General features: G+C 38.1%; 1 protein-coding gene across 1 annotated transcript; it reads left to right on the top strand.

The window, feature by feature from the left end:
• The first annotated feature begins 121,217 nt into the window (after positions 1–121,217).
• ANOS1 (anosmin 1) lies at positions 121,218–255,720 on the top strand. The gene is made up of 14 exons (XM_039550253.1): positions 121,218–121,569; positions 145,178–145,225; positions 192,545–192,607; positions 195,752–195,974; positions 200,550–200,734; positions 207,757–207,886; positions 217,194–217,396; positions 219,895–220,042; positions 224,861–225,010; positions 243,251–243,345; positions 245,538–245,709; positions 246,916–247,136; positions 249,348–249,489; positions 250,188–255,720. Exons 1-14 carry the CDS (start codon positions 121,384–121,386, stop codon positions 250,244–250,246), a joined length of 2,025 nt encoding a protein of 674 aa, XP_039406187.1. The 5' UTR covers positions 121,218–121,383; the 3' UTR covers positions 250,247–255,720.
• Positions 255,721–288,358: the final 32,638 nt, after the last annotated feature.

Below are 288,358 nucleotides of genomic sequence, written 5' to 3'. Positions count from 1 at the left end.
CCACCCCACCTCAGAGCAGAGCAGGACAATCCCCTCCCTTGTCCGGCTGCTGCTGCTGTGCCTGATGACCCCCAGGACACATTTGGCCCTCCTGGCTGCCAGGGCACTGCTGACTCATGCTCAACTTTCCACTGACCAGGACCATCAGGTCCCTTTCCTGGCACTGCTTTCCAGCATCTGATTCCCCAGTCTGTACATCCAGGGTTGCTCCAACCCAGGTGCAAAATCCAGGAATTTCCCTTGTTAAAATTCATACAGTTTATGATAGCTCAGTCCTCTAATTTATCAAGGTCGCTCTACAGGGCCTCCCTGCCCTCAAGGGAATCAATAGCTCCTCCCAATTTTGTATTGTCTGTGAACTTGCTTAGTGTCCCTTCCAGTCCTGTGTCCAAGTCATTTATGAAGTTGTTGAAGAGCACAGGGCCGAGGGCGGATCACTGCAGAACCCCCCTATTGGCAGGTCACCAGTCTGATGTCACCTCATGCACTGTAACCCTTTGTGTCTGACCCATCAGCCAGTTGCTCACCCATCCCATGATGTGTTTATCCAGCTGTGTGCTGGACAATTTTTCCAGGAGAAATTTTCTGTGAGAGACAGTATCGAAAGCTTTACTGAAATACAAAAAGATTATATCAAGTGCTTTCCTTGATCAGCCAGGTGGGTTACCTTGTCATAAAAGGAAATCAGGTTTGATAAGCAGGACTTTTCTCTCATGAAGCCCTGCTGGCTGTGACAAGTGACTGTGTTGTCTTTCAGGTCTTTTTCAATACCTGCCAGAACAGTTTTCTCCATAACTTTACCAGGCACTGCATGTACATTATCCTCCAATGATGCCTTTGTGATGGACACTAACCCAGGAGGCACACAGACAGATTTTCGTATGGGAATATGCTGTTTCATTCCTTTGAGGGGAGGACATTATTTGAAGACACATTAAGCACAGGGCTTCTTTCCCACTGCAGGTGGTCAGAAGAGGAAAAAGAAGGGATATATTTTTTTGCAGAAGCAGTTCATAACAGTAATGACTTCCTAGAAACGAGTGTGCTGGTACCAAGGCAAACTATTTAGGCAATCTAACACAGTAACTCCTGGCTTCTAAATTATAAACTGCAATCTACTTCTTTGTACACTCTAGCAATTGAAGGCAGTAGGAAATCCCAGAAACTGATGTGAAATAAATATCTTCATAAGTACTGGAAAATATAGGAGAAAAGTGACGAAGCTACTTAAAACTTAAAATGTAGGCATTTTACTATGTGTTTTTTAAAGACTTCAGGAGAGGATAATCTTGTTCAAGGAGGCAACTTCCTCTGAGCTGAGATCTTAAAAATAACAGCTTTGTTTTTCTCTCTTATCATGCACCATCTCATCTCTGTAAACAATATGAGGTCTGAGATGGGCTTACAACCAGCTAAAAGGAAAAAGGCATCAAAAAAGTTTCCCCTTTGCAAGAGAGTTATGACCTTTAAAAACTGTCACACCTCAAACAGTGTGACGAAAACACAGGGGGTGAATCTGAAGTTATTACAGAAAATTTTGCTTTACCTCCATATGTAACCCCTTCATGAGCAGAAGGCAGCCACTGAACTTTCTGCTGCTACAGCTTTGTTCCACCACCCCAATGCATCAATGGGATATCGGCTCATGCTTGAAAATTCCTATGATATATTACTAAACCTATGTATGACTGTAGCCAGGACAACACTGTGGCTGCTAGTGGAATTAAAAGAAAATGAAGAGCCAAATACCAAAATTTTAGTCCACAGAGAAGTTCCTCACAAAATTAGAAACAAAAAGGTACGATGGACCACCTTGTACATATTCTCCAATTCATTATTATTTATCCTTCAGCATTATGTACAGGAAAAAGAAAAAAATCAGCAAAGCAGCCATCCAGCCTTGATGTTCACTGCCTGATATGTGTCTTAGAAGTATATGCATCATGTAATTCTTCAGTCCAGCTCCTTCGTTCAAATAGTTGTTCTAAATAGATGTTCATTGTTCTTTAATGCTAAACCTCCTAAATTCACAACACAGTTTTGAGTCATTAAAGTCTTATTCTGAGTAAAATGAGAGTATGAGAACACTGCAGGAAATACTGCTTTGAGAGATCCCACTCCCCCTTGGGTCCACCTCTGTTAGTGGTTTTAGTCAGATCAGATGGGCTCCTTGGAAGCAAAATCTCCCATTTTTCTCCACTGATTGTGCTTCAGTTCATGTTATGCAGTGGTCTCTGAGTCCTTTTTTTGAGAAAGAGAAGAAGGTCTATTCCCTTTTTTTTTGGATGGGAAGATGCACCACAATAGCATAAGCAACACTCTTCAGACATCAGCAGGGGTTCAGTCCATGGGATCATATGAAAGCAAATGTGACGCAAAATCTCATAAGGATCATCATCATCTTAAACCCTTGGACTTTCATCTTAGAATGTACTCTATTTTTAATTCCACAAATGATGTCAAGACATAAAACAGATAGAATTTTTATTTAAAGTTCAAAATTTATATGGCCATTTTTGCTGTAGGTTTCTGTTTCAAAAGAAAATATTTTTTATTATATGTTTGAAAGTTTTTTTCTTGAACTGGTTCCTGTTGTAATGTGTATTTTTATTAAATCTGAAGTTATTTACACAGGGGAGAGTGGCAACCTGGCTGCTGTCCAGTCAGAACTGGACAATAATAATAACTGGATAAATAATGTTCAGACAATCAAATGCCACAGAGATGTATCTGATCTAAGAATAAAACAGGAAGGCTGAGGGAAAAAAAGATCAGTATCCTCACAAGACAGGGACCTAAATGGAGGAATTCCTGCCCTAAACATGTGTGCATGACAGAAGTTATCACCACAGGTGGGCAGATTTCTTGCAGAGCAATTCAGTTAAAAACTCCAGAATTTTTAAGTAGGGTGTGTATGTGCAAAAAATAATAGAAATGTCAAAATCAAAGACTGAGAAGCATTTTAGCTTTCTAGTAGCTAATGGGAGCACTTCAGGCCATTTGGAAAGTAAATTCAAATAAAATGATTCTCTGTCTCAGCTCACGGGAGGGGGCCTCATATGTCAGTTGCAATCAGTCTGAAAAGCTCTCTTAACTTCATGGAGGCTTTGCTGAGCAGCTGTCTAGGAATAACAATGTTCTGGCTCTGTTCTTGGACAAGTACACTGAGAGGTTTAGGAAAGGGGCAGGGAATGTCTGTCAAAATGCTTGCTCTCAGAGATCCTACTCAGACTTGTACATCTTATGATGGGATGGTCTTCAGTGCAGTGAGCAAGACAGGGAAGGTTTCCTGCATTAGCAGGGCCAGTGAAATAATTTTAAAATTGAATACTGGCTCTCCATGAAAATTACTTCTGGGAAGTAACTTGTAAATCAGCTGCAAAAATGTAGTATCAGAGCACAGCATAAAAGTTGTCTCATTTGCAAATACTAAGATTTGTATCGTGGGGAATAAACTTAACCTTTACTACAAGAGTCTTGCAGGTAAAGAAAAGCAGAATTTCATCCTTTTGCCCTCCAATCTTCTTGGAAAAAGGACAGGTGAGACAAAAATTTTGGCTTACAAGTCTGAGCTGAATGCATGTTCACAAGTCACTCTGCTTAGGAACTGGTCAGCAAGAAGAGATGATGGAAAAAAGATCTCCTCCTCCTGAATTCATCCATGTGTTTCACTTGCTTACAAGATGGAGTCTGTTTCCATTTCACATAAGGCCAATGAATCTCATTCATTTACACAAAAACAGAACTGTTTGGATCTCATCATAGTGTGCTAAGTTCAAGCCAAGGGGAATCAGTACTGTGACATTGCCTGATATTTCATGGAATGAACATTCACTTATGAGTTCAGGAGATGAAATATGGGGAATTTGTCAAAGCAACTTTATAAGTGCTGAAAGGAATTCACACAATGGTCAAGCCTAAACCAAAAGTTAGTCCTCTCCAATCCTACCTGGTTTAGTCCTTTCAAGCCTTGGGGTGGCAATAGGCTGTGGAGGTGTCAAGCTTCTGGTAAGAGCATCACAGGATTTTATTTTTCACTCAAGTTCAAAAATCTTGTCACTGTTCACTTTGACTTGAGAGTGATACCATAAAATGTGAACTATTATATTTTAGTTTAAAAATATCTCACACACTCAAGCAATATAGCATTCCTTTTTTTATTGTACAAGAGTAATGAGTTGTCAGCTTCCTCCCCACTCTTTCCTTTACAGAACAAGATACAATGCATCATCTTTCAAAAGAAGTAGTGCTGCCGTGACATGTAGAAAATGTTTTTCTGGTGTATGTGTCTATATATTTAAAGGGACGGAAATTTATGAAGTTAAATTTCTTAAAGAATAAGAATAAAGCTCTTTTCTTTATGCACACTTTGTACAGCAACTGTGATGCCTCTAAAGGTTATACTCATCTCACTACAATAAAGAAGTCACAGGAAGGATGGTCTATTTTCACCACTGGCATTGGCTGGAGTTCCTTTTTCCAGTCATATGCAGGAGCACTGTACCTCAGTGCTGAAAGGTTTTCCCAAAATTTGGGTGTAGAGCAATGTCATCAAGAGCAGATTCATAGCAGGTTAAGTGCCAGGGAAGAGCACCTGAAAACTCCAACGAGAGGACTGTGAACTTCTCACATACTCAGTGGCCAAATCTAAATGGCTCATGTCATACCAGTGTGCAAGGCAGGGGATGGCAGGGGCCCAGTAAACTGGCAAGAATAATCTTTGAGCAATCTTTTGACTCTGATAATCCTCTGCCACCCACCAGGGGCAATGAGGACAGATGCAAGACAGAAGAACAGTGTCTTTGGAGGGGCAGGTCTGGAAGGAGATCACTTTAAGAGATAATTGGCTTTCCTCCAGCTCAGGAATGATGATGTTTTTCTGCATTTGCCAGGCTGATGCACTATAGTCTTGAATTTTGATCCAACTGTCCGACATTACACTTAAGGCTATTGCCTTGCACTGTGTGCTGAAATTCCTCTCAGATAAACTCAGCACTGTAGCATAGGACTGGATGTTGCTCTCTTCCCACACAGAGTCCAGGATAGTGCCTGACACACAATTTTCTTCTCTTTGTAGAACAGACCTGCTTAAAAAAGCAAAATGGCAGCTTCCACACAAGCTCTGTATGCATATCCCACCACCATTAAATGATGCAAATAAACTTGCCTGTTTACATTGCAAATACAGTTGAACTGGTAGGTTAATAAGGAATTAATTGAAGAACTTACTTGACAATGAAGACCCTTATGAAAGGGAACTCAACCATTAAATTACTTGCAAAGAGAACAGTGATGGTGATTGGAGCCCTACTGAAAAAAAGACCAAATGAAATGGAATGAGTATTTCCCAGAATTTAAGCACAGTACCTTGTACTCCAGATTTTCTTGCATAACTAAACCAACTTAAAGAGAAATAAATTGCAAAAGGGAATAATGTGTTAAAAAAAAAAAAAAGGAAAAGCATATAAATGTCTCTGAGGAAGATAAAACAGAAATAGCAGCAGCAAACCAGACTGCATTTTTCATGGCTATTGGTACTTAAATACCTGACAGCTCAAATATATCATACCCTATCTCTGAACCGAAACTTTTTTCTTTCCTTCTCCATACAGATAAGTTTTACCATCTGCTATTTCGTGGGGGAAGATACTGAGGTAAAGGAGGAATTTTAAATTGCCCAATATTATCCACTTCTTTGTGCGTGACCATAAGAAAATACATGCATGTCGGCTGTCTGAAGGAGCTGCTCAAATCATACTCCCCTGCTTTGTGAGTAGAGAAGAAAGTAAACTAGAGGTAAATCCTGCTGCATTGGCTATGAGACTGTTGTGATTGTGTGGTTCAGGGCTGCTTGTAGGGGGCAGAGAGTCTGTGCTTCCACTGCTCTGAATCTTACAAAAGAAGATGTCTGTGCACAGAGACAAAAGAAAAGTAGGGTTTTTTTTCTCCCCTCATTTTTGAACATTAGAAAAGAATACAGTATCTAGTCAGTAAGGTGTTTAGAAAGTCAGGGGTTGCCTGAGGCTTTCATTAAAACATTGCTTGAGGGAAGGATGAACAAGACGAATAATTAACATGTCTGCATGTTGCTTGGCTTGAGAGCAATGTTCCACATAATAGATGTTTGACAGCATGAATTCAGTCAGATATGCAGATTGCAACTCTTGCCACTTGGCTGAAACAGGCTTATTTTCTGGAGCTGGCCTAACTTATTAGGAGATTTATTTGCAGATGGATGAACTAAAAAAAAAGCTCAGGGGCTTGGTACTCCAAATGTGGCTGATTTATTACCCTTGACTACATATATATATATATATATATATATACACACACACATACCTACATATCTTTCTGAATAATGGTATAGGAAGAGATGTCAGAAAAGCAACTCCTTCTACAGACTCTGGAGGTAGTTTTTAATCAAGCGGATCCTGAAGTTTGTTCTGTGCCAGACCTTTCTGATATACATATACCTTCTCAAGACAAAGCCTCTCACAGGACCTGGCTTGTTTTGAGCTCCCACTTGTCCACAGTAGGAATTGAGAAGTTGAGACACTTATGAGGCATAAGATCAAAGAGGAGGATCTGAATCTCTATTCATCAAAGAGATGTGAGAAAATAAAAGCTGTCAGGCTGAACAAAACTAACCTGTACCTTTTCCCTGAAGGTGTCTGACTGTATATGATATGATGGAAAAGACAAGTATAAGTCTTACAGCAGGTGATAGTTTAGGGTCTAGGGACAAAGATTGTAACTCATGTTCAGCAGGGCCTTGGTTACACGATCCGTTTTGAATTTGATTAATCCCTTTTAAGACTCCCTTACTTTATTGTTCTCTCAAATATCCTGTGGCAATGATTTCCACAGTATTCTCTTCACACACTATGAAAACAAATTTCTTTGTTGTAACCTTGCTGCCTTGTGAGTCATAAACTCTCCTCTGGTTCTTGTTTTATGAATTCTGCAAGTTTTTAATTTTGTAGACCTCTCTCACTGTGAATTTCATTTATAGTCATCTCTTTTTCCAGATAAAGAACTATTTTGCCTAGTTTGTCCTCATACTGGAAGCTGCGTCACTCCTCTGATCAGGCCTGTTGTGCACATGTTGCCCTCTGCAGCTCCAGGGCACTTCCCAGCGGTGAAGCAGGACTGCACCTGTGCCATTTGGGGTGTGGGAGCACCACGCAGGTAGTGTGCAACACTGTAACAGTATTTTTCTCTTTTGCTATTACTTACAACAAATCCTAAAATTTGCATTGTCTTTGGATCGTTTACCAGAAGTCAGTGCCCTGAGGGCACCACCAGTCCTGATTGTCCCTGCCCACCCCTTCCATGGCTCCCCCACGCTGTCCACAGCCCATGACCCCATTCCAGCCGCCCTTTGTCTCCTCCTCCCTTCTCACAGAGAGCAGCCATCTCTCACTGCTCTCTGAGAGCTGGTTTTTTTGGAGACTATCTGCAGAGAGCATAGAGATTAGATATCTCTGGGATATCTAATCTCAGAGAGCAGTCAGGGAATATGAATTGCTGTAACCTTCACAACTGAACAAAGGCCATATGAAAAAAACCAGACACACATGTCGTTTTTCAAATTACTACTGATTACATAAGTGTTGAAACCTAGTTCATTCCTCCAAGGAAATTTTGTACACAATGTCACATGCTGTCAACTCCTTAGATAGTATAACGCACATCTATATTGGGTTTATAGGCAACATTCAACTGCGTATTTTAGCTAGTGTATTACTTAAGTAAGGTTATGTAGAGAGAGTAAGAATACTGCAGAAAAGTACAACATACTCCATTGACTCATGCTGCTCAAATCACAAAAATGCTTTTATTTTGCTGGTGTGAGACATTTTGATCTCACTATCTTCCTAAGTAATGAGACTCTTTGGATCAGAAAGGGCAGAAGAAATAAGGCATGAATCATTAGAGTTTCCACTCTATTTTTTATCAGGAAGAAAAATAGTGCCTTCCCTAAGGAAAGAATTAGACAAGACTGGGGAAAGGAAGAAAAAAAGAAATGCTGGATCTTGTAGTGGGTGCAATTTTACCCAGTCTGTTTATAACTGACTGAGGAAGAAGAGAAATGGTGAAATTGTGATGATTTGAGTTGCTAAACAAGTCAAATGCTTGTGATTTTGCCAAATACCTGGGGACCCCCCCCCCCCCAGTATAGGCCTGGGAAATGATTTAAGATCGATGTAGAATAACACATAGTGGGTAGGGGAAGTAAGTGCAACCATGGTCACTAAGTTAGCTACCTCAACTCTAGGAAAGAGCAGCACTTAATAAAATCTCAATTCTAGAACAACTCCATCTCATCTTAAATTTTGAAAACATTCTTCTCCCACCAGGTTTTAAAGGCTATTACTTGAAGTTACTGCTGACCTTTGTGTACACACGATGCTTATAAAACAACTCATTTCAGCTGGGCAAGAATGGACAGCAGTATTTCATACAAGGTCCTTTAAAAATGAAAGCCTTTTATAGCACACAAGACAGAAAATTTGGTCTATACATTTAAAAGAGATGACATCCTTGGATTGCTTGTGTAGAAGAAAAGTTATTCTAAATAATCTACCATTTTCTGTTTAAAGACACTTAATTGTGTCCAAGAGAATAGGTTAGGTGAATAAAATCAGGATCTTGGCTAGTAAGTGCGGAACCCAGCAGAGTTGTTGAGTGAGAAAGAGCTGGCTTCTGGCTGCTGGCTGCTGTCACTTGAAAAGGCCCCAGCTTCAGGACCATGCTCTCTGCTTGGCTGGGGATGCAGCACCTTCCTCTCTGTTTAAAATTGACAGTAGTTTAATTTCACTGAGTAAAAGAGGCAGACTGACAAGCAGTACAAATGGCTAGGAAATGAAATTTTTTTTGGCCATTAACTTTGGCAACTGGTTTATCCCTGGAGTAACTACGTGCATATGAGCTAATGTTTCTGTTCTCATCTGTTGAAGTGAATCCCCTGCTCATCCCTTGTCCCAGGTGCTGGTTTGCACTGCAGCATCATCTTGGAGTGTGCTGAGTAGCATTGTCTTTTTGAATGAAACAAAATGGAAAGACGTACTCAAGGAGTGCATTTGTTGCACAAACTCCTAAAGACAGGTGCACTTGGAGCACAAGTGAGGCTAGAGCTTGTCTGAAATAAAAGTCCTCCAAATTCATATAGTGTTGTCTTCAGGTCCTCAACACCAAAGCCCCATCTGGCTTTCTTGATGGGTTTCTGGGGGCCACACTACTTGCTAGTGAAAACACAGCTCCTGCAGTTCAAACCACCCAGGCACTAAGAGCTGCTCAGTTGCCAATCCACTTCCCCAGCATATGGAAAAAAGTTACGCTAAGAATGCAACGCTCTTCCTCTTAGTTGTGCCTTCAGGCAACAGAGAAAAATTGGGATAGGAAATCCTGAAAACAGATGTTTTCCACCCCCTCATTCATACCATTTATAGAGACCTGTTTACTCATAATAGCCCCACTCAAGCTTGCTGTAAGAAATTAAATCATAATATGTATTTTAAATTAAATTGAGCCATGACAATCATTCCTTTTGGTGTCCAGTTCCAATCACCTCTTAAGAGAGTTTACACTGCCAATGGATGGAAATTGTATGTGTAATTTTGATAACGCTTTTGCAGACAAAGTCATTTAATTAATCACAGTGAAATCTAAGATTGGAAGTGAACCATGCCAGACAAAATAATTATTGCCTGCTATAATTTCCCCCCAAAGGCCACCTGCATTATTTATATGATTTATTAAATGGTGCATGCTTTTAAGTAGTTTAGTTACATTTTAAGAATGACCCATTCAAATCAAAACAGCATTTTTCTAACTCTGGATTATAAATGTCATATAAATTATATTTTTGTAATTTAAAATGAGAACTGTGAATGGCAATCACCTAAGTGAGAGACGGAAAACAGAGACAAATTGGGAAAAAAGGCCTGACTGCACTTGATTAGTCCTGTGTTTGGCTTGGATAGTCTGGCTGGTTAAAGGGGTAGACTTGAGCAGTTTTCTTAGCTAAAGTTTCTCTGATGGCCCCTTAGGCAGTACAGTTTTGCCACACAATTTTACAGACTCTTGTGTGAGAAGTGCTGCTCTGCATCAATATACAGCTCTGCTTACTTAACTGATGTTAAGTTAATGATGTGGAGTTATTCAAAGTAGGGCACTTTGCAGAGCCCTCCCCCTCAAGGATGGTTACTAAGTGTACAGTAATAAAAAGTGAAAGCAAGTGATCAAATCCTGCTATGAGATTTCAGTGGCATTCCTTAAAATATTTTAAATGTCTCTCCTCTATTCTTCTTAGAAGAAGGAGAATATTCCTGGAGTTGCTTCAGATTGGGATTTCATATTTGATCTAAGACAGATTGCTCTTGCCATTTCTTTGTACTGATGATGCCTCAGATGTTATTCCCATAGAAACTTGAGCAATAATGCAACAGGAGTGATACCAAATCTTGATTACAAGGGATATGAAAATTGCATATTAATGACTTATTTTTGGATGATTACATGGTTGCTGTATAGAACTATTAAAATTTGTGGTTGCCATTTTCAAAGGTGTTTCTCAAAACTGATGCATCTAAATCTCCTTGATACTATTCTCAGTCTGATTATTTTTTGTTATAGGGGCTTTAGTGAAAACCAGAGGTGCTCAGCACTTTTGGAACAAATTTCCATAGCTAAATATGGATTTATGGATTGCTGAAAATATCAGGGACCTTCTGTTCCCTCATAGGTTGTTTGTATATACTTTGTATATATACTTTGTATAGCTGAATAAAAGGAAGGCTTTGAGGTACAAGAACAATTCAGTGAAAGATGCAGCCTAATCTCTGAATATATGTTAAAGACTATTTCCATTTTTGTGGTTTATATCATCAGTTATTTGTCACTAGAAAATGGATAAGAAAAAGCAAACAGGATATTGCTGGAGTAAAAGTGTACGGATGAGGAAAAACAAAGAAAACTGATGATCTTCTTAATTTCTATAAATAAACAGAGAAATTTCTTCTAAAGTTGTGTGACTCTCTGAGACACAGTATGTGCTTTAAAGTGTTAAATCCAAATTAATTTATTTCAAAATTGAAATCAGCTACATTGGCACATACCTTACCTGCCATGGAAATCCTGGAATGGGCTTACAGATATTTGTGAATTGAACACCTTAGGGATGATGATCTCTGTGGCTGGGGAAACACCCTGGCAGTAATGAATAATGAAGTAGAACCACAGTACTCATTAGTCATTACTGTAAAACTGAGACATATTTTTTTAAACCAGAGGACGTCTGTCTTCTGCCTCTGAAATTCAAGGGGTTTTCCAATCATACACGTTGTCCACATCCAGGCTCAGACACAGGAGAGAGCTGTAAATTTTTTTGCATTGGTTATGATGCTTGTTTGTGAATAAGAAAGTAACAGAAAGTCCAAATAATTTGTTGGCTTTGGCCTTCTGCTTCATGGTAGAAATCAAAACGTGACAGGAAGAGTTCACATTTTATTTTTCGTGTTCATTCAATTTTATGGATCACTGAATTATTTAGACATACAGTACTTAACCCCCATGTTTTTCTAATGAGAATTGACTGGTATGTCTTTTTTTCTATTTCCTTACTCTTTGGTTGCCTTTGTTTCGTAACAGATATAATGAAACCTGTGTCATTATGGTCATCAACTTTCCTTAATAACTTTTTATAGAGCTGTAAAAAAAAGTCAAACACATTAAAAAGGTTAAAAAATGACTAATTTTTCCTATTCACTGCTTGGCTAGCTTTAAAAAGAATTTTAAGGAAAATTGGAGAAGAGCATTTGTTTTTGCACAATTCATGCTGCACAATGGCATGAATTAAGCACGGAAATCTTTCTTGTAAATCTTGTCTTCTTGAGTTTAGACTTTAATATACCTTTTTGGGCTGTTTAGTGTTGGGGTATTTTTTTTGTTTGTTCTTAGTTTTGGGGTTTTTTTTGTGGGGTGAGTGCAGAAAACAGAATTACTGAATTGAATTGTTGCAATTTATGTCACTGAAAAAAATACATTTGTCTTGGACCCAAAGGCAGATTAACTTACTGTAAGAAATGAAATGTGATCATCTTTTCCAATCCTTCCTTAGCACTATATAAGTATTTTTAGGCACTCAGATTCATTCATAGTGTGAATCAATTTGGAACACTGAAGCTGTGTCTGAAGACTTGAAAAATAACATTACTGCAATATTCATTTTCAATAAAACTAGTCAGACAAGAGGATGATTACCATTTGCAAACAGTCATGAAGAAGTGAATTAATTTTATGAAAGTGTGATGGACTAAACTACTTCAAAATGATCATTATCGCCACTGCATATAGCTATCCTTAATCTATATTTTGAAAATATCTTTATTTAACCAGGATGCAAAAAGCTGCCTAAAATTCATTTTGACATAGAACATAACAAGATAACAATCTCTGCAAAACTCATAATTCTCAAGGAAATTGTTAGCCAATTATAAACATAACACAAAATATCAACGGCTATGATGTATTTTAAACACAATTATGGTAATAAAGTATAATCAAATATGTGCAAGCAGTAGCAATTACTAGTGCATATCATTAAGCCATCTGCTAATTAATCCAAAGCAATAATACGGTTTATTTAATAAGTTTCAGCGTTTCCCTTTGAAGACGTGTACAAAAAAATAAGTGGTTTATGTCTGGGGAAGCAGGAAATGGTTCTGTGAGAATAGAGTTTTGTAATAACTTGGAACATCTCAGATGTTTCTATCTAATTGTTGTCACTACTGCAATAATTTAAAATATCACCATGCTGCTGGAAGCAAAACCTGCAAGAACAAGAATGTGAGAGCTGCTTTTGAGTAGAAAGCAGTTCACAACAGCCAACAAATTGACCACAGAAGAGGTCATCTCAAAGGCCTGAAAAGATAGGAGAAACTCCTATTGATTTCATGGGACTGCATATGGGATGGGAACACTCAGTACCATAAGATATAAATTGTTTAGTTTTACTACTGAATTCAGTAGATTTATGTAACTGTTCCATCTGGCTAAATACCTCATAGTTAGTGTCTGGTATTTTAAGTGTCAAACATTTCTCCCTGTCATTCTAAAATTTGCTGCTACACGTATAGAATTTGTTTTGTTCTTATTCTCTCATGTGAATATCTACAATCAGTTTTCTTATTTCCTCTGTGGAAAAGTCCATTCTGGCAAGTATAAAGGACTATCTTCCTGTAACAAAATAAAATATTTAAAGTATATTAAAATGTAGCACTCCCTAAAGATGTAGAAAATATTCTTTAAACTGCACATAATATATCTGCACCAATACATCTAGTGCCAAGTCTTTTGACATAGCTTCATTTTCTTAAAGAAGGAAAGATGTTGCAATTTAGTGCTTTATGAATTTTGTAGTGTTTGAACTGCTACTGCAATAAATGCTAAATTAGCAATATTTGTTTTAAAAAGGCCCAGCTTGTGCAAACCTTAGAGGGATGGAGGATTAAGTGATACTTTCATCAATCAAGATGACATTGTTTTCTGAAGAAGGAAAGGGGGGCTATGAGAAGGCAATGGGGGAAACAATCAACTTTCATTTCTCTTGAAGGAAGTACTGCAGGGACTTATCAGCTGGCAAGTCAAATGCAGAAAATGTCATCTGATAAAAGGCTGTGGTCTGATCCATCAAATCCTCTAAACTCTGCTGAAGAAAGTATGGTGCAAAGAAAATAATTTCAGATTTAAACCACCGTACAGGTAGAAGCATTTCATATGGATTTTATCTGACAGTAAGATTAAATCAGCTCAGTTAAAATCAGAAAAGGAGCACTTGAGTTTTCATGGTCCTTAACTTTTTCAAGTAAAGGAAAAACATGACCTTGCATGTCTTATTCATTTGGAGCAGAGAGCCAGAAAAGTCAGGTTCCTGTAAATCTAAAATAAAGAGAATTTACAGTACAAAAGGAGCTGACTTTGTACTGACTTTTACAGTACAAAAGGAGTGACACTGCTGCTGCTGCCTAAAGGGGAAGGTTGTCAAGTGACCAGCTTGTTACTTGCCACTGACAGCTTATGGGAGGTGCATCGCTCCTGCTCTGTAAATGAGCTTTTTTTTTTTAAACCCAACCCAACCGATCACCAGCATAAGGCAACCCTGAGAGTGGTGGCCGGGTCTGTGGCATCAGACTGTGAAGCAGAGCTAGGCTGGGCCAAGCCCCCAGTGACCAGCTCACAGACCTTGCACAAAACTGGTAGGACTCTTGGATTCATCTTACCTTCCTCAGTCTCCTTTCAACAGTTAGTTATGCACTGACACTAACTGCAGGTCTCCTCTAACATGCAGGTCTCCTCCAGGTACACAGGTCAGCAGGTAAAGGAAACATTGTCCAAGTCATGTCCACAGTGGGTGGCAATCTGGAGACTGCTCCTGGCTGGGTTTGCCAGAGAAGCCTCTCTGTACTTCCACTCAACGCCCTGCCTGCTCCCTCATTCCTCTCCAGGCAGTGACTCACCTCCTGTAGCAGGCAGAGAAACTGCACAGCTGTGTGCCCAGGGTAGGATAGCCACCCTGTGCCAGATTTCCCCTCTTCCTGCTTTGCCAGTGAGTTGTGTTAATCCACTTTGTTTCACTCCTGTCTCATGAGATGAAGTGCAATCACAAGCAGAATATGCACTGTCACGCACATGACTTAAACAGCATTATGTGTATTTACTTTTATTATTTAAACACAACCTTCCACCTGATCTTGAATCCTTCATAGTTATGTAAAGCCATCTTTATCAAAAAGTAGGAGATAATACAAATGCTAAATGAGCTCACTAAAGAAGAGTCAATGTAAGCTAGCAATTACAGCAGAAAAAAAGAATGCTTTATACAAATATAAGGAAAAGCATTTTTATTTGTGTCTGAGAGGTCTAATAATAATACAAAAAAATTATCTCTATCATTTGATGTCTCAGTCAAAATAAATAGCACCACTAAAAATATTATTTTACTGCTGTCTGGGACTTAAAAAGACATCAGCTTCCACAGTTCCTAAGGAAATCAAACAGCACATTTTTAAACTGCAGGTTACCAGTATAAAACAAAATATTGCCATTGGCACTTTATGCAAATCAAAGAAAAAGATAGTTTTTTCAGTAAATAAAGCCAAAATAGACAAAATAATAAACGCAGCTACAATATGTTCATAGTTCTTCATGGCAAAAAGCTACAGACTCAGACTCATACAACTTAATCTATGCACAGGAACTTTGATAAAAATTTCATGCAATAAAAGGATTATTTGAGGGGGTGAAGTAAAGGAAAATCTAGTGTGTCAGGAGCTGCTATTCAGACTTGAAAGCATGCAAGTTTCACAGATTTTAAAACCCAGGATATTATCACAGAATCACAAATCAGTTAGGTTGAAAAGGACCTTTGAGGTCATCAAGTCCAACCTATGACCGAACACCACCTTGTCAACTGGCACTAAGTACCACATCCAGTCTTTTTGTAAACACTTCCAGGAATGCTATCTCCACCACTTTGCTGGGCAGCCCATTCCAATGCCCAATCACCCTTTTTGTGAAGAACTTCCCAAAGTCCAACCTAAACCTCTCCTGGGGCAGTTTAAGACAGTGTCCTCTTGGTCACTGGTTACCTGGGAAAAGAGACTGACCCCCACCTGGCTACACCCTCCTTTCAGGCAGTTGTAGAGAGTGATAAGGTCTCCCCTGAGACTCCTCCTCTCCAGGCTAAACACTCCCAGCTCCCTCAGCCACTCCGCATAGGACTTGTGTTCCAGACCCTTCACTGGCCTTTTTGCCCTTCTCAGGACATGTTCCAGAAGCTCAACATCCTTCCTAAATTGAGGGGTCCAGAACTGGACACAGGACTCAAGGTGTGGCCTAACCAGTGCTGAGTGCAGGGGAAGAATGACTTCCCTGGTCCTGCTGGCCACACTATTACTGATCCAGGCCAGGATGCCATTGGCCTTCTTGGCCACCTGGGCACACTTCTGGCTCATGTTCAGTCAGCTGTTGACCAGCACCAGGTCCCTTTCTGCCTGGCTGATGTCCAGCCACTCTGTCCCCAGCCTGTAGTGCTTCAGGGGGTTGTTGTGGTCAGAGTGCAGGACCTGGCACTTGGACTTGTTAAACCTCTTATTGTTGGACTCAGCCCATAAACTCAGCCTGTCTGATCCCTGTGCAGAGCCCTCCTACTCTCCAGCAGATCAACACTTGCACCCAACTTTGTATCATCTGCAAATTTGCTGATGGTAGACTTGATCCCCTCATCCAGATCATCAATTAAGATATTAAACAGGACTGGCCCCAGCACTGATCCCTGGGGGACACCACCACTGGCTGGCTGCCAGCTGGATGCAGCACCGTTCACCACTCTCGGCCCGGCCATCCAGCCAGTTCTTAACCCAGTGAAAAGTGCACTTGTCCAAGCCATTGGCTGGCAGCTTTTCCAGGAGTTTACTGTGGGAAACAGAGTCAAAGGCCTTGCTGAAGTCCAGGTAGACAATATTCACGGCCTTCCCTTCATCCAACAGGTGGGTCACCTGGTCATAAAAGGAGATCAGGTTGGTCAGGCAGGACCTGCCCCTACTAAATCCTTGCCGGCTGGGTCTGATGCCCTGGCCATCCTCTAGGTGCCATGTGATGGCACTCAAGATGATCTGTTCCATAACCTTACAGGGCATTGAGGTCAGGCTGACAGGCCTGTAGTTTCCCAGATTTTCCTTTCAGCCCTCTTATGGATGATTGTCACATTGGCCAGCTTCCAGTCATCTGGGACCTCCCTGGTGAGCCAGGACTAATGATAAATGATGGAGAGCAGCTTCAGAGCTCATCTGCCAGCTCCCTCATCACCCTAGGAAGGATTCCATCTGGTCCCTTAGACTTGTGAGCATCTACATGACTCAGCAGGTCTCTGACTGCTTCCTACTGGATTACAGGGGGGCTATTCTGCTCCCTGACACCATCTATTAGCTGAGGAGGTCAGCTGTCCTGAGGATGACCTGTCTTACTGTTGAAAACCAAGGAAAAGAAGGTGTTAAGTACCTCAGCCTTTTCTTTGTCTTTGGTGACTATATTCTGCGCCACATCCAATAAAGAATGGAGGTTTTCCTTGCCCCTCCTTTTGCTATTAATGCATTTATACAAACATTTTTTTATTATCCTTTACAGAAGTGATTATGCCTGTCCAATGCTTCCACTCATGTCCTAGGTCACTCATTGGTTTCTGCATTTGCATCTGTTGTAACTATCTCAGTTAAATGAGATACAATGTGTTGTCAGCCAGTCTCCAAAGTAAATGTATGAATAAATAAGTGTTTTGGTTTCTTGGTTCCCTAATGGGTGAAAGCATGTGTAGGAGTCTATTGTTTCATCTTCATTTTCCACAGTAGCTCAAAAGAAATCTTGAAAACAGTGAAGAAATTTTTTGGAAGCTGTTTCTCTGCAGTAGAGACAAGCCAATGTTCAAATCTGGATTTAGAGACTGTTGGGGTTTTAGTTATCCTCCTGCTTTCTTTTTCCCTTAACAGAATTTTCCCCATACATGTTGCCAGGGGGACAAATTACTGAGTGCTTAAGAAAAACAAAAGACCTGGCCATAGGAGTGGGGTGCATCTGACTACTCTTTTTCACTTGGGTTTGTGGGCAGTCAGTTCCCGGCGTTTGGACGGAGAGAGAGGCTGCTTCTTTGGCTGCCTACCTTCTACCGGAGACACCCCGGGATCCCCAAGCCCGCCCTTCCCTGCCCCGTTGGGAGCGGGGCCGTGGCCGCCCTGCCCCCGCCATTGCTTTGAGCCTTTGCTGCGTTGTAGCCCTGCTTGCCCCGCCTGCCCAGAACCTCCGGGGGGTTCCCACTGCAGCTCCTGAGTTGGGATACATCTCGTCTGCCACCCAGGATTTGTGCTCATCCCTGCCGTTCCAGCCTGCTGTTCCTGAAGGTCCAGCCGGACACCAGGATCAGCTGCCCAGGGGGTTTGTGAAGCCTTTGTTCCATCCCTCCCCGAGATCCCAGGGCGCCAGTGCCGCGTGCTCCCCGAGCTCGCTCCGGAGCGCCCCCTGCAGCCGCGGGGGAACCATCGCACCTGCCCTGCTCACCGGGAGCCGCCAGCGCCCCTGCCGGCTGCGAGCGGAACTGCACCCGAGGGGAAAGGGCCCGACAGCCGAGAAGGCTGGGACTGGGTTTGTGATTGTTTCCTGTTACTGCCATAGTTATTGCTGTTTGTTTGCTTGTTATACACATATAGATATATAACAGTAAAGAACTGTTATTCCTGTTCCTCATATCTTTGCCTGAATTTAATTTCAAAATTATAATAATTTGGAGGGAAGGGGGTTGCAATTTTTTTTTCTCTTCCATTCCAAGGGACACTCCTGCCTTCCTTGGCAGACACCTGTCTTTCAAACCAAGACAGAGACTCAAAAAACTGGGACACATTGAAGGTTTGTGAGCATGTTCCAAAGGCAGAAACACACTTGAAAATTTCGGTTTAAGTTTAGGCTTTGGTGCCAAGGCCTGCTCAGAGGTGAAAGGAATGGGCTCTGCATAGATGATTTCACTGCTTACAGTGATAGAATAGCTGTAAAAGAAGCTTTCATGCCTCCCTTCCTCTTCCTCTGTCCTCATTTTTCCCTCATTTCTCTTCCACTTTTAAAACATAACAATGGACAAATGCTTTTTTTTCCCCCAAATTTTCCATTGAGCCCAATATGCAGACACATTTTTATGCAAATCAGTTATATAAAAATGCTCTGTGTTGTTTAAAGACCTTATCAGACTTGAAACATTGCATGCCTCAGCAGGTAATACTCAGTCAAATATTCCAGTGATTTTTGTATTGTGTCTGAAGTGAATTATGAAGAATTGTTGAGGGCGAGAAATGACCTTCAAGCTCATTAAGTACATTAGAGGCTGATTGTTGCGCAGCCTTCCAGGATGGTAACTAATCGCTTCCAAAGCAACCCTGGCACTTCTGATTTTTTTTTTTTTTGTTATTATTAATCTTGTCATTTATGAGTTCTTATTCTTTGATTAAAAATTTTGTTCCATTTTTCAATTAACATTCTTTTTTCATGTTCCGTGTTTCTGCTTTAGTCCCATCATCCACATTATGATTAAAGATGATACATTACTACCATTAACTTATCATACACCATTTAACACTCATGACAGTTTTTCCCCTTTTTTATATGCCTTTTCCCCTTCTTCCTTTTTGTTAAATGCTATTATACCTGAATTTTCAGTTTGGCCTTATTTTTCTCTAAAAACAACCAAACAAAATTTCTATTCCATCACTTTTTTTCTTTGAATGCTGCATTATCACCACTGACATTGTAAATACAGGAACAGAAATCAGCTTTAAAAAGATTTTATGCTTGGTTGGAAAGAAGTCAGTGTGCATTATATGACAGGCATTTTACTCCATTTTTAAAGTAATGGTTTAGTTCCTCATTTTTGCATGAACATTTAACTCCCCCCCTGCCCAAAAAAAAAAGTGGAAATTCATGTCTGTCAAACTCAGTGCGATCTATCTGCTTAGAGGTATTTCGTAGCTCTCTGGTGTAACCCCAGGTGGAGGAGGCACTCTGAATTTTGGGTGAGCTGGAGGAGAAAGGGAAAGCATAAACTGTGGGTAATTGGTAAACTGTGATGGCACCATGAAGTGCTTCTCAGGACATACTAGAGGAAAGGTAAATCCAAGTTTTTTTCAGTGCTGATGGAGAAAACTGTGCTGCCACCATCCTGATCCACCAGCATTTGTGTGGAAGGAAGAAGCAAGATTTCTCTCCTTTCTTGCAAGCTGGGACGTGACTGGCACAAGAATCCCTCTCCTACATGGAGTATTACCATATTCTGCCTGTATCCATGAAAAAAAACCTGTGGGTGCTATTTGAGCAGAAAAGCTTTGCTTAGCATAAATGAATTTATAATTCCTCCTTGCTTGTGCTTGGGGAAACATGACAGAAGACAGCTCTGAAACAGCTTATAAAAGCTAATTCAGAAAGAGTCACAAGTGTGGCACACTATTAACCAAATTTCAGATACGAAAACAAGGGGAAAACAATGGAATTAATATTTAAAGATGTCTAAATGAAAAGGAAGAAGTATACTCCATGGGCCTTTAAAAAGCATAAACGTCTACAGTGTGCCCTGCACAGAAAAAGAGATCTCCAAAACCACTTGCCATTAGAGCTGCAGGTTCTGCAAGTCTCTGGAGATACTGTAAATTTCATCTAAACTCATAAATATCAATTTCAGTGCTGTTCCACTGGGAACCAGTAACTCTGATTTGAGATCTCTATGTCAGATCCTTGATTAAGGAATAATAATACGTGGAAAAGAGAACTTTTAGATGTGATTACAAGCCACTGTGTTTGTACCCTTTGGAACTGGTGTAGTGGGTTGAACCTGGCTGGATGCCAGACACTCATCCAAACCTCTCTATCACTCCTGTCAGCAGCTGGACAAGGGAGTGAAAATATAGCAAAGGGTTGAGATAAGGACTGGGAGAGATCATTCATCATATACAGACAAGGGCAAAACAGACTCAAATTAGCGATATTGAATTTATTACCAACAAAATCAGAGCTGGATAATGAGAAGTAAAATAAGACCTTAAAAACACCTTCCCTCCACTTCTCCCTCCTTCTTAGCTCTCCCTCCTCTTCCTCCAGCAGCACAGGGAGATGGGAATGGGGGTTACAGTCAATTTATCACAGGTTGTTTCTGCCACTTCTCCGGTAGAGGAGTCCTTCCCCTTCTCCAAGGTGGGGTGCCTCCCATGGGAAAGAGTTCTCCACAAACTTCAGTATGTGTCCATCCCACAGCAGCAGTTCTCCACAAACTACTCCAACGCATGTCACAGTTTCATGGAGTGCAGTCCTTCACGAACAGGCTGCTCCAGTGTGGATCTCCCACAGGATCACAGGTCCTACCAGGAGATCTGCTCCAGTGTGGGCTCCTCTCCCCATGGGTCTGCAGATAGGGATCTGTCAGGACTCTGTTCCAGCATGGGCCTCCCATGGGGTCACAGCCTCTTTCAGGCATCCACCTGCTCCATTGTGGGTCTCCTCCACGGGCTGCAGGTGGGTCTCTTCATCCCTGTTGATGTCCATGGGCTGCAGGGGCTCGGCTGCCTCACCATGGGCTTCACCACAGACTGCAGAGGAATCTCAGCTCTGGCACCTGGAGCACATCCTCACCCTCCTTCTCCACTGACCTTGGCGTCTGCAGAGCTGTTCCTCTCACATGTTCTCATTCCTCTCTTCTCTGGCTGCAATTACATCTGCAACATCATTTTTTTTCTTCTTAAATATGTTATCACAGAGGTGTTACCATCATTTCTGACAGTTGCTTTCTAAAGCTTCCAGAGCAGGGGGCATGGAAAGGGAGGTGCTGATCTCTTCTCCTTGGAATCCAGTGACAGGACACATGGGAATGGTCCAAAGCGGCAGCAGAGGAGGTTTAGACTGGACATTAGGAAGCATTTCTTTATCAAGAGGGTGATCAAACACTGGAACAGGCCTCCTAGAGAGCTGGTTGATGCCCCAAGCCTGGCAGTGTCTAGGAGGCATTTGGACAATGCCCTTAATAACCACATTTAACTTCTGGTCAGCCTTGAATTGTTCAGGCAGTTGGACTAGTGTTAATTGTAGGTCCCTTCCCACTGAAATATTCCGTTCTAGTCTGTTCATCCAGAAGAAATATAATAAGCTCTGAAGAGACACAAGTTAAAAAACATCAGTTGTTACTAGGACACATTTGAACTGAAGTATTTGCCATGGAATCTGAAGCAATTCACATCTGCTTTGCTCTCAAATGCTCTTCTGGGCCATTGCCAGTTAAATTAGGATTCTTAGCCTGGTCCTTTCCTAGTCCTGTGTCTTGGGGTGACTTTATGATGTTGTATCCCCTATCTCCTGCTCTATGCCCAGACACGAATCCTGTGGCTTTCTGTGCCTTTAAAACTGGGTGCAAGAGAAAGAAAAAAAGCCAGATGAACTTTTCAAAGCAGTTTGTGTTCCAAGGTCACTCTACTCCTCTGTGGCGGCAAGAGCGGAGGAAGCACCCTTTCCTGCTTTTCAGCCAGCTTTCGGCTCTGTTTCTCCAGAGAGAGACGGAGAGTTAAACTTTTATTTTCCTGGGAATTTGTTTTTTTCTTCTTCTCTTCTGGAGCTGCTCAGCAACACCAGAACATATCCAGGGGACCTTTACACACCCGGCCCAGAGGGGCCTAGGCTAAACCCAACTCCAGAGAAGAGAGAGAGAGAGAGAGAGGCCTCAGTCACAGAAAGGACTGAAATCTTCTCAGGTTTCTCTCCACAGAGAGAGGTTTTATTATTTAGCATTATTATTTTCCCCATGCCTGCATGCGCTGTGTTCATTAAATAAATAGTTTTTCTTCACTTTTCCTCTGAGGAGTTTTTCCTGAACTTGGTGGGGGAGGGATGGTTGAAACCTGCCTCCCATCAGGGGACATTTTCCTCCAAATGTGTCTCAAACTGGGGCATCCTGTATACCATCTCTTACAGTCTCACTTTGGAATTTGACTCAGTCTAATTTCAATCTTTATTTTTGACAGTTCATGCAAAGGTTTTACCATGGCTAGGGTGTGATAACTAATAAGCTTTGTAACAGGTCTTGTTTTCTTAAGAGCTGCAGTCAAAATGGCCAAGTGTTCTGAGAATCCAACAGTTTGGACACAATATATCACAAAAGATTCAGTTTTCCGAAGTGCCTTTATTTAAATTTTAGTGTTGGCAAAATAAGCCACCATATTCAGCTCTGTTACTAGGTATTTTGTACTGGGACTCATAATTCTTCTAAAGCAAGAAAGCCCTGCAGTTTTGCAGTGTACTAAGCTGCTATGCCTAGCTTTCCCCTAAAACAACACTTCATCATAAAAATAGAGTTAATATATATCCTACCAAATCAACTAGTCAAAAAGGGGATCTCATTTCCTCACTGGAGTGAGAGCAAACTTGACAGTTTTCTTCTACAGCATCTGTCATAATTCCTCTCTATATTCTCACTTTCTAAACCCAAAGCATTTAAAATAGAAAACACTTTTATGATATTTTCTAGATATATGTTTGGGCATAGGAGGTGTGAGTGCTTAAAAAGCATGATTCATATAAAAATGATATTTCTTGTATGACATCCAGCAACAACATAAAACTGAGATGAGAATGAAAACAATCACCTAAATAAGCGCTGCAGAGGGGTGTTAAAAGGAATATTTCCCACCATTCAGGGAACTTCAGCAAGACTAAAATAAGTCACGAAAGCCCAAGGAACCCTCTTGTGAATTCTATTCTTCACAAACAGCACCTTTCAATGTACAAGACCAGAGGCCTATTTCAGTCTCTCTGAGCATACCTCTTCCATGTGCCAACATTAAGTTCCACATGCTGGCTTCGTTTTGCATCCTCATTAAATTCTTTTGTAAACCCTTCATGTCCTCCAAGTATTGACTTCAAAAATCTTCCTGCTTTTGTCGTCTATGAATTTTGATGCACTCCATATCAAATCAATTTCTAAATCACTAATATAAATGTTAAATAGAAAATAGCTCCAGGCAACCTCATCTGTTATATTCTGCCTGGAGAATCCTTTATCATTTATTATGATCCTTCAGGGGCCCACTTACTACCTATTATTAATCCATTTTCCCTGACCAGACTTCATACCTCCCTCATGACTTTTCTTTCTAGTTTCTTCTGATCTATATTTGGAAAAGTGCTGCTGATATAAATGGAAATTCACCTCACACTGTTAACCTGTTAACCATAGCAGATAAAGATCACATTTTTCTCTGTGATATGTTTCCAGTTTCATGCTGACACCGGCTAACAACTCTCTGCCTTCAAATACTCTACTACATTCCCTAAGTATGAAGATGTTATCCCAGCTTAGATAATATTAAACATTGGCATCATCTACTTTCTTAGCCTTTGCCAAAATGGCAGAGTTAGTCTTCTAGTTTTTGCTAACAGATGGTTTCTTGTGATTCAAAATGGAAGATCAGAGACATCCCTCAGGCAGCACAAATAATTCCCTCTCTAAACCAAAGTGATTTCACCTTCCATGATTCTCAGCTGCATCATACTTTCTCCCTTGCTGCGTATGCTGCTTACACCATCATGTTCCAGGACACAATAAGGATCAGCTAACTGTTCTCCCTCTCTCAATAACTGCAGAGATCAGGTGTGTAAAGTGGGTGTTTAATTATCCTGCTGTTATCCCATCACCAAAAAGTGATTGCTTTATTATTTTGGCAGGAAATTGTAGTCCTTGCCTCTTACAAATACTCATTTATCTTACATCTTCTGCTAGTTATGTTGGCTTTCAACCTCTACAAAAGAACTGTGTACAGTGAAAATGATAGCCATACCAACTGCTTTGGAATGTTCAGGAGTTCAACTTCCAGTTCTAAATTAAGGCAGAATAAAGATTTTACTCTTATTACTGAGGCAGTCGCCATCACTCTTTAACTAAGTTTAAGGTGCAGTTGCATGGCTATGGAGGTATTTGTTGGGTTTGGAATATTGCAGTGAGAGATGGGAAGCAGGTGGCAGCTGGAACAGGTTGGCCCTACAAGATCTGCTGAGGTGGGTTTCTCTCTGGGATAGGGAAGCAGCAGTAGGTTGCAGCATGCCAAGTGTTACATGGCCAGACAGTGTGGGCTGCAGCACTGCAAGAGCTATGGGGAGGAGAGAGGCTTTGTGCAGGTGCGAGAATGGGAGGTCTTCCCATGGACTGAAGAAAAGGTGTGTTTTTTTCTTCAAGGGCATGGGAGATTTTCTTGAGGTTCAGATAGCTCAAGACTCAAGGGGCAGTTGAGTAACAGAATAACTCTTGGGGTGATGCCTGAAATAGGCAAGGCAATGGCTAAATGCACAACCCTCTTCGGTCCAAATCTGATAAGGATGGGAAGAATTTTCTACAGTCAGTGAATGTACATACGCTCTACCCCCCTTCCTCTTCCTATATATAGTTATAGTACCTCCTTCTGGTACTGTAACATATGCCTATTTAAAGTATAGTGCAGCTGTTATTTTAAGAAGAAAAGCTGTTTAATTGGGTAATTAAACAGAATATTGTTTCTACCACTCATAGAAGCTTTTTTTAATATTTGAGGGAAATGAAGGCAAGTCACAATACATGTAATCTCCAGCCAAAGTTGTGCATACTTATACTCTAGTAAGAAATACTGGCTGATTTTTCAAGAACTTACTGAAATCTCATGAGTTAACTGTATTCATGTGCAGGAAGGCTGGGAATTTTGGCACAAGCTGTACTTGGCTAAGAAGGCAGAATCTTATTGAACTTAAAACACAAAAAGGAAATATACAAGAGGTAGAAGATGGTACAGGGGAAAAAAAAAAGGTAAAATATTGCCTGGGTGCTTAGGGATGAAATCAGGAAGGCCAGAGCCTGTCTGGAGCTCAGATGTGTGAGGGACATTTAGCACAATAATAAGGGACTTTACAGTCATGCTATTTGTAAAACAAAACTCAGGAAAAAGTAGGTGGCTAGAGGGGACAAAATGAAGAATGTGGAAAATATTGAAGTACTTAGTGCCTACTTAGACTGGTAAGCAAAACCTTCTTCCAGACCTCTAGACCTGTATTCATCAGCAGAGTTTGAGAAGGCAGAGTGCAAAAAGTAGTGGAGGAACAATTTGTTAGGGACTCCTTAGAGAAGCTGAACTCGAGATCTATGAAGATAATGGGATTTACATAAGGATGCTGGCAGAGATTATGGATGGGATGGTGATATTATTATCATCTGTGAAAAGGAATGGCAAACACAGAAGGTCTTTTAAGTGGAAAAAGGCTAATATCATGCCTGTTTCCAAAGAAGGCAAGGTGGAGGACCCAGGGATCTATAGGTCAGTCATCCTCCATTCAGTCCCTGGGAAAATTGTGGAGCACATTCTGTTGAAATCCATTTCTAAGCTTGTGAAGGACAAGAAAGTAATTAGGAACAGTCAACACAGATTTATCAAGGGCAACTTTTGCTTAACCAACCCCGCGGCCTTCTGTAGAAAAATAATTGGCAATGTGGATAAGGAGAGAGCTGTGATTTTAGTGAACATTGATTTCAGTGAGACTTTTGACACTATCTCACAGTATTCTCACTTGTAAGCTCAGGAGGTGTGAGCAGGACAAATGGGCTGCTAGGAACCTGTCTGGACTGGCAGGCACAGAAGCTAGTCATCAGTGGCTTAATGTCTGGCTGGCAGACAGTGATGAGCAGAGTAGTCTTGTAGTCTGTCCCACAAAACTGAGGTTCACATTGTTCATTGTCCTCAGAAGTGACCTGAGCGGTGACACACAAACTGTTCTTAGTGCATTCAGATTAGAATTCACAGATGAATTGCAGAGTTCCAACCTAGAGAGGCCTGGTGAAATATGAGAACCAGGCCAACAGATGCCTGGTAGAGTTTACTGAGATGTACAAAGGCCTGTAACCAGGATGGGGATTCCCACTCATTGGTACAGGCTGAGACATGATGAGCTGGCCACTGACTTGCTGAAAAAGACTTGAAATTCCTCGTGGCAAGGTCAGTAGAGTGGACTTCTGGGTGAATATGAGCCAAGAAAGTGCTCTTAGTGCAAATAAAGGAAACCATGATTAAGTTTCATTAGGGGGATTATGGTCTGCAGACTGGGGAAAAAGACTATACCCCTCTACTTGGTCATGGGGAATCCACCTCTGCAACAGTGGGTTCAGTTTTTGTTCTCCCATTTCAAAAGACCTTGTGTGGAAACTGGAGAGTGTGAAGCTGTGGGTTTTCAAGATATTCGGGGACCAAGAACATGTGACCTACAGGAATAATTTCTGGGAATTTTGTTTATTATGCAGAATCACAGAACAGTTGCCGTTGGAAGGGTCCTTGGGAGACCAGTTAGTTCAATCCCCCTTTCCAAGATTTGAGCAGACAAGGCGAAGACTTGCTGATATTGGAATATCCACTGGTTGGAGTAGGAGGTTGGACTAGAAGATCTCTCGAGATACTTTTCAACGAAGAGTTCTGTGGGAAAAACCATTCATGGCTATGACTTTTCTGTAAGTGTATTACCAGAAACTGAAACATAATGACAATAGTAATATCTAGATTAGTCAAATGTACAATTTCTGCTCTCTTGTATGTCGCACAGTAGTCTTGGGGGCTTGCAAATCTGAAAATACTGTGGCAGATGGGTTCTGGCTGTTGGATAGCCCCATCTGAAGAGAAACAGATAGGAAGTCTTGGCGTCCTTTGAACAAACAACGAAATTCCCTTTAAAAATATTTTTATATAAACATATAAAGAGAAATCTAACAAAAAAAAAGAGGGACTAAAGGGTAACAAGATATGATAAGACAGACTCCTTGCTAGTAGGTGTAAAAAGTTAGATTCATATATTGTCTGCATTTTTCAGAATATGAAAGAAAGATAGAGAGTATGTGCCCCCCATAACAATACTAGGAAGATCTTGGCCATCTGTATAGTATGGGAAAGGAAAATGACAGACAGTAGGCAGAAAATCTCTCTTGCAGAAGATGATTTCTCTTGAATTGTTCACTCTTGCCTTGTTACTGCTGGTGAAGACAATAACTGCCTGTGGATGCAAAGCTGTTGGTGTTCAAAGAACTGCAGCTGATGCAGCATCTTGGAGTACCTTTCCATAATGACCACGGTTTACGCACCTCATGGCAATCCACCTCTCCTCTGTACCTGCCTACAGAGCAGACCCCAAATTACTGTCTTTGTTCTGAATGTGGTCAGTGCTTCGAGTGAGTTGGTGTTCAAACTTACATCTACAGAGCCTGCAGAGGAAATTGAGCTGATTTTTAAAAACTATATGTAAGAGCAACCAAACTAGTTGAGAAAATATAAAATCAACTCATGTGGAAATATGTGATATGGTAGCTGGCATAATTCAACTTCCTAAACTGCCTCAGGAGCTGCTACATTTTAGTGCAGTTTAAACCTGTAAAATAAGCCCTTAATTGTCCAGTTCCAGTGGAGACATCTGCAGTAGGGTAATCAAGGACAGACTTGTGATAAGGCTTCAGCCTGAAGCCAGGTTTTCCAGAAAGCAAGACAACAGATATTTTCAAGATGGTCAATGTGTTAAATGCTGAGTTATTCTAGAAATGACTATGGATGAAATAATCACAAGCATATACATGATGAGGACTCCATCAAATAAAAAATTACCATTCGCCAGTGATCAAATCTCACTGCAGCTACATTTAAATTGCATGGTTCCTTATGGGACATACTGTTATGAGGATGAAATCATTGGGAGTTTGTCAGGCTTCAGTTGGATTAAAACATTCTCCTGGGAAGGACACATTGGTGTAATTCTGAATTTATAACATTGCCATCCACAGCACTGTGACAATGATTGTTACATCATCTCTGGGGAGTTAAAATGTAAACATACCTCAGTCATGCTGTTTAGATTTAAAAAGGGAGTAAGGATTTGAAATACAGAAATATCTAGATGACTCTGTCTATGGAATAACTGGTATTTTAGGAGCAAATTCAGACAATGAAGAAAGTTGTCTTCAAAATGCTACTTAAATAGATGCATAGCTAAGTTCTGAATCAGGTGTTATTTATAGTGAGCAACTGTCCTAACCTTGTCAGACACATTTGTTTTCTTAGTCTGTGTGACTGTCAGTAGGGAGACCAGAAGAAAATTAGAAGTTGAACTTTAGGCTTTCTCTCTGCCTCTGCTGTTGTTCCCCAGAATCACTTGCAAAGCAATTGCCAAACCCAGAAAGATATCCAAAACATGTGGACTTCAAATTATTTTAAGACTACAAGCCCCAAGTATAGTTACATCAATAAAAAACACACTGATAAGATAGTTGGCCAATAACCCATATTCTATACAGGGATTATTTTGAACCCAAAGAAAAGTGGAGCTGTGGTGCCTCCTACTGGCTCTGTTTGTGTCTCATATTCCTATCCGCCATGTCTCAGGAATGTTACCACTAGATCTTGGAACTATTAATGCAGATTTAATGATGGTAAAGAGTGCCTCAGATAAGGTCTCAGATATGAAAGACTGCAGCTATTTAAATTTAAAGGAAACTGAAAGTGATGAAAGCAGTAAGTGACTCACAAATATATGTCCAACAGGAGCAATGTATACATTTTTTCTTACAGTCCCACTTACCAAATGGACAAGGATGTTTTTTTGACAGATTATTTAATTTGATGTAAAACTGAATATGCTTTTTACATTGATCTTACTCCAAGACCCAAAAATGTTCTTTGATTCAAATGTTGTTCTGATTCAAAACTAACTAAGTAGGATCACAAGAATAATTCATTTTTCTGGAGCTACCTCTTTTCCACAGGCTGTAAATTGTACCAGACATAATTTTAAATTTCTCTATGGATAAAGAACCTGGTAATTCATTATGTTTGTAGAGGAATTTATGTCTCAGTACTACTGCATATATCCAGCCCTCCCATGAAATCAAGATACAAGAGCATAAATCAACATGTTCGAAATATTTAAGAAAGTATATCCTTTATTATTTAGGAAAAAACCCCCCAGTGTTATAGCTGAAATCATATCTTTTAATAAAGAATTAATCTAACAGTTGCAACAGCACTGTGCATCAGAACATGCCTGATGTTGGTGTGGCTTTTCCTTTGGCCACTATGTTAGACAGGTACAGCATCCCTGAGCAGGTACTGTGCAAATTTTCACAGTTTTCTGAAAATTCAGGATCAGTCACTGATTTGGGATGAATAGGCATATTCTTGGACTGTACATACTCAGCCCAGCAGTGATGCACCAGTCTGTCCTGTAATTTAAACTCAGTCTCTTCAACAGCTCCACGTGCTCCTCTCTGCAAATTCTATCCTCACAGGTAAATTTCATTCACATGGATTTACTTAACACAGGTAAGTACATGATCATTATGCTTAACTTTGGACTATTTTTCCCCAGGAAGGCACAGGAAAGTCATTGTGACAATACTGGATTTGCATTTAATTAAATGTGTAGCATGGAACAGCATATATATAGCAACTATGTAGATAGTGGGAGCTCAGAGTTTCACATCATCATAACCTTAAAAAGCAGAACTACCGTGTAATATTTTTTTGCTGGTATTTCAAATAATTAGTAGGACTAGACAGGAAGATTCAGGACACATGGCAAACAGTTTTCACAGCTAACAGCTGCCATGCAGAAGAATTTGCATTGGAAACTTGAAATGCGCAAAAAATGTAAACAGGAACCAATAAGGGAAATCACAGCACAGATGTACAAGTGATTATAACACTCCTTGCCTGAGAGGCAAAGATGAAAAAAACCCTATTAATTAATAATCAAGCTTCTTGAACTCCTTCAAGCTTTGGAGGACACAAAAAACCTACAGTGTAACAGAGGTCACAAATGCTAGACAGAACCTGAACAAGTTTCTAGCCCAAAAAGGACAAAATCCAGCACAAAACAAATAGAAATACCCATAGTGTTTTGTACTGAATTTCATCCAAATTCCTCTTAGGCTCTGATTCCACCTTCTGTAGAGAAATGACTTTTAATACAGTCAATATTTCTTCAGGAACATGACAAATTTCTTGACAGGTTGAAGAGCCTAGGCACGCAAAGGTGAACTGACTCTGATGCTGACTGTAGCTCATCTGTCCTCAACAAAAAGGATGCTTTTCTCATGCAGCTGCACAGACACTCTGCTTTTGCAGTCATTATTCACACCCATGTTGTCTGAGGACATCTATATCAGGTACTACCACAAATGGAAATGGCTTAATGGAAGTGTGAAAACCCAGATCTTTTATTAAGGGAAATGAACAAAAATATTTTAAAACGTGTGTGTGAAACAGAAGGTGTGTGGAACATAGAAATTCTTTATCAGACTCATCAATTTATTCCTCTTTGTTTCAGCCTTGGCTTTGTCACCATAAGTACTTGTGTCATCTCAGCCCTCCCCTTAGCCTGTAAGGTCTCAGTTGATAAGGCATTTTGAACAGAAACTTTTTATAGCACCTGTTAAATGGTTACTTGATTTTAATAGCAGATTCTGGGCACTCTGTCAACAAAAATAACTTACAACACTGCTAAGCATGGCCCAGAAAATGACTGTTTTTTTCTAGCCTGCGTTTAGTCTTACACAGAGCAAGAGTTATGTTGCAAATTGGTAAAATTTCTGGCTAGCTGCTGTCTAGAATGGATTGTATTAAGAAGTTTATTGCATTACACCACACACATTGTGTCAATAACCATATAGAATGAGCATTGTCTTTCAGATGTTTTCTATAGCATTATGTTGAACTGCTTAGTGTAGTTCTCAAACCACTGACATAATTAAGATATTTAAGTTGTTGATGCCATTTGTTTCTCATTTTTTAACAAAACCCACATAATTCTCTATTTTATAAAAAACTCATGGAAAAATATTACTGACATATTTAAGGACACATGGTTTTGGAAGCATTACTTTAATCCCCAGGAAGTAATTTAATAAAAATGGATTTTTCTACCTCAAGACATCTGAAAAAAACCTTCTCATAAATATTGGATATAGAAATGTCCTTACAGTAACAACTGTCAAAGCTCCAGGTTAAGTAATAAAAAGCTTAATAAAGTTCACTTTTGATTGATGATACTTTCTTCTCCCTCTAATTTTTTACTACATGCCATCTTGTAATAGCATAATCAAGGGTCCCCCTACCTTACTTCTATAAATATCTGTGTGGTTCCCTGTAGAATGCCACCAGAATTGCACCAGATGTGAGTTTGACATGATTCCCTTTAGATTCAGATTTTAGAGTTTCAGCTAGTCTGATCCTGCAGAGAGCCACCCACTCCCTTTCCTTCTGTCGACTCCAGCTAATCTACTGAAGTAAAAGGAACGTTAACTCCCGTACGTCTTTGGAGGGTCAATCATATACCGGACAAATAGACTGACCAGCAACTGCTGCTGAGAAAAGTGAAGTCACACCAGTAGCGTTGGTTTGCTGCAAAAGTTAAACTGCCCATTATCCAGGCACACCTGCTAAATAACAAAATGCCAAAGGCCCAATGCACTCCTGTGTTATGCCAGGTTTATGTCAGGGAAACCCTATATGCTGAAGCAGGGGGCTTTATAGGCCCACGGGGCTAAGGGTCAAATTCCAACCCTTGTGAGCCCCTCCCCTTTTAAACTCAACTACTTTAACATATTTAGTGATTGATTTTCTATTTTAATGTCCAGCCACTCTTGAAGTCATCTCATGCACCTAAAAGGAATCCAAATCTCATTTACCCAAAACGGAAATTAATCTTAAGTCACCAATTTTTACCACTCAGATGAACTTTAATAAGTTTCAAGAAAGTGGAGTAGGAGAAAGAGAGCAGCTCCTCCATCCTGAAGAGCAGAGGAAGTCCTGCCACACTCTTAAAATCAAGGGTATAGCCAGCTACCTTGGGAAGATTGTTCTGGCTTTTGAAACCCTTCTGAACCAAATTGCTTCATATTGCAGCATCCAAACATCAGAAAATGTGGAATTTAAAAGACAACCCTTTATTTCAATTTTCCTACTGATGCCTGTGTGTTTTCCCTGTTTCCTACTGTTGCTGTGTGCCCTGTTCCTGTTGTATTTACCCCTTTGGTTTTTACCTGTTGTGTGTGAGTATTATCTTGCTGTAGTTATGTCATACTAGCTAATTTGTTGAACACATTTTAAATGGTCTGATATGGGTGAATTCCTGAATGCTATACAGACATTCTCACTTTCAGAAATTGTGATTGTTCCTCAGAACTCTTACTCCCTTTTGCACCTCATGATTTTCTAGGACATGTCAAACCTCTTTTTTTTCTAGGAAAGAAGTCACCTCATTTTATGGCAGTAATTGCATCAAATATAGAATGACTTGAAGTTTCTTTCTTTCTTTCTTCTTCATTTTGTTATCCAGATATTCCTCATTGTCCCTCTGGGCAATTCTTGTCACAAACAAAATTTTTGTTCCATAGTGATATAACCACAGTCTGCCAACAGGAAGCAAAATGTCACTGACTGTCATTGCTGTTATGTGGAGCTTTTCCAAGGCTGCAGATCTGGCAGCCTAAGTAATGTAAATCCTATTCACAGTCATTGTCCCACTGCAATTAACAGAGGTGACGTTTGCTGGTCTGAGCTCACTAGTTTAGGTTTTATAGCTGTGAGAGCAGCATTCCAAGGCTTTCCTCAAGTATATCCCTCCAAAGTGTGTATGTCCCTTTAGAAACCATTTCTCTGACATGTACCCTTACTCCAAATTTTGTATAGTCCCATAATGAAATAGAACATAGAAAGAGATTTAGGATTCAGTTTGCCTAGCTAACATACAAAAATAATTTGGCAGCTGGGGCTCCATGGAGAAGGATGTAGGCAGGAAAAAACAGAGTCTGGGACATAATGAATGTTTTTAAAATCCTCAGAAGCTTAGGTACTTACTGTCAAGACCAGCAACTGATGTATGCTATTATGAAAATGTTTTCTTTTTTATTTTTTTCTCTCCAGAATCTGTTTTTAAGCATCAGTTGGTCATATTGCAAATAATCAATGGCAGTTAGTCTTATCAGGTCACAACACTATAAGTTATATTTTGCTATATAAATTATTATTTAAATTAGGTGGCATTAGCTCTATGGTAACAAGCAATGGCACATTCTGTACAAACAGATAAGCCTGCTCTTCCTACGCCTGTATCCAGGGTGCTGGGCTGAGTTTGTTCTCAGAGGGAGAAGGATATGATTACTGTGATAAAACAAAATCACACACTACAGCCATTATGGGGAACGGGGGAGGGGAGAATGTGAAATATATGTAAACTTCAGGATGTTAAAACAGTGTGTGCCGAAAATCTTTGAATGTGTCAGGATTTATAACAGCTGGAAGCAAGAGCAGAGCTGACTCCCCATTTCTAACGCAGAATTCAGCATTTAAGGTGCCAGGATGTTGATTTATCAAGCTTTTTCATTCTATCCCAACAGCCCTCCCACATAATGGTGATTGCTGGTGATAAAGAGAGTACACAAATGTTAAATAATAAATTAATTTTTTACCTCTGGCATAGCCAAGGTACATTGTTTCAATGCCCTAGATTATGTCTCCAAACACTCGAGGAATATCTAAGGTACAGCAACTAAGCATAAATCAATTAAAAAACTCCAACCATCCAAGGGCACACTCTTAATGAAATAAAAATTGAAAATCAATCTCAGTAATATGAGAGAACAGAAATTCAGAAGAAGCATGTAGCTTTCAAATAAAAACCTAGTGCTTTTGAATGAAACCTCTTGCAATAAGATCAGAAAGCAAGTCCTTCAGCTCCATAAGGTGTAAAATCTGAGGGAAGTGGCATGTGGGCGACACTGGCTGATTGCATTTCAAGCTGCATTTGAAGTCAGGACCTTCAACACTGAAATGTATGCATATTCTACTCTAAGTAGTCAAATTCTGCTAATCAGCATGATGGTATGTTTTCATCTTTTGACAGCCAGTAGGGACACTTTGATGGTGTTTATACACCTCTCATATGGGTAAAGCAGCCTATTCTAAGCATTTAAAAGCCTCCAGTGTTATGTTAATGAGTAAAGTTTTATGACAAATGCTTACTTGGGTTATGAATTCCAAAAGCATGAACTAAAAAGAATACCAACCATAGCTGGTATTCATTAACATGTTTTAAGGGATGTAAGCTAGAAGAGGAAGAAACCTTCCATTTTCATCAGATCTTCCTTGTATCAATTGCACTATCAGTGCAAGTTAGTGCAACACTCACTTTCACTATCACTGTCCAGAGGTAGGAAGTACAGCTATAAGTTTCTGATAATATAATATTAGTCCCTCTAATGAATAATATTTTCTACATAAAGATCCCACTTATTTTTATATTACATCTATCCTACAACAGAAACACAAAATGGCAAAACATCTTGCTCCAAGATTAGGAGATGAGTCTATAGCAGATGCAGGAGAGCACCCTATCACCTGACCCAATCTGTGGTCCCTGCAGGGACTTAAACTGACACAGTGCTGCAGTCAGCCTTAAACACACTCTAAGCCTAAAAGTAAGTAATAAGAAAGTTTGAAAACAGAAAAATATCTACCCCACCACATGAATAAATAAATACCATGAAAATAGCAAAGGTGGTAAATGAAAGTGAGCTTTGTAACCTAAATGCAATTTTTTTTTAGTGAGGAAAGACACAGTGCATGGGTCAAGCAGTTATCAGCCTTTGATTTGTATGATGCAGTGATGTAAGACCACATCATCTCTGCAGCCAGCCATTCATGCTAGATGTAACAAAGCTATATATGGTTACCACAGCAAGAATAAATCCTTCCTTTATTCTGGAAATCTGGAATAAAAACTGTAAAATAATTATAGGAGTTTTCCTCAAAAGACAAGCCAGATACTCAAGAGTTTTCCTTTAACCTAAATCACCTTTTCTAATGAAGCACAACTCAAAGTCAGAGCCAGCAAAAAACCCAGTCACAGAACTGTGACTGAAACTGTGACTAATTACCAGCTGGATGGAGGACAGTTGATTACAGGGGTTTGCCATCAGAATGCCACTGTCTCTGTGGAAACTGGGTAGGCAGGGAAGACTGGGTCTCAGACTTATAAGGCACTACTATAGTTGCTTGTCAGTTCAGAATGAAGCCAGCACCAGCACACTGAAATATTATTAAAGGATTGGCTGTCACTTTAAAACCAGAGAGGGTGTCTCTGGTCGATGGTGGGCTTGGGCTTCTCTGAGTGGGAAGTCTTGACAGGGAGCTGCTGCTGACAAGGACTGTGGTTTGTGCATTGGGGTCTGGGAGTGAGGAGTTTGGTTGAGCTGCTGATTGATGAAAAGTTTAGTCTGATCTAACTCCTTGCACATCATGGTTTCTGGCACAAATGGGTTGTGCTTGGGATGCGGCAATAATACCCCAAACCCAGCATGCAGTGAGCATATAGCATTCAGAAAGCCAACTCCTGTCTTGCATGGGACAGTTGGAAGTTGAGTTGATATCTGGATTGATCAGAGGGAGAATATGTGGATGTTTCAGATGCTGTGGGAAATGCAATGTCACTTCAATGTAACTTTCTAAAGGAGTCTTCTGTTTTCCCTTGCACAATCTGAGAGATTTCCTGAATTTCTTTCTTTTACAACCTGAAACAAGTTAGGTATGCTAATTTAGCAGGTGGGTTGGGAGGTTGGCATTTCCTTAGTCAGTTGTGGTGGCCAGTGAACATACCTTACAAGGGACAGAGAGTTTTCAGTAAGACAAGTCCCCAGTACCACAAGAACCTCTTTATGTTCTCCTTCTCCCAGGATGCTTGTTCTGTTCTGTTAATCTATCCCAGTTTGGATTCCCCGGTTGCCTGTCAGCCTCTGCCCCTCGTCACTCCCCCAGAGCTTCCCCATTGGTCTCCGTTCCCTGGTCCCGCCTTTTCCCTGCCCCCAGATAAAACTGTGAGTTTTGGGATCATGTTCATATTTGCATTTGCACCCTTCGACAGTGTAGCAGCAATAAATGCTCCTGGCAGAACGCACACAAATGCCCTTCTCGACTCTTTGCTGCCGACTGTAGCACTGAACCCACCCGTGCGTCTGTGGGGGCACGCGGGACCCCACGGAGCCGGGCAGGGACAGTGTTAGTCAGTGCTAACCCACATTGTCTCAATGAGATACAAACAAGAAAAGGTCAAGAAAAATCCAATTGTAGAACAGCAAGTTATGCCTAGGAGAGGGAAGAGGTAAAAGAGGAAGGATACTGTAGCATTTGCTGTCACCATATCATTTGTAGCCAGGCCAAGGAAAAACTCTTGCTTCCTACCTTGATAAACCATTAGTAATAGGTCAGGAGTCAGCTGCTTCCTTTATCAGCATAAGGAGTTTAAATGTCAACTATTAAGTGTTTCCATGGAGATCCCCTGAGCTTCACTAATGTGGGCACATTATTTACACCCACACTGCTGGAGAAATGAGAATGACAGCACGGGTTTTTTTGCCCCAGTGTACCTGAAGGAAATGCTGCAGCTGGACTCTGAAACAGCATCTTGGAGCACAGAGGCACATCTCAGGGATGTGAGAGACACCTGTTCATCTAATTTTGGCTCTTGCTGGAAAGGAGCAGCCAGTGTTTTTAACATTGCATTCTAGAGAGATGACTCCAGTGCAGAGGGATTGTCACAGCTGCTCAGTAGTAAAAAATGAATCCTTGCAGGAGGCTGCAATAGGTACTACATCAACTCTGTGACCTACATAGGCTGCACACACTTTAGTTGTTAATTTATTTCATCTGGGGAAAGAGCAGATAAATTCACAATCAGAGGAGTGGAAGAATATCTTGTTTGTTCCAAATTGGTTCAGCCTGGTTCAAGCTGATTATCTTGCATGGGAGTCACTCCAGAGTGACTTTCTCCATTAGTATTAATAACTGAAGTGTGAAAATTACTGGTGTTATTTTGATGAATATTTCATCTGCCATTTAAATAAACTAATTTTCATTCCTTTCCACAGGCATGCAAGTTATGATGATATGACAGTAAGTGAATTTTGACGTCATGTACATATTTATATAGCATGTTCCTGAATATTTACTTTCCATCTATGGTGATGTAGACAGGATATTTTTAGGCAAAACAGAATGAAGTGCCATGGGACTTGCTACAGCACCTTCTGCAGCCTGAGCAACTGCATGCAGGTGGCTGCCAAAATATTTTGTCAAATCAAATATTTTGATGTATGATAACCTAATCGAATACACAACTGTATATTTTAAGGCCGTACAGGCATGTTTAGTGATGAGCAATAATAACCTATACAGTTTTCCATTAAAGAAAGCTTCAGAGTGAAATCTCTCCTTAGACACTGCTGTCCAGATGCGGTAGGTTTTTCCATGGTCTGTCCCTTTTTCCTTATGAAATGCAAAAACCATTGGAGACACAATTGGCAAATATGTATGACAGAAATATCTGAAATGTCTATCAAGTCAAATCAGATATGCCATGAGCAGCTTGGATTCCCATCTCCTCCACTACCCCTGGCTTTCACATAAAGTAGATCAGCCCTAGAGCCACTCAGCCTTCTCCTAATCCCTGAACATGTTGGCTTATACCAAATCCATTATACTTGTTGGCTTTGCTGTAGATGCAACAGGGACTAGATAAATAGCTTTTCATTTCCTTCCCAGACACCCGAAGCCCTAGAGGAAGCAGATTTTGGTTTTTGGGGAGAGAGGTTACGGGTTTCTAGCTGGGCCTAGGCAGGCATAGACGATGGAGCAGGACCTCTTAGAGCACTGGAAGCTGGCAGACGTGTGTTTCCTGAGTGCTGGATGCCCAGCAAGGCTCCACTGTGCTGGGAGTTTTCCCTTCATTAGAGAAGAGGCTGAGTCTAGATCTGTGTCTTTACTGAACAGCTGGGTTGTAGCCATGCTTTTGCAATAGTATTCCTGGAAGTACCAGTCTGTCTGATGGCATTTCTGGGAAGGTAGCAGAGCACCACTAACTCTGATTTAGTGTACAGCTTAAATTAAGTCCTTCCTGGAAGCGTGGCTGATGCGTAGGAAGATGCAAAGATCCTCCTTGTATAAAATCTGTTAAAGCTATTTGTTTACCATTTTAGAAAAGCACAACACTGCTAGTAAGGACAGTCTTCTGGATGTGTAAGGACCACATGGATAAATTCATTAAAAAACAGAGTTGGATTGATTAGAACTGATCCTGCTTCAAACAAATTGTGCTTTGAATAAAAGCAAGACAGAAAAAAATTAAATAGGTTCACAGTGAATTTAAGGAGAGCATTCTTCTGTTATCAGTGATGCTAATGAACTCACTAGCTACAGAGTGGATTTTTGATCCAGATAGCCTTTACAACACTGAATTTGAAATAAATCCATCTCATTAAACATTTTAAAAATGTAGCAATGGAATGTCTAAGTATTTTTAATAGAAAACTGAGCTGGTTGCTTCTTGTAAGTAGTCTTGTTCTGGTACAGGCTAGGAGAAACAAATGACCCCAGTTTCATGCCTGTCAACGGAGGTGCCTCTCTCAACCTAGAAATTAGTGGGCCATTACCACCAAGTGTAAGAGGGTTGTTCTTATCCCTTACCACACAAATCCCAAGTGTCCTTAGACAGGTGACTTAATGTGTGAGAATCCAGTGAATCTGTGAGACTTAAGCTTAGGTCATAGAAATCTTGTTCAGTACATTGGGGAAATCTATAGTGTTGTTTCTTTAGTTATTCTTCTTCAGAGGGTCTTGGCCCTTTTTACCTCAGCTGGACCTGATCCATCTGATCAGGCAGCTCACACACGTTTGGTAATGGGATCTGCAGAACCCCATGGGTGGTACAAGGAAACACTCAGAGTAACTGCAATCGACTCACTTTTGATGTATCCTGGTTGGAGCTCAGTCATGTCATATAGGCAGAGACCACACATGGGCTCCATTCAGAATTAGTTCAGGTCCAGTTGTTGTAAATATCTAATGGCTAATAAGCAGTGATGCTTCATGTGCTCTGAGGTACCTGTCAGATGTACCACATCCCCAGAAGGAGGAGTACAAGAGTGAGAAGAAACACATAAAGGACATGTCTTTCCACAGGTCCCACTGCTTTGCTCCCCAACCCCTGCACTCACATGCACACCTTTATACTTTAGTCATGAGCACCAGTGATATGCAGGACATATCTTACCTGACCTGTATAAAGATTAAAGACAAAGCATTAAGTGCAGCAGGAAACAAAAAGAGAGAAATGTGGCTAATCAAGCTGAGGCATAGGGACCAAATGCCAAGGTGCTGACCATGTCCCAGGGTGCAAGGTCCATTTGCTGCTTCATCCTGCCTTCAGGCCACTGGTAAGCCCTTTCCAACGGAGCCCTTTGGAGGACTCATTTTTCTGAAGATCATCAGCCCACTTCACTCATCCCCAGACAAATTGGCTACCTAATATGCAGCACAGTTTCCTGGAACATCATTTTTCACTAAGGTTGAGGGTTGATACTGTTATTTTGACTTTCTTCCCACTTTGAAAGGATAAATCTATATAACAAGGAGTTAGAGAAGCATGTCTGATACTCTGTTTAAATCTAGACATCCAACAGAGAAAAATACTGCCATATATGCCTTGCAAAAGAACATTCTGTTCTATTTTTAAGAACATAGAAGGATATAATCTGTATTTTTTCTTCTAAAAAGAAGAAGTAAAACACAAAGAAAGTAACTTTCACTGTGACTCAGGCTCTAACATCTTTTGTTTCTTCATGTTTTTTCACACTGCTGCTCACTTTTTTTGCAAGTACCATGTACCCTTTTAAAGACCCATAGGAATTGTTCCAAATTTTCAGTACGATATTTTATATAATATTTTTCTTTATATTTTACCTGTGTCAATATGGCAGGTTTTATTACTGTGCCATGTTGCATACTGAGCTCTGAAGAACAGCCTACTTGCTTTAGATCTTTAATGTGGAAAGGAGGATGGTAACTATGGATCTTTCCCAGAAGATACAGGAAAATCTGACACTTCAAATAAACTGAAAACTTTTAAAAAATGTATGTTGAATTTCAGCAAGTCTTGAGATAGGGAAAATCATTAGTATATCTAGTTCAAGAATACATCTGCAGCAGTAGCTAGTATCTGGCAGAGATAGTTAGCACAGAGAAAATATTCTTTCCCACTCTCCTCTTTTAACTGTGTCTTTCCTTCCTTTCACATGAAATTTAATTTAGTTTAGTTAAAGCCCTTTTCTTTATGATATATAGATTTTTTTTTTAATCTATGGGGCAGCAGTTTTTATCTGGGCCTGGGAAGGAAATAGATTGATTTTGTGTTGAAAAGGTTACAGGACTTTACATAGCAATTACAGAATTATTATAAATACATGCACATACAGAAACAATATTTAAAGTTCCTTGCTACTGCGACATAGCCCATTACTGAATTTTCAGTCTGTGGGAACACAGAACAAAATAATATTACTTACTTTAACTCTATGAGTTAAAGTAATTATTCTCTTTTATTTGAATTAGAATTGGTTCTTTGTTCTGTGTTAAAATAAAATCAGTCCTGATTTCTTGCTTGTTTATCTTGTGGATAAACACAACATAACACAATGATGAGTAGCATTATTTTTGGCTGTAGTGTGCTTTTTAGAGTAGGTGGAATGGCACAACACAAGACCATTAATAAAGATGCAACTCCTGTTCTTTAGACTTCTCCAATTCAAGAACTTCCTGATTAAATCTTTCACATTCACAGGAAAAGGAACTAGGCAGGTAATGCATCTGAGGCTTTTATCTGGTAGCATAAATAGCTTGTCCTTGCTTCCCTTTTCCACATGCCTACATGTTATTTCTGCATGCTCTTACACTGAGCACCACGCTGTATTTTGTAGCAGTCTGTGCAGGAGAGCTGTCCTGATGTTCAGAGTTGCCATGAGCTGGGACAGATCCCCAGGGCTAGCCTGTGTCTAGAATTGCTTAAAAATTCAAGACAGACAGTAAGATGCTGAAGCAGCCAGTCTGTAATGCCCTGGAGAAAGAAATTATTGTTTAGTAACAAGCTCTCTTGTTTTATTACCAGTGCTACTGTATAGCAGAGGCAAAGAAGGTATTTGTTTGAATTCTGTGAAAAAACGCATTGTCTTTTTCCCTAGTTTATTTTCTTTACAATTTGTCCATGCAGATGTGTGTAGATAGGTCTGTGTGACTGGCTGGATGTGACACAGGCATATCTGGGTCATGGTGTGGCTGAACTAGAACTCAATGCAGCTTGTATCTTAGAGAAGATACATGGGCCTGAATGCATATCATATATTCATACAGGCCTTTTGCTGACCCTGAATTTATTACAGATAAGTAAGTCCAGGGTCCCCAAAGTATTCTGTAGAAACATTTATTCTTTCCATTCCAGTAAGTTACCAAGTGTTGTTTATGAGTATCACAAACAGTATTCAACACTGATGCTTGCTGTCAGAAGAGCTCTTGCTGTGATCTCAGTCCTGCAATGCTCCTACTGAACCTGATGTGGAAGATGAGGTGTTTATGGGAGGAAATTCTCATTCCCTCTATTTTCCTCATTCAGAAGTGCAAGACTTGATACACTTTGCACAACAGAAAACATTCTCCAAACAAATCTCATAGTCTTGGAATAACTCTTTACCATTAGTTTGTTAATGGTATATTGCAAAGGTCACACCATCCCTTAAAGTTTACTTTGAAATGTTTTCTAGAAGGGAAGCAAAATACAGCTAGCTTGAAGCAGTCAATTTTAACATGACTAATATCATAATGTATTTAATAACAGTCTAATGTATGTAGCAACCTAGAATATACTCAGAAGTTTTATCACTGAAAAACAAACCTGCAGAAAATGTCCCTTTCTATCTCTCTCTCTCTCACTAACTCTTTCTATTTTTAAATAGTAATTAAATCATGATTAGGTTGTGAATTAAGTTTTCTTTTTCTCAAGGTTCTTCTTCTGTGCCCAAGGCATACTTGTTCAGGCATAATTCTCAATCTGTCATTCAGGAAGGATTAAAGGCCTCTTGGTTTATACAGGTTATCAGGGTGATGACATACTGGTCACTGCTGTTTGCTGGGGATGGGCTCTGTTACTGCCCATCCTGCATCTCAGTCTCAGACAAATGTGTATTTCCAAGTCTCCATTTGTGTCTTCTGTTAGGGTTGGAGTAGTAAATCCTTATTTTTATAAGACGTATAAAAATCCTCTGCCATGATATATGAATAACTATGCAGCTGTTATTTGTTTAATACACCATTTCATTCCAAATATATTGTTTATCCTAAAAAAACCCACCAAAACCCCTGTAATTTTGTCATACAGTGTTTGCATACACTGTCTTTAACTTTTCAGCATCTCTTTTTGTTACACCCAGCTGTTGTAAGGCAAAATTCTGTAATGGCAAAGCAGACACAAATTTTGGCATCCAACATTGTACAGAGGTTAAGACCATCACTGAGAGCAGTTTCATCAGGGAGTGGCTTAGCATGTGTTTTCTTTAATTTTTTTTAACACAACCCTCCCCAGTGAGGTTTGATATTGTTGAATGTGGCCATTAGCCTGTCTACTGTTTGTTGCAATGCTGTTGGATTTTCACTCCTAGCAATATGCACAGGCTTGGTGCAATTAAAACTTGCAAAGCAAAACTATGCGGTTGGGCACTCTGTGTCTGAAGTGTGTAATTCCTAGGTCTAAATCGGTCACTGTGGTTTTGTATTGGTTCTCAGAAACCCAAATAGAAGACTATACTAAAGAAGTGTGTTTCTGCTGTGTGCAGTGATTGTCAGCTCTTTGGATTCATGTGCTCAAATCTGTTAGAGTTGTTTCAACAGGAATGCATTTGACAGCAAATTTTCCCTGAAGTTATGGAAATATATAAATGTGTTGATTTCATCAGATATTTTCCTGTGGAAAGAAATTGATAAAAACCACATAGGATCAGAATGGAGAATATGCATTTATGTAGAGAAAGATAGATAAAGGTATTGCTCAATTTTTATTTTTTTTAATCATCCCAGCTAGAGTTAACAGAGTCTGGGTGAGATAACTACAGCTCTTGCCTGTCTGTCTGCTACATGCCTCAAAACATTTGCACACACCTGAATAGAAGTATTAGTCCTGAATTTTTTCACATTTTTAGGCACATGTGTCCACTACATTGTGCTAATAATGTTGCTTGGGTTTTTTAGAATCATGTTACAGCAGGAGATTAACAAGTGTACTGAATATGATATTGCTGTTCAGTACAATTCCATCTTTAATTTTACTTTAAATTTAATTTCCTGATTTCTTCGGAAAGATTTGGCCCATTGTAGTCTTTATATGCAATGGTTTTGTCTTGTCTCTCCATGAGTATTTCCTAAAGCCAGCAGAACACTCACTGACTTGTATTATAGATATGAGTTTCTTTAGTAGTGTTACGAAGAGTTTTTTCTCACAATTTTTTTTCTCTGAACAACAGTAATGTTCAACTTGTAGAAAGGCAATTGGATTTCTCACACAATATAACTTGTCAAAATCAGTCTTCTTGCATTGAAGTGCTGAAGTGTAATCTTCCATCTTTCTTAGTACTTTCTGCATAGTAAAATTTAATCACTGCTTTGTTTAAACAGTATGGACCTATACATCTGAATAATTGCTGCACTACTTACCCAGCTTCTGGGTACTCTGACCTCAGCAATGTCTCTTACTTTCTTTCTTTTCTTTCCTTTTCCTTCTGAATTTATACAAACACTATAAAGACCCCAAACCACCAAGTGGAGGCTCCTGCAATTGGAAGCAACCAGACTATAACCTGAAGGAGCTGCCAGTCTGTGCCATAAGAGCCACCACACACCTGCTGCTCTCTGAGACAGGGATTGGAGTACTTAACAGGCTCACAATGCTGTTGAAGACATGCTCTCATTATTTGGGTTTTAAGAAAACCCCAAAATTTAGCTCTTGCACCTATTCATAGAAATTTTCTTATCACATTCCCAGTGTTACTAGGTTATTGTATTCATTGGTAGTTTAACTGAAGGCTATGACACTTCTGAAGTTTAAGCCTAGGTAGTTTTGCTTGATCATGTACTTGCAATTCATGTTTTCCTAATATTGTTTTGTCTATGTAATTTAAATTTGTCTGGGATTTAGTTTTTGTTTGCTCGGTTGGTTTGGTTTATTTTTTTTTCCTTTTCCACAGCGCCAGAACTCTCTGTAGTTGGTACATTCACCAATGTCCTGCTGTCTGTTTGGCATGCCACTACCTATTTGTGTGCTGCTATGTCTCTGCATCTGGTGCTTCTCTGAGCTTTCCAAATAATTTCATTTCTTGCCATTTTGTGCTGCATTAATATCCTCCATGCACAGTTCCTGCTTGTTTCTCTGACAGATTACAATATGATTGTTTTAATTCGTCTTTAACTTTTGGTATAATGATATCTCTTACCATAGTTATGGTTAGCAGTTCAGGATGCTTCATTTCAAGGCAGAAGTGATGCAGAAGGGACAAATACATATTTACCACTACCAGATGGGCACTGAAATAGAGCAGTATCAAACGTTGTTCTTTCATCAGGATTTTACCACCATATCTGCACATCTGCCCTTTAAATATACTTACTTTTCTGCTTCTTTGCAGTTATTTGTTTGGTATATTAGCTTCTTGCTTTGCTTTTTTTATTTGGTACAGCAGATGAAGACTGCTGTGATTCGCTTTCAAGACTGGACTTGGCACATTGTCTAACTTTCCTCTTGTCCAAAGCATTTATCTATTAGCAAGAAAGCTAAAAATATTCTCAGATGTGCTTTGAACCTTTGATTCTTGTTGTTAGTCAGAAATTACTGCATCTTTCAAGAACTGATTGTTGCACAGGGCAGCTCTCTTCTGCAATGTAGCAGTATCCCAGCTGACTGCTTATTTAATGGTAGTTGTTGAAAAGGATCTTTTTATTATCTCCTTAGGGAAAAAAAGTGCTTATGGAATAGCTCTGCCCTTGGGTCCTCCTGTTTGGATGCTAACTTGTCTGGCTGATAATAAAATTTATGCCAACCTCTATTCATAATATGAACTTACATTGCTACATTTGGTTTTTTTCCTTTTATCTAAAGCTATTATTATCAATTAATTTTAACACTGTTAATTGAGGAATGTCTGTTTTTAATGAGTATGGCTTCCTGGTTATTATTATGCTTTCATGACCTGACTCACTTTGGCCATCGTGCTAGGAGCAAAACAGCAAAGAAGGGGCCACCAGGACATCAAAATATTCAGGCTTTTCTTAGTCCTCCATATTCACTCTCATCTCCTCAAACACTGTAAAGAAATCCCTAAGTTAACATGTCTCTCCTCTCCTTGTGCCACTTTCTTTCATTAGCTGATTATGTTTGAAGACTTCACTGTCAACAGGGGTTGCACCAGATGACAGCTCTCGACAAGCACTCCTGTAGGCACAAGACAAACAAAAGAGGGAGAAAAAAAGAAGGGGAGATAGAAAAAAAGGAGAGAGAATCAATTGAAAGTCAGATTCCGCTCCCTTTCACAGAACAGATGGGATCAGAGCTACACAATCATAAGGTACAATTTATGATTGTGGGGTTTTAATTTCCTAAGAATAGAAAATTCTGTGTTTCAAGAGGTCCCTGTGCAGGGACCTTGATATTTAAACACCATGTTTAAAGAAAAGTAGTATAGAAAAAAGTATGAATGTGACACATTTCATAAAGAATGAAACATTATTTCCTGTACAATTACAAATATGAGTTAGGAGCAAATAATCTGCTGGCTCTATTCATGACTTCCAGTGGCATGAATCCACAAAAATGGCTATTAGTAAGGAAGAACCTGATATTCTAAGGATAAAGGCCAGAAAAGCGACACAATTAGAGAGGCCCTCATCTCAGCTTCTTTGAACTAACAGTTAACACTCTCTGTAATTATTATTTACTTGTAATGAGCCAGAAGCCATTAAGACTAAGCAGGAGGCTTATTTCTGCTATGCACACTCATGAAATTATGTTCAATAAAATTTGTTCTATTTTCACAGTTATACAAGCATGAAATAAATGATCAATGATTTTTTAACCCCTCAATACAGCTTTATTTTCAAAATCACTCTTCTAGCCTAGACTTCCTATAATTTTCTAATGTGAGTAATGATTCCTTAAGAATTAAATATCATTTGTTGCACAACAATGTCAGTGTAGAAATATGACTATATTCTGCCAGAGATAAGCATGAATTTTCCATTCAAACTGTTTTTGAAGTTTCCTTTAGTTCATGCTTCTTTACTTCACTCACCGTGAAAAGCTGAATTATGCAAAATTTCAAGCAGTTTTGGGGTGGCATGAGTAAAGCCCAAAAAATCCATTGCAGCTAGGGAGTTCATGATGACTTAGTGAAGCCTCTGAAAACTGTCTGGATGCTCCAAATTATTGAGATCTTTGATTGTCACAGTATAAAAAAAAAATCTGGATCTTCTACCTCTACTATTTTCAGAGGACAACTATTTCAACTAGACAGCCACAGTTTTATTTCTCTGAAACATATCTGCTTCCTGTGGCTACAAGCAGAGAACTGTGATGCTGTGTGTCTATGAGGAGCTCACTTGGCCACCTGATTAGTGCTTAACTTTTAAGAGAACCAAGTGAGGAAGTAGGTTCATGAACAGTTTGACTTCTGCTTTTGGCTTTTGTGAGGTGCAGTGAGTCCTCAAGTTTCATTGATTAGACACAGCCTCTAACTCTTTTTGGAAGGCAACAGGTACCTTGCATTTAGACCTACCTATGGCTGGGATATACTGGATATCCTCCAGGGCATATGGTTTCTAAGACCCTTCTACTCAGGGCGTACTGAAATGCTTAGTACCCCCTGTCCAGCTTGCACAGTTGGGTTGTTGTTCTGTAGATTTCGGCTGTGATGATGAGAAGTAGCAAAGGCAGGGGCCCAAAAATAATCTAAATTTATCTGTATCCAGTCTGAGTCATCAGGTCTTACAAACAGCCTTGCAGTAATGACAAGTTTGGAAAGGGTTATGGAAGATCTGCTTCAGATGCTACAGTCAAAAAGTTGTTTGCCACTAATATTTAGTAAAATAAAGACCAGTAATAAAGCCTGAAAGCTAGACAATGTGCCTCAAGAGGAAAGTAGAAAAAGCAGTTTAGTGCCTGAGGTCCCTGGAGTAAAGTTTTTAAAGGAAACAATTCTGAAAGACAAACTCCAAAGCTGTTTCTTAGAAAGTGAGGAGAATATTAATGAAGAGGAGAAAATTCTGCAAAAAATATGAATGTATAATTAAACTTAAAACTAAAAATAATAACAGTGGCTCTACAAATGTGACCTAGGAAAAAATAATACTCTTTCCTCCTGAAGGTATATTTTGTAATAAACTTACACCAGAGCAGGAGTAGGATAACCAAACCTTCCACTTGAGACCTGAATGCCCCCAGAAACTTGTCTATTCCCTGCTTATGTCTTAGTCCTAGCTGTAGCCAATATTTGTCTACATTGAAGAATTGAAAGTCCCAACCTAAAAGGCCAAACTGAGTGCCTAATGCAGCCCTCTTAAGGTATCAAACTCCAGTCTTTACATGTGACAGCCTGCCTTATTCTCCTTCTCCTATGATTATTGTTGATTAACACTTTTCCTTTCATAAAATCCCCTTTCTCGTGATTACTCCAGCACACCCAAAGCCGTTTAATTACAGACTCCTTCCTCCAAGCTGTGCCTGTTTTTTCTGCTTCCTTGTCCAATTGGACATCAAAGTTCTCTTCTTTTCTGGTGCAGGAACTCCAAAGCTGCAGTTCAGTGTTTCCTGCCCTTGTTCTTGCCCTCTATCCCCATTTCCTTCCTCCTTAGCTGTGGGCAAACACTGACTCTCCTGTTGGCTGTGGTAGTCATCCAGACATAAAAGGTCCACATGCTGTGGATGACACGGATTTTCATAGAAGTTGGCACTGCAGCCAAGATGCAAACCTGCTTATGTGTGCTAAGGTTGCACGTGGGAAAGGACTGAAGAGGTGTACAAAGCATAAGGCACAGAAGTGACAACTTTAACTGGATTCAGTTATTGTATTTCACTCCTCCCTGCTAGTGGGGAACATTGCAGCTGGGCACAGGAACCTGCTCTTTGATTGCCTGGGAATCAGAAGACTTTGCATGTCTTCCAGGGATAGATTTCAGTGAGTTCTCTCGCCATGATCTCTTCTCCCTCCCCCTTACCCAAGTGTATATGAGAACTAAGGTTAGAGGTTTAGAGAGATGATTTTTATCTTAAATGAATGGATTAAAAAAAAAAAAAAAATTACCAGTAAATGTAATGCAGAGATGCTGTGAACTATAAACTGTCATGTCACGCATAGAGGGAATGTTAACGCTGAACTAAAATTCTAGCTGTGCTCATAAGTCTCATAAATCACAGCCATAAATAGGCCTCAGTTAGTGCCATGGGGAAAGACTCTGCATATTCATAAGGTTCTCGTTTCATATTTTGCCACTAGAATAAGCCTTGAAATGATAAGCAGTTTGCATCCAGTGAATCAGTGGCAATGTAACGGCATTAAACAAAATACTTCAGTGTGATAAACAATTAATATCTGCAGATCATCTATATTGTCCTTGTGTATAAAGTCAAAGCCATTTATTCAAATGTCACTTTGATTAATAACATTAGTTGCCCTTGATAAGATGCCATTTTCTTGAGTATCTGGAGGCTAAATATATTATGATATTCAGAAAAGAAGAAAACATTTTTTCTTATTTCTTACAGATTTTGTAATTATTATTCATCACTTCAATGCCTAATAGAAGCAAATGATGCATTATAAAAATAAAATTCTTTCTCTGAAACTTTTATAACTTAACGCCCCCGAAATAATTTCTTTAGAAATATCTATTTATGTCTGAAGATTTTTTTTAAATAAATGGTAAATCCCCTGAAAAAAAAAATTTAAAAAATAACACTGATCATGTTTATAAAGTGGACTTATTAATTAATTTAGGCAAAAAAGCTGATGGAACTGATATAAAAATCAAATTAGCATTTCATTTCACCAAGTCAAAGCATCCTCTTTTGTTGACATTAAATGAGGAAAATCCCTTTAAAACACATTTCTTTTTCAATATCTAGGAGAAGGGAATAAAAATTTTCAAAAAGGGCAAAGTAATGTTGAGGAAATAAATTTTAGCTCAGGTTGAAAGAGCTGAAGGGGGAAACTTCATGTGTGTAAAAGAAAGCATATTTTGTTTCTATTTTGTGATACAAACAGCAGGCAGAGCTAATATTCAAGCAGTGAAATGGGAAGAGCAAATATTGATAAGCAGTTTAGCTGTCTGAAAATTGAAAAGGAAACAAATGTCAATTGCCTATAGTTCTAAAAAGATTTTCTTGGAGGCAAAATGCACTTTTGAGGCCATTTCTGGTTACACTTTTATTTGCAACATAGTAATATGGTTGAATATCTCAGGAGAACTCCTGAACATTTATTTGAATTCTGCAGTAGGAATCAATTCAACCATATCAAAGCTGAGTTGAAGTGTGTTAATGAGTAAGTGTGAGGAAATTTCTATTTTATCACTCCTGGAATTGTAATGCTCTACAGCCACATAGCGGATAAAGTTCTTCAGGAATATTACTTATCTGCATATCCTTTTTTATTCCAAAAACTGCTACAAAACGATATTTCCTCACTACACTCCTTTTTTTGCATATTGGATATTATTAATTTTATTTCCTTATTTGATGGCAGTGTTTCTACTGATGGTTATTTCAGTGAGTTCTGAAGAGCAAATATGTAATGGATGCTGACCTTCTGATACAGGGAGGGGAAATGAGGTCACCCACCTGCCACGTCATTCACAGGCTGGGTCGTAACCCTGGTCATGACTTAAAAGTTAAGTCAGTCTGGGTGAACTTGTGCAGTTTTTCACTGAGGCCTCAATCTGAATTGCTGAAAGATTGCTCTAGACTGGAAAACTTTTCCTGCATGCAAGAAATAGAAGGTGGCAGGAATCCAACATGAACCCAAGATTTTCAGCTTGTGGGTTCCCAGAAAAGGTGGCTGGGAAGAGAAAAATTTTTATTGGTTAATTGAGCACATTTACATTAGTATAATTAAAAGTAAGATCACAATTACTATAGTGCCAGTCCTGTAAGAAATATTTGACAACATTAATTTTTACTTGATTCATTTATTCTAACTGGGCCTCCAAGAAGCCTCAGATATGAGGTTCCATTTCCAAGAACACATAAGGAAAAACCAGAAACCCAGACCAATAAACCCAATATGAAAAATATTAAAATATAGACTTTAATATTCTAAGACGTGTTGAGTATTGTATCATGTTGTGAATTGCCTAATGCATTGAACAGAAAATTTATTTTGTGTCTTCAAAACTAGTAACTCCCTACCTCCTTCTATTAAGGTAAAGGTTCTGAATGTATTATTCTCATGCATGCTATTTTTCTTTGAAAGGTAGAAATCTCTAATACAGAAAGTGCAAGAGACATATTTAAAAGAACAAAAAAGAAGGCAGAAAATGAGCCATACTAACTTGGGATAAACCTGCTCAAATAAATTAGCAATGACCAATCATAAAATTGAGTTTGGCATTTGCAACTGAAACGGACTCAGGTATTAACTGATGGACCCCCTGTTATCCATTTGGACCCAGATAAGTGAGCAACCGAGGGTCAGAATTTTTGGGGTCCAGTTACTCACCCAGGCACAAATGATGACCTGTGTTTAATCTCTTTACTTCTGCAAGTTTGCTCTGTTGGTGAGCTGAGATGAGGCTGGTATGCTTGACAGAAGTGTTGTGCTGGTTGGTGTCTGGGAAGCATTTGTGCCCCTCAGCAATGACGATCACGAGCAGTTTCATGAGAAGAAATGCCTTCCCTCCAGCTCTCATGCAAGCTACAAAAGCAAAACAATTGCACGATGTCAGAATAATGGCATGAGGGAAGATTATTTACAGATCATTGTGTGATTAGAGACAATAGAGGCTTTGCCATGAGTGTGTAGAAAATGTCTAAGGGAGCTGCCTATCTTGAAGACCCAGTTGTTTGGAGAGAAAGAAATGCAAAAGACCCCTAGTCGCTGTAGGCACAATGACACCCAGAGCAAGGTAGAGGTAAGGTCAATGAAATTCTTTACTAAATTCTGTACTGCTATTTGACAGAATGTGTTAGAAGACTTACTCTATTCTTGGATTTAATAGGAAAGTAAATCCAGTAGACAAGCTCTTCTAAAGAAAAATAATTACATAATTCTGGTTTAAGTCTTTTTTGAGTACAGGGTGCCAGTAATTCTAATTATATTTCACGGTTTCTTGCCACTTGACAGGGATTGCTCTGCTTTTGAAGCTCAACCTGGACTTGAGCTGTGACTAAAATAAAAATAATTTATCTTAAACTGCTGTCATTAAAAACAGGCCCAGATCAGTCATGAGGAAAATAACATAATTTTAAAGTATTATAACTGATAGCCTCAGTCATCTGGGGGAATGAGCACTTTCCCACACTTGACCTACACTCTGGTTTCACACTTCTCACTGGCAGTAGTTAAAGATCAAAGATTAACATGGACTTTGAATAGAAATGGCTAAATTGACTCAAGTGGAGTAAGAAGGTATTAACTTTCCTCCTCGAGCTCCATACAGATCTGAAGATGGGACACGTGGCATCCATTTGTCTCAGCTGCCCCAGTAGTTTGGATATTCCAGCAGGTTTTTTTTCAGCCCATGTAGAAAATAGGAACCATTGACAAATTTTACACAGAAATGTTATTAACTTGTTCTGTGTTGCCTTTTTTAAGGGTTTCTGGCATGTTAAAATGTACATTTACATTTTTAAGACTGCCAGCCTCTGAATATTGAGACATAAGCACCGACAAAAACTGTACAATATCAGTTCCAGGCAGAAAGCAGAAATCATTTGGAATGGTTTATATTTTTAATAGAAAACATGAGAAAAGAAACATAAGTCTTTTAAGTCCTAGGTCATAAGAGAGCAATATTATCTTTGAATAATATTTCCTGAGTTAGTTGGTGACAATTTAATATGTGCTGCTGTGATAAATGACCAGTTTTGACCTAGCCTGCTAATCTTCTTTAAGATTTATCAGTATTAAGAAATGTGTCTATATTGAGCATACCAATAGTATAATTGGTAATGCTCCCCTCTTTCAGTCTTCACTTGTGTAGTTTTCCATATTAGTCAGTTCGTATCTTTCACCTCACCTCAGTAGTTTGCAATAGGATGATTTCTGAGTGCATCACTGTACTACACAAAACTGAGCAAACATAACTATTGCAAAGACAACAAATTGTGTTAACATTTAACTCACACAGAGTACCTACAACTCTCACCAAAAAAGATCAAAAGGAACTCACACTCATTGGAAGTCAGTAATCTGTCACAATCAGAAACCCCAGAATTTCCATCAGGTCAGTCTGCTGCAAGACTGTTATAACAGAAAATAGTAGTGAGATTTAATTCACAGAGATTTTAAGCTGTAGCCTTAGAACTCCCTGGGCACTTTCACTGTATTCTCTACATTTTCCATGAGGCAGTATTTTTTGTGTTGTTACACCAAAGTTCTTTATAGGGCTCCCAAAAGAATGTCAGCAATGATAAAGTCTTGGTTCCAAAATTATCAAATTTCTTTTCCGATATAAGGAAGAACAATGCTTTACAACCAAAGGATTAAAAATGTAAAGCAACTTCATGATTAGGCTGCTGTATATGCTGTTCAATAACTCCCTGGGGAGTTAAGGAATTTTTTCATACAAAGTGAATAGCAGATTGTAGAATTGCAATACTGTGCTTTGGGCAATGAGGAGATCAATTAAAAGGGCTAAGGCATGCATGGAAAACCGGGTCAGTAGATAGTATCAAGTGAAATATGAAAATATGTCATACGTAAAAGACATTCCGAGGAAAGAAAGTTTTGAATTTTCCTCTTAGTATATACAGCTCTATTAAGCATATTGAGCATTGGATGTAGCACTGTACTCCAAAACCAAAGTTGAGCATCATTTTATGATGTTATTTTTATATGGGGCCATTTTTAATATACAAAGGTCTGTACATATATCTGTCTCTCTCTGTGCATATTCTAAGTGAGAAAAATGTATGGTTTAAAAAGTACCATTAGTAATTTATTTTACACGACTGACATGCTTTATATGGACAATATAAGTTATCAGTTGAAGAAGTAGATCCTGTAGGGATCAGAAATATCCATTTAATCATTATTATTCCCTAGGATGATTATTTGGGCTTTTTCCAGATGTAAGGAACCAGTCAAGAAGCTTTCCTGGACTGGGGGCAGGATGGAGGAAGGGGACTTACCTACTCCACAGGAAATACCAAAAGGGATTGTCTCTTAGGAATGCAATATTACTAAGAGCTGTGAGGGCTTCCAAAGGCATGCTGTTAAAATTTACCTGAATCGTTTCTGGATTGCTGTTATTGTTATAAGGCATATGCTAAATCGGACTTTGAAACACCAGCTTCTCAAAATTATTGAAACATTTCTAATAGAATAAATACCCCTTGAGCTTGGAAGGACCTTAAACTGGCAGATAATGACTGCTTGTCATCCATCCTCTAATGGTCATGAACTGCGGTGGAAAAATCTTTGGAGGTGAGCATTCACAAATCCAATTCCCAGCTGATACTGGGCATTGCCCCAGAAAGCCACAGAACTTTTTATTCCATTTAATTGGTTGTGGTTTGGGTTTTGTTTGTTTGTTTGTTTCTTGTGTGAGGCTTGATTTGCTCAGGCAAAGTTCCATGAGTTTTATCAGGTCATTTCAGACTCATCCAGAATCTAGCAGGTTTCACGTTTGCAATATTTTTGCTGGGGCACTGTGATAGAAGACTAGAAAATACAGTTAACTTTACAATCTCAGAAAAATTAGCTGTTACTTTCAAATATGACCTTCACTAGCAGTCCAGTAAGAAATGACAAAGACTCAAAATCTTTGGGGAAAATATGTTACTGAGGAACTCCAGTTCCTTCAGAAACTAAGGGAGCTTGTGCGTATCTGGTATCTCTTCTCTCTTATGAATAAGTCAAGAGCATCTTGAATGATGTTTTGTCTACTAGTAATTTGCATGGATTCGGAAGATAATACCAAGTCAACAAGCCAAAAGGAATGTCTGAGCTGCTTCTGATTTTCATCTTGCAGTGCTTAACACTATCTTTCATAATATGAGGAGAAGAGGGGAATGTTTAAATTACATTGCTAAGAAATTATCTAATTTCCATGGACAGATTCCTTTTCATTGGCCTGAAGGCAAACAGAGCTGACACGTGTTCCTTATTCCACATGGAATTCAAGCACTAACCTTACTGAATCCAAACAAATTCACTGCATGCAAGGATATCTTGTAGAATGTTTTTTCAAAATGAAAATTGCACCAGAAGCAAGGCAATGGCTTAGAAAGAGATGGCTTTACCTAATCAGAGCCTCGAGTTTGCCTATAGGAAATAATACAGTCCTTAATACTTCTCCATATACAGAAAAAAGATTTGCTTTACATGTTATAAATGTGAAGATTTTCAGCATATCCGTACCCATTAATTTGTATTAATCTGAAGATTTTATTGCACATTTTGCCTTACCTCTAGAGGGGAAGCTTAGAAAGCCTTTTGCCAGACAACTTCACAAAAAATGCTGGGCATTTTTTTGCTGCAGGACTGAACCTTCTTGCCTGGAGAACTGACCTGACTATGAATTGCTTTTGCGGGGGGGGGGGGGGGGGGGTGTTTCCGAGTGCAGGGGAGCCGGCCAGAGTCACGACACGAGCACCGATACGATTTGAGCATCGTGCTCCGCTTTATTGTTTACTTTCACTAACTTATATCTACTTTGCAAAGATTCACGCCCTATTCCCACAGGACAGCCTCTAAGCAGTGGGGGAGCCAACCAGTGAACCAGTGTGTAACTTTGCTAAGGATTTTCAAGGCTGCCTGCTGCCAGGTATCTTCCAGGCCTGCCTGCAGCCTGAGGCCAGTTCAGGGGTTTTTCCACAGTAACACTGGGTTGGCCAGACTGTCCTGGCTTATCATATGCCCCTGTTCCACAAGGAATCCCTCTACAAATTGCAGTATAAAAGCTGGTTTCATTATCATCTTGCTCTTTTGTTGCTATAATGGGGAAGCATCTATGGAAATCAGTGAAGAAACTTAGATGAAGTCACCATGGAATCTTTGCCGGTGATTTCGTGACATGAAGGTGGTAATCCCAATTTCCAAGGACAACATGAGGAAGGAAGGCTCGAGAAAAAGCACAAAGAAGAGTGAATGACAAGGAATATAAAGATCCCACAGAAGAGAGAGAAGTGCCAGAATGAAATGAACATGAAGAAGGAGAAATCAAAATAGATTTCCAGGTTATTATGTTAGGAATATGAGTAAGAAGAGGTCTATTAAAATGCATATTTGCTGGTAATTTATCCAAGAGTGCTCCATGCAAAAGTTTGGAAACATTGTGTTACAGATACAAAAGGTTTTAATGAGATAGCTGCTTTTCCCCTACATTTGAATTTTTGATTTTGTAAGCAGGATTTCATATGCAACTGCCTATTACCTAATAAAGCTACTGTTTTAGATACTGCAATTGATGCTTAGCAATTTTTAAGCTTTTTGGTGAACACACACATTATTTATATTACAGTATTGCTGAGAGAGCTGTACCCAATTTTACTAGGTGGCAAGCATAAACATAACCATTCCTAAAAACCCCCTATCATTTATCTAGCCAACACAGAGAAATTGTTGGACACAGAAAATTACAATGTTTTAGTTAGGGAAGACAGACTTAATAGCAAATTGGGGGTAGGATTCATCTTTATCTATTTACAGACATTTTTTAATGACTAATCTGTCTTCTCTTTGTAGGTGGTGGAGAGAAGGTAGAAATTATCTGATCTATTTTTGAGTACTATTGCAAGGTTTAATGAACAGTACTCTAGAGTTGCCCATTTCTGTATTATCTGTAGCTGATACTGAGACAAGTAGTTCAGATGGGACTCCTGTTTTTTAACGAAACTAAAAAATAAAAGGTCAGAAAGCATTTGTTTACCACAATTAGAGCTTTTTAGAGGACCTCTGCATGTATCAGTTTATTTTTCTGGCCAATGTACCTGTAGGAGACCTTACTATTATTATTATTATTTGCATTCCATGCCAATTTACATAACATCGTCATAGATGTTTTGTGCATTGCTATATAGAATGTCATATATGTGATGTACACTGAGCTCTTGATATAGGTTATTCTGGGATCCCTCACATTTTAGTTTTCCATATAAAATGTTATTTTTGCAGAACATGAAAAATTTTTTAAAACTTGAGAAAAAAATCAAAGCACTCCAGTAAGAGAGATTCTTTGTGTGCTGTAACTTGCTTACTGCAAGGAGTGAACACGGCTATATCTTCTCAAATGCAGAACTCCATAAAACATTAAGTGAACTGTGCCACTGACTGTGGAAGGCAGCTGAGTGTTCCTAGAGAGCAATTCCCCCTGGGCCAGGGTTCTAATTCTAGGCAGACACGATTTATCAATACGAATACTTGACAGGATAGAAACAACAGAGGCTGCATTAGAGGCAGCCTTTTAAGAGTTTTGATGCTTTCAAATACTTTCTTACTTGCCTTATAACCATTCCTTCATATTTGTACCTTTCACCTACAATCTGCTGCTATCTTACTTAGTAGTCTTCTTTTCCTTCTCCATCTATCCTTGGAAGTACTACTTCTAAAAGTTCAGCTGGATTTATGACATGAAGAATTTACCACAATTAGAAGCCCACTGCAGAAACCATTGGAATGTGTTACAGGAATCATAATGCTGCTGGTTGAGCTGAGGGCAGCTTTGTGCAGCCTGTGCCATTTTTTTTTTTGAGAGCTCACAGTAATAAATACTTTTTTTTTCAGGAAAAAGGGTATATGCTACCTTTCTGAAAATAGAAGCACTGCTTTTCCTTATCAAATTCTTCTCTCCAGTTAGGCTTTGTTAGTGCACTTTCTCTAGTTTAAAAGCATCTGTATGTGTTGACACAACTGGCACCGGGTTTCTGGTTCAGCAGGGATATTTACATTTTAAGTTTCAAGGATTAACTTAATAAATGACTTCATTTACTCTGATTATTGGTATTGCACAAGGTCTGTCTTCATACTTTGCATATGGCAATGCATACTAAGCATCTCCCTCCACAAACAGCAGCTGATTTCACAAGAGACTTGCAGAAATATTTTCAACAGTGGACATCTAATTCAAAGGTCTTGCCTGAAAAGGAAGGAAGGCATGATAGATACTTCAATGAGTCAAGGACTGTTCCCATATGAGAGTCAATTTTTACATTATTTATGTCTTTTTTCAGCAGTGAATGTTTAACAGTGTGGACCAAGCAATGAATTCTTTGGTATATGCTCCCTTTTGTGGCACCATGGCAATATAAGAGCAAAATTTTTCTATAAAATTTTTCCTGAAAAGTACTTATAATATTTAACAGTATCCATTTAACAACACATTAACAACAGCTTCAGCTGTCTCCAGTTGCTTATGCTGTGTATTATTTTCAGGGCTGAAAATCTTGCAGTTGCCCTCTAAAACAAACAGGGAAAACCATCAGAAATATGAGACCTCCTATAGAGATGAAGATAACATCACACCTCTGTGACCTTGACAAGGTTAGGGTAAGGTTTAACTTAAGATCATACTTCAGCAGTTCAGTAATCCTGTTTTTTACTAAGAATATGGCTTCTGACATCCCTGTTGTCAACCCTGCTCACATTGTTGGGTTCTTCAAGTAATAGAAAAATGTTCTCCTGAAAGAGGTGTTACCTTCCTTTTCTCCCTTTGCATTTCCTGCTGCTGCCAGCTCACTGCGACACTTTCTGAAACAGGTGGGGGAGCAAACAGCCCAATATTATCCTGAACATGTAGGAGCCAGTGACCTGGTGTAAATGAGACTGTGTTTCTAATGATGCCTGGTACTCCCAGAAGCCCCGCCAAAGGGCAGAACATCAAGCAAATAATAGCAAATAAAGTACCAGATACGTACTTGCAGACTGGAAACACTGCCACACCTGAGCCTTGTCCATAGGTTAACCTGCGTCTTGGTTTGAAAGACAGGTGTCTGCTAAGGAAGGCAGGAGCCTCCCTTGGAATGGCAGATGCGACCCCCCTTCCCTCCGAGTTATTATAATTTTGAAATCAAGGGGCTTTTAGACAAAGATATGGGAAATAGGAATATCAGTTCTTTACTGTTATATATCTATATGTGTATAACAAGCAAACAAACAGCAATAACTATGGCAGTACCAGCAAACAATCACAAACCCCGTGCCAGCCTTCTCGGCTGTCGGGCCCTTTCCCCTCGGGTGCAGTTCCGCTCGCAGCCGGCAGGGGCGCTGGCGGCTCCCGGTGAGCAGGGCAGGTGCGATGGTTCCCCCGCGGCTGCAGGGGGCGCTCCGGAGCGAGCTCGGGGAGCACGCGGCACTGGTGGTCTGGGATCGGGGAAGGGATGGAACAAAGGCTTCACAAACCCCTGGGCAGCTGAGCCCGGTGTCCAGCCAGACCCTTGGGAACAGCAGGCTGGAACGGCAGGCTGGAACGGCAGGCTGGAACATCAGGGGTGAGCACAAATCCTGGGTGGCAGACGAGATGTATCCAAACTCGGGAGCTGCAGTGGGAACCCCCCCCGGAGGTTCTGGGCAGGCGGGGCAAGCAGGGCTACAACGTAGCAAAGGCTCGAAGCAACGGCGGGGGCAGGGTGGCCACGGCCCGGCTCCCAGTGGGACAGGGAAAGGTGGGCTTGGGATCTTGGGGTTTCTCTGGCAGAAGGAAAAGCAGCTGATGAAAACAGCCTCCCTATCCGTCCAAACGCCGGGGTCCGACTGTCCACACACCCAGGTAAAACAAAAGAGTAGCCAGATGCACCCACCTCCATAGCCAGCTCTTTTGTTTTCCTTAAGCACTCAGTAATTTGTCCCCCTGGCAGCACATATGGGGAAAACTCCTTTAACAGGAAAAAAACCCCAGGAGAACTCCTAAAACCCCAACAACCTGTAAGACAGGGATCTTGTCCAGCAGGATTCCATTTATATACTGAAGAGAAGCTGACATCTCTGTCTTCCTCTGGCTGAAAGGATTATTTTTTCTTATTGAGATCATAAGTTGAACAAACAAATCTTGAAGGGTCTGGAATCTGAGATCTATCAGTACTAAACTGGAAGACCTCAGAAAGTAGAGATAGTAGAAACAGAATAAAGAATTAAGTTGCTGCAGACAAAATAGTAGTAGCTAGCTTTAAGGAGAAGAGGGGAAGAAGGAGATAAAATGTGGCCCATCCCTGCCTGTTTCCACTGTGCTTCTCCTCAACCTGAGGGTCCAGAGTTGGGAGGTGAAGAACAGATTGTGCTTGATCAAGCTAAGTTAAAATTTGACAATCAAGAGATTCTGGTTTCTTGTCAATGAAAATGGCAGCTAATGTTGACAGAGCGTATTTGAATATAATTTGAAAGCTGTGAATTCTAATTTCACTAGCCCAGGTTATGAAACTAAAACTAGCTCATGCACTAACCAATTCAAATGTCACCATGGTGAGTGGGTCTTTAGGTACATACAGTCATTCCCAGTTTCATTTGCTCATACAACAAATCACACTGAACATCCCACAGCCCCACCATATTCAGGTCTACATTAGACAAAAAATTATGTGAAGTCCTGCTGGTACCTGTAGAAATACACAGCTGTGGTGGTTGTGGGAATTTCACAGACATTTAAAGGAAATGCAAAGTAATGTCAAAATTGGCACTAAGTGAATTGCTTGCTTAAGAAGGTTCTTTTAATTCTTGCCAATGCCTAAATACTCAATGGCAGCAAATCTGTCTAACAGTTTCAGGGCCCTCCTAGTTCTGTGTTTTTGCTATTAGGGATCCAGGGCACTTTACACATCTCAGATGTTTTTAAAAATATACTGCAGATGCAGTGCTAAATCTCTTGTTCTCGAGAAAAGGAATATCTGTGCTGTTTGTGAAAGACATTTTAAATGGATAGAGTTCCTCTTGTTTTCTAAATTACCAGGTATCAAATGGGCTGAATCAATCTTTATTGTCCTGTCAAAAAGCAGAAGAGATTTTTATTTAGATCTTGAAGTGAGTGATCTGTGCTCTGGGTAAAGGTAGTTGCTGGGTAAAGATAGCTTACAGCGGAAGAATGAATTTTTGTTAAATTCACCTATGGGCGTACTTTGTATGCTAATCCAAGCCCGATAAAACTGATCAGTCTGGGCTGATGTTCCATTAGGGACTGTACCGATTTTGGCCAAACTGGTTCATTTATAGTAAATTCATTTATCCTCTCATGATACTGCATGCTACCACAGACTGTCTCTTTCCAGGAAAAGGCAAACCCCATAATTTTTGTGGTGTTTTGGTCTGACTGTTTTTAACAGATGATAAGGACTTGCATGTCATAAACCAGCAACAGTCATCTTTAACTTGCATTAGCATGCAAAGCATGTGCATAGGTGAATTAAGTCTGTAAAAATACATAATTTATAACACATAAATATCTAAATATTAAGCATATATATGTTTAAATTTTCACACTGGACACTTAAGCTAACAAAGAATAATATAGTTGGTTGATAAAATAGCTATTAATTTCTTGCATATATGCCATAGGAAACATATATAATATAAAGGAGTATGAGTTCTTGCTCTGTTTTGCTAAAAATCCGTAGTGCTGTTTTATGCCATCATACCTGGTGGTTTGGTGTTTCAAGAGGACTACACCAGTGTCTATTTGTTTCACTCAGTACCATGTGCCTACAGAACTTCGTCTATTCCCAAGGTAAATGGTTAAAGAGGTAATTACCAGAGTGGGCGAAAACAAGGACACAAAATAAGGTATAAAATAAGATTATGTAAATGTAGAGCAGAGAATTATAACTGTTTTTTTTTTTCTTCTGTCCTTTAGCTGTTTCTTTGCTTTTGTCTTAAACAGTCTGAACCTGAGTTCACTTTTACTAGGTCAAGTAAATTTAAAGCAACCCCTTCTAACCCTGATGATATCCTGGCATATAACTTCTTGCATTCTTGTGTTAGTGACAGAATATGTCTTCACTGCAGAGAAGAAGGGCTGCTAATTTATGACAAATTACGTTTCAAAATTTGATTTCACTCTAAATCATCTGATCAAGTGAAACTATTCAAAATTTCCTGAGAACTATAAGTTTGTTAGAAGCTCCATTTTGAAACAGCATCAAACATTACTTCACTGACCACATGCGCCCCAGACCCTTATGGCCCTATAATAGTGACTGAATTTCTTAAAGGTGGATAAACTTCGCTGAACAGCTGAATGCATCACAAGGGTCTGTGGGATAAAGCCTGGGCTGTTCTGGCCCTGGCTCCATGGAAGAGCATGATTGTATCAGACTGGGCTGCCCTGCATCCTGCCCTGCCTCCCCTCACAGCCAGGTGGAGTCGGGGCTCCTGGGTCCTTGATGGATTTTGTAGACCCCCTGATCTCCAGGGATGAAGGTGTCTCAGCCAAAGGTACACCAAAAAAAGGATCTTGAGCTTGATTCTCTAAATGTTAGTGAAAAATGGCAATCACCTCTATTGTCATCTTTGATAAATGGACAGAGTTTATTGTGCTTTACCCATTCCCATGAGAATGATTTAGTCAGCTGCCTCCTGTGTACCTATTTACCCTCATCAGCTTGGCAATGGGCTGTACAAACTGAACCCCTTGCAGAAATCATCTTCAGTATCTCCTGTGAAAATCACCTTTAGTATTTTATTTCAGAGGCACAGGAAATCAGTCTGTACCATAGATTAGTTTGAAGAAATAACAGTTAGGAAAAGCAAACAGCTTGGAAAGTAATCATATTTGATACTGGAGCTCTTGAAAGACAGTAAACATGAAACCTACGGATATCGGTTTCACAAGGTCTCTTTGCAGAGGAAAACTGTGTGATAAACTGTGTTTTTTGAAAAGGGAGAATTTTCTTGATTTGAATTATTCATTTTTACTCTTGACCATTATTCCTATGCTGGTCCCTGATAAAGCATATCATATCAAATAATAATATGGTATCATAGCAACATAAAGGAAACCAGTCTCACAGATTCTGAAGATGCTGATATCATTGTGTTTAGCTAATGCAAAGCAATTATTGAGCTAGCATCTTCAAATAGCTTTATTTTCCAGTTAAAAAAGTGGTGCTACTATCTGATATGACATTGTGCCTCTAAGTTGCTTCAGGCTTCTTTTAAAGAGTCTCTAAAAGTCAATTCTTTTGCTGCTAAACAACTTTGTCATGGCCTTGGCTCTTTAACTAGCTGTGCTGGAAAATATTTTTCTTTCATTTTAATGTCAACCATCAAGCCAAAGCTGTCATTGCAATAACATTGAAAAAAACCTGTGTACCAGCTAACATCTCCTGCTGTGCAGTCTCTCTTTTTTCACAGAGTGGATGGGAAAACAGCTATTTCAAATAACAACCCACTAAGTTGTGTAACATTAACTAGGGTCATAATGAAAGGAACTTAAACAATATTTTTGGTATATGCAAGTGTTTTAAAGCTCATCTTCCTGACCTGAAACACTATAGTGTTAGATCTGGTTGGGAAAAATAAAAGCAAGTCTCAGCTGTAAATAAATTTACTTCTTTTGAGAAGCTGCAAAAAGTATCAGAAGTTCAAGCTGTGTAATTAATTTTTCCTGCAGAATACCTGCAAGCATGTTCACATTCTCAATTTTTAGCAAACTGACAGCCATGGAAATAAAATTCTTCACTCTTTTGAGAATATAGCCCTTCCTTCCAAACAGTCCTCAGAAAATTACAGTGAGGTATAGATACCACAAAATTTATGCGCTGGAAATGGGGCATGCTTTTTACAAGGCATCTACGAGAACTCCAGAACAGTTGCAAGCATTTCTGCCGCTGTCATTTTGGGTTTTCTTCAGAAATGTGTGTTTTTCCCTCACATCAAAGGCTGCCTTTGTGGCTCATGCCGTACCTCGCAGCTCCATCTAGCGGGAAAACGTAGGACAGGAAGGAGAACACGGATGGTTCGAGCTCGTGAAGGAAAATCGGGGCCGTGTAGAGCCCGACTGGAGGGGATTGTGCCTGCCTGGAGCAACTCTGTCCTGGCTTCAGCTGGGGTTCAGTTGATGCCTCCTCAGCAGTACCTGCCACAGTGCTCTGTTTCGCATTCAGAATGCAAATGCTGTTGATAACACACTGATGTTTTGGTTTTTTTGGTAAATCGTGTTTATCCTAAGTCAAGGACTATTTTCTTCCTTGTCTCATGCTCTGTCAGTAACTGGGGGGAAGCACAGCTGGGACAGGTGACCCAAACTAACCAAAGGGTTATTCCACACCACAGAACGTCATGCTCAGTGTATAAACTGGGGAATCACCTGAAAGGGTGGCCGATCTGGGTTTGGGAAGGGGGCTCTGGCATCTGTCAGCAGGTAGTGAGCAATTGGTGGTCATACTTGTTGGTTTTTTTTCTTTTTATTATCGTTATTATTGTTTACCATTATTATTGTATTTTACTTCATTTTCAATTATTTAACTGGTCTTAACATACAAGATTTACTTCAGTGCTCTTCCCCATTCCACTGAAGTGGGGGGGAAAGAAAGGGGGGTCTGAGTGAGTGGCTGTGTGGCGTTTCATCTCCAGCTGGACTTAAAACCATGACCGTCTCTAATTCCAGTAGCTCATTATTAAACTGTTTGCAACACTAAAGAGAAAAAATAGGACTTGCTCTGCATTTTCCCATGTGATTGTGTTAGTTACAGCATTATGTAAGTGCAGAGGAGGCCACCAAGTTGATCAGAGGGATGAAACACCTCTCCTGTGAGGAAAGGCTGAGAGAACTGTGTTTGTCCAGCCTGGAAAAGAGAAGGCTTTGGGGCCACCTGCTTGTGTCCTTTCAGTACCTGAAGGGAGCCTACAAGAGAGATGAAGAAAGACTATTTACAAGGATTTGCAGTGACAGGACAAGGGGAATGGCTTCACAGTGAAAGAGAGAAGATTTAAATTAGATATTAGGAAGAAATTCTTTCCTGTGAGGGTGGTGATGCACTGGAATGGGTGGTCCAGAGAAGCTGTGGATGCCCCATCCCTGGAAGTATTCAAGGCCAGGTTGGATGGAGCCCGGGGCAAACTGGTCTAGTGGGAGGTGTCCCTGCCCATGGCAGGGGGTTGGAACTACATGATCTTTAAGGTTCCTTCCAAACCAAAGCATTCTATGATTATACTTTATGAAACAGAATTTTTTATTCAGCGTTTGATTATCATCTGATTATGAGATGCCCACCTTGAACTCTGGCTACATAAAATGGGCTAAAAGGTAGAAATATGACAGAGACAATGCTTAATAATTTGTTATTTTACAGTGAAAATTTCATTAAAAAGACTGTATGTATCCATGACTAGCTCTTTGGAGCCAACTAAGCTGATACTGTCTAGATGAGAAAATATATTGCAACACTATGAGAAGATGAAACTTGAAAGGTAAATTCAAATACTCAGAAAAACAGTTATCTAGAGATGGGGAAACCCAAGTGCAGAGGTCTGTCAGTCTGCAGCTACAGGGAACAAAGTCCTACACAAGAGCAAGAACAGCCTTTGAAGTGCTGCTTGACCTGATGTGTATGATAATACTCTTAAGATTTGTTTAATGCCTGAGACAATAATCCCCTGAAAACTTTTCCTCATGAGTGGACTTGCATTCTTCCTTATGTTTGGACCAATCTGAGGAGGAAAGAACAGCAGTCCTGGATTAACAGGCAATATTGAATCAAACTTAATGGCCTGCAATTTTCCAAATAGGTACAAGAACATCTTGTGAGCTCACCTGCTGCTTTTCCAGCTGCATCTTCGCTTTAGCCTGCAGCTGTGAAACATCACTTGGCACCATGCCCAGTGCTTAAAGGACACCCATGGGGCCAGTGTAGAAGGGGCCCTGATGCTGCCTGCTGCAGTGAGACCTTTCCAGGGTGAGCAGCTGGCAAGGTGGGAATTGGAGCCTCTCCACTTAGTGTTGCCCCGCTCCACACTTCAGCCAGCTAAAACAAACCCAAAAAAGGGAGTCTCAGAAATTACACAGCCAAGCAGTTCCTTTGCTCTGAGAAGCACACTGATCCCACACCAGGAATTCTGAGGCACCCAGGTGTTGTGGTACACCTTGCCAGGGCTGGACACATCCCACCTGTCCACACAGAGCTCCTGGCCACTACTGGCACTGTCTGCTGGCTGCCTACTCATGCAGAGATGTTTTACCTGCAGAATGAGGGGCAGGCAGGCGGGCCTCTGGGTTCTTACCTGTCACTTTTACTCTTGGGAAGAAAGAATTTCAGAGCAGCTTCAGGACTATTTTACACATTGTCACAACAAAGTAACTTCTGAGGAGATGAGAAACTGATCATACACCTGAAAAAGTAAATAAGGAGGACATAAGCTCCATGGATTTGTATCTATGGCTGTGGGAGAGCTGGTGTTGGCATCTTTGAAAATGGCTTTTCAAAAAACTGAGTCCAAGATAAAGCCCAGCTTGCTTTTCTCTTCTCTTTCATAGGGACAGTTAACTGCACATTAATGAAGGTACTGCATACCTCAAGCTCAACATTAGTTATGAGTGTAATTCCTACAGGTAACAGTTTTCAAGGGACTAAGTTGCAAAAGGAGGTACAGTGTTTTTCCTGGTCATATTGCAAACCAAGGCTCTTGTGGAATATTCTCCGTACTTTTCAGACAAGCCATTTCTTAGTGATAGGATAAACCTCTGTATATCCACCTGAATCCACATCAGAAAACCAACTCCTCCTCTGACTTCAGTGGGGACAGTACTGCACTAACAATTCCACATTTCCAAGAACAGTGAATAAGTGCACCAACATGGAAGCTTGATAGCAATTTTACACATTCTCATCTCCAGTGCTTTCCTAAATGTTTATTGATTCTCTGCAAACTTCCATTCTGTGTTTACTCTTCTCCCCTCAATGGATTTTCTCTCTAAATGAGAGGTGGCTAAACTATACTGAACCAGTTTCTGTGCTTAAACAAAATTATTACTTTGAATTTTGATTGTAAAGATTCTGAAAGAATAAGAACTTTTAAAACTAGACATGAAAAGAAGACCTGTGCACTGAAGGACAAGATTTAGCAAATCCAAGCACTAAAAGGAAAGGATTTATATCAGATATATCAATTAAAACCCAGGTATTCTTTAGCTTCATGCTTCCTGCTGTCAGCTTAAGGGTAACAGCAAAATTATTTGTGGATTTGGTTTTTTTTATCCAGATGATGTTAAAGACTTTTGAGGAAGCATATAAAAAAAGAAATCACTTTTTTTTTCTCTTTGTGTAAAGGGACAGGTTTTTGACTTTGGTATCAAATAGTGTCAATATTAAAACATGTTTAGAATTTAAATTACTTCAGTATTTAATATTGATAAATCTAATTTGCAGTATTTCTGCTCCTTCTTTAACCTAGAGATAGGATTAATATTCATGACATTGCTTTTGGTGGTGTGCAAAAAATTCCATAAGTCAAATTCACTCAACCGATATTGGTTGGAATATAGAATATTTACCTTTGCCAAAATATCTTTAATTTTGTCAACACTGAAAGCAGATCATGACTTTGTTTGTAATGCTGATAAAAAAAATTGTCAAGCTGTTTTGATGTTCAGAAGAGTGCTATTCTTGTTCCCACCCCTCAAGAAAATAACAAAAATCCTTCAACCAAGCACAACAATAAATGCTGTTCTGTCCTGGCAAGCAAATTTTTGGCATCTTGTAAATTACCTGCTTTATTTCTTCTATCCTTCCTTCACAGGAAGGATAGAAGCTGCATTTCTTGTGACTTACTGCAAGTGCTCCTGGACAAAATTAAGTCACATCTTTTAGCTCATACTGAAATATTTTTCAAAATAGTTTTGTTAAAAAAGATCTAAACTATTTGTTCATACACCTGAATTGTTCAATTATTAGGTAAATGGTTTGCTATGTTCCTTCTCGGCTCACTGTCACTGTGGATAGCTTAGCAAATGGTGATTCAGTCTTTGGTGCAAACCTCAGTGTACTGAGCCTGCTCCAGTGTCATAAATACATCTTGTTGGGATGTTTTATTTCTCTCACATCCCTGCAGGCAGCCCAGACTGGAATGGATTTATGTATTTTTATTTTGGGACTGTTTTTGCTGGAAGGCCTACCAAAAAACCCCCATGCTTTGCATTTTGAGTGAGCTGAAGTTGCACAGCATGTACACCTTAATTTAGCTAGTGAGTTGATTTATGCTCAAAAATATCTGAAGTGGTCTCCCTTCAATACCCTTCAGATTCTGAGATATTTTCTGTCATTTTCTTGTCCAGCTCCAAATGAGAAAAGCTTGGATAAGTATCAACCTTAGATTTTTGCTATTAAATTTTGATTACCTTTTCAAATGAAGAGTTCTACTGAGGCTGCATGGAAAGTATTCTGAGAGCCCTTACTGTAGCTAAAGGTGGCAATTCTGTACAAGATAATTACCTCTGTAAACATCAGTGCATCCACTAAAAAAAACCTGAAACCAAACAAAACTTGGTTTATTTACTGCAACGATTCTTTTAATACAATATTCTCCTTAAAATATTTCTATCACATCTCCTAGGAGGTGTCTCTAGCCTCCAGCTATGTAGAGTGTACATAGATCCCTCTGAATGGACTGAAATATTCAGATATACCAATCAAAAAAAGCAGCATCAAGTAGAGCACTGGTGGTATCACAGGAGGGTACATGATAAGAACATGACTCTCTGCTTTTCTAGCATGCTTTGTAACTGAGTCAGCAGAGGACTCAGAGGACTCTAAATCATTCTCAAACATTGCTAAAGCCAGTTAAATTATGTAGGGACATGTACATCTGCAAAACACTGCTTTAGATACTATCCAAATGAAAGTAAGCATTTGTTTCAGTTCTCATTAAAAACACACAAACTGAAAGAAAGTGCTGCTATAGAGAAGAAGAAATTTAAAAACATTCTGATACTTCAGGACAAGGTGATCATCTCAGAAATACCTATATGTGATGTTCTTAGAGTGTAGAGGAGTATAAAAGAGAAATTAAACACTTTTATTTATTATTCCTAGTGTCCTGGTTTCATGGGAGAGTTTTTCTTTTCTTTCTTTCTAGTAGCTGTTACAGGACAACATTGATAACACACTGATGCTTTAGTTGTTGCTGAGCAGTGCTTACCCTAAGTCAAGAATTTTCAGTTTCCCCTGCTCTGCCAGTGCACAAGAGGCCAGGAGGAAGCACGACCAGGACAGCTGACACAAACTGGCCCAAGGGTTATTCCATATCATAGAACATCATGCTCAATATATAAACTGGGAGGAGCTGCCTGGGAGCTGCCTTTCACAGTTCAGGGATAGGCTGGACATGGGTCAGCAGAGGGTGAGCAATTGTACAGTGCATCACTTGTTTTTCTCTGCTTTTATTCTTCTCTCTCTCTTTTGTTGTCTCCTCTTTAGTGTATTATTATTATTATTATTATTATTATTATTATTATTATATAACCCATTGGTTTTATTTACCATTTTCTTTAAGATTCTTCTCCCCACCCCACTGTGGGGAGGGTGTGTGAGCAAGTACTCAGCTCTCAGCTGGGGTTAAACCACAATGCCTGGTTACATAGTGAATATCACAATGACATTCATATACAAACATTGCTTCTAAGACTTTTTTTTACACTGTGAGATAACACAGGTAGCATAGCCTGATACATATATTAGGCAAATGTGGAGAAGAGTCCATTTTCTTAAGAGAAATGTAATAACTTCCCTCTCTCTTGCAGGAAAGTAACCTTGAGTATCTACAAGTGGTTTTTTGAAACACAGCAAGATGAGGAAAGAGACTGTTGTTAAAGAGGTAACGTTTGTTTGACCCCAAGACATGGGTCAAACTTGAGATCGTCAACTAGTAAGCTACATTCATGAGGTCATAATTTATTTTGGGGTGTCAGATGTTATAACATCCTCCACTCTAGTTTTACTGCTGTCCTGTGCAGCCTTCTGAACAAACACTGTTTGCCTGTAATGGTTCCATCTAGGTTCAAGTATAATACTGTTAATGTCTTGTACGGGCAATTTTTTTTTAACTATTGAAAAAATAAAATTAAATGCTAATCTTAAAAGTTGGGTATTTCTTTCTAAGTTTCTGTTTAAAACTGTTTCTCTGCATGTCTGCTTAACTTATCAGGGCAACTGAGACTGACATATATGCAAATGCTGCTTTTATATGATATAATTAGACTTTCGTGGCAACTTATCTTATGCTGACAACATTGTGACAGCTCCTATAAACAAACTGCTTCATAATAAATATAAAGATATTGCATACAAATAAATTGACTTTGCTCCTGAATGCATCAGGGCAATATCGGTTACTTGATGTGCCCATAGTTTCTAATGTGTTATATGTTGAAACAGTCAAAAAAGCTAAAAGGTATTAAGCACTCATTTCAAGGAGGGGAAAGACTTTGGCTGTTCTTAAGATGGGACTTAAGACCCGTAAGATAAGTTTAGAGGGAGACACCATGCACGTGGCTCTGGGGCTGGATGGCCCGGCAGAACTGGGTTTTGTGCAACTCCAGGACAAAACACAGACTGGCTGCATTCATCATCCTGGTCATCCATGGTCTGCTTCAGCCACAGTCTTGTCAACAGGGGAATAAGATCAAGTTTCTTGATCCATTGGTGCCTGTCACAAATGTGTGTTTCTGTGCAGGTTTTTGTTTTATTCCATAATGCCCATGCACCATGTGTTTGTGGCTAAATGGTCCTAGGGACCGATGCAGCCTTAAGGCTAGAAGACTTAAGAGTTTATTAGCAAAGGCATTTGATTACAGGTAAGCCTAAAATGAGTATATTGTAGCCATTTCAGCAACTGCCAGCATACATGCCTTCCCCAAAGTGACTGGGTTTTAAAATGTGGTTTTAAATTTTCTTTTTCCTTTAAATTCAAGTGGCATGAGTTTACTGTGTTTTTTGTGGCCCCAAACCTGGTTTGGCTAACCTTGTGAAGGAATAAAAAACCCCCAGGGGTTAAAGTCATGGCAAAGTTTTCCACCAATGTAACTTGGGCCAGAATTTCACCCTGGGATATAAAAAAATTAATCACATATCACACAGCAGCAAAAAGCTGTTAGGAAACTCAGACTGTCCAACTCATGATCTATCCACTTGCATGGCCATGCTTCTGCATTGTGAAGAGCCTCCAGACCAAAGCAGCAGTGCAGAACAGGAAGGTTTTACAACAGCTCCATAAATAGTTCATTAACAAACGTAGCTGCCTGTCTTAGTCTAGAGGGATCTTAAGCCTTTGTTTTCAGTCCATAAGGTAAAGTTTGGGGGATCCTGGATTAGAGAGATGACTCTGAGAATGACAGTGTGAAAGGAAATGGGTCACATATGCCAATGCAGAGTTTGTGGAGAGTGCAGTGAAACACCAGGATTTCAGAGACAGGTCTGAAAATGATGGAGGTTTCCCAGTCCAGCTCTTATGTAATTGCAGGCACAGAGAAAGGATGAGGAAAGCCACAGAGATGGGATTAGAAAGGGAAAGAAGGAGCACCCAGGCAGACTGAATCCGTGAGGCTTGGGCACATATTAGATCGCAGGAATGGGTTCTGAAGTGCAACCAGGAGCACAGCAGCACAACACCTTGAAAGCAAGGCTGGGAAGTTGAAATGAGGATGAACACCTGTAGCTGGGCCAGGCTCAGGTCTCTGCTTTATTCTGAGCTCAAGTCAAGACAAACAAGAACCCTTTCATGGTGTTCAGGACTGTGATATACATCCTTACTTTGTTGCTTCATTATGCAGCTGTGTAAAGATAATTGAGAGAACCAAGCTAGATTTTTCATCAACAAGCAATAAAATGTGATAAATATGTTACATGGAATGGCAAATGTTAGAATTAATAAGCTGAAATGTTGATGAATTACTGTTTATATACTTGACATGTAATAATTGCTTCATTTATCATCTGAATCTGGAAAACTTAAATAGCAGGCATTTATAATTAATTTTCTCCCCTTGCAAACTGCAATTCATTCCACACTTGGAGGAGTCAGCGTTAATTTCTTTTTTATCAGCCACAGGCCATAAGTTAATGCATTAAAAAAAGTCAGAACATTTAAAATAACAGTCTAATTAAATTATATCCTCTACTGTTGGAGAAAAACACATGATTCTTCAGGAGATAATCAGTCACCACAGTAAACACCATTTAGTTCTTCTCACAAATCTGCATCTACCCACTGGCAATCTTAGACTGTCAAGATGAAGAATTCACTTTACTGAACAGATGAAGGATATTGACTTCAGCCTCATTAGCAACTTCAAATGAGAATGACAATGGGAGTTCATTAAATAATAATATTTTTCCATATACTGAGTTTTCTTCATCATGCAGAAGAATATGCTTTTCACAGCAGCCGACAAAGCCCACATTTCTGATTCATGCTTCCCCATTGATCATCTAGATAATGGCCTTTCCTGAGGGTCTTTCCTATTTGAGCAGCAAGGGCTGCTACTGCCTAACTGGAACCCGGAAGGCAGATGGCGCCCAGCTCACCTCAGAACCCTGGAAGTACCTTGCTCCAGGTTGGATGCATCCAAGTCCCTGGGATGATCTGGAGATTTCTGCGAGGACCACATCAGTTGAAGTGCCTACATAGAAAGTGCTCTTCACAAACAGAAGTTGCTGTCCTATGGAGTGGGGGAGTATCATTAAACACCTGTGGGTTTTTACTCATACAGCTATTCTAGTCAAAGAATGTTCGGATAGGATTAAGAGATCCACTTAATGTATACAGCTGGAAACAACTGTCAAAGAAAGGCTGGACTGGCTGCTTTTACACAGCAAAATGATCTCAGGTCTCCCACAGATAGCTACGCCTTTGTCTATGCAGTGTGTGTGGTGCCTGTGAAAATCACTGACGTAGCTACTCCAAAGGCTATTTTACTATAGAATTGTTGCAGCTGAAAAAAAAGTAGGTTTTTTTTTTTCAGCTAGTAGACATTCTCACATCATAAATTTCATTAAGTTCTGGCAACAGATTGAGTATTTCATGCTAAAAAATTTCCCTCAGTATAACCTATTTACTTTTAATGATGTTTTTCCATCTAAGTACTAGCAAGAATCTTGAGATACTAAGAATAAGGATATTTTGCAAACTGAAAATAATGAACGCTTCCTTGTGTACAGTCACTACCAATTAGTTCTCAGTTCTGTGTTAGGCATGTCTTTTCAAGTATTTTTAATTTCAAAATCTTCAGGGCAAAAGAGCATGTGACTTCTCTTACGGCTCCCTTCCCTAATTAGTAACTTAATTCCACATACAGAGAACTAAGCAGAACTGACAGACTACAGCTTCTCCTGCATTCTTGCAATTCTCTTTTTCACAAGATACCATTGAGGTCAGGGGCTTTAGACAAGGATAGAAACCCATCTCTTTCAAGATGCATTCCAGCACCTTTCTCATGGAAACTTAGGAAGATCATTAATTTGTGCAGGTTATTCCAAAGTCCTCCTTTGGTATTTAAACCTTCAAGACAGTGCTCCAGTCCTTGCTGTCTCCAGGAAAAGGCATACCACTCTCTAGTGAGCTGCACTGGAGGTGTATGTAATCCATGAAGTCCTGACTCCTGCTCCTACAACTGTTTAGGCATTTTGCACTGAAAGGTCATGGGAAACAACCTGCAGCAGCCTCTCAGAGGGCTTCACTGCTCCCTCTTCCCAGTAGAGTGCCTTTTCCAGTGGGCAGTTGGATCAGACTCCTTTGGTGCTCCTTTGCCCTGTCCAGTGGGGCAGTGGAGAAAGGAAAGGAATTCTTCTTTGCAGCACCGAGGATGCTCATTTGGAACACAAGTAATAAGCACTTGAGCTCATTTGGCTTATCTCAAATCAAGATAAAACACACTCTTTAAAGGTAAGTGACAGCAACTCTGCTAAGCAAGACTATGGGAAAAAGAGTAAGCCAGTTGTCTAAAGAGAAAGGATAGCATCTAAATCCCAGAGATCATTCTAAGCACAAAATCTAATTTTACTTAAGCACCTTCTTGCATCCTTGGCCTAGCTCTAGGGTTAAATGAGAGACACTACACTAACATTTCTTTGTATCCAGCAGAGATGCTGTCTTTCCTCTCTGCCTCCCTCATCAGACTGACCATCAGCTTCAGCTGGAACTTTGGCCCCTGGAACTGAGCATCTAACAGGAATGTGGTGCTCAACACTGGCACATCCTTTTCCTTTTGCCAACCGTATCAGGAATCACCTAAAGTTGTGTTAAGGAATCAACATAACCTAGACTCACTAAGTCTGAACACATTTTATGCAGTAGAAGGCAAAGTCAATCCAAATCCCTTTCTCATGACAAAACCACTGGCTCCATATGAAGAGGTGTTCTGATCATGCAGTTGACTGGACATCCTTATTGCAAGTGGAGTATCAGGGATTTTCGCCCAGTTTCTTCAGAGAAACAAAAATAAAAAATTGAGAAACCCAAAGCAATGGACAAGGAGTTTCTCTTGTGTTATACAGAAGATGAAACTATCAAATAAAACTTCAATTAGAATTCATAATTCAGATACATCAACAAGAATAATTTTTAACAAATTGTAACTGCATTGTAATTACATTACAATTATACTAATTGTATTGTAGTTAATGCTCCTGTACTATAATGTGCTTTTGTTTTCTTTCCTTAAACCCAAATAATCAGGTGAACTGATTACAAAGATTTGTTTGAGCTATATGAAAGCTGCTCTTTTTAGGCACAAGTCTAGCCATGTTCATCATCTCAGCTAAATACAACTTCTCCTGTTCACTGCAGAAGGTGATCTTTGGAATTCTCCAATAAGCAGCATAAAAAATGATGCAGAAGGTGATTTTGGAAATAGAGCAACATTGTAAAGCATTGGAAGCCAGGAGAGGATGTTATCGCAGCGTGGGATAAAATCACCTTCATTACTGAAGATCCAGTTCCAAGTTTTTGTTCTACTCTAGTTACAGCAAGTACCTGAATTTAAATTTCTTTATTCATTCACAGATAGTTTAAATAAATATTCTTAATGAGATTTTTTAGGTTTTTTAAGATTACTCTGAAAGGTCTTCCATACTGGACTAACAAAATTCTTATGTAAATTGAGGACTGTATTTAAGAAAAAAAAAAAATCATTGCATCAAAACAGTTCTATTTTGTCAAAAAGTAGCTTTTCCAGACAGAAAAAATCCCAAAACCAAACCAACCAACCCAACCAACCCAGTATCATTGCTATGTCAATGATCCCACACTGAAGACTAACATATTTTGGACATCCTGTTTCAAATCCTCTCCTCTCCTCTCCTCTCCTCTCCTCTCCTCTCCTCTCCTCTCCTCTCCTCTCCTCTCCTCTCCTCTCCTCTCCTCTCCTCTCCTCTCCTCTCCTCTCCTCTCCTCTCCTCTCCTCTCCTCTCCTCTCCTCTCCTCTCCTCTCCTCTCCTCTCCTCTCCTCTCCTCTCCTCTCCTCTCCTCTCCTCTCCTCTCCTCTCCTCTCCTCTCCTCTCCTCTCCTCTCCTCTCCTCTCCTCTCCTCTCCTCTCGCTGTTTTCCTTTTACATTATTTAATTCTGTATCTCTCCTCAGATTATCTTCTCTTGCCTTTACTTTTAAATTCATTGTAATATTTGTTTCTTTTTTTCTAACTTAATAAAATGAGGCAATTAATATCAGTCTAAAAGAAAGAATCAATTTGTCAGCTCCTAGCAGTTGCCAAGCAACAGACTACAATATCACCAGTCAGTTGATGGTTGGTTTAATTACCATCTAAATAAGTATTGTTTAGGCTTTAATTCTCTCCTATAACATGGTCTCAAAGTGAAGTCCACTAGACTAGAGGTTTCAGGTCTCCACACAGGAAGGATGGCAAGTACTAGGACTGCTAATTGCTCCACATAATGCAAACACTTGTCTGTTATCTAATAAAATAATCTGTGCCATATGATTTTATATAGGATGCAAACTCTCATTCCAATAATTGCTTTTCCAAAGGTACCTGGACACCTGAGCTGACAGGCTTGTGTCCATTAAAATGTATGTTTGGTGCAGAACAGTGCTTTATTTATTTTATGCTTGAAGATAATATTTGAAGATATAATAAGAGCAAGTTGAAGACATAAGAAATATAAAGCGAGGAAAGGGAGTCCCTGCCGTTAAATCTGAGAGCTTTATCTAGCTATGGCAATTCAATAAATATCATTGACAGACTTTGACTTATGAACAATAAAATAAACCCACTCCAGTCTCTATATTTTTAAATGTGTTGTTTTAGATTAATCATTTTGCTGGTGTTATTGAGACATTTGACTTACCAAAACTGATTTTGTCTGAGTGTATCAATTAGTACATAGATTTTAATACATAATAGGGCTCATATTCTATGCAAAAATATTATGATATTATTTGTCTCATGGCAGTGCTCTTGAGAAGGATTGACTGTTTTGCTACCAAGTAGCGTAATTCCTAATATCTTTTAGCAGAAAATCTACTCAACTGTATAGACAGTGCCAAAATAAAGATTCTACAACGAGAGATAAATGGTGACATCGAAGAGTGCCACTGGTTACTCAGGAACTGCCACAGAACACGTACTGAACATGGGAAGGGAAGAGAGGAGATATTGGTAAGGTGAACTTAAAGAGACTTTTGTCTGTTTCATCATTGGCTGACAGTAATCTTACGATGTTATATTTACAGGTGCATGAGAAAGAGCGCTGATCATTGCTGGAAGAAGCTGTAGCAGCTGCAGGACGTATCACAGTCGTTTACATCAATATGTGAGGCGGTAAGCTGAAGAAACTGAGGAGAGGATAAGGATGCCATTCAACCAAAGTCATTAAGTAGGGTGGTATTCCTCAATGCATGCATAAAGAGGGCACCTGGAACGGTAACAAAATATATCTGACATGACTGAAACAGATCACAGGGCTGGAAGAGTTTTGAAAGGACCTCTAGTCCCACCTCTGCTCAAAGGAAGGTAAATTAGAGCAGGAGGATTATTCCTGAAGATAAGATCTCAAGATCTCATCATGAGTAGTCTAGCAATATAAACAGCATTTTGCAACTCAATACTCATCTTTTTCAGTGCAGGAGTAGCTCAATTCAAGTTAAGACAAAAATATGCTTCATCTTTCACATGATAGATTTGCAGATTCAAGTCTGCAGTTTGGGACTATTTGGTAAATGCCTTCAATCAATATATTACATATTATATTGATTGAAGAAATTCTAATTGAAAAGTCACTAAGGTTTCAGATAAATTTCATTTTTTAAATTTGATGCTGCAAAAGTACACCTGATGTTTAAAAATCTTAAAGCAGCTTTCTTCTGATTAACTGAGGAATGTAATATAGGTTAAGATGATATGTAGGACAGAGAGCTTAGTGTACTACCTACAAGAATGTCTTGTGAGCCAGTCTTGTCCATTCTATGGTAAAGTGAATTAAGGGTCAGGTTTAGTCCTCACATTGGTGAACAGCAACAGATCTGAGAGAGATGCATTCAGGCTTTATTTGCACAATTTCTGTTTTTATTTCAAATGTCAGATCCTTCAAAACTTAAAATCATAATTGAAGTTAGCTGCTTCACTTGATCCCTAGCAGTTTCAATGAGAAGTGTTGAATGAGACCAAAAAAGGGCTTTTAGGGGTCTGAGTCCCCACTGGTCAGAGAAAGTGACTTTTGTCTAGATGTATTAAGAAATAGTGTTAGGTCCTAAAGCAGTGTGTTACTATTTTGTACAACTGTATTTACCACTGGTTTTCTTCCTTTTATGCACGTGCAAGTTTGTTTGCACATTATTTCTGATTTAAATAATTGATTAAGAGTCAAGTTCAGGAATGGAAAAATTTGAGGAAAGAGCCAAAACAATGTTCTCAAAGTAAAATATTGAGAACTTCCCAAAGAAGCTGTCTTCCCTCCTTATTACTAGTCTGTGTGTATTTCCACTTATAACCATCATCTGATTTGAATATTTTTTCCCTATTTAAAGGGACCTCTATACAAATTTTGCTCAATATTGATAAAGCTAAAATCATTGCTTTCATTTTCTTGCCCAGCAACTTCCTATCACTCAGATCTAAGGCTGGGAATAGGACAGTGTTCTTCTGTATTTTAACTTTCATGTCTCTTTGAAGGAAGATTAATAATTAGAAATCACTTATACTTCAGGGAAGCTCAATATCTATAATTACAATGAGAACTTCGTCCGATGGAGAAACAACAGATTTAAGTATATTATAATGGAAGAAAATTCATTGGTAATACTGACTCTAGAAGGAATAAACAAGCAGAGTATTGCTTCATATTTGCAGCAAGTGAACTGAAATTCCATCTCGTTGAAGAGCTTGGCTACATTTTAAATAGAAACAGAATACAGATTTAGCATTTACCGATGCAGGGAGGGTTATTCCTTTCCAGAGGAATGTTCTTTTTTTATCTGTTACAGGATACCCAGTCACAGTATTGAAATGTGAACAATCTGGGACTTTAGTGACTATTTTTTTTAACCCTTATGAGGTTCTGTGATCCCAATACACTTTAGTACTTTACATAGGCATTAAGGCAGTAAAAATAATTTTAGTTCATTAACTGAACAAAAATACCATCAAATATTAAGAGTGATTTAATATGAACTGATTTTCTTTGCTAAAAATATAAAAGTATATGCCTCCTCTTCCCATTTTGTACAGTGCTCCCCTGCTGTATTGTAAAACCTTCTCCAACCATTGCCCAACTATTTTCACTCCAATAACACAAGTCTTCACCACTTATTTATCTCTCGAACCTTAGGATCAGTAATCTACCCTCTGCTCTCTGACTATCAGCCACCTCTCTGCCAATTGAGATGATCCTTTTCTGAACAGCCTTCCTTGGCACCCATAACTTACTTCCTATACTCCTCCATTTACCATTCCCAATTACTCTTTCAGTGTATTTTTGGAGGATCCCTCAAACCAGATGGTCATGGTCTGGACAATGGGACCCTCAGAAATTTTGAGGAGAATATCGAGTTAGGGGTGGTGTTGGACACACCAGCGCGCAGGGCTACCATCTGTGGGGAACCTTGGCAGACTGAGAGGGACCACATGAATTTCAGCACAGGCAAATACAAGTCCTGCCCTGGCTGGCACAGAGCAAGCCCCTGCACCAGCACAGGTTGGGAACTGCCCAAGGACACCTGGTGCACAAAGCTGATTATGAGTCAGCCCTAAACCCTTGTAGCAAAGAACGGCATGAAGGTGGCCACAGATTGGAAAGAGATGCATAGTGAAGGTGTAAAATTTAAATTCTTACATGTTAAAATTGTAATTATAGTCTCTGCAACATATAACTATTTCAGATTGAAACATTATGGCATCACTACTGTATAGACATAAAAATTAGAAAAGAAAGATACTGTATTTTCTTGTCTCCTTCTTCCTGATTATTACCCCTCATATTCTTATTTAGGCTACAGTGCTCAGAATCAATGTAAAATATGATCTTGAATCTTATTTGTGAAGAACAAACTGAAGAGAGAAGGAGTGCAGGGACAAAGATGATTGCCTTCTGCTGACTCCTTAGTGCCCTTGTTTGGACCATGCACCACTGACACAAGCCATCTGTTCCTTCATTCAGATACTGGTTTGCACTGAACATCTGGGCTGCCTTAGGGTGAAAACGGTTGCATACATGCAAAATGGGACACACGCTGCATCACCTATATATTTTGGCCTGTCACTGTCGTAGACTCCCAATTACTCACAAACTTAGGGACAGAAATGGGAAAGAAGGGATAAATTAGCCTATTTAGAGAACACAGGACTGTTAAAAAGAAATATGGTAAGATTTTGTCGTGGTTTCACCCCAGCCAGCAGCCAAGATGCACACAGCCCCTTGCTCACTCCCCCACCACTGGGATCAGGAGAGAGCTGAAAGCATAAAAGCTAGAAAACTTGTGGGTTGAGAAAAAGACAGTTTCATAGGGAAAGCAAAAGTTGTGCATGCAAGTAAAGCAAAGCAAAGAATGAAATCCCTGCTTGCCATGCACAAACAGGTGTTCAGCCATCTCCCAGAGAGCAAGGCCCCATCCCACGTAACAGCTGGGAAGAAAAATGGTATCACTTCAAATGTTGCCCCCTTCCTTCTTCTCTCTGCCCCCCTCCCCCCTTTCATATACTGAGCATGATATTGTAAGGTATAGAATATCCCTTTGGTCAGTTGGGGTCACCTGTCCCAGCTGTGTCCCCTCCTAATTTCTCATTCATGCCCAGTTTCCTTGCCAGCATGGCAGTAGGAAAAGCAGAAAAGGCCTTGGCTCCATGTAAGCACCACTCAGCAATAACAAAAACATCTCTATGTTATCAACTCCGTGTTCAGTGCAGATCCAAAACAGAGCCCTACACTAGTTGATGTAAAGAAAATTAATTCTACCCCAGTCAAAAACAGCGGATAGGTTTGTGGAAAAACCACAACGTGGAAGTCAGAGAGGTTTGTTTCTGTACAAGTTTATAGCCATAAAGCATAATATGAAATCGCATTTAAGTCAACAGTGCTGAAAGAAAACAGAAGAGAGGTTTTTGTGACTGGAAAAATAACGCCAGATCGGAATCTCGCGCCGGAGCGGGCGCTCCTTTGCAGCGCCGCGCGTTGCGAGCGCCCGGCCGGGCCGCGGGGAGCGGCGGCTGCGGGCAGAGCCGGGCCCGCAGCGCCACCTGCAGCCCGCGCCGGGCACGGCGGGGCCACCGCGCTGCCGGCAGCGCCACCCTGCCCCCGCCCCCCGAACCGGCACCGCCCGCCGGCTTCAGATTTTATGCTGTTTCCCTTTTTTGTTTGTTTTGTTTTGTTTGCTTGTTTCTTTGTTTGTAATAAATCTTGTCCTGTTATTCAAATAGAACCTTATCTGAACACGATTAACTTTCAGCAGAATCTGTGCTAAAAATTTGAGATAATGCTCAGAAGGCTACAGTCCTATAAATTTTAATCTGTAAGGAAATTACAAAACTTTTAAAATGGTAAGCAATCTATTACAGAAAATGTACAGAATCAGTTTCGCTGGAAAAGGTATGATTAAAAGATTGCATTTTGCAAATAATGTTAGCAAAAATCTGATTATTTGGCCATGTAAACTAAAGTGTTCCTTTATGGCACTGGTTCCACAAGCAGTGTACTTCAGAGAAGGTAAACAGGAAAGATTAAATCACTGCTTTTTAGTGACTCAGCTTTATTGAGCCTAACAGTCACAGTAGCCTTCAAAGTGTTTTATTGCTCTAAGCAGACACTAAGCCAGATCCTAGTTTTCCAGTTAACTACACTGGGACCATTAATGCATATCTAATTTGGACATGAATTATTCAGGACCCATTACTTTGGGCATTATTAAAAACCTTTAGCAAGTCAGGTAAGTGGTTAAGAGAAGATAAATGTATTTGCCATGCTGTAAATGTACCACCTTTGCAACAGTTTAATTACATTGTTAGGGGAGATGGAGTATTTGCTGATAACTTACATTATAAAAACATTATAGAAATATATGAGGACATATCTTCACTGGAATCACATTTTAGGTCAACCCTGATGGTCACCTGCACTTAACACTCTCTCAGAGCTTGGCTGTTCTATGAAACTTGTTCCACAAGTAAACCCCTCAAGAAACCCACTCCTTTCCTTCTTCTGTGGTTGCAAGCAGAGGTGCAGAACTTGAATTACTGAAGAGTGAATGTTTGTGGCTTGGGCACTGACCTTCAGCAGCCTTCTGGTTGTCCTGCACCAAAAGCAAACTCAGGAATCAGCAGAAGAGATGTCATGGCATCTATGGGATGGAGGTGAGCTGGGCTTTTGATATGAATTCACAGTCTGAATAATCAGATCCATAGGGCACGACATTTAGCCACAGTGTGGTGGAAATGGCATACCATTAGAGAAGGTATTGCCTGCTCACAGGAGGCTGTTCCTGGGCAGAAGCTGCTCCCATAATGAGTTTATAGAATAATTCTTAAGGAAACAAGGAGCTTGGGAGGTTTTTTTGCATCATAGCTGCTGCAGTCCATTAAGACATTTAGCCACTTACTTAAGCAAGCTCTAACTTAAATGTTTAATCTAAACACTTCCAGCTATTTCTCTTAACATGTTCTTAAATGCTTTGGAAAATTACTCTTCTCTGAAATGCTGCCACCAGCATTGTGTATGATGAAAAAATAAAATACATGTCTGCAGGAAATCTTCAGCTGTGCTTGTTAACTGGTATATCTGGGGTGGTTTATTGGGGAGCCTATTAACAGCACAGACATGGTTATAGATAAGCTGCAAAAGGTTAAATGTATTATGTCATTTATTTCAGTAGTAATAAATAATTGGAAGGAGTCAGCTCAAAAGAACTGAGTTCTTCACAGCTTAATTAATACAAGTAGAGATTATTTTGGCAATGCAGTTTGGAATTCATTCTAGGCAGAGAATGGTAAAAATATCCAAACATTTCTTTACGCAAGTACCTTTTCTTAGGACTAAGCACTAATATTTGTTTAGCTCTATGGTATCTACTACATGAGGATAGCATTCCATCTAGCAGATTACCAGGTAGCAGAAATACTACCTATTATCATAAATAGTGGTATTTATTCTCCACTATGCATGGATGACACTCATGTATTCAATATAATTGTAGGGATCACATTTTAATGCCATAGTGCAGTACCAGTCACAGGAGAAAGGCTGGTGGAGAACCCTCAGGTTCTTGAGAACTGAAGTGAAATTCATCTCACCTAATTTCAGCCTTTTCCTTTTGCTTACCTAGATACCTAGATTTTATTTATTGCCTGTAAAGGAAGATAAACACCTCCAGAGAGCAAGTCATTAGAGACAACCAGGGCAGAAAAATCAATTCAATCCTAGATGTTTGATAATAGAGAAGTTTTGCCTAACACTGAAGTCTTTCTTTTGGACCTCGTTTGCCTTGATGTTCCTGATAATTACTTGTCAACACAGCTTTCCTGGGGGTTGTATTTCTTACTTTCCCTGCTGCTCAAAGATGATCTACTCCGCATCTTTTGCCAAAGGAAAATTAGGAAAGAAAGTTTGATCTTTCTAGTGGATATTGCCAGGCTTTTTATCTTTCATAACTGGCAAGACATATGCCAGTTCAGAGCTGGTTCTATCATGGCTTACACAAATCATGCCTAATTCATTTCACCATTACATTACTCTCTAGTAAAAAAAAAAAAACAAACAACCAAAACCACCCACCAATATATGTCTCAGTAATTAGTACTTGTCTGGCAGCCCTAAGGTAAGTTAAAGTGAAACTGCCATTTTCATTATGACTGCCTTTTGGAAATGTAATAGGAACTTACTATTATGGACTGGGTAGGTGAAGATGTATATGAAAGGTGTGAAAGGTCATGAATAACTCTTTCTAGGTCCAATTTACTCTAGGAACTTCTGTCAGTAGCATGTCTCTGCTGTAGTATGCTGGCTCATCTGCTGTGTCTACAAAGAGCAAGAATGATATCGAGATTTTCACTTATTTCCATGCCTGGCCCTCACATTAGAAGCAAACCTGAGCACAGAGGCCATCCCAGCAGAGACTGCCAGAGACATGTGCCTCATTGCAGGGTCCCTTCTGAAAATAGGGCTGGAGAGCCTCATTCTTTTGGGAACTTTGGAAGTGTTAGGTTAAAGTTTCCTCACAAGGTCTTTATGACGTGGTGTACAGATCCTTTATCATAGGAAAGAACAGGGAGAAAACAGTGAAGTTCACATACTGTCTTGAAGATGCTGCCCAGAAAATTTTGATGACACGTAGAAGATTTATTACAGTCCTCCCTTGCCACACTGAAGTGGATGATTTCCATCTGCCCACTCCAAGAGTTCCAGAAATGGGAATAGCTATAGTAAAGAGTCCCAAAAGGTCTGAAAGGTCAGTAAAATTTTACACTTCTTTAAGAAAACTGCAGATCATTTCTCAGGTGGTTGGGATGTGCCACATAAAACCCTGCAGCCTCTGTTTGTGTGCTGTTAAATGGCTTCAAACTGTATTTCTTAGGTGTATAAGAAAATACACCTAAGAAAAAAATGCACATATGGAACATTTATTTGTCATACCATCCCTGACAAGTGAATTTCCCTTTAGACTATAAATACAGAACAGCTGTGAAAACCTAGACAACTTATTATAAGCAAGTATATGCTGAATGAGAAAATGAAAAGCAGTTATTTTGGAAATGGAGTCTTCAGGCTCTAAATAACCCCATAGAAAGTTTAATGGAGTTCTTTATACTAATCATGTTTTTCTAAAAGGAGAAATATGGATTTTTATATTTTTTGGTGATACTGGCATCTTCAAACTTCATCTGTTTACATTTATTCATTAGACAGAAATGACAATTGGCAGTAGTTGATGTTATTATCTTACACTGATGTAAGTTCAAATGTGAGAGCAGATCCTTTCTAAACATTTAAAGTAGGCTTGTAAGCTGCATGGAAATTGTAACATGGCTTTCATGGGTTTGGCCATGTCAAGATACCTAGCTTTAAAAACAATTTGGATGAAATCTGCTATCTGTAAAACAGTACTAATGAAGATACTTGTTCTAAAGTTATTATTAGACTGTGTGACTGTTTTTCCTATGCAACATAGTGGAAGAAATATAGCAAACATTTTATAACAAAGCATGCTCTATTAAACAAGTGCAATGCAGCACTTTCTATTAAACAAGTAGCTTGGAAGCAAGATTTTAGAAGCTTTTTTTTTTCAAAATAGAACTTCCATGTAAAAAATTAGATGGAAGCTTTATGTAGTCATCTTATGTCAACAGAGAGGGATATATTTCAGGCACTGAAATCAACATAATTGCTCAGGCTCATAGTACAGAATAATTTAACCCAACTGGTGGTCTTTGCTTAAGAAAAGCCAAACACTGGAGCAGCAGGGATTCTGCAGGTCAGGAAACAGCGTGGGAAAACCTGCTGGTACTATGGATGGCATCCTCATTTCAATGAACAGCAATTATAAACATTCTCTGAAAGTCATCAGTAAATACACAAAACCTTTGAGATGCATTTTCACTTTAGTCAATTAGCAGGAAAGATGAGAGATAAATGGTTTACTTTATGCCTCACCTTAAGTAATTTATGATTTTTATTGCTAATGTTCCAGGATATCAAGCAGCATATGGATACTTAAGACAGAAAATGTTTTCCAACCCTAGTTATACTAATCTGCAGCAATAGGCCATATTCTTATATGAATAGAATTAACTTAAAATATCACCATAAAAATCATTTCAAAGAGGGCTTCAAAGTTGTATTATATTGTCAAATTGCATAAAACGTCAAGTTAACATTTTATGTCCCTCAGTGTGAAAATTAATTTTAATTATATACACTTAAAACCAGTAATTATGGTAGCTTGGTCTGATTAACATGAGTTAAAGCAAGCCAGACTTCACATTAATTGCATTAAATACCCGAATTATAACTTTTGTTATAAATATTTCAGAACCTGATAGAAAAGCACTGAATAGTCTGTTCTAAGAATTTGAAAATGCTCATTTTTCATATAATTTTTCATCTTTCCCTTCAACATCCAGACAGGAGAAGTGTTCCTCTTTTATCTTCTCTACCCCTAACCACTTTAAAAGCATGTCATCACAATTGAGGCAAATGCTGATCATCAAAAGAAAACAGGAGAAATAAAGGAAGATATACCACTGCTTTTTCACTACAATAGCTAATGTCTTACCTTGCATCTTTATTCAGCAGAGATCTATCCTGATCTGGTCCTTGAACCCAGGAAACTAGGTCTTTATCCTATTTTTAATAAGTCCAAGCTAGGTTTTATATGTCAAACTCACATTAAAGCATAGCACCACATAATCTCTACCCAGCAGTAAGATTTAATAGACAAACCCTTTCTTTTTGACTGTATTTTTTTCCAATGGCAGGTTTAGTCTGAATCTCTAAAATAACATATATAGTTGACTCAAACTATAGGGATGATATGATAAATCCCACAGGGCTGCCTCTATTCTTGCCAGAATTTGACATTTATAAGTTTATGTAAGGTCATCTTTCTCCACAGGCTAAGAATTACAGCAATGTCAATTTTGCTTTGCTTTACAAAGCCAGTTCTCAAAAGGGCAAGCGACTACAGGATCCAATTGCTTGGAAATTATTTCCAAAAACCTGAGAGAGCAAAGAGAAGATGAGATTTAATAGCACCTCTCATTTATACAGAAATTTAAAATTCTGGAGTTATGTTATCTGTTAAGAATGATGAGGTATATTAGTGCTTTTAGGAAGTGTAGACTGGTCAAAGAAGTGAGCTAACACTGAAGTCGACGGAAAACACCCATACGTGAGCTAAGGGACCCTGGGTCACAATCAAGTTGGCTTTAGTGACAGCAATCATGTGTATGTTGATGCAGGACAGTGCTGTGTGCCTAGAAAAGAAAGGTATTTTCCCCGTTTCTGGGATCTGCAATTCATTACCCACACGGGACTGTGCAAAGTTCAGATGCGACTTAATTTTTTTTCTCCTGCTGCCAGGACTAATTTTTTTTCGTATTTGTTTTTCCAGTACAACAACTCAATGCCCTCCCCACTCCCCACTGCCCCCACTCCCCTCCCCTCTGCATAGTAGCACTATACAATATTTGAAGTTTTGCACTACAGTTGGTTGCATCTTTGAGAGCCAAATGCAATTCAGCGTTATGTAAACCCCTGCCCCCAAACAATAAATAAACAAACTGCAACCCAGGAAAAACCCCCAAAACATAATACTTTTAGCTTCTTTCAGTTGGATTTATGCCACCAGGAATACCTTCCTCCTTCTGATTTAAGATTACATTAAAAATATCCCATATCCAACCAAAGAACTTTCAACAACAAACTGTCACTTTCATCTTTGTAATTGCAGAATTATGCTGTTGGGTTTCTTTTTGTAGCTGGCACAAAACCATGGTACCTTTCAGTTTTAGTATATATAAGATAGTGTAGTTCTTTATGCCATAGAAGATCTTGATTTGGACGTGAGCTGCACTTGCAAATCCCAGTTCTTTCTACTCTGTTTTCCTTGAGTGTTGCTGTCATCTAACACAGAACCACAAAAAATACCGTTCTGTTCTACTGTTCTCTGCCACCATATTATTAACAAGCTCTCCTTCCTTCCATTAAAATCAATGAAAAAACACACCACCACCATGAAACCCCCTCTGCCAGACTTGCATATGGCAAAAGCCCCAACAGACATGGATGTAGAGGGATTTTATCTACATTTTATCTTGTACTCTGAATGTTGACTCTCACAGCAGTTCCCAGTACGGACTTATGCCCAAAGCAAACCTTCCCCTCTCACTCAAATCAAGCAGCAACCTGGTTGCTCATTCACTGACACCTTTCTCAGGTAAAGTACAACTCCTGCTCGTCTGGAGCACAGTCCTCCTCCTGGAGAGATGCCTAGGAAGGCACAGGTGAACTCCCTCGAGAGGTTAACACACCAACTTCCTGTTGTGACCTAATCAAATTTCTATTACTCATGCACACATTATTGGTCTACTGCCCATTTTCAGTCTTTCATTATGTGGGATATGGGACACATCAAAAAATGTCACGTGTCATATGTCATATGTTCAGGTCAAGCACACAAAGGAATAACCTCTACTACACACTGCACCTCTTTCACATATCACAATCAAGATTTGCAGATATTAACAAAAATAATTTCAGTCACTCCACATACTATATATGAAATTATAGACACAATCTACATTTTGCAGGAAAAAAATAATCTCAAACTGATATACTTAAGGACACTATATTTGTTGGAAGTTTTAATGATGAAACATTTTAAGTAGAACGTGACTAGAAGCCAAACAAATAGACTCAAGTCTACAAAAACATCACATAAAACCCTATTAGAAAAGAAGTGAAGCTTTGTTGACAACTATATTTAGGGTTACTCTTGCTTTAATGGTACTGTATACCACAAATTATAATGTAGCACTAAGTTAGAGGCTTACCAAATTCTGTATCTGATTCACATACCCCTACAAAAACAACAAAATCAGGCCATTTGACAAGATGTATTTTTCACAGTATATAGAAATGTTGCAATTTATACTTGTCTTAGTCCAAATTTCTTAGCATAAATATCCAGCTCTGTCATCTGGACCACTGAAATGAACAAATAAAATTGTTAAAACTGACCTGAGGTCACACAGTGAACCTCTGAGATGCCTGGGTAAACAACAGCATTCACACTTACACGTTCATTAATGTTAATGGTAGATATGAAAAGCAGTATGAATTCCTTCTGTTTACCTGTTCATCTGCACATATTCATACAGAGAGTGTGTTTGAAGTACCCAGTCAGGAAAACAACAGTTCTTGTGCCTCCGTCTCAGTACAGTTTCACTATGCAGCTCTTTGGACCACTTTGTCCACAGGGACGCTGCTAGACGTGCTTTCCTCATAGGGCAGTTTTGAGAACTAAAGTGGGGAACGAGGAGAAAAGGAGAAAAGTTAGGTGGTCTTTCAGAGTCTGTTTGGTGGCTTTGTGGAGAGTCCCCCACATAAATCATTTTATATCAAAGACAGCTGTGTTTGCTCCTCAGGTTTTTTGAAGGTGGTTCTGAGTGACACCTAAAATAACCTGTAAGTGTGACTTCAAATAAGAAAACGCAAGATATTTCACTTACAGAAAGCACTACTCTACTTTCTCTCACACAACAGTGTCTCTGGACTCCTGGCCTTCACACATATACTGCATTGCCATCTCAAAGAACTTTTTTTCACCGGGTGGCATTTTTGGCCTTTCTTCTATTTTGTTCTAAGGCACTTCTTTTCAGCAGTACCTGTGGTTAACAGGGTAAAATTAACTAAGTGGAAAGTACAGCTGATCCAAAATGGATATGGTCATTGTCTCACTTGGTAAAGTGGATAAACTTTTTTAGAGAGGGAAAAATGGAACATAAAAACCCCCAAACTAACCCTTCTTAACCTTCTGCATACACTGTTTCTCTCAGCGTACCTCACTGAATAGGTAAAACTTGCAAGTGTTAATTGTAGCGACTCAGCCCTGCTGATTCTTACTTGCATGCTTCTCTGTATATTAGAAGGGCTAACTTGGTATTTGTTTTGGCTGCATGATAGAGAAATAATAAGAATGAATGTTTCAACTTATGAAAGACCCTGAATGAGACACTGTGGATGTTTGTTTCTGGCATGACATGACACAGCCAGTGACTTTTATAGGTTGACCTACAGCTGAGTTTTAGCTGTGTAAAATGGTTGAGCTGAGGATGAACTCTATAAGCTCCCTATCACCTCCCTTTGATTTTTCTCAGTTATTAAAAATAGAGAAAAAGCAGAGGATTTTCAAGGGATCTAAAATGAAATAGTTTCTGCTTTCAACACCTATAATAAGAATAACCTTCATGATTGGAAAGTCATGGCTTAGAAAAACTGAAGTAGAGCCAGGGGTTACTGTCCAGTTTGTCAGTATGCCACTAACATGCTGAGGGGTGATAGTGGAATGTAGTTACTGACTTGCTGCTGTAAATTGAAGTAATAAAATGTTGATTTTTTTAGTAGAGGAGAAGAGAAAAGTTTTCTTCTTTATTAGGGAGTTGTGAAGAATAATTATTGCTTGAAATGGGTGAAGAAATTCATGGCAATGACAAACTACGTATATGCTTTTAATGCACACCATGAAAAAATACTTGATGGATAAACTAAGGAAAGCATGCAAGTGGCATTGGTGTTGAATTTCTAAACACTTCCTTGGAATAACCTTTGGCTACATTTTAAATATATTAAAATACTTTAAAATAGAAAGTATGTGATATAAAGGTATTAAATTTTTTTAACCCATATAATTTTGTTTTCATTATTAAATGAATTAAATTTTCATATTAGTAAATTCCATTATTAAAAGAGCTCATATGATGGTGATCAATAAACAAAAGAAAAGGGATTCACTAGGGAAACAACAGTTAAGAAATGTGCAATATTTCAGGTTTAACATGAAAAGCAGTGAGGTTGAAAATAAAAAGTTACAGAAACAAAGAAGAAATTTCAACCAAAAAAGAATTCTTCTCACACAAACTTTTTGAAAATATAGAAAATACAAAACTATAATTGACAACAGTTTTCAACTTGTTGCAGAAGCTGACTCTGAGTGCATCCACAGGACTCCAAAGATTCTGGTTCTAATAAAATAAGAAAGACTCATTTAAAGATGTTTCCCACAAAAACTCTCTATATACTTTCCAACACAATCTGTGTGAATTGAGACCTGAGGGTTTTAGAGACAAGATGTCTTGTAGTCTAAATGTTCAGTTGAAAAAAACTTCATAAACACAGAAGTTCCTAACATAAAACAACATAAAACTTAATTTCACCTTTGGCATCATGCTTCCATCAACGTCGCTGTTTCCCTATTCACTGTTTCATTCACTCATTCATTCATCATGTTATAATGAGCTGTTTCTGAGGAATAATATGAATGTCTCTTTATCTGCCCTATGATGGAAAAAGAAAAAAAAACCAGAGAGAAAATAACTGTATAATGAAATCCATTTTCAGTATTTTGTTCTACTACCATCTTTCTCCCATCTTATTTGAATTTCATAAGAGAAAAGAAACACAACAGCTGCCTTTCCCTAATCTTGATGTCCTGGCAGTTTCAGATTAGTGGAAAACTCTGCAAACTGCTTAGTTGTACATTAGCTCTAAGGGACATGATGACAACAAAGTTCTTTTGTCTTCTTGTATGTAATACTTAGATGGAAAAAAAAAAGGAATAGAAAATGGAGACTAAGCATAGTGTCTTAAAAAAGAGGAATTTGAGAAACTCTGGTGTGACAGTAGAGGATATACTGAACCAATCATTCCTTCTATGCAGCTTCTCTGGAGTATCAGGGCCCACAGTTCAGAACTGTAGGGCATTAAAGCAAAAACCCAACAAACAGGAAAAATCCCAGTAATGATGGGGCTAATGCTACAGATTATGTAGTTAGTAGATATCAATTATTCTTATACATTGAGTATTACTGCTTTCCAATCAACTTCAGACAAGAACTGCTAAATATTTCACTAAGGCATGAAAAGTTTTACTTAACGTGCACTTGCTCCCATTTCAATTAAATTCAAATATGCCTTATCTTCTAAAGTGCATTTTAGACATGCCTTCCCTATTAACTAGATTCTAATGTCTATATCCTGCAGATATTTTAGGAGACTTGCTTCAATTTTTTTTCCCTCATACTGAAGATTACAAAACCACAAAATATGTTCTTGGATATGTCTAAAACCACATATGGAGTAAAAAAGCTTTGAAAGTCAGATATGGACTCTTCTGAAATTTAAACTGCTTAAATTCTGCAAGATGTGGGCAGATAATAATGGAATTGGTAAGTTTGCAACACTGATTTGAGTAGCTGGAAGACTGTATGAATTAGGTGCCACTGCAGACCTTGCTGCACATACAAACCAACACCCTTCATAGAGAGTGAGATGTATTTCCCAATGCCATAAATATCTACAGGATTCTCAATTTTCTTTTTTTCCCCCCTACTTGTAATAGTAAGCTAGAGTTTAACATCTTTTTACATTATTCATCTGTTATGAAAGATTTTGCCCTGACAGATTATTGCACCCAGTGCCACCTCTTCTTTTATAACTACTGCTTTAATTCCTGTTACCTTAGTAGAGGTATTTATGTTCTGTTAATGTAGCTAACTATTAACACTAGTTCTACCTCATTTTCACTAGAGAATATTAATGCAGTTCAAGGGAAAACTTATTTAATAGCTTTAGGCATTTTGGGAATGCAGAAATAATTTCAGAATAAAATAACTAAAGAAAATTATTGGAGTTCATGTGTAATTAATACTTTTTTTTTTTTCTCATCTGGGAGAAGGATTGGTGCTGAGAATGTCAATGCAGTTTATGTATTAGTAAATTCCATTTTTCCTCTGACTGAGGGGAATTCTTTCTTTTCACAAAAATGATGGGCAGTTAAATCTAGTAAGGAGATTATAGATATGAAGATATTTCAATATTAGGTTCATACCTCTCTAATATTCTTGGCAGTAACAGCTTCTATCATTAGGGATACTTGCAAGGCGTTATTTAAAGGAGTATTAGGAACATTTTCTTTGTGTAGTTTTCACAGGTCTTGGATTCTACTGAAGGCTTGTTAACTCCTGGAATTTTAAGAAAGACTAAAATTCTCTGAAGATGCCAATGCACAGGCTCATTTCTTTCCCATTAATGTCAATAAGAGATTTTGTTCCACAGCTTGATTCCTAAGGCTGTTGGGAAGTTCATGCTTATCAACAAGCTGAGAGCATTCCTTTTGCTAAGTATGTCTGTAAACATAACCCCTCTGATAATAGGTGAATTCCTCAGTCTTCAAATCAGCGTGACAGCATCCATTCAATGGATAAAATTTATAATTAAAATTTATAATTTGTAATTAAAGTTCAAGTTCAGAGTAAATTCTTTCCCACAGATGTTCATGAAGGAAGGGTGTCGATTGCTTTGTTATGTAATTACTTTTAAAGCCTATTTTTCCACAGACAGACACCTTAATTAGCATTTCCTTCATGATGTTCATCAATATTTCTCATTTAAGCAGATTCAGTGTCTCATAATTTTGTGTTATCATTTGCACTTCACTCTAATGCTTCTAATCTATTTTTTACAGAAGACAGAACATTCTCAAAAACTCACATCTTCAGAGGTTTTTTTTTTCCAAATTTAACTGTCAGGAAGTCTTTAGGAGTAGAGATTGTGGAAAAGGACAGCCAGTTTGGCTTCAGCATTGCTGAATCAATCTCAAGACTCCTTTAGGTCAGCTTGCTTTGCAATTTTAGTTATTATCTAATCTTTTTTCAGCTATCAGTTTTGTTCTGTTACTATTTTTGCCAAACTAAACAATACCATTGTAGGATCTGAGACGTGTTAAAGCAAGAATAATTTTTTACTTACATTTCACTCAATCCAGAAAATAAAAATTATTAAACAAAAGAAAATAGTACAAATTAAGAGGAAAGAATAGCTAAAATGTCTGTGAAAAAATGGGTTTCATTACATGCAAATTATTTTCATTCTACCTACAAATAGCAAATAGAAACACTTTGAAATGAGGGTTTCAGGACATGAAAACATTATAAAATATAGTTTAAATTTTACTTATGAATTTGATCAGTTGCAACCCTGAGGTAATACAGCAACAACAACAACAACAACAACAATAACAATAAAAGTAATAATTCAGTTTGGCCTCATGTTTTAAATATTGCAGAAAAAATCCTTTTAGGAAAATTCCAATCTAAAAAGTATAACACAATCTAAATAAAAGCTGTTATAGGAAGAGAAGTGAGCTCAAGCATCACTTTTATTACATATTGCTGAGGATGGCAAGTGCATCTAAATTTGAACAATGCAGAGGAAGGTTAGGCTGAGGCCCATGACACAGCTTCTGATATGGCTTATATGATATATTATATATATGGTACAGCATATAGCAGGTACACTTATCTACCTCTATATTTCTGCAGAAGTACAGGACTGCAAAGTACCATAGGTTGTTACCTTAAAGGCAAAAAGGAGAAAATGTAACAGTTTTAGGTGCATGTGTTTAAAATGCAATTTTGCTTTTAAATGGCAATGATGTTAAAAACACCATCATCTGCTGAGGGATTAGGAGGAACAAGCATATACCTACAAATCCATGAGGGAATGATCCTGACCTTTTACACTAAGCAAGTTTTGTGGGGGGAATGAATTACTGATAGATTGTTAAATGCAACTGCTGCATCTAAATGTTTTTTGTTTTACCATTAAATTATGAAGTTGTGCTTTTCCTCTTGTCTGACATTTATTTCAAGCATATGTGACTCAAGCTTTCTAAGTCACAGATATTGGTTATGTGCTGCAGGCCCAGCTGCTCTACACATATGGATTAAATTACATTTTGGGACAGTGACCAGATCTTAACTGTGATGTGGTGATCATCAGATGGGGGTTTTTTTTGAGCACAAAGGCCTGCAGTATACCTTAAACCATAAAAATCCTGTTCAGAGTAGTGTTAAAGGTTTGAGATATTCCCAGCAGGATTCCAGAAGATGAGATCTGAAGCGCTGATGATCAGAAATTATTAAGAAAGTGGAATCTTTACTTTCCAATGCAGTACCTCAGAAGAAAATCTGACAAACTGACTGCTAAGAATGGACATCACAAACTTCCTGCACTTCTTACATCAGCAGTTGCATGAATACCAGGTATTTACATGTAATTTATCTGCAGTGCTGTGTAATAATCCTGTGAACACTATTTTTAATTCTTAATTATAATTAGTTGTGAGTTGATTTTATATTTTATTGGAAGAGATTGTTTCCCTTCGTAACTTTGATGTAGAATATTTTAAAAAACATTTTGAAAGAAAATATGTTTTCCTTAAAAAATTTGTTAGTTCTGTTTTTTTCTCACAGAAAGAGATCATTAATCTCACTGAAGTAGAAAATTTTACAGAGGGAAATAGATTTTATTAGATCCATTTTATAGCTAGAAAGAAAAAACCCCATAAAGACAAGTGATTTTCTATTTTTATTTTTATTTGCGATTTCATTCTTTTAAACAAATCTCGGTTTTTTTGGTCTTAGCTAAAATTTATGTTTTCTTTCTTAGTCACAACAAAGCAATCTAATTTTGGAACATTTATGCCATCAATCTTCATTTTATTGCTGTCAGTTCATTGAAATCTATGTTAATTACTCATCTCTTTCATCTTTTTGTTCCTTTTTCCTGCTCCATAATATTTCAAAATATCCTTAATATTAGAAATTTTATAAAGAGTAAATTATCCTCACTGATTTTTCAACAAGAAAAATGCCTAATCCCACAGAATATTTTAAATTAAATCCAGTGGCAACAACAACAACAAAAGAAAAATCAATAAAGATAAAAAAATATTTCTCAGTGATGGAAAGAAATTAGGAACTGTTCTACTGCAAATCATTCAGAGAAATTGTATGGAAGAAAATGGAAATATTTTATAAAATTAATTTCATTAGCTTGTTTCATTTTTTTTTCCTGCAAAAGCTTCCAGGTTTTGTCTTTAATTGAAAACTGGTCATAATTATTGTGGAACTGTCTTGAGTCTCTGGAATTATTCAAATCAGAGAAGAAATATTAATTAAGCTGAATTTATTTTCAGTGTAACTTACATATTTTCAAACATATTTATGATGATAAAATTCAGTCTATGCATTACTACTTTAAGCTATTCATGCAAAACTGTCCAGCATTTTATGGCATCCTTAATTCTAAGTAGACAAATGCATCACCTGCACATATGTGGGCTACAGTGAATAATTTTGATGAGCCTTCAACATTTTACACTGTGGAAGAGTATTAATTCCTCACTAGGGATATCCTTGAAGAACCCATAGACCTATTTTGAAAACCCATGAGATACTTTGTACTTACAAACCTATTTTGCTGTTAGTTGGCTGTTGTAATGGTTGTCTCAAGTATGACTGCTTCTTTGTTACATAAAGGTAAGGCAGGCAAGAGGTACACTTATGAACTGAACCTTCCTGAAAAGATAGAAATTTGGCAATTACATCTTCTGAGACTGTACTTCATCTGGGCAGTGATCTCACAGAAGTGAGAACTGCTATCTTAATGCACACCACATATGATCCGATATGATCTGTTAATACACAGAAATCATAAAACTTCATTGTAAGTGGTCTACAGCTGCATCATGCTTTGTATGTGCATACATCTGAAAGTTACTGTAATTGGATATGTATTTCTGGTTGCTCAGTTTGTCTAACTCATAAAGGTCACAACTCAAGACATTTGTCAGAATGACATTTGGAGGGAAAAGGAACTGTTTGTTATGGAAAGCAAAAAAGAGATAAACAGGAATACAGAAGAAAGCATTAAATGTCAAGCACTTCAACACCATGCCACTTTTCACGTTTTTTATGTTAAAGCATTTACATACAAATTCTTTACACAGTTTGGAGAAGTGGCTCAACAGTAGACAAAAACGTGTAATTAAAAATAAATATTGGCGAAGAGACTACATTTACTTTGATTACATGAGAAGACTTAAACCCCAAAATCAATGTTACCACTGACAGGGGAGAAGAAGAGAGAGAAGAGAGTTTACCCCATGTCCTGTTCCCCTGCCAGGACATTAGCAGTTGGCTAATGCAGGAGGAAGTGCAGCACCAAGGTTTTTTCTGATTTTTCAACCGATGCATCACAGCCAAGGAACCAGAGAGATGTGATGCCAGACAGTCACTGGAAGATGTGTTTTTTATCTGATTTCAACCAGGCACTCTAAATTCATGCCTCCCCACCATTAACTGTTATAAGGGGAGAAGGGTTCAAGACCTTCTATTTTATTAGGTTTGAGCCTAAGCCATACACGGCATTTGCTTCATGGGAGAATGCAAAGCTCTCTGCACAAAAGCCCTGTTGTTATACAGTAGAGCTAGAGGAGAATTCCAAACAGAAGCACCTAATCTGCTCTAAGTGGCATACTATTACCATATTTAAATTAAAAATTTATTTTATAAAAGTATTACAATCTTGACTAGATATTAGCTGAATCTGAAGTATAAAATCCTGGTTTCACTGGTAGCAATATGAATTTCATTATTGCCTTTACTGAGGGTAAATTTCAGCTGATGCATAGTGACTTGGTGAACCCACGATGATTTGCACCAGCTGAGGATTTGGCCCAGATTTGCTCAGCACTGCTGGGCGTTGCCCTATGGACACTTGACTACTGGGAATAAGGTTAACCATCAGCTTATTTTACAGGCAAAACTATATCCATCAAAAGGTCAGAACTCCCTGTCAGGACTAGCTCAAGGTGAATTTCAGAGACTGCTGTAAAAGTACCCTAATGAAATGCAGAAGACAATACAGTATCTCAGAAGCCACTTTACAGCAAAGGAGAATATATGACATTCATATCGAAGAATATATGATAGATTATTCTTTCCTCCATTATTACAGTGGTTTTCTTTTTGTAGTAGTTTCAGACACAACACTGAACATTACTTCATTCAGTTTTGAGGCCATATTTTAATAGTAACTGCATGAGATATGGTCCCAAGCCCTTTGAACAGATAATTTGATAGCAAATAGATTCAGCATTTCTTTTAAGAATTCAGCCTGACCTTTGAATAAACCTTGATCAGCACACAGGAGTATATTTCCAGCACTCAGAACAACTGGAGTAGGATGACCAAACTTTTGCTCAAATAAAATGTACTCACTCCACTAATAGAATTTTTTCCTTGTCCAGAATGTCTCTGATCCACTAAATGCAAAAACTTCCAGCTCTTGCTGCTTCCCTTATTCCTCCACTTGAACCATAAAGAACCATATACAGCAATGCAGGAACAGCACTTCATTTCTAACAGTCTGCATTGCCTATGCCGTTGCAGCATTTGCCCCATTTATCCTATGAAGTACATGACCATTGTGCTTTACCTAATTTCGTATCTGTTAAAAAATCTTTAAAAAAATATATCTCATCCTTTGGTGTTCACAGCTTCTGGCTCTGACTGAATTATGAGTTGAAGGCTGAATGTTGAAGGCTAGAGGCATTTAACTTTGAGGGTTAAAGGCAAGAGAAAAAAATCTTTACAGGGGATATTACCTCAGTAATCCATCTCCCTCAAGTTGTTTTGGCCTTTCTTGTACATATCCATAGTAGCCCCAAAAGTCTGGGTAGATTCACCAGGTAAGACAGCTTCCTGGCCTTCCTGCAGGCTCTGAGTGTCCAAGGCCAGCCACATCCCTCAAAGGAGAGACTGAGGGTTGTTTTTCTACATGTGGTATATACAGACTGTCTGAAAGTCTGCCTCTGGGCACCTCTGCTCTCATTCTGGTGTCTTCCTAAAGCTCACTAACTGCAAGAGAGGTAGGATTTGTGGCACATGTGTGCATTAGAAGTGCTCCTTCTCTGTACATGAAGGATGAAATCCATTTAATAGCTCAGAGAATCTAAATGTTTTTTCTTATTGGAACAAAGGACAAAAGGTACCCAAAAATGTGAACCATGTAATTTAATTAAACTATTAAGTGCATATCATACCTCTTAAATATCAAAACTAATGAAAAAAACCATACTGGGTAGCATCAATCCATATTTATAAGTTACTTCTGGGCTCTGGTGTGCTACTGTAGGAATTGTAGTTGTCTGAACTGTAAAATAAAATGTCAGTGATCACCATCCAAAAGACTGGCTTTACTCCAAAGCATTGTGGCAGAAACAATGCTGTTATTCTGTATTTGCAGAATAGGAAAACTTTGCAAAATCTTAAATGCCACTGAAAATGCTGAGTTTTAATGTGCATTTCAACAACAGAACAGGTAATTATGTACGCAACAGGAAAAACAGTAGGGATACTAATGCTAAAGGAAGGAAGTGAAAAGCATCATAAATGTATGCAAAGGTAGGTCAGAAAGTGCTTGAGTTTTTAACTCTGATATGCAGCTTCTTTTCACAATGTATGTTTGAGGAAAGATTGACAAAAGGAATAATGTAAATTCCAAATATAGACACTATGTGTAGGTTTAAAAGATTATTATGAGTAAATCTATTAACCTGTCTGGAAAGGAATATAAAATACAGCATGAAATAGCTGGAAATAGCATGTGGTGAAGTGCTCTGAAGGAAACATGAAGAGACCAATTATCACTGTACCTGCAACAAAATCTACAGAACAGAAGCACAACTATTTTAGGCAATTCTTACATGGCTATTTTATGTTGAAGTATTTAAAGGTAGGAAGCTAGATGTTTGTTGTGGTGCGTGGTTTCCTGCGTTGGTTTAGTAAGCCGCAAACCTTCCTGGGGAGCACTGCAGGGCTGCTTTGGGGACAGCGGCTGTTCCACTTTCCATAGTCCTTCTGGACAGCCCCGTGCTCCTGCTAGCTCTTGGCTCCACAACATGGTGGTGATAAAGGAGGCGAGAAGGGTGTCTGCATGGGGACCTCAGAGGAACTTTACTCACATGACAACACACCTCTTCCAGAAGCAGAGAGACCACACAGGCTGGGAGCCTGGGGTTTTATATGGGGACAGGAGGGCGGAAAGAGCACATGGACTAATGGTCTCAGGGCACAGGGGGGATATATGGGCAGAGTTGGGGTACTGGAACCAATAGGAATAACCTGAGGGAGTGGCCAGGACTAGGGGCGGGGAAGGGAGGACAATGTGGGAAGGGCAGACATTTGGTAAGTAAAGGAGTGGGCAAATACAGCACTACAGATGTTGGCTACAAGAAGAGAATAAAGGAGCACACCACATCAAAAACTTTTCAGTTTGATTGGAAATTTCACTTGATGTGCAGAAAGCACTGATGGATATGAATTATCAGACCAGAAAACTTGGGGTACAAAAAGTAAAAACTTTAATTCCAACATTGGTTTCAATCTCATGTTGCAGCTATGAGAGCTGTAACATAAAATTTTGTTTCCATTGGAAGATACTGAGTTCTTCCAAAAGGAAAATCCATGAGCAGCCCTAAATACTACAGAAGCCAGATAAAAAGTCATGGAGTCTTAATGTAATAGATGGCTGCAATGGTGATGCTATCCTTTACACTTAGGTAGTACGTAAGGTAAGTAATCAACAGATTAATAGTTTTTACACATATTTCTCAGAAGGGTTGTTCAGGGTAAGGAAGTATTATTGTCCTTGTGCAAACAGCAATCCAAAGCACAGACAGAACATCACATCTAATTATGGCTGCACAGTAAATCTGAAACATATCTGGGAACAGAGCATGAGGTTACTAACTCCCAGGCTGAGATTCTATCCGCATAAAAACATTACCCTTGGCTGAGATCATATTACTAAGTTACACTGTATGAAGAGAATTGGAATGGTAGCCATCAGACAACCATTATATTTGTACAACACTCGAATTTATAGGATCTGGTCTAAATCTTCTTTATGGACTTGAAATAGTGAAGTTAGTGGAGTCCCAGTGGAGCCTGTGAAAGTGCTGTTAGATCAGAACATACCAGAGAACCATGACATATATGCTTGAGGTAAAAAACAGCTTTCTAAAGTAACATAGGATGAAGGCATAATTTGTTGCAGAATGAATTCTCTCAGAGAGTATTTTGATTGACTGGAATGATTCCAAAAGAGCAAAGCTTTTTATTCTGGGATAAAAACAAAAATCTGGCCATAAAGCTTTCATTAAGAATTTCACTATTATTTGTTATATAATTTAACATACATTGCACTTTAATATCATGCTCTTTGATACTCTTCTGTCAGGCAAAAGTTACACAGTGTTGCAGCAAACCAAAAGAGGCCTTGAAACCAATACCAAAACCTTATATGCACTCATTTCAAGCCTAAACCTCCACTTCAGTGTACAGAACTTCTCAGACTGCATCTGCAGTCTAATGGAAAAAAATCCAGGTTCTAGCAGGTTCAGTCAAGGCAAAGAACAGTCTGAAATTCAGCAAAGGCAAACTCAGTATTTTTCCCTGCACCTGGGGAAAAACAACCCTCTGCACCAGTACAGGGGTGGGGGCTGATCTGCTGGAAAGCAGCTCTGTGGAGAAGGACCTGGAGGTCCTGGTGGACAATAAGCTGTCCATGAGCCATCAGTGTGTCTCTGTGGCCAGGAAGGCCGATGGGATCCTGGGGGGCATTAGGGAGAGCACTGCCAGCAGGTCGAGGGAGGTGATCCTGCCCCTCTGTTCAGCCCTGGTGAGGCCACATCAGGAGTGCAGTGTCCAGTTCTGGGCTCTTCAGGACAAGAGAGACGTGGAGCCCCTGGAGCAGGTCCAATGGAGGGCAACAAAGATGATTGGAGCCTCTTACGAGGAAAGGCTGAGAGAGTTGGACTTGTTCAGCCTCAAGAAGAGACAACTGAAAAAGAACCTCATCACTATACAGAAGTATTTAAAGGGAGGGTGTCAAGAGCTTAGAGCCAGACTCTTCTCGGTGATACCGAGCAACAGGACAAGAGGCAGAAACTGAATCACAGGAAGTTCCACCAGAATGTGAGGAAGAACATCTTTACTGTGTGGGTGACCAAGCACTGGAACAGGTTGCCCAGAGAGGATGTGGAGTCTCCTTTACAGGAGATATTCAAGAGCAATCTGGATGGAATTCTGTGCAATGTGCTCTGGGATGACCCTGCTGGAGCAGGGATGCTGGACCACGACTCACAGTAGTCCCTTTCAACCTGACCCATTTTGTGACTCCATCATTCTGTACCAAATGTTTCCATCAAGTAGTGGATGACACCAAGCTGAGTTGTGTAGTTGGTATGCTGGAGGGAAGGGATACCATCCAGAGGGACCTTGACAGGTGGGTCTGCATGAACCTCAGGAAATTCAACAAGGCCAAGTGCAAGGTCCTGCACCTGGGTCAGGGCAATCACCAGCATAGACTGGGTGATGATAGGATTGAGAGCATCCCTGCAGAGGACTTGGGAATACTGTTGGATGAAAAATTGAAGAGCAGTTGTGTATTGGTTTGGCTTGGCAAGATTTGGTAGCATGGGGAAGCAGAGGTGACTTCTGTGAGAAGACGCCAGAAGCTTTGCCCATGTCTGAGAGAGCCAAAGCCAGCCATCTCCAAGATGGACCTGCCACTGTCTAAGGCCAAGTCCATCACTGACAGTGGAAGCATATCTGGGATAACATATCTAAGAAGCTGCAACAGCAGCCAGGAGATGGGAGTGGGAACATGTGACAGAAGCAGCCCTGCAGGCACCAAGGTCAGCAAAGAGTTGTGGAGACACAAGATGGGGCAACAGTTTTAGACTGAAACAGGGTAGGTTTAGATTGGACACAAGGGAAAAAGTTGGTGGTAAGAAATTAGAATGAGTTTCCTGGGGAGTTGTGGGTGCCCCATCCTTGGAAATGTTCAAGGCCAGAGTCAATGAGGCTTTGAGCAAACTGGTGTAGTGGATGGTGCCCCTGCCCATGGTGGGGGGTTAGTCTAGCTGACCTTTAAAGGTCCCTTCCAAACAAACCATTCCATGGTTCTATGAAGTAGTGACCGTAACACCACCAGAAAACTAACAGAGAAGCCTGGCCCTTCTGTGAATTTTTGGAACATATTTCAATAGATTGATGATGAGACTGAAACAGAAATTATGTCACAGATCTTGTTCATCATCTGTTTCTCAAGAAAATGTCTTACTCTACTGTCCCTTGTGCTATAATTTTACTTTAACCAATAAACCCATATAAATTGCACTTCATAGCTCTTCATATTAACCATCTTGCCATAAATAACTTACAAGAAAGAAACTGTGTTACAAATTTTTTTCCCTCTATAAATCTGCCACCTTTCTCAATACTATCACGCTGAAGTAAGGAGAGCCAGGAACCCATGAATGCACATATTAATTCATAAAACCCAACCATGCTAATTATGAAGGATGAATGATGAGGCAATTTCCTTATTTGTAGCCTGATTCCCTATTTCTTTTATGGAATCTCAATATACTTTGAAGATAAAATGCTTAAAATAAACTTCAGATTTAAAGCGTCATTTTAGACTCTGAAGTTATATTGAAAGATGTGACTGAAGGCTGACTACTTTTTAAAAAAACTACAATATCATTGTAATTATAAGCAAAATTCTTTCTGACTTTAAAATTTTGTAATTTCTTTCTAAGATAATTAAATCAATAAAGTAAAAATATATAACTCCCACTGTTTTGAACATTTATATTTTCTTCCTAAATGGATGGCTGAAAGGACATCTTGGTTAATTGACATTTCTGAATTAACATAATTAAGCAGAAATATAACCATCAGGAGAGTGGACTGGATTTTTAACCTAGTCTTTACAAATGACTGATTTTTCTAAAGTAAAATAAGTAACATTTTTTGGTTAGCTTCTTGCAGGTGAAATCATTGATGATCTGAAGTTTTAGAGTTTCAGATGGTTGGTTTAAATTTTTGAGTTCTGCATAGGAAAGTCCAATTGTTGATTTCTATTTTGTAATTTTTTTTCAATATGGAGTTGAGATAGAAAGATAGGATAGGAAAGGACTTATTATTTGACTTCCATTTTTTACATTAAATATAAAGCAGGAAAAATGTTTAATGTAAAAGACTATCCTGTAGTGGGAATGTGGGGAGTTAACCTTGGGTAGCTGCCAGACACCCACCCTGAGGTCCTCTCACTCCCATTCCTTAATCGAGCAGGGCACAGGGGGGTAAATAAGCTAAAAACACTCATGGGTGGAGATAAAGACAAGGGGATCACTTACCAGTTAGTGTCACATGCAAAACAAACTCCATTTGGGGAAAATTAATTTAATTCCTCAACAATTAAAAGTTTAACCAGATGCTGAGATACAAAAAGTAAAACACCTTGCTCCTAGTCACTCTTTTTCCCCAGATTCAACTTTGTTCCCTCATTCCCAACCCCTTGACCTCCTCCCTCATCAAGTTTTGTAGGGAATATGGGGAATGGAGATGGAGACTGTGATCAGTACATAACGGTTCCTGTCTGCTGCTTCTTCCTCTTCACACTTTTCCCTTGTTGAGGATGGCTCCTCTCCATGGGCTGCAGTCCTTCAGGATAAAACCTGCTCCAACACTGGGTCTTCCATGGGGTGCAGTGTGACTATATGCCCCAACATGGTTACACAGGCCACAAGGGAATGTGCTCCAGTACCTGGAGTACTTGTTTCCCCTCCTATTTCTCTGACCTTGGTGTTTGCAGGATTATTTCTTATGCTTTTTTTTTTTTTTCCTCACTCTTCACCACTGAGTGGTGTTTTGCTCTTCATTAAATATGCTTTGCCAAGGGCACCACCAGCTTGGCTGATGGGTCCAGCACTGTCCTCTGGTTGGTCTGTTACAGATGCAGCTGGAAACAGCTGTGTCCAGCACGGGGCAGCCCCTGGTCTCCTCGTGGAGGCCACCCTTGCATCTCCCTTCCTGCTACCAAAACCTTGGGACCTACACCAGATACACACTAACATTGGAAGGATGCCCTTATACCTCCTATTTAAAACATGTACAAATGTTTTTTTCAAAAAAACCCAAAACCAAAAACCAGGACGGAGGAACTGAAAAAGTGTACTACTATTAATACTTCAGGAAAAAAAAAAGATAAAAGAGGATGGCATTGTTATGATCTGCAAGAATGTAAAATGCCTCTGGAATGAAGAACAAAACAATCAGTTCTCCATGCCTAGGGAGAATGGAAACTAAATTAATAGGTTTGAATTACAGGTTGGAAGATTTAAGATAGATATTATATAAAACTTTCTAATGACATGGATCATGACACACTCAAACAGATTGCCTGAAGAGCTTTTAGAGTTTCAGTCATTGGAAATCTCTAAGGACAGGTTAGGTAAGCATCTATCAGAGTTGACAGGTACAGTTGATTTTGCCCGCAGGCAAAAGCATAGAGTAGATGACCTCCTGAGGTCTCTTTCAGACTGTTTTTCTCTCATTCTGTGATAGGCAGTGATTTAGTCTACAAGTACGACTTCACTGGGGGTATTTATAAAAGAAAGTACTTCTCAGAAAGACATTTGCAGACACGTCTGTTTTTCAGAAATTAAGGAGGTATGCATAAAAGGAGTAGAGCTCCTGGCTGGAAAATATAATCCACAATTCTTTTTCTGATAAAAAATATAACATCTTAAATAGATTTTCTCAAGACTACAGGTGGCAGCTGGGTTTGAATTTTCAAGGTGTGCATGGAAAGCCACACTGCCTCCCTCACCATTATAAGCAGAGCAAAATACTGAAACATTTAAATGTCTATCTTATGTATGTTTACAACATACGACTTGTAGAGGTAAATACTTTAGTAATGGGCACTTAACTTACACTCAGAAGATGGTGTATCTTTGCCTGAGTAACTGCCCACGATTTATCTGCATGGAAATCTCTAAGGACAGGTTAGGTAAGCATCTATCAGAGTTGGCAGGTACAGCTGATTTTGCCTGGGGGCAAAAGCATAGAGTTGATGACCTTCTGAAGTCTCTTTCAGACTGTTTTTCTCTCATTCTGTGATAGGCAGTGATTTAGTCTACAAGTATATGCATGACTTCAATAGAACTTCCTTATTATAAGAAACTTGGAGTTCTTTCACTGAGTAAATACCTGCAGTTTGAACATCTATTTGAATAATAAATTATTATATATAAAATATATATAAAATATAAAAAATATTTTTTTTAATATATATAATATAAAATAAATAATAAATACAGCTATTTGAACATCTACACCTGAGACTTCCTTGGCAATCAGTGGAGAGGAACAGGCATATTGTTTAGCTCATTTATTTTCAACATTGCCTTTAGGATGAGTTGTGCCCTGCAATTACTTGTTTATTTCCACTGACCATGAAGAAAACCAGAAATGAACAGCTGAAGAATTAGGCATATGTATTAAACAGGTAAGTAAATGAATATCACTCTTCTTTGGATAGATTTTAACATTGTATATCATCACTTCTCTTCACACAGCATCTGTGGAATAGGAAGAACTGTTGTTTTCATTGTGAAGATGTGGAAACGAAGCACAGGACAGAAGAATTGGCCAAGGTCACATCACAAAATTCAGCAGGAGAGAAGCCTGACTCTAAGTTTGTAGTCTCTGACTGTTCCACAGATTGTTTTCTTTTTTTTTTTTTAATGTAACAAAAATTAATTTTTTAATGAGGCATGTGTTTCTAAGACAGTCATCATCATAAATCTGTTGCTGTTGCTGTTCTTGATTTATCCCTCCAAATAGACTCTAATTTTCTTAGCTAGATTATTAAAAGAAAAAAAAAGAAAACAGAAAAAAGAAAATTGCTGGGTGAGAGAAGGAGTGAGAAGACTTTCTAATTAGGATGCTGCAAAACATTTGAAGATTACATAATAGAAAATTGACTGCTGGAAAAAAGATGGCAATTCTACAAATACATATCTTCAGAATGAGCATAATCTTAAAAACATCCATATGGTAAAACATTCTTTTTTTTTTTTTTTCTGGTTTGGAAATAAATACATTCTCTTCCAGGCTAAAATGCATATACAAACACACATTTGTATTCAAGTACTAAATGTGTATTCATACTTACATGATATATATATATATATAAGCATTTTTTGTTTTCATTAGTTTAATTCAAAGATGGATCCAAGTGTTTTCTTCAGGACACAACTGTTTTCTTCAGAATACCTAGTAAAAAGGAAACAGAAGTATGGAATACTAGAGTTGATAAATGCCTAGTGCTTTGAGTATTTTTTGATCAAGAACAATTGCCAAGAGTATTTGTATGGGGAAAATAATGGTTTATCTTTAGCTATGTGACAAATGATACTGGTCCTACCAGAGAGGGCACCCAAGGCAAATAATCTTTAAGAAAGTTTTTTAGCTTCTAACTTTTCATGAAATTCAATAGGCCTTGATGTCCACAGTTTTTCATAAATATTTGAGGTAAAATCCTGGTCCTATTTGAGAAGAATAACTACAGCCTCTTGGAGTGAACAAAAGAAACATTTCCTTCTTGGTTCATGCAGGGATTGGAGTTTTAGAAATAAGAGAGGAGAGAAAATAGCTTTTCTACAGTGTAGGAAAAACATGCAACAAAGAATCTCTAGGACACACAGAAGTACTTTGTGACACACATTAAAGCCCTAGCTTTTTTTCCAGCTTCCATGATATTCTCTAAAACTATTTCTGCATACAGTCAGCTCATATTAAATTCATTATCTTTTACTGGGGATAAATCTCACCTGGGATAATATACCCTGCTTCTCAATACACAGAGACTTCAAAGAGCATTAGATGTAAGTCCCCTGGTAATTCTGATCATCTAATGTTTACTAGGTTCCTTGATCTAAGTGGAAAGATCCTGTAATGTGAAGAAGTAAAAATCAGAAATATTACTGAATGCTTCTGAATAATCTGCAAAATGATACTTCTAAGGTTCTTAAAAATTTAGAGTTGGTATAGCTGGTTTTAAACTATCCAGCACATGAACCATCAGATCAAGGGTAATGCTGGCAATGACAAGAAGTGGCTACAAAGCACAGGATATATTTTTTTAATTGCTTTATGTGAAACAATACATCCATTAGCAGCAATATTTTATTCAGACAAGATCTTACCTAATAACATTTGTGAGAATGGTGTTTTCTCATGGTTGTGAGAATATTAATGTGAATATTAATTCATCTTTTCAGCAAAACTAAAGACAAAGGACCAAGGAAAACTGAATTAAGCTTCCTCATGTTAGTAGTTCTGGGGACAAATCTGGGCTGTAGCTGGAACATGCACTTAGTGAAGTGCAGATGGTGTCTCTGTGATGTGGTCTTTAAATGTGTTACACAGTGATTTCAGCCCCTAATTTTTCTTCTAACACAACATATGTGAATCTTTTATGTATTCTCAGTGAGCTAAGGCAAACTATATTTGCCTAGTAAGCTCCACACAGAAGTCCTCCACAGAGGAGGAAACTTTTTCTGCTCTGTACAGAAAAAACTGTGCACCGGGATATTGTCCTCCATCAAAATAACAATTTAAGAATAAATGTATAGAATATTAGTCATTCTTGAACATGCCTGGTTTAAATTACCTGGTTGAAAATCCAACTAATTTAATTTGCAAGCTTTTTCTAAAGTATGGCAAGATGGAATTCTAAAATACCTATGCTTTACTTAAAATCCATTTCTTGTTGATAAATACTATGATATGTCTAAACTGGTAAAATCAGTACTGATTCAAAGATATATATCAACAAATGTAAAGATTACAGGAAATAGTGGAAAATCACATTTTTCTTTCATTTCTGCAGATTCTTCCTTTGATACAGAAGTTTTAAACAGATTTGCAGATTACTCTATCATTTTTCAGTGAGTTTTCTGCACAGGGATTCTTACCTATGCTATGTTTTATTCATGCCAGATTATGTGGCAAGAGGAGGCCCTGCAGCATGTAACTCATGGCCACATGGCTGGCCCGCAGGAAGGCTGGGACCCAGCGGCTGGTGTTCTGATTCATTAGTGATACTGAAAATTGAAGCACAACAGGCATGTTAGTCAAGAGCTACACTAACAAAATCTTACATTTCAGTACTACCTCTGCTTTCTATCATGGGGTTTACTTTGTCTTTTCTTTTTATACTTCTGGTTAAATATACGGTTTAAAGTATTAAATATCTTTTGCAAGGCTTTATCTTTACCCCTGCGCTTTCTATCACCAAATAAAAACAATCCTTTTTTCTTTTTAAAAATTCCTATTTTTATATCCACTACAAGTCTGAAGGTATTTTAACTCTATGAGTCCTGGGATATTGTGTCCAACCTTTTCTTCTTCGCTTAGCCTGCAAATTCCAGATACAGTTTGCTCTTTTGAGTTAATGTGCATGGCTTTTCTATATTAAAGTCCTTAAAATCTCAATCCAGCCATTGTCTCTAATCAGTTCTCACAATTACTTAAAGTTTGGTCTTTCAAAATCAAAATCCTTATTTACAGACATGCTTTTGTTTATCCCACTGTTTCATTCAAACCAGATCAGATGGGGATTATTAGATTCAAGGTTTTCTGCAGAAGGCTCCTTTATAACATGACTCTTATGTTGTCATGTAGTTCATTTTACATCCATGTCTTATAACTTCTACTTAAAAGTATTTATTGAAGAGACAGGACAACTACTAAGCAAAGAAATTTTAGGTATTAATATATTATGGAGCCATAAAGCTCCATCTAAACCCAATGGTATTAAAATCATAAATTCAAGCATTCCAAACTAGGAATTACAAAAACCAAAATTGCAAAAATCAAAATGATCCTGACAATTCTCATGATCATCATGCTAACATATTTAGCTGTGCAATCAAATCTCACTCACATTTTCCACAGGATTTCTCCCTCAGGTGGTGCATAAAAACATGAAGATGAGGGTGTCATCTTCTAGTGGAAATATATATATCTTAATTTTGAAAGAGCTGAATCATTCATTCAAATCTTTACACAAATATATCACAAGAATTGCAGAAATACTGTATTCCAGGCAACTGGCTCACTTCTCAGATTCAGTCACAGCAGTGTATACCATTGTCACATACGGACTGAGTCCTCTGGAGTTCAGTGGGGAGCAACATGTAAAGAAGAACTAATTAAATATCTCCAGTTTGGTGCAGCAAATTGGCGTGAAAACACTGCCCCAATATCTGTTAAAGTAGACATGTGACTCATTCAGAACTCACAAACAGTTTTGTGTTACACTGGTAGATGTTTCTCCTGGAAACTAAGGGCCGTACAGACAATTATAGCTCACCTTTCTCTGTATTTAGGACACTTTCCCTACAGTTTCATTTATGTCAAAATGGAAGTATATTCTAAATACTCTGAGTGTGACTCTTGAAGCCTTTCTTCAACAGTGACAAAATGGTATTTTTATTTAGCATAGATTTTTCTTCTGTCCATTTCCAATAATTTTTTTTTGAGATGGAAAGACTTAGGCAACATAGAAAGAAACTGTATGTCTGAAAGTAAGAATAAATGGACTACTCCAAACTGAATACTTTAAAATAAAAAGCTTCCCTCAGATTGAAGGGAAGCAAACTTTTTCTTTTATAATCTGATTCTGCCACTCAGTTTCCCATTGACTAGGTTTATTTTAAACTAACAAGGTAAATTAGAAAATGTGGGCTAATTTACTCAATTCTGAAAAAAAAAATCTTCAGTAAAATCCATAGGCTTTTAGAATCGTTTAAGGCTCCTAAATTGTCATGCAGCCCTTTAACACAATGTAATTTCTCACCAGGAAAGGATCTAGCTTACTCAAAGTCATTACATTTTATTTTAAGAGGGTGCACACTATCACCTTTTTGATGGTGAGGTGATAAGGAAGGTAGGAAAACATAATGAAAGAGCTGTCAAAAACTATAGTTTTCTTAAAAGGGTTTTCTGCTGTTAAAACACACAGGTTGAATTGAGTTTTGTTATTTTGTCAGGAATGCCTTTGGCTAGAAGGACTGAAATGAAAAAGAAGATTTGATGTCATTTCTAATGAATATAAAGCATGATATTTTTTTTATTTGTAAAAATTAAGAGCAATTCTTTGTATCCTGCCTTATAAAGAAATGAAGAAATGGCTGTATTTTCTCATAATTTTATTTCTAACAACCATGAAATACTATCTTTTAAGAAAATCAAAATCTGCTTTTCTTTTTTTTCTTCCTTTCCATAGTTACCATGACAACCATAGAATTTTGGTAGGGATAAAGCATTTGACAAGCACGTTGTCTTTCTGCTTTTAAAGTCTTCATAGCAATAGAGATGATCAGACAGGCATTATTAAACAAGGCTGAGCATTATACAAGTGTGGAAACTACACAAATAACTTGAGCAGGTCAGGAAAAATGGTTATTTCCTGTCAAGACCATGAGCCAAAACAACAACAGAATTCGTCATTGCAGTAACAAACTTTAAAATTTTGATTACCTTTTTTTATGGGAGCAGTGGGTAGGGAAGGATATTTTCAGCTAGGGTGAATGGACCTGATACAAATGGGAAAAGGTGTCCAAACAACAGCTCAGCATCAAGCCCAGTGCAATATCAGTCCAACTTCTCAATTGAATTAGGGAAGTTTAAAGAGTAGTACAAAACCCAAAGATTCTCTGTGGATCCTTGTCTTGCTTCACCAAGATCATGAAGACATCAGAGACATCAGACACCAACACATCTTTTCCTAGATATTAATACTATTAAACAGCTTTTGGTAAGACTGAGGACAGGTCTTTTAAATTCTTGGCATTCTAATTCAAATTGAAAATGTGGTACTTCAAAAAAGGGTTTCATTCTGATTTGGAAGTAAAACTAAACCTTAAAAAAATCTCATAGAAACAGAAATGTGCAAAACATATAATCTTGAGGTGAATTCTGCTTAGCTAAAATGAAAAAACAAGCTCTAGTAATAATTATTTTTTTGTTAATTTGGTAGATTTGCAAGATTTATCCTATGTGTTATTTTTATAGTTATTAGTTTATGGCATATCAGCAGCAGCATATTCACCTACAGCACTCCTACTGGCACGTGACAGTAAGAAAAAATATTGAAATATTTTATTACTCTTAAAATCAATCCCAAAACTGATTTTAGCACTTTTCAAACACTGGTACTCTTTTTTTCCCCTGTGTAAAAGACTTCATTACAAACCCAAACATGAGATTATTTAATGTAAGTATCAAACTGCTTCATGTTTTCTTTTCAAAGCAGTCTTCACTTAGAAAACTTTAGTTAAAATTAAATCTTTTAAAAACATTTCCATTCTATATTAAAAGCATATTTTCAGTGACATACATTTAGCTGAAAGAATTCTGATCAGTTTGGCCGGCTGCAAATAACTTTTTGGTTTCCCTATTTAATTTGTGTATACAGTGGCATCAGATGTGCACAAAATGTTAAATACATTGGAATGTATGTTGTGGGAGAACCACTACACTGTATCACTATTTCACTATTAAGCTATGACTACTTCAAAGTCTGAACTAAATTTTCCAAGTTTTTGTGGGAAAAAAAAGGATTTTTTTTTCTCTTAGCTAAGAAAAAATGGGCAGTTCCTATAACTAATAGTTCTTGCTAGTGAAGGCCTGATGAGTACCCAATATCATAAATACACACACTGATACTGGACTGCCAAACTTCATCTGCTCAGTGACATTTGTAAAGATAAATCAGACAAATCAATCATGTTGCTTAAAACACACGGTTCAAAATTAGCCTGGGAGCTAATCAGAAGGAATTCTGCTTAGTAGTATAGGGGATGTATTTTTGACATTTGACAGGCTCATTTCACTTGTCTAGCTAAGCCATATCTAATTACTTCTTTTAGCCAAATTAGACCAACACAGCCCAGATGGCTGGACAAGAAGATGGCAAAAATCTTGTTGGATGGGCAGGGTCAGGGAGGGGCAGCAGTGGGGAGCACTCTACATGGCTGCCTGTGACAAGAGGATACCATGGGACTCTGCACTGGGACCTGTCAGGTTTAACAGCTTTATCAGTGGCCTGCAGGTAATAATGGAGTGCACTTCCACCAAGTTTGCAAGTGACCTCAACCTCAAATTTAGGAAAACAGTAAATGTGATGAAGGGCAGCACCACCATCCAAAGGGATTCAGGCAGGATGGAAGAAGGGCCCAGCAAGAATCTCAAGAAATAAAACAAGCATTGCACCTGAAAAGGAAGAATCCCAGGCACCAACACATGCTGAGGACTGATGAACTGGCACAGATCACTGAAAAGTTGTCTTATAGCGACATCATATTGAAGACATTGGAGGGTGCATATTAGTGCTGGTATCTCTGTTCATACTGTGTTTGGTCACATCTCCCTAAGCTTTGGTATGACAGGGAGTAATACAACTTTCACCTGATTCTTCTGAGTAGCACAAGGAGCAACACCACTGAGAATTATTATGAAGTAAAAAAAGGCAAACAAAGCAACTTTTCTGGGGTCCTTCACTACAGTCAGGAGTTTTTCACATATGTGTCTGTCTGCAACTGCAAAAGCACAGTTACATACTTAATCATTTTTAGTACAATTAATAAAAGGATGGGTATAAAGGCAAATAAATTGCTATGGATTTTCCTTCTATTAATTTCAAAATTAATTAACCTTGAAGAGAAAACTGTGAACAATAGTCGGAATTATTCTGTATTTTAAATCATAGAACTTGCAACACAGAGCAGGAAAATCCATAAAAAACAAATTTGAAGGATCAGCTTCTCCTTAATTGTTGTCATTTTTCATTCTGTCCCTTTCGGTGTTATTTTAAGTTGAAGGACACAGTACACAAACATCAACCTCTCAAGCACATCGAAAGGATTCCTCTTAATTCAAGAGAACACAGAATGTTTTTATGCATCATGCCTTACTTTTAACTATTTTGTGTTCAAAAATATTACTGCAGACATTGAACAGGAATATTAAGACTTCATAATTACTAGCTAGATATGTTTAAAAAGGATCAATTAATTATGTTGCAGTTCTGGTATCTGGAATGATGTTTTCTTTAATAATTTTCAAATAAATCTTAAAGCATGAATGATATTAAAATCATATATTGATGTGAGTTGAGAACTGATATGTCATGTAATAGGCTGGGTGGTTGCTTAGGACTGAGGCTAATTAAAAAGAATTATTACAATTGTTCAGACTCCACACACATCCATTGATAGTTTTCAAGCTCCAGAAGATTTTCACCTTGATAGGTCTGCCTCTCCTTGGCAAAAACAATAATGGCAAGTATGGTAGCAAATTAAATCAATGAATGCATGGAAGTAATTTTCATACACGTATAAAAGCAAATCTGATCTTTCTTTTTTAGGCAATTACAACTCTGAGTGGCAATGTCAAAAGCATGTCACTTATGTGACTTTCTAACTAAAATTTGACATTCAGCAAAAATCAGTGTAAAACATTTGTGTTATGTAGACTAGAAAAAAATCTTTATAATTATGTTATCTCCAAAACTAATTGTAAATGAAAAATCATAAACAAATTAATGAGTTTAGTGCTGTCTGTTCTGGATTCAGTGTTATTTAGTTTGTGTATTGGTGATTAGAAACATATAATAAAATCAATTCTTATAAAGTTTCCATATGACATGATTATTGACTCAAGTGATAAATAATATATATAGAATTATGAATCACTCAGTAATCTGAACTCATTTTAAACATCATGCATTTTAATGCTGCCATATGCAAGACTGTGCATCTAGGAACACAGAAAGTAGGTCACACTCACAGACACAAATGTTTCTTGGAAAGCCTTTGTCTCTGAAAGCCTTTCGGGTCTGGTGAGCAACCAATTGAACATGAGCTCCCAGCAAAATGCAGTGACTAGGACTAAGGTAGCTCTTAATTATATAAGTTGAAGAGAAATAAGACAGATTATAGAGATCATATTTCATCTGTATGGCATTATTGCCTCCATTACTAGAATGACATGTCCAATCCTATACACCCTAAGGTTGGAGAGTCTGTGGAAAAAACCAGATTTACAGAATCTGCAATATAGCAACACTTGACAAAGAAATTTCAGTTTGGTTCATTTATAAAATAAGTTAGTTGTGGTCTGCAAGGAACCTCCCTTATATCCCAGATTTAGCTTCAGATACATCTTAAGCTATCTTCAGGTGGATTTCAATATGAAAGGAAGTTGTCATCTATCCAAAAGGTGGAAAAAAATTCAATGACTAAATATTAATAAACACTGCAGTTAGGCTAGAAATATGGTACACATTCTTAATTTGAGACAACTACAGAAAAACTTTCCCTAAAGATGTGTTGCTTTTTACATTGTTTTCTCTCCTGATATAAAGAGTGGTGCCTGTTTAAAAACATGCTCTAGTTCCATCAGAAGGAAAGTAAGGTGTATACAAAATGCAAGAAAAAGAATTATGGTTTTCTTGAAATCAGATCAAATGACTGAAGTGACAAGAAGCTGCTGGGAACACCCCAGTAAGATACATTTTTATTGGAAAATTTATTTTTGCAAACTAGTTGAAGACACAGATTTGGAATGAATGAAGCCTTGGCTTTGCCCTATTTGTGTGACCCTGAAGAAGATGAGAGTCCCTGGGAGGAAGTAAGCATGTTCATTCAACTAAAAGTATAGCTTGCCTCTGACCTTTATGGGTGTCTCAAGTGCAACACTTTCCTAATTCATCTCATTTAGTCTTCTTTCTTTAGTGTTGTGGATGAAACCTTATTTGGGATCATCACTTGAACACCATCTTGAGTCTAAGGGTTTGGTCCCCATGTCTTGAAAAGTAAAGTTTGTCTAAATCTGCATTCTTTGGCATAATGTCTCTAATATTCAGTCCTTTCTATTCATCCATGCAACTAAACTTCTATTATTTTCCATTCTAAACATTGTGACTTCTTTTCTATGCTCTTGATATAGTAGCAAATATTTATTTGCCAATAATAGAGGAAAAGGTGCTTTCCAAGCCTTCTGTTTTAATCATCTTGTCTCTCTTTCTATTTCTGAATTTGCTTCTCTTCTCACTGCATTATGACACAGAACATTAAGTTTAAGTTCAACACTGAAAAACTCAATCCTTCGTACAGACAACTGACGATGTCAGCAGTTATTCTTCATTGCCTAAATTTTAAAATAAGCACCTTTATGCTTTCTTTTAAGTTTCTTATGCCTAGGAAGAATCTCACTAAAACTATCCCATCATTTTGCTTCAAACACCTCCACAGATCTCACTGTTCTTGTGTTTCTCAGACACGCAATATGAGACTTAACAAATATTCAAAATTACCTAATTGGTTTCCTATGCTTCCTCAAAAATCTCTGGATAGACATCTATTGACTCTTGCTTTATACACAAATGATGAGATTTTTGGAACAGCGAATCATTACTTCATCCTACCTTCTGCTGTGACTACTAACTGCACTACTAATATTCTTTCTACCTGTTACTGATTTCCCTTGTACAAGAGGAAATGGTGATGCAGAAAATTCCTATTGAATTGCTTCTGGGAGAAAGTATTATTATACAGACTCAATCTATGAATGAAGAATATCAGTCCTGTGCTGGGATTTCTGGATTTTACTCACAGGCTTGACTTAGGACTATGCAAAATTCTACTTCTCAAAAGGAGTTGGAGAAGGTCATTAACTTCAGGGATCACATGAGGAAGGAATGATATAGACCACCCATAAGACCCATGGGAAAAAAAGAGTTTCTACGTAGTCCTTACCAAAGGAGTCGAGTTGTATTCGAACCTTGAAGAAATATTCAAAGCCATAAGAAAGTAAATCTCATCCTCCCATTCACAGGCATGAGTGTTTGTCCTCAGATGGTATAAATGGCACAAATTAATTCTTTCAATGTCTGCTCTGGCTTCCATTGTTTTACTTGCAGGAAGAAATGGTTTTGTGGAAGCATCTTTCAAATTCCCTTAATTTTCCATGGTAATTTCCAATTGTCCCTTGAGCAGCAGCAAACTATAGGAGACAGGCTGATTTCAAAGCTCAGAAAGAAGAATAAGGACTGGTGTCTAGCAAAGTTCTAGTTATCGCAATTTCTTTGGTGAACTGTTGCTAGCAAGAAATCACAATCAAGAAATCATGATCTGGCCATCTTCCAACATTTCACTAAGTCTATAAGTGCAGTTAATACAGTTAAAAATATACCTAATATTACATCTAAATTATTGTATATCTTTTATTTTTATATATATATATATTCCCTTCTTTGTGTAAGTCCTGAATTAGCGAACTAAACGTGCACTGTAGGTGGGACATACAATATCCTCTTTAATCTCTGGCCATGAATTCATTAACAAAACAAATAGACCACTGATATTCAAAAAACCCATATAGTTCAAACATAATTTGCTTCTCCATTAAATAAGTACTTGTAAAAAAAGTATCTGCAGATGTCAGCGGAGACTATGGCAAGCAATTCATTTTCAAGGTAAACATTTAAAGTGAACATTTTAATTTAAATTTCTTTTTCATTTGGGAAGTGCAATTGAAAATACATTTGTTTGTTCAGTTATTATACTGTTCAAATCACAGAATGGTTGAGGTTGAAAGGTCATCTGGAAGTCATCTGGTCCAACTCCCCTGCCCAAGCAGGGACACTTACAGCCAGTTGACCAGGACCTGGTCCAGACACCTTTGGAGTATCTTCAATGATGGAGACGTCACAACCTCTCTGGGCAACCTGCATCAGTGCTTGACCACCCTCACAGAAAAGAGTGTTTCCTGATGTTCACAGGGAACCTCCTCAGTTTCAGTTTGTGTCCATTGCCTCTGGTCCTGTCACTGGACACCATTGAAAATAGCCAGTCTCCATTTTCTTTGCAGCCTCCCTTTGTATTTTATATACATTAATTAAGGAGATTCCCCCAGCCTTCTCTTCTATAGCCCAGAGAATCTCAGCTGTCTTTGCCATGCCTCATAGAAGGGATGCTCCAGTTCTTTCAGCATCTTCAGGGCCCTTACCAGATGCTCTCCAGTATATCCTTGTCTCTCTTGTGCTGAGGAGAGGGAAAGGATGACCACCCTGGATCTGCTTTCAATACTTTGCCCTACGCAGACCAGAATGTCTTTCACCTTCTTTTCTGTCAGGGCATATTGCTGCCTCATATTCAACTCCACCAGGGCCCCCAGGACCTTTTCTATAAAGCTGCTTTCCAGATAGGTGGCTCCCAGCATTTATATCTGTGCATGGAACTGTTCCTCCCCAGGTACCAGACTTTGTACTTCCCCTTGTTGAACTTCATGAGGTTCCTGACAGCCCATTTTTCCAACCTGTTGAAGTCTCTCTGGATGGCAGCACAATCCACTGGTGTATCAGCCACTCCTCCCTCTTTTGTGTCATCAGCAAACTTGTTGAGGGTATACTCTGCTCCACCATCCAGGTCATTAAAGAAGATGTTAAGGATTGCTTAGTATTGCTAGTGCTAGTATTGCTATTGATATTGCTATCCTTGTTCATCCACAGAGTTCTCCTGGCATTTTTGCCTTCCTTTCTGTTCATTGGGATGGACTGCTTTTGAACTTGGAGAAGGTGATCCTTAAATATTAAATGACTTTCTTGGGTCCCTCTTCCCTCCAAGACCTTACCTCAACAGGATTCTTCCAAACAGATCTTTGAAGAGGGCAAAGTCTGCTCTGCTGAAGTCCTGTGTTTTTTACTCAGTTTTCCCCTCCTCCCTGCCCTCAGGATTTTGAGATCCTCATCTCATGGTCTCTGCCACCAAGACTGTCCTGACCTTCCCATCCCAACGAGCCCCTCAATGTTGGTATAAAGTCCAGCAATGTCCTTGTTTTCTCTATCTCTCAGAGGAGGAAGTTATCAACAACACACTCCAGGCACCTGGATTGCTTATGCCTTGCTGTCTTGTCCCTCCAGCCAATGTTGGGGTGGTTGAAGCCCCTCATGAGGACCAGGGCCTGAGAACTTGGGGCTGCTTCCATCTGTTTGTACAGGGTCTCATCCACTTGCTTTTCCTATTCAGGTGGCCAGTGGCAGACACCCCCTATAATATCACCTTTACCTGTCCTCTCTTTAATCCTAACCCTTATGTGCTCATCTCCCTTCTCATCCATCCCCAGACTGAGCTCCACGCACTCCAACTGCCTTCACATAATGGGCAACACCCCCTCCTCATCCCATCCTTCCTAAAAGACATATATTCTGCCATTGCAACTCTCCAGTCATGGGAACCCTCCCACCCTGTCTCCATGATCCTGACAAGATCATGGCCCTGCAGCTGCAGACAGATCTCTGACTCATTGTCTTTATTCCCCATACTGCCTCCATTAGTACACGGGCACTTTGGAGAGGCACCCCTGCATCCTGACTTCTTGAAGAGGGTTTAGAGGCTTATGTTGCACCCAGAGTTACAATAATTTTTGACATAACGTAGTTAAAGCTAAAGAGAATTGAGTAATAAATGGCACATTAAGATGATTTAATACAATAAACTCAATCTGTGAGCTAGAATACAGTGGTTTATATGAAAACAATAAATATTTTTAACATTAAAAATATCTCCTTTATTTGCTTGGCTGAAATTACAACCTGATGTTGGAAATTCCCTTTAGAGTAAGAAGCAATTCCTAAAGATGAAGCTATCTTAATTCAGAATCGATTAAACTCAGCTCATTAACCAGAACTAAAACGGCAGAATGCCCGGCGGCTCTCGCCTCGCAATGCCAGCATGTGGCGCTGTCTTCTGCGAAAAAACAGCCCCTGGTTTGCAAAAAACCTCATTTGTACATCGTCTGACTCCTCTGAAACGCAGGCAGGAAAACAATGCGGATATTTTTAGCATAAAAATAATACCCTGCACTCGCAAGAATTTGTAAGCACTAATTCTACTACTTTTAATACAAAAAGATTATTTAATGTAATTTATTGACAAAAAGAGAGTGAGCAAAACATATGAATGTATCCATATGTCTATTTATCTGGTTAAACCCCGTAATTATATTTACAGGCTGGTTGAACTGTACACATAATTTATTTCCAATTTTCTTTATTCTGTAGCCAATTTATTAACATCTTTAAAATGAATGTATTTACAAACTTGCATATCTTCTCTTTTGGTCTAACAGATACTTAGTTCATAGTGGGTTTTAATTACCTACTAAATTCTTGAGCTACCCAGCCTGTTTCATAATCTCCACGTAGGGGAACAGGACCTGTGTGAATACAGTTTTACTGGAAGTGAACAGCCAGTCTTTTGTGTGCTAACCAAGTCAGCCCATACTGAGAAGGAATTCAGTGACTACACTGATGATCTCTGTAACCATGAACTTTCAAACAAAAGCAACCAAGGAAACTGTGTATTCAGTAACTTTTTAATTATTAAGGGCTCTATGCCCTTTGCTAGACTTTAAAAAACAAAATAAACAGGATTCATACCCTTTTACTTAAAGCTGAGGTTTTTAATATATGACATAAAAGGCATTAGCACTAACATGAAGGGGATATATCAACTGAATTTTCTGGCCTGTCTAGATTTGCATCTGATTTACATAAAGTTACATACTTTTTTTTCAGGCAGTTCTTATTATCTATGGTAAAAGTTCAATGCATTTAGTGTACCTGCAAACACTATGAATCAGCAAAGCAATTTTCTTTTCATGACTCAAGGCAAAAAGTTGCTAAATTTTTAGCCAAGGCTTCAGAAAAACTATTTAAAAGTTTGTCAGCTAGACACTGGGAAGTCATGAACTTAATACTGAGGCCTGTATGGGGTTACCACTATTTGTAATAACATTGCTAAGACTGTGGAGTTATTTCTGTGTTTTTCTGTCATGTGGTGTTTTTACTTTGTAAATATAGAGATGCTAGATCAAGCAAAGTAACCAGTTCTCTAGTGGTGAGATATCAGTCAGAATGGGGAAAAGCATTTCTGAAACCCTTACGACCTCTGCTCTCTACGAGAGGAAAGGTAATCATTCCAGCTGCAAAAATGAGGAAGACTTCAGGAGGTGTAGCTGAGATGGTCTTCCTTGATTAACCAGGGCATTTCCAAAATAGCCGGCAGAGCATGGAAACAGTGCGAACAGCAGGGCAACTCCTGTGCCAGGATGTGGCAGGTGACCTCGCCTTTTGGCAGCCGTGCTCCCTCAAGCATCCAAGGGCACAAACTGTCATCTCCAGTCGGTAACACTGGCAGGACTGATTCTGGCCCTCTGGCTTTTCTCAAGTGAAGATTTCTGACAGCTGACAAGAGAGACCATAAGCTGCAAAGTAACATCTAAACTAAAATGTGCCTTGCTTTTTGTTATATTTGTATGTTAGCAATACTTGTAACAAGGACTCTTTTCTTAATCTGTGCCTTTTGTGGTAAGATAGTAAAACTATAGCTAGAATCTAATGGTAGAATTTAAGAAGTGATTTCCTAGTTGGGATGTAGCAACCTTTTTATACTTTGAATTTCTGATATATAAGTGCAAGGAAGGTGTATGCATATAGTCTGGTGAGGATAATAACTTTGGAGAATATGTTTTTATTTCACAGTTGTATATATAAGAACATTCATAGAAGAACTATAGTATTGCAAAACTACTACCAGCCAGAATGGTTGAAGGTCTTGTTGACCTTTATGAGATTTTAAATGACTTTCCTAGTGAACACTTATACTGGAACTTGTTACAGTAAAGATGACTGCTGAAGTCTTTTTAATACAGGGTTTGATAACCACACTAAACTACTACTTAAAGTAGTAACTGATCTAGTATTAATTTCTGAAATGCCCTAAAAGTTACTTATTTCAGCTCATACAACCGTGATATTTTCAAGTTCAGGAGGCTTAATCCACAGGCTCTGGGGAGGAATGATCCACTTGCTTTTTCTAGCAGCACATACTTGCGACGGGAGGAGTCCATGCAGCGTGCACAGGGAGAGGAATGTGGTAGGTAACCTCTGTGCTACATACTGCAGCATGCACTCCGGCCCTGGAGCTGACGGCACAGAGGGAAAGGATGTTAGGCTGATATTTATTTTATAGCTAAAGGTTCTGTTTTAACCTTTGCAGCTATTACACAGAGGTATTTGGACTAATGACTTGTAGATTATAATTTTTAAGTAACTCTTCAGAGGTGCCTGTATGGGTTTCACCTTGGGACAAGTAATCTCCGCAGTGTTTCTCTGTAAGAAACACTGAGTTTCAAAAAGTGATTTCCCTCCGTTCTTGCCTCCCCACCCTTTTTTAAAATTGATTTTTAAAAGAAGAAATAAAAGAGACTTAACCAGGGTGTAAAGACCGGTTGCCAGCGACCCCGGCGCCCAGCCACCCGCACGCAGGCCGCCTGTGGGTAGGGACAGGGCGTGCGGCTCCGCGGCCGCCCCGTGCCCCGCAGGTGGCGGCGTGCGGGCAAGGCTCCGACTGCCCGCGCCGGCCCCGCCGCGCCGACCTGCCCGCGGGCACGGGGCCCGCCCGCCGCCGCCGGCGCTCGGCGCAGCCAATGGCGCGGCCGCTGCCAGCATCGGCCCGCCCGCTGCCGGCGGGGGAGGGCTGTGGGCCGGGGCGGGAGGACGGGGGTGAGGGGAGTTGAATGATTGAACTTTCTTGTGTAGTTTCTGCGGCGCGGAGGTGTCCGTCCCCGGCGCAGCCCGGCACCAGCCCGCCGAGCGGGAGCGAGCTTACACCGGCGCCTGCAGCCCCCACGCGCCGCCCGGCCGCCCCTCTGCCCTCCTCTCCCGCAGAGCGATGGTGCGGAGGGCGCCCGGCGTGTCCCTCGCCCTGCTCCTCTGGGTGACGGCCGCCTGCGGCAGCCCCGACGGGCCAGGGGCCGCCGCCCGAAGGCAGGACGAGGCTTTCGCCACCGCCAGATGCACCTCCAGGTGCCTGAGCCTCCAGATTACCCGCATCTCCGCCTTCTTCAAGCATTTCCAGGTAGGGGCATGGCGCCGCGCAGGGAGCCCCGCTGCCGCCGTCCGGAGAGCGGGTATACCCCGGGGCGCGGGCGGAAAGGACGGCCGGGGCCGCGGCGCCTCTTGGCGAACTTGGGGCCGCATTCCCAGGGGATGGCCGGCACCTGGAGGCGCCGGACAGGTGGGTACGGCCCCGCGGCAGTTCCGAGCCCCGCCGGTGCCTGCGGGTGCCGGCCGGGCTCCCCGCCTGGCGGATCGTGGGGGCTCCTGGCACGCCGTCCCCCGGCGGGGCGAGGCGGGGGCACCGCTCTTCCCTGGCTCCTCGCAGGTGCCCGGCGCTCCCGGCCGCTGCCTCTGGCACGGCGGGACAGGTCCCGGCCACTGCCGCCGGTGGTGTCCGGGGCGGGCGGGGCGGGCGCGGCACGGTGCTCCCGGGCCGGCGGCGCGCTCGTCCTGCCGAGCGACGGGCGGTGCGGCGGCGATCCCGCGGGGCTCCGCCTGCCTGCGCGCCGGTGCGCCAGGCCCCCCGCAGGTGGTTCACTTCCCCAGCCTGGTGGGAAAGTTTGAGCCCGTTTTTTAAGAGCGATAATCATGAACGTACAATACTTAGTTCCGACCTCCTGGAAGGTGAGGGTAACACTTTTTTCCTGGGACAGAGAGGCACATTTCTGGCTAACGGGAGTGGACAAATAGGGATAAGGTGGGGAGAAATGGAACTGAAGTGGCGGGAGACCTGCGAGGCTTAAAATGAAAGCTGGAAGCAGTGCGGAGCTAGTGCAAGAGCAGTGCATCCTTTTCGCTCTTCTAGTTACACCGCACCTTTTCCTTTCCCCACCTGTTCTTCACTGCGCAAATATTAAACCGAGGCGACTTCAGCCAAATGATGGAAACCATTCCGAACTGCAAGCCGTTCTCCCTCCCCAGAGCCCCAGCCCATCTGGGAAAGGGCTGGCCAGCTCGGTGTGAAGGGAGCCACCTCGGCCCTTCAGGGTGGCACATCTCCGCGGCGCGCCGGGAACGCACCGCTTGCTCACCCCGGGCTTGCCGGTCGGTGAGAAACCGGGAACGCCCGGGCAAGTGCTTTGGGTGGAGTTGCGTTCGGGGCAAAGGTGTTGGCACAAAAGGCAGGTTTCAGAGGTATTTAAGGATAACCCGATTAAAAAAAAAAAAAAAAAAAAAAAAAAAAAAAAAAAAAAAAGAGTCAGTGTTAAAGGAGACCTGAGTGTGTGCGTCGTAAGGGCAGCAGGAAGTTGGTTGGGTGCCCGCAACTGGGTTTGGGTGACCGGGCTTGCGACGCGAGGCGGCTGGAGAAGGGGCTGCCCTGCCCTGTCCTGGCCGCTGCCCCGCGGGGCTCGGCCGGGGGCGGTGGAGCGCTCGCTGTCAGCGTGGTCCGTGCATCACGGGATGGCCTGAAAGGAGGATACCCATTAAAATAGTTCATTGTCCCGGAGAGGGGTTAGTACTTTTTATTGTGTTGTCAAGCGGTTGTAACTTACTTGTTTTACAGTTTCAGTGGCTAAAGAGGCAGTTTAGATTAAGCCAATTAATAGTGAAAGGCTTTTTTTTTTTTTTCTTTTTTGTGTGTTTTCTTGGCAAGATTTCTTTTTTCAACGTAAAACTGCTGGCAGAATGCACACTGCCAAACAATCGTGATTACATTTTAATTAGCTAGAGTGAAATAAGCGAGGAATTACTCAGTTAGGACTTGATAACTGGCTGGTTTTTTTGTAATCAGTTGAAAATCTCAGAGTTTTAACCCCAACCTGCTAAAGCACGTGATAATTTATCTAAATTACTAGGGATTAAACTTCTGCTAGACATGAAACAACTGTAATGGAAGATAAAGTGCTCTCGTTTATAAAAGTTAAGCTCTCCATTGTCTTATAATGAGGAAAAGGAGGAGAGTTTTAAAGTACATCAAACATCTAGTGTTCTCACAGGAGACTAATAAGACACAGTGGAGTGTAGGATGTGCAGGTTTGAGCCAGATTATTCCATGTGGGCTAAAAGGGCATGATGATCCTTCCATTCCTTTATCTGCTCCCTCCTTTTAGCCATTCTCCTCCCCTTTTCATCTCAACTGGTAGCAATTTCTGGAGTTCTTTTCATTTCAGATGCCCACTTATCTTGTAATCTGATTCAACCTTTGAAGCAAACTAAACACTAGCTCTTCCCAATCAGAGCAGGAAGGAATTCTAGTGTCTCCCAGTTAGGCAAGAACTGAAAGAAGACTGACCCACTCATTTCTCAGCCTTGTTTTAGATACCGCCTGAGTGGTGGGGATAAGGAAGACAGTAGCTGGATGCTTTGCAAGAGATGACATCCCCAAAACTTCAGAGAGACTTAATTTCACATAGTTTATGGTACTAAAATCGCATTACTAGCAACTTTTTAAAGATAATGAGGTAGTATGAATAGGAAGTCTGGGTTAATTCTATACCTTCTGGCTCTTGTTTGAATGGCAACTAATATTTTTGCAACTTCCAAATGTTCACAAGAGATTTTAATTCATTTTCCCCCCTCACAGAGAATTTTCACCCATTTTTCTTTACTGTCCTTATTTTTGAAAGGTTCAAGAGAGGTATTATTTTTAAAAATCCTGTTTGTTAATTTACACTGGGAAGCATTTCTAAGCCTATTTTAAAGATACATTGTCAGCAGGAAATTATTTTAACTGAAGCATAGGTCAAATAATAAACTTTTTTCCCCCCATGTAGACTATTGATGTGGGCTAGAAGAAGAATTGGTCACCTAAATCAAAAATCTTTGATCTTCAGAATGCTTGTTGAAGGGGCATGGATGCCTGGTTATTCCTATAAAATCCCCATGGCCGGGGCAGTTTTCTACTTCTGGTAGTGTTGGGAAGTTCCGTATAGAGGTTACACCAAAGGATATGTGAGAGTTATGCACCACATGGGTCTTACACCCAATGAAATATATATGTTTTATATCTGTGGCCTGTCTACAGGCCATGAACTTTCACAGAGAGCATGCTAGCACAAAGTCCCTTCATCCTAAGCAATCAAACAAAAGAATGTAAGCAGAAAGGGTCATAATGGATTCTTCTTTTGTATAACAACTTATTAATTACATACTCATCCACAGTAGAGAATTATATTTATTCCTTAAATGAAGGGACTCCAACATATTCTTTCCGTCAGCATTTTTTTATTTAGGCAGTTTCTGCCTCAGTGTTTTAATTTATCTTCAGGAGAAAGGTACAAATTCTAATTTGATGTATTCAAAGTTTTTTTGTGAAGCTAGTTTTATAGTAATTTAGTACAGTAGGTAAAACCCTCATGAAGATGAGATCAGTTACTGCAGAAGTTTTTGTTTTCATACATCTAGCTGGATGAGAGTCCTGAATGCTCATCTAGCTTTGCTAGGGCTTTTCTGCATAACCTGCCTGTTTTAGTAGAGTGAGAATAAATTCTTTCCATTGCTATCTGGGGGTGTAGCCTTTCCCATCTGTGATATTAGTTGTGGATGACTCCTTTTGTTTTTGGGGAGCAGGCATAGCAGTGACCTTTACTGTTTTGTTTTCAAGTTGAGTGAAAAAACAGTTTGGATTTTAATCTCTGTTGCCAGCCATCTGAGCCATGTTTTAAAATTGGCGTGATTAAAATTTTCTTTGTGAGTAAGAGCTTGAACATCAATGTAACTACTTAGGCTAAAGGTACAGCATAAAAATATTATGGAAAGCAAACTGTTTGCTTTGACCTGTGAACTTGTTGATCTTTGTCTTAGGTGGCATCTGTTACAGACCTCTCAAGTGTCTTCCTGCTTAATATGTGCAACTTGGTAATTTATTTAAGACAGAGGAATGGTCAGTCTTATTTACTGGGTCAAAAGCTGAGAGGGTCGTAGAACGTGCCCTAAAAATCTGGGGTAGTTGCCACTAAAATTGCCTGTGTTTGTGTGGAGTCACTGGAGAGATCACAGCCATATGCTCACGGAGTGACAGTAGCTGTGGCTGAACAACACCTCCTGACAACTTGTTCTAGTGTTTAACCACCCTCACAGTAACAAAAAAGGTATCTTCTCATGGCCACATGAAGTTCCCCATGTTTCAAATTTGGCTATCGCGTCTTGTCCTGTGCTGGGCTTCACTGAGGAGAGTCTGGGTTCATCTCCTTTACTCTCTCCCATCAGGTACTTAAAAACATTGATGAGAACCCTTTGAGGCTTTTCTATTCCAGACTAAACATTCCCAGTTCTCTTAGCCTCGTCGTGTCAGAGATACTTGTATCCCTTTTCTGGACTCGCTCCACTAAGTCCATGTCTCTCCATGTAATGGGGAGCCCAATCCTGGACCTAGCGCTCCAGGGGTGGAGGAGTGCTTAGAACAGAGATTGGCTACATTTTAAAGATATATGCCTGCTAAATATTGTTGCTCACTTCTAAATTAATTTTCATGATTTAGATTTTCTTACATAAGTTCATATATGTCCATTTATGACTGTCAGTGCATTAAAATCCAAATGCTAATGATAAATCAAATCACATTTTTTCCATCCTTTTATATATCGGTACATCTCACTGTAGTTTTTAATTTTTTTGAGGGGGTAATCTTCAGAAGTAAATTGAATCCTAGCAAGTTCATTTCTTTATCCTTCAGGGAGAAGTTCAGGCACATGGAGATGTATATATGTTGTGTGACCCAGAATTGTGATTGCTGTGTAAGCAGGCTCATGGGAGATTGTTTAAACCTGTTAAAATGGGCACTGTTTAGAAACATACAGGCAACATTGTGGGTGACCTTGGTCACATAGGGGTTCTGTGGTCATGTTGACTTATTTAAGAATTGGATGAATTGTAGCTAAAATTTTGGTACAACATAGACATCCCTCAAGTGCTAAGCCAGTTTTGTGATATATGAAAGGAAATTAGAGAGAAATTTCCTCTTGTAAATGTGATTTAGTGTAAATCTAATAGTAATATACTATGATTTAGTACTTAGGAATTAGTACTAAGCTAGATGAGCCAAGGCTAACTCAAAATTGTTTTTGAAAGTATGGAAAAATATTGTTTTAAGCTAATAGAGCCATATGTTGCATAATGTTTAGTAGTTGTAAAAGGGAAAAGTAAGGCCTTAAAAGTTTGTTATATTGAATGACTGATAACTATATGGTGGTAGGAGGTTGTTTTTACTGTTGTAGAAGGATTGTTGCCTGTCAGGACAACTGAAGCTTTTGAAGAAAAACAGGCAATTCTTTTAAGTCAGTAATAAAAGGTTCTCAGATTTTATATCTGCAAGCAAATAATGTGCAAGTGATTACCTCTAGATAAGCAATACCAGATTTCACCTACAAGTCAGGAAGCTAGTTGTCTAAATGCCAGCACATCTGCCTTCAAATTGCCTGTAACTCTAAAGTGACTGCACCTGCAATAATCTGCAATGGGTCCCAGCTGGGAAAGTGGTGGCCAGTCCAAAGTCTAAGGTGCATGTGCTCTGCTGTAGAGAAGCTGAAAATAATGAAGAAACTATTTATTGTAACTGTCTCGATTAATTCTGAAACTGTAAATTGTTTTCATAAAATCTTTTGAAAAAATTTTTTGAAAAGGTATGTGGCACTTTTGTAATGAGATGTGGGCAGTAGATATGTAGTGTGTTATTCCCAGAATGTTTCAGTTCCAGGGGACAGGCTGCCCAGGCACTGAGTTTGCTTAGATCTCTTGGGACGTGTTCACAACCTTTTCTAAATGTGAGGATGTGTGCTATCTGCTTTTGTTGTCATTTCAGTACTCATCTCCTTTCCAAAAATAGCCCTTGTGTTAAATACTTCTGGCTTTAATATTCTGTCTTGTAAAGCACACTGCTGTTAATTTATTTCCACAGACAAATTGTAGCATTTGTCATTACTTTGTTTTTCTCAAAACTCGTTAAAAGTCCCAATTATTCTCCTGTTTTTAATGTTCTTATGGCATTTGATCTGGATAATTATTCTGGCATTTGGTGTGCTCTTATTATCGAGATCTACAGTCGTGAACAAAAGGTGCACAGATCTAACAGAATCTTAGGTAAAAACTGTGAAAATGAAAGGTTTTGAATAGCAATGGTTACATCTAGTGAAAACAGCTGCATTGTTCACCATATTGTGTAGTTGAGCCATAGTTAGTCCTTGCTGTTGTAACCTGGTCTGGTATGAACCTCCCTGATTTCAGTGGCGGTTATATTAACTTTTTCATAGCCAGGCTCAAATCTCTTTGGCCTCAGTGAATGCTTGCATAGTTGATATGAGTGCAGGGGTTTACACAGCCTGGTCATTGGTTTCTAGTAGTTTTGATGACTCAGACTTGGGACCTTAAACTTGCCCATTGCTTTCCTAAATTAAAATACTTGTCTGCGTCTCAAGTATAAGTTTAAATGCAAATCAAATGAACTGCATGAAAATGTAAGTGAATGGCGAACAATTGTACTGAGCAATAGGAGTTGTCAAGATATTTTTCTCATATTTACTTGTGTATTCTTACATATTAATAAAAAAATTTCTTTATGCTTGTGTTTGTCAAATTAAAATTGCTGTTAATTTGGTAAATGTGCTGGATATCAGGTGCAATAAACCCAACAGGAATGTTACTAATAGGTTTTGAGACAGACATTTTATGTATAGAAAATATTGGCAAAGAACAGTTTTAATGCCACAGTCATGTTGGTGAGGAGGAGGAGATACTGCTTTTGTAAAGCATTAGAAAACTTCTGAAAGAGAAACGCTGTCAGTTCTAAAATTTAAATCTTTTTCCATTGGAAGATATAGCCACTTAATATAGAGCAAAAGGTTTTTCAGATGGGTAGTTTTCATATTAAAACTATTATTAAAGCATTATTTGTTGTCTGAATATGGGTTGTCTCTGTGATTAACTAGTGCTCTGAACTTTATTTAAATGTATTTGATTTAGTAAGTGTTGTATGAGGAAAAAAAACTCCAAAACATTACATTTCTGAGACATCTTGAAAAGCAGACTGATTTTTCCAGATGCTCATTATTTGTCATTTTGTAAAGGGCAACTTCTTAAAATTGAGTGCTGAATTCGTGTGTTTACAAACAAGCCGGCCTGCATCTCCACTGGCCATCCTATGTGAATTTTTGCTCTCTCTGACTAGCTGGATTTGAGTACATAGCCAACTTTTGTAAACAGAAAAAGAAAGTGCTGTAATGTAGCATCCATATTTTTAAAGGTTGAAAATAGGATTAATGACCGAGTATCAGGAACATCCTACAGAAGACAGACACATCTGTATTAATATTGTTGGTGCCTAGCAAGTGTAAACCTTGCACTAAAAAAGCACTTTCCTAGGAGTTTACACCAAGAATCTTCATTTTTTGATCTTTCCCACAGCTGAGCCTTATAAGGCCTTATATTTCAAAAACCTTTGAAGTCCGTGAAAAGCCTTCTGTTGATTTCAGCTGGATCAGGTCCATGTATGAACACTAGGTCCATGCAGCCTTTATCAACAGAGTGCTGTGAACTTGGTGTCCCAGCTCCAGTTGTATCCGTTTTTCAGTCTTTTAATGACCAAGAGGTCACAGGACACAGAGATGGAGAACTGGGGGTGTTGAAAGGTAAGTGGACCCTTTAAACTTGAAAGTAGAGTGCTGTTCCTTTCATCTCTGATTAAAAAGAATCACATATTCTTTCCATCTGCTGAAAAGAATATCAGATATTTCCAGATTTGGGGAACAACCCCATTCCGAAATTTTAATCAAATTTCTGTTGTCTTCTGTGAACAACATTTTCGCCAATGTGTCTCTCTAGACTGTCAAAGAGATATGACATCAAAGTTATGTTCATATGTAATATGTACATATGTAATTACATTCCTTTAAAGAAAAAGAGACTTGTCTCAAGCTCGCAAAGGACATGACTCCCCTGGCAAGCAGCTGAGATTCCTGAGGAGCACATGTCTTCAGAACTTGTAGGAGAAGCAAGAAAAGAGACAGTCTCAGAATGGAGAAAGGTGGAGATAGGTGACCTCTAGCAGGCTCACAATGCTGGAAGGAGAAATTATGTGGGAGTAGAGGGCACTTTAAAATTTCCTGTGACACAACTAATTGAAATTAAGGAGTTATGGAAAAAGAGAACAGATGTAATGGATCTGTAGGAAGAGTTGTTTGTAACTGTTTCTTGTGAATATTTTTTCTGTTCTTTCTCAGCTGCTTGAAGTTTTACTTGGTTTAAAATTTTTAATTTTTCTTGTTTGTAACATAGTAAAAATGTTTTGAAAACCCTTTGCCTTCATTGAAGAGGTCAGTTACAGGAAAAGCCTCTATGAAAATTCACACCAAAGTTCTAGCTGACACTGTCATTCACGTCAGAACTTGGACAAACTGCTGCCACTGTAATTCCTCAAGTGGTCACAGCTGAAGCTGCAAACCTGGCCAAGGTAGTGAAGCCTGGTTTTTCTGCATGTGAGGGCTGCAATCTAGCTGTCATGGATCCTGTAATAAGATAATGTGAGGGAAGTAGGATTGCTTCGGAGCAAATGTCTTCTGTTCGGACAGTCAGAAATTGAGGCTGATGGTGAAGATTGGATGAGAATAATGTACTCATTTAGTCTAGTGCAAACATAGTTCAACCTTCCTTGCCATTCTTATGAGAATTTAGAAGCATAGTTCTGTTTGTATTTTTTTAATGGATTACTCTTTAGGGAAGTTATCTTTACAGTAATTTATATTTAGAAAAAAAAGAAAAGCAATCTCAGTTCATGTACATGAATGTGATTTTTCAGCTAGTGATTTAGGCCATGAGCATAGGGCAATGCATCATTTGTATTTAACTGATCATGCTTTTTAACTGCTAATGACTGGAACATTTCAGTCAGGCCTCAGGACAATTTTGGACCTAGACACTACAAATTCATTTTTTGACCTCAGTGCTCTGAGACTTTGGGTTTCCTTTGAATTTAGCACATGGCTGAACAGATATGTGAAGCAGCAAATAGTGAGGAAGGGGTGATAACAATGTATTATTGTGATGATCACTAACACAGTGACTATTTGTCATTTTCTTCCCCAGAATTTGTATCCCTATATACAAATTATTTCAATAGTATGGCTTTTTTTTTTTTTTTTTTTTTTTCGGGTAGGTGATGGTTGTAGCTCTTTTGACAACAATAAAATCATGTTACTGTGTAACTACAGCTAGACAATAATGAATCACACCATTATCTGCACCCATTTTAATTAGTTACAAAGAGTGTATAGTATGTTGGCATTTAATTTGTACCTAACAATTTTGGGAAGGGAACTGGAACTAAAAGAGCTTGAGGCTTTCTTCTGTTTTGAGATTTCTTTCTATGCAACTATGAACTGAGATCAAGAATTAGCCAAACATTGGTCAGTCTGGATATGCAGTATTAGAAGAAACATTTGGGATTAGACAAACTGACACAAAGAGGTAAAAATAATCCAATTAATGAAGAGTGTGTCACTTCATATAGTACTTAGTAGCAGCTACAGGACATGTTTGTCAGAATAAATAAGGAAAGAAGATGTAGCTTTTTGAAGCTAGGGGCTTATTGTTGGATATTTTCTTTGAGTTAAAAAGTTGAATAAACGATGTGAAAGACAGTAGGCTTTTGGTAAGTTTCATGGGTTTTCTGTCCAGTGGATCCTCAATGACCAAGTGGAGTAGGAATGCACACATGCTGCACTTGAGGCATATTAGTTAATCTTGTAAAAGATTAGTTTATTCATAGATTCACACACATGTTTGAGCCCTGGACAGCACTGAAGCCAAAGTTTTCAGTGACAATTAATGTGCAACAGCAAACAATAATTATTTCAAGTTTTCTTCCTGCATTCAAGACTGTTCTTTACCTATGCAGAAAAAAGAGCAGCAGTGTGAAATAAACTTGAAAGTTAAACTTAACCTCAGCTGTTTTCCAAATTGTAGAAAAGAGTGAACATTAACAGTTTCCTAAAGGATATGCTGGCTGCCTTTGTTTTGGAATAGAAAACATGACTCGGTTAGTTTTAAAGACTGAAGAGCTTCACAAATTAATGTAGGGTAAGCTCATGTTGCTTTCTTTAGCTGGAGACCTTTCAGACTTCTGATTGATACTCATTGATTCTTCCATTTATATAACTAATAGTTTAAGATACGATTTTTCTGGAACTTTTGTTTCTGGCCTCAGTCTGATATCCCTACACTTGATAGTAGTGGAAATAAGCTTAGGCAGTGAAAATATACTAGAAATATCTGTTTAGAGTTTATAGATAAAAACAAAGTTCTCAGTATGCTGTTTAAGATGATTAACTTGAATTTGTTAAATACCATCTTATTGTATCATGACATCTTTCTTTACAATTCAGAGTGGTAGTAAATTATACTATGCCATTAGGACAAAGTAAAACTGAATTGCCAGTTATATGCTAGATGTAAAGCATCTTTAAATATTTTTAGAAGAGAGTCTTTCAGATGACATGGGAAGGTAGAAGCAATTTAATGTAACCAGAGCTAAGTACCACTAAAGACAGTAGACATTTTTTTAAAACATGAGATATTGCCCAGTTTCTGATTGTTACTCCATGTATCCAGGTGCCCTCAGGGATTTCAAAGTAGCCCTGTAAGTTTCATCAACAGGCTTGGCTTATTCTCTTAATAATAGGAGCAGATGTCAAATTTTTATGCCTCTAAGATGCTTAGTCATACCTAGTAGATCCATCTGGTATAGATCGAGCCTCAGTTAACTTGTTCTCACCCATGAACTTCCCACTGAGAAAGTAAATTGAGCAGAGCTCCTCAGTCCAATGAAAAAGAAACTTGAATATTATCAATCTACTTGTAGTACCAGAACCCCCTTCACTGTCTTTCTTTCTTACTTGCTTTACACAGGTGAGAAAGCTAGTAAAATGGAAGGAAACTTTATAATTAGGATAGACTTCCTGGAGCATACCACCAGTATCAGAGACTTTCCAAAGAGGAAACAACTGAAATATTTGTCAGTTCTGCAGAAAAAGATGATTCAGGAAAGAGAAACAAAATCTTAATATAAAATGCCTGCTGATAGTACACGTTATTGACAAGTGGTATTAACTGCAGTTGTCCACATTTTATGAGCTTAAGGATATATATTATAATGATTTTCTTTTTTGGCTGTTGACTTAGATTAAAGATATAAAAGCTTCAGAAACGGTGTGATCCTTGCAGTGGAATTCTGTGAAATTCCATATCCAGTTGTTTACATTAACTGGAGGCTTTACAATTCTGTGGCTTGGGTAGGGACTTAGGCTGTGCTTTGACATCTCTCATGTTACAAGCCTTTCAGTAACTTCAATGCAAATTAACCTGATGTAATTTTTAACTCTTTTACCTGATGCCAGAAAGGTCTGAAACATGATGGACCTGTCAGCAAATGATTGTTCTGCATAACAGCTATATCTCTGGTAACCAGATGTCTTAATGACAAATGCTTCAGTCCTGCCTTGAAGAGAGATTTATTTTCCTTTTATGGTATGTCTTCATAAGTTAGTTGTAAGACTGTATTCCAAAAACCTGGCATATGAAGTGCTTTTATGTTTGTGGGAAATTTTATGCCAGTGTGATGAAGCAACATAAATCTTCTATTGAAGATTGTCACTGTAGAAAGATCAAGTTAGTACCCCTGTATCTTGAATTGCATGAGTAATTTTAGTATATTGTTCTCAATGGAATTTAATGTTGATTTCTTCTCTCTCTCTCATCTATCCTTTCACAGTCTTAGGTTGCTTGCAAGGTGGTCTAGGACACCGCAGCAATTGTCCCATGGAATATACATTTCTTGAAGCCTACAGTTCTTAAACTGGAAAAAGCCCCTAAGAAAACTGGAAGAATCCATTGTAACTTACATTAAAAGGCTACTTCTCTCAGGAATATATTGTCAGCATTGCAGGGCTAAAGGGTTCCAGCTAGGGCAGGTGTGTTAAATTTCAAGTGGAAAGGGAAAGAATCACCCACCCTTCAATGTGCTCCTTCCCTTGCTGCCTGTTTTTCATCCATTGTCAACACAATGTCATTGCAACTTCTGCTGCTGTGGGGGCTATTACCATTCCTTAAAGTAGCATAGGAATAAAAATGTGGTCTGCACACAAACACCAGCAGGGTTTACAGGTCTGGGAACTGGAGAAAGATGACAGCACTGACTGGTCTGGAGAAGGGCATCATGGCTTCCTCTGCTTGCATGACACAACTGGGAGAAGGACATTCAGTAAGTGATGTGATGTGTGGTATCTGAGCAGATGCAACTGGCATCTCCTAGTTTTTATGACAGGCTTAATTTGGCAGCCCTGTGTGTTGGCCTTCTGCAGAAGTGAGAGCTGGATTGGGAAGGGTCTGGCCAAGGACTAAAAAAATAGGAGCAATGGAGAGAAGAGTGTTAAGCTGGCTGATACAATTTTTGTTGAGTTGAGCTTTAGAGATGAAACAATTAAACTGCACCCATTACATCTTTTCTGTCTCTCTGCAACATCTACAATGAAGGCAGATGTATGGAAAGATTAATAATTAAAATATATCTGGGAAATAAGATTTCTTTCTGAAATGCTGCTTCAACTGTTGCAGGGAAAGACTTTTTTTGTGTGTGTGTGGCTTCTAACAATATTGTGTTGGTTTTGGTTCAGATTGCAGATAGGCTGTTCTGTTTAAGTACAAGGATAATTTTTATTTGAAAAAATCTCTAATTTCTGAATGGCCACAACCCTTTTGCAAATGTTTCTAGGAAATCCCAAGTCTGGTGAGGTGCAGTTCACTCACTGAGACAGGTCTTCTGTGGAAAACGGGAAAAAAAAAAAATATCCCCAAAGACTGTTTATACAACTGTTAGAACTCCAAGGACTGTGTTAATTTCTACACTTTTTACTTTTGAGAGCTTTGCTATGCACTTCAATAATTCCTCCAAAACATTATTTTTGTATAGAAAATGTTACAAATATCAGTAGGTCCCTGGAGTTACCAAGGAATAATTGTGGTCAAATTTTGACTGCATATTTCATCTGTAGGATTGTTATTTGTGCTAGGTTTTAATGCTGAGATTATACTTTACTACATGCTTTAAAAATATTTAAATATTTTTAATATTTAAAAATTTTAAAAGATATTAAGAGATAAAATATTAAAAGAAACATAGTATTCATGTTGGCAATGATGTTTATTGAGCTTATTGCCTTCAAAGAGGAAAAATTTTATGATAATACATCAAGACAATAGGAATAAGGAGATATTTGTTGCAAATATTTTCTATTGAGAAAGGTGCTGCGTGGAATTTATATTTTCATTGTTTTTCTTTTCTTTAAAGGGGAAATGAAAATATATGTATCCATCAGCTTGTGGGGATATGGCTGCTACTGTGGCTTGAAATACTTAGTATCTTGTAAACTAGTAACACATGCCAAGGAGAAAGGAAGTGCATTCCTGAAATTTGTCATGTGAATTTTGTGCAATTATATTGTAAATAAGTAGTATGTTAAACCCAAGAGTGTGAGCATATAATTTGATGGTACCTGACTCTGAGTCATAGTAACATGGCTACTGAAGAGCTGCTACGTTTGAAGGACAGGTGTGTATCCATAATCTTGCCAAAGTTACACATGTAGTATATAATGATGTCCCTCTCAGACATACCAGAACAGAATAGGAGAACATGCAGTAAACCCTCACATGACTGGTATGTAGTACAATACAGTGCATTTAGCAGTTTTTGTAATCAGAAATTACTCCATGACAACGCAGCATGGAATATCCCCTGTTTGTGCAGTTTATGGTTAGACTATTTATAATGGACATTTTAGATGATATAAAAACGTGTCATTGATATTCTTTGTGTGTGTGTGGTTAGCTTCTTAAGGATGTGAAACAGCAGAACCTTAAGCATTTTGCAAGTACAGAAAGGAACGCTGCCCTGACTGGCCCTGAAACAGTGTGGCTTTTGAGGAAAATTTAGTCTCATAGGAAGCACTGAATTACTACTCTTGTGTGTCTGGGAGATGTTAGAAATGTCTGAGGTGCATCTACACATTAGTGTTTTAATGTGGATCAGAGTTTGCTTTGGGAGTGAGTCTCTTAAGTATCATGGTCACATTTTCTTTCACATCATGGACCAGTCTGAGAGTTCATGCAATGGACTTCTTCTGGATTAACGTAACTGGGAGAGATAATCCAGGGGTATCTAATGTGCTTTAGCAACTAATGGGCATTGTGTCCATGGAACCAGACTAGAATTGGCTGAAGGAAAAGAGAAAGTTGGAATATGTGTAATGCAGGCATCAAGCCCATCACAACCCATTTTTTCACTCAATAGATGTGTTTCTGTGGTCCACATGACTTCCTAGGGATTTTGTAGCTGATTCTGGAATGATCTGTTGGTAGGCAGTGGAGGCAAATGCAGCCTGTGAGAAACAGACCACATCACATGGTGTTGAGAGTCACCCAACTAACCAGTAATCTTATAATTACACGGAACAATAATATGGGCTATACTTTTCAGTCATAAAATCAAATCAGCATGCAAGCATTTCTGAAACATTGAATCCTACAGTATATTGTGAACTGGTTGTATTTTTTTTCAAATACAAAGTAGGTCATATATGTCTACATTTATATTGTATTTTGCATAGATAAGCATTACATTTTTAGAGTGCATTTTGTTCTTTTGGTGTTAATTTCTCAGGGCTACACTTCTGTCACATCCTTGAGCCAGCACATACTTTTATTATCTCATTATTTCATATGTATAGCAAATCTACTTTATGACACAACAGAATAGGTGCATTAGCATTTTGAAAGGGTGGGGATTTTGAAATAGTGCTTACAAACAAGTAGTTGACATGATATCTTTTGCTTCCCATATTAATGCTATTAGACTAGTTTCTGTTCACTTCAACTGGATTACTTAATCCCTAAAAATGTGTTCAAAATTTGGCCCAAATATACTTTGAGATTCAATATATAACTTTAATATCTTCAAGTTAGTGTCAGTGTATTTAATTCCTCCTGTTGCATGGAGAAGTGAAGCTATTTCATCTGGGTTCTTTTACAGATTGGTAAAAACTTCTGCTAAATAGAATAAGACCTCAGTTGAGATCAGTCTTAGAAGCGGTAAGAGTGAAGTCTGTGAAACCACAAGAAGGCAGTCATAACTCACAAGTGTGGTGAGACACAAGGATTCCTGTGGCTCATTTGTTTTTACAGCTAGTGTTTATCTAGTAGTTTTTCTGTGCATTTGAGAAGACAGTGCTCTAAAAAGAGGAAAGGTGTCTCATACTTAGAGATGCAAATTTAATCCAAGCAATACATAGTCTATTTTCAAAACTACTGACCTTTGCTGTTTCATTGGCCTTTGGGTTTCAATGATTGTCTTTCTAGGAACCTACTAATGATGACAGCCAGAGAACAAATACTGTTGTGTCTCAAAATTTAGGTGATAGTTGCTGATTTTGCTTTATTTCTTCTTTAATTTTTTTGGTCTAAAATTTTTTTTTCCTGTTTTTGGTGCATGTGAAGTTGTGGCTTTTAATATTTTGGCTGTAATAGCAATGAAGTTTGAAGACGACATTGCATGAACTGTTTGGGAAATATCAGTGCAAGGTTTAGGTCAATATAGTTCTATTTGTAGCCATTCATCTACAAGAGGACCCACCATATCATTGTGATAGGAGCTAGCACATTACAGATAATGGCAATGTCAGCATAAATCGACAAGAAAACCTGAATATCTAAAAATTTTTTTGATATCCATTTTCTGGTGTTAAACCCAGATGTTTAAAATTAGATGGCAGTGTGAGTCACACTGTGACCCATGATAATTTAATTTTGGTTTATATTTTCAACCTGCAGTTATGTCAGAGGATGAATTTTTAGGCTCATCTGTTTTGTAAGTATTTCTTACATTCAGTCATCTCTTTAACTTAATTACTTTGGGTTAACCAGTAACCAGCATTGACTTTTCTACAGTTTAAACATCCGTGGTATAGAAATGGCTTCCTCTAAAGGGATTGTACATTTGATTTAGTTGTGAGGAATAACAGTGGCTACTTACAGTAACAGAAGAACTTCGGGTGTTTGTTCCAAAATGTTTTCTTTCTTTCACCTTCTTTTTCAGGATACTGTTGCTTGGTGTGTGGTTTTTCTATTTTTTTTTTTTTTAAAGAGTTGCATTTAGTTATAAGATGGCAGAGGAAATATATGTACATGGTTAAGCTTAATGCTGAATTTCTACATGTGTTTATATAACACAGTCATAAAGTTATCTGATGGTAATATATTAAACAGTGTGACTAATATGTGCTAAGTGCTGTTTGTTCTCCTACCTTTTCTCATGTTAGAGTTCTATGCAGTATTTTTCTGTTGCTGTTTTTGTTTTGTTCTGGTAGGTTTTATATACTTTGTTGTTTTGTCTGGTTTGGGTGATCTTTATTTGGTTTTTGTGTTGAAATTTTGCTCTGTGCTTTTGCTAGCTAGACTAAAGTCTAAGGACATTACTTATACATCAGGAATCATCAGGAATGATGTTATTATAGACCTTAAAGCACAGTCTTGTGCTGTCAGTCTCAGCATGGGCTGGCTCCCAGGGCATGGAAAGCCAGGGATTGGGGATGACCTCATTGCAGGCTATGGCCTCTCTGAGGGGAGCAGCCCCAAAGGGGCTGGCTTGGGGTGGGCAGAGCTGGGTGCGGGTAACAGGATCATTAACAGCCCCAGGCATGGCAAAAGATGAGCCAGGGTCAGGGAATGCCAGGAGCAGCAGTGGGATGAGCGGGTTCATGGTGTGCTGGGAGAACTGGCTGAAGGTCAGGGCTCAAAGGGTTTTAGTGAATGGGGCTACACGTGGCTTGTGTCTGGTCATCACTGGTGTTCTGAGAGTTTAGTTTTAGAGCCAGCTCTGTTTAATACATTTATCAGTGCTCTGGGTGCACCATTAGTGCATGTTTGCTGATGATACTAAACTGGGAGGTGCTGGTGACTCTTTTGAGTGGTAAGAGACCTTGCACATGGATCTAGATAGGTTAGAGCATTGGGCAATGTTTAATGGGATGAAATTTAACAAGTAAAAAATGTTGGATTCTGCATAATGCTGTGCACGAGTATAAACTGACAGAGGAGCAGCAGGAGAGCAGTCCTGCAGAAAAGGATCTGGGGTGATGGTCAGCATCAGGCTGAATAGGAATCAGCAGGGTGCCAAAGCAGCTGAGAGGGCAAATCACATCCTGAAATGAGGAGCTGCTCAAAATAGTGACTATTCTGCTGTATTCAGTGTTGGTGCAGCCTCACCTGGAGTGCTGCGTGCAGTTCTGGGCCCCACAGTTTAATAAGGACGTGAAAGTCCTTGGATGCATCCAGAGGAGGGCAACAAACTGGTGACAGGGATGGAAGGCATGTTCTGAGGGGGGCAGCTGAGGACTTTGGGCTTGTCTAGTTTGGCGAGAAGGAGGCTGAGGGGTGACTTCATTGCTCTCTACCTGAGAAGGAGATGTGGAGAGGAAGGTGCTGATCTCTTCTTCCTGAGATCTACTGACAGAACAGATGGGAATGGCTCAAAGCTACACAGTAACATTCAATTTATTATTTGTTGATGCTTACTTTTTTCAGTTTCATTCTTAGAACCATTATAAGGCAACAGAAATCCCTTACTAAGGAATTATTTCCGTAAAATATAATGTACAATGAAATCAGAACATATATATGTATATAAAGAACAAAATGTACTCATTTCAGTTGTTTGTATTTCCTTCCTTTCTTTCCTGAATGGAAGCCAAGGAACCAGAATATTACTGCTATTTTGTTGTATTTTATGCATGTTTTCATCTCATACTGTTCTTCTTCTAGCCATGGCTTCTCCAGTGGATGGTTGTCAGACTTGACGTACATTGGACAAGCATGTAGTAGAAACAATGCTAAAAATATGCTTGCAGAAGTGGTCCTTGAAAAAGCCAGTCTTGTTTCTGAGGTGGACCTCACCACTGAACTTTATAACCTTGCTCCTTCACCACCTCTAGCTCCATGTTTCTCCTGTTCATTTCTACAGAGTGGTTTGGTTTCACTGGCCAGGTTTTAGTCTTCGCTCTAGCCTGTTGCTAAGTTATCTCAAAGTGCATAAGGGCTTAAATTTGCTCTAACTTGGTGAAAGACTTCTGGGGCAGGTGTTCATGGTGTTGTACAACAGGGTACCCTCTTTTCATTTTCCTGCCTTATTTTCAAAGAAAAATGTGTTCCAGTTATTTATATGCAAAAGGATAACTAAATACCAGAGCCCAGGAGAGGTGGTACTGTGGTTCCCTGCCCATACATTTACTACAAGTTTGTGTTTAATCTTGACAGAAGAGCTTTGAGAAATAAATTTTTCTTTGGCACTTCCTATCTGTTGGGCTTGATATGTCTCCCCACTAAGTGTACAGACTTTTCTGAAGTTCATTCCTAAGTGCATGCTTTGTGTCTGGGAGCTGGGGAGCCTAGTTTGAATTTGTTGATTCCATTTTGCACCTTAGTTCTGCACTTCAGAGTTGGGCCTGGGGACACACAGCACTGCCATAGGTAAGTCCCTGTATTAATTTGTGTCACAGTGAACATGCAGTCAGGAAATGCATATCAAACACAAGTTATACTTTACTGTTACTTTTAATTTCATGCTGTTGAGAGTTTTGAAAGGTTAAGGAAAATGTATATTGGGAGCCTGTTCTTTTAAATTCATCATTGCAACAGTTATTGATTTGTCTACTCAAATCTTCTGTTTTACTTCAGCGGGTGCTGTTATTTGAAAAGTTTATTTCTATGCTTTTTTGTTATTTTTGAAGAATCAGGGAGGTTGTCAAGAGAGGCCACTTCTGAGAGACAGTGGTTTTACACAAATGTGGTTTGAAGATTGGGCAGGGGAGAAGAGACTTCCAAAACGGATAATAGGTATACAGCTACTGTCATCGGAGATTAAGTGGCTGGTTAATTTTCATAGCTCATCTCTGGCATTTCAAAAGAAGGGTTGTATCTCCTAACGTAATTAGGGACAGAGATGAAAATTAAGTAATTTTATACTGGGTTTTTTTTGCCATTGCTGCAATTAAAGACCAGTTTGTACTTGCTTGTGAATGTTGTTAGCTTTTCCCCCCCATGGGGCCCACTGTAGATAGAAGATTGATTTTTCTTGCTTCTCTCCATGTATTTTTTTCCTTACTAGATATGCTGCACAGATTTCCTTTTTTAAAGGCACAGAATATAGATGTTTGTCTTAACTGTTTAGAACCAAGGGCATTTGTGGTTTACCAGAGGAAAGCAAGTATGCACATGTATTTGCTGAAATCAGTCTTGTAATATGATCTTGTAGTCATATAAGTCTTGTAATATTTATCTATTGTTTTGTTTTAGTTTTTTTGCCCCTCCTGTTTTTGCTTTTGTAAGCTCTTGTTCTTGTACATGTCAAACAACCCTTTGGTCTTTGAAGGTCTGATCCTCAAAGTTTGTCTACAGTTTCCTTCCGGGCAGGTTGAAAGTGTGTGGGGTTCAGGTGGTGACCTGAGTTCCTTTAATACATCTCCTACATGCTGTTGGAGACTGCTTTAGTCTCCTCCACCTGACATCTTTCATATGATGTGTCAGGCCCAGGAAGATGGGATACTGGGAGTTTGCCCTGTTGAGTGCAGTTTGCTCTCTTCAGTATGCAGGTTAAGATCCTTCAAGGTTGCCCTGAAGATACGCTGTGCAAGGCTTATAGATGGGTGGGAACAGTGGTATTTAACACTTCCTTGAGGATGTCAGATTAAAGCCACCACTAAAGACTAAGCAAAACTCTCACGGCATAGGTCAAGTCAGAATTGGGTTTGAAGAAAAACAGACATGGAGGGAACTGTGAATGGAATGTGGGAGCATGTAAAATGCTGCAGATAAAGCGCAAATTTCTGATTGATTGAAATTATGGTTTCAGCCAGGTACACTGGCATGAGCAATAATCACAGCTGAATGTTTGTGATTAACCATGTGTTAGGATGCAGAGTGGAGGAGAGGCTTCATTTAGCATTTGTGCTTGCTCTGATACCTTGCTGTTCCAAGGAAGCCTGTAGAATTTGCTTTTCCTTATACAATGAAAGATCATTCACATCATGTTAGTTTGTATGAAGTTGAAGCTGCTAAACAATATTTTTACATTTTGATAGACTTCACTTTTAACTCAAGTGCTAATAGTTTTCAGTAGAGAAATGAAAACAGTTGTAGATGTTGAAATTATCAAGTAGGGGAGCCACACATCTGGGCATTTATGGCTTTATTTTCTCAAGTAACAGATATAATTTAAAAGCAGAGGTGCTTTTTCTAGTTCAGTGGAAAGTAGCAGTGTAACTGAAACAAAGTGGTGAGCTGCTACTAATCTGTTATTGCAATCAGCTGCTTCTGTCACATTTTATATGAAGACGAAAGGGAGTTAAATTGAAAGTAGCACATAAAATATTGTTTTAACATTGCTGCTGGCTAGATTTGTAAATGTAAATAATAAATCCTCATACAGCAGTGAGGGTAATACTAAAGAATTCCCACTAGCTTATGTTATTTACAGCAGTTCTAAAGTTTTATTTCTTTTATTTATGTCTCTTTTCAAAGGGATTGGACCTGACATGGTGCTCATAGTTCGCTAATCTTATGCTAGCAAATCTCAGTTTTAGCTAAATTTTACAGTGATGACAGATAAAAATGGTATTATAAAATCAAGTAGTGATAGCATTGTAATCTGCTGGAAGAGAAAATAAATTTTCATAAAATATTGAAATTAAATTGTATGAACTGATTGTTTTAAAATGCTCCTAAATAACTGCAAAAAAGTGTAAAGGAGTCAAAAAGAGTGGATATGTCTTTATATTTATTATCCCCATAGCTTCTTCGGTAATACAGGAGTAGAAATTTTTAGCATTACAGCTCGTATGAAAAATAAGACATATATAAATTTTCTGAAATTCAGATTAAGAGCTGTGGTGAAAGCCAAACCATTCTGTGATTCTGACTATGGAGATGGTTGAAGTCACATACTTAGAAAATGATTGAAGTTGGAAGGGATCTTTAAAGGTAATCTAGTCCACCCCTCCCTGCTCTGGGATCTTCCAAGAGATCATGTTGGTCATTGAACAATTCCAGCGATGGGGCATCCACCACTTCTCTGGGCAACCTGTTTCAGTATCTCACCACCTTTATCATAAAAACTTTCTTCCCTAGATCCAGTCTAAATCTACCCTCTCTCAGTTTTCATCTTCGCCCTTTGTTCTGTCACTACAGGCCTTGGTCTCTCTGTCTTTCTTGTAAGTCCCCTTTATATAACGAGAAGCTGAAATAAGGTCTCTCTGGAAAATTCTCTTCACCTGGCTGAACAACCCCAAGTGTCTCGGCCTTTACTGAAAGGTGCTCTGGTCCTCAGATTATTTTCGTGGCCCTCCTCTAGACGCACTCCAACAGGTCCTTGACTTTCTTGTCCTGAGGATCCCAGAACTGCATGCAGTTCTCCATGTGTGGCTCCTGAGAGCAGATTAAAGGAGAATGATCCCTTCCCTTGACCTGCTGGACACATCTTGGAAGCTTTTGTGAACATGTGACTACACACTTGCATAAAGACATGCCACAAACATGATCTTTTTAAACATTCACAAAGAGAGATCGAAGCATGGGCTTCATAGTTGTGGTAGCAAATCACTGTATTCAAGTTTATAAACTTTGCTGAGATCAGAGTGCAATGCTGCAGTTTTGAGAAACTATTGTGGTTGTCTCAATTACAATGATTCTAATGTATCTATTTCTCCTTCTGAACTGTACATTGACAGAAATATTTTTACCTTATCTGTGTGAGTTTCATACATAAAAAGTTATGTATTGTTGTGGTTAAGAGCCAGCTGGCAACTAAGCTTGACATGTGATCACTCAGTTGATCCGTGGGATTGGGGAGAGAATCAGAACAGTAAAGGTAGAAAAACGTCATGGGTTGAGATAAAGACAGTTTAATAGATAAAGCAAAAGCTATACACACAAGAAAAGCAAGGAATTATTTCACTGTTTCCCATGGGGAGGCAGATGTTCAGCCATCCCCTTCATCATGCATAGTGGTGACTTGGGAAGACAAATGCCATCACTCCAAATGTCCATCCCTTCCTCCTCTGCCCCTTGGCATTATATGTTGAGTGTGACACCATATTGTATAGAATATCCCTTTGGTCAGTTGGGATCTTGTGATCATCTCTCACAGCTCTGTCCCCTCCCAACTCCTTGTGCACCCCTAGCTCTCACTGGTGGGATGGGGTGAGGAGCAGAAAAGGCCTTGATGCTGTATGTAAGCACTGCTCATCAGTAACAAGAACATCCCTGTGTTACCAACACTGCTTCCAGGACAAATCCAAAGCATAGCCCATATTAACTACTGTGAAGAAAATTATCCCAGATGAAGTCAACATATGTATATTATTCCATTATTTGCATCACTCTTTAATAAAAAAAGAAAAAAAATTAAAAAGGAGAGAGAGAAAAAAGGTATAGTGCTGCTTTATTAGTATTTTGCATTCTGGTCTATCTGAATTCCTCCTCCTTGGAAACTGATGTCCAGATCCATAGTCGGTGCCAACAGTGAGGGTATACTGCAGGCACATTCCCTGTGGGAATACCTTGCCTAATTCCTATGAAAGGATTTCCATTTACTCCCTCATAGACTCACAACTGAACTCCAGTTTTGAACAGTAAATTTACCAGAATCTTTGTCCAGTCTGTTTCCAGATTATGGACTTATAAAGTATGTCAGTTTAGGATGTGTTGCAGAGTTTGTACCCCATTTCTCATGTTCAGTCATTTAGGTTTTCCTGATGTTGTTTCAGTCTTCCACTATACAGAAAGTAAATCATTATTTTGTTTCATCTTTTAACACCACAAATATACACTTCTCTTTTCTGAGCTGTGGGTTTTTTTAATCAGGAAATAATGTTTCCAAAATTGACCCTTCAGAACTTCTCTAGAAGAACAGCAAGTTACCAATTGTCCCTGTGCCAGTTTCATACTTATCTTTCTCTTCTCATCATGTTTTCTTTTCCTTTAGCTTAAATTATTATTTTGCATGTTATACTATATTGGTTGTTCTAATGCAGTAAGGATAAAGGGGAGCTATAGTGTTTCCTTATCTGGGAAATGCACTTTATTATCAAAAATATAAAATAAAACTGGCACAGATGACTTCTGGGAAACTCATGTTGCATTTAATTGAATTTTCCATTTACTTGAAGATTGTTCATTATCTTTGCTTGACAATTTATTTTAAGTATTGTGGAATATTGAAATGCAACTAATGGACTTTCTTTCCACGAATCACTACTCATCTATATAAATTGCTTAAATGCAAGTGTTAACTTTTGTCTACTACTTAGCAATTCTAGACAGCAATGTTTGCAAAGATCGACTAAAAGATGCCTTTGGTCAGTTTTCCTCCAGACTAGCCTGGTGAAATGCTTTCCTAACTTTTTTATGTTCACTTTACACTTGTGTGAGCCTTTAACTCCACACAAGGGACTAGGATTCAGTGTTGGTACTTATGTTGCGGCAGAACATCATTCTCTAAGCAGGACTGGATGGTGTATTCCATTTAAATATGTTAGGGTGAGCATGTCTAGCCTGAAAGAAATATTAATATTCATGTACATTCCTTTGTCTTTCAGAACAATGGGTCACTTGCTTGGTGCCAGAATCATAAACAGTGTTCAAAGGTAAGTCCTGTCTTTTCCCCCTCATTTATGTTACCTAGCTGCTTTCAGTCTCTTGTCTGTAGATTAAGTGCTTTTCTTCTTAGCCTGGTTTCAGAAGCATCTGTTTATATTTTATTTGGAAACCTCAACCTGTAATAAAATATCAGAAACTGAAACCGGGTTATTTACTCTTTCAGGACAAAGGAACCATGCTTGAGGATACATATCAAGTGTAGTTAAACCAACATAATTCTGTTGTTATAACAAAGTTTACGCTGGCTAGAAACTGGTGTGTCATTTGTGGGTTTTTCAGTGTTTTTGGTCAGAGGAGAGTAAAACTGTCAATAACTCTAGAATCTTCCTCCAACAGCACCAGGGTATTTCAGCATTCAACATTTCATTCAGTTTGGGTATTTAATTTTTATGTTGAACCTGAATTACTTTGAAAATATTCTTGATACAAATCCCAGTGGCTCTACTGATGCCCCTTTCCCTTTCTAGCACTTTAACCCTGAAAACCTAAAGGGAAGGTGAGCTAACTGTCAGCTGATTCTCCTGTGCAAGAGTCTTTCTGTGGTGCCTGGATGGAAGCAGCAATGATTTGGGAGCTTTAGGGGGTCAAGTGGAATTGCACATTTTTTGCTGACTGTTCATAAACATCATGCATTCATTGGAAATTTTCCTGAAAATACTTAAGGTGGAATTTTTGTCTAAACATCCTAAAAAGATATTTCTACAATAATTTAGGCCTTTTAACTTCAATAATTATTCTTTATTCATGAAGGTTGTACTGAAAATGGGATTAAATCTAAGTAGCATTGTTCTGTATTGTTTCAATAATGCAATCTATGGTAAATGCTGATGCTAACCCTTGATTTTAACACATGTTAATTTCTTGGGTACATTTAAAGAATGAGATTACTGATTCACTGATCTAGCTTCTGTTGACATAAATGGGATTGGAAATGGGCCAGTTTTGTACTGTTCCATTGCAGGTAAATAAAACAAAGTTGATTGCTTTTATCAGTATTAAAATCCAGGGTATAACAATGTCAATATAAGAAAAGAATGGAACATTTCCTATTAGCTGTGCCACACTACTAAGGATTTCACTTCTGCAATGAAATCTTATCATTCTTAAAATTCTTTTTGAAAACCCCAGGCAAATGTGCAAAGGATGTATTTCATGATAACTGAATTGCCTTTACAGGAAAGCATGAGGGCCTTGTTCCACAGTGATCCTGATACAATTTTTTAAAAATTTAATTATGAAGGCTACTGCGGTAAGTAATCTGAAAGGTTTTCCAATGGTTTGTGTCTGCCCAACAAAGAAGGAATCATAGGAAAAGTAGTCCAGGTTTTAAAGCAAGGCAGAGGTTCTAGGATTATCTTTTTGAGTCACTTCCAAGTTTATTGAATCCACATAAGATGTATATAAGCTGTTACGAATTTTATCTTAAAATTGTATCAGTATCTTGAAGCCAGTGTAAGAATGCTACAAATTAATATTATATTGTATTACAAAACTCAATGATAGTTTAAGTTTTAAATTATTTCACATGTGCTTTACAGTCATGTTACCCTATGTTTTTCATTCTTTCTTAGGAATTTGCCTTAAGAAAGCAGTTTTGCCATATTTAGAAAATAAATAAATATAAACTTGGTCAAATTGTTAGCAGAGCTGAACTTATGCAAAATGTTGTCTTTTCAGGATGGCTTTGATTTTCTGTGTTTTGCAATGCAAAGTTAAACAATTGCTTAAACTAACTGAAATTTTCAGAGTGATGCAGGGAATTCAGTTAACCTTTTAAAAATGCAAATTCCTTTCACTGCTTCTCAGCGCCTTGGTGGAGGAGGTTTATATGAGTGTGACAGGTAGTGGAGGATTCCACAAGGAATGGTGTGCTGCTCAACCTTACTACAGCTAACATGGAAGGCCTTGTTGGAGATAGAAATGTTGGGGGCAGCCTTGGCTGCAGTGACCATGTGATTGTGGAATGCAGTATTGGGCAAGAAGGAAGCAGGGCGGCAAGTAAGATAGTAAGCATGGACTTCAGGAGAGCAAGCTTTAGCCTCTTTAGGGGGTCTTCTTGGAGGAATCCTATGGTAACAGATCCTGTGGGGAAGAGGGGTCCAGGAGAGCTGGTTGATCTTAAAGGATCTCTTCTGCAAGGCTCAAGAATGATATATCCTGGTGAGCAAGAACTTGGGCAAAGTGGGCGAGAGACCTGTGTGGATGAATAAAGAACTTGTGGCATTACTCGAGTGTAAGTAGGGAATACACAGGAGATGGAAGCAGGGTCAGGCCACTTGGAATGAATATAGAGAGGTTGTCAGAGTGAGTGGAAATGAGGCAAGGAAGGCCAAGACACATCTGGAATTAATGGAATGGGGACTGTGGTAACAGAGGACATGGAGAAGGCAGAGTTACTGAATGCCTTCCTTGCATTGGTCTTCATTGACAAGACCAGCCTTCAGGAACCTCTGACACAGGAGACCCGGGTGAAGGAGTGTTGTAAGGAAGACTTTCCCTTGGTCAAGGAGGGTTGGGTTAGAGAACACCTTGACATCCATGAGTCCATGGGCTCTGATGGGATGCAGCCACAAGTGCTGAGAGACCATATATAGGCCAACCATGATCGTCTTTGAAAGGTTGTGGCAATCAGGGGAGGTGCCTGAGGACTGGAAGAAAACAAATGTCACCCTCAGCCTTCAGAAAGGAGGACCTAGGGAACTTACCAACTAGTCAGCCTCACCTCAATCCCTGGAAAGGTGGTGGAGGCCATCTGGAGGCTATCTCAGTCCACATGGATGACAAGTAGATTATCTGGAATAGTCCTTGACCAACCTGATTGCCTTCTACAGGGAAACAACTTACCTGGAGGGATGGGAGAATTCAGTGGATATTGTCTACCTCAATTGCAGCAAGGCTTTTGACACTTTCTCACAATATCCTCATAAACAAACTCAGGAAGAGTGGACTGGATGGATTGAGAATTGGCTGACTGGCAGATCGCAGAGGGACATAATCAGTGGCACAGGGGTCTGTCACTTGTGGTATCCCCCAGGGTTCAATACTGGGCCCAGTATTGTTTATCTTGTTCATCAGTGACTTGGATGAGAGGGCAAATACCTCCTCAGCAAGTTCAGTGACAACACAAAGCTGTGAGGAGTGGCCGATACCCCCAAGTGCTGTGCAGCCCTTCAAAAGGACCTTGACAGGCTGGAGAGATGGGCAGAGAAGAACTGCCTGAAATTCAGCAAAAGCAAATGCAGGGTACTGCACCTGGGGAAGAACAACCCTCTGCACCAGTACAGGGTGGGGGCTGATCTGCTGGAAAGCAGCTCTGTGGAGAAGGACCTGGAGGTCCCGGTGGACAATAAGCTGCCATGACCAGCAGTGTGCTCTGTGGCCAGGAAGGCCGATGGGATCCTGGGGGGCATTAGGGAGAGCATTGCCAGCAGGTCGAGGGAGGTGACCTTGCCCCTCTGCTCAGCCCTGGTGAGGCCACATCAGGAGTGCAGTGTCCAGTTCTGGGCTCCTCAGGACAAGAGAGACATGGAGCTCCTGGAGCAGGTCCAGTGGAGGGCAACAAAGATGATTAAGGAACAGGAGCATTTCTCCTATGGGGAAAGGCTGAGGAAGCTGGGATTGTTCAGCCTTGAGAAGCAGATGAGGTTCCCTATCAGTTGTCTTTCTGAAGGAAGGGTGTCAAGAGGGTGGACCTCAGTGGTGCCAAGGACAAGAGGCAATGGGCAGAAACTGATGCACAGGAAGTTCCCCATGGACATGAGGAAGAACTACTTTCTTGTGCGGATGACTGAGCACTGGAACAGGTTGCCCAGAGAGGTGGTGGTGTCTCCCTCACTGAAGATATTTAATAACCATCTGGACTCAATCCTGTGCAGTGTGCTCTAGGATGACCCTGCTGGAGCAGGGAGGTTGGATCAGGCGACCCACTGTGGTCCTGGCCTTACCCATTCTGTGATTCTCAGATGGCTGTGAGCAGCAAAATAGGCACCGATGATTTTACTTTAATTTAGTAAGATCTCTGCAGAAGTCTGTTTTTCAAGATGAAGCACAAGAGCGCTCTTGAATGCTTGTCCTGTTTTGACATGTGTAATTTCAATATGTTTAAATACTTTACAATTAGGACAACTATAGGATTATTACATAAATTGTCATTTTTGGTTGCAATAATTTCTAATTTGCTGCCATCATGAACTCTTCCTTGTCTACTGACACAACATTGAAGCAGACTGAAGGCTTTCTTTTTTGATCCTTGTCAATTGCCTGGTTGGCTTCCACTGTTGAGATAAAATTGGCATTGTGGTTGATGAAGTTCGTGAACTTTTTTGGAAAAAGATTTGAAATCAAAATTTCTTTGTCTAACTTCATCCATTGATCCATTGTTTTGTTTGAACTTATGCTTATCAAGTTGCAGATGATTCCTTTCTAAGGGAACAGAGGGCCCAATATGCCAGTTGGGCCCAACCCATAGGAGGGTTTGCCACCTTCCTGGGGCCTGGGTAGGAATGTCATACAGAAACTTCCTAATCTAGAGCGGTCTTGAGACTATTACTCATTACTGATCTTCCACCTAGGCAATGATGAAGTGGCAACACATTGTCTGAGGATGATCAAAAAGGACTTCAGGGCCTTGGGATGTTTGGTAAGGGAATCTGAGGCACAAGTTATGATTTCCTCTGTACTTCCAATTGAAGGCAGCAACACTGGAAGAAACTGATGGGCTGAGTCTACTAATACATGGCTCTGGGGCTGGTATCACCAGCAAAATTATGGTTTTTTGTCAATGGAATGGTCTATGCAGCACCAGGCATGCTTGTACCAGTAAGGACTTGCCTTTCTCAGGGAGGAGAGTCGCTGCTTGGGAGTCAGAGGAGCCCACTGACAGGGCTTTATGCTAGTTGTGATAGGGGAGGGGGACAATATTAGGTTTGTGCCTGGCAAGCTGTGGGATGAGAAGCAAAGGTTAGAGGGACAGTGTGCCAGCGAGGAGCCTCTGCCAGTGACTCTGAAATGTGCTGGCCACATTGGAACACACTTGCAGTCTTATGGAGACAAGCCAGGGACTTCTGATATAACAGAAACCAACAGGGAAACACCAGAGAATTATCTCAAAGGGACTAAGGGCTGTTCCTTTAGGAAGGCAACATGGCTGACAGGCCAGCTCTGAGGTGCCTTTACACCAGTGCATGCAGTGTGGGCAGCAAACAGGAGGAGTTGGAAGCCACTACGCTGCTAGGAAACGATGACCCTATTGCCATTTCAGGACAAGGGGAATGGATTCAAACTGTGTTTGTGTAGAAGCATTTCACATATACTCTTCAGCCCTCCGTGTTCCCAGGAGCCACGCATTAACACCCTCATAAGGATTGATACTACATGGGGTAGAATTGTTTGTGTACTGAAGTTCCATTCAGATTTGGTCTAGATAATGAAAGTTAAAATATACCGTTTATTTTTTTTTACTTCACTAGATTTCTGGCAGCCTGTCAGACTTGCTGAGTAATGCAAAGGTGGACTCATAAACAACAGCATGAGGAAGTAGAACTGCAACATGGAGAGACTGTGAAAAAGAAATTGAGCTGGATTGGGCTGGGCTCAGTATTTCTTAGCACAGTTGTTGGACCAGCACCTGCCTCTCAGTCAGCTCTACTCATTCCTAGACACCACATGGGTCAAAAGCTTGTTTGGGGCGAGAACCAGACAAACAGAAACTCCCTTTTTTTTTTCCACATACATGACTACATAAAACCCCAGTTCCTGTTGCCAACAGCTGGTTCAGCAGAGGAATTGAAAATAGAACCTCTGGAGAGTGTTCTGTTTGGTTGGGGAAAGACAGTTAAAGCTGGAAACTGATGGATCTAGTTTTCTTATGCAAGCTGGCCTAAAGTCTTCCATCGCAGCAAAGTGTTTGGCAAAATATTGCAAAAAAATATATTCATGCCTGTCATCTTCAGACTGTCTTTAAATAATATTTTGGCATGGGTTATGCCTGTAGGTAGGCAAATAAAACCTTCTTCGGGCTTATTTCTCCTTTTCCCCTCAAACTAATCATATTTGTTATGACATATCAAACTCTGAGTTACTGAAGTGATTATTTTAAAGCATTATGAGGTACAGGTTATATACAGGATGAAGTATTGTCTGTTATGTATAGATTTCATCTAAAACATAATTCAGCTTGTTTCCAACACAGGTAGTCAGTCAGCCTTGCTACATGATTACATGTACATAACTTATTAATGATGGAGCAGTTCTCTCTAAATGGAAACATATAGAAAAAAATAAATCTTTTTTATTTTTAGATGAAATGGCAGCTGCTAGGGAGTGAAGAGTAGAATAGGTCAGTTTTTAAAATAGTCTTGGCTGAACATGTGGTATCTAAACCAGAATGTCTAGTGCTGCTAGACATATTGAAAAATACTCATTCACACTTTTTGATAGAGATTTGTTTATAATTTGTTAAAATGATAGATCTCAGAACATTTTTTCTTTTTTTAAAGAGAGATTTTGTAATTAAATGTCACATAATAAAATCTATATGGATTCTAGCTCTTTCTGCAAGCATAATTCTCAGTGACATTACTGAGCAATTCTGAGAGTTATGTGTTCAGTGTTGAGAAAGAAGAATTTTGCCCAGATGTGGTTGTTATTAAGTTTGTGTTTTCTGAAGCTAAGCTTATACATTTTTACTTGCAATTCCCAATGTTCATGAGGGTAGAAAATGCTATTATAGTTTTTATTCTATGTATAGATGTTGTTATCTGGCAGTTTCATTATGTTGCTTCTTAAAATGAAATGTGATTTACTTTGTGGATTCAGGAGAAAAACAGAAGACATTCACACTTTTTCATGACTGTATTTTTTTTCTTATGTATCTCTGACTGCAGACAGGTGAAGAGTTGGTTTCGTGTGTCATGTTTACTTTGACTGGTAACTTTCCCTTTATGTAATCCACTTAGAGTCACAGAATAGTTTGGGTTGGAAGGGACCTTTAAAGGTCATCTAGTCTAATCCCCCTGCAGTGACCCAATGAAGGGTCATCTTCAACTGGATCAGGTTTCTTGGAGTCCCATCCAACCTGGCCTTGAATGTTTCCAGGGATGGGGCATCTCCCAATGCCCTGGGCAACCTGTTCCAGTGTTTCACTACCTTCATTGTAAAAGATATCTTCCTTATATCTAGTCTAAATTTACCCTCTTTTGATTTAAAACTGTTACTCCTTGTCCTATTGCAACAGGCACTGCTAAAAATTCAGTTCCCATCTTTCTCATAAGCCCTTCTTAAGTACTGGAGGGTTGCAATAAGGTCTTCCTAGAGCACTCTCTTCTCTTGAAGGCTGAACAACTTCAACTCTCAGAGCTCTTCCTTATGGAAGACGTGCTTCTCCTATTTGATCATTTTTGTGGCCCACCTCTGGAGCAGCTCTAACATATGTTTCCTGTGCTGAGTACTCCAGAGCTGGATGCAGCACTCCAGGTGGGGTCTCCCTGGAGCAGAGTAGAGGGACAGAATCACCTCCCTCAATCTGTTGATCACGCTGCATTTGATGCAGCCCAGGATGCAGTTAGTGCGAGCACACACTGTGGGCTCATGCAGCTTTTCATCCACCAGTACCCTTAAGTCCTTCTCCACAGGGAAGCTCTCAATCCCTTCATCCTCCAGCCTGTATTGGTACAGAGGATTGTCTCACCTAGGTGGAGCACTTTGCACTGGATCTTGTTGACCCTCATAAAATTCCCATGGCCCCACTTTTTGAGTTTGTCCAATTCCCTTTGGATAGCATGCTGTCCTTCAAGCACGTCAGTCACGCTGCACAGCTTGGTGTTATCTGCAGAGGGTCTTCCTTAGGGCCCCCTCAGTCCTGCTATGCCACTGATGACAATAATAAGCAGTACCGATGCCCAGAGGTCTGGTGGCCTCTAGGAAGCACCGCCTTCTAGATGAGACCAGCCAACCAGTTTCTTGTCCACGAGAGTCTACCTATCAAATCAATCTCTCCAATTTAGAGAGAGGGATGTTGTGAGAGACCCTGTTAAAGGCCTGGTTAAGCCAAGCCATGCTATGTGTCTCAAATCACCTCCTTGTCCTCCATGTACCTTACCATAGCTTCTAGAAGGATCTGTTCCATGATTTCCCAGGCACAGAGATGAGGCTGACAGGTTAGTAGTTCCCAGAGTCCTTCTTTCTACCCTTTTCAAAAATGGATGCAATGTTTCCCTTTTTCCAGTCACCTGGGTCTTCACCTGTATGCTATGACTTTTCGAATATTATGGCAGCTACATCAGCCAACTCCCTCTGGTCTCTGGGATACATGTCATCAGGTCCCATAGACTGTGCATGTTCAGGTTCCTCAGGTGGTCATGAGCCTGATCTTTAGTTACAGTTGGAGCAACTTTGCTCCTCCAGCCCCTCTCTTGCAGCCCATCCAGTCAGGAGGTGTGGGGAAAAAAGGTTGCTTTTGGAATCTTAGAGGAAAAAAGTTGAATGCCTCAGCCTTCTCCCTAACCCTGTTTGGCCAAATCTTTATACTCTTGCCAGGATAGGTGTCCATACTTCCCCTGCCTGTGTATTTCCTTCCTGCCCTTTAGCTTGACCACGTCTCCACTCATCTCTGCAGGTCTCTTGCCTTCCTTTCTTGATTTCTTACACTTGGGATTGAGAGTTCTTGTGCTTTAAGGAACATGTCCTTAAAGACCTGCTAGCTCTTTTCTGGTCCCTTGTCCTTTAAAGCAGTTTCCCAGGGGGTCCTGTTGACTAAATTCTTGAAGAGCTGGAAGTTTACTTTCCTAATATTTAGGGTCCTGACTTTATCCTTTACCTGATGCATATCCCTTAGGACTACAAACTTCACTCGTGCATGAACATTGCATCCGAGGCTGCCTCCAACCTTGATATCACTGATTAACTCACTTGGATTAAAGCATTACAATAACCATTAAATTTGCTGGTCAGTCTTTCCCTAATGCTATATGTGGGTTTAAGAACTACTTGGTATGTGAAATACTATCAAAACCTGGCCTAAGAAAATAGTCTACAAGGCTGACTCAAATACTTCAAGGGTAACAACTTTGCACTGGAGGTTTGCTCTTTTTGTAAATGGCAATAAACTGTTTTATGTTGTGGTTTGAATTCCTTCACTGACTTAACCTTTGCTGTTGGATTTAACTTTCACATCTTTACATAATTCCTGGCTTGGGGTTTTTTGCCTCTCCTTAGCTTGCCCTCTGAAAATTTTTATATGGTATTTTGTCTCTTTCTCTCTGCTAGTGTCACTATTCTGTATGCCCATCTATCTGTTTCTTAAAAATCTATCAAAAATCAGTGAATTGTTGAGGTTGGAAGGAAAACCCTCTTAGATCTTCTAATGCAGGGTCAGCTAGAGCAGGTTGTCCAGGACCACGTCCAGTTGGAATTTGAGTATCTCCACATGTAAAGACCACAACCTCTCTCAGCAGCCTGTTTCAGTGTTTGACTACCTGCACAGTAAAAGAGTTTCTGTATTTCTTGTTTTTTGATTTGTACCCATGGCTTCTTGTTTAGTCCATAGGTATGACTGAGAAGAGCCTGCCTGCCTCTTCTTCATTGCATCCCAAAGTATATTTAGAAACATAAGTAAGATCCCTCAGAACCTTTTCTGCAGGCTGGTCTGTCCCAGATATCTGAACTTCTCTGTAAATGACAGATGCTCCAGCTCCTTAATGGAATTCTTGGCCCAGTGTCTTCTTCTCGTTTTCTACTTATGCTTTCTAAGCCCCAAATGACTCCTGCCTACTGCCATTTGCAAAACTCCTGTCCTTAAAATCCCACTACCGCCTTCTGTCTTACTAGCAGCCGTTCTTGCTAAACTGTATGTAAATGCACAGCTTTTGCTGTTGCTGCTCCATTTTTCTGGTTTGTTTGCACAGTGTGAGCTCCACAGTTCCAAGACTGTTCTTCTCAAGTACTTGGAAGTGCTGAGCATATAACAGGTGCTTCCCTATAAAAACAACAGTAAGAGTTGATTGCTGCTGAGAGTAACATGAAAGGGCAAAGAGTCCTGCATTGATGCTGGCTTAGTGAAAAAAATGTATTTTAGCCCTAAGGTGGGGGGCAAGGGGGATGAAATGACTGGGAAAGGCATTTCAAGAGAGTTTGTAAAGTAGACATAATTTATTTTTTTTTTACAGCCCCTTACACAAGGTTTTTTTTTCGTAGGCAGCTGAAAGTCAAGAGACCAGCGGCATAATTTAGAGCTGCATGTGCTGTGGCATTTACAAGGACTGGAGATAAATGGGGATCATCATAATGCACTGTGAATTGCAATACAACTTTCTTGTTCCCAGTAGCCAAGGCAGTGGTCCCTGATTGATTGATTCTGTGGGAAGGCTCAAAGGTGCTTTTTTGAATTTTCAGAACTGAGAGGAAAATGTGAAAATAAAGATAAACAATTTACAAATTCTTCAGCCAAATAAACAGACTGACTGTCTCAAAAAACCAGTTTACTTTCTTTTTAGAATAATATACACTCCTGAATTCCATATGCGAGCAATTGTTTCAGACTTCCAGCTGAGCTCTTTCCAAAGATAATGCAGGTGGAAAGATGAGTTAATGGTTTAAACAATTAGAGATTTGATGCAGTCTTCCATCTGTCAAAGCCCACTGAAATGAAAGCTCACAGTTTTAATTTGTGCCTCCAGCATCTAACTCAGTCTGAAATGGTGTCAGCGATTTGCCCTGCCCACAGTAGTGTTATTCTTATGTTAAGCATTCTGTGCACACATGCTGAGAGACTTCTATCAAACATATTAGTGTGCATTTGAGAGATCATTAGCCTGAAGTAGCTGGAACATTCCAGGTTTCTTAGCCAGGAAACTCACATCTCTGCTGGAAAGTGTGTTGAGCCACTGTTATTTACACAATAAAGCTAGAGCAGGATAGGCATAGCTTTGTAAGCTTTAGCAGGAATAGTGGTACTGTGATTTAAGTGGCACCCATAAAAGGGTGAGATAATGAATGTTTTGTTTTTTTTATCTAAAAAGATGGAATGAATAAAAATTTCTTGATCTACTAGACAGATCGTTTTTCTTTCATCTAGTAAAAGCTAAGGTAAAACCATTTAGTAGAATCAGAGTTCATAAGACTTGATCAGATTATTCTTCTAAATAGGTAAAAAAGCCATGAGCATGTAAGAAATAAGACATATGTGATACTTATTGTTTGCATTCTTATGGATTATTTGATTTTTTTTTTATTATATTAATCTATAAAAAGGTAGAGGGAACTGAGAGAACCATAGTGGTTAGATGATTAAAGCTGTACTAGCTAATAAATAGAGTGACTGAAGTTTCTGGATATTTGTGTTTGGGGAAATAGAAGAAAGAGCTTTGTGATTCAGTGTTTATGTTTATACAAAAGCATTAGTGTATAGTGTGTTGTGATTACAGGAATCCCTTTGTTCTTAAGGGCCTTGAGAACTGACAAATAAACAATTAAAATCCAAACAATATTTGAAGTACTCTGTAATACTCTGATGTATTGCTCTATATTTGTAAATATCAAGTTTTATTTTTTTGGATATTGAAAAAACAGTTGTGTTAGAACATGAAAGAAGGGAACATGAAGTAAGTTCATATTCCTTACAGTTGCTATATCATGTCAGTCATCCTTCCAGTCTAACACTTGTGTTACCAGCTAGATTCTCCATAGATAAGTAAACCTGTCGGTCTGGAATAACCTACTGCTAGAAAAAAACTTACTTAAGCCCTGTTACTTATTTCTGTGTGATGCTGTGCAACCTAAAGGATATCTCCTTTTCAGAACATAAAGGATATGTCCTTTTCAGAACACTAGTTTTGGCTTCTCAGCTCTTGCTGCTTACTGTTTTGTTCACCTTAAATATTTTTGCCTTGGAAGAACAGACCTCAGGACTTTACGGAAGGTCTTTTGCTTGCCCTTCTCTCTGAATGATGCTGCTGATACTTTCTGTCTCTGGGACAAATGGTTAGAATCATGTTTTCCCTTGTTAAAAGGTTATCATGACTGCCAGAGCCCTTATGAGGGATAGGGAGGGAAGGATCACATTGTTTGTATGTCACTGTAGCTCAGGTTTTTTTTAATGCAGAATTCTGCTGAGGTTCTCACTGATCTTCAGCATAGGTTTACAGAAAAGTTTGGTTCTTTTGGAGCTTGCTCTTTTGGCCAGTTGTATCTGTTTTAAGGAGATAATCAAGTCTGATCACTGTGCTGTTTGAAATTTGAGCTCCTGAATACTGAGCAAACTGAGCCAATGCTGAGCATAACCAGCTGAAGATTAAGTAACCCTCTTTCACAGGGAAAGGACACAAAACTGTCATTAATGACTGAATTGTGCCAACACTGGCTCTGAGGGTAATAGCATAGAAGTCTCAACTCTGTTCTCAGAAGAGCAAGTGCTGGCTTTAGACTTTAAATCTGCATACACTGTGGTATATAGAGACATACACTACAGCTAAAGGGAGAAATGTGTGCATGGGGGTGCTCGCTTATGAACAGAACAGATATTTATTGAAGCTGGCATGCTGAAGCACTAAATGCTTCTTTAACTTAGCTTTATCTGCTTCAGTGAACACTCTTCAGAATCCAAGGATATTCAGACTGCAGAACCCTTTATTTAGAGTTATTTGAGCACAAAAATAATCCCTTCATAGAAACTTTTGAAATACCAATGCAGCTATGCAGTCTAATCAACTGTAAATTTTTGTCATCTAAAAAGCAGTTGATTAAGTAACATCTAGCAGAAGGATGATTATCATTGGAGCAACACTGGTCGGACAATAAAGACACTACTACTGAGGCTAAGGAGAATTAGCAGTAAACCTGCTTGAAAACAAGCAACAGATTTATCTTTCTAAATCTTTAGTTTTACCAGGTCTCTCACCACTCAGTTTGCTCAAAGCTCGTGCATATTTTTTTCTCATCTTTCAATAACTTTGCATGCTGTAAGCAGAGGGAAATATGTGATATGAAAGTGTATTTGAGATTTTGATTTCCCAAATACAGTCTTAGTTCCCAAAGCTCAGCTGCCTGAATTACTATTAGGAAATTTTAATAGCTCAAATAAGTCAGAGAATCTGTACAAAATTTATAAATTTGCAGTTGAGATAGAATCTTAATTTTATCTTATTACATTACATTTCATTAACCTAATTAATTCTTAGTGCAAAACACGCTGTAATAGTCTGTTTAAATCTATGGTCCTTTTCTCCTCTTGTGGGACACAATTGCACAGTTAGGTCAAATACAGCTCTAGTTAAGTGACAAAGACAAAATGTACTTGCATTGACCTTTAATGTAGTAATAAAATACATTCAAGCCACTGCAAAGGGATGTATGTCTGTATCTTAACCCTGACTTTAAAAAGAGTTTTGCTTGACTAGACCCAGGGCATTATTCAAAACCCACTGAAGTAAGGAATACTGATTTTCAACAACCTTTATACCCATCTGTAAGTTAAGATTGTGCTTTTTCAAGTGACCTCCCTTGGAGTTTCTCCATTACTGTAATATTGAAGAAGATATAAAAGTGTGCTTAGGTAGATGGAGTTACTGTGCTGAGAGGAATGCAACTGTCTTTGAGGCACACAGTCAAGGATGTAAGTGCCCTTTTCTCCACGCATTCATTGAAATGTAAGGAAAGCATTAAGCTGGAAGTGAGAGCTATGACTGTTTTCTACTTTTGAGTGCCAGCAAAGAATTGGAAAGCTGTCTGAGCACAGAAGCATGGTCCATCCTAGAACAGAAGTTGCAGGTTTTATTTTGTAACACTAACTGTGATATTGAATCAGACACAAAGGAGTTAATTGCTGTTTAGCACTGACTGTATATTAAAATAACTCTCTATGCACAACAGACAAAAATGCTTCTGAAAGGGTGCAGTGTTAAAGAGCGAGTTTTGTGCTATGAATTTTAAGTAGATCTCGTCTTTGAGTTTACTTAAAAAGTTCTGCTTAAAGTCCTTTTGGGGTATAGTCTCAGGTTAACAGGTCAGAAGGACAACTGGTTCTGACAGTTCTTCCATAATATTCACATCTACTATATGGATTACAAGCATACATTCTGATCTTAGTCATATCAAACATTTCAATATTTCAATGACCTTAAGAATTTAAGTACACAGTGGAAGCATATAACTGTACAGATAGAATTCCCAATATGGAAATAGTGACAGGAAAATATTCACGCCTTTTTTCTGATACCATAAACTTTCTGAGGTTTGCAATGGTTTTAAAGGCTACTTCCTGTGGTCTAATTTAAATTGGTTTGCATCCTCATTTTATACAAGTGAAAAGTTCCTTGGGGTGTAAAGTGAAAGGGAAGATCATAGCCATATTTCTTGAATGTTGACATATGCGTTTAATCCATATGAAGCAGCATTTTTGGTTCATGTTCAATGTAAGCAGCTGCCCATGCAGGAATGCCAGCAGGATCCACTACACTGAAATGAAAGAAGACATGGATAATTATTCACCCTTTTGGTGCTGGTGTATGTGTGTACAAAATTGATTTCTTGTTTCAGGAAGGTGTTTTCAGCTTATGCATTTAGAATACATAAGGATGAAAGGATTTCCGTAATTAAATCTGTAAAGGAATTTTTTTCCTTTGGAGTGTGAACCAGAAGACTGAGTTATGAACAAGGATCTTTTCCCCAATATGTCTAATATTCTGTTTACTTTAAGTTGTGAAACCTGTGGGTTCCAACAACTGTCAGAGTTTGTAGCCTCTGACTTTGAATAAAGAATACAGCTGACCGTGTTTATTTTTCTCATAGAAGTGATATTGTTGTCTCCAAAATATATTAAATTTCAATATCCACAATAAATCAGGGTATGAACAGGAAAAGAAAACTGAGTTACAGCAGTTGGGATTTGAACTGCACCATCCAAAACCAGAAATTTTTCAGAGCTAGGAATGAAGAATCAAATTTTAAAGCAGTTTCATATTAGGAATGAAATATCCTCATTTTTATGGGTTATGTAAAACATGTTTCTGTTTTGTTACTCACTGAGCTTTGAGCACTTTTGGGTGAGAAATAGACTTAATATGACCACCCTGTTAGCCCTAGTAAACAACAAAATATTGGTTGAACAGTAGTTATCACTTTATAATAGTTTTCAACTTTTGTCCACTTAAATCAGGCTTTAACATTACATGGGTTCTCATGTATTGCTTTTCCTAAATCTGGAATTCTTTCAGTTTGGCCTGAGAATACAATGCAGAGCCCCAGACGTGTCCCTGGCGTGGTCCATGCGGTTTATTTGGAGGAGAGCTAACCAAGCTTTCTTGCAGGAATGCTCATGGGAAGTATGGCCAGACCCAGCGGGCAGAGCTTGGTCTGGCTACACTCGTTAATTTTTGTTTGGTTCTGGACCATGTTGTTGAGTGCTATCTGAGGATATCATTATTCACTCACCAGGTGGCAGTTCTAAAGCTCCTAAAGGGCCAGGAGCAAGGGGGGAATTGCAGTTTTTTGGGTGAGATTTTTGAAATACTGGGATTTATACTTGTAAAGAAGCATGGAGATGATGAGACCTGATGACTATTTAAATCAATGAAGACACTACCAAACCTGTGTTTTCCACTTTAGAAGATCATTGGCTCAGCAAATATTTCTTAAAGAAACACTGAATTTTCAGAGAAAGGCTCCAACATAATTTCACTGGTGATCTGTTCTGCTCATATATTATTCAGTGTTCTATTTTCCTTTCCTATTTATTGTTGAAGGTGTCTGCATTACAGACGTATTGTGTTTCTTAAGAGTTCAGCTGTTCCTGCTGCACAATTTCCTCCTCCAAAGTCTTGTTTCACTTTGTGTCATACACAACTCCTATGATAATTGTAACCTATGTTTTTGGTGGAGACATAATATAGAAAATAATCCCCTTTTAATTATTTATTTTCTTCAAAAGATGAATTAAATCTTTGTTTCATAACTGAATATTTTAAAATTAATATATAGTTAAATAATACATTTGAATAACAAATTAGTGTTTTTAAAAAAAAGGTATTTAGTTGGTAGCTTTCTTTCCTTATTTTTTCCTTCTAATTTCTACCCCTCCCATTAAATAAACTGAAACGAGGAGAACTAAATTGGTGTGGCTTTATTGTGCAAATGCATTTTTTGTTAAATATTAATAGTGGTACAAAAACTACAACATGCAATTCATTCCAAGTAATACCCATCTGTAGGGGAAGTCATAGATTGTCATGTTTTCTAGGTTTAATAAGTGTTTGAAAGTATTGCAGATTGAGGACTTTAATTCCTTTAATGGCAAGTAAGTAGGTCATCATCATCTTCAGGGAAAGACTTATTTGTCCTTATTATTCCTGGGTCCAAGATTATGCAAATTTGCTTTATAATACACTTGAAAGTAGTTATTGTAAGGAAGTGGGTGTATCTACAGGCAGTACTTAAGGATTTTTATCCTGACAACATCAACAGCAAAATAGATTTGCAAGCACTATTCATATACATGAATGTTTTTAATCACTAATAGGGGAGGAGTGAATTAATTAGAAATTCAGCTTTTCTTCCCCTTTTTTACTAGTTCCATGTTAGGAAGATTGTCAGATGTAATACTGATTTAAAAGGGTTTGTGAATTGTATGGTGCACTTAATGACTATTTAAACTTCTACTTTTGGCAGATTATATAAAAATATTAAAAGACATTCTCGGTACTCTGTAAAAAAAAAAAGTAAGGGCACAGCAGGGTGGTGAAAGAGCAATGAACAGGCATCATAGTAGTGTAGGCAGATCACATACTTGCATCTTTACCAACAAATGATGGGGATCATTCCTGCCCTGCTGGCAGGATCCTAGTGAAGGCTTTTTGCACCTTTGCCATCTGCCTATCACACCTTCCTCTTCTTAGAAAATTGACTTGTGGTTTTAATTGTCTAGCTCTTATTAAAAAAAAAAAAAAGAAAGAAAGAAAGAAGTTGTTCACCATGGAATTGAAAGAAGAAAGAAAGTGCCATATTGTAAAAATTAGAAAGTTTTTTACTCCCATTGTTGTCAGTTTTCTGGGTAGATCAGTGCAATTCAAACAATTGTGTATGTGGCAAGTGTGTTTTATGTTTACACAGAAGCTCATTTGATTGATCAGTTAGGCTGGGGTGATATTTTAAGTGCATTACAGTTTTTTGGTTTTTTTTCTTGGGGGAAGGCTGGAAAACCTCAACATAGTTGTGCTTTTTATTTTAGTTTTATCAAATAGTAAACTTAGCGAAAAGCTCTTGAGTATGTTTTATTATGCTGTCATGGAAAACTAGTGCATTTTTTCTTTATTGCTAACATTTGTTGGGTGATGACAGGTTATCAAACAGTACAGAGCTGTTTAACACCTTGGAAGAAGACAATAAAGAAACTGGTGACACTTGCTTAACAAGAAGCACAATGTGTTTTGGGAAATCTGTCAGTGAGAAGACAGGCCTGTAAAGATGTCAGGCCTGTTTTGACCTTTCCGCCCCTTGTTTGTATTCTACTGTTTCAGCTTTGCAAATGACTCCACATTTGGTAGTTGAATTGAAAGTAGGCATTGCATAACAAGGATAGGACATGAGTAAGTTTCAGAAATGTGTTGCGAAATGGGAAAGATGGATACTCAGAAAATGATTATGCATTTTGTTCATGGATCCAGAATATTATTAAAGGAAATAAAAATATTTTCTTATTTAAATAAATTATATATGTAGTTATTTTGGGGTGGCCTGTCAATGTGGTAGATGTTGCATTGAATCCAACTACTACTGAAGCATGGTACTGTGTGCCTGCAGTAATCTGAGCTCCTCTGTAATGATGTATGACATTCACTTTCCATGCTCAGTGCTATATTTTATCCAGCATTTGGATAGCCTGATATTCTGACCTTGTCTGATTGGTGATCTCATTTTCTGTGAATGTTGCAAGAACAGTAAACAAAGCCTGGAAGAATTGTCAAGCTGACAAGTTGTATTGCTCTGTATCTTTTCAAGACAAAGCCACATAAATTTATGTGTCTTGACACCTTTGTCTCTTGTATTAAGAAAGCTTTAACTAACTTCTCCTTGGTTCTATAGTCTACCATCTAAAAATGCCACATCTTATAAAGAGAACAGGTAGATAGGCTTTTAAGGAGAGACCTCAGAGAGATGGAATAAGGTAGGAAAAAACAGCAGCAGCTAAATTGTGGAAGGAATTCCAAGACTAACAAGAGTGCCTCATAAGAGGAGTGTATGAAACATTTAAATGACACTTCTGTATTAAAATTTATAAATAGCTATGAATTAAGCTAGTATGTAAATATGTTTTACAAATATGTTGAGTAGGAGAGTAGTTTTTTGCATTAATCCCATAGCCATTTACAAATGTCAGTGATTGCAGGAATGCTGAAATGGTTTTGTTTTATTGTGTTTTCCTTTCACCTTCATCTCTCACTCCCTCAAGAAACCTATAAAAGAGAAATGTTCCACTCTGTTGAAACCATATGGGGGTTTTGCATCTGGAAAATTTGAACCTACATCTGTACATAACTTACTTTCAGTTGAATATTGATCTTGTTTTAGTTGCATTATTTAAATTCTATGTTTGAAAGATAAATTATTGGATCTAAAATTACATCTGGATAATGGAGTTGTACTTTGATTGCTTAAACTGGCTTTTGTAACTATTTTTGCTTTTAATGGGAAGTTGCTATTGACAATACACATCTTCAGCAGGTATTTATAAACAATGAGAACTTCAAAAGTGAAGGAAGTATATAGCTAAGTGGCAGTCTGAATAGAAAGTGGGATTACAGCATACTTCTGCTGGGATTTGGGTGTAAGGTCTCTAATTTATTTATAACAAAGTTAAATCATCTTCTAGTTGAGCAGTTAAATACTGAGGACATCTCTTTTTGGAGTCGTCTTATGCTTCAGCCAATTGACAGAAGATAAGCTTCTGTACCCATCCCTCCCAGCACTTTCAAAGGGCAGTGGAGCTTATTATAAATGAATGACTCATACACAGGGTGGAACAAATGCACCATTGGTAGCCTACAGAGATAATAACACTGACCTCCGGTCATTTTACAAGGGAACTCTCTCGTGTAGGTCGACTTCCCACTGCTTTAAACCCAACCTAAATAGACTATTCACAGGCAACTGGATTGACAGATTAGAGATTTATATGCATAAGTGTAGGCATTAGCAGCATGGTCTCTGCACATCAGGACATGAGAAGTAGTTGAAATATCTGACCACTAAAAGCAGAGGGACATTTTTCTGTAAAGAAGTAGGTTCGTAAACTTTCTTCAGACATATGAAGAAATATGTGCAATAGGGCAGTCGTAAAAGTCCAAGCTTGCGGTCTCTGTTTATGCAGGACTTCCAATAATATGAAATTGTTTGGAAATAAGGGTTATGATAGCACTGCCACTTCACAGGGGACATTGGAGTAGGTGAAAAGAAGATACAATTTCAGGTTCTAAGTCAAAATAAACTCTTTTTGCTTTCTTCTCTTCAATACATATGTCCACACAAAGTGAATAAGCAGAAGTAATTTTGTAAAAGTATGAAGTTTAACATTTGTCAAATTATACCAGTTTTAGAAGGAGCTAATGATACTGAATTTAAGCTTAAGAATACAAAAGTGATAATGTGTACTAATTCAAATTTTTATACAAGGTATGATCTAAATGTGTCAAATATCTTCATCTTTCAACTGTGTTAATGCTCATGAAGTACAATTTGTCAGTAGAACTCATCCACCTAGTGTGTACTAGAAATTTAATTTGTGCCTTTCTGCAGAAGGAGATGTGTTCTTTTGCCTGATCTTAACAAAAGGTTATATTGAAAGGAATGATTTCAAAGCAGATGACAAATTACTGAAAAGACATATTTATTGTACAATAGCATTCTCCCACAAAGAAAAACAAGGGGTGATGGGGACACAACACTGCTTCCCTCCAACATTCCCTAACACTAATTTAAGGAAAAATGCATTAAGACATGACCTTCAGTGGATTTCTTCTTTTCATTTCTTTTAAAGGATGAGAATCTTAACAGATTCCTTTTTTTTACCTGGGCCCTTCAGTAGAGAACATTAGGACATGAAATTGGTTCTCCTCAAAAAAGGCTGTTTTTTAAAACATATTATTCCTGTTATAGTCTATCTGTAGAATATGTGGCAAGTGCATTAATGATACTTGATTTATAGACACAGAAATAATAAAAATGTGTTGGAAATCTGTTTGAAATAAAATTGTGAAACAAATGAGAGTTATGGTCCAAGTGTAGATAAACCACCCTGGCCCCCTTAGTCAGCCTTTATGTGGAATATCAGAATTTTCAGCTAGATCTGATAATTTAATGATAAGGAAAACAATCATAATGTGATACATTTTCAAGATGTTAATTATCTAAATCTACTTTGATACCATAGTTCCTGACTTTTACTGAAAGCAGTGAAACTTTCCCTTTTTTCACAAGTTTGTATGCTCTGAACTTGTTCATTTAATGCCTGAGATTTGTAATGCAGTATGCACATTGTCAATGCAGTATGTCTGTATCTATATATTTATTTGAAAATAAGAAATTTTTATTCTCACTGAAGCAAGTGAATTGATATTGGCAGTGACATTCAATTACCTGGCCCAGGAGGCTTTTCTTGAGACCTGAATCCAGAAGTCTTTACTTGATCACACCTCTCAGCAAACAAATTCAGCATAGCAATTTCCTGGATCTTTCCTTACTTTGTATCCAGGTAAAATTTTGGTGAAACTCAAGACACTGCAGTCATACAAAGTCTTCCTCCAGCAGTTATGTCGTTCAAATTGAAGATTTTGCAAGTGGGCTTCAAACTTGCAGTAATTTTCTATTTGGAAGTTGCAGGCTGCAGCTGGGATAATATATACATATTTATTCTGTGTGACTGGTTTATGGTGAATGTTTCTACTAAATAGGAGGTTTTATACAGAATTCATATTTCAAGTCTGGTTGTCTTGTCCGATATCTGAGCTTTTGAAAAATAACATAAAGTTGAAACTGGTGTCTGGGAGAGATAGAACATTTTCCCTTGTATTTCTGCTGTGTTATCTATGTAAACAAGCATCTACCTAAGTAGAAATGCACATCTCTCAAAGATGCTCATCTCTCCTGCTTTCTAATTCCACTTGCTTAAATTCTAATTTTAAAGGGCTGTGTGTTTGGAGAATCTTTTGATTCTTAAGTATGTGGATTAGTCTTAACCTTTGTCATGACTTTGCTAGCATTTACAAGCATGTGCCTTTGATCCTTAGAGAGAGTTGCTGTGAAAAGGAAGAAAGGAAGCACAAACATTTGGCATTTTCTGCTTGCAGATGTCCTACACATCATCTCAACTCATCTTTTAGCTTCCATCCTGTAATGTCATTTCCCTGAAAAAATTTACTTGCCTTTCCTTGAGTCCAGTATTTCATTCAGATAAGTAGAGGTGTTCTTTCCTCCCCAGAAGGGAAGAATTTTTGTTTGAAAACTGTGAGTTTTAGTTGGTTCTAAGTGCAGATTTAAATTTTTTCTCTGTATCTGTGCTTATTTTTGGTGCTTCACAAAATGTCATTTTTATACTAGTGGGGATGATAGCCTATGGCACACTTGAAAATTGTGGCTTTAAACAGTCACTGAAATTTGTTTGGGACTTCTGCCTCTCTTTGAGCTTCTGAAATGAGGAAAACAAACTGCTCATTTTGGTAAATACTTTAGTTCCTGTGAGGTTTTTTTCTTTACATTACATATTACTTTAAAACTATTTTTTACTTGCAATCCAGTTGAAGAGTTGTCCTGATTTTCATTTTTGGTTTAGGGTATATGTTTTTATAAAGCATAGCCAGTCAAGCATATGTTCAAAATGGCCATATTTGCTCTTGAATGTAACCAGGCTTCCAAAATAATGACAACCATTGGGATATTCAGAGAGAAAACTTTTTTTAAAGAGACTGTGCAGTGAGAGGTTGCAGTGAAAAGCTAGGAATCTGTTAAATTTGTAACCATCCATCATAGATTTCTTCACTTGGGCCCCAATTTAGGGAAACTTGTACATGCTTTCTCTACTATGTTTTTCAGGTAAAAATCCAGTCCCCAGGGAAGTCAGTGTAATTTTCTCTGAAAGTGTCAGTGTGGTAAGGAACAGCACTGAAGTTCATTGAACTTGCAGTACCATCTCTGCAGAGAGTGTAACTCTGAAGCTAAATGGTGGTGCTCTATTTGGAGTAGTTCTTACTACTTCAGGATTTCCTTTTCCTTGTTGATGCAGAAATACTTAAGAGAGGATTACAGCCTGAGCTCCTAGAACCTATAGAGTGCTATTTGCAAGAGTGTCTAGATAAAATGTCTATACATTATAAACTCTGTCTTACTGAAGGATTATGTCTGTCTAAAATACTAGGATGACACTAAACTTCATGTTGCTATTTATAAAACAGGTTAAATATCTGTTGGTGACTGATATATCTAGTTAGGCAGAAATTACAAGAAAAAATTACTAAATGCTTAATGTTTCTATATTTATCTTTCTGTCCAGAGCTAATTCATGTCTAAAAGTGCATCCTCAAGTAGTGCCTGTGCCCAGGCATACGCACTCTGAAGCATTCCTGAGGGTTGCCCTTGGCCAACCCTTAAAACACAAAGCAGTTTGGTGGCTTTTTATGACAGTATCATTTAATTTATCTCTAGTGTTACTTTTGTTCTGGTGCTTTTGTTCTATGGTGGAGTAGACACTCTGTGAAGACTGAGCATATCTGTAATTGTAGTTGCCTTTTTTATGTATAGTGCTGTAGTCTTTTGTTGAATAATGTTTATTTGCATGGGAAACATGGGATTTATTTCTTATGGAGCTTTTGTACATGTAGCTATATAGGATCCTAATATAATCAAAGAATGAGCCTGCTCTGTAGTATAAAAGCATATACAATAGCAACACTCTTCTTTCTATATAGATACTGAACAACTTGCTTTAGTGGACTCTGCTTTGAGCAGAGGGAGTTGGACTAGATGCTCTCCCAGAGGTCATTTCCTTCCATCTTTAACTATTCTGTGATATAGCTATAGGTATCATCTTGAAGTACTACACAAATTAAAAAACAGACCCTCTGTTCATAATATGTGCTTATTCTGGCAACACATTTCTTACCAGCCAAATTAGGGGGTTTAAGATGCAAAATTGAAAAGGGGAGATATGAAACATGAAATACAAAAGGAAGGGTAGGCAGGTACTCTCTTCATTATCCAACATAAAAATGTCTATTTCCTTTGAAATGCAGATTTTGTTTAAAAGAGGAAAAAGAAGAGAAGCAGCATTTAATTCATATTCAGGTTAATGTGAGTATTTTAAAGGAATGGATAAAACACCTTGGAGGAGAGGGATGTGCTAATTTTAGGTTTGCACAGGCTGTTTTTTTGAGCTGCAAGAAAATATCATTGTTTAATGTTTAGCAGTCTACATCACTGAGGAGTATTGCAGCTAGCATTGATAGTTATTTGGTCACTTCATAATTGCAGGTGACTTTATTCGCAAGGGGACACCGCTTGCACTTCTGTAATTCACAGTTGTAAGAGAAATACAGAAAAAAAATATACATTATTCTAAACTGAGTTGTGATATGACCGTGTTGTTATTACATAGAGTTATGCCAGCGTCAATTTGCACGCTAGCTACCCTGCTAAATGGCGTCCTTGTTTTTTTTGATTTACATTCACTCTTACTGCTTGTGAGAGGCTGCCTTAAGTCCATGGTTGAGAAGTAAATCAATCATTTTTTCTCCTCTCCTCTGAAACCTGTAATTTACCTTCAGCCTCTTAAGCATTCTTCTAGTTCAGCTGGTTGGGCTTTCTCACAGTGAGCATTCTCTTAGGAATTGTTCAGAGTTCAGGTTAGTGCAGTGCTAACCAGGTAAATTCTCCTGCTAGCACAATACATACCTTTCCTTCAAGCTCGACTACAGATTCTGGTTTGTGTGCTAGGCTTTCTGGGATTCTTACAGTACCACTGAAGAGGTTATTGTCCCCCAGCTGTTTATCATTTCTTTCCCCTTTGCACTATCCCTGTGATTACTGCTTCTCCACTCTGCTGCTCCACTGAGCACATCCTAACCTGTTTCACTCAAAACAAGTTAATCCAGACAAATTTACGGTTTTTGATAAGCAGCCTAATTTTGACTGGAAAAAGTCAAAAGACCCACCTGCCTGGGGACATCTCAGGGTATTCTGTTCTGCAGAGAGCACAACAGAAGACAGAGGTGGGATATGGGGATCGCCACAGCAAAATCTGAATGTAGTACTTAAGGCTTGGGGGTATCTCTACTGTCACCCAGGGGTAGGAAATGATTTTAAATGGTGAGTTGCTTATAGGTGACTGTAACTCAGGTAGGAGTAAAATTCTTTTGATTTACCTGCAGTTGAAGAATGCATGTTCTTATTGCTGATAAACTTTAAGTTGTCTTGGCAAATTCTGTGCTCTCTGTACTGTATAACTTCCCTGGATCTGTAAAATGGAGTAATATATACCTCTCATGGACTTCATTTGAAATACATAGGTATCACAAGGTTTAACCAAATACATAGAGATCATTAGGCCTGCTGTTGTACTGAAATATAATTCCATTACATACATTTGACATTGCATACTTGGGTTTATCTAAGAATTGAAATTTGTCATGAGAAGAAAGCTGTGGTATTTGAAATTAAATTAATACCAGTATCCTGCAGTTGTCTTTGTAGAATGAACTATTTCAGTGAACATAGGAATCTTTTACTGTCCAGTGCCTTTGTTAGGAGTCTGCACCAGCTCAAGTCTGTTATGATTTTATGTAAATCAGCAGCGAGAGACAGGAAAGAAAGAAATATGAGCACACAACACATTAACAGAATAGCAGCCAAGGGCAACTCTGGTGGAAAGCAGGCTTGATTTCTTGTCAAATGTTCGTCCTAGTTTTATATTGCTTTTTGGTTTTTCCCAAGTAAGGATAAGACAGGAAAGTTATTTTTAGGCTACACGTGTAGGCATGTAGGGTGCTGGTCACTAGTGTATTTTTTGATAACAGCACTGAAATCTATAATTATTTTTCATGGCATTCTGGTTCTAGTACAAGAAGGAAAGAAAGAGTAGCAACACAATAATGAAAAGGGCTCATTATACTCTCTACCAAGAAAATCATGAACCCTTTTCACAGTTTCTTCTAATTGTATCTGTGTTTACATTTTATTGTGCTAAGTAGGAAAAGGATTACACTATATTAGTATAAATGGCTTTCCCAAAGTGGAAGCTTTACTGGCATGTTTATGGACTGTACAATGTGTCATAATGTAAGATATGTTCCTTTTGGCAAGATTTACATTTTGGATTCGTTCTGGATTTTTTTCCACTTCTTTTGGATGATAACTGACACCATGATAAACTGATAGGAGTGAAATAATTCTGCCACACTTCGTTTTTCTATTTCCAGCACTACAGTTAAATAGATAAAGAGCTTGCTTCTTCTTATATATCAGCAACTGCTCTAACAGATTGTTTTAAATTAATGTCCTCATAATAATACTTCATAAGATAATTCTAATTTAAACTATATACTGGTCTCTCATGAACATTTACTGTGTTGATTGTAGGAAACTCCTACATGGCTAACAATAGACAGTGAACTTCTTGCAGTTTACAGGTGTAACGTCTTTTGATAAGAGTTGGCATGATGGAGCAAGAAAATGACTAGTAGATTGGTGGCCTACATAGTATTTTTCCTATTTGCACCTCTGTATAACTCCTTGCTATCCTGACTGAAGCAGTTACATGCTGCTGTGTAAATCATCTCAGTCTTTCTAGAGATGATGGTTGAAGTTTGATGACGGAGATGTGAAATGTTGTGAAAGTAGTGTTTATTTCCTATATTGTGACCCAGAATGTAAAAGATACAATTATCTGGTTCATAGGAAATCAAATGCTTTACTTCTCTTCTTTGTGAAACTAAAGCTTTTACTCTATTTTGCGTTGCTCTTCTGTATTTTTTTTTCTTTAGTAAAAACTGGCTTTCATTTTCATATTTAAATCATATGTAAGAGACTAAGGAGGTACAGAGAGAGTCTGACACAAATTTAATTTCGAGTTCTGATTGAATAATTTAATACTGAAGCATCCTGTATGTCAGCTGAGTATGGTAAACAATCATAGCTAACTTTTTTGAATATGCAAGGTGTGGAGATGAAGGAAGCATTTGGATAAGCCTATAATGATCATACTTCTAATTTTATTTGAAAGCAATACAGGTCTAGCCTGGCTGGATATTATTTAAGCTGTCAATTGTTCTAATGTGTCTTAGAATTATGATGAGGAAAGAATTGACATCAGAAACCATCTGCAGCAACTCTTTTTCTTTTGGAGTTAGCATAGAAGGGTGGTTACATAATGAAATAATCTACAAAGTTGTCTGCCAAGTCTTTGATCTGTGGATCTTGCTTTTTCCTAGCTGGCATGTCTCCTAAAATTATGACAATATGCAAAACATATTGTATGATTCAGAAAATAAGAAGTGAAATTAATATATTGTTGTTTTAGTCTCTGAGTATTTTTACTAAAACTGACTTAAAATTTTCTTCACTTGATTTTCTATGTTTTTTCACTCAACAGACAGAAATAACACAACAGTGGTTTACCTGCCTAACAAAAATATGCAATATGACAAATATGAAATAAAAATACAGATGAAACTTATGTGCCTTGTGATGCACAGAAAACACAGTTGCTGTGACAAAGTGTAGTCACAGCTTCGAGCTTTCAGGGAGAAGTTCTTGCTGTGTCCTAAGTCCCAGACTAGGACATTGCATTAATTTGTTCTTGTGGCTGAGATAATACTTGAATCTCTTTCAAAGTGATTGGGAACTTATTTGAAGCACTTCCACCCTTCAGGGCAAAATATTTTGTCTGGGAATGGCACAGAACAGCAAAGTCTTCTGGAGTATTGTTACCCTTGTAGAGTCAGTGCTCTTCCCTGAGAATACAGAGTCTCTTTGTAGACACACACAAGCAGGTCTGTATCTAGGCATACATTTCCTTCTTGCGGTGTGGTTCTATTGCCGTGTAACGTCAGATTCCCTGCATCCCATAAATCTTGTTACCAAGCTCTTCCAACCGGCCAGATGCAGTTGGAGAAGCTAATGGGTGTGTGGGAATGTTGGATGAGGGCATCAAGCTAGAGGGGCAGGCTTGAGGGGGAAAGGGAGAGGGAGAGAGGACTTATGGGGAAGGCCAAACTGGTGGGCATCTCTTCTGTCACAGTAACCGGACAGGTCTATTTTTTCACTCTTCTTCTTCAGTGCAAATAAAGCGAAGTCATCTATTGCCCAAATCATAAACAGACTTTGTAGGGGAAATCACCTTTTAAATTCTTTAAGAACTATTTCAGGAGCTTCTTCATCACTTTCGTAGAAGTGTGGTGCAGTGCTGAAGTACTAATACCACATATTGTTTCCATCATATCATGTCTACATATTTTAGACTTTCAAAGACTATCAAACATGGGAAAATATAAACTGTTGTGTATGTGCTTTTCTATTTTTGTAATAGGAAAGTACTGCTAAGTTTTTAAAAATCTCATTGCTTGCTATGTACCATAAATCCTCATAAAAATGTAATTGCATATAATTTATGCACATTCAGTACTAGACACCACTTAACTATATAATTAATCAGTGTATCAACCTGATTTTTTTTCTGCATCTGTTGTTGGACTAAACATATTGCAGAAGCTATACTTATAATCTGTACATATGTACAGACAAACGTTTTGAAGAGGAGGCTGGTGTGTTTCAAATTTCCGTAAGGTTATTTTTGTCAACGTCTTTTCCTGTTTATTAAACTGTAATGACGTTACATCATTTGGATTCAAAGTAAGGAACTGTTGTAAATATAGATTAAGATTTCATCAGATATTAGCAATAAAACTAGTCTAAATTGAATGTCTGGGAGTAATTCCAACTTTTATCAAATCATACAACCATTTTATAATGTTTCAGGGAAAAATAACAGGAAACAAGAAAATGTAAACTCATAAGTGAGGTTTTCAACAGGTCTTGGAATTTTTAAGTACCAAACATGTTTTGCATGCTCAGAATCTATTGACCAAAATCCTTTTTGAATTACAAATTATTTTCAGCTTGAAAGCCTGTTGTTAGGGAAATGCAGCCTGTGAATGCTAATTTGGATCTACTTTAGCAATTAAGAACTGTAGTTTGAGCTGGACACATTTTCTGTGAACAGTTCTTTATTATAAATGTGTGAATGCAACACCTATATGCTATGCTAATGAAGTTACTATCAAGTTTAACAGACAACGTTAGTAATTGAACACAATATTTTTGAAACTGGTAAAAAGATCTAGAAACCGATACAGTTGCAAAGTTGTAGAAATTTGTGTATTCTGTATTGTTAAGAAGCTTCAGGAGACAAAGTTTGCTGTTAAATGCTGTGCAATAATTTAGGTACTCATTGAAAGGAATAGACAAGAACTATGAAGCCATGAGATTAATAAAATCACCACTTTATAGACGTTTTTACAATAAAATATAAACATTTGTGTGCAGTGTTTATTGCTTTAAAATTGCTGAAGTTTAGTAAACAGAGTTTTAAATTTTTCATATTTTGACATTATGCTCAAAATGTGCTTATCTTTGGAGAAAATGATCTACTAATCCTTCATTGATAACATATAAAACTAATTGCACTGGAAAGAAATGATAGGACAGAATTGCAGCTTTTCTTTAAAGGGCAAGCTGTTTCACACCTCGAGTAAAAAAATGCATAAAGACAGTTGAACAATGTAAAACTTTTACTTTAGAAGCTGCTGCTGAAAAAATGCAAGCTTGGATAAGTATTGACAAAAAATGAATTCATTCAAACAACAGAGATGGTAAACGAGTGGGGAAAAAAGACCTTTTGTGATAAACAGTCTCAGTTTTCAACGATCTTTATTTTAATGTGTATGATATGATCAGGAGTTATCTTTCAAGACTCAATTAAAGCAATTATAGCTGTTTTGAAAGCCTGCTGAAGTAAATGCAGATATCATTGATGTCAGTTGACTTTGATTCTAACTCTTATTGGCTATTTGTGATTATTTTTTTCAGTTTTAAAAATCTTATTTCTTATGATAGAGTTTTCAGAATGCAATTCCTTGCTTTTCCTCTGATTGTTTTTTATTTGGCCAGTAGTATATCTTCATTTCTTCCATTTTAAGCTTTTCATTTCTTCCATTTTAAGCTTTTCAAGGTTTGATAAAAATCTGTTCATTTCTATTTTTACTATCTACCAAAATATCAGTTTCAGAAAAGATAAGAGATGTTTTTCTCTCTCCTTCAGCCTGGATTCTTCATGTTGCTGAGAAGCACTTGAGAAACTCCTGAACTTTTCTTAAAGAAAATTTCTGAAACAGTTGCATATGCCCAAAACTCTTGTGAAGATACAGAGCAAAGAATGTGTAGTTGGCGTAGAAGGTGAGATATTGTAGAGTGGTAAAAGGCAAGGACAGTTCACAGCTCTGCTGAGATTTGGAAATATTTGCTGCAGACCATGGAAGCCAGAACTGAAACGTGGTAAATTCTCCAGCTCTCGTAACTTCCTGCTTTCAGAGGGGACATGTGAGATTAGAATAAAAAGCTTTCATTTGCTCCTTAATACATGTGCCAGTTTGAAAATAAAGTAAGAAGTTGAGATATATGCGATATATTATTGCAAACAGTACTTTCCAACCTTAACGTGTATAAGCTTTTTGCCTGAATTAGTAGCAAATTAAACAGTACAAAAATGATTAATGAACAAATTTTAATTCCAAAATTTGTTTACTGGACCAGTCATAAGCAGCATGGTGACATTAGTGTCTTCTTTGTGAGTACATTTTCTAACTTTCAGATTGCTTAAATTTATGTTTCTGTATTTGAGAACTTGAGCAAAAATAGGGTAAATCGTGCTTTGTTATTTTAGAATGTGATACTCCATTCTTTGAGGATTATTGCAGCAGTTCGCATCTTCTAAATGCAGAAAAAAACCCATTAGCATTTCATTTTTTATTTATTTAATGGTCACTTGAAAATCCCCAATTTTTTTTCAGTTTAGTAAAAGGATGAGGAAATAAGAAAATTTTCAAGACACAATATGCTTTGGGGTTGGCTGTCCATAAGACTTTTTTCTGTATCAGTTGATGTGTGAAGGGAAAGTCTTCCCTTCCCTCAGCTCTCGGTCCAATCCTTCTGCTTTATGTTGACTTGGCAGTGAGCAAGGTGGTCAGCTCACACATCTGGCTGGAAACTACTCGGGGTAGAGGAGATGAGTGGATGGAGGCTTGTCAGCATTGCCAGCCTAAAAGTGTGTCTGCTTTTTTAACTGAAGTACAAGAGAGCAAAGACAATGGGCGGCCCAGACAGAGCGGGAGGACAGAGGCAGAGCTTCTGCCCACAGTCGATTTGGTTTACGCTGTTCTTGGAGCCTCACCTGCTCCTCTCTGCCAAGTGCTTGTTTATAACTCTCATGATAAAGGGCAATGGGACTGGAGTCTCCTCTCACTTGCAGTACGTAACAACTGGGTGCGAGAATGCCTGTTCTGGACTTCATCTTGACTAATACTTTTGTATGCCTCTCACTTAACCTTCACTGATTGCTTTGTAAAGACACCATCTCTAATTCCCAAACTATTAAATTAGAATTGAATGAGTTGGAAAACACTGTTGTTCTGTTTTAGTATCACTTGATTTGCACTTGGTTGGAATGGCTCTACAAGAAGCAATGCACTGGAAGGTAAAACCCACTACAGGTCTTGTACTGTGCATGATCTGCATAAAGCTGAATAAAGCTTTTGTAAGGCATTAGCATAATTTGGAGGGGGTGGTGGTGATGATGGTGGTGATGTGTGTGGAACTAAACAAAAAACATTGAAAAGCTTTAGCATACACACACTCTGAAGTGTATTCATATGTAGGGAGAGGATGGTAAGTATTCTGGACTGATGACGTGTTCCTTGTGTAGATTTGGAAAGTAAATGCCACTGTTTAGTCTGCTTCTACTTTCGTATGTTTTTGAAGACACATTTCAAACATGAAATGTCCCTGTCTTCTCTACTATGTGTTCTGTAATGTTAGGTGAAGTGATTCTTTTAAAGCTACATTTCTACTTATTTTTTTCGAAGAAATTTCTCTGTGAGGTAGTTGTCATTTAGAAAAAAAAACAGTAAAATGCTGTGATGGGGGAAATAGCTTTTGGAAACTCATTTGGAAATGTCATGATTGATTGTCCTTCTTGGGAATAACTGGAGCGGTTTGAGTTATTAATATGGCAAATAACAAACTTCAGGGTATTTTTTTTCTTCTGAGATATTACATGGAAGTTTGCAGAGTAAATGAAATTTAGTTCTACTATTACAGTGGGAAAGGACAAAATGTGCCAAAACTATCCATGAAGGAAATAAAATAAAGCTCTTAAAAGAAAGCCTTAGCTTATAGTATTTGCAGGGCAAGTCAGTTACTTGAGAACAGTTAGTGGTAATAAATTAGCTTAAAATGCATTACAGATGAGGCTGGTATGTTTTTTCTCTTCAACTTCTTGGACTGGATTTGTGCCTGAAGAGATATGGTGACATTTTTCAAGAACTGAGCTTTAATGGTTTTTGGCTAGAAGTATTCTTCTACTTTAAAAAATACTTTAATGGCCTTAACACCATACCTTTGTTATACTGTGGTCAGATCCAGGAGAAGAGACAAATATAAAATTCTTCAGCAGCTGGTTTGGCAGTGTAGAGCTTTTTGATACTCCTCTATCAAAATACTTATGGGGGTGTAATTACAATGGCATAAAAGGGCTTTTACAGACACAGACTATTTCAACTTAACTGTAATAGGCTCTGTCTTTAAGAGTGCGTTTTATGGTATTGTAAGATTCATCTAGATTAGAATGGCTTTTTATGTACCATGTGTCTTAGTAAATAAAACAAAGCCTGAGATATACTCAAGAAGTTTAGATTTGCTAGCACAGATTGAGTCCATCTTTGCCTACAGTAATGCTCCCTTTCTGGAAGAGCTCTTATGTTGAAAATATCTGGATGTATTTATTCATCTTTGTTGGTCATCTTCAGGCCTGGAAAGGATTGCAGTAGTTACACTGAGCAAGAAAATGCATGAAGGGAATGAGAAGGAAGTAAGTAAATCTACTGTAATGGCCACAATTTAGAAGAATATAACCTTTAAGCTTTTTTTCAGACTTTTTAATGTGTGAAGGAAAATTATATTCATAGAAGAAAACTAAAAAGACATCATTTGAAGTGAGTGTATTAAAAATTCAGGTATAGATTAGTCTAAGAGGTTAAAAAGAGAAGGATGTATTTGGATGATGAGCTGTGACAGCTGTTATTGCTCTTGCCTTTTGTAAGCATATGACTAGAAAGATTGTTTATGTAAGTGGCTTGGCCTAAATGTTGTTTCAGAATTTGTGCCAAATACATAAATTATTCTTGAAATACTTTGAGCCAAACTCTGTCTCCTTGATTGGCTAGGTGACTTCTACTAATTTTAATGAAGATTGCATGTTTTAATTCAAGCACAAAATTGCGCCTCTGATACTGAGGTTGTTTCTGTATGAATGTGTAAGCAACTTTAGGATTCTTGAAGAGCACATTTGTCAGATGCATGCAAACCTTTATAGTGTTCCGTTAGGCATTTGTAAAGTGCAGAAGAGAGGGATTGTATTTCTTCAGTTGGGCATTATTAACATGTTTTTAGTAGTCAAATCCTGAAATATTCTTCATTCTCGTGTATCTAAAACTTCTAGTCAAAACTTTTTGAACTCTTCCCTAAGAAGGGTATTTTTTTTCTGATGTGATTTGTAACAATTGGCATTTACAATAAAGACTATATATCTATATTAGATTACAAGCAATTCTATAAATATTTTCAGTATACTAGTAGTTTTGTCTCTAGGCAGTGACAATTTTTCATGGTGGTAGGAAACTTTAACTGCCTTGTGGAGGTTAAGGAAAATAGAGTTTTTATTATACATCATCAATTGGTGCATTTATTCAGACAAATACGGGATGGTTACCCTAAGGTGCTTATATATTAACCTCTAGCAATTTGCCCAAAGAAGTACTGTGGAAAGTATAAAAAGACAAGGACAATTTTTTGGAATAAGCAAAAACTAGAGTCTTGGTGGTTCCATATATAGAACTAAACATATTTGAAATGTTACAGCAATATAAAATTATATCAATTCAAATTAGGTTGAGGGAATAAATATGAGTAAAATCATGTAACATGTAAAACCGTGTGACTGGTGGTGAAACAGATTATATTTTATGTCTTGTACAGAAGTCTATTCGTGTGAAATCTTCTGTCTTCTTTTCTGAGTGTTCTTATATTTAAGAAATAGAATACAGCTACAAGACTATAAGTGGCTGCCTGAAGTAGTTGTCACAGAAGTATTCTATTTTCAGGAATATTCTGGAATATTACAGTTGCTGGGTAAGAAGTGGTTACTCAACACTATAATCCTGCCATGCCAATCAAATTAACAGTACTTTGATTACTGATAGGATTTAACTTGAGATTCAGACACTGAATTTTGAATTCTCTACAGTTACTATGTGATGGAGATATCCAGACTGTGTCAACAGTCAGTAACTTCCAGAGAGATAATTATCCTGCCCTGTAGGAAACACCTGTATGTGGTCCACTGAGTGTTTCTTCACCTGCTATTGACTGTATTGATGAGATCTCCATCAGCTAATGACAAGTTAAGTCCCTGTCTCACCTGTCTCATGCAGCTTAGATGTCTGAGACTGAATCCTGCAGAAAGGCCACACTGTTTTTTACACATGAACACCTGGTTCCACTGGAGCTTCTTTAGAGTTCTGGAGGCATCCATGTGGGGCTGGCAGGTGTAAGATATCTAAGAAAAAGCGTTTGTCTTTCAGGAGTAGCAGCTGGAAGCTAGTTGCCATTATATTGGATATAGGTATCTGTGAATGGGCACTGGTCTCTGGTACTTTCTTTCCTGATGTTTAGTTTCAGAAGGAGAGTTTAACTAATAAAAGAAGATCCCTAGAACATTTCATTAAAAGAGGTAGCTGTATAGAAAGTAGAAAACATGTTAATATCCTGACTGAATGAAAAGCTTCAGTATTTGATTACACATTAATATACCCTCAAGGATGTACTGCAGTCCTGACAGATGACTTCACATAGAAAGCTTTGCGGGACTCTTTTTTCCCCTTCCCCTCCCTCCTTTTCTACTTCCCTCATCCAGTGCCACTGTTTTTTAATTCCAGTTGCAGGGAGTCCTCCCACCTACCATCTTATCACTTCTGCCCAACTTAACTCTTTTTTTACTGAAATGAGTAGTAAAAAGTCCAGTTAGAGCTGCTGCAACTCCAGAGCTCTCAGTGAATATTTTTCAGAATTGTCAAGTTTTTCAGTTTACAATGACTGTACCTACAGACCAACTCACAGCTACATGCTTTCTATACAGCATTGAGCATTCTGGTACTCTTATCTAGACATGACTTAGTGTGAGATTTAGGATGCCTCTGAGCCATCAGAGGGAGTCAGTTCCCGAGACTGGTGGGCACCTGCAATCTATGCTGATTTAATCTGGAATTATGACTTCTAGTTCAGACCCTTTGGCTATACTTTATTAACTAGTGTGCCTTTCCTTGCATATATTTGCATAAAAAGGCAAGCTATCCATTTCATCTGTCAGCACAGAGTGCTATGCAATGAGCTGGTTTCAAGACAGTTGTTCTCTGGGGGCTTAATGCCAACATGCTTCCATAATCTTACTCTCTCATTCCTCTGAGAACTTGCTCAAGACTCCTGTTAAGATGAATTGCAGAAAACTGGGTGAAGCATTACATATCCCAAATGCCCACTTTACATTTTTTTGCTGTGTTCCAGCATTGCCTTTGTCATGATTATATTCCATTTCAAAGAGTCGTAGAATCATTTAGGTTGGATAGATCGTCGAGTTCAAGTGTTAAAGATCATTTCATCATCTTTACATCTGCACACTATGATAGCTCACTTTAGGATGTCTAGAAGTGTATTACTCTCAGTCTTTGTCTTTATGTATTGCAGTTTGTGACAGTAAAGATCAGTATGTTTGAATAACATTTGAAATCAGTGGATAATTAATTAAAATACACAGCTTCCAAGATAAAGTTTTAAAACCCCCATACCTATTGAGCCACAATTCTAGGGTAATTTTAGGAATCATATGTGATATGTGTCAGCTAAATTTCAAATTTAAGGAAAGCTTTGGAAGAATTTTGCTTGCCCTATTATCAGTCTAAGCTTATACAGTGATGAAATGTAGTGATGCCTGTTTGAGCTGCAGAGGTGAACTACAACATTCATGTGCACTGAAAACAGAATGTGTTCCTGTGGTGCAGTCTGTGTCAGTCTGGACAGCCAAATTGTCTTCCCTTCTGCCTTGGAAGTAGGAATGGAGGTAGAAATGCCCAGTAGTCTGTCCCAGACTGTTGGCAGGGAAAATGCATCCAGCTTGATTCTTCCAGCACAAGGCTGAGATTTGATTTAACAGTTTATGTTCTATGACAGTTTAATCAGAACTATTTATTTATTAACTCAGCTGCCAGTTTGTCCTGCTTGCCTTTCAACACTATAATGTTAACCTTTATTACTCAGCCTTGGAGGGAAAATCAGATATTAGTTGGTTTTTAGGCTGTGGTTTTATGGATGGCTTAAGCTGTTGTAAGTTCAGGCTCTCAGTTAAAGAGGTGTTTACAGACTCCTCTCTCTTTCCTTTTAGCCCAAGTCCCCAACCCAGACATCTAATTTTTATGAGGCTGCTGAGTGAGCTGAATTGGAAAGTTCACTTACCTAAAAACTTGTCAATTTTTCATCTAGAATGCCTCTTTTAGCACATTTACATCAAAAGGAGTACGCTAGTAGGAGCTAGTCCCAGTTCAGGACTGCCCCTGTTTTGGTGGCATTATGGATTTAGATTTGCTTATGCTCATCACGTAACCATAACCTTAAAACCCATAACAATTGGAGATAAAGAAATTTAGTATGGATGTGTAGTCTTCGTTGCTCATGTGTAGCATGCATGGAAAAATAATAGGAGAGAAGGAATTTTTTTAATAACTTCAGAAAAATTTGAAACCAAATATCTATTTTAGGTTACTTTGTTCAGATTTCATTTTTTCCCCTCAACTAATATGTGAAACTGTCTAACCTTTAAAGTATTTCCAAGCAGTGTTTATTTTACGAATTGTCAGTAAACTGAAAGAATTTTAGTGATTTTAATGTTTCATTAGACTGTGTTAAGATACATGAAGAGATTATTGTGAAAGGATTCACATTATCTCTTCACAAAAGATTCAATGAATACAATAGGGTTTCCAAACATGGGACAGAAAAACATTCAGTGTATAGTGGGAATATGTCTGAAAAAGCCAAGATAAATGTAGAAAACTTGTCGGAATTTCCTTTTTGCCTTTTTCTTCCTGTTGTACTTGGGATTAATGGAATTATAGCTTCTACTTTTATAGAATTAAGCAATATTTCTATTACATAAATAGAATGCAATTCTAAAAGTACTTTTAGGAGCACCCTATTTCTTTGTTATTGCTGATCATCTTCACTGGTTTACTCTGAAATTTTAAAAAATCCAAATTTATTGTCCTTAGATTTTTTTTTCCTCTCTCTCAGATATTTGTATCATCAGTCTACTCTAGATTTTCCATTAAAGCAACAAGCATTACTCGTGAGTACACTGAAAACTTTCTAGAGTTACTATTATTAGATTGATTGGTCTATAAAAGAGATATATTTAAAACTATTTAGGCCAGGCAACAGAATGTGAATTGCATGCTTCAGCGTAGGAGATTAATTTTTTTTTTTCCAGACAACCTTCTTTTTTATTTTTCTGTTCCTTTTCCTCCCCCTTTTGCCATAATTGCGTGAAGAGGCACGCACAGATGCCTGCTGCCAGCGTGTGATACTTAACCTGACCGTCAGAACAGCCTCACAAAGGAAGTCTTTTCAGGTCCCCCAGTGAAACAACCACTGCATTTTATTGTGGCGTGAAATTAGAAGTGAAAAGCCCTATGGCTCTTGCTGTTTAGTAATGCGGAATATGTCGTTTCTGATGGTGATGGTAGTGCTGGGAGGGAAATGGAAAGCCAGGGGAGAGAAACAAAGTAACGATTTAGACAAAGAGGGCCCCCCTTTTTTTTTGTCGTCTCTGATTGTTCGGTGGTCTATAAAACCATAGAACTGTGGTGGATACAAGCAAAAGGAACATTTAGTTGCGGCTTTCTCATTCAGAAATGTATGTGTGAATTTGCAGGGTGCTGTATAAGGCGAATCATCTGTTATCAGAAGAGTTCACTAGTTTAACTCATTTATAAAACGGCAACAAAAAATTTGACTTTGCTTGGAGAGAACAGCGCTGCTCTGACAGACACTTTAAGTTGCACAGCAAGATGGTGTTTATAACAAGACTGTGTGTGGTTTTCTGAAGCTGCCTTGTAACAGATTGGAAGGGGAAAGTGCCAGCTTGAAGAGGCCTTCCCTTGTCTGTTTAAAATTAAAAGAATGATGTTTTCTCAATGGAAACTCTTTACATATATAAAATGTCAAAATATTTATGCTCACTTTTATTTTAAAACCATTATGTAATCACTAAAGAAAATGGTCAACTATTAGAAAATGAAAAGGCAGTTTATGAGAGAGATCTTTTAGAACATAAGATGGGCTTCTTTTTTGTAGAATCATAGAATCATTTATTTTGGAATAGACGTTTAAGGTCTTCAAGTGCAACTGTAAAGTTATCCATGAGCTGAGCACTATTGCTACTGCTGGAAACAACTGGTGAAAGTCCATCCACAATTCTAATATCTGGAAGGGAAAAGCTGTTACATTTTGCAGCCTTGTGTTGTTAGCAGTAAATATTACTGTTACTTTTACTCCATCTGCATGGAAATGGTGGCAGGGAGCAGTGGCCTAGAAACAGTAGGGACATACAGGTGGAAATTGTCTTACTGTGTTGCTTACTAAGTTCCAGATGCAACCTTGGAGAAGGTTTAAAAGCAGAAAGGAAAAGGTAGCATGACTGATCTATGATCTGATTGGTGTAACAGATGCAAACATGACAAATCAGTTTATTGGTAAACTGCTCTGCAGGACTGCAGCCTGAAGAAAGAAAGTTCAGGCAGAGAAGCAAAACTGCTAATATTGTTTGATTCAGGGAGCTCATTTCATTATTCATTAATACAGTAGCTACACTGCCAAAGAAGTCTGTATGTAAGCAATAGCACAGAAAGAAGCAGGCAGGCACTAAGCAATTAAAGCTATTACCACTATCAGAAGGAGTCTGTTACAGAGAGCTTCTTAACGTTTTTAAACTGTATCACTCTTAGTTGGATTTAAAATAATTTATGCACTTTGGTGCAGTATATATTTTAGTGCACTTGTGCTCCAGGCTTTACTTGCTGCTTCTATCATTTTGCCAATGCTGTGCCTTGTATCTTGACAGGTGAAAACTCTGAATGTGGAGATTTAGAATAAGGGCTAGGAAGAGGTTTGATAAAAAACTAAATTAATTGGCACTTGATGCAGCACATAGAAGCAAGGTAACAGAGGATAAGGAAATGATCTTTGGGGCAACAGTTTGAATAGAGATAATTAGAACAACAATTTTAAGTCCAGAGTAGGTTGGTAGATGAATCAAAGATGTGAAAAGAGAAGAGAGTGTAAAAGAGTATCATCTCTGTAGCAAAGCAGTGGTGGTGGAATAGCTATTGCACTGAGAAAGAGCCAAAATTTTTGTACCTATTATAAGCATTTCAAAATAACCCCAGAAGGATCAGAAGGGCTGCTAGGGCATACCGCTTCATGGTGAAAGGTTGACATTTAAGGCTCTCTTCTAGAGAAGAACTCATTGCTTGTACAAGAAGAAACAGCTCCAGCAGCAGAGAGAGGGCTCCATCAAATACTCTATGTTTAGGAGGCGCATCTTGAATGTAGGAGATTTGAGTTCAACTCCATGTTCCAAAATCAGGCAAAGAAAGAGCTCAGTATTGTTCTTTGGTGACTGTTAAGCTTTAAGCTATGAGGCAGGAAAAGAGAAGAAAATACGTGTCCCAGTTTCATATGCTGGTACAAAACCCTGTAAACAAATTTTCACAAGAACTAAATGAGGGATGAACTAATGTTTGGGAGCCAATTTTCTGTTGACATTGGTGGCCATGATTTTGACTTGGTAACAAAGAATAGAAACATGAAAAGAGTCCTAGGATTATTCTGTCCTTTCAAACAGACACTTCTGCTGGCAAAATTTAACATGCCAGACAGCTAAGCTATACAGATAGATACCAAGCTGTCAGTGTTGAAAGTTATTTTCATTCTAAAAGGATTATGGTTGAAACTGCTGCATTTCAGCTACAATGTGATGATATGAATTCCCCTCTTTTTTTTTTTTTTTTTTTGAGTAATTTACTTACCATTTTATGTCAAAACAGTTACTTTTTCAACACTTTCAGTGATTCTTGCCTTCAGTGCATGTACAACTTTTCTGGCAGCTTTTACTTTCTGTTTAATTTTGGGAATTAAAAACAAAGGCTGCATGGACTTCCAGAATATTTGACCTGAAGTTCTTGGCAACGGTCTTGGTCTTTCTGGTGCCGTAATTTTAGGAACAAAGCCTGTAATGCTACTTTGTATATGTAAGGGTCTGACAGACTTAACTGATACAGTGGGACTAGCCCTTTCCCTATCTCTGTTCCAGGAAATGCTGGTACTGTTCCTAGTCAGGTCATAAGGCTTCCTTTATTTGCTTAGGGTATTGAAGGTATTCAGTAACTCAAATTGCTAACAGTTACTATTGTGGGACTGGCACCCCGATGTTGTGTACTGAAATGAGCTGGGCAATTAAGAAAAATAAATGTTTCAAGCTCACGTTTTTGTTAGATAACCAACAATTGGCTCTTCAGAATATTTCCTTTACTTTAAGTCCTAATTTGATACTAGTAAGTTTGCATAACCATGGAGAGTGGTAATGCCTGTCCATGTGTGTGCTTTCAGTGCCTCCACACCCAAGTAAAATAAATACACGTCAAATGCAGCTATTTGCTATAGCAGTTTAAACTATGCTGCTCAACTTTGCATCCAGTCGAATTTCTCAGAAATGTTCCATTCTGCTCTGAAATAACCATTTGAATGACCAGACCACTCTCCAAAGTGCTGATAACAGATAGGAGACAGTTGCACCTAGAACTGTAGTTTGCTTCACAAGCTGTGTTTCTAAGCCTTGTATGAGGCTGAGTGAACAGAGCTGTAGTCAAGGTTTTGACCACATCTCTGCTAAAGTAGCAAAACAGAGCTTCAAAGAAATGTGTCAGTGTATTGTCCTTTTCTTACTTCTCTGGATGTTATTTTGAACATTTTTTTTCTATGTCCTTCAGAATTCATAATTGAAAATACTATAGGTATGTTCTGCAAGGCTTGGTGAAGTGGCTGTTGCAGTGGTCTGCTATGAGACACTGACAGTCCCACCTGCAGAAACACTTTCTGTTTATTGAGGGTGCACTTCTTGGATGTGGAAACAGAAGTTAAACTTTTTAATGCTGGTTTAGAAATGTAATTTTTAAAAGTATTTATTATCTAAAGTAAGCGATATGTCTTAAGTTCCATATTTCACCTGCAGGTTGTATATGTCATCCTACTTAGATAAGAATTAATAAAAATAAATCCCAGTTGTATACATAGTGGTTTTTGTGTTTCTGTTATGCAGTTTTGTTATTCTTTTCATAAGGAATATGCCAAAATCTGCCAGGAAATACAATTCTCATTCCTGTTGACTAAGATCAGAACTGAATAGCTTATACTCCCTCTTCGGTTTTGATGTTAAAACTCAACACAAAACACTATATTCTCACAACCTAACCCTTGGTACTTTTAGTGGCAAATTGCTTTGCATGAGGTTCCATGTGAATTAACCAGAAAAGTCTCTTAGGGTGTTAACCTCAGATTAATCCTAACGTACAGGTACACCCTTGTGCAGTGTGTTACAATATAATGTGATGGTGGCCATGTGTCTGCTGTTCCTTGTCCCTACCAGTTCCTAATTGCTACTCTAGGACCCTGGAGGTTTGTGCTGCATTGTTTTACCTTACAGTTGTTGAGGATTCAGAATAGTTAAAGTAGCTGTAACTGCACCTCCAAGAGAGACATAATTGACCCCTTTATTTCTGTGCCAGCCATTTTGTTGTTTCCTTGTTCTGAGCAGTAGACTTATAAAAAATACAAAGTAATCATTAGTCCTAAAGCATAAGATTACACTGTCTGAATGTTGATTACAAATGAAGGATTTTTCTTTATATATATATACACATTTATTAATTAGAATAAAGTAGTATTTGCAGATGATAAATTCTACATTAGCAAACTGTTCCTTATCATCTATCCCACCACAATCCACGTCAGGATGTTATCGATGTAGAACAACAAAAGCACATTTCAAGAAATCTAAAACCCCCTAACTATTTAAAACCTAAGACCTGGCTTTCATTCAAAACCAGCTCCACAATTAGCAATACTTTCAGACAGTATCAGCTGGGTTCCCAGTGTACATGATAATGTCACAGAATAACCCCAACTGTAACTAATTTAATTAAGACTTGATCCTCGAATACAAAATCACTCCTTTTCACCAAATCATGATGCTCACTGACCTACAGGAGAGAAAACAGGCAACACAGACAGGGAACCATTCTCTGTCATTTAACCCTTTTGTTTATTCAGTTACAAGGGAAATATATTACTAGTGTAATTCTCATGAGAACCTCTTTAACATATACAGAGGAGTAATTCCAGGTAGCTGCATGAAACTGCTATTTTACACAACAAATAATGTTTCTATTAGGCTTTCAAAGTTTTGAAAATATGTAAACCTCTCCTAGTCTACATTAAATGTAACTGAATTGTAGGAGTTGGTTGTGGTTTAAACCAAGCTGACAACTTAGCCCCACACAGCCTCTCAGTCAGTTCCCATGATGGGGGTAGAGAATCAGAAGAGTAAAAGTGATAAAACTTGTGGTTTGAGATGAAGACAGTTTTATAATGAATTCATTCACTGCTTCCTATTAGCAGGCAGGTGTTCAGCCATCCTCAGGAAAGCCAGGCTCCATCACATGTAACAGTGACTTGGGAGGACAGATGCCATCACTTTGAATACCCTCCCCTTCCTTCTTTCCCCATCATTATGTGCTGAGCACAATGCCATAGGATATATATCCCTTGGGTCAGTTGGGATCAACTGTCCCTGCTGTGTCCCCTCCCAACTCCATCTGCACCCCCAGACCTCGCTGGTGGGATGGGGTGAGGAGCAGAAAAGGCCTTGTATGTAAGCACTTGCAAGCACTGCTCAGCAGTGACAAGAACATCCCTGTGTTAGCACTGCTTCCAGGACAAATCCAAAGCACATCTCATACTAGCTACCGTGAAGAAAATTAACTCTATCCCAGCTGATAGTAGCACAGAGCTAAAATGTCACACTGAATTCTAGAAAGTTGATGGCTAGTGCTCTGATGATTCATTCTGCTAATGAGGGAGGAGAGGGAAAAGAAGCAAGAGACTGACTCGGCATAAAATGGATCTCACAAAGTGTTCAGAGGCATCTTGAACAGCATATATCAACCTACAAGCTAATATGACAGCTACTGATTCTGCAGTTGAACCCTTCTCTTTGGGTTCATGGATTTTTTTCAGCCTCAGTAACTGACATTTTTTAGGTTAGCTCTACTTCTAATGGTTTATTTTAAACAAGATAGATGTGTACAGTGGGTGCCTGACCTGATAGGGTGTATGAGCACCTGAAATTGCTTATACCTGAAGTGCTGCAGTGCCTATCTTTGGCACTTGGTCACTAGGAAGGGTGCCCACAAGCTGAGTGCAATACTGTGTGATATCATGAGCCACTCCCATGGGGCAGTGCTCTTGTGCAGCCTTGGAATCAGTCAAGCTATCCAGTGTGGGTTTTGGAGAGCATTGAGAATGATCCACTGTGGAAATGAGATTCACCTACCTGCCTATATAGGATTCTTCACTCTTGAAATTCTCACTGCATATAGTCCTGTCTACTTGAGCTTTTAATTTTATAACATACAGTCTCACCTGTGTTTTTTGGGTAAGTAGACAGCCCATACCTTAGTGCTGGAAAGAGATTTAAACTGGAGATTAAAAAAAATAGGAAGGGCATCTTTAATATAAGTGTATCTAACTTGAGTTTCAAAACCAAACGCTTCTTTCATTTTAATATGCAGAATGCAAGTAATTTGCCTTGAATCTTATACCATCTAAAAGTTTAGGAGGACATGAATTAACACAGGAAGTTGAGAGACAAATGTATAAATAGGCTTTTATAAAATGAATTGACAAAAATGATGTACATTCCTGAAATGGGCAGCCAGAGTCCTAATATTTTTCACCAAGCTAGCATGCTATTAATTGGTTTGAACTAGGTAAATGTGCAGCTGTGCATTTACTGTTCTTCAGAGATCTCACAGTCTGACTTTTGAGAAAGATGATGATTAAAAAAACCAAATATCAAAGTAATTATTTCTCTCTTGCTACCTGTTTCTGTTTACATTTACTGCCACTGTGCTGAGATTTACAGATTCAAAATCACTTTTCTTGTTCCACTGGGTGCATATTTAAATGTACCCATCACAAAATCATTCTCTCTAGGACTGATGAACACTATATCCTCCTTTGACTTTGGGTAAATTCCCAACCCTGTTCTTGCTTAGTGCCTGATAGTGAGCATGTACATTTTTCTAGTGCTTTTCCTCATGACATGGCCAGTTATTAGAAGACTGTACAGTGAAAGGTGTTTTGTTCCTTTTTTTTTCTCCCAACCATCTAAGTTCCATTTGATTAGGTTCCATAGGACAGCAAAGCACTTATATTGTATATATATTGTAAACATAAGCCATTCATTTCTGACCTTGATGTTGGAAGCAGTGGGAACGGTGAATGATAATGAAAAGAATAATAATATTCCACCTGTAACACTTAGATTCCATCGTTTTTACAACAGTTTGCATATGACTTGGTTTCTACTCTGATGAAGGAAAAAGCCTTTTTTGACAAAAATATTGTGGGTAGTCACTTCTACTCTGAAATAAATTATTTTTTTGCTGTTTAAGTAGTTAAAAATGTCATATACAGCCATTTAATTTAAATATAGTATTTTAATAAATATGTATTCAGTACTTAAATGATGTTTTGCAATTAATTAGATTTTGAAAAGTTCTGTGTTGGTGTAATTCTCTCCCATTCAGGTCAAAGGCATCATTTTCTAAGCAAAAGTGTTGGTAGACTTATTTTGAAAATCCCTTTACTAATTAATGTAAATGGCATGCATCGTATGCTAATTTCCTGGTTGCTTTACTTATAGGTTAAAAATTAGAACGGAAAAGAATTTTCTAACATGGCCCTTAAATGCAAATTTTTTTAAAAAGATGAAATAAAAAATACAACCCAAAATATTTTAAAGCAATCGCAACCCTTTTTCCTTGAATGAAACCATATTTTGGTTTTGTTTCTAATTTTATGCAGTGGAAATATCAGCAGGTCTGTAGTATTATATTATGCTTGGATTTGTACCTGTGAGAGTGTGCATATGTACACACACACCCCCCCAGTTTCGAAGCATGACAAATACTGGAGTGCTTTCTATTAGCAGTTGTTTTGGCTTTTAGTACTGAATAACAACTCTGCAGCAGTCTGGATGAAGAATAAAAGCCTCCAACTTCCAGATTTAAGCACTGGGGTTGTTGAAACAAGCTCTTTAGGAGGATTTGAGTTATCAAGGTCGGTGTGATTGACACCCATCATCTTCTGATGAGTGCCACTGGCCTGCAATGTTCAGTGCTGTGTTTTACATCCTGCCTCAGCAGTGCAGAGCCCATGTGGTGCCAGGGCAGAGTCAGTGATGGCTCCTATTGACCAGTGGCACTTTCCAAGTGCACTGCTGGGATGCTCCCAGTGCCACTGCCCTGCTGCTGGCTGGAGGTCTGCCATCTACATGCCTAAGCTTAGCTTCTGGGGGCAGGTGGCTATGTCTGCAAGGTATTTTTTTTTATTAGATAAAGTAAAGCCCAAACCAGCTGCCAGGTGCTGCTTTGCCTAGATTCCTCCTTATCCTGAATCAGATCGACAGACAATGGGAGGGATCTCAAGATCTCCGCTCATTTGCATTATAAGTCAAGGACTCAAAGGTGAGACCTGGATCCAAGCTTTCAGTGTTCCCAGCTTCCCATTTCACGGAAAGCTCATAACAGATTAGCCAAGGGGATAAGTGCACAGACCTGTTTGTGAGGTGTTCTCATCTTTGCTATTGCAAGGTTAATAACTACATTTTTAACAAGACTATTCCAAATCTTCTATTGGCAACATTTTTGTCTGCTAGCAGTTACTCTTCACCCGACGTGGTACAATGGCACGGCTCCATTAAAGGCAGGCAGTCTGCTTCTGCAGCTGCCCGTGGTGCCAGGCTAGCCTGGTGCTCTGAGGACTCCTCACAGCAGGAGTATGGAGATTTTTTTGTTTATGTAAGTGTTTAGGTAATTGTGTACCCTAATCAGAGTCTGTGAGAGCCTATGCAGGCCTTTTGACAGGCTCCATCATCTGTTTTCCTTGACTTATTCTGAGAGCAGTTGGATTGCAGGGTACTGCTCAGCCCTGGTTCATTTTGTCCATCTTCCCTTCGAAGATGCCCGTTGTCTCTGCCTGCCCTGAGGCAGGAGGTGCTGGGGGCCAGTGAAAGTAGCTTGGGCTGTCCTGAGTGATTATTGAAACAGAGCAACAGCCGGATGAGGCGCCAGGTGCTGGAGCCTTGCATGGCAGGTAAAAACTGGTGCAAACACCTTGAACAGCAAACCTGGCATCCTTGGGCACCACTGGCAAAATCCCAGAGTGGTCAAAATGTCTCTCATTTAGTCTTTAAACCACTTATACCTCAGTAATTTTTGGACTAAATCCGTTGAACAGGAGAGGTGTAAAAGGACATGACAGTGGAACTGGGCTTGAATGTGCAGTATCTATCCCACAGGAGGAACAACATTGTGGAATTAATTGAATTCACTGAGTTCAGTGACATTTTGTAATGTATCCTTCTAATTACTCTGTGTACAACACATTGTGAATTTTGAAGAGCTAGAAACTGAGTCTAAAATACAAAAATATGTATCAAGAAAATGCTAGAGTGGTATTTTTTGTTCCTGAAATATGTAATCTCCGTGACTAATGGTTTTATTACATTTTTAGGCTTTGTTGCTAGTAAGAAAAATGTCTGATTTTTAAAACACTGTTGTTTTTACTACATTAATGATACAGGTGTACCACTGAGGTGCAGCCTGTATGTATTCATGTTTGATTTTGAATAGCATAAATGTGTATTGATCCAATCGAATACTATGCATAAGAGGAAATTACATAAATACTGCATTACATGTCAAAGGCCTTTCTTTTTGGTACAATAATCCTCCACTCTTACCAGGAGGAGTAGGTGTTATTAACTCCCAACAATGCCAGTACTTTCCAATATTTTATGTCTAACAAAGGAAGAGAAAAGGTTTCTGGATATGAATCTGAATTTATGTTTCAGCTGTTGTAAATGCTCTTAACAGTAGGATTTTTCTGTATGCTGTGCTGTGAAGCTTAGCTGTGTTTGGCAGAGTTTGAATCTCAGCTCTCTGTATAACCATTGCAGTAGAAGTTGAAGTAATGATAATATGGTACTTGAAATAAAGTGGTTTTGCTAACAGACCAGTGAACATTGTCTGTTTATATAGAAATAGTTTTTAAACCTCTGCTGAGTTTACTCCATAGCTTGATGAAATAGTTTCTCGCTTGGGAAGGCAATGTGCCTGTCTAATCTTTAGGCTGGTCAGTGAGGAGATTTCACTTTCTGTAGTTCAGAGTAGTGCTTTTGATATTGTCTCTGTGATCCAGGAACATGGTGTTAAATGATGTTAAGAGCTACATCCAATAAGTTGGAAAATAGGATGACATAATAAACAAGTGAGTCAATTGCTTTGTACTGTAAGAAATACCGAAAATATTTCTTGTAATCTAACCATGACTTGTCATGACCTTACTCTGACACCATGACTCAATGACACAATCTTATCCCCAGGAAAAGTGGATTATTAACTTCCTGTGGGCCACAAAACTGGAGAAGAAATAAGGTTATTTGTGGTTGTTTATTTCATTCTCTTTCTGACACTTTTCTGCCTCCTGTTTCTTCCTAGTGCCTGGAGCCCTGCAAAGAGTCCTGGGACCTGAAGAAAAACCATTGCCAAAGCTTCTGTGAGGTAGGTCAGCCCAAGGGCACGCTCTCTCACTTTGTTCTAGCAGTCTCTTTAATTTAAATTATTAGCTTCAAGGAGACAGCTGAAAACCATGGTATTTTTACAGCATTTGCCTTCATTTGAAAGGATACACATATAACAATGTAGCCATATTAATTTTGAGTTTAAAAAGGGGTTTTTTTCTGACCAAATGATTTATCTCAACTTGTACTTTAAAGACTGGACCCAGTCACACTTACAGAGCATCTCTCAGAAGGTGCTGTTACGTCCCTCCTGTAAGATGCTATTTCTACCACTTAGCCTTCTGTCTTTTCTGGCCATGTGTAAGAAAGACAATCTTTGTTTAAAAGTTAAAATGTCATTGTGTGAAAAATCCTGGTGCAGGATAGCTAGAACAGATGACTTTCCTGATGGGAAAGTCAGTCTGATTTCTAAAAGAGTAGTTGCCCAGGAGTAACTGGATTGAAGTTCAGAAGACTAATAACAAAATACATAATTATTCAGGAACAAATATTTTGAAAACTGTTTTTGAACCATCTATCAGAATAATCTGTGAAGAAGCAAACCTGAATCAGTCAAACTAGAACGAAGATTTTTTATTGAATTTGAAACATGGCCCTGAGTTGGTGGAAGTGATCTGTTGCAGTTCTTAAGTGTTTTTTAGTTCAAAATGGAAGTATCAGCTCAATAGCAAGTTGTCTTATTATAAAAAAGGTTCAAATATGTTCAAGTCTATGAAAGTGAATTCCTAGGAAGATTTTAATCTTTTCCTATAAAAAAATAGAAGTGACCTTAATTGATATACTGGTTTTACTGGTACACTGATTTAATTCCTCTCTCTTTACTGTGGACACTCTTTTTCTGGTATAAGAGAATGTCCTATGTTTAAATGATTTTAAGCATCATGAAGATGATTTGGAAAAGCTGTAATTTCAGCTAAAAAAATTTCAGCTGCAACAGTGTGTTAATAGGGATTACTGAATTACTGATCTATGTAGTTACGGTAGAAGACAAAGTAAAAGTTTATCATGAAAACCAAGCCTCCTTAGAGTTTTTTAACCCAGATTATTTGCTACATTCTCATATACAAAATTCTAGAGTACTGTAAAAAAGCAGCTTTAGTGGATCTAATTTATGTTGTTCTTGTATATCGCTCTTCACTCAGGCTGTATGTTTCCAGATATGGGTGAAAATATGTATAAAATTGGTTTAAAAGGAAAACATTTGTAGAACACTGTTCTATTGTAGTTAAAACAGTGAGCATCCTTCTTTGATTAGTGTTTTGTGGTTAAAGCTAAATTTAGAACTTCAAAGGCCCATAATGAGGAGCCGCACATTTAGCAGCTAACTGAAAAATGAGCTGTGAAATAGGGTGAGGAGGAGAAGCCTTGAGGACGTATTATGCCTCAGGGAGCTATAACATTTTTAATTAAGTAGCTGCAAATTTGTGATGTTTTAGGATTTGAAATTAGCTTCAAACACAAAAGCCTGGGACCACTTTCTTTTCTTTCAGACTCATGTATACTCCATAGACATTGAGTTAAACGAGGCTGTTTTCCTCTGAGAGTGTTTTCAATCTTTTTGTATTTTGTAAAAAATCTGGAAGCAACAGTTTAGCTTTGTGTTTCTCAAAGTCTCTGCTTCATGTGTTACTTCTTATCTACCAAATGAGTGTACTACTGAATGTTAAAGGGAACCTTATGTGTGAAGGACAGTTTATCTGATTCCTTTTTTTTCCTATCAATTCAGTTTGCTGCTCGTTTAGCTTTTTAACTGGATAGCCATGGCATCAGGTGCATTCCAATTGGGAAACAGCAGGAGTGCATGTCCAAGAATCACTGGGGTCAGTGAGACATAGAGTGCTCGTTTTTGCAGCATTTAGGCTGGTCAAGCCTGTAGCACCCAAATCCATCCTTGAAAGCCTGATTCAAAGATTCTGGACGGTTCTGTATGAAAAGATGGGAGAGGTAATGTAGGGGTACATTCTTGGGCCACACTGACTTTAGAGAATGAGTAGGCTGTGAAACACCTAGGCCTCTGTAATAGCTGAGTCTTCCTCATTTTGCCAGAAATATGGGAACAGTAAAAACAAGAAAGTGAAACATTTGAATATGGAAGGAGCTTCAGAAGTTACATGAGTAGTTGGATAGAGAGTGGGTTATACCTCCTGTATAGGCTTAGGAACCTGTAAACCACATTTGTCGGGCTGGAAGGTTTTTGGTTGCTCTGGTATAGAAAGGCCAGCTACAGACAATGCCAATTACATGTTACAATTATTCTGATGGAATCACTTTAGCTGGCTCTGCACCAAAGTAAGCAAAGAGGAGATGTAATTTCCATGTCACACACAATATTCTCCCAGGGTTCTAGATACTATTTTAAATATTGTTTTGAGTGGACCTTGCAAACCTCTGTGTATTACATATGCTGTAAAATGTCTATGCATTGAAACGTCTTCTTAAATATCTAGGACTAGATTTCTCAAGGAAGTAGCATTTTCTTTGATCTTTAATCCATATATTTAAAGCTTATTTTAATTTGTATTTTCTGCTGACAATTTTGTCATAAATGCAGTTCCAGTTCCATGAAGAATTATACAATTACTAAAACGCTGGCAAGAACATAAAGATGCTGCAAAATCTTCTCTTAGTCGACTTAGTTCAAACAGTATAATGAAACAAGATTTCTCTTATTTATCTAGAGTGGCATTACATCAGATATTGTGGGGAAAATGTTGTAAAATACGAAGAAGGAATGTGGGGTAGTCCAAAAAAAGCAGACTGTCTGACCATTGCTTCCTCTTTGTTTTGGGAATGTTTTTAATCTGTTGTTGAGCAACTTTATAGCCAGTCAATGTGACGAAAACAAGGGAAAGTTGGCAGATATAAACAACATTGTTCCATTAAATATGGTGGTCTTACTTGAGGGAATTCATCATTCTCTACTTGCAATGCTTTTTTAGAAGTGGCTTGAGTATATAAATCTTCGGGGATAGTCTTGCAAAAGCTGAAAATCTGAATAATCCTTTAGGAGGTCTTGGAAAAATTTTTGACATTTTTTCTTTGGTGGGGTTTGGTTGGGTTTTTTAGGGGTTTCTTTTTTGGTTGTTCCTGTTGAAAACATACACTTGGTCTGTTTTTCTTTTAGCCTCTTTTCCCCAAGAAGAATTATGAATGCTTAACTAGCTGTGAATTCCTTAAGTACATCCTGTCTGTGAAGCAAGGGGACTGCCCAGCACCTGAGAAAGCCAGTGGTTTTGCAGCTGCCTGTGTTGAAAGCTGTGAAGCTGATATTGAATGTTCTGGAGTGAAGAAATGCTGTTCCAATGGATGTGGTCATACGTGCCAAATTCCAAAAAATCTGTACAAAGGTATGGATTATTAATATGTACTCATACTAGGCTAATAACTTCAGGCCATAATGAAGTCTCCTAGTAAACCAGGGCTTCCATTTTCTGGGAGTTTGTATGGATGGGAGGAAAAAGGAGAGATGCCTGTAGAGAGGTGGCTGACAGTGACAGGGTGGAAAGCTACAGAGAAATGTTGTTTAAATTTCTGATTTTTTTCCCCTTTGTGAAGCCCATGTCTGGAAATCTGTGGAATGTAAATGTGTGGCTATGATGAGTCATCTTAAGCAGAAGAAACTTTATCAATTTAGGTGAAATCTCACTTAATTTGATGCAGATGAGAGAGAATATAGCAGGAAAATATTTAATGATAGACAGTTCAGGTCCTATTAATCAGAAAAAACATTTATGTCTATAAGGCAAGCAGATGGGACTACCAAGTAGGGACTGTGAAATAATCTGGTAAAAGAAGAAATCAACACAGAACAACATAGTGAGAGATTATAATATCGATATATATATATATATAAATTCATTATTTAAATCTAAGGCAATCTTATTCAAACATTTTTAATTGATTTGAGTCCTGAGATTTGGTGAAAAAACCTCTTCTGTGACATCCTTTGAAAAGAACATATAAGCTAAGAAATTTTTTGCTTAGACAAATTCCAGATTTTAATTTACTGGAATTTAAAAAAGCTTTATACATGGAAATATTTGAAAAATGTTCTCCTAACGCAGAAAAATAAGCATTTGTGAACAGCATATTCTTATTCCCACAGTTGGTGTTTTTGTTAGAAATCAATTCTTCTTATGTCATTGATAAAAAGTAAATATTATTCAGTAATGCACTTATTAATCAGATAGCATGGACTCTCTGTGGGAGCCTAATCAGCAGAACTCTGATCTAAGCTCCAGGCTTAGGTCCAAATCCATGCTTATTTCCATCTGTGGGTGGAAATGTGATAAAACAGGTAAAGAAGATGGTGAATTTATTTTTAAGTTCATTATTTTAACTAAAATATTAGTAAATTTTTTTCAGTGTGTCCAGAAGGGAATCTCTCTTGTTTGCATGATTCTTTAGAGCAGCCCCTTTAAAACTATAAGGAATTAGTACACACCAGGAGATAGCACCTTTCAAAATGAAAGTTATTAAAATGGATCACTTATTTATTTATTTTGTCTTATTGAGACAAATGACCTGAGTGGTAAACAGGCATTCATGTTATGTATGTAATGATTTACATTACATCATGCAATGATTACATGATCAAGCTCCATGCCACAACTACAAAGCATTCCAGTAAATGTAACAACTGGAAAAGGTAAAAACAAACAAACAAATAGAGCAAGATTAAGTTCTGCTGGAGCTGACACAGCACGTGACACGATACGATACATTCTGTAACTGCACACTGGAAGGTTTCCTCTGTTTGGCCTGATTAAATGGGAGCAGAACTAACCTTCCCTAACATCTTATCACCAATCTGCAGGAGGTGCTGGCTTGTAAGAGCATATATGTCTTGCAGAGGAAGGGCAAGCTCAATACCCTACTGCCTTCTCGGCTGATGAATTCAGCTAATTAGCCTCTTCAACCTGTCTTTCTGCAACAAGACAAATAGAAGTGGAGCAGGCTTGCTATTCATTTCCTCCAGGGGTAAATGACCTTCCTGTCACTAAGGAAGAGCAAACTCTGCAAGCATGACTAAGATCTAGTGAATAAGTTCAGTACTTATTCTTATCATTTTGACAGCACTCACAGCTTGAAAATGAACTCAGATTGAATCTAGGAGTCTACAGAAGTTTCTATAGTTTTACTGTTGATCAGGCTCTGGAGATTAGTTACAGCAGCAGATAGAAAATTCCTGTCTGATTTGCTGGATTTCCAAACTGAATTTGCTACTGAGTGCTAAAGTCCAATCCTAAAAAAAAATTCATGTAAGTACACTACCACAAGGACATATTACAAATGTTTTTGGATTAATGTAACAAGCATTTTTTCATCTCTGTTGGGAATATTACTAATTGGTTATGTAGTCTTCACATATTTATGTCCCTTTAGTGAAGATATTAAATGTTCTCTCCTAGTCTTCTGTCATTGGCCTCATCCCCCTTCTTTACACTGTCTCAACTAGTGAAGGACTTGAGAAAGTGTCTCTGCAGATCTGTGTAAAAAAAGGTAAATTGTGAAGAGAAGATTGGGACATTCAAAGGATCTGATGGTGTGGCAAGATTATGATAGGGTAACTGGGGTCAGATGGTCACCCATAAACAATGACTGTTTTCATACTTAAAGAAAAATAGTTTTGTATTATAAACATAGTGTACAGTTTTGAAATTGTCCATCTCTGAGTCCTTGCACAATTGTGTTTACAATTGTAGTGATGCCGTGGACATACCCTTTATAAAGCCCTCCATGGAATTCTGGGGAACCAATGTTTAAGATACAGGTTTTCATGACAGACCAATGTGCACTTATTTTTCATGGCACAGAGATGGCTGTGCTGTTTGAAAGACACCTTTAGAAACATTTTTCCTGGACTTTGCTATTGCACACATACAGTGATCAGTGATTTGAATTCTTTGGTTAAGCACTGCAGACTTTGGACTAATGGAGACTTTGGAGCACTGCTGACTGAGGACTAATTTGTTCCAGCACGAAAAAAGGAGCTGACCATTTAAAATAATAAAAGGCACATTGAAGAGTAATTGGATCTTCACATCTGGATATTAAACTGATGGTGCTGGTTCTACAAAAGTATTTTCAAATGCACTTGTACTGTGCTCTCATTGTTTGCGCTTCCGCTCTCCATCTGCATGCGATTACGTAACACCGGAGAGGCCGAGATACTTGCAATCAAGTGAATCCAACTGCCCCTAATGCAAAGCAGATGGAAGTTTTCTTAACATGCAGATTGTAGGATTATTGTGTATCATAACTAAAGAAGGATTTGCAAATGTGGAAATCCAAAGTCATGTTCGTTATGTTAGACTAAGACTTCAGGCTGTTGAAGGATATCCAGGGTCTAAACTGCTGTGATAACCAAATTCAGATACTGTACTTTTTTCAGGTGGACCTTAGGTTTCTTGAAGATCTACAAGATCATTTTCATTTGCTTGGAGCTACTTGTATACTCAGATTTATAAGAAGTTCTCTTAAAATATAAAAGTTGTTCACCTGAGGAAATTTTGGTACTCAGTCATCTGTGGCAGACTGAGTAGGAAACAATTTATCTAACCAATATATACAGCTGGCCTTATGTGGACAGCCACTGAAACAACGAAATAACTAAAGTGTATATGATAACTTGCTAAGAAGGTTTGTATGTCAACATAGAAATCTTATTTGTGACATATCCTCAATTGAAAAAATGCTGCACACTCAAATATAAGTGTTCCTAACATCTGTCTAGAGAAATGTATCTTGACACTTGATTTGTTGATTTAATCAAAAGATGCCAAATTTGAAGGGTTGTTTTTTCCTTCAAGCTACTGCAGATGTTTTCAAAAAGGTGGTATTACTGGCAGTATAAAGAACAGAAATAACTGTCCTTTGGTGTCACTGTGTAATGAGAAATTACAGTAATATTTTTAGAAGATATATTTTTCTCTGAAATGCAACAGTTCGACAATATACGTTAGATCTGTCTATTCCAAGATGTCTTGGAATTACCTTTCCTAGCTTTCAGAGATTAGTACATTAGGCAGTACAGCTGCAGCATCTGAGTCAATAAGATCATGCAGCCACAGAGAAGCAAACAGCTTTCTTAAGTACATCAGACTAATGTAAGATGTATGAAATAATCACGCTTCACTGGTCTGCGCTGCTAAGAGCTTGGACACAGTCTGCATCCAGTTTTAGGCTTGACTTTGGAGAAGGGCTGTTGGGCAACTGGAGAGTCTCCAGAGACAACTGCAAGAGTGAACAGAGGTCTGGGAACACTGATTTTAAAGGGAAATAGAGTGCACTGTGGTTATTAGACTGAAGAAGAAAACATTCAGAAGCATAATAACAGTCTTGCAGTACATGAAAAGCTTCTTCACAGATAAAAGAAAGAATCTGTTCCCCATGATCCATGAACAACTTGGACTGGTATTGAGTTTGTGATGCAGCTGAGGAGACTAAACAAGGTAGTGAGAAAGCTTTTTGTAGCAAGGATGGATAAGTAGTGAAACAGACTACTAGGTGATGCTGTGGAAATTTTGTTATTAGATGTATTTAAGGATAAATTGGGTGAAAAACTGAACAACAGGTATAGATGATTCTGCTGGCGATCAAAGGGATCTTTGTCCCAGCTGTATTTGGGAAGTGTTTTCTGTAAAGTCAGTTTTAACTTATGACTTTCACATCCTTTAGTTTTTTAATGAAATAAAGAAATTATTTTGAAGATTTTTTTAAAAACAAAGTTTAATGTCAGCAGAGATGGGTTAGCTGTGAACACTTCTGGAACTTCCATGCTTATCATTCCTCCGTTTTGGCCTTCTCTCTGACAAACAGTCTTTTTTTTAAATTATTTTTTTATACAGCTTCATCTACAAATGGCTTAATCGTATCTTGTAAATTACTCATATATTTTTGTCTGTACAATCCCACTACAGGTGTTCCACTGAAACCCCGGAAAGAGTTAAAATTCGTAGAACATCAGTCTGGAGACCTGGAGGTGAAGTGGTCTTCAAAATTCAATATTTCTATTGAGCCTGTGATCTATGTTGTTCAGAGAAGGTGGAATCAAGGAATCCATCCAAGTGAGGATGATGCTACGAACTGGCAAACTGTGGCACAGGTCAGTTCTTTGTAAGTGACATGGATCAGAAAGTCACAAATCTCTTGAAAAATGTAGGATTAGAGACCAAAATCCATTCAAGGAAGCACATAAGAGACATAGTCTTTTTGAGGCCAGTGGGACTCATTGCACAGTGTCCGTGGCATGGCTTGGGTGTTGTCAAAAGTTAAGAAATGCAGCTGGTAAAAAGGCTATTTATCTTTGAAAAAAACCCAAACCAAACCAAAAAAAAGAGTGAAAAAAAAAGACTAAAACCTTTATTGTTTGTAAAGTTGTTTTTTTCAGGTGTGACCCTCTCCAACTCAGTAGAGTCTATGATGTCATGCTCTTATCACTCAGTGCAGTCCGGACTGAAAATGCAAGATTCATGAGCAAATGTTTCTTAATGAGAAGCAGCCAACAGAGCATGAATTTTCACTTAGTTCCTTCCCAGTTTCAATCTGTTTTTTGCCATGCTGACAGTCCACCTGTATGGCAGCATTCCAATCATTTATCTTACTGCTTCACCCTCATCCCTGCTGACAGGAAAAGTAAAATGTTGATTTTGAAAAGATCTGCAAAATGTCATTATAGCGAGGAAAAAAAAGGAAAGGGAGAATAAGTAGAACCATCCGCAAAATAAAGTAAGGGATTTAAATTCCATGACAATTTGTGTTCATTCTCAATTACATTGTGTAGGAAAATGCTGTCTTACAATAATGTCAAGCTTGTGACACTGAACACTCAGAAGTGAATTTCTTACCTTCAGTGTGGTGCTAGAGGGAGCTGTCACTATGTTGGTGTCTTGCTCAGGAAAAGCCCTCTGGAGCAGACCCTGGCAGGAAACTTTGCTTGTGCAAGCCCAAGGGAGCATCTCCAAAACTGATCAAGTCGCAGTGACTCATTATCTCTCAGCTGAAGGTGCAGGTCTTGAACCTGCATTCTCCATTCCAGGAAACAACCTCCTGCCTTTGTTACAAGGAAAATACCAAGTAGCAAAAACGTGCCAGATCCAACTTATTCCTCACTGTTACCGTACCATGTGTGTGTGCCAGACTGTAGAAGCCCAGCTGTTATGGCTGGTGAATCCAGGCTGCAAAGGGAGCACAGTGCTGTGCTATTTCTCATCCCAGGAACAGACCCCATGCACATTTTTGGAAACATGAGCTATATATACTCTACAGTAGCTGAACATACATGAACCCCTGCCTTGCAGTGGATCTAGAGGAGAGAGTGTTTCAGAAACATGTTCCTGCGCAAGAGCAGTAAGAACCCTGACAGCTGCCTCTCCTGGCATCTGGTGAATGCAGGCAGAAGGATCTGAGTTAATCACTGTGGCAGGAGAAGCCTCCTCTGACTGACATCTTTCTGACAACTTCCCTGTCCCTTCTGGATCACAAGAGACACAAATTTGATTGTGTGATGGACCCCACTGGGGATGTCAGTTCAAAGCACACTTCAGGATGCCTGACTGGCATTGTGAACTTTGTGTACCTTATGGGACATAGAGGCTGGGCACCCTTGAAGGGTGCTAGTAATCAGAATTTCTGTCTCTGTAGAGTGGTGTACCTCCATGGTGTTTGTAGTTTTAGACATCCCACCAGGCAATCAAATTCATTTGATAGAATAAATGTGATAGAATTTATTTTGTAGTATCAGCAACAAGGATGGATATCCAGTCTAACTAAAGTGACTGTGTGCACAGCCTCCAGGCTTTTCTTGTCTGTATAACTGAGATTTTTTTCTTGTATGATTCCAAAACATTGGGGTATCAGACCTTAATTATAGGCGAAGGCTGAGAAGAGCTCAGCCATTCAGCTGAGAACTCCTAGAGCATCTCAGTCCAGGGGAGATGATTCTGGCTCTTGCGTTACTCTGCAACTTAAGCCAGAGACCGTGTAAAAAGCAGTCAAAGATCAAACAGGCTGTGGATGAGGATCTGAATTTCTCTATGCCTGTCCCCATATGTAGCATAATTGTGCAAAGTTATTGTTTGCATCCTCTTACAAGAAATTTCATGATATTTTATCAGAGTTCCTCATCTAATATTTTATTTTTGTTGTCTGTCCAAGAAGAAATGGGGCTATAATTTTCAATAACTTTAAGTTGTTTAAATTTCAAAAAAACCTTGCTGTTCTCTATTGCCTTTTCAGGATCTAATTTGTAAGTAATTCCTCATGTTTCACAGAAACTTTTACTTTGTATTGAAACAATAATTTTGAAAAAGCTTTTTATTATATTGTGCTGTGTTTGTTGTGTAATTTTTATGTTTTCTTTTTAAGGAAGAAGGCTCAGTCTATTTTGCTCTCCAATTATACAAGGATAGAAAACACACTGAAAACAATTTTAGTTATTTTTCACTTCAGGAGGAAGGGATTTTTTTACTTTAGTATTTTTAATGCACATTTTGGGGAAAACTTGATATAAGTAACTGTTTGACTAATTTCCATTGGTTAATATAAAAACTGTGGTATCTAAGATGCTAGTTGGCCAAGTTGGCTATGATGTATGTATGGTGTCCGAAGTGTTATGTGAAATTTCCTACACTACTATAACTTAGGATTTAACCACCTGAGCAGGAACTGCTGCATTATCCTATGGGAATACTGTATGTCTTGTGAACAAACTTACCATTCCATTTGGCTCTAATTCTCTCTAAAAATAGTAGTATTACTGCTTACATTGGAAATTCAGGTATTTAATCATATTAATATAATGTCATTAAGTTAATTAAAATACGGCAGATCAGTTCTTTTCAGACAGAACACATTCCATTGTGTGAATGGATGTCATGTATACACACACAGACATATCTATATACATATGGGCACAGTGTTGTGAGTACATTTATTAGTACAGTTCAATGCTGACACAAATAAGGGAAAGTATTTACTGATATCTTGATTTTGACAGTCCTTAGTGCTCCACCTTGCAATTGTCTAAACTCAGTGGACAGCTAATCTTTTTCAAAACTTAAAGTTTCTGAAACACCTAAAGTTCTGTTTCTGAGGATCACAAGAAAGTTCTCAGCCCGTGACAGTGAGAAATACCTGCTGGAGCTAATCACCAGTCCTGTACACTAAAGGTTTCTTTACCCATGTCCCAGGAGGGGCTTTGGTAAGCAGTCTTAGAGAGTGCCCACCTTGTGTGGGATTGCATTCACATGAAATAGGGCAGGTCTGCTCTCCTTTGATAGAGTAGTGGATACAGCACTGTCAGATTTCTTTTGTGTCAGAGGAAACATAAACTCAGCTTTTGTGATACCCTGGATGGTAACCCTTCATTCTCTGAAAGGCAAATTCTTATATCACTGTGTTGTTTCCAAAGGTGTAGAGCTGTGAACTCAGCAGGGTAAGGCTGAACTCTCCTATTTCTATTAAACCTTTGCACTACAGAAAGGAGTCCAGGATTCATAGTGGGGAAAAATAGGGAATGAGTGCAGTGAAGCAGTCCATTGATTACTGTAATCCTTGGATAGAGGAGAGTCCTCTGTAGAAGGCTTTGCTGCAAAGACTTTCGTGCACCAATTTTTTACATATATTAACCCCTTCGTAGTGTTGACACAAGAATCCCACCTGAATGGTCAGACTGCTATGCTGCTGGGTCATATATTCTGTTTCTTCTCCCTCCCAGTCCTAGTCAATCCCATCTTTCTCTTACAATAATTTTTAACTTTCAGCCTTTCTGTCTCCAAGGAACAGTTTGTGTGTAAATATATAACATGTTCTAGTTGTAAATAGCATGCACCAACCAAGGTTCTAGGGAATATCTTCCCCTGCCTCTCATACAAAGGATGGGATTGAAGATAGGTCATCTGTGCTCTGGGCAAATACTTTAATCATTATTCAGTTGTAGGAGCAGCAGAGGGAGATTTCTGCAGGTATGTTGAAGACAATAACAGATAATCCCCTTTTGAAGGACAAGGATGAGGGGACTACTTACAGGAAAGGGCTCAGGATTTAAACAGTTAAGAGCTGCTGGAAGAGGAGTAGAATTTTCAGTGCTTCCTAAATGGAGCAGCTCTAGGCAAGTCTCAGCCAGATTCTCACATGCCCAACCTGTTTCTTCTTTCTGGCCACTGGAGGTGTCCTGTTGTCCCTTGGACCTAAAATGAGCTTCTGAGAAGGAATGTCAAGCTATTATGTATATTGTCCAGGTTATGACATTAAGATTACATGCTGGTTTTATATGAAGTTGTATCCTAATGTAATTGATAGGGATCTTCCCTTGTCTTCGTTAAACTTTGTGTGATACTGAAGGTGGACATGTTGGCCAGTTATTTTGTCCAAGGACTCATTTATTATTTTATTCCAAATAAAATGCCTATTAGGATTTGAAGCTACCTTCCAAACATTCATCTTTTAAGTAAATGGGTAATGCATAGCCAAAATAAACAGTAATTATGATCCTGTAATGATTTGAGTGGTGATCTTTTCTTTCTTTGTCTTTTATTTATGATTCTTTAAAAAAAAATGCTCGCATTCAAAAAATTCAATAGAATTGTTGGGTTTTTTCTTTCATATTCAGACAGAATTTTAGGTGTGTGATGAAATTTGACCATTAGTTTTTTAGTACCACTCAGCATGGCTTTTAGTGGGTTTTAATGTGAAAGATGTTGAAAGGACTCTGAATATTATGATTGCAACCCCAAACATGCTTAAGTAGTGAGAAATAAATAAACTAAAGCAATTAAACAAAATCAAAAAAACTAGATATAGCATTAAGGTAGTGTAAGATATCTCAGTAGTACTTAGTTCTTTCTTGAAATTTATTAATTCTATATAAAGGATACTTAGAGGTGCCAAAGTAGTTTATGTCATGGGAGGGAGTTGGAGGTAGACCTCCTGCATGCCACTGAGCTTAGCAGGAGCTTGGCCAACAAAACAAATGATGGAAGTAATAGACCCAAAGCACGTTCATAACTTAAAATAATTTTGGCATTATGGATGGACAGTTTATTTGATTTTTCAGTATTTCATGGTTGCCACAGGAAACTGACACAACTGAAATACTTTCTTTTAATCAACAGAATAGCTGAGCTGATGCCAGTGACAAGCAAGATTCCTGAGCTGAGGAATTTGGGATCAAGTCTATTCAGATTAGGCTTGCCTTGTAGCAAAGTTCAGCAAATGTGTTTTTAAAAGCCCACAAAACTGTAACTAGTTATTTATTATTAGATATTGGTCCAGGTCCTGTTTTCAGTTGCAGCAGTAGCCTGAATATATCCTTGGGGTTTTTTCTGTTAATAGCAATAGTTTATATTCAGTTCACGGTTGTGTCTTATTTGTAAGTTCTTGAGTATGTGGACCTGGCTCTTGGAAAAAAATGACATTTGAGTGCTCCATAAAATGAAAATAATAACAAAAGTTGATTCAGGTAGGCTCTTTCTTCCCTGGGGGAAACCTTGGTTGGATAATTCACTCTACAGGTAACATAAAAGTTGAAAAAGGAAAGGAGATGAGGCAGGCAATGTCAGGACTGTTATCCCTGCTTAAGTTGAGAAGACAAATATGGTAGTCTGAATGGAGAAGGACTCTGAGTAGCGGCAATATATGATGGGCTCAGAGTCTACAACACTTAGCAGTCTGAGAGCAGTCAATAATACGGTTTAGAAAGGCTCCCTTTTCCTTACATTCACACACAAATGAGATACCTGTTTCCTTAAATTTTGTTTGTCACCAGATGAAGAGACTAAGTTCAGGATAGCACCTACAGATTTTATTTGTCAGGGCTCTAAAAATGCCATTGCTGGAGAGCTGAAGCAAATTCCTCAGTTTCCGGCTATCTGAATTATATCAGCAGCTGCTAGTTTCTTACACAGGTTTGAAAGGAAGCAAAAAGCAGAAATTATGTTGTGCCTTCTTTTGGGAACTTCTTGGTATCACTAAAAGTAATGTTGAATCTTATACAGGGAAGGTGGCTTCTTGAAGTTGTATAGAACAGAGCTTGTAAAAATAAATTGATATAATGGCATTTTTAATGAGCTTGCATGTTTGGTCAGTAAAGGGAATCAGTAATGATTGTGTAATATATTTAGACATATACATGACATCTGGTTCAGGTTCGTGCATTACTTTGATTAAAAAATTAAATCAAAATGTAGTAAACATGACATCCTAAAGTAAATTGAAAACTGAGTAATTGAGAGGTAATTGTAAAAGTAAAATTTCTGAGTGGATGTGTTTTTGATGAGTTCTACAAAAATGCTACATCTTCTGTACTTGGAAGTGATTCAGTGGTTACCAGGAGGCTGTGTTCAGTTCTGGTGTTTGTACCTTAGGGAAAAAAAGAAAAAATGCAAAACATAGCTCTTCAAAAGTTTAATGGGGTAAAAAAACAGAGGAAGGCAGGGCTCAGAATAAGAATGTATAAAGCACTTCCTACTGAAAAGGTTCAGAGTGTATCTATGCTTATGCCACATTTCAGTGGTTCTCTCTGCAGAATTTGGAAATTGAACTCATGACACTGGCAATCTCAGTAGGTGTTGTTGGAGAAAAGGTCAGCTCCTATGACCTGAGAAAGGTCTTCAGGGAAGAGTTAAGGCTGTAAGTGTCTTTTTGACATAAGTGCCAAAGATGTGATGAAGGCTTACATTCATTACCTGAGAATTTTGTGTTTCCTGGATTCTCACAGCAGTGGATTTCATTAAGATATTTTGGACCCCTAATTCTCTGAGGATTGAGAATTGAAGAAATCAGTCCTGTGACCTGGGGCAATGAGTTCCCTGAAACATCAACACCTGACACAGTTAGACCCTAAACACTGGTGAAGGTTGTGATAACTGCAAAACTAATTTTGTGAATTTAAAACTTCACCAGTTTTCTAAAGGCTGCGTTTTCCAGAAGAGACCTGCAATGCACTGTAAAATTGGATTTTGTTCACAGCTGTAAATGCTTTGCAGTGCAGAGTGATGGCTGGAGTCAGGTGGGGTGGTTGCATACAGCCTGTGATGCCAGTGTGTCCTCAGCCAGACTGACTGGTGTGGCACAGCAGATGGTAGGTAACCAGAACAACCAATGTAAGTGTGACATTTTCCCCACCAGACTACGGACGAGCGGGTTCGGCTGCCGGACATCCGAGCGAGCAGGTGGTACCAGTTCCGCGTGGCTGCTGTGAACGTGCACGGGACGAGGGGCTTCACAGCACCCAGCAAGCACTTCCGTTCCTCCAAAGGTGAGTTTTCCCTCAAGTGTTCTGGTACTCACCTTCCTCTCACTCACACCTGGAGCACAGCCTGATCTGCCTGCTTTTGTGGCAGAAGGTTTTTAACAGGTGGGTTCTTGAGTAGTTTTGCCATTGACTTTAGAAATGGTGTGAGATTTGTTTGAAGTCAGCAAATGAATTGAAAGTTGAAGTGTTATTATTCTTTTATCAGTAAGGGTCTCCATGAATAAAACTCCTTTGAAACATTTTCCACGTGATTGGTATGAAACTACGTGACCCTGACCATGAAACATGAAGGAACTTGGGTTTCAGTGTGTTAATCCAAGAGGTTTATCTTTTTTCTTTTTAGTTATGAGAAATAGGTTATTATCATATGTTTAGTAGAGTACTGGAATATTTTGTTGCCTGTATCTAAACAATCGTAGCAGCATTGTTTTGATGGAACTTTGGACCCTCTTAATAAAACTTTCCCCTTGCTAGCACTAATTTTAAGTGCTTAGGAATAAAAAACGGCATAAATACAAAGCAGCATGTTTCTGTTCATTATAAAGGCATGCCTGATGATCCACAAAGTATTGTAGGAATTTTTGTTGTTAGTTCTGGTTTTGCAACTGTTTGGGTAATGAAATAACTTCGAAAACTATTTCTGTACAAGTAAATGGTAGTTGGGGGATGGATAGAAATGGTTCTCCCATCCTGTGGAGTTCCTGGCACTCTCCCTGGTGGGCTTTTGACCAACATGAAGAAAAAAATTTTCCCAGATGACTTGTAGGCGTAGTATAGGGGTTAGCACAGGACAGAAACTATTTCCATTAGACAGGTGATCTGGATGTGGTCAGTCACCCTCTCTTAAAGGCAGTTGATAATGTGGGCATAGCCAGGCCATGGCAGTTGACTTCAGTGCCGAAGAATGAGCTCCAGCACTCTTCACTCTACTGATAGAAATAGTTTCTAATAGAAAGACTTGTTATTTTAGTAGTGACAGAATCTTTACACTGATGTAACTTTGCATACTTTGAGGAATGTATTTCCTCCTCTTTCTTCTGACAGCATTCTCTTGCAGTACAGGCAGTTGCCATCTTTGGGTTCCTGTGCTGGCTTTTAGCTTGCTGTTTGGCCATAGTCAGTCCTAGAAAAAAATCGTTTTGGAGGTGTATTTATAAAGGCATGCAAGTAAGTACTTTTGCTGGTATGGAAGGTTTAATCACTTACTGAATAAGTATATTATTATTATTAGCCTTAATAATTTTTTTGGTGCTCTAACCATATTTGTGGTAGGAAGGTTCGCCGGCATAGCTGTCCCATTACTTCTGTGACCACAAACCTTTTAATGTATAAAAGAAGTATTATTTTAAGAATTTATTATACTTAAGTAGCATACCATTTGAGTCACATAAAATAGTACAGTTCCTTCGGGCTGTGTTGAGCTTACTGTAAGGACTCTTCAGCAGCAGTACCTTTCTCTTTACTTCTTGAACAGCACTTCAGCAGCTACAGCAGTTGCTGAATCTGGCACCAACTTTCTTTTAAATTGAGATCACTGATGGTTGTTTTACTGAGTTTGTGAATATTTCCCAACTATTCTGCTTGAAAGCACTATTACTGCAGTTACATAAAGGTATATCATGGTAGCACTGAGGTTTTGGCTTGAACATGACATTTTCAGGCAGGACTTGTATTACTTTCAAAAAAGTTCGTCCCCTGCTGAGTGTGCTAGCCATTCTTAAAATACCATCCTTGCTAATGAATATAAGAATGTCCATGGTAAGTCATCCTGAAGGTCTCTTCAGCCCAGAACCTGACCCCAGCCAGAGGTGGGTTTCTGGATAACAGTGTAAGAGCAGGATAAACACATAGGGGTATTTCTTCAGAATAGCCTCCAGCTGGCAGTAATTTGTGTTTCAGGAATTTGTGGTTTTGAAATCCTTACATGAGTACCAGAGTGCTCTTGTGGTCTCTGCAGCTACCCCTGAAGCACTTGCTCTCCTTGAAAACTGCTCACAGCTGTCTAGTGGAGGTGGAGAGCACTTTTAGGATTTTGTGACAAGGGCAGTGGGAGTCAGTAGTACCTCTGCATGCTCTTACCTAATAAACCAAAATTTTGATAATGGCAGAAAGTATGTAGTCAGCATTCTTCAAAAGGCTTCTGTAACTCTCAAAATAACTATTTTCAAATCTGAACTCCAGCCCTTGGCAGAGGATTGTGAATTGTCAGACAAGCAGCAGGGAGTTCAGTTAGCTATCAGCTTCATAGCCCCAGTCAGCCTAGGCTGGCAGCTCATTTGGCCATTCTAGGGGCTGTGGAACTGTCAGTGGTTGTTATAAAGATGTCGTATTTGCCAGATGAAGTGTGTAGTCACTCTAGGTGACTCATGTGAAGATGCTGACTGCTAGGTGCTGACTGCTGGGAATGATACTGGGATGCTTCGATTGGTATCTTTTAGCCTCCATGTCCCCAGGTAGGCAGTCAGAGTGGTAACAGTTACAGTGTCACATTAACATTTAATTACTACTTTGGAGCTCAGTGGGAAGTGGCAGGCCCTGCCTGGTAGAGAGGCAAGAAGCTGCTGCTCAGATGTGCCTAGTTTTTTGAGTGCCAGCATCTACTGGCCCCTGCTGAGCTCCTACAGGCGCATTTAACCTCCAGTTTGGAAAAGAAAAGGGGATTTTGGCACGTCACCTTTGGAAACTTGCTGCCTTTCTGTGCTATGTTTGTGTGAAGCATGGACAGAAATTCACATCAGTGTTTGACTTCACCCTGTTGTGCCAAGACCAAGAGAAGATTATTATCTTGGTCAGGCTTAGCAGAAGGTTTCTTCAAAAATAAACCCTTTGATCAGGAAACATGACAGGAATTCTTAAGACAGTTTCTCACGCAAGATACTGAACTTTTACCAATTGCTCATAAGTTATAATGAATAGCAAATTATTTGGGTTTGTTTTTTTCTTTAAAGGAGGATAAATATGATATTTAATCTGAATCTGGGGAGAAGTATGGCACCACAAAGTCTCCGTCACTAAATATTTTAAGCTCTTAAGAGGAACGTTCAAAAACCTGCTGTAATTACTCAGAGAGAGAATTCTTGTCTGGTTACCACAATACTGTTTTATACTGTTTCGTGTCTTTGAAAGTGCAAAAAACATGATCTCTAAGTAGACACAGCAAAATAAAGTTTTGTTTTATTCAAAATGATGTTGAGTCTTCTGAGGTAATTTCCATTAACTTCTCTATCACTAAATAAAGCTCCGTATTTTCCAAAGTAATTTAATTTCCCAGTCATGAAAAAGACAAAACCAGGAAAACAAGAGTATTTCATCAAGGATTTCAACTTGCCATTCTTCATCTAGTTGTGTTTTGTGGTCTGATCTACTGCAGATTTTGATGCTCTTATACTGTGAACATTTGAGGTGAAGGTTTATTAGCTGTTTTACACTGCCTCATGTGTTCATCTATGGCATTAATTTATAGATAATAAATAAAGTGACACAGCTGAGAATTTTTGAAATATTCAAAGTTTAGTCATAGCTCTTCTTTTTTAATGCTGTTTATTTATTTTTTATAAAGGAAACGAAGGGTTTGCATGTGCTTGTCTGACATGACCCTTCACAGGGAATAAAGTGATGCTTTGTTTTGCCAAAATGAGATTCCAAAATTACGAGAAACATGGGTTGGATTATGTCTGTCTGTGGTGGAGTGGCTGGAAAATTAAGTGAGTACTACACCTAGAAAGTGGATTCTTTCGTATAAGTGGGACTGTGCACATGGACTTCTACATTGATTTTGTCAGCTAAAATTGATCAAAATTTTCTGCTATTTTGGCAGATTTTCACTTCTCTTTTCAGGGTTTTTAAATTTTGTGTGCTTTCCCTTTTATCTTTAATTGAGTGGCAACAATTTGCAATAACAGCAATAAATAAAGGTAACTGAATACCTGAGAGAACATTTTTGATCCATAAAGATACAAATATCCTTCTCTTCATGTTTAGACTGGCTCTCTCCAAGCTGTTTCCTTTCTTCTGGAAGCAGGAGAGAACTGTTCCTACAATCCATAAATTAGTCTCCTTGGATGAAAACTACCTGTGTTTTTCTTCCAGTAAGCAGGCACTGCCTAACCTAACTGGTCAGAAGCTGCTTGGGACTAATAATACAATTTTTAATTTGTTGCGTTTGGTTCAGCATTCTTAGGCTATTTTTTTCCTAGCTTTTTATGATTTGTGATGAGAATGAACTCTCGGTAACAGGGACTTCAGTTAACTCTAGGACTCAGTGTTAGGCATTTCTCTATCATATATTACCTCACTGGTCTGTAGGTAGGTACCGTGCCATTTCCAGAGACAGGAAGATCAACACAATGAGCCCAAACCATCTGACCCTTCCTCCCCTGCTGAAGGTTTTTATCTTCACCATGAAGGCACTTGCCAGCATACACTGGATAGATTGTCAAGCAAAAGGGAGCAGACAACATTATTTTCACAGCCCATAAGTACCATGCTGGATGTGATTTCATGCATACGTTACTGAGTGTTAGAAAAACCAGAACAGACACCCACTCATGGCAATAAAATTCTTTCTGTTGCTCCTTTGAGACCAATGATTTTTTTATGCTCTTGCACAGCTGGTTTATGTGTGCCATTTCCATCGGGCAGAGCCAGTCCTCCTGCTTACGCTGTGGAACTGTTTAATGGTTGGAAACTTGTCTGTTGAGCAGCTTGAGCAGACTTTTAGAGTTGGAAGGTCTCATGTTTGAAAGATAGCAATGGGAGATCTATTTTAAGGCAGGAAAAAAGCTCCATAAAAAAGGTTTAAATTATTGTCACACTTGCTCTCACCTTTACAGCTTGAATGAGAATTCTGGTTCCGATGTCATTTTCCCCCTCTCTCATACCTATTCCAAATCATTTACTGTTTTCACTGCAGTTGCCACATTGAAAGACAAAGTGGATGCACTGCAGCAGTGTATGACGTGACTCGTGTATAGCTTGCCCACACTGTTTTTTAAGGATGCAAAAGTGTTTCCAGGTCCTATTGATTTAAAGAATTTTGGAAAATATAAACTATTACTATGTTTACAAATGTGAGTGCGGGAAGATGTGCATTGTGAAATGGTGATTATGTGAGAGTTTTCTTTCTTTCCTTTATTTACAGCAAGAAATCCTCCCTTTTGGGGACTGGAGACAGAATTTTGCTTGCGATGGCTGAGTAGCCAGCAAGACAGGAATTTAAGTCCTTTGGGTATACTCAAGCCAAACACAATCCAGACAAATGCAGTACTTACCCCATGTGCTGGAACAGCAGCTTCAGCCTTGACCTAATGAAGCTATCATTTCTAGCAGTGAGAAGCGATTTACTTGTCAGGCTGCTGAGACCAGGATTTTTTTGGAGTTGAGGACAGCTGTCTGTGCCAAATTCTAGGATATATAGAATGACTTCTATTTCATTTGCATTGTCATATAAACTGCAAAGGAAAAGCTGCAACTACCATCACTCTTTCTGCAAACCAAAGAATTTGATTTAACACTCAGATAAATTCATGTATATAAAGTTCCAGTACTTCACATTTGAAAAACTGGCAGCAGTTTCCATTGCAGTAATTTTATGTCTGTGTATCTGAATTATACATGTGGGCAGTCAGTCAAAGGGATCACAGGGATATGAAGACTAACAGTAGAATTGCTGTTAGGTTTATAGTCAGCAGAACATCACTTTAGCTTTATAGTCAGGTTAACAAACACCTTATGTGTGTAAGCTTTATGATTCAGTACCAGTTATTAGACCTTGAAGTATTTTAGCACAAGTTGTATAGTCCTTTTAATATCTACATGGACATAACACAACAGACCACCGTGTAGAAACATTACTTTTCCATTCAATAATGCAGAAAAAACCAACTAATCTGTTATCTGGTAACTGGCTGGCATGCATTATAGAGGAGAATGCTTGTAAACACATCACAGGTTTTTTGATTTTTCTGGATTCTTGTTTATTTGAGAGGCCTAAGGGATGTTGGGGTTTTTTGGGTGTTCTTTTTGAAGGTGGGGTTGGGGTTGTTTGGTTTTTCTTCCTATTAACAGAGATCACATTGTCTTACCCTGCTATTCCTTCTCACTTGTCTGCTTTGCTGGTGGAATGAAATCCTTTCAAATGAACAAACAATTAATATTCTTGGATTCTTAACTTACAAAATGATCATTCTGTCACTTGTAATAGTGATGAGTGTCACAGAAATATCTTGAAATGGATGAATAAATTATATAGTGGTATTGAAACACTTAATATGGAATGGATCCTAATCTGATATAAAATGTTCACTGAATGTCTTAATATTTCAGGTAATACACCCCAAATGCATGAAATATTTTACTGATGCATTCATACATACAGACAGGATTTTTTTCAGTTGATTAAATGCAAAACTGTAAAGTTTTGTTTATCTTTGATATTTTACATCTTTATAGCTTTTTATTTTCTTAAGCTTAGTCTACTATTTTTAATAAAGCTCTTAGAGAAAATGTGTTACTTTCAATGTCTCACCTTTTCATGTCTGTTAGCTGCAGATCTCCTCCTTTCTGTCTTCTACCACCACCACCATTCTTGTTCAAAGGCATTTTTGTGGATGACATTTGAGAGGCTTGCAAAAGAGTCTTTGAAGAAAGAGGGCACTCGGGAAAATATCTGCTACTGCTGTATTGTTTCACATGTATATTCCTTCTAATAGGACATTCCTTCTATCCTTAACTATAATTACCCAGTAACTTTTAATGCAATGTTTGTATTCTCACACAGAAAAGAAGAAATGTTAATAGGTTTTCTTTCAAATGTGAATCAGTGTTTTGTCTGCTGACTGGACTGTGTCTAGTGAGCACAGAAGACTTGTTACTGATAAAGTAATGTTTTCAATAAACTATGCAGGTATAAAAAGTACAGGGTGATATGCTGTTGCTGTAGAATTCAGAAGAAACAATCTGTTGGTTTCAGTGCTTTCAGTTCTTCCTTACTGCTTTCTTTTGCTGGAATGGAGATACAAACATTTGAAAAGAAAGAATCTAAATTTGGTCATTTGCTTTTAGACCTACAAAAAATTGGTGAAGAGAACTTCAAAATATTTTTAATCATGTAATACACTTTGTCCAGAAGAGCTGTTTCATTTAACTTTTAGATCTTTTTTTAAATGACTTTCTATCTCTTGTAGAGGCAGAATGAAGACGAATTATTTTACAGTTTGAATTATTTTTGCTTTTATCTGATCATTTGGGAAGATATATTCTCTGAAACACTTTAATTTTATCCCATATGTTTTGTATACATAATACATGATGCATAGTACTTCTGGGAGATAACCTGAATAATTCACCTACAGTAATATGATCATGTTGCACTTCAGGTTATAAATGTTTTATTTCCCTAATATAATGCCATATAACATAAAAAAGCCCCTAGCATTTTAAATTGGTGAAGATGAATGCTTAATAAAGGTCTTAGATACATAAATCACGATTCTGTTTATAGTTATTGTCCCTAAATTACATTTTATACCTACTTATTAAATAATAGAAGTAAATGAAAAATTGTATGAGAGAATAGTACAAACAGTTTAGCTAAATTTTTCTTTAATTCTGGAATTAATAGTTTGGCATACTTTGAGATGGAGTGGTTGGCAACTTCACAGGTAAGGAAATAAGTGTAACAGCAGTGCTTCTCCAAAGCCAGAAAAAATAAAAGCAACTGACTTGCTAGTGGATTAAAAAAAACAAGTGAGAAGTAAGGCATTCTTACTATTTGGAAACTATGTTAAATTTCCAGAATTCTTGAGTATGCTTTGTAACTTTTATGGCCAAAAGTTAGGTTGAATTATATGTGTGAGGAAACAGGGACATCCATTACTATTTAACTAAAATGGCATGTGTGAGGAAACAGGAGCATCCATTGTTATTGCAGCAAGAGTCCTGTTCAATAACACGAATAAGTCATTATTTCACATCTGCTGATCTTTAAAAGAGAAATGCTATCTTTATTAATTCTGAATGTGTCTTTTTTTATAAACCAAATGATGGAATTTTTTGGTGAGACCATTTGTCGTAGGGATTATCTGATGAATTTAGTATGCCTGGCATGTTTATTTAACAGCTCATTTACCATTATAAAATAATATAAGGTAAAGCATACAGTAAATGAATGTCTGATGTTCCCTCCTCACACCTCCAGTTTTATTTCTGGCAAATAAGTGATGGTTCATATGGCTAGAAGTTCATAACATGTCTTAGTTACTATGAATTTCCTTTACTCTTCTGATATACTTTTAATTTTTTTTTGTTTTGTGTCTCACTGCTTACTTCTACATAAATTTTGTTTTTGCAGTTTCCTTATATTTTGTCACCAATTTTTGGCTACCACAGACATTTAAAAAAAGGTCGAAATGAAAAAGTGGGATTAAAAAGTAGGAGCTGGTAAACAGCAAATTGGACTTTCAGAAGCTTGGTTGCAAAATTTCCATTGATTCACATTACTTGGGGGCAGTATATTTTATAGTGAGTCCACAGGGAGGACCTACATTCAATACTGGAAAAGATTCAATATTGAATCTTTTCTGAATATTCAACCTCTGACTCTCATGTCTCTTTCCTGACTCTAGAGTCAGCACAAAGACAACTGAAGGAATACTATCTCAGTTGATATTGACCAGGAATTGAACCAGAATAGTGAAATAAATCAAAGAGTTAGCTAATTGCTGTTTGACATTCTAAAAAAAAATCCTATTGATTTCTACCATGGCATAATATATCATTATGCTTTAATTATATTTATTCTAAGGAAATGTTTATGTCCCATGGTGGTAGATATCAATATTAGAATTTTGAAGGAACATTCAAGGTGTCAAAACATAATTTTATCATCTGAGAATTATCTGGCAATGAAAAAATATTCAGTGTTTCAGCCATACAGTTCTGTGCTGACTCTACAAGGTCACTTGTAGAACCTGAGTGTTTTACACTCGCTATGTATTTAAATTAGTGAATGACAGAGGGGAAACTGATAGGTGCATTTTTATAAAGCTTCATAATGTTTGTGAACTATCAACAACACAGTATAATGACAAACTAGATGCTAACTCATAATTTTTATTTCAGTAGAATTTGAATTTCTAGAATTTACAAGAAGCCATATCAGGTATGAGAAGTCTTTGCCTGAAATTTCCTCAAGGTATTTAGAGTGTTTAATCCAGCTCCTGAATGCCTCATAAATACATGAGATGAAGATAATCTTTACCTCGCTGAAGATAATTTTGACCTTAGAATATTTTTTTTTTTTAAATTCCAGATCCATCTGCTCCACCAGCTCCATCTAATATCAGGATTGCCAATATCAGTGCAAACAATGATGGGAGTGTAAATGCAATGATTACTTGGGATCTTCCAGAAGAGCCTGATATCCCAGTGCACCACTACAAAGTCTTCTGGAGCTGGACGTACAGCAAATATGTAATCCCAGCAAAAAAAAAGAGAAGGAAGATTACCGATGGGGTAAGAAAGAAATCAGTAAATGGGACAGAAATACAGTTTATTTCTGACACAAAACAGAGTGTAAGTATAAAATGTGTGATAAGTTGCAATGATTTCAGCCACTGGTAAAGTAGTGGTCCTAATTTTTAATATCACGAAGCCATAATAGACACTTTTGACCTCTCAATCCTTTTCTTACACTGAACCCTGGGAGACAAGTAAACTTCTGCCTTAGAATAGAGGTAAATAGTACAAGGTTTTTCAGGAAAGATGAATGAAAAGTTAAATTCTGTTAATCCTTTAAATTTAGCCTTATTCACTTAGTGCTTCTTAAAGATTATTTTATTTAAAAAGCCTGACATCATCTGTCACATTGTTCTTTCACTCTGCAAATAAATCTTGTGACACTATCATAGAGAGTGATCGTTAAATAGTCAGTATAGGTCCAAGGGAAAAACATACCCAAAACTCTTTAAATAAACTGCTGCACCAAAGATCTGGCAATATTTCCTTAGCAGCAAGTTCCTATGAGTTTCTTGAATAATGTATTAAATATTGCTTTACTGGAAAGCTTTTTGTTATGATATCCATATCATATGATATCCATATGCAAATTGCATATTATTTTAAAGCAGTTAATAGAAATAATTAGATAGAAATAATAGAAGTCAGTTAGACATAACTTAATTCTCAGTGCTTTTGATAGTGAGAATGTTAACACTGTGTTTTGGCTCTGGCTGCCCATTGCACTGTGATGAATGACAGTCAAAGGGTCACAATTCCCTCTGTGTCCCTCAGTCACCAAACCCTGACAGAAATAAAGGCAACGAAGGCTGTGTGATGAAATTATGCAAGTCCATTTGCACAGAAAGGAAGGTTAGTTCTTTATTGTCTTTTAAAAAAATAATTGTTGCAAGACAGGAGTAGGATTGGACTGTGCTATGTAGAAAAGTTTGTGTTCTTCAAGAAACCTGACATTGGGTAAAGACCTTCAGGAAAGAGGCTTCAGCCTAAAGCTATCAGGGAGCCTTCTCTCTACGAGCTGGTCCTTAAATCAGAAACCTCAGAGAAATTTAAAATTGGTCTGGATCTTTAATACCTTTGCATAGGATACTTCCTACATACAAATAATGTTAAAAAAGATCCATTATAGAACATTACAGTAATTGAGACCAAGTTCTGACCTTGAATGTAGGGAAATACAGGGTGTATTTTATAGAAAAAGCAGGCTCTTACAATATCTTTCATATTATTCCTGACTTGTACTTTTTCTTCTGCAGTATGTCATGAAACTGCACAGCAAGGCCAGTGAGATTCAGGACACTCAGATGCTATTGCTAATCAATGGTCATTTGAATATTGTAGCAACTCTTAGGCTAAAAATGGAAAAGGCAGGAGCACAAAAAAAAAAAAAGGAAAGATGGAAAAATCTAAATTGTTAAAGATCACTGAAGATTATTTTTTGTCCAGTTTTTGCCTTTAGATGTAGCCCAACCCAAATAATGTCATACTGTTTTCCATATGAATTCATTCCAGGTAGACATTGAATTAGTTTGACTACAATATTGCCACTGTTAGTCAAGACTTATAGTCAATAGGTCAGCACTAAAGAAATAAAAATAATTACTATTTAATGCTTTTTGACAATCCCTTTTTAACATCCCAAGTGTTAAATGTGGGATGGTTACCTTGGTACATGGTTATCTTTTTTACTCTGTACTGTCTGTCAAAAGACACAAGGAATTCTAAGGAAAACATGGGGTAATATCTTCCACATGGCGTATGGACTAGAAGGATCTTTTTATAATTAAATCTAGGCAAAATAAAATATTAGACTACTGAGAAGGCTGGACTCTGCAATATCATGTGCCTTGTCTTGATGTATTGGTTTTTGACTGGAGAAAATGATAAACCTAATCTCTTGTTTCCCCATTTTAGACACTTCCATGACATTGGAAACTGTATTTTTTCTATTGTTTTCCATTCTCTACAGGAAAACTGTTATTTCCAATGAGAGGGTGTTTTTGGTTGGTGCTAGTTTGTTAAATTTTTATTTTTGAGAGTTGAAACAAATAGAATGTATTGACAAATGTATTAAATGTTGGATTTTAGCTATCTTCAGACTGTCCGTCTCTAGCTAAAAGTTTTCAATTGCTTTACTGACACAGAAATTGGGGAATAAAGTGCTTAAATTCCTTTTGCTAAAATGATTTTGGCATAAGAGAAAAACCTTGTTATATAGAAGAATACCCCTTAGGTTTTGCCTAAACAATGGGTTTGGAATTGCCAAGGAACTGCCAAAATTATGCAAACATTGAGTAGGTTAGTATTTTTAAAATGACACAGAAAAACAGAGTCCAATTAAAGAAATCTTTTACAGAAGTAAATTTTTCTCTGAAATTTATATTTGAGTGTTCTAACTTCAGAAAAATAGTGTGCCTAAGATAACAAGCCTGCTTTTAATAAAGGCCTGTGTTTCAGCAATATTATAACTGCTTTGTGTATTTATTCTATTATAGGCCCAAAATTATGTGGTCCTGGAGGGGCTCCAACCCAACAGCAACTACAACGTAGAGCTGCAGGCAGTAACACGTTGGGGTCAGATACGCTTAAAAAGTGCTAAGGTTTCTCTCCATTTTAGCACGACTCAGGACATCAGGAATAATAGTGAGTAACCATACTCAAACACCTGAATGCTTTCTCTCTCCTTTATCTGGAATTTGAATTTTTTATATAATCATTTCTCAAATTTTAAAAAATCATCTTCTTCAAGTGGGCTGTTCCATAGCACAAGATCATCCCTTGGTCAACTTGAGTAACCTTTTCATGTTAAATTTCTTATATTAAAATTGGTGACAGTTTTTGCCTTATTCTTTGACTTAGACTCCACTCAACTAAAGTAAACACTTGCAAAGAAAATGGAAGCTTTTGCATAACTGTAGTGTTAATATTTTTTAGATGCAATACAGGTGTGACTACTGATGTTTTTCTAAATGGATTGAATAAAAGCATTTCTTTGTTCCTTAGCTGGACAGTATTAACTAGCAATATTTTTCAAAATAACTGGCTATTTTTAGTATCCCACTAATTCAGATTCTTGGACCACAAAAGCTTGAATTGATATATAAAACATTGGCTCTTCTATTAGGGAATCGAAAACGTTCCATGTCTCACAACCATGCATTCTCAAAATATTGCACACATAGGACCCACATTCAAATTAAAATCTCAAGATGTTTAGATGTTAGGTTATATATTGTTAAGGTCTTTAGAACCTCACATGCTAAGTAATATACTTGAAAATTTTATCTGAATCTGGCAGCAAACCATGATTCTTAGTCTTGGTTAAATGCTATTTATACAATTACAATGCAATACTGAGTTACTGCCCCAGTTGCTGATGGGTCTCTGATTAACTAATACAACAGAATTCTGATAATAAAATGTTAAAGAATGTGATTTTAATTATTCTGCCCTGACTCCATTTCATTTTCCTTTCATTTACATTCTTTCTCTAAAGTACACTCAAAGTTTAAACTTGTAGCCATTTTCATAACAGAACTGTAATTACTTTTAACCTCACTAATCAATTGCTGTTGTTGCCATATTCTGTTTCAGTATACATAAAATATTGTAATGTAGCTGTTAGCTATAACAGACCTTCTTGTCTGTGGTTGCTTCACATATTAATGTACCAAGAAGAAAAAATAAGCCTAAGTATCCTTCTTTTTCCCATATTAATCTACTCTTTACTACTTTTTTGGGCCATCTTAAGAGACAGCAGAAGGTCAAATTTTCATCTCTTCCACACACTGAGTCTTTGCTTCAAATCCATACCAGAATATCAGCTTGAATCTCCAGAGTCTTTATGTTAGGCAGGTTTGGGTTAAGTCCTCGGTGAAGCCCAATGTAAGTGAATATAAGAGTTCTGCCCTTTCCTTGTTGGCCCTCCTACATTGTACCTGTGCTTTTTGTCATCCCCTAGAAAGGTAACCTAGTTTGCAGGACTGTGCATGATATCAAAATCTTCTTACAGTTACTACATTAAGTTCTCCTTCCTTTTCTACATGTACACAAGAAATGTAATAGAGGAAAAAATTACAGTGGGAACTGGGTGTTTAATTCCATACACTGAGCCATTGAGCTCCACTAGAAGTGTATCATTGGTGTTTATGAGAGATTTCACATTTTGTGGATTGTTTTCCTAACAATTTTTTGTGGGGTTTGCTACCTTTTTTTTTCTCTTTTTTTTCCCCCCCTGCGAAGTTCACTTGATAAACAAGCAAAAATTTTTTTCCACGCCCTCCCCCTACACAATTTCCCGCTCCTTTTGGTAAAGTTTCTGTGAAGTTCTGGCTCTCAGTGCTAGACTTTAAGGTATTTAGTTTTCAGTCCAGTCATCTTGACTGTCGTGTCACCACATGACATCACAGCTTTAAGGAAGAACATGTAGCTGAGTTTACATTGCATCAAAGAATCCTGGTGCTGGGATTTTAGCTGTCTGAGGTTGGTCTGTGTCCTGCTAAGTGGGAGAATGTTCTAGATGCCATTATATACAACTAGCCAAAGAGAAAATGGGCAAGCTTTTGAAGTTCTTTCTCTCATTTTATTATTAGTACAGTTTTATAAGTGTTCCCATCTTGGGAGTAGGGATAATTAAACAACTGACCTTTGTCATACTTTATCAGTACTCCTGACATTAGATCAGACCATTATAATCTTTAAACATAATAGTAAATAAAGACCTTGCATATACCAAAAGCCTTCTAAATTGAAGCTGAGTAACTGAGATACAAGCATGTCATTTTTGGTACCATTTCATTCTTACTGTGAAAACCCCTTTCACTGGTAGGGCTGTATTAGCTCTCCATGGCCTCACTAATGTTCTGACTCTCTTGGTCTATATCACCCTTGGGTTTATGATGGGAGAAGAAGATCTTTGTTTCAGTTTTCCGTCTTCAAAACATTGGGTTTTCAGAATCTGATGAAGGTCACATCTGAGTTATTACTTACAAATCCTCTACCAAATGGAATTCAATTATGCTATACCTCATACGTGACTTTGGCTGTTTCATCATTTTCTGTCCACTCCAGGGGCATCTCTTTCCTATCATTGTCATAGCTAGATTTAAATTCCTTCCACAGTTTTACTTCGATATCCTCCCTTCTCCTTGGTTGTTTTGCTTCAGAAAACAGACCATCAGTAGTTTTTGTGAAAGTCTGCTATCTACTTAAGTCTAATTAGTACAGACTTTCTAATGCCTTCTGCTTTATTTTGCTTTACTGGGGTGACCTTTCTGTACAAAAAGGTTCATTAGTTGTTTTGTTGCTTTTTAAACTAGAGTAACACTATACTGAGTACAGTATTTTTGTAATCTCATATACTTCAAGTATTTTGACTGTTCAGATTATGAACATCGATTTATTTCATGAGCAGTATTTTCTTTTTAACTGCAAATCAGTGCCTGTACCAACTAAAACACATATTTGTTTTAGAGTATTTCAGTATTAAGTTTATAGAAAAATCTGAGCATCCCTTCTCTTAAAGCCATGAGGTAACGGATTCAAGATTCTTCGAACCTAAACTACTGATACCACACATTTTAATCGATAGAGCACTCTGCTGAGAGGTGTATTTAGGTCTTTTTGGACATTTTTTTTTAAATGGCTGGATTATAACTTACATAGAAAAGCAAGTAAAAACTACTCCTGGAGGAGATGCAAATTCATCTTCTATATCTCACTCAGGTTAGGTAGGTACAGAGCCAGTCCTGCTTGACGTACTTTTGAGAATACTCAGAAGCAGATAGAGAAATACGAAAAAGAAACAAAAAAAATGCCTTAAATATTATCTAGGACATGACATTTATGGCTTGTCTGTATTTTGGGACTTCCATGGCCTTTGGGAAGTAGTTCCAGAAGCAACATGCCAATTTTGCTGAAGTCCCACTGTCATATGCTCTGCTCTGTGTGGAATTAAGCTCTGGTTTTTAGGTGTCCGGTCCTATTGTCAGAATAGAGGTAGCCCATAACCTGCTGAAGTAATTTGGTCCTACAGACCTCTTTGAGCTTTGCCCTCAGCCCTCTGGCATTACATTTCCCCACACTCAAAAATGCATTGCCTCACTATATTTGTGTGCTTCACTTCTGGGAAATGTAGCAAGATTCTCGCTTGATCTTTATATAGAAATATTCTAAATTGGTGTCCTGGTTTTTGTGGAAGTGGAGCAGACAGAGAGTAACAAAGTAGAGATTTAATAAAACTGAAATAATTTAAATTGAGGAATACCTGATAGATTTTAGTTTGTCCTTCTCTATATAACTTTTTGATTTCCATTTAGGTAATAGTAACATTATGGTTACCTTAAGAAAGAATTTCCTTAAGTTTGGTAGTTTAATTTAAAATAAACAAACAAAATGAAAAATCATATCAGATTCAAAGGGCTGAGAAAGTAAAATTTGGCCATAAAGCAAGTGAGTTTCAATTGAAGCTGCATATAAGGCAAAATGTTCAAGTTTATATGTTACTTGTGACAACTATTAAAATCTTAATTTTTCCCTCTTTCTCTCACGTATGTAATTAATAATTTGCTACTTCCTTATTATTAGTCTTTGGTTTTATTTTAGGTGTTTAATATTGAATTAAATACAGCTTTTTGTTTTGTTTTGTTTATAATCTCATCCTCCTAATAGGATCAGATACATTTGCAAGTGTGCAATGAAAAGTGCAGTTTGAATGAACATTTCTTTCTTTTCAACTGAAACTATCTATAAGTACTGTCAACCCTGCTAAATGTTGATAAATTGTTGCCAAACAAGATGCTCGATGAAATTGCCAACTACAATTGCTTGTTGGAAGCAAGGCACATAGCACCAAGGGAATTGCTGAAAGAAAATTCCTCTCTTGCAATATTTTCCTAAGCATTCACCATTCACTGTTGAGAACAGGAAAGTGGGCAAGACAGATCTTTAATCTGACCACAGTGTTCTTATATAACATACCAGAGGACTATATTTACTTTGATGTAGTAACCACATGGGGCACTCTGTGGGTTACATTCAGTGCTGTCCTTGGATTTTGTGCATATTCAAACACTGCAGGAATATAAAGAATGTGAAGTATTATAGAGAACTACTGGTAGATACTGTGCCTGTTTAAAAGATCATCGTGTTAACATTTTTTGTTCTTGGGGTTATAAATACGGTCCATTTCCTTATTACTCTTCAGAAAATTTACAGAGCATTTCCCTGTAAAATCTTATTTCTCTTTTTTGGTCACTGTCTAAATTCTTTGACTGAATTTCAAACGAGTGATTTTTCAACCACTATGGACAGTTAATTCTTTATTTCATTTAGGTAAGAAACTGAAATAAGATCATTTGGATTAAAGATACTATTATTTTCTGAATTTCAGCAAATTTAGCATAGTCATTATAAAGCACTGTAGTTAACTAAATAGTTTCCTGATCATTCTGTGTATTGCAGAGGAACAGACATCTGCTGGGAAACCACAGAAAGGACTGGTAGATCCTTACCCGACCTTTCAAAGAAGGAAAACCACTCGTTTTCTTAAAATTGGAACTCCTTTCTATCAGGACAATCAACTTCAGGTCAAAGTCTATTGGAAGAAGACAGGTTTGTCAAATTTTGCTTTACTGTTTTTTCTAAGGAGGACTCTTATCATCCATCTCAGAGTTGTAGAACATTAATACAATAAGTAATTAATAGTTGAATCCTACACCCATCCTTCCATCCTTTCATCTTCACATTAAAGGGAAACATTGCCTCTCCTCTTTGTGTTATGTCTGTGTATATGTCTTACAGAAGGAAATTACATGAATCAGCTATCCAAAAATTACAGTCAGTCATATTGGGACACTGAATCTTCACAGAGCTGGGACAATTTTTATTTTGGTAGGAATTACCTCTGTAAAGTTTTAAATAGCAGAATTTGGCCTTACCCACAAAAGCTCTGAGGAACTTATGAATGTTTAGCTTTATGCCAAACTTTATCAGTCACCTTGATTGAGAACAGAATGGATAGTAGGTCACAACCAGAAAACATCTTGAAGTTACTTTTCTGCTAGGCTGCATCCGTCTGATTTTCAGAAAAATCTATCTAATTTTATGGTTTTGCCTTCCAATTTAAAGGCAAATGACATAAATTTAAAGTGTCTATTCATGTTCAGAAATCAATAAAGGGATTTTCCTTTCTTGTCCTCTAAGAACATATGGGTTGCTCCAGCTTAGCCATAACAGGTTCATATGCTGTTATTTCAAAATGTGCTCACACTATTCATTTTTTAACTTAGAGCAATCTACATGTGTATCAATACCACTAAATTAAATCCATTCAATTTTTGTGCTTGAAATAAAGGGCTACAAAGTGGACAATCATGTTTTCTTCTTGAATTTTTCAAAGAATTTCAGAAATATTTAAATGCTTTTGGGTTTAGATGTGTGCGGCAACACCCTGAATAAGGACAGGCTATATAAATGTTAAATTATGCTATGTAACATAGGAATATGTCACACTGGATATTGTGGCTTTTCAGAGGTATCCTTTGCTTCTTATCCTTTGCCTGCCTTTTTGAATGGTTACCTTCCAGGCCCTCCTATGTGAATTACTTTCAGACCTATCCTTACTCCTCCCTAAAACCTGCAAGCTTTGGTTCAGCTGACTACATACACATTTTGAATATTTGTCTGTGTCTTGGCTACACTAGTTTTTTTTTTTTTTCCTTGCTTTCCCTATTATGTTTCATTTTTCGGTTGTTTCATGGAAAGCTGGAACAATTTAAAGTTTAAATAAAAGTTGAGGCAATTTTAATCGGGAATATTCAGTTTACCAAAAAATGTGGTTTTCGTTATCCAAAGTGAGATTTGTACATTCTGAGCTTGTTTGGGACGGATCACCTTAAACTTTAGCCTCTGCAAGTGAGATGTCAACCCATTGTCCAAGCTCCTTTTATTGTTAGAAAAGAAAAACAGGTGACTTCTGAAACAATTCATCCCCCACAGCAGCAGGATTGCTCTCTGGAGATGTCTCTCTTCTTTACTGAGAGCAGAGGGGAGCCTAGGCAGCTCATTTGTAGAAAGCTTAGAGATGTCTAATGTCTCTCTGTAGCTGAGGTTCTACTCTTGGCAGTCTGTGTTGAAAAAAATGAGGGACAGGATTCAAAGAGGAGGAGACAATGATGTCTCCCACAGGCGTCAGATGGGGTTGTGCAACTCACAGTCTGCAGGCAAGATTCAGCCCAGTGGAACAATCAATCCAGCTGCAGCTATTTTCCTGCCAGCCTGCTGCCAGAAGAAAGATCATGTGTCCTGTGACCAAAATGCCAGCACCCCTACTGAAATTCACCTTGTGAATACTTTTCCAAAGTTAGTTATACTTAATGGAGGGAAAATCCTGAGCAGAACAGCAATATTCTTATTCCAACGCAGATATCTTGAACTAGGTGTCCACTATTTATAATGGTATTATAACATAGCTATTGAGCTTAGAGGCATTACACCATAGAAACCTAAATGTTTCATATAAATCTGGAGCTGCATCTCACTGTCTGCTACATACCGGGAGGTAATATTTGTATTAGAGGCTATAAATATCTATAAAAAGAAATAAGGCAGTCAGCATCCTTATAGAGACTCATAGTTTGGAAATAAGAGGATTTCAAGGTGGTATAATTTCCAGAACTGAAAATGCCATAGACAGATTTGTCACCTGTCAAAAATGACATGGATTTACATGCTGTCACCTTGTGCCAGGGCTGTACTAGCTGAGTTGCTGAGTAGCTGACTGTACAGCTGACTCATGTTGTGTGAAGCTGTGTGCAGCCAGTCACATAAGGGGACACCCAGAAGCCCATTTTGGTCCTGGGCTGGTGGCAAGTTGTGTGAGGGGTGCTGGGGTGTTTAGGTACGTGCCCCAGCCATGCAGTGGAAGATGCCTTCATTTGTCTTGCAGAACAAGCAGTGATAGCAAAGGTGTGTGAGGAGGGGCAGAATATGGTGGTTCATCATGCTTACCTTTTTTTTTTCCTTTTTAAAAAGAAAATATCAGTGTTCTGAGTGACAGCACATGCAGTAACTCAGCAGGAGCCATTGCCTTGTGTGAAACTAAAATATAGCCAATTACCTGCTCCCAAGAAGCCAGCAGCTTCTACAAGCCCTTGCAAGAGTTTGGAGATTATGTAGTGCGTGGATGAGGTACTGTAAATTTGCTAGTGACAATTTACTGCAGAGCAGGTCTGTGTGACCGTGCAAGGAACACAGCAGGAAAATCACATTGGCTGTGTCCCATCTTCCTGACAAACAGCAGTTGCTGAGCCAGCTGTGTTGGTAACTGTACCCACACATCTTTCTCCTTTATGAACTGCACTGTCTTAGGTTGTGTTTAGGGATTTGTAGGAGGTATTAGAGTGCAGCGAGTATAATACTGAAATTCTGAGAGAGACCTTACCTGAGCCTGCTCAGTGGCATGGCATCTATTTCTATTGTAGGTAGGCAATCAGAGTTCAAATTGTTCCTGACAAAAAATTGGCCTGTTTGTCTCCTATATGGTGGGCAAACACAGAAGTCCCTGTTGATTGCACTAATGTTCTTTTTTGCGTAGTTTGCTATTAAAAATCAACACTTTTTTTGGTGGAGAAACACAGCCATTCTACAGTCCTAAATTAGTATGTATAACTTTAAAACAGAAAAATTAAGAGGCCAGCATGAAACCATGTGAAATAAGTAGGTTGATAAGCGTAAGAGTTACTATGATAAAAAATAATAATTCAAGAAATAAACGTCTCAAGCTTAAACATGTTGGACATTTGTAAATTGATCAAATTTCAGTTGGTTATAGTAGTCTTTGCTTTATCTGGTTTGGTTTTCAAGTATTTTTGGACTTTCTGTGTTAGACTTCATGACACGAACAAGAGATGGTTGCAGAGATGAAGAAATAAAAATGTTATTTAGATTTTGGATGGGCTTTTTTTTAGGTGAAGATTTAAACCAGTATGTTTTCACAGAATCACAGAATGGCTGGGTTTGGAAGGGACCTCTGGAGATGATCTAGTCCAATCTCCCTGCTAAAGCAGGTTCACTTGGAGTAGATTGCACTGGGTCATGTCCAGGCAGGTTTCAAATATCTCCAGAGAAGAAGACTCCACAACCCTTCCGGGCATCCTATTCCACTGTTCCATCACCCTCAAAGTAAAGAATTTTTTTCCTCATTTAGATGGAACTTTCTCTGTTTCAGTTTCTGCCCATTGTCCCTTGTCCTGTCACTGGGCACAGCTGAAAAGACTGTGGCCCTATCTTCTTGATACCCATCCTTAAGATATTTGTAAGCATTGATAAGATCCCCTCTCAGTTTCTCTTCTCTGAGAGGAGGTCAGAGAACAGGCCCAGCTCCTTCAGCCTTTCCTCATAAGAGAGATACTGCAGTCCCTTAATCATTTTTGTTGCCCTCCATTGGACCTGCTCCAGGGGCTCCACGTCTCTCTTGTCCTGAGGAGCCCAGAACTGGACACTGCACTCCTGATGTGGCCTCACTAGGGCTGAGCAGAGGGGCAAGGTCACCTCCCTCAACCTGCTGGCAATGCTCTTCCTAATGCCCCCCAGGATCCCATCGGCCTTCCTGGCCACAGGGACACACTGCTGGTCATGGCAGCTTATTGTCCACCAGGACCTCCAGGTCCTTCTCCACAGAGCTGCTTTCCAGCAGATCAGCCCCCACCCTGTACTGGTGCAGAGGGTTGTTCTTCCCCAGGTGCAGGACCCTGCCTTTGCTGAAATTTACTGAACTTTGTTCAACCCTACAGTTGCCCTTGTTATGTTGAAATAGTGTCTTTTAACCGTAATGAAAAGTTTAAGAGCTGCTGTAACAGCAGTCTTTCTTTTAGTAAAAAAAGAGTTATTAGTTTTCTATATTAATAACTGCTCAGAATTTTTTATTGTATTCCTAATTCAGTGGTCGTACCATTCTATGCAGACCAAAGATTTAAAATTTTTTTAAAATTTCCTCTTAAACTGAGATGGCTCTCTATAGGAGGTTTTTACTATCTCCCAACACTAGCCTCACAGCATACCACAGATTACAGAAACAGAATGAAAGATGTGTGTAGATTGCTTATATCACTTAAGAAACACAAACATGCTCCTAAGGTTGTTTTAGATTATTTCTTTATTTTCATTGGTCCCATTTTAGCTGAAAAACTATTTTACTTTTGAATTTGAATCATTTTACTCAGTCTAAAGAGCTAAAAATAGGTCAGAATCATAGAAGAATTTTAAATGGGCTGGAAGGGACTTCTGGATGTCAGCTGGTCCAACCATCTGCTCAAAGTCAAACTGTGAAGTTAAATTGAGTTATTCAGTTCTGTCTGTAAGGCCCTGTAACAGATATTGTCATTGTTTTTTCAATGACAGGGAATTTATCCTCCATCAATACCAGCCTGCAGAGGCCATGTAAGTTTATTGCAATGTGCCTTAGGATTTCCAGAAGGTATGGTGACGTCTCTTGACTATTCAAAGATAGTTCTTCCATGGCTGTGACGATGTATTCCTCAGTGAACTTTGCAGATGTGAACTTTGCCTCTAGGAAGGCAGTGAAAAGAACACAGTGATGACATCAGGGCTGAAGCTCTTGGTTTTATATCATCCTTCTGAACAGAATTCATCAGACCTCTGTCCTGTGCAACAACTGCACCAGAGGGGGTGTTGCAAATTATTACCAAACTGACTTTGTTATACAGTAAAGGAGTGACTGCATATCAGTACTCAGAAAGTGAACAGTGTTTGAATAAAAGTCTGAGTAAGGGGAGGGATTTCCATACATAAGCATCACAATGCGCCACAATTTGGTAAGCAGGAAAGTCTTATCTGGGCCTGTTCTTCAAGTCCCATTAACTTTAGTAAGCATGAGGCACGAATGGAATGTAGAATTTGGACTTTACATTAAAATAAAGCTCTTTCTGAAATAATCTTTCCATTTGAATACTTTGGTATGATGACAATAATCACTTCAGGATGTATGCTAGCAAAAATATCTCCACACTTCAAGCAGTACAAGGTACTTAGCAAATGCACATGATATTGCTAGACAGAATCATCCAAAAGCATGTTGCATATGAATAGAATAGCTTCTTTCTGAAGGAAAAAATGTCTTTCCCTTGCTGCCTCTCATTTAGGCCTGGGATTAGAGAAACAGTACATTCCTTAAACAGCATGAATCCCCCTTTTGTAAATGAAAAGTAGAATGTGTTCATGGCCAGATTTTTTGGCCATCTTGATGTGTGAAATTAGAAATTGTCAAGAAGTGGAATCAAATTAACCAAATCACTTTTAACTCCTTGGTGCTGAGGTCACAGAGTACCATCCATTACCAAGAATGGATGCACTCTTAAACCCCTGTTTAAAAGGATTAGATACTTAGGATGATTAAGAACCTCAGTAACTTGTGCAGTAATCAAGACTGAAAGAGTGAGAATAAAAAGATGCTTAAGTTTTCTCTGTTTTTCTGTGGTTGGGCAACTAGAGCGGAGTGTTTGACTTAGCTGAAAAGCCTCCAAGTTGCTGCAAATCTGTGTATGAAAATAAAATTTTGCCCGCAGACAGAAGCAAAAAAATCCCACCTTTATGAATTCTCCACATCAATTCTCATCACTTGCTGCAATAATTATAATACACTAAAATATCAGAATGTAATTTCTTTCCAAAGCACTTGTCACAACAATATTTTCTAAGTCATTACTCTGCCTTCACTACCATTTTCTTAGTGCCTGTTATTTGAGTATAATACAACTCTCCTTGCTCGGGTAAAGCTTTAGTTTCCTTTTCTTTGAATTGTCTACGTGCATTTACTTCCCCTGTTTAAATTAAACATTTTAAGTACTTCTAGATATTTAAAATCAATATATCTGCCCCTTGGTTTTGCTTAAAAAGACAAATATTTAAAATGCATTAAGACTTGGCTTCAGGCTTCTTTCTTTGTGTTTCTGTAAATGCTAAAGCAGAAGAAAAAAAGAACACTTAAGGCAGGGAGAGGCAGAGAATCCTCCATTGTCTGATAAATCAACCAAACAAGAATAATGAATTAAATTACAGAGCAGAATAAAAATGCAAGGCAAGGCAAAGCAAATAGAGAGCTAACACAGATGCTTTTAAACCCAGATCTTAGGAAAACAAAATTAACTTTCACTCAGTTCAGGGACATAAATGAAGTGACTCTGTGTGCTGACTCTTTCTTTGTAATAAGGTATTTCATATGGCAGGTTTTAAAATGAAAGCTTTCCCATTGATAACACATACCAAATGGTCCTTTCTCATGGAAGTAGAGCCATTGAAGGTGAAGATATCCTTCAGTGGCAGAGTTTCCAGCTTTTACTGTAAAGAATTCCTCAGTACTTGCTTAACGCCAAAGCATTATTTAGTTTGGTACTAGCTGTTGCACTGGGCAGATTAGTGTTTGAGCTGCTAGCCATATTCTAATTACTGATATTCAAGCAGTAAAATACTTGTACTTCAAGAAACACTGTGGTCCAGATGGTTCTTTCAACAAAATGACGTGACTGTTAATTGTAGTGAAGTATACGCTAATATATTGCCCTCAGACTTCCATGGGAATACAGAGACTTTGTCTCAGCAGTAGTTGCCTGTGTGGGCATAATGTGCATTAGTATTTAGGGATTTAATTAGTAAAGCTGGCTCTAAGCACAGGACCCTTCAACTAGATCACCTCTTTAGAAACGCACTAGTAGATATTACAGAATCTGCTTTTCCACATGTGCTACATCTGACTCAGATGCCTGTATCCTATGGGCTTCCAGGGCATTGTGCCTGGGAGAAAGATAGTGCTGTCAGCTTTAATTATCATGGGAAATTATTCTGGAGTTAACAGAACATCCTGTCAGAAGTGTCTTTGTGGTTCCTACTCCTCCCTAACTTTGTCTTACTCCTTTACTTTGTCTTAATGTAGTTTCAGGAAAAATCTCTTTGCCCTTTTGAAGAGGACGAAAAGAGGAGCATCTGACTGTCTCCAGTTCTGCTTGCTTTACTTTTTGAAGTGCCTATAGGACTCTGACTGGTTTCTGTCCAAATGTGAAATACTTATAACACTTGTTACTGGTGGGAGTCATGATAAACATCAACCACAAATAATAGAATTTGGTGAAGCAGATGGTTTTCATATTCTCAAATAGCCTGTAATTGATTAGTGGGGCCAGTTATAAAGTTTTAAAATTACATTTACGGTGGTGGCAACCTCAGTGGCACTTCTCCTGCAAATGGGACAATATTGGAAAGTCTTTTCAAAGGCACAGTTTACTGCATTTCTTCATGATTTCACAGGCAGAACAGAAAACCATTGCTTGTTGCCTTGCACTTGCTTCCAAACCTCCATACCTTTCAGGGTAGGTGGTTAAAGCTCTTGGTATGAGAGATTTAGAGGCAAGTTTGTCCAACTGTTAGTCTCAGGAATGTAATTGGAATTGATTCAAAGTCTGCCAGGAAATCAACTAATCACAAGTCAAATCAGAATGACCCACTGTGTTCCCAGAGCACAGACAGCACAGAACACTGATTTTACTTAACAGGCACCCTCTGATGTCTGCTGAAGGCTGTACTGGACTGGTTTGTACATTTGTACACTTTGTACATTTAAACCATTTATTGCTTCATTTTAAAATTTATGTATGACCTGAATTGTACTCCAGAACATCTTTAGTCATTGTGAAAATGTTTTTATTTTGACTTAATTTATGCATTTAAAAGAAATCTTCTTTTCATTCTTAAATTTAGTAACTGATAGAAATGTAAGCTTGATTTCTTTTGAACTTACATTAAAAGATCAAATAGAAATATAATTGCAAATTACCTGGTCCATGAGTTCAATCCAAAAATAGACCATCATTAGGTGGAATGCATACCTACAGTCAGACTGCAGGTACACATTCAATATTCCATTGCAAAATCACTTATCAAGACTTCACCCACTTGAAGGCGTTAAAAAAATTAACCGGCCAACTAATAAATAATCTCTTGCCTGATTTTTAATTCTTTAGGAAAATACAGATTTTCAAAACCATCATCTGTATGTAACTTCAATAATACTGTCTGACTAGTACACTTTTTCTGGATTTCTAATTCCTTCCTGAGTATTACCACAACCTGTAAAGTTAATTATTTTAACAATGAACACAGTATTTTCTATACATATATGCATACATATATAGTGTCACTAGACTTGTCAATGGCGACGTCTGATGTGAGGCAGTCTCAATAACAGAGGGGTAAAATGGCAAGTTTTGTACTATCCAAGTACAGAATCACAGAATATTCTGAGTTGGAAGGGACCCAGAAGGATCGAGTCCAACTCTTAAGTGAATGGCCCATATGGGGATGAAACCCACAACCTTGGTATTATTAGCACCGTGCTCTGACCAACTGAGCTCTTCCTCTCCTTTCCCCAAACTGTATCACTGGGTCATATTAACTCAAAGCCCTGTCTCACGTGCATACACTGTCACACCTGGAGCAATCCTACCGCTCCTACTGCGAGTAAAAGGTACTGAGGTTCAGCAGTTTAAAAGATACTTCTCATGAGCTATGGGCTAATAAGTACTCATGAGTGCTCTCTTAGCCTGCCTAAGTTCTGGATAAAGTATTGAGCTTATGATCCAGGAGAGGTTAACCTATCAGCAGGGAGTCATCATGCTTATGGTGAAGGTGGTTTAAACTAATGAGTGTCCTCTTGTAAACTGGGTCAATTTTCCTCCACATGCCTCTTTTTAACCTGTATTTTTTAATTAGCTAGTTTAGTAGGTGGCCATAAAACCAGTTGCATAAACACTACAAATAGCGGAAGGAAAAAGCACTATTTGAATAAGTAGAGTTGGAGGGAAAGAGACCAAAATAAGGGTATCTGAAACTGAAATTATAATCTAAGATGTCCCATGATGTATAATGAGTTGTTAATATCAGTTCGTTTTGCTCCTGTGATCATAAACTGGGTACAAAAATATCCATAGTAGTCTAGACCAAAGATCCTACCCAATAAGTGTTCTGTTTTTGGCAGTGGCCAAAAGCAAATCCAAAGGAACATAAGAATAGGGCAAGAGTGTTATGGTATTTCTGCATGTTATTGTTCCAGCTTCAGCTACCTTCTAGTTAATGAAAATTCCTGAGCCCAATGTAATTTCACTGTGTTTATTCACTTCTGATGCATTTATCTTCACAATAATATCCAGTGTCCTATGAGGGTCACTAAGTTTCAGGGCATCTGAAACATCATGAGTGATGGAGTTTCAAAGTTTTAAGTGCTTTCTCTATGTAGAACCACTTTTTTTTTTTTTAAAGCCAATTCTTCTACATTTATATGAATCCTAATTCTTGCTCTGTTTACCTTGTCTGTATGCACATGATTTTATAGATAGATTTTATAGATATTTAACCTGGTTTTGCTTGTTCTTTTTCTCATAGACTCATCAATCTTAAACTGCAGATTTAGAAACTGCATGTTAATGCCATAAACTTTTTGAATACCAGTTCAGCAAGGCAACATCCTGGTGTGGCATTCCATAATGCATATCAGGAAAGTCCAGCTTTGGAACTCTGTGGATCACTGTAGATGCATGCAAACCCATCCATATACGGCTTTTGCATGAGGTCTGAGAGAGAAGGGAGTAGCTGGTGCCTCCCTGCATCTCCTCCCGCTGTGGAATTAGGGGCAAGATGAGTCTGGAACTGGGAGAGATTCCAAGATTACTTACCCTCAGTTTAGTCAGCTTACCTTCATTATAGTCTGCTCATCTGAATTATTGTCCGCATTTTTCAATGTTACACAGAAGGCTAAAGTTAATGGTAAAGCACCTGGTGACATTTTCAATATATGTATAACCTTGGCAAGCCTTGGACTTGTTTGTTTGGGTTTTTTTCTTTTTCATTAAATTCAGGTGCTTTGATAGCTTTGAAAATCTGGCTATGAGGGAGTAATGTAGAAAGCCTCTATTCAGGCTACAAGCAGCTATTGTGAGACTTGGAGCTTACAAGAGGCAAATTTCCGTGTAATGGAAAACCAGAATGAGATCCTGTTGAACTCACTTTGTATAGGATGTTGTGTGTGGGAAAATAAGTAAGGCTAGAGGTAATCCGGCTTAGAGATGATCCCAGACTTAAATCCTTCAATATAAACAGCTTCAGACCTTGAGGTTTCCTAGGTCTAGATATGGACAAAAATACTGTGTCTCAGGCCTGTCTTTAAATTACACAGTAATTGTTAATATCATTTTTGGAAAGGCTTTCTGTTCTATTATACTAAGAATGTGTTCTATAGAAAGAAAGTTTGTTTTAAATGGCATAATATGAGAAACAAAATCTTTGTGATTTAACTGAAGCTGCTTATATTCCATGTAAGAGCAGGAAACAGTATAGTTTGTCTTGCTAAGAATTGTTTGTTGAGTGAAGTTTAAATGTCAGCTGAAGGTTTTGGTGGTTTTTTTAATCATACTGCTTGAATAGGTGATTATTAAAAAGCTTTTTTTCTCAAGAGATGTCACGAGTACAATGAATTTCATAACCAAACAAAATTTTTTTTTTACACCATAGGGTGAATCAGTGCAGAGGAAGCAAAAGAGACAGAGCTGTTATCATTTAATTTTTTTCAAGAGAAGTCACCTAAAATGCCTGAGACAGAACAAGTAGTTTTTACAGGGAAAAGGGGAATGCAGAGAGACTTGCAAAGCATTATCACATCAATGCAGCATTTTAACATTAGTTGAAGGTAGTGTTTACCTCATTTTGCGTTTGCTAAACTACCATGAGTAAAATAGCACTTGTTATTATAGCATTATGTCTTGTCCTATCATTAGCTTCAGATTGCAAATGTTGGACACCATGAATCAGAATAATATAATGGCTCATGAACCAATAGATGAAGAAATAAATAAGTGTTATGATCTAGTCCTGACTGAGATCATATTTTGCTTCTCTGCAGTACACTGAAGTATCCCTTCCCAAACTGGTCTTCTGTCATGCTGTTATTACAATGCAATAAATACCATGTGAATCACTTCACGCTGATCATGTCTTCAAAACTGAAGAAACTAGTAGTAAATAACACTGCTTCATTTGTTCACTTGGATTTTGCCCATATTTCAGCCTTCCCTGCATATTTTCCGGGACCTCTCCAGCAACTGAATTTTATCAGAAAAAGCATTAAAGGAAAATTGTATATTGTAGATGTCTTTGTAATGTGGAAAACTATGTTGGTCCAATAAACAGAGGAACACAAGCCTGAGAGAGCAGCGGACACTTCATAACGTTCTATCTCAAATATTTGCTTTATAGTTTGTGGTGTGGAAATGCAGGCAGGTGATGCTGCAGAGCAGCTGCTGCTGCTCATCCTTCTGCTGGAGTGGTGGGTTGGAATCAGTGCTGGATTGTAGTAGGTCGCCAGCTGTAAAGGTGTATCAGGGGCTACATACTGGGAGGAGAAAGAGCAGGAACATATTTTCAGGAAGCTTTTGACTTGTACACATCTTTGAGCACTTCAGAGTTGATCATGTTTTACTACGTGCAAGGCATCATTAATTTTACCATTTACCATTGCTACACCTTCACCATTCAATACAGTGAGGTAAATATATTTTTCCTCGATGGTATGTTGACACAGGATTTATACAGAGCTCTGAAAAATCATACTATGACTTCACAGTAGAAACAATTAATGTATTTCATGTGCCCTGAGCAGATTCTGCTCTGTGTTGTGATATTAAATATAAAATATTTTCCCCTTACTGTGGCCTACTTTTAGAGCAATAATGCTGCAAGACACATGATCCAGAAAGGAAATTACTTAATTTTTTTATATTTCCTTCTTCCTGTTAGTCTAAGACCATCAAAGACATGTTCAAGACCATCTTTTAACTATAGTTTTGATGGTCATTAGTGTCTTAATCTTGCTAGGTTCTAAACTTTCTGGCCTGACCCTTTAGCTACCCTTAACTATTGAAGTTAACGCAACTGTTCATATGCCTAAGTGCTTTGTTGATTAATGGCCAGTGTGCTCAGAAGCTTGTAAGAACAACCTCCCCAGTATGCAAAGAAAAACAAAGAACATGTGACCAGTCACAAAAACTCATTGTGGTTTGCTATGTGAAATACCAGATCTAACAAAATACAATAAATTTAAAGGTGTACCTGCACACAGAACAAATTATTTCAATAATTTTATTACTGAATAGTTTCACAGATATTTCATCCTCCTTACGGCATTCTGTGTGAAGAAAGGTTAGCTCTGAATGAAGACAGCAGGCTTACATATGGCTCATTATCTTCCAAGCTTTGATAGCAGCTCCTTTTGACGTACAGTTAGCATATTAATTATATGTATATATTTTGGAGGGAGTCAGTTTGTTGAGATATCTTGACAAAAAATACAGAATGTAGTTTCTTTTTTTACTGAAATACTAATTTCACAGCTGCTAGTTATTTGCATTAAATTAATAATTTTATGCTAGCAGGTAAAGGTTTTCATATGTCTTATTTTATAATATTTACTTTTATACTGTCTTTTATTCTAATAGGAAAATCTGTCAGACACTGCATGTTAATTATTTTCAATCCTGTCATGATGCAGAAATCAACTTGATGTTACCGTGTTTATTGATGCCAGACATTTTTATTGTAATTAAACCTTAATTTGAGCTGCTGCTGTTGAACACGTCTGCTGTGAAACCTTGTCTTCCAGCAAATCCCATTTGATGTTCCTTTCTAATAAGTTTTTGTAATTTGGTTGCCTGCATAATAGTGCTGTCACAGCTGGTATTAATTGGCATTTTTGTACCAAATAGTAGAGACCCACATCAGAATAACATACAAGAGCTGAAATACTTTTACAACACACACTGTTATCATTTGCACTACTTGACAGGGGTGGAATAGAGATAAGAAGCCATGAAGTGCTTTACCTAAAGACCTCAAGCAAACCAGTGCAGAAGTAGCCCCCGTTCCCAAAACTGCAGTCTGGTGCGGTTTTCTTGCTGTGGATCTCAGGATACAAAGAAATAAATACCTCTGTTTACCTGGTTTCCTGGAGTAGCTCTATATTGGTGGTGTTGGGCTGCCATGAACAAATTTCACTGCTTTTATGCCCATGCTATGCCAATTTTTCAGCTACAAAGCTTCAGTTCCTTATGATAGTCAATTTGGCACCCTCCTGGAACAGTCACTGCAATATAAAGGAGAAAAAAGTATTTGAGGCAGAAAAAGTAGCTGTCTGCAATAGCATGGTAAAAAAAAGAAGCCACATTAGATGAAATTATTCCTATGGCTGGCAGTAACACATTTGTACAAAACGGAAGAGTTTGACAAAGATGAGAAAAAGAAATCACCTTTACAATTTAGTTTATTTTAAATAAACTGTAGAACCATTTAAACCAGAAATTCCCTCTAGGGGAAGTTGCAGAGTTACCTGGCATTCTGCTGGATTATTTTTCTCAATGGCACTCAAGAGCTTTAAATTCTGTGGGGAGATGATGAGGTTCAGCCGAGGGCATTCCTAGTAACCATTGTGCAGCCATAGCTTAGGCTATGTTGCAGTATATCAATTTAAGATGCTTAAATTGTGCATATGAACCTGAAGTTTTCCAAGTGGCAAACAGATGTAGTTGGCATTGGCATTAGTAGAATTTTGAGCTGTTTTTAAAGTTTGAGGATATAGAATAAATGCACATTTTCCATCCAGAAAAATCTGAAATATATTTATTTGTTTTTTGTTAAAATGGATCTAAAGAGTTTAAGTTGGGGAGGGGAAGAAAGCACAAAAATCTGGTGAAGAACATATTTCTAAACACTATTGACAGCTTTGTGGAGATGATCATGTGAAAGGCAGTTTGGGGTAAATTTGAAAAGCATGCTCTGGGGCATCACCTGATCCATACATTTCTAATTAGAGATGTGAGATTTCTGTCCAACAAAGTTAGCTGCATACCCTTGTTGAGAAAAAGAGCTAAGTGTATGTGGGATTTTAAGAACATGGTCATGTGGTATCTGTATAGACATTTTTTCTTAAGTCCATCAACTCAGGTTCAACCTACTACAGTCCAGAAACAATTTACGCTTCAGAAAATCTACTTTAAAAACCATAGTCAAAATAATTAACATCAGCTATTAGTTTATTTGAAAAGATTAGATATGTGCATTTGTCTTACAGATCTAAAAGTCTTTAGCTTGGGTATCTGGAGGTAATTTCATTGTCAGTATCATGAAGAGATTTTTAAAGTAATTGTCCCGTATTGCCTTTTTTTTTTTCTTTACATAAATTTAAAATTAAAGCAATTATTTGAATTAGATGTCTGCTGTTCTTACTTATGTGGCTATTTTGTTGACTAATTTCACAAGCTTAGAGCCGCTCAAATGACTGCTAGTACTTATTATGTCCTTCAGGTTCAGTGTTTCTATACAAATATTTTGAGTTCTGGGAAATAACAAATGCTTGCTGCTTGTGCACACATCACTGTTTCTAGTGTCACATGATAGACATTCTAACCATGAGAACAGTGAAGTTAAAAAGCTTTATAAAGACTCCTAATTGAAAATTTAGAATCAAGAGAACTCCAGATATTCAAAAGGGGATTGATGCTGTGACATCTGAAGTATCAGGGAAGCAGTCTGAAGCAGTCTGGCAATTTCTTGACAGTGTTTTGTACTTATTTTAGAAGGGATAGCAGAGTTTTCTGATAAAGCTGTCCAAAATCAGTCCCATTAGGTAATGAATATTCTGTTCATATTAACTACTCAAATGACTTTTTGGAAACAGGTGTGGCTGTGGGCTCAGTGTATTAACCTTAGCTGAGCTTAATCCAGAACCCTTGGCTCTGGTGGCAGTGGCTGACATTCAGCTGGATCAGCTTGAGTAGCTCCTCCAGCACCTACCCCTCAGTTTGTATTGGACTGCTAAACCCAACAATCTAAGTAAAATTTATGGCAGTGATCTCGCTAGGATAGTGTGCATTGCTGAAAGGAGGGCTGGGAGAAGCTTTTCTTTTGCATGTGTTGTAAACACAATTCAGCAGTATAATATTTCATAAAACTCTAGAGCCATGATCTTTATGAGCAACTTTATAAGACAAGGCATATTTTCATAATTTTTCTCAATTTCTTATTGGGCTTTTTAGATAATTTCATGCATTTTGCCTCCTTTTGCTTTTAAAAATACTAGAGGTAATTTCTAAAACAATCTTGTCATTTCATGTGCATACTTCATGCATGCACACACAGTTTTTCAGGCTTCTAGCTTTATTTAATCACAAAATGCCCCAACTTTTCCTACTTTAAAAAAAGATTCTGTCTCAAGTAGGAGCTACTTCCTTATTGTATTTATACTTTATTGTATTGTTTTACATTGTATTAGTCAGACTTTAGGCACTGACAGGATAGATTTTTTAAAAGGAGCAAATTGTGTGGGGGTTGTTGTGAATTGTTTTTAATTTCTCTTTTGTAACACGTGGCATTTAACCAGTGTATCTTCAATTTTTTTAGATAACAACAATCATAAATATGGAGGTGACAATTGAAGAAGTTTTAGTCTTGCTGGCTGTCATGATGCCTTCTAGTTTATAACAGTTGATGTACTTGTAGATATGATGCAAAAACCTTTTTCAGATAACCTTTAATTGCATACTCACTGGAAAGAAAAAAAATCCTCTCTTTTCAGTATAGGTTGTTATCAGAATACCAGAATACTATCAATTTAAGATTCATTAGCTCAAATAAAATAAAGAAATTATGTTTTTTGAAAACCTTCACCCTACATTTATGGTACAAGCTGATAGATTTTTTAAAACATATTTCTAATTTTCTATATTCTTCTTTAACCTATTTCTATTTTCTTCAAGTAGAGAAGTTATCAGAAACCGCAGGTGTTTACAAATGTGTTACTAAGGATTTGCTAATGCAGAAAAGAAGTAGGAAGGAAGGAAGGAACTGTCTGGGAGTAGAGGCTCACATACTGAATGGAGGTGGACCTGCCTGAAAATACAAAGAGGGTTCCAATGTGGCAGTAGCTGCAAATAAATATTTTTTTCCCATCCCTGGTAGTGTACAAAGCCAGGTTGGATGGGGCATTGGGCAGCCTGGTCTAGTGGAAGGTCTCCCTTTCCCATGGTAGAGGGGTTGGAGCTGAGAGACCCTTAAAGTGTCTTCAACCCAAACCCTTTGATGATTCTATGATTCTACCTTGAATTACATTTCTGAACAGAGGCCTAGTAAACCTCTACACCGATATGTCTGAATGCTGAGCTGTTGTAAGGTCTTGATGATTGGGATTTGTGTTTTCCCAGTTGCCTGTGTAGTGGTATTTTGTAACCCACCTTAGGAATGTGTTTTATCCAGTCTCTTACTGCTGGATAATTAGAAGGTTTAATTGGCTTGGATAAAGGTTTAGCCAAAGAAGAGTGATTTATTTATAGATTGCAAGTGAAAAGTATTACAAGTGAAAATACACATTTTGTATCTTTGCAAAGAGCAGTTCCACCCATGAAGATAGTTCAAAATAATCACAGAATGATAGAATGGTTTGGGTCAGAAGAGCCTTTAAGGATCATCTAGCAGGTGAGATTCGATAATGGAGTGAACTGGAAGAGATGAAATCAGATGAAACCTGCTTACAAATGCACTGTGAGTAGTTTTTGTCTTCATCCAATAGGCACATCAAGTGGGAAAGTTTGAAGGGACAAGGAAAAACACAGCCATGTCTTTATTTATTTTAAATGAGAGGGAACAATCACAAAGCAGGAAATGTACTTTTATTAGAGATTTCTTTTTGAAAGAAATATTGTTTCCAAAGAAATTGCAAAAATAATTAGCATGCATGTTGTTATGAAGATCAGCTACTGCAAAAATCTATTTCAAGGGGCCATTTCAGCTAGTTTCCTGCACTAGTTATTTTCTCTTTAGTATACAATTCTTTTCTTCTTCATCCAAACTGCTCACAGCAGTCTAATGCCAGATCAGCCCTTAAGGCGTCAGAGATATTTGTTTTCCATCGTGAAACCCACTGTCAGGCACATTAGTGGCTGTGTCATACCAAGCTAGTTAATAATAACAGACATAATTTTGCATTCCCTGTATAGAGAATGAAATCCAGAAAAATGTCAGGAACTACTTGCACTACCTAATGAGTTTTACTACTTTTGTCAATTCTTTATTGCTCTTTGTTTTGCTTCCTTATTCAAGCATTATTAGACAAAAAGCTAGAAGAGCTGGAAATAAGATGAAAGCTTATACTGTTGGTACTGCAGCAAGTTTTGTCATTGATTTAAATGGGAGTAAACTTAAGCCTTCAGTATTACTCATAAGAGTCAAGACTAGAATTTTATTTGGACAGATACAGAACAGGTTTTATAGCATATCCTGAAAGAAGAAAGCTCAGGGATTTACAGGCATTTTCACATATCTGCAGGCACAGATTTCTCAGGCACTGCCAGGCAGCAGTATTGCAGTGCTCTAACAATATAAACAGTCAGGCAGTTGACACAAAATCAGTCCCATTATTTGCAGGATCATTGGAAGTAGCTGCACTGAGATTTTTTTTTTGATGCTCAATTTAAATTCTTTTTTTTTTTAATGTAAGCAGTATATGGTGACATATCTGAAAATGCAATTTCACTATTTTAAAATTTATATCCATTAGCTGATACAAGGTTTGAATTACATTGGTGTATAATATTTTCTCCATTATAGTAAAGATTGCTTAGGTGGAGGAATTACCAACTCTACAATACTTAAAAGTCCTTCTGTTTTTATTCAGAGAAGCCAGAAGAGTTGCAATGGTGAAAATATATGTATAATATATGTCTTTTCCTCTCTTTTTATATCATTTAGATAGCAGCATGAATCAATTCCAAGTCCACTGGCTACTGGAGTCCTGTGCACACAATGACACCAAAGGACTTAGGAAAGTAACAGAGCTGACTTATGTAAGTCTCCATTCAGCCTTCTGCTTGACTCTGAGTAGTTCCTAGGCAGCAAGAGAAAGGATGGTTCTGTAACATAACACAATATGTGTTATACCCTGTTTCATGGATCAGTAAGGATGCTTTCTCTTTTATGTTCCTCTTTGGCAAAAAATAAAAATTGTGCATCTGGACTGGTTTGGGGTTGCTTGGATTTCCTAAATCCACACTAGGCTGAAATCTTTTATTTGTTTTTGTTGTTACGCAGAAAATGAGATCAGACGAACTCCTTAACTAAGTACTTATATACTTCTACGGCATATAGGACATGGAGCTTTATCTGCAATTAATAATGTAGGACTATAGCACAGTGCAAATACTGAACAGTAATAATAGTAATTAATGAACCAGGTTTTCTTTTAGACATGCAGGTGAGTTTCACAACGCTGAGGAGAATAATAGATAAGAAAAGAAGGACTGTAGGTGACAAATAGTAGATATTAAATCTGGAAGTTGAACAGATATCAGATGGGAAGCTAAGCTCCATGTAAGTACATCAGCCCAAATATATATTGCAGTGGCAGTACGTTGTACTTAATTTGTTTGCTATCAAGTGTCATCTGTCTCTGTAACACATTATTTGAACAACAGAGTAATGTGATTGGTGCATCATGATTGATTTAGTGTGTTATGGAGAATGGACAAAATCACAATTCACCTTTCCTTCTTACTCTGACCTGTACTACCCCATCAATTCAGGGGAATTAATGGCATGTAAAAGAGTAAATCAAAAGGCATAATTTGTCACACAGAATGGTGTTAGCTTGTAAGATTTACTGCTTCATGGGGTCAGCAAAGCAATATTGGAGGTGGATTTAAAAAATTATTTTGACATAATGTTATGATCATTTGCAATATTTCAAGATATGAACACTGGAGATAGGAGAAACTTAACATTTAAGAAGTTTATTTCCACTAGAGGTCAGGAAAGACTGTTTGGACATCTGTCCAAATGCATTGTGGGATTAATGAATTTACTTGCTTTCAATCATTTTTTGGTAGTTCATCCAATCTACTTCTCTGTGTTTCTTCTGAGGAAGAAGCTAACTACAAGCAAACAGACAAAGGCCGATGTACAAAACGTTTAGTGCTGGATATGTGTAGGTCAAGGAGTACAAAGGCCTTACACTTTCAGTGTTGAGCATTTAGGCCCTGTCATGATGAATAAAAATAGTCCTGTCACAATTTTAAGGAGACACCAAATCTGTTGGACCACTCTCCTGACAGGTGGAAGTCAGGGACTAAAGTCCAGTCTCAGCCCAATCTGTATGTCCCATCGAAAATGACCTTCCAAGTGAAGGTTAGACTAGTTTGCAATTAGAAAAAAGAGGGAGTTATGCAGAAGAACATGGGAAATTAGTGATTCTGAAGGGAATTAAAGATCCAAAAGGTAGTGAAAGACTTTTGACCTTAGCCAGTAAGGTTTTGTTAGAGATTTTTCCAGGATAAAAACCAACCAACCAACCATTTTTTTACACATATGATTTGTGCTAAAGCTTTCAGACTGTAATTTTCAAAAGTACTTCAGACAACAGTAAGAATTTAGCAGGACTCTTACACTTTGTGTAAAGTTTTCTTCTCCACTCATTGTCCTTAAACAGAGACTTGTGCTTTGTATTATTTAGCTGTGGAGTTTTTTTTCCTGATAAGAATATAGAAGTACTTAATGTACTGAAGTGGAAAAATATGCATCCATAATGCCATGCTGACCTTTAAATGTGCTTTTAAAAAGTTAAACATAGATGAAGCCTGTCATTTACAGCACCTTAACTCAGCTTTCTTACATTTATTTAATTCGATTAGCATTTATATCCTCACATTGCTACCCCCACTGCCATCGAGGGAGACTGTTCTAAATATTAGAAGTCAGTTGCTTTGATACGGCATGTCGAAGGAACTGTGTAGAACTGAAGGGCATATTCAAATACAATGCTAAGATATCTTACTACTGAAAATAATCATAACATTGACAACACTTGCTTTTTTCTCCGAGTTAAAACCACGTTGGTATGTCTTAAGCATCCAGGAAAGTTTTCTCTTGGAGAAAACTTTTCATCTTTTGCCAAAGTTATTTTTCAATTTGCTCTTTTTTTTTTTTTCTTTTTTTCCTTGGGCTCTATTTGTAGCATGTGATCTTTTTGTTTTTCTTATTGTAGGAAAACTACATTATTCTGAAGGACCTGTCATTTTCATGCAAATACAAAGTAACTGTTCTGCCTGCAAAATCTAAAGGTCGTTTTAAGGCTGAGAGTACTTTCTTTGTTACCCCACCTTGCTCTGCATTTAAAGAAAAAAAACACAAGCACGTTAATTGTCCTGCTGAAGGAGGTAAGGCATGATCTGGAGAACTACCAAATAGTTCCAAATGCATTTATAATCACCAAAAGAGAGTCTTTAAAAGCAGTTCTAGAGCAGGAAATGAAAGATTCAAAACAAATAAAAATATGACTAAAGCTTACGTGAAAATCAACAGAAATACAGAGCAGTATCAATTTTGGCTAGTATATTATTACTTTTTTTTCAATTAAGTGCAATTTTAGTGGATATTTGGATATATACAATAACATTTGTTATGACATAGTTGGGGTTTTTTTTGTAAGGAAGAACAGTTTCCCAGTTGTATTATAATGATGGATGATAACTGTAAGCACGATTGTAGTGGCATGGCCCATCTTTCCAATGTTTTGCTGCAGATGCAGGCTGCTTTTTCAGTTTGATTTTGTTTAGGTTAATTCTGCTCTCAAATAAGAAACACAGGCCTTCATATCTTTTAAGGCATTGTCACAATGTGTAGCTAGAGGGTTATGGAAGTTGCAGAATTATGGAGATACTGGTTTGAGAGGACCTCTGGGGTCAGCTAGTCCTGATTCAGGTCAGCCATGGCTTTGCACTGCCAAGTGTGGATACCTCTCTTGTTGAAGGGTAGCCCTCTCACGCTGAATCCCTCCTGTTCCCAAGAGTACCTCCATGCTCCATAAGTCACCCAGAACTCTGCTGGCCATCACTGCCCTTTCCTTTGTGCCTGTCCTGACAGTTCCCAGCATTACAGCCTTCCTGGGCAATTGCAACTCAGGTATCACTTCCCCCTAATCAGAGTGCCCCTATTAACTTGTACTACAGTTTTAGAGTATGAATTTTACTTTTTGCCTGAATTACAGAGTTCTGTGCTACCCTGTGCATTTTCTTGTGGCCCCAAAACTCCAAGTCAGAGCTCAGGTTTTCTGAAATACGAGGAGCAGGAGAATGGCTCCCCATGAATGAGGCACTTAGGTCTTTACATGCCATAGCTTTCCTTCCTGTATCTGGAGCTGAGAGCATTTTATCTGAAGTTTGAGTTTGGCCCAAAATGTCAGTGGAATGTATCAAAGATAGGCTTTGGTTAACACTGAAAACATGGTGGTAGAAAGCTGACTGGATCCTGTGTAACACCAGAAACAGACCTCTGCCTGACCTTGATTTGTGAAATTAAATGAATATTGTTGAAGATTATCTTTAAAAGTTCAGCTTGTCTTTTTTTGCTTTCCAAATTTATAGTGCCAGTTCTACCCAAAGTGTTGGCCAAACCCGAGAATCTGTCTGCGTCTTTCATTGTTCAGGAAGGTAATATCACTGGTCATTTTTCCTGGAAGATATCTAAGGCAGACCTGCACCAGCCCATGACAGGGTTTCAGGTCACTTGGGCAGAAGTGACCACAGAGAGCCGGCAGAACAGTTTGCCCAACAGCATCATCTCACAGTCACAGATACTGCCAGCAGTAAGTTGTTTGTTACTTTCTTTTGCCTAAGTTTGTGTGTCTGCGGCTCATTTGTAATGTTTAGTGGTGGTGTAGATGTCAAACTCTCTGGCTCTGCAGGTAAGTTGGAGCAGGAAGTGCTTAATATTTTCCTCCTTGCTCGAGATACAAAGCATAGCCATTATTCTTGATGATGCATCAAACATTTTAATGTGCACAATTTTCAAATTAGCAACCTTTGTCTGAGAAATGCCTGACGGGAAGACAAGATCATCTGTGTAGCAAAAGATAGTTCTTATTTTCTTTTGATGATCAGGCTGTTCAACTTAACCAATACTCTGGTTTTATTAATTATTCGGTGTCCAAGTTGAGGAATTTAAGAGAATTTTCTCTTCCTTTCAGTCACTTACTACTCTGACAAAAAAAAAAATCACTTTCCCCCCTATCAATATACACCATAGTCCAATGGACAAATAATTTTAAGGAGAAGTAGGTTTCACTGTTTATTGACTGTGCGAAAATTACCAATTTTAATTCTTCCCCTTATTTTCTCTAAGATGGCCTTTGCTATTTCAGTTCCTCCTCTGGCAGAGGCAGGTGAAGAAACCTTCATTCAAACTCTGCTGCCAGTGTCAACAGACCATGAGATACTGATGTTCACTCTGGTTGCCATCTTCTTTTTTCAGGAGCAGCATATATTTTATTTAGAATTTCTATTCTTTTTTGTAAGCTTTTGGTCCAGTTAGATCTGAAATACATATAAAATTTTATTTAAAACACTCCTTTTCATTGTGTTATGCTTTAGTTTTTTTATCTGTGTGTTCACTACTGTAGATTCCTGGAGATTCCTTTAATTATCTATCACTGTATGTATCTGTCTGTTTATGGCACCTGGTTAACTTGCAGAAGGCTCTGATTTGAGTTGAAACAGTATCTTCTGTCTCTCAGAAACCATGAAAATTTAGGGTATTTTATGCTGAGGACCATTCACTCTGACTAAAAATGTAGTATTTACACAACCAGGGCTGAAATGCACAGGGCCCAAGTGCTGGAGGAGCACCTGAATGAGCAGAGTGAGTGAACAAGTGCAATATTTGCACTCCTCTCTCTCCCCTACACATGCAGTATTTTATATGAGATGGAACAGCTTCAGCCACGTCTGTTAAGGGCAAATTATGTGATAATTTGCCAGGAGAACAACACATTTCCCCCCACTTTTTCTCTCTCTCCTTTCCCCTTTACTATCTGCTCTGGCAATAGCAGCAAATTATCCCACAGGAATAACCAAAGTTATTCCCACAGCTCTCTTTGGCTTCCCTGCATGGGGTGGGTACAGTGCCAACCAGAATAACTTGTCCTGCAGATTCCTGGCCAGACCAGCCTGGCTGGTGGCAGGAACACCCTGTGCCCACACTGTCTGGCGTCACTGCTCCAACTGTCCCCTTCCTGGGCCTTTTCAGCTTGGAATAAGATGAATGATTTGTTACAGCTTAATGCAGATGATGCTTTGATTTATAGTTTTGATTTTGATTTAGATTAATGACTTCCAATTCCTTAATATCTGTCAGTCTTTAGCCAGAGGTATTCCCATCTGAAAGTTTCTGTAAAATTACTTTGAAATTATTTTCCACATGTCTGAGTGACCACAAAAGGTATAGAGCAGTGAAAAGTGAGTCCAACATGCCATAAATGACCTTAAGAGCAGAAGACAAATTCTTATGGTGCAACTGGGACAAATCTGAAATTAGTGTGGTCACCCTTTTTTTTTCACTAGCTGCAGAAGTGGCCCCAGGCCAGCCACTACTTAAATTACCAATTAGTAGAATTCACATGCAAATCCAAAATAAAAGCAAGTGTATGTAATGAACATGTTCGTTAAAAAGAATGGTTAGGAAGTTACATTTTTATTCATTTTTTAGTGATGAGTACAGCCCTAAAGTGATGAGCACACTTTCCATAACACTCTGTAACAACTTGGACCTTGTACACATTAAACCATACTATTATGGTTAAAAATGTGTCTGTTCAAAGGAAATGGCAAGCAAAAAATTCAAAACAAACTCTCTCAACAAAGTGATGCATACGTTAAATCCTTTTAACGGAATTCTATGAAAATAATTTGTGGGCGCTGACAGTGATAAAACCTGTTTAAACGCCTGATGTGTGTGAGTAGAGCAACTGTGTTTTATTTTTGGGTGGTCTGAGAATTAAAAGTGATTTATTTTTTTTTAGGATCATTATGTACTCACCGTGCCCAACCTGAGGCCATCGATGCTGTACCGCTTGGAAGTTCAAGTGCTGACGACTGGTGGGGAAGGGCCAGCTACAATTAAATCCTTCCGAACGCCTGACCTTCCTCCATTTGCAGCCCACAGTAAGCACTACACTGTTCTGACATGCAGTGGTGACGTGTTACAAAATTTCAATCCTCCACATGTAAAGAGCTTTTTCAAGCCTTAGAATTTTTACTGATTCCAGTTGCATTCCATAAACTTAAGATGTGTGAAAATACTGGCGTTTTGTCCCCCGTAATTGTCCGTCAGCAACAATGGAAGCTAATCCAGTCTTTCTCTCACTCAGTTTCTGTGGTCTAACATTTGCCATTCGTTGCAGCCACAGCTCTTTGGCTTATGCCTATAGCACTTGGGATTCAGAGTTGGTTTGTCCTCCAGCTGCTGCCTGGAGGACCACATAGCTTTCAAGATTAGATTTTTCTGGGTTCACTCGGTCAAGCATGGCTAGAGCTTGATCATATTTCTAAAGCAGTGCAAACCTCTTGATGGCCATTTCCAGCACTTCATGTGTTTCTGAAAAATACAGCTCAGTGTTGCAAAGCCAAGTAAAAAATACAATTAATTCATTCAAAATTTGTCTGCTTGAATCTTTTTGTCCTTTTGTGGGCCCACTAAAGTTGCTTGGACTGAACATGCACATAGTTGTCAGCACAGGCATAGCACTTACAAGCTGTAGGATTGAAAGTTGAAGGTCTCACAGAGCCTTTTCAGTACAGGCAAATGTTGGCTTTACATATCCAGGATTTGATATGTGCATAATTTCCTGTTCTTTGTTTAGGACCTCATCTGAAGCAACATCATCCACATCACTACAAGCCACCCCCGGAGAAATACTAGACTGTTTCAGAAGATTATACAAATAACTAAGGGAAAAAAACTGAGCTCCCAAATGAGGGCTAGGTAACGGCACATCTGTTGGAGCAGTGAACCCAGTTTTCCAATGGAAGTTACCATCCTGTACTATCTGTATCTACTTCTCTGTAGTTTAGCCATGAAGAATTATATTTGCACCATGACCAGGATGAATCATACTGCAGGTTATCATTTCAGTACCAGAACTATTCAACAAACTGAAGATCACATCCAACTCAACACCTGTGAGAAAATTAGAAGTGTGTTCATTATAATGTTTTCATATTCTGTGTTTAAAGTAGGTTGAAACGGTCCAGTGTATACAGCTTTTTCCATTACTGAATTCAGTGTTACTATTTGCAAGGTCCTGTGATGTATCCGTACTTTTGAAAGAGGCCATGTTCTCATCAGTGGATTTAAATTACCTATTTTACTTAAAGCCCTGCCTGTCACCAATTTAAGCCCTAGTGTATTTTGCTATTGAAGAATATCTCCATATGTCTGAAATAAGGACATAAGTAAAATAAATACCAGTAGCAGAAACCCTAAAATACCCAGTTTTTAATAACTGCAGTGTCACCATGGAGCAGGATGATGATACATATGTATTACCCATCTGGTCTAAAGTGGTGATGCTCTATCATGTAGATCTTCTATTAATATCGTTAATAGTTAAAGAATATACAGAGCAGAAATACCATTGTAGAGAAACAAATGGCAGTTAATAGTCTTGTTTAAAATTGGTGGCAATGAATGCAATTAATTGATAGGTCCTGGAAGACTATCTCTTAAAGTCTTACTTAAAAATTTTTTATATATAATATTTCAAGGTGTAATATTACCTTGAATAGAAACACCAATTTTCTAGTTAAAAATCTGAATAGTTAACATTAAAGTTTTAGAAACTGAAATTCTGAGGCACATTTATTATTCAAGTAGCTGTAGAGCTACTTTTTGGCTTTGAATTTTGATGCACATATTTCTTTTCCCTGTGGATCTTTAGAACAGAAGGATGGATGTATTGGCTCTATTTTGCTGTTCTGCTTACAGAAAGAATTATGTGACAATATTCTGGCATCTGGAAAACATTGGCTTATAGTTTATTTGAATTCATTTTTCAAATTTAGACAAAAGGGTGCCCTTTTTAACCATAAGGGAATTCATATTGCCTTCATAGTGCAATATAAACTGTCTAGAATAATTTGTCACACAGAGACACATGTCTCAATAGTAAACAGAAACTGCTTGGATTTATTATTGAGAGGGTGGAAAGTATCTGCCAATAAACATCCATACAAATACCCATAATCAACTCTTAATGTTCAAGATGTTCAAAGTGCTCCTGAATTCTTTGGCGCTGTTTCCATTGCTCCTTGAATCACATCAGGCTAATGTACCTCGAAACTTGAGTCCAACTTGACAAAGTGGCCACTTTTTCTACTAGCAGATGCTACAGACTCACCTGTGCTTCATATTTTTCTGAGATATTCAGTAAGAGGAGCTCAGACATTAGTGGTCAATGTATTTCCCTTGTCTTGGTGACAAACTGTTTTGTGAAAAAGCAAATATGAAGAAATACCTATTTGAAACTGAGGATCGGAGCTACATTTATCATAGCAGAATGTCCACGAAATATTCAGTTTGTCTATACTGAAGTTTACAGCATTAATACCACAGGGGGAGAAGGGGACTGCATTAATTTCTGATCACTTGCTCATTACAATTTTTCTACATTTTTACCTTCATTTTTAAAGGGCTTTTTTCCATTCTTTTTCTATTTTGCTTGTTGTGTTTTTTGATATTCACTTAGTGACCAAGAATTTTCCCAGACATTTTCTATTGCTACATGGTTTGGGTCTTTAACAATAGCTTAAAATACATTAAAGGTGCTTTTAATTCCTTCCTCTATTTTCCAAGATACGTTAGCAAGTTAGCAAATGAACTTTTCTTCAAAAAATCTGTAGTATAAAGGTTTATTTTCAGAAGGCCAAAGTCTGAGATAGTTTTGTCAGGATGGAAATGTTTTATGTGTATGTTTTTACTCCAATTTGCATTGGAGTGGTGTGCAGCACTGCTTTCATATTTGGATTGCACAGGGCGTAGATGAGTCTAGAAGTGATCTTTGTGGTGTTTGCTGGATCAGCAGGATCAGGGAAAGTGATTACCTCAGTCTTCTCTGATGAATTGTGTCCAAACCTTTCAATCACAGTCTGTTCTAGTTGTGCTGGATCAAATCTACAGTGACTTGATTAATGATAATGAAATTGCATTTCATTCATAGTGACCCTGTAAAGCATGGAACATAGATGTTGGTCTTTGACACAATGATGCAATTCATTGGAGATAAGCAGGAAGTTAGGAGCCCTGAGTCATCATACCCTCATCCTTTGGAGATGAATCAAAATGGTTACTGTTTGCTGATCCCATTCTCTCTGAAGCATTTGTCTGTTCCAAGTAACAAGGTACTGTGGAAGAACATTGAGAGGTTTTCCCTTCTGAAGTAGATTGATCTAAACCAAAAGTTGATACAGCAGAAATATATTGATCAAGTGTATTATATAGAGTCCACTAACATGTAAATTATTTTTTTTACTTCTACAAATGATCTTATCAACTCACCTTTCAAGTCACCCTCCAAATCAAAAATGAAAAATACAAAGTCAACAAAGCTTATGCATGGATGTTAAATTTCCAGCTGTGAGTGATTTCCTGATTTTTTTTTAAATTTAGCAGTACCGATTTGAAGTTTTTACTGCCTAATTCTAAAGCTTTGTTTGCTGAATCATACAGGGTATTGTCCTAATTTACTAGACTAAGCCACATTAAACATTTAATTCAGCAATAGAATTGCAATTTGCTACTTAATTCACTAGTTAAAGATTTATTTTCTCTAATGATGTTGTGTAATTCAGAGTTAATATCGGGATGATATTAGAGATATTGGGATGTTTTAAGATATTCTGCACCTTTACACTAATGTATTATTTACAGTGTACGATTCTGATGAATTTGTCAGTTGAATTCAGGATGCATTTTGTTTATCTTTATTTCTTAAAGGAGAATTATAAGATTATGCTATTTTTGCTAACTGCTTTGTGAAGTGGATTTTTTTGTCCATTGGTGATTTTTGTTTAAGAAAAAAATGGTTTGTTCTTGTTAAATCTTTTTTTTGACCGTTTTTGAGTTGTTTGTAGAGCAGAAGAAAATAAGACAGAACTTGTGCTGTATCATCCATGTGTACCAACTTGAATATTCATTAAGAATATTGCACGCAGACAATAAATAAGAAATCTGATATTTTAAACACTGATCATCCTCAACTTAGTGGCTTCAGAAAGAGCTGAGGACATGGTGTAGCAATGTTGACATTGACATTGTTATTTGGCATGGTCACACACAAAACCATTGCTAATGTGAATGGGAATTTTACCATTGGTGTTAGCAGAGCTGTATAGAAACCTTAATACTGAATCAATTTATTTCACAATACTTTCATCTCCATGCTCCCAGCTGGAGTCAGGGAGAGTTTCTAATAAGCAGGTCCTGATTCAGGAAGGCTGACACAAAGGAAGTCAGTGGGATAGAAGTAAACCTGTGCAGCTTTAGTGATGCTTCAAGCCAAGCATGGATGTCAAAGTTTGTTTTAAAGATGGATGTCAAAGATTTGTCTTAAATCAGGGCCTTGTAAAGCAAAGTGGGGGAACCAGACAGTTCTAAATTCTGTGTACAACACCATAAAATTTTTATTTTTGTTTGTGTATATGTAAATGTCATAGTGATATTGACTTATTTATTAATTCATTTTCTTATACTATGTGCCAAGTATGTTCCTACCCTTATGATCAGTACCTGTGAACATCAATTACTAAAATAATGTTATGCAAACTTGTGCATTTTAACCAGGAATATGATACTAATAAGCTGTTGCATGTAGTTTTCAATGATTAAGAGAACCCTTTATTTAAAAAAATGTAAATGGATGCCTGCAGATGTTGATGATTATATATGGGTTTGCATGCCAAAACTCATTGTTCAGTTGTGGGCATGAAATGTAACGACTGTATTACCTCTACTGATATATTAGCAAGGTACAATTTATGAAGTAATTAACAGAGCTCTATATGTAAAATTTTTCCTTTTTACTTAATTATATTGTAGTAGAGGTAACAGAAGTGCTTCTCTGTTACCCAAATTGGCTGTAGAAATTATGTTCCTATAACAGTCATTTAAAGTCAATATTTATTTATGTATGTAATACAAAAGGATTGGTCTTATGTGTTTGTCCTGTTATTTAGAGAAAAAAAATACACTTCTTGTAAAAACATTTTGTAAAAAAATTTAAATGTAAATAGAGTCTGATTTCTTTTACTCACTATTTTCATGTTTAGAATTTGTACATACTGTTTATGTAATAAACTATCCTACATTGAAATATTGCTACATTATCTCCTCCATACAGAATTTAGAATTTTGTTTTTCTTGAGTTGAAGAGATAGAGCCATCCAAGAAAAATCAGTGTCACACCAAGTACCTTTGCTTCATCTAAATTTCATTATATATGAAGCCATACCATTTTAACCTCTACTACATCACTTTGGTTTTTTTAAATAGTCATCAAAATAATCTGAAAATAAATTTAAATATCATTTGAGTCATTTACATTGTAAACCAGTACTGGGAGTAAAAAGTCAGGCATAAAACCTTGCCCTTTCTCTATTCTAACTGGATAATTCACAGTGAAGATTTGTTCATCCTTTTGTTATGCTAATTTAAATTAATTAAGTTGCTGGATCTTTGCCAGTGGCCTGATCCTGGAAGCCAAGATTTTCATGACTGAAACTCATGGTGAATCTATGTATGCACCAGATTTGGAGTATTTTCTGGTTTAAAGTGCAGTATTTCATGGTTTAAATTCTGTATTTTTAACAAATATAAAAATCTGTCTTAGTACAAATATTTAACTGTTTCAAATTGTCATAGATGCACTATTATTCTCAGGTGTTATATCCTTAGTTTGGAGATGCACCTTTGGGTAACTCTTGACTTACCTAATAAACATTTATTTTTTGTTAACTTGATCAAAACCTCCAAAATTTCCTGGTATTTCTATCTCATTAGAATAACTGCTTATGTTTCTGGTTTTGGTTTTCTTTTTACATAAATGAGTTGAATATTTAAAAACACCCCTATTGTTAAATTTCTCTGCATGTTGGACTATTTCTATAGTATTTGCCGTTGTGGTTCAGTAATCCCAGATAAGAATGATATCACTTGAATAGGTGAATGGGTAAATTGTCAAAATAAATGGTTGAAGTGTTTTATACACTGTAATTCAGAATAGCCATTCATTTTTACTTTCCATATCTTCAAAGAAATGCTTTATTCAACATTGGATTAAGGGACACAGTGACTGGATTAAATAAAGCATATGAAATAAAGCAAATTTGCTATATCTTGAACAGTATTCATCATTTTGGGGTTGGGTTTTGCAGCTTGTGCTTCTGTACAACCTAGCTTTTGTGCACCTAAAACCAGAATACACTCAAAAGATTCCATTTAATTAAAAAAAATTAATACAATGAAAGCTTGTTCCAGTACAAAACCAACCAACCAACCAAACCCACCCTCTATACTGTTTTCTGATTGCAGGTGTTGTATTGTCATTGTCTGACTCTATGCCAGCCTCCTTGAGGAAGGCCTTGGGCCAAAACAGTGGTTGTCAGCCCCTCAGTGGCAGTGCAGCACCTGGGAGGGTAAAGCAAGCAGCAGGGAGAGCAGTGAGAATGTAAGCTTTGAAACAGAGCCAAGGTGCAGGGAGCGAATTGCTGTGTCCCCTTTGCATTGTGCTTCATATCCTTGCTTCTGCTCAAGGTGCTGGCAGGTGCACAGATGAATATTTAATACACACCTTGCTACGAGCATTTACTGAGAGTGCTGTGTGGCACAGAAACTAAAGAATTTATGAATGCTATCTGTACCCAGTTCCTTACCTGTGCTGGTGATTTATTCATGTTACTTAATAATAAGCTGCATTCAGCAGGTCTGTTTCTTCTCAATGGAAGATCAACTTTGGAAACAGTGGACTGTCATTTCTCAGGAGAGTTAGGCAAATATGCTGCACACAAATATCCCTTTATATTTATGCGCAAATATATTTGTACAGCAAATAGAGCTTGCTTGTCTTTTGCAGAAGCTGTTCAGTATCATTATGTGTGCAATAGGTTCAAAATTTTCAATGTTTAAAAGTAGCTCTGAGTTTGCCAGTTAGTAATGATTCATCAACATTTTTATCATATTTTTATATTCTATTTAGAAAATTTTGCCTGATTGAAATGGTTCAGACTGCACAGCTCTTAGTAGATTCAGAGTGATAAGCTGGAATTTCCATGCTGTCATTTTATGTAAGTGAAAGGTAGAGGAAGCACTGAGGACAGAAGAGCATAGGTTGCACGAAAAGAATCTGCTCATCTGATGTATTCATTTCTTTGCCAACATACAATTTCTCGTATTAATTCCAGTATTTTTAGTTATCTGCAAACATTCAAATTGATATTTTAAATTTCTTTTCTGAGACGTGCTGCAGTACTTGCTTGAAATAGAAATATTTCAGACTTTCAGTGAACGTTTCTGCAAGCCAAGATCTGTTAGACTGTAACCACAAAACAGGAATTTACCAGAAAAAATAATCTGGTGAGTGCTAATTGTTCTCTCAGAGCAGTTAGGGACAACTATTATTTTTGCTTGGTGTTTATTGAATCATACTGTAGACTAAGAAGATCCCGTGATTTGAGGGAAATACCTCTTGTGAAGGAAAGCATTTAATTGGTGAAAGTGCTTCATGAATGGCTGAATTGCCGGAGTTTTACAGTAGATTTACTCTAGTGAATGAACCCTGTATTTCTTCATTTGTCTGAAGATTGTGTTAATTTCTCTTGTCTTTTAACCTGAACTTGAAGGAGATTTTAGTTTTGCATTGTAGTGGATCCCTGTGCATTACTTTTGTTGTGAAGGACTTGTCTCAGTTACTATTCTTAGTTGTACATGACACACTGAAAGCATGTTTCTCTTCACTGCTTATTGCTGTGAAGATTTAGGTTTATGATACCTTTTCAATAGAAAAGAAATCCATTAAGATAATATATATTAATGTATTTAGAGCAGATTTCAGTAAAAGGTTCCTTGTCAGCAAAGTAATAATTGTTTTTTGATATAAAGAATATTTGCAGCTGTATCTCATTTTAATTATGTACACAATATAGTTTTGGAGAATAGAAAACCTGGCCATGCTGGCCACAAGAAATTGTGGTGAGCACACAAAATTAAATATTAAATTGGTAGATCTCACTCATATTTGCATTGATAAATGTCATTGTGACAATAATTTATGTTCAGGTTAACTAAATATGTCATGCTGAGTAAAACTGATCCCAATTAATCTGTAAAATTTTGATAAAATCATAAGGTGATCCCTTATTTATTTTGTAGGTGATTTTGTAGCATTTGTTAGTAACTTTGTAAAATATGTGTAACCAGTAACAATTTTTATTTCAAAATTTTATATGTAGTTGTTGGGAAACTATGAGTCAAACAATATAATCAGTGTTTTCATTAGCTCCAGACTTTATCTAGGAGACTTGTTCCCTTATCTCAGCTAACCTCAAAATCTCTAGAACATCTCTGTCACAGATGATGGGTTGCTCAGAGCCCTGTCCTTTCATGTTTTAGAGATAATGAAGAATGGGGATTCCGCATCCTCTCTTATTAATTACATGTGAAACAACAGTAAGGCAAACAGTGACATCTTAAATATCAAAGATATTGTATGGGGAAAAAAACACATGACATGAACAGCTTCAGTTGTGTTATGGACCTGTCAAATTACAAAGAAATTGAAAAATATTCTTTTGAAGCAAAAGCTTATATGTTCTCTTATTCTCTGTAGGTTTATGATTAAACCCTTTGTACATTGCCCCTGGAAATGCAAAGGTAACAGAAAATGAAACCTGCAGCTTCTCAATATATTTTTATTTTGTCAGACATTAGTTCTCAAGTCTTGAGAAATGAGAGCTTGATCAGCCATATTTCTAGAGAATTTGCACTGGTTGCTTAACTTGCAAAACTGAATGAATTAGGTATTTGAGCAATGAATTGTTCAGTATTCAACTGACAAAGGCAATGGCCCATTTGTGTTGCCTCTTTTATATGCCTTACGTTGTTGGTTTGAGGAACTGCAGCTACCAAAATTGTTTGTACTCCTTGGTCAGGTAAGCACATTACTCTATGCAGAGTATGAGCTTCTGAGGAGACCACCAAGGGCTCTGGTGAGTGGGTCAAGTTGCTGTGGCTGTGGCAGAGTGTGCTGCCTCTGCTTGTGCCACAGGTCTCCCCAAGCCTGGGAACGTCAGGGAGGGGGTGGCTGTCTGAGAGCAGAAAGAAAGGAGTGCCTTCAGTGAAAATGCTGTGGAAAGGCCACTTGTCCTGCTGCAGGCTACAGGGTGAGAAGGGAAGAAATCAGCATAGTGGTGCTCACTAACCCAAGCTGGGAGAGGTGTAATGACTGCATGAGCATAGCCTTGACAAAAGGAGCAAACAGGTTGTAGAGGCCATGCTGGTCACAGGGAGATGCCCCTGCTGTTGAAGCAGAATGTGACCACAGCACGGGCAGAGGCCCCTCTCACCCCCTGTGTACTGTCTGAGGAGACTCAATGAGAGGGAGGGTGGACATGATGCAAAGAAGACTGGCACAAACCCCATCACGTTTGAATCTGTGCAGACCTGCCATTGAGCTTTGGCTTGTGGAAGATTCATTGAAATGCCTCTGTTTACCATAAGCCCAGACATCTGCAGATGCACAGCTGCAACTCTGGGACCTCAGTGCAGAGTATCACCATGGCTGGGGTACTAACTAGGACTAAAATAAAAGGAACACAGGTGTGAATTTTGGTCTCTGTGCACATCTCTTTGCTGTGTGTCCGGGCTGCTTGAGATATAGTCAGGCTGCCCACAAATACAGTAATTGTGCCACTGACATGGGACACCACTCTGTAAAGAACAACAAAGAAAGCTGCTTCTGGTATCCGTCAAGCTGCTATCACTATCCTAGTAAACTCTCCCATGGTATACTTATGGAATAAGTATATACTCCCATGGAATACTTAGCTCTCCCTTAAATGAAAAGATCCATAGCTTGCAAAAAGATAATTTCTTAAGTCACTGTGGGAAAAAACCTATACTAAATATTAAAGGGGAACAAGAAATATTTTAATGAGGTAAAGAGTGAAAAAAAAAAAAAAGATTGAAAGAACTTTATTTTTGTTTTACATATTACCGAGACATCAGGAAATTACAGAAATATATAAAGAATGAAGTGACAAAATCAGTCAGAAACTTGGAGAGAACATTTTTGCAAAATTCCATAGTGCCAATCTGTGAAATATGTGTCTAAGGTGTCACGGGAATCAAAAAACCCCACCTGTACAATGTTTGGAAGCCTTTAGCTGCAGCATTTCAGTAAGGCTGGACATTTTGGGATACTGCAGTTGTTTATTAACAATGTATTACTGTTAACACATTTTAATGCTGTTAAGAAATATATATATGGCTTAGCTAAGTGATGACTAACATCAACTCTGAAAGGCCCACTGCACTGACAGTTCAGTAAGGACTGCTGCTTTGGTGCTTCCATGTTCTTTAGCCAGATGAGCAGAAAGAGTGGCAAAAATGCATAAGCAAAAAGCATGAAATAAGGTCTCTTGTTTCATGTTTTTAGGCCATTATTGCCAGATTTAGGCCAGGCTTCTCCCAATTGCTTTTAATCACCTTCTCAAAGACTGTGATTTAGTTAGGCGTTTCAGTGTTTGGAATCCTATTAGTGCTGAGTTTGTTGGAGGCACACGCCTTCCCTGTGTCACTGAGGTAGACTTTGCACTGAACAAGGCAACTCTTATGTCCCCAGGGCTACAGAGCACTCTCCGTAACCACTCCATCTGGTTCCAAGGATCATCTCTTGTAAAGTCTCTTTACAAATCACAGTCACCTCTGCCCTTAAATCCATTTTAAATTTAATAGTAGCACTGCCAGATTTGAAACCAACAAACCAAACCTGCTTATCATTGTTGACTTTGAAAACAGATCCTTGGTTCTGTGAAGCATTTACCCTTTATTTGGTAATTTTTCTAATTCTTTTTGAGAGACGATCCTGACTTTTCCTTTACACATCCTGGATGTTGACAATTTCTGTTGTCTGAGCCTCTCTCCTCTCTGCTGTCTTCTGCCTTGCCCCTAAGAGCCATAATTCTGCCATGGGAAGTCCACTCTTCTAAATAGCATTTTTATGGGTTCCTTGTTTCTTTAGGGTGCTTTCTTCTTCTTTTTTTGACTGCTGTTCCCCTATTTTTTCTTTGGATATCTTGAATTTTGCCAGAGTTGGACAGTGATGCTTCTCCATTACCCCTTTAAGACAAAATACAATTAGTAGCTACAAGATGTTTTTTAAAATTCCAATTATGAAAAATGCTGTTGTGTATACCTCAGTCTCAAAATTTTCAATTTCTTGTTTATACATCAATGCAACAATTTTTTTGTGCTAGAATTAAGGAAGGAAGCATCTTCACAGCAGCTAATCAGTATGTCACAAAAAGATTGATTTGCTATTACACTAGGTTTCCCTTAAAATGTTTCTGAAGGATGACGTTGTCTATGGCACTGCACTCCATATGTATAGGTTCATTTCACTGTAAACTTGGACTTTTTACAAGAGTCTATTTCAGGAAGTATTTCAGGAATTCAACCAGAGATTTTGCTACAGCAAAAGATTATAACTAAAGACATTTATCTTCTATTCAACCTCTTATCCCTAAGGATAGATGAGTTTACATCCTTTTATTCTACAGTACTTTTAATTGTCATTGGTAAAGTAATCACTGGAATTACCGAACTCATATATGCATTAAAAAGTCCTAGACTTTTCTAAAGAGAAAAAATGTGATTTCATTTTGTTTGGGATTTTTTAAAAATTTAATTTACTTTCTGGTTTCTTGACAATCAGTATTTATGTTTTTGAGCTTTTTTTCCCTGTAAATAGAAAAGTTATAATTTTACAAGAGTGATAGGAATGGAGGGAGAGAGGTTGGAAGAGAAGAATGTGAAATTCTCATGAAGTTAAGAATTTAAAGGATTAGGTTGAATGAAGAACACCAAGTAACACCACTTTTGTGATGAGATTATAAGATTTGTCAATGGCAGTGGTGATGAGACTAACAATGGGACCCATCTGTTGACATGACTTGACATTGTGGGGGGCATGTTCACTCTGAGGAACCCAAATCCTAGCTGATACTGATATATTGCCAAGACTCCTCCAACGCTGTGGACACTCCTCTGTGCTTATGTTCCATGTGGGTGTTAATAACACTACTGGGAATGGGTCTACACAGATTAAAAGCTACTGTAAGGATCTGGAATGGGGAGGTGAAGAGGTCAGGAGCTCAGGTGGCTTTTTTGTTAATTCTGCTGATCAAAGGTCAAGTCTTAGGGACAGATGTGACATGGAGATAAATATGTCCATGAACAGATGGTGCTGCCAGCAGAATGTCAGCTGCCTTGACCATGGAATAATGTTCCATAAACCCTGTGGCACAAAGAAGAACTGCACCTCTCACACCAGTTTACTGATTTATTGAGACAGGTTCACAAAACCCACCAGATTGGTATGAACTGTTCTGCCCTTAAAAAAAAGTCTAAATATTGGCAAAAAAAGAAGTATTTGCCATTAGGTCAGAGAAGGGACAAAAAGGAGAATGGTGGGTTGGTTAACAAATACATTCAATAATGTAGGGATTAACAAGGAGAACACAAAGCCTTTATTACATGGGCAACATTTTGCTGTAAATGATATTTGTTTGATTAAAAACTTGGATGATTGACATGTGTCACAGCATTAATAATTGAAGGGTATCGTTTGCTCAGAAAAGGCCAGCAGAAGACTAATGGAGAAGCAGGATGATGAATATCTAATGGATTCAAACTTAAGTACTTGGAAAGTATTTTGTATTAGTGAAGAAAATAAAGCACTAGGGAACCAAGCCTGAAGAGATTCTATGTGGTTTCCAGGGCTTAAGAGGCTCTGAGATAAACTTCAGTCCTAAGCACTATTCATTTTGTTTTCAGGAATGTGAGTGTTAAAACGAATGTTAGAAAGTCTCAGCCAACATTAAGTATATGAGGACCAGGCTCCTACTTCATTCCTGAAAGAGAAAGACTTGTTTTCAGGAGAGGTGGATGTCTGTGTAGATGCAGCACAAGTGAAATGGACAGTGAGAAAGTCCCCAAGAAGTACCACCAGATACTTCAAGGTCATTGCATTTGCCAGTCTGTTTCCCTAATATTCATGTAGTGGTTGCTATGTGTTGTCATTCCAAAAAGATGAAAATGCTCTTTTATTGCATTAATCATCTCTAACTTTTATTTAACCTTATAGCAGTGACTTTCATTTTACATTCAGTTTTGGTTTTCACTGTAAAGCAGCAAAGCTATCAGTTGCACACACTTTGTGTCATTGTTACACATGCACTTTCTGTGTCCTATCCATGACACTTTGTTCTTCATTCAATCATTGTGCTGCATGTTTCAAAGTTTAAGAATCTGTCTCACTGTTCAAGCAGTGTCCTTGAAGAGCATTCCTAGAACCATTCCAGTTCCCCACTGAAGCCTGTCACCATTACCTATTGCAACTGGTATTCCCAGGCAGTGGAGCACCATTTCTCAGTTCAGTATTCAAGAAAATCCCTGTCCACTTAGAAAAAAAGTGAAACCAGCTTAATACTCTGCCTGAAAGGACTGTCTCATTTCTTCTTCTCATAAATGTTAGTATGTATTTTCTGCAATGTTTTAGTGCCTCCTTCAAGAAACTGCAAAGTTATTCTCATTATTCTCATTCCCAAAGGACTTGAAGGGGAAATGGCAGGATGGAAAGTACAGTTTGCCAAATTTGAAGTGATAACAATTATTTTATGGAAAATGATGATAGATAACTTTCTATTGAATTTAACATGCACAGGGCTGGAGTGCAATGTAAAACAAATTCTGAAAACCGAAATTTTTAATATGAATATCATATGGAGATGGAAAAAATACAGCTCTTATATATTTCTAAACTGGATGAGGGTAACTGCAGAATTAGCCCTTCTTTAAGGATTAAAATCAATGATTCTCTTCAATTTTCCAGTATTTATTACTATTTGAAACAAAGAAGCCCTTACTGCTAAATCAAAAATTACTGACTTCCAACATGAGTTGCTTATATATTTTTTTCTATTTATAACTTGAATTCCTAGCTCTGGATACACTATTATACTTCTCAGAAAATAGGTGAAGCAGTGTATATAATTCTAACAATACTGCCACTAATGCAAGATTGCTTCTGATTGCTTTTATAAAGGGTCTTGTTTTTAAGAGGACTGCTGTTAAAATTGAAAGGGCTAATAGGATCACATTACTTTTAAGAGCAGTTCCTTTCACTTCACTGAATATAGAGTACTTATGTAAAACTGCTTCAAAGTGTGAAATGGAGATCTCAAGAAGAACCTGTCATATGTATGGTAGCTTTTTTAAATTGAGTTTTTTCTGCATCATTATTGCACTGGTGTAACACAAGTGCAAGAGTACAAGACTTAGAAAATTGTTTGGTGTTTTTCATTAGATCCAAAGATAATGTTTACATATATAAACAGCTAGGCATATTTCTTATGTCCATGAGTAATCCTATTAATAAATTAATAAATCCTAGCCTTAGTCAACTCTGAGGTTTACTGTAATTTTACAGGAATGTTATCTAAACTGGTCATGGTATATTTTGACTTGTTTAGAAGCAAAGTTATGACTGAGAGATGAAAGATACCAGATGTACTTGAAAAACTGTTTATCACCTCAGAATGTAAAGCTGATGTTGCAGGAGCGAATACATTATTATTTGCTCTAGGTAAACAATGTTTTAAAATTTCTTGTAAATTAAGTAAAGCTTTGGAAAAAAGGTTAGACTGCTTTTATTTTGTATCCTTTAATAGACAAATACAGTGGAAGAAGAAAAAGTATTGGTTAAATAGACAAAAGCCATGTAGAAAGTCAAAGATTTGGACAGGTGTATATGCACTCTATGTTTGCAGTTTTTCATCACCTAGAAATATTGCCACTTGACTAAAGGTCAGTATTGACTAGAAGTTTCCACTATTACTAAATAATTCTCCATGCTTCATCACCTTTGTGCAATTTGTTTCTGTCAGGTCTGTATATGACAGTTGCCTTAATGCTGTGTATTGTATGGAAAAAGCAGTGAGCACCTGGCTGTACACTCTCACTGGCAGAGATGGATGTAGTCGAAGGATTGGGGTCCAGTACAGTCCTGCTGCAGAGGATTAAACAGAAATGCTGCTGGACACCTGCCCTGTCAGCAGGCAAAGCTGACCTCTTTCTGAGGGCTAGAGACAGAGGAATTTGGCCTTCATTCAAAGCATCAAAGTTGCGTATAAACTTTGGCAAATAAATCACTGAATTTTAATGTTTCCTGATTTTGCCCTACTGAAATATAGATAACAGCAATTTCTTGCTTATTATTTAGGTAATAAATTTGCCTGACTAGAGATTTATTTTTACCTAAACTCTATAATGCTTCAATAAATATTCTCAAGCTCCTAGGAGTTTCTTTGGTAGGAAATAAGTAAAGACAGGGAATTTCAAAATAGAAATATTCACTCTGTGCTTTAGAATTTTTGACTTTATTGGATATTTAAAAAAAAAATCCAAATTTAATTAGTGTAATAAGGTAATGAAAGCCTGCTGCTAGGACAAGAAATCTATATTACAAGATAAATTATTCCCTCTGGTTATCTTTTCTCTCTCTTCTGCTTGCTTGATTCCCCTTCCAACTTTCTTCACCAATCCTACTATTATGGGTACAGTACAGCTGGTGTCCTGCCCTGGTGCATACCTTCAGGAGGAGAAAGAAGTAGATGTTCTCACAAAATTATATGTGTATGAAGCAAATGTACAATCAGCTGCTTTCTCTGTATGGGCAATAGCTAGAAAATCAATACAGAGAGAACATGGCATGTTTGAGGATTTTGGGTTGACTAGCTTTTTATGTGGTAGAGTTGTGTTTGAAACAAGAAAGTGAAAAGAAGAGCAGCATTGTTTATTCAGAAATTTAATAGACATGTCTGCAAAATTTTGCTCGGAGTCCTGGTTTAACTTCTGCATAATGCCACAGGTATTTTCAACCTTTCAGTTCTGCTGATGTAGAAGTCCAATGTTTGGGATGCCAAAGGTTTTATTAATCTCCTCACAGCTAGTACAGCATCTCAGAGTATGTGCAGACATATTCTTTCCTTTAATAATGCTCATAGTATTCACTGTCAGCTACAGTAATGTTATTAAGATAGAAATGTATTTTATATAAGAGTTTCTCACAGACTGGTTTGTTTCTGTCCAGCCAAAGACAAGTGCAAGCATACCTGGGTTAAACATCTAAAACTGTAGCTAACCTGAATGCTAAATGTAGAAAAGGAAACATCCTTCCTGCCATACCTGGTCAGAAAAGAGTGTGTATTCTCATTAGAAATCAGAAAGGCAAGAGAAATATTAATCTACATATGGGGAACAATGTTTTTTATGACAGTTATCCCTCAAGGTCAAGAGCAAATTAACAAGTTCATCTGTCATTCCACAAGGCAAGAGCACTAATGTTGAAATCCTTAAAATTGAGCTTGCAATCTGAGAAAATACAGTGCCATTTCCTTCTAGCCATTAGCATCAAAGATGCAATCAATAAATTCACCCTGTAGCAGCATCCCTATACTAAGAAACTCTCCTAAGGGAAATAATATTACTTCAGTCCTATATAATTCAAAGCTCCTTGAACTGGATTTCTTTGAAGAAAAGACTACCTTCTCAGCTACTGTAAATCAACATAGCTATTTTGACTCTAAGGTGCTACCAATTAAAGTGTATTTGTGCAAGACTCCATTTTCCTCTTGCTCAATAGCAACTTTAATAATGGTTTATTTAGTCTCTACTGGTTAATGCTATCTAGTCACACCATAAAGAGTGAGGCAGCTCTTTTCCTCTCAGGTAGTACTTTCCTTGGTGAAGATCTTCAGTCTCAAATTAATTTTATTGTAAAGTTGTTTTATAGGAACTGATTCTCACAAATCCTTTCTAAGATTGCATTGCTATGCTGCTGTTACATTATTTCAGTCTTAGCAGGACTGTTTTGCAGTTGGCTCTGGCTTGCTGAATTACATTACCTTAATTGGTAAGTATTCTTAGTTTTTCTCTTTCTGTGCTGAAAGGGTTGGCATACCACCACATTCCTCACAAATCAAACTTCTCCACAGCAGGCATTTCCTCTGAATATATTTTTAAAATCTTTCCTAAGACTGAAGGAACATGAGAATGAGAAGGAACATGAAGGAGTTTAATAAAGTTTTATTAAACAAGTACCTTTGGCTACCTCATGTTCTTTCATTTCAGTTCTCTCTGTGTCCCAGGATGGCTCAGATTCATTAGAGAAAACAGAAAACTTAGGTCACAGGAAAAAAAAAAAAAGAGTGAAATTTGCTGACAGGTGGTTAGAACAAAAACAATAATTCAGAATTTCGCAATTTTTCTTTCTAGTCAATTGTACACATGATGCAAAAGACTTCTTGTCTATCTTTTTAGAAGCCTGAATTATTTCTGCATTACAGATTCTTGACACAAACTGTTCCCTGGGTAGGACTGAAGTAGGTTACACCAGAATTTTCATTAAAAAAAAAAAAAAATTGAACTTTTCAGGAAAGGTGAAATTATGGAAGACATACAATATTGGACTTGAAGATATGTATATTCATTTATAATATACATATTGTAAAAGTGTGATCATATAGAGTTCGAATTTTGCAAATAAAATTTGTGCATATTTAGCATTACAATGTCAATAATAGAAAATACTCTTAGTATTGAAGACTGCATATTCTAAAATATTTTGTAATCTAATAATTCTAGTATGTGGTATTGAAGTTATCATATATCCAAAGCTATCTAATATTTTAATGCATCTGCCAAATACACAATAGAATTAATTTCATTAATTGATAAAATGATTATAAACAACATTCATGCTTGCCCAGATTCTATATAATTCTCCTTGCAAGTAGAATTAATTAATTTCCAAGTTGAATTTTGTCAATACAAATTCAAAGGCAATTAGATAAAACCAGAGTCTAAGCACTGGTATTTCAGATTTCTATGCACATAATCATGACTAAAATCTGCTGTGATGATAATGTTTTACTTAGCTTGTAGTTTCATTGGCTTCATTTATTTAATTGAGGAGCATGCAAATGATAACAGCACTCCCTGTAATCTTGGCATTATACAGTTATCCCAAAGCTGCAACAGATTAACTTCTGACTAGATGCTGCAGCTGATAACATGAAAGTCTAATTCAAAGCAAAGTAAGGAACCAAGAAAATCTTCTATGGTTGTTACACCTAAATATATATCTCTGTGTAAGTTAATAAATACATATGCAAAATTGTTTAGCACCAGCAACATACTTGATTCCATATTTCTACACAAGACTAATTTACCTTTCCCACCTCTCAAAATGGAGACTAAGAGGAAGTAATCACTTCAGGTAATTTTTCCTTTTTCTTTGACAGTAAATAAACTTGTGAACAAACCAACAAAAAGAACTCTCCATCTGCAACTCATGTGAGCACAGACAGGTTTTTAAGTGAGATGTAATTGTGCAGAAGCAGATGGCAACATCAAACACATGGCAGTGATAGGAAAAATGGGTTGTAGAAAGAGCAATAAATAGAGAGCTGGCACTTTTAACAGTGCAAATAAGGTGAAGGTCATGGGGTATATTCAAGGAATTAGGGTAGAGCTGAGCAAACAAAACTAAAAGCAAAAAAAGTATCAACTTCCAGCAGTTAAGAATTAAATAGAGGAAGCAACTCTGAAATAACTTACTGAAAAGAGGGGTAAAGGTAGCATGAGCAGGGATATGCATTTTAGATAAACAGAAATGAAGGGAAGTGATTATGATATATGTGCTTCTCCCATAACACATCACATATTTAAAAATAAATTTCAAGGTTAGGTGAGAGGGAAATTAAGCATCTTTATTGCCTTGGCCTCAATGAGAAGAGTCAATATTGTCATTATAGAGCAAAATAGCAAAGGTATGCCCAAAGAATAGATTTTTTTGTTCTTATATTCAAAGAAATGGAAACCTTGCTTGTTCAAAACAGCAGTAAAGTAAAAGTCTGCTTTTTTCTTAATGTCAAATATTCAAAAATATGTACAAAAAAAAAAAAAAAAGAAAAATCCAATAAGAAGCTCTGACTACTGTTGGTTTCACATTGCTGGGAAAGTAGTATTCTGATGTTATCATGAAATGAGAACAGCAGGTGTGTAACTACGATCACATTTTATTTGTAACAAACAGAGGATGGTGAAAGATGGGAGGAGAACAGCTCCAAAAGCAGAGCAGAGGAGGCAAGGGTTTCAAACATCAGTGGACTAATAGGATAATAAGAAGGGAGAGCACTAAAAGAAACAAAAGCATAAAGGCAGATAATCTAAACCCCATCGTATTAAAACTCCGCTTTTCAGATCCTTGATTATTAAACAAACCAAGCAGTGAGTACACCTTTTAAAACATAATCAAATTACTCCATTAGCAAACACACAAGCATGGGTGGGGTGAGGCAAATGCACAACTCTGACCGTGATAATCCCTGTGTTGCTACAGCTGTCTTTTGGGTAGAACCTCCCAAAAGGCTTTTTTACCATCCAACCACATACTAAAAACACAGATGCCAGGACCTCAGTGGCATTCCAACACTGGCTTCTCTGGAATGCAGAGAAAATTGTGAGCTATTCATACAGAGAGCTTCACCTCACACAATTATATAGTGCATAGCAATGGCTTTTTTTTTTTTTGTGTGTGTGTGTGTGAGGAGGAATTCAGAAGCTTTGCAATCATGAGAAACCAAAGATCTCTCAGACTACAGTTATACTTCCCAAGAATTTCCAGAAAATTATCATTAACCCAAAATATTAACTTCCTTCATTTCTTAGAAGCATCCCTTACTTCCCCAGCATGTGTTTACATAATCCCACCGAGCTGCTTCTTCTTTCCTGTTGTAACTTTCTGTGGTTAACAGTACTACTGAGAGTATTGTCCTGTGTGCTTAAAAACTCTGGCCTAAGATTTTATATCACCACAAATGAACAAGATTTTCCTTTTTGCCCTAAGCACGGGCAGAGCTTTCATCCTTTGAGAATTCTTGTATGTGTGAAATAGAGCAGTCTTTAGTAAGGGCAAACAGGGCCTTGGAATTTAAGGAACCCCACTGATAATTTAATGTGTATGGAAAGACCAAAAGATTTGGCTCCCCATTCGGGGGGGGGGAGGGGGGCGGGGAAGTATCTGAGTGTCTACCTTTTGTAGGGATATAAATAATTTAGTTGGTTAAACTCATTGATTCGTTACACATGCACACACCAAGCTTTGGGAAAACCCAGCGAACAAAACTTCTGCAACCACAGACAACTCCAGGTACCTCAGACTTCACTTACAAGTTGTAGTATTAGCATTAATAGTAATTACCACATCAGTATTCCAGGCCTTTTGAAGTGACTGCATGTTGATCTCATTCCTGCTGGAGGGACTGCTACCCCTACAAATATGGCACAGCAACTCTGTTTACATGCTGGATAAGGAGATTTCCCAACTCTGGTGGGGTTTTGGAAGAGGGTTTTTTCTGAAAAGTTGGTTTCATGTTGCCTGATTCTCCATAGATGACACCCACATCATCTGGGACACCAAATGAAAAGGTTTCTATGCTCAACCCAGGAGAATATTGCCTTTTTCCTTACTTTTTGGTCTTTAACAGTCACCTCCCTACCAGAACCATAGTTTGGTATGATTAGGATGTATTCTAGCTGTGACTATGAATGGTGTATAAGAAACATATGAAAAGAAGGTTGTCTAAATCTATGATTTCCTTTCCTCCTGAAGAAATGAAGATTGTTACCCCAAATGTTCTAATAGCTGTCTATATATAGCTTATTTTTCACTGCTCCTTTGTCTTATTTTCTTAATTCCTTTATATTTGTCACTGCAAGTCCCACAGATAACAAACCCCATCAACAAATGTGCCCTTCTTGTTGCTGTCCTTTCTCACACACAGCTGAGGAGCCAACAGAGACACTGACAGTCCACTACTGTTAATGGGCACAATATGGGTCACTGCAGGTGTGTTAGGTTCAAAAATAGAAGTTTTATAATTATCCACAAAATCACTATAATCTAGAGCCATGGAAATGCTAAAATATTTTTCTTTTTTAAATCACTTGATCCCCACTCAGTTTTCTTCTTGCATAACTCCTTCACCCATCTTAGAACAATTTGGAGAATTAGTACCATCAATATTGCTGAACATAATAGCAAACTATCTTCTACCAGTGAGGGCATGGCTCTCCTTGTAAAAGAGAAGGAGAAATTAGAAGGGCTTTTTAATAGAAAAATAGGGACCACAAAATTTTTCAATGTCTTATCTAAATTCTGTGGATGATTTAAAGGATTCTTACTTTGGCTGAAGTGATTCTATTATTTGTAGTATAAAGTAAGCATAAAGCAATACATTTTTTGGAATTAAGGAAAAGATGAACAGAACAAGCCTAGAGATATATTCATTTGCCTTTGGCTTTGAATTGAAGACATTGTGTCTGCCACTCACCTCCACAATCTTTAACGGCAAAGAAATTAGGGCTTTGATGTAAATGCTTTGAACTACTCCTGTCTAAAGTAAGCTTCCAGGCACATGACACTGCTCCCCTTAAAAGTTTCTAAGCATGCATTCTGTAAGATTTTGGTGGACTAGAGACTGACTGAATTTGCTTAAAAAGACACATCACTGAGTATTAAATCTGTGTTCCTCACAACTAATGAGAAACTTGCCTTCAGTAGGCAAATTAACGGTAGAAGTGAGAAACGATCCCTTGTAGTTAAAGTTGTTTTCAAGTGTTTATTCAGCAAAATCTAAGCAAAAGATGGGTGCTAAATGCTAAAGGTGTGCTCATTGATTAAGTCAATCAATGTGATTGGTGAGGCTGGAAGTCAGTTTTGCTATCATGAAAATGGTATTCAGGTGGTTGCAAAAGTCACACAGATGTTTGCAGAACTGCAGGTGCTATCTTTGAGCAGTATCATGACTCATGTTCATTATACTGACCAAATAAAACCAGTATTTTAACTGTAAAAAATCGTTCTAGAATTACAAATATAGTATTGAGTGTAGTAGCATTTCAGGATATTTCCATAACATAACTAGTTAAGCATGCTTAAAAGATATTACTATACATTATAACCACTTTAACAGGTTACTGTAAGGACATTTACTAATGGAGTGTGAGCACTGACATTCATTACATAATGGATTAATGTGCTAATCATATAAGGAAACATTTATGTAGCTTGCTGCTGCTATTGCAAAAGAACTATATAACTTAGCTATTTCTGGCCATTAACAATATGATGGTATTTCATAGCTATTACACTTTGTGAACTGGATATTTTCCAGAGCAGTTTAATCCAGATTCTGTTATAAATTGTTGCTTTGCATAACCCAAGGGAGGGACAAAAGGAAAATAAAACAAAAGAAGAAAGCAGTAATCAATTATTGTTCTCCCCTGAATCCTTGAAGCAGCCTCTAAATTGCATCAGCCTGAGGTGGAATCCAGGGGTTTTATGATGCAAGAGAAGATTTTTGGAGTGATTTGAGAGCAATGCATATTTTCTCTCTGAATATTTCCCAGGTTATTCGTAAAGAGTGCTCTATCCTGGGAAGACTGGCTAACACTCAGGTTTTGAATACTTAGCTGAAAGGCTAATGAAGGTGTCTAGTTCCATTTCACAAACTGGTAAAATAGGGCCATATAGAGGTTAGGATTTAATGCTTTGAATGACATTGAAGGAGCTTAAGATTTTTTAATAAAATCTCAGTATTTCTGCACCGGAGTATTTCAGAAAAAAAAGTTAAGAAATCCACCTGAATTTCACGGCAAGGCATGACCTCTGGATTCAAGGAGCAACATACCAATATACCAGCATTAATCAGCACAAGAAATTGCTGCACTGTACTTTGTAATTACTAAGGTTGCATGTCTTGATTGTTGGTATTTCAGTAAAAAAGCTGAACAGCATTAAACGAGCACACTTGGTATCTGGGAGTTATTTTGGTCTGGTATAGAAAAATCAAGTTAATTTTAAAAGAAACCACTTTGCTTAGTTTAGTTTCTCAAATGCCTACCTTTTTGTCCTCTTTTTTCCTACATAATTACTTATTAATCCAAGGAATAGACATACAGTGTTTTGGAATGCTTCTGGAAGAAATGGATTGATCACATTGCAGTAAAATTCATTAAGATCAGCCAAATCATATTACTTTATAGTTAATAGAAAACAATGTTTTGTTTGGTTTTTTTTTCCCTTTTTGAAAAGGCAACCAAGATAAAGGACATAGAGAGTGATTTAATTAATATTAATTAATGATACAGCAAACAATTTAGTCTAAAGAAGAGTTAAATATTTTTCCAAAACTCAGTCTTATCAGGTAGATAAATATTTGGTTGGAAGAATGTTTTGGTCCATCAGTTGTTACAGTACCACAGTTTGCAGTATCTTCTATCTTGCTTTACATCTGAAAGACATTTTTTTCGCCTTTTTTCGACTGAAAAACCTGCAAAGGTGGGTGTGTTATCCTTTCTTCAACTCTTTCCCCCTGTTAAATAGCTGTTTAGCTCAAAAGTGCCATTAAATTGACATAAAATCTCAAATTACCTGAGACCTTGTGTGTTTCACACTGAAATATGTGATGGATTTTTATTCCCCATTTGTAAAAACCAGTAAATTTTATTAGGGCCATGCACATCATTTGCTACAAATAAAAAATCTGTAACTATTAACTGTAGTACTCTTCACAGGTCCTGGTAGCTCTGATGTTATCAGTACTGTAATGAAAGCAGAAAATTTGTGGTTTCTGACATCACAAATGCAGCTGAGTCTTGTATTGGTACTGCTCTTAGAACAAACCACTGGTGGACTATATCCTTAATATCTTCTGTAACTAATCTTGTAGCTGGAAGACTTAGTACTGCTGACAGCTCAGTGAATCAGTGGCACTGGAATGAAGATGCTCCTACAGCACTGCCCATATTCTATCACTTTTGAGTTTCAGGATATTCTAGCTCTGGGGCTGTAAAGGCAACATATCTACATGCAAAGATTAAGACCAAGATGAATGGAATATACTGTGGTATTATGAAAAAGAATTTCTGTGAGGAGCAGTACAACTGAAGCAGTACTGTTTCTCTGGCTTTGAAAAAGGGGAAGCCCCTGTGTGACTGAATATTGATAAAGTCAGTGTTTGTGTACAGTACTGGACAGGGAGAAATGTATCCTTGTGACACGCTCCTAGAAGAAAAATGGAAAAACTTTGAAAAGGAAATTTGCTTCCTAAAGCAATTCTGGTGTTTAGAAGTACATGGAAGTACTGATCCTGTCTCAGTTAAAATATAGTATATGCACCATGTGCAAAGACAAATATGAAACTTTTTAATGATTATAATTAATTAGGTGCTTTCAGCCTTTTGTTCTGTCATCAAATTTGCGCTTTCTGTCACTAAAGCCAACACCTAAGCAAGAAGCTGAGACATTAAGTAAAAGAAGAGATTGTGTTTCTAAAGGTCAGCAATGCATAATGACATATGTACTGTTTTTATTTTAAGTGATTAACAAAAAATTTAGGCAAATTGCTCATATACTTTAAAGATATTTCTGATTACAATTTGTGTGAAAATCATGAAGATTTCAAAATAGAAATGACAATATTTTGTTCTCTTCTCAAACTGATAAGAATATTTTTTTTAGTCATATAAAGTTAAAAAAAAATACTATCAGTAAGCATCTTTTTCAATGATGAAGCTCAGAATTCATAATGCCACCAGCTATGCTTACAACATTTATTTTCTCCCTACTCCCGATTGAACTATGCTGAACAAATACCACAAGGTTAAAAATTACTGCCATTAATGGAGAAAAATGCATGGAGCAAATGGCATTTTTTAAAGATGTAGTTAACCAAGGTCAAAAGGTCAAAAGAGGTCAATAATCCTACTGCATTAGTATTTGCAATAAAACATTGGCAAGGATTGTTATAAGCCACTTTGTTTCTCTTCACATGTTATGGGGAAGATTATTTTTTACTTCAGTGTAGCTAGTAAAGCACAATTCAAACTGAGAACACAATTTCTCTCTCACTCCATCAAAACCTCTACCCAGAAAAAGTAAGGATTATTTGGAGAACTTCCATACTTTATTCTACATGGGAATAAGCCTGGCCATAGAAAAGCAGACATCCAGCCCATAAAAAGTAAAACTTTACTGTTTAAATACCTCCTTGCAATGGTGGAGACCCAGCTGTAAGTCTGCTACGTGATACAGTCTTTTGTCTTGCTCCTCTTGCTGGCAATTTTATTCTGGTTTTGATAAACATTTTTATTATAGATAAATAGAAATTCAAACTTTTTGAGGCAAAGATTTTCATTTATATTAACTGGTATTTTCTGGTGCAGAAATGTTAGATGGAGAGCCCTTTTTAAGCAAAATATATTCCCTAAATTTCCATTGAGAGTGACCTCCTGAGGTACAGGAGAAAAAACCAGAAAAATCAGAATGGGATGGACATTGAGGTGTTTTGTGAGGATTTTTCATGGTTCTGCTTTAGTTTTTTTCTGCACTAGGTGTTTGCATATAGATGAGAAACTGAATGGGAGCTAATCCAAGCAGAAGCTGTTTGTTGTGCTCTGAAAAATGGAGTCTTTCAATTTAATTTATTGTATTATAAAAATGCAAAGCATAAAGTCTGCTGTAGTTGAAGTACACTCTTTTCTTCCTGCAAACATTGCTATACTCTTTCTTGTGGACATGTCTATTAAGGGATGCTAATGTCATGGGTGTAACTTCAATAACTTTAGTAAAACAATGAAAAACTACATTCTGTTTTTTCAAAGAAGTGGTAGTTTACATGTGAGCTCTTACTGCAGGCACTGCCCTATGCTGCTCAAAGGAGCAGACCTGCTCCAAAACTTAATGGAGTTTTGAATTTCAGATTTCTTGCAGGTACCTACACACAACCACTACTCTTCAAGAGGTACCATCTATTCACCTCTTCTGAATTTTCTCTTGCCACCTTTCATTTTCCAGGTCTTAGGCTATAAATCCTTTGCTGTTATCAAAGCACTTAACTTTTGCTACCCCTGGTAACCAGGGCTCTCCTTCATGTATCTTCTCCTGTGAAAGAAAGAATATTCCTGACTGATATCTCACACCACAACTGGTCTTGCTTCCAGCAGACAGATCCTGGATCAGGAACCTACTCACTGTGAAAAATGAGCTCCAGACTACCTTATCCCGAGCAGAGGCAGGGACAGCTGCAGAGACTGAAGACATGGGTCTTAACTGGGAGAAAGCCATCATACAAAAGGGATCTACTTATAGCAATGCAGTGGCTTAACCCCAGCTGGCAGCTAAGTGCCACATTAACGTGGACTCATTTTACCACCCCCACCACTGAAGGAATAAGTAGGCAAATCACAGAAGAAAAGAAAATAGAACTTGTGGGTCAAAATAAAAGCAGTTTAATAATTGAAACAAAGTAAAAGGAGATAATAATAATGATAATACTAATTCTTCTGCTACTCCTACTACTACTTAGAACAACTGTAATAAAAAAGAGAGGGAGAGAGGGAGATAACTCCCAAGACAGACAAGTAATGCACAATGTAATTTCTAAACCACACAGTGACCAATGTCCAGCCCATCCCCAAGCAGTGATTGGCAGCTCCCATCCAACTCTCCTAGTTTATAGCCTGAGCATGACATTCTATGGTATGGAAAATCCCTTTGGCCAGTTTGGGTCAGCTGTCCTGGCCATGCTTCCTCCTGGCCTCTTGTGCACCTGCTCACTGGCAGAGCACAGGAAACTGAAAAGTCCTTGACTCAGTGTAAGCACTGCTCATCAACAGCTAAAACATCTCTGTGTTATCAACATCACTCTCATACTGAATCCAAAACACAGCACTGTACCAGCTACTAGGAAGAAAATGAACTCTATCCCAGACAAAACCAGGACATCAATCTGTACATATGAGCATACAGACTGTTGCAATTTGTAGCAGTAATTACATAGTTTTGACATTTTATAACTTAGTATTGAAAACAGGATAACAAAAGTAACCTTTTGGCCTGAACTGTAGTTGCTAACAGAAGCACAATTTTCTGACCAAGCCAGGCCTAGTAAAAGTCATGCCCCTGAATGCTTGGCAAGTCCACTTGTGTGTTTACCCAGCTATGGTGCCTCCAAAGTTTACGAGAACCAAGAAGAGGCAAAACTTTCAAAACATTCCCATTTTTCCAATTCTTACGTCTCTTCCCTATCCCCCCCCACCCCCTCTTTTTACATAGGAGGGAAATTAGGAAATTAAAACTTTTTGACTAATGAATACTGGTAGAGAAAGGAGTAAAAAAAATCTGAGCCCTAATTCAGTGAAATTATCTTTGTAGTCGTGCTCAAAAATCTCATAAATGTTGGAATTATGAACTTAAGCGTTCTCTCTTAAGTAAAATCAAGATGCTGATGGATGTTGGAAAGGTAGACAAATTAGTCACAAAAAACTTTTATGGTGTTAGATTGAGTAAATGTATAATTTTTACATAATAATATGCATTTCTTTAAAGTTTCTTGTCTGTAAATAATTTTAAAGTCTGCACGTATTTTTTTCATCAGTTAACATTCTTCTCAATCATTGACTTCCATGCTCTTTTGAGAAGGGTCTTTAGGTAGTCTTTTAATGAAATGCTGGTGTGCTTACCTGTAACTCTGAAGCCTTGGAGGTTCATATGACTAATGACAGTATTTTGGCCATCATACTTATTTATTGCCTGAAAGCTGAAATTTATATAGTTAAAAATATTTCAAGTATCAGTATTTACCATGTTACGGGTAATAGAGTGTAGTAGTGTACTACAAGTTTCACTCACAACTACTTCATTGTCTAAATGCTAATAGAGACACAATTAATCCACCCCGACACATCTGAACCAGTAATTACCTAATACCATTCACATGGTGTGGGGTTAAAAGAGGTCTTGACATTCATGACCTGTCAGTTTTGCCTTGTCAGCTTGGCCTGGGTCAGAGATTCTCCCTGACGACTTTCGCTTATCAACAAAGCCTTACTTTATCTAGACACAGCAGGTGTATATGTATATGTGTGTGTGTACCCGTGCATACCATAAGGGGGGATATATATATATGTATATATATGTGCACAATAATAGCTAAATATAAATAGAATATTTGTGCCATTGATTTTTGTATTTTATTTTTCTTTTTAAGTAATATAGGAATTATGTAAATTGAAAAGTGAAGACTGTCTTCATGTCTTGTATGTAGCTAAAATATGATACCTAAGCAGATTTTCCTGGTGAAACTAGAGCAAATTAATTGTTGCTTATGTTATCACAAATACTTCTGAGAAAAGAATTTGTCTGACATAAGGTTTTTAAATGCTAATATATATTTAGTATTATATAAACAAAGTCCTCTTTAATGTCAAACATAGTTCTTAGTGACTGATGAACCTGTTAGAAGGGTGCAAGATTGAGATACTGGTTGAATTTTATGCTGTGCTGTAACTGAAGTATGTATTGCATTACGTCTCCCAAACTTATTAAACTGTATTTCCTTCTAAATACCAGAAAATGCTTTTCCACTGTGAGGGTGAACGAGCACTGGCACAGGTTCCCTGGGGACATTGTGGAATCTCCATCCTTGGAGATATTTAAAAGCTGTCTGCACACAGTCTGCTTGAAGAGCTCTAGATGGTCCTACCATCTAGACTTGGACTTGGGGACTTGGCCAGATGACCTCCAGAGGTCCCTTCCAACCATTCTGTGATCCTGTGATAAGTAAAGCAAAGTTAAGAAAAGCATCATAAATTCTCTGCAGGATATGCTCAGTTGCTTTGTAATTAAGCTGTATATGTTGTGTCCATGAGTGTGAAAGACATCCAGGCAGGAAGCTTCAGGACCAGGTTCTTGACCAGCCACATTGCTTAACTGTTGGTTTATTTCTTACCCTGGACAGGATCACTCCAACTAGCAAGGCCTGCGACAAAGCCCAGAGTTTGGATAAGTTTCTCTTGACACTACTCTCCAGAGGCAGTGGAGAAAAGATGGAATGAGGGTGTTCTGTTAAACCACACAGTTTAGGGCCCCCTGCCGGCTCACCCTTGCACCCCTCCGCAGGGCAGCTCAGGCAGTGCCACTTATCCCCCCTTCTCATTTTATGGTAAAACCACTCTAGTGGGATACAGCACAATCCTGTCATTATTCCAGAGATCTTAGGATAAAAACCACATGATAGTAATGGTGATGCAGGAAGTAGGGAGAACAAGTGCTCTGATGGACCCTCAACAGCATGGCTGAGTCAGCTTCCCTGTGGTCTGCTATGGGGGCCTGGGCCCTGGGAAAGGTGGGGGACCCCAGGTGAGCTGGTGGTATCCTCCAGTCCCAGTAGCAGCCAGTTACAATCATCCCAATGGATCAACCACTCCTAGTCCTTGTGGGGCTGTATATCTTGTCACAGCCATCCTGTCCTCCATTAGCTTACCTACATTTAATGCTGTGTTAATCACACTTTAAAGCTGCAACTGTGAATATAAGTTATAACACTTCTAAGATGAACCATAATGCAAGCAGTTAGTAGTGCATTTTCAGTGAAGATTTGCTGATAGGTTACTCTGCCTTCAGAGAAAAGGAGCAGATCCAGTGAACTGACCTGGCAGTTGCCCTCTGCATACTTAACCCTCAGTTCTTTATGTATCACATGCACTGTAATCTTGTTTTCTCTGACATTTCTCAGATGCACTAATCCTTTCATGTGGTGAGATCAAATCTGAGCCCTCATTGATTTTATGCTAAGGCAACCCATGGACCCCTTAGACAGTAACTTCTCTCTGCCTGTAGTTGGTCAGTTGTGATTTCTGTCTGTTTTCTCGATGTAAAAGTACATTTTACTGATTAATTCACCTACTAAATCTGACTCAAGCATGCTGTTTCACATCTGTTTCAACCTATTGGCCTATGTGTAGTTATTCTGAATGTATACGAAAGTAAATCACATTACTAGAGGGATATACTTTCTTACATCAAAGGTCTAAAAGGAAGACTGTGCTGCCAATCCTGTCACTAGAGGATGTATCCCCATAAATACTTTGTGAACTAGACAGGAGAACAAGAGACTGGTGTTGATAACATAGTGTGTTGTGCCTGTCCATCATCAACAAAGGAAAAGTATCTTCCAGTTCCATCAAGAGCTGAGATCCTTCACAGGCAGAATAAATTAAAGAGCAAAAGACATTTTGTAATCCACAGGAACATATAACTATTGACAAGGCACTAACAAAATATTTCTAGCCAGGTACAACTGATATAGCCTTCAGTATTCTTTTTGCATACAGCAATGTTCCCCAGTTCCCTCTGTTAATGCATGCGAAAAAGCTTTAGAAGTAGGTAGAAAAAGTGGCTGGTTTTCTAAAATGCTTATTGGAGATTTTAGGGAAGCAAGTTCCTGTCAATAATATTTATGAAAAAAAATTGTAAAGGAATTGATTTTGTAGAATTTCCCAAAATTGTACAACACTTAATCCCATGAGTAGTCCCAGGATAGTAGATTGTGCTTCTCACATATCCTGGTTTTAATTTCTAATAGGTAAAATTGGGCTGCATATTACATTGAATTTGTAGAAATGGGATATTTTCTTACTGGTATCTGCTTGATATCTCTAGCAGCTCTGAAAATTTATCACAGCAAAGTATTCATTTGTCTTCTATTTGCCTTTTTTTTTTTTTCTCTGTAGCTTTCTCTTCTCAGTTCACCACAGCCCTCTCTTTTTCTCACGTTTTATCTCCATGGTATTTTTGAACCGTGATGTATTAGATATAAAAATGATCTCCAACTGCCAGCCACTGAAATAAAATATCTTATGTATATCAGGATATGATTCTCTCTTGTTGTTGTAGATTTACATATATACTCCCCACCTAGTCAATGAGATGCATGTGTCTCTGGTGTTTGGGTATTTTCTGAACATGTAGTAAATATTATTCCTGGCACGTGTGTTACTGATTGTTTCCAGAATGAACAAAGCATAAGGCAGCATCATTATGTCTGGTAGTTGCAGGCCACACTCTCAACAGTGGTCTTGTTTCTATAAATTAGTTAAATGGTTTCCAGAGAATGATGTGCTGAACTATTTGGGACACATTTCTTCTAAGAAAATGATGAAAGGATTTCTGAGTAGTTCCAAATGGTCCAAATTTGCCTTGTTTAACATTCAGGCATACTAGTCACCTGGAAAGTATCTATAAAAGATTGAGGCTGTGACAGAGTCATTTACTTTTATTTAATCTTTACTTTGATTCTAAGCACTGCATTTGTACCTCATAAGACATTACCATATTAATAAGGATTTAATATAAAGTCATGAATAGAATAATTTGGTTTATGGCTTAAATCTGTATGAACTGTTTCTTTACATATATTTGCATTTTAAAGAACTGCTCACCTTATGTTCAGAGATAAAATTGTTGCCTCATTCTGGCAGAGAATACAGGATATTTTTTGTAAAATGGTAAATCTCAAAATTCTTCTGAATAAAAATTAAAGCTCTCTAATGAATGGGGGATTTTTGTGTGCTGATGGCATAAAGAAGCTAAGAGAAAGCACCTGATTACTCCAAATTGCTTTGCTTCCCACCAGTTTATAAAAGGAATAAGAACAAAGTGATAGAAATATTACAAAACTATCAAGGTTCACAGGATTGCCTAGGGCAACATATCAAATAGAGAAAAAACATAGCCTTTGTTTTCATCTTTAATTTTGTATCCTGGAAATAATTTCTTTACAAGATACCTCCAGAATGAATGTTTCTTGTCCCGAAGGAAACTGCTTTTCACTGCGTTTGCAATATCTGATTGGGTGATGTTGAGATCTGTCATTATTTCAAGTTATTATAATGGTCTCTATTGCAATCTAAAAAACAAAAGAGAATTCTTTCAGCAGCAGGAGTTGAGCAGCACTTAACACTGTCCACATAGAAACAGATTTTTTGTGTGGATAGGAAGCTGTATGCTTTCCTGTAAAAGAAAATATGAATGTTCCAAAAGCTAACTTTTTGCTTTAACATGCCAGATGGAATGAGGCAATGACAAACATCTTTTTCTAATGTTTATTCCCTAGTTTCTGACGATCTGGAATTTCTCATTATCCTTAAGTTAGGGATTCCCTAGTATTTCCTAGATATACAGAGAATATACAGAAATGTATCTCTTGTGAATCAGTGCATCCCATCTAAATTCAGAAATTGCTTTATGCAAGTTTAATTCATTTTTAATATCTATTTTTTCAATATGTATTTCTGTTTAGACAGCTGGATAAAATGTTAACCTAAGAAAACAGAAAACAGAAAACAGAAGGAAAAATTTGCTGATTCTGGGTGTGATTTGCTTACATTGTTCTCATGAACTGCTTCACAAATATTAATGGTTATTGTCCTGATAAAATCTGTACCTGGTAACTCAGACCTTAACCTTTAACAGGCTCGCTGATTGCCAAATATTTCATATATCTAAGCTAGGAACTGACAAAACTAAAAATTCCATTTTCAGTGAGAAGTCAACAGTTCATTCAAATTCCAAAGAGAAAACAAAATACTGGAGAATCAGGAAATGGATTGAGACGTGTCTCCAGGAACCAACACATTCAAGAGACGATTGCCAAATTTCTCAGAGCTACATCTCAAACCTGCTTTGGGATAATTTTGTTCTGTGCTTTTGCAAAGAAAAAGATTCATTTTTTTTCCCAATTCACAGGTGAACTGGCTGTTGTTCAAAGTCGAACTTTCAGGTAAAAGCTCAGCATAAAGCATAGCTAGCAATTTGCATTACCAGAGTTATGTTGCTTTTGTTGCCATTGCAAACAACATGGACTTTCATTATAAACCTGCTTCATAACACAAAGTTTTTCTTTCCCAACTGTTAATCACATAGCCTTTCATTAAAATCCTCCTTTAAAAGTGCAACACTGAAATAATAATGTTCAGCAATGCCAGAGACTGACTTAATCTCTAAACAGTGCCAGCAGCTTTCAGAACAGCTCAATGTGCTAATTACTTCATACACTTTTCACAATATGGTCTTTCATGTCTGTATTTTTTAACAGTGAAATCCTATCATTTTAGTTTGCAATGTAGTGAAATTTTAAAAGAACTGAAGAACTTGCAAGCTGAGAAAGGTAAACTGGTGGAAATGAAGCCTAAGAAAGGGTTTTGTTTCATTTTACCAAGATGATAATGGTTAATGAAACACAGCCTTTGCAGTCTCTCTTAACATGTAAATTTTCTAAAGGAGTAAAAAGAGAATCTAAATGTGTTGAACTTTTATAAACAGATATATATATATTTAAAATAAAATCAAAAGGAAGCATCACTTCACTTATTGGGGTGGTGGGGGCAGAAGGGTTACTTTTTCAATAACTGAGGATCAGGTAGCTTATGTGAAACTTGCATGTACATCCAGAACCACCTTGGACAGCCAACGTAGTTATTCCACCTTAGTTTATGTTCAAGGAGACAATTAGTGTCCTGGCTGCCTGGAGAGGAAGAAGAGCTTTACTACCTTATGATGTCAGTGCTTGCTCAAAAAGTTCTTGTGTCTCTGGTCATAGGAGTCCTAGAAGCTAGACTACTTTTGCCCAGTATTTAAAATTATTAGATTAAATCCCCCTTAAAAACTTTTCTTTGGTTCAATATCAGCCTTGACTAACCGAAGAATAGGTTCTGCTTTCCCCATTCCCCTACAGTACAACCTGAAGCAGAGTGGATAAGTGGCAACCTGACAGAGAGGTTTTCTCCATCTGACTTGCTATGCTTCATGTAGTCAGATAATTTATTGTGCAGAGAGAGAAATTACGTTGCTATTAACACTTCTGAGTCAGTGCTTTCAATACTGAGGTCAGAGTACACTGAGATCAGCCATCTTGGCCATTTGTCCCATGTAATCTGAAAATGGATCCCAGAACTGACATTTAATTTTAACACAAAAAGGCTGGAGTGCTCAAAATTACACCAAATAGATGAGTTTGGATTATCTAGTCTCAGGATTATCTCGTCCAGCTTTCCTGCTCAAGCAGAGTCAATTACAGCAGGTTGCTCTGTGCTGTGTCCAGCTGGGTTTTGAGTAAAGATGGAGACTCCAGAAACTCCCTGAGAAGCCTGTTACAGTGCTGAGTCACCCTCACAGTAAAAAAGTTTCCTGATGTTCACAGATTCATGTTCATGCCCTTGTCCTCTCGGTGAATACTACTGAGAAGTGTCTGTCTCCCTCTATTTTCCCCATTATGCAATGGGGAAACTAATTTATGCTCATGGGTAAGATCCTCCCTGGACCTTCTCTTCTCCAGGCTGAATAGTTCCAGCTCCCTCAGCCTCTCCTTGTGTATAAGACATTCCATTCATTTAATCCCCTTTGTGGTCCTTTGCTGCACTCATTCCACTCTGTCTATTTTGTTATGGGAAGCCCAGAACTGATCCCAGCACTCCAGATAAGTCTCACCAGTGTTGAGCAAAGAGGAAGGATCACTTTCTTAGACCTACTGGCAGTGTTTTGCCTAACGCAGTCTAGGCTGTTACTGTCTTTCATTGCCACAAGGGCACACTACAGGCTCATGGTCAACATGTTGTCCACCTGGAATGAAAGGTCTTCCTTTGTCAGACTTCTTTCCAGACACTTAGCAATCAGCCTGTACAAGTACAGGGCTTATTTCTCCTCAGGTGGCCTCCTCAGGTGTAGGACTTTGCTTTTCCCTTTGCTGAACTTCATGCATTCTTCTCTGCTCCTTTCTCCATCCCTGTGAGGTTCCTCTGAATGGTGGCACAGCCATCTGGTGTATGAAGCATTCCTTCTAATTTTGAATCACCTGCAAACCTGCTGAGGGTGCACACTGTCCTGTCATTGAGATCATTAATAGAGATGCTGAACACTACAGGAGCCAGCAGTGATCCCTGCGGTAGAGTCCTAATGACAGGATTCGGATTTTTCAGTCCTAAAAAATGGATAACTCTTTCACTCAAAAGAAGAAAAAAAAATCCTTTTTTGGGATCTGACATGCATATGGATAAAGTCAGTCATACTCTTTTGAAGTACTTGATGTTTATTTAGGTAATTTGTAGTGCATACACATACTGCAGACCATCTTAATTATTTACTCTTGTAGATACCTGTGAGTCTAGAGATTCACTCGAGAAAAACAGTCTTTCTGTTATTTTTCTTAGGGATTCTTATCAGATACAATTTTCACCAGACCCAGTTCTGAGATGGGAGAGAGAGGCATTAACAGAGAACTGTTCTGAAATGGAATTAACTGGGAACCTGTAAATCTGTTCATTCTCAGACATTTCTGTCCCTAGATGCTCATATCTTTTCTATCAGGGTAAAGGAGTTCCTACTTAAGTTAGAATCAGTCTTACACAGAAAAATAGGAAGAAAAATTTAGGGGCACTTACAAGAAACCATGACTTCTTGGCACATTAAAAACTGAGCTGGAAAGCATCTTTTGCAGTTTACGTAAATAACAAAATTTTTTAAATCGATTTTTCTCCTTCCATCATATTAAAGAGTTTTTCAACATGCAAACTTATTTTCAATTGCATTTAGTGGGGTATCTTTAGATCCTGCAAGCACAAATAGTGATCTGTTGTCATACCATGACATTGCAATATGTTAAAATGAACTTGTCTCTTGAGCCTCCTACCTGCTCTATGCTACCTCTGTGCCTTAGATTAGTTGGAATGAGATTCAAGGGTTAACAGAGAGGAACCTTCAGTTTCTTCAGCAGGTTTGCCTGTCTGGAATGGTCAGGTTATCAGCATTACAAGTGTTACCATAGAGGATGACTGGATAAATCCCAGTTTGTAAGAGATTCAGATAAAATAACTTATCTGAGGAAATAAGTCTGGGCATTCAATTTATGCCCTGCAACACTGAAGTTTGCAGTACATAAGAACCTGACCTGCAAACACTAAGGCTTACAAAGGTCAAGACTGTTGCATTTAAAATCCTAGGGACCTTAGAGGTTTATCAGTCTTAGTATGTTGAAAGGGATGGACTATGTCATGCAATTTTGCAGTAGAAAGAAGCAATGAAAAAGTTGTGGCTAAATAGGAAAGATAAGCCTAGCAATGATCAGATAAATGGGAAGAGCTAATGACTCAATTAGGATGCTCTAGATAACTGAGTAAGATTTGTATTTGGCAAAGGCTCAGCAGAAAATTGTTTTATAAGTTTTGCAGTGGAAGAATAATTATGCTGTGTTTATAGCAAAGGCATGTTAGACCTTATCCTGGGTAGTCTTTTTTGCTTACCAGAATTGTTCCTTGATTTCAGTGTGACTTCAGGTCCTTAGCAAGTGAGAACTATTAACTTCAGAAGGAGATGTGCTGCTCAGAATATGGCATGATTGCTGTACTTACTAAGCTCATCTCTGCCTAGATTGTCACAAAGCGCTTTACAAAGCACAAAGTAAAGAGCTGTGGAACAGGTGCCATTTATTTCATCATGCACACACATTGTCCCTGGTACATAGGGAGAGGTGACCCACAAGCATGTAAAAGGAGCTTTGTGTCCTCCCACAGCAGAACACTTTCCCAAGCAGACTATGTTCCTAAAATGTCAGCACAGGTGTCACTGCATACTGTTTACTTTTCAGGAATCATCCCCCTCCCCAACACACCAACACTCTTCCCCTACCAAAAAAACCCTGAAGATGCTGTTCACAGTGGAGTTCCTAGCAATCTTGATAGACAACACAGATCTGTGGGATTTTATGGGGGCTTACATATGACATCTTTACAGTGGCCTGGATTGTGCAAACTCTAAGAAAAAACAGTTTTATCCTGGGATCTCAAATCACTGCGTAAGCAGATGGAAGTATTACTGTCACAAATGAAGAATTAGGAAAACAGAGGTTTTCTTTCCAAGATTTTACAGTGGGATTTTCCTCCACTGGGTATTCCAAATGGGTGCAAGTTGTAAGAAAAAAGGAGAATTAAGCCACTAAGCACATAGAGCATTAGCATGTAACGGGCAAGTGGACTGGTGTTTTTAACAGGCTACATCCAACTGAAATATAAGGCTTGATCATACTGAGTTTGCAAAAGGTCAGCATTTTCGTGTTATAAATCATACTATCCTTAGTGCTTTTAGTTTTGGCTTCCTTAAGAATCCTTGCAGAGTGATTGCAATCACAGGGCTGTGAGGAGGCCAGTTCATTAAATTGCTGACTCGGCTGCTTGCAGATGTTTCAGGCAGGTGTTCTGTGCAGACCAGGGAGTCTGCTTTCTTCTGCAGTGTGTTGCACTGCGGGTCAGAGGTGACACCTCAATGGCAAGGTATCAACTGCATGGCAAGTCTCAGAGGTGTTTGTTAAGGGAGGAAAAGAATTCAGTCTCCTTAAAATTTATGTACTGCAAAAGATAACTGCACCTGCAGACTGCTGCTCTTATTGGAAACACATGGTGGCTGTTGGAAGAAATATAAAATGCTACTCTGTAGTTCCTGTTGAGAATATGCAGTAACTCCAAATGATCAGTATTAGACCAGAGATACCTGAATGATTCATGATTCCAATAGTACACAGTTCTGGTACTAAGTGTATGTTTTTGTCATGTGCTTAGGGATTCGTGCAAATCCACATGTGTTTAAAAATTCACTGTGGCCAGTGCTGTATTACCATCCAACAGTTGCCTTGCATAATATAATGTATGCCAGCAGGCATTCCCAATGACCCAGCTAGTTCATAATTAGAAAAGGTTAGTCCAGTCTTTCCTGGCCACCTGTATGTTGACTTTGTAACTTTCAAAATCGAAAGAACAAAGATAGATTCTTCTAGATGCTGGAAATCCTGTAAAATGGACCACCCGTATTAGGGAATCTTCTGCCTAAGAAGGCCATGGTAGGTTTACAGGGTAAAAAAATGTTTTGTCCTTGCTAGAAAGAGCCTCCAGCAAACAACAAGTTTTGGTCAGTTCATGTTACGTTAGTCAGGTAGAAGCACTAGAATCATAGAATAATTTGTGTTGGAAGAGACATTACAGGTCTTCCAGTGAAAATACATGGTCATATCCAGAAATCCATTTTAAGTACTAGTAATGAGGTAACTATTTTCAGCTGGCAATTAATAGGGCCAATGATGCCGGCTGGCAAATTTGGCAAGAAAAACAACAACAAAGAGTTTATATAACTGGAATGATGGTTTTCAGAACACGTAATATTTGCTGCAGCTGCATTCTGTTCTCACAAATTATGACTACTGCCAACAACAAAGCCCTGATGGAGAAACAACACTGAACAGCATTTCATCCAGCTCTTTAGGAAATATTTTTATACCCATCAGACAGTGTACTGTTGAAGGTTATCAAGACCTCTTCAGTCATATTTACCAAAGGACAACAAGGATCCCTATGAGGCTCGACATTATCTGCAAAGTCTCTGATGGAGGAAAAAATCCCACACAAATATTATCTCTAAGTAAAGTATGAGGGCAATGTGGTGCAGAACTGATTCAGAACTGGCAGCATGGTGACTGAAGGGCCATCTAAACTAAGCCAGCAGCAAACATTAAGAATAGGAGATGTTTTTCAACCCTATTTTTTTTTGTAACTTCTCTTTTGAGTTTATAACAATGAACCTTCTCCCACACTGGGATGGCTTTTAAAAATTTAGCAATATTGGGGGCTTTTATAAACAGCATTTTTTTAAACTTTCAGACAAGAATAGAGAAGAGGAGTTTAGGTTTCTTTACTGTATTTACATTTGTAGCACTCATATAGGATTTGAGAAACTCAATTTTAGTACCTTTTCTATCT

Source organism: Corvus cornix, chromosome 1, assembly GCF_000738735.6.
Source record: "Corvus cornix cornix isolate S_Up_H32 chromosome 1, ASM73873v5, whole genome shotgun sequence".
Taxonomy (NCBI): domain Eukaryota; kingdom Metazoa; phylum Chordata; class Aves; order Passeriformes; family Corvidae; genus Corvus; species Corvus cornix.
This window is presented reverse-complemented; position numbering and strand designations above follow the sequence as displayed.

Coding starts and splice junctions, on each gene's coding strand:
- ANOS1 (XM_039550253.1), top strand. CDS start 121,384: ATGGTGCGGAGGGCGCCCGGCGTGTCCCTCGCCCTGCTCCTCTGGGTG. Junction 243,346..245,537: donor AAGTAACAGAGCTGACTTAT/GTAAGTCTCCAT, acceptor TTCTTATTGTAG/GAAAACTACATTATTCTGAA. Junction 247,137..249,347: donor AGTCACAGATACTGCCAGCA/GTAAGTTGTTTG, acceptor ATTTTTTTTTAG/GATCATTATGTACTCACCGT.